Here is a 249,239-nt window from a genome sequence, read left to right on the forward strand (position 1 = left end):
CAAACCTGGACCTATTGGAAGAGCTGAGAGGTGGTGGGTTGCTACGTGCCACCATCCAAGCTCCCTTGAGCCTTTCATCTGCTTCCTGCTGTGCCTGGAACTGCTCCCTTGATGCTGGAGACATTAGTTCCTCACTGGGTTGTGGACTTGGGCTTGGTCCCACTGGAAGTGATGCAGGTGATGGGGTTGTCTCCGTTGATTATGAACCGCTTTCCGCTGGTGCTCTAGGTTGTATTTCAAGCTCCGGTTGAGCTTCTTGTGCCGGTTTAGCTGCTGATGCAGGTGCAGGCTCTGTGGCACCATTTGGTGCTGGCTCCCGTGACTCTGGTGGGGTTGCAAACATGGGCTCTGGTGCTGACTGCTCTGCCAGTTCCGATTCTTGGGCTGGTTCTGGCTGGGTCCCAGGAACTGGGTCTACAACTGCTGCCATAGGCTTTGGTCTGGGGTTTGGTTTCACCACCTCTGGCTGGGTCCCTGTAGGAGGCTCAGGAATGGAGTTAGGTGTGGAGGCCTGTTTAGCCTGGCTGTGGGTGACCATCCCCACCCTTTTTGTTAGCCTCACATGGTTGGCTAAGTCTTCTCACAGCAGCATGGGGATGGGATAATTGTCATAGACTGCAAAAGTCCATATTCCTGACCAGCCCTTGTACTGGACAGGCAACTTGGCTGTAGGCAAATTAAAAGAGTTGGCCTTAAAGGGTTGCAGTGTCACTTGGGCCTCTGGGTTGACGAATTTGGGGTCCACCAGGGATTGGTGGATAGCTGACACCTGTGTTTCAGTTTTTCTCCACGCAGTAATCTTCCTCCCACCCATTCACAGATTCCCTTTGCTTTGGGGGTATTTGCGAGGCATCTGGGCCTGAAGGTTCTCGGTGGGACCTCTGGGTAATGAGTTGCAGTTGTCTGGTGCTCTCTGGGCAGTTGGCTTTCACATGCCCCAGCTTATTACATTTGAAGCATTGCCTAGACTGATTGTGGGCTGGGGCGAGGTGGGTGGTTGGACTGTGGGGTGGTGGGATGAGAGGGCATCTGGGGTTTCCCAGGCTGTGTGCAGGGCTCCTCCTTGCAAAGTGGGGCCTTGGGCTGACTCCGATGGTGGGGTGTCGTCTCGGGTTGCCCCTTCTGGTATCCCCACCAACTGCTACTAGCTTTCTTCTTCTCCGCCGCCATCTCCACGCATTTGGCTCCGATCTCCCCTGCTTCGATTACAGTTTTGGGCTTCTCATCTAGGATTCACTGAGTTGTGCCCCCAGCAAAACAAAAGCACCTGGGGTTAGCAGAGAGGAGTCCACAAGCCATAAAGAAATAAAAGAGATAAACCTAATCACGTCTTCCTAGACATTTCCTGATCTGTTTACATATCTGGGGTTGAAATGAGTAGTTCTAGGTATGATCTGAGGGTTTTTCATACCTGGCTTAAAGCTTCTTACAGCACAGTCCCAACTCTGTCTCCTCTCTCCAGAGAACAACAACAGACAGAAAAAGGGAACGTTTATTCCCAATTTTAAAATGCTCTAGCCCTCCCATTGGCTCTTTTGGTCAGGTGCCCACTCCCTTCCCTTTACCTATGGACTTTTTTAACCCTTTACAGGTAAAGCAAGTAGAGAACAGCTGCTAACAGGGATTTTATGGCTAACTGACTGGCTAGGTGTCCATAAAATGGAGCTACCTCCCCTTTCATTTATTAGAGCTGGACTTCAGGAATCATAAGAATGTAGGGCTGGAAGGTACCATCTATGCTGAATTCAGATCCTCTCTCCAATTTGCCATTGTTTTGAATTCGAATTCTGTCCTTCAAAGTGCTGGCAGCCCCTCCCAGGTTGGTGTCATCTGCCAATTTTATAAGCATATTGTCCACTCCGTTATCAAAGTCATTAATGAAAATATTGACTAGTACCGGACCCAGGACTGATCCCTGCAGACAGGGCTGCCAGATCCATGAATGTCGCATCAGCACAGACTGAATTCTGCAAGTGTCCTCCCTTGCTCAGAATTCTGTGCTTTGGGACTCTTCCTGGCTCCAAAGTCTGTACGCGGAGGTTCAGCCCACTAGAAGGGACACAGCCTCACAGGCCGCTAAGAGATAGGTGGGGATAGGCGTGCTACAGGGAAGTGGAGTCATGGGGATGTCTTCATTGGGGGCCAAAGGCTGGTCCTGCCAGGTGTGTATCAGATCTGCAGAAACAACTGCACTCTTTGTTGCCTTTTTGGCATTCCTTGCAAAAGGTGAAAAAGAGACCTGCAATAATCTCCCTAATTTCAACACAGCAAACCAAACTGCTATTCAATATGCATTACACAACTGCCATGGCTTGGCTTAGTCATTCCCCAGATCAGAACAAATTAAAAGAAATAACCCTGTAAGACTAGAAACTGCCTCACCCTTTAAAGAAGTACAGGCCTGGATTTGAGAGTTTAAGGGCTATTCCTTGTATATTAACTTCCTGCTTGTCACCACACCTCCTGACACCTCCTGAGTAGGCAGTTTAGTGGTTATATGAAAGCGAGCAAACACATGGCAAAGAAATTGTGGAAGCCCTGAATTGCAGTACTCTTCTCTCTGTTTGAATGAGGATGTTACATGGTGATTGACTTACTTATTCCACATGCCGAAGCTGTATTTTTTCTTCATCTATTTGATGTGCAGGGTGAGGGCAGGTAAGAAATTTAACAGTTGTTTTGATTTTCTCAGCAAACAAAACATAATTTTCAGATGTCATAGTAGCATGAACATATTTAGCCTTTAGATTATAAATGCAGATATTAAATTGTTTTGGTTTTGAAATCAAATATACTGGTTAGATGCACAAGATTATTTTCAAGTGAGTATAGAGTTCAACATATAAAAACAGAATGAGTAATTGTATCTTCGTGCCACTTTGTATAAACTTCTTGTGTAAGTACTATACATTAGCACTTATAATTGTTAATTGTGATAATCTTTTTGCAGCAACAATTCATATGATAAATAAGAAGGTTTTAAAAGTCTATTAATTTTGTAAGTGTATGATTTGGCATTTACTATTACAAACCAGTCAACTTAATTTGACAGTCCTCTGATCCAGCTCAAGAACAAGTCTTTATAACCATAAGCCAACTACTCCCAGGGCCTCTTGTAAACAAACAGCAGAGGGTTGCTAATGGTCTGTAATATTGCACCTCTAAGCTCTGGGAGGAAAAACACCTGTGTTTTGTGTTTTCAAAAAAATCTAACTATTCTTATTAATATCAATGGATATTTCAGCAATCTTAAGGTTTCCCAGGAGTCTCAGAGATCTTGATGTCTTTCACATGTTGGGTTTGATAAATACATACTAGCAGTAATAATCTTATACAGCACCTTTCATCACTAGATCTCTCAAAGAACTTTACTTTACCCCTGTTTTTACAGAAGGGGAAACTGATGCCCAGGAAGAGCAATGACCTATTCAAGGTCAGCAGAAGAGCTGGTAATTGAATGTAGGTCTCCTGGCTACTAGTCTAGTGCCCAACCCACTAGGCTATACTGCCTCTCACTAGCCCAGTACTGTATAATATAAAAATACTGACACTAACACGGTATTATGGCCTTAGGGTTTGTCTACACAATTAATTTGTTTATGGCAAGCTGGGGTGTGAATCTGCCCACCATTAGCCTGCTGAAGACTAACTGTCCACATGGACCCTGCCGACAGGCATTAACCATTTGTTAATGTGCTTTGATCTAGTTCCGTTTCAAAGAAAGCTAGATCAACGTACAATAACAAACTGTTAATGTGTGTTGGAAGAGACCGTCCCTGGGGACAGTAAATCCATGGCAGGCTAGTGTGGGTAGATACACACGCCAGCTTTCCATGAACTAAATGTTTGTGCACACAAGCCCTTAAGGAAAGATAAGGGCACATCAGAAATTCCCTTTAAAAATGCAGACATTTCTTTGTGCACCAGCAGTATTGAAAGAAAACTATTGCACCTCTTGGCTGTATGCATGAAAAGAGACACCTGGGGAAGTTTAAAAAACGTAATTACCCTTCTTCAAGAATGTGGGTGTGGGCATGTTCAGTATGCAGGGTAGAGCGCTCCTTATCGTTAGTTTTTCTCATTGTATATAAAGTTAAATCCTGATGAACTATGAACTACATTGGAGAAATGGTGTTGAAGTTTCAGAGCCATGTCCAAAGCAAGTGGGTTAAGGGTTCACTGTGCTTGTCAGCATTTAGAGCAAAATAATCAACACTGACTAGTTCTCACATGTCGACATTCCTCAAAAGGTCCTGAAAGTCTCACCACCCTGTAGCATTACTCTGACTGTATTAATCATATTTGCACCATTCTAGTAGTCTCAGTGTAGCTATTACAAGGCTTTTTAAATGTTTCCTGTGCTACTTATTAGCAAACATGGATCTGATCTTTAACAGACATCCTCTGCCATAGAGGCTGATGAGTTTTAGATCTAGATCTGGTGACTGCGGTGCACAGCAAAGTGCTTGCCTGAGCAAGTCTGAGCACTGACTACGGGTCACGTAGGCGTGAATAAAGTTAAGCAATAGGTGTAGTGCTCTGCACTGAGTCGTAGGAACTCTCAGGCCCAGTTCCTGCCTGCTCCCTTACAACTGTGATGATGATGTTTATAAGAAGAAATGCAATTGTATGTATTTATTTGTATTGGGGTAGCAGCTAGATACCCCAGCCACGACTGGCGCCCCCTCGTGTTAGGCGCTACATTGAAAAGTGTGCCTTTCCCCCAAAAGAACTTACAGTCTAAGGGTATGTCTGAATAGCCCACGACAGCCCGTGTCGACAGCCTTGGGCTGGCAGGGTTCATGCTAGTGCTCTAACAATGGAGGTGTAGACAGCACTCTGAAGTTACCCTTGGGCTGGAGCTCGGGCTCTGAGGCCTAGGGAAGGGGTGGCCTTCAGAGCCTGACCCGCAGCCTGAGCTACACCTTCAAACCACTCTCTACTACACAGCATTTTTAGAGCGTTAGCATGATCCCCTGGCTGTTGCAGAGTCTCTTTCACTTTCAAAGTCCTCTCCCTGCTTGGGAACTTTACTCCAGCCTTTCTGAGTTCACAGCTATGGGGTTCTCCCACTTCAGGGGATCAGGATGTTCAGTCACTGAGTTTCCTTATAAAACTCTGGTTTATACATGATGGTCTGACACCCTATCCTGCAGTGATCAGCTTGTCCTGGGTCTGAAAAGCCCTTGTGGGTGGGGGAGGCTTGTCAGCTGTTTCCTTCCTTGGCCACTCTTCAGGAGTACAGCTGCTTCTGAGGCACAGCCACTTTCTTCCTGGTTGCCACCCCTTCCTGTGACAAGCTCTCTTTTGAAGCTTGCTTTCCCCAGCTGGAACAAGCTTTGCTTGCAGGTGTGCTCATTTGGTATTGGTTGAGCCCAGAGGAGCTCGTTAGCTTCTACTGACTGGGATGGAGGCATGCTCCATCACACACCCCACCCCTCAAGATGGAAAAGGGTTTCTGGTTCAGAATGTCCACCTCTCCAAGTTTCCTTGAAAAAAAATCAGCATTGGCGTGGTCTTTCCCTGCATGCTGTTGTACTCTGAACCTGTACGGTTGTAGTGTGAGCTACCACCGCATTATACGGGGGTTCTAGTCCTTCAGGAATTTAACCGACTTAAAGGGGCATGATCAGTGAGCAATGAGAAGGAACTCCCCAGCTGGTAGTACCCGAGAGACTCTATGGCTCACTTAATTGCCAGTTCCTCTTTCTCAATAACCAAATAGGCCCTCTTCCTGGGGAACAAGTTTCTACTTAAATCCAGAACTGTGTGCTCCTTGCCTGCGAAGTCCTTGAAAGCACAGCATCCAGGCTCCATCTGAGCCTCCACCTGGAGTATAAATTCTCAGGAAAAGTTGGGATTAAAAGGGATGGGTGCCTGACAAAGGCATGTCTTCAAGGTATTAAAAACCTTCTCACAGTCCGCATCCCATCAGATCATCCAGGGGTTAGCACCCTCTATAAGGTCTGTTAGAGGAGCCACAATCAAAGTGAAGTTCAGGGTAAATCTCTGCTAATATCTGGCAAGGCTCAGGAAGTGCCTCGGGTGCTTTTTTGTCTTGGGGACTGGGCATGTTTTTAAAGCCTGCACTTTATCGATTACTGGCTTCACAAGTCCATCCCCTATGTGGTATCCTAGAAAGGTCACCTCCATGATTGCTAATATACTTCACTATAGGAAGCTGGTCTCACAGCCTAACCCGACGGCCTTAATACTGCCTTCATATGTAGTAGGGGCTCTTTCCCCATGGACCTATAGATAATGATATAATCCATGTAGGCTGTGGCATATTGATAGTGGGCTGAGAACTTTATTCATAAGCTGCTGAAAGTTTGCCACAGTCCTATGCAGTTCAAATGGCGTGGTCTTGAAACGACAGAGGGGGTCGAAAAGGTGGTAAGGGGGATAAAGGGATTTGTCACTATCCCTTCATGAGCTTGATTGTACTAAGTTATCCCACAGGTCCCAGCTACTCCGGTGACTTATCTCTCATGACATTGGACAAGCATGGAATTTCAAAATGCAGTTAACTTTACAGAAAACAATGCAAAAACTAATCAAACTGTTGGGTTGAGAGACCAGAATTATGGTGCTCCTCCACTCACTTTTGGACTATTCAACTACCCCCGTCACACTGTCTAAAGTGGCTCATTACTGTGAGTGACGACCACAGGGCAGACTGGCAAAAAATGAAACAAAAAACAAAAAAATAAACAAACTGGTGGTGTGTGGTATCATTAGATTTCACTAAGCCTATAACAAATGTGAATTCCTGGATCACAGTAGCAATCTCTCCATGGAGTCACAGGCAGTCCCCAGTCTTGTGACCAAGACAAACTGGACTTAGTGATAAATGGTCACTTACACCAAAAATCACCACATTCAGGTTGAGACCATTCATGAGACCCGTCACTTACTCCAAATCAGTTAGTACAATCCTACACCAAAGAGAACACCTGTAGCTAATCCAGTAGTAAACTATCTAAAGGTTTATTAACTAGGAAAAAGAAGTACGTGAGTTATTTACAGGTTAAAGCAAACAAACACACACACACCAATGAGTTACCATCTAAATCCTAGGAGTGACAGAGCTGTAGTGACCCATCAATTCAAAGTGTCTTTCAGGGCAGACCCAGGAGGCAGACCCTGGGGATTTCTGGCTTCAATTTAGCATCTCTGTCCCTTCAGAGTTTAAATAGCCCAAAAGACACAGTTCTTCTTGTCAGGGATTTTTATTCCCTTCCCCCAGAGTTTAATGTGTGTGTGTGTGGGGAGCAATCAACAAAGTCTTTTCCCCTCTGATTGCCACAGTGGTTTGTCTGGTGTCTATGGCTCTTCTTTTGCTAGGCAGGAGATAACACCTGTGGCAAACTAGTATTTCATACTTGGGAATGCTTCTCTCCTGACAGGCAGTTTACAGTAACAGCAAACATTTAAATATATCTTATAACACAGGATATAGGTATTATAAGTGAGATTAATGCGTGCAGCAACTTACAAGCATTTCATAGAGTCTAAACACTAACTACATTTTTATAAGACTAATACTTATTATAAGCAAAACTAACATACAGGTGACCTGGTCTGGTCTCCAGCCACAAGGCTGTCAGTTCTTAGTTAATGCCTGCAGCTTGGGCACGAGTCAGATGCCAGCATCACTCTCCCATTTTTAAGATTGCCTGTACTTCTTCCCAGACTATGTGCCACATTTTCTGCAGTAGGTTAGGGTTCTCCCTAGCTTGTTGTCCAGATGTTGTTTCCAGGTAGTGTTTCACTAGCTGGGTTTTTCCAGATATTGAGAAGAACACATGAGTGAATTTCTCAGTTCCTTAGGAGAGTAGTGCTCTCTGACCAGGAGAGAGTCCCACACCTACTACCACAGGTATCAACCCCTGGCAGATATGAATTTGAGGGCTTAATTCGGGTCTCACAGGGAAAGGAGTCATCAGCAAAGCTTTCCAAGTTTTCAAGGGCTTGAGAAGACTCACATGGTAGATTCTGATCTCTTTTCTTCTGCCTGGTAACCGGATTTCATAACTGACCAGTCTTACTTGTCTAGCTACCTCAAAAGGATCCTGCCAACAGGCCATTAATTTAGACTTAGCTGACAGTAACAATAATAGGACTCAGTGTCCCAGCTGGAAAGTACTCAGCCATGCCCCTCGGTTATAACCTTGTTCTTCTCTCTGTTGTGCCTTCTGTAGATTTTCACTAGCAAATAAACCCAGCTGCTTAAGATATTCCCTTAGGTGAATAATATACTGAGTCACATTGATGGTATTTGCGTCCTGTTCCTCCCAGCCTTCATGTAGCAAATCTAAGATCCCTTGAGGCACATGGCCATACAATAGTTCAGAGGGGGAGAATCTCATAGAGGCAGGGCTGGCTCCAGGGATTTTGCCGCCCCAAGCAGCCAAAAAAAATAAAATAAAAAAAATAAAATAAAAAAGCCGCAATCGTGATCTGCGGCAATTCAGTGGGAGGTCCTTCACTCCGAGTGGGAGCGAGGGACCCTCCGCCGAATTGCCGCCGAATACCTGAATGTGCCACCCCTCTCCGGAGTGGTCGCCCCAAGCACCTGCTTGCTAAGCTGGTGCCTGGAACCGGCCCTGCATAGAGGCCTGTGAGACCTCCCTTATGGGGAATAAGAGTAGTGGAAGCAACTGGTCCCAGTGCTTGAGTCAGATTTGATGAAGCACTTTAGCATTTCTTTTAGAGTTTTGTTAAATCTCTCTACGAGACCATCTGTCTGTGAATTGTTCATAGAAGTTCTCAAGGATTTGCTCTTCAACAGAGAGCACAACTCTTGCATAGTCTGTGAGGTGCAGCTGCTCCCTGGGTTGGTTAATATCTCATGAGGGCACTCCACATATGAAAAAAGTTTCATAAGTTCTGGTGCAATAACTGTTGCCTTTGCTGTGTGAAGGGGAAGAGCCTCCAGAGACCAGGTCACATGGTCAACGACTAAGATGTACTGGTACCCGGAGGCACACTTCTCTGGGGACCTGACTATGTCCATCCCTATTTTCTCAAAGCGTGTCTCCATCAGTGGCAAAGGAACTAGGGGAGCCTTTGGGATACTGCTGTCAATGGACAGTTGGCAGGATGGCAGGAGGAGCAGTATTTCCTCACTTCCTTATGGAGGCCAGGATAGAAGTTGGCCATTACCCATGACAGTGTCTTCTTCCACTCCTAATGCCCAGCACAAGGGATGTCATGTCCGAGTTGCATCTCTGGTTGGCGGTATTTGTGTGGCACTGGTAGTTGTGTCCTCGTCTCCCCAGACTGTTGGTCTTTCTCAATGCCATACAGGTGCTCCTTCTTGAGCACAAAATGAGGGTAATGCTCCAGGCACCAAGGTTCCATCACTTCTCCATTTACAGAGGTCAGTTGCTTCTGGAAGCAGCTCTATATGTGTGGGGTCATCCCTCTGTGCGTGAACAAAGTTTCCTGCCTGCAGTAGAAGCCCTAGGTCCAGGGTGGATACCTTCCCCTTCTCCAATTCTGGCCTTGATTGGGTTGCTCTCGAGGTCTCCTCTCCCAGATCTGCTGGGCCCTCAAGTCCTGCTTGGCCCACGTCTTCTGTGCAAAGGGATCGATCCCAGTCCATAATCCTCTGGCTGGTCAGCTCATTCATGACTTGCTGAAAAAAAGGCCAATCTCATCCCACTATTATTGAGTAGGCCGGTTCTCCAGCCAGAGCCACAGGTATGGTTTCTGTGTGCGTGCCCACAGTCAGTTGTAACCACTGGCTGGGGTAGGCTTTTCCGTCACCATGTATGCACTGTGTGCAGATTGGCTCTCTTGGGGTGCCATCTTCCCCAGCCAGGGAGGCAGGAACTACTTCTCTGGCTGCACCCAAAGCCTAGAAATCCTTACACTCTCTTCCCTTGTACACAGACCGGCATTGTCAATCTGTGGGGAGCTTTCTTATGGGTGCACATCTCCACGGTCCAGCCCTGGGCGCATTCACACTCCACGGGGGCATTCTTCCCTTAGATGCCCCTGCTGTCCACAGGAGTATCAGATCACTGGGCTGGCTTTGGAGGCATCTTTCTTTGTCAGAGGTGGATTTGGTTCTGGGATGGTGCAAGACCCTCCATCTTAGGATCCTGTTTCAGCCAACTGGGGTATAGGATGCACATTCAGGTGAGGTCCCACCTAACCACAGCTCGTGCTCTTGGGCCTCTCCATGATGAGCAGGTGGCCCGGCCTTCCTGGGCCTAAATGTGGCCTCTTGTGAACTGCAGTTAGAGGCTTAGTGTCTGTGTCCCGTGCCTCCCTTTGGTCAGTCCTATGGGCCGTTCAGGGTCTGGGAAATTCTGCGTCTAGGGATCCTTTGACCACTAAGAAATTTTCCATCAGTCACACAGTGTCTGACAGAGATCCAAGGCTGCGTCATCCATTCTCGACCTCTCGCTGATAGTAGCCATATAAATTGTTGAATTAGAATTAACTTGGCAACCTGGGCCCCAGACCACTGCTCAGAGCGGACCCACCGCCTACAGTGTTCCTTCAGGCACTGGGCTACTACGCAAGGTCTAGTGCTTTAGGGTACATATTTGACCTACATCGCTGGTGATGCATCTCTTCATTAGTAGCTAAATAGTTTAGAATAACAACTCTCACTTGCTTGTAGTTCTTGGTCTGCTCTTGGTCCAGTAGGCTGACTGTGCCTTCCCCCTCAAACATGACACCAATATCAAAGTCCAGTGCTCAGGGGGCTACTGACTGGCTTGGGCCCCTCCCAAAGGTGGTCACAAATGCCTCAGGGTCATCATTCGGTAACTAGGGTTGTGCCCACTCGCACCTCACCTGAATTTGGCTCACGATCTCTTCATCAGCAGGTCCAGGTATGACAAAGGAAGCAATTAATATTGCTGTCAGACAGAAGTGCTGAAGTGTGCTCACAGGGTGGCATGACCGTGTACTGATATATAGAGAGCATGGTTTACGAGGGCTCTGATGTGTCCATCCTAGATGGGGAGGCGCTCAGGTGCCACAGTGGTGATGGGCACAGTGTACAGAACATATAAGAATATAAGAATGACCATAAAGGGTCAGACCAATGGTCCATCTCGCCCAGTATCCTGTCTTCTGACAGTGGCCTATACCAGGGGCTTCTGTATGAACAGAACAGGTATATACATAGAGTTAGAGAAAGTGGAAAGATGATGGCCATAAGTCTGAGAGAGCCGTGATGCTGGCTCCAGGCCGAGGCTCTCATCCTAATGCTGCAGCTAAAGCTGAGTTCCCGTGATGGCCCCAGTAGTACAGATGATGAGGGGAAAAGGAGGGAAATGAGTGACCCGAAGGGATGGAACTGGCAATGGAGTCTTGCTTGGGCTGATGGGGAAAAAGGCAGAGAAGTTTATTATCTCTAATCTGACTAATAATGACCTGCTGTCTCCTGTTTTCAGGTACAGAAGAAGGATGTCCTGCATTTACAGGTCTGAGTATAAGCAGTGCTTTGACTGGCACAGACTTGAAAGTGAAACTAATGCTGTACACAAGACAAAACCAGAACTGTGCTGAAACACTCAGTTCAGCTGGTTCCAGGTATCTGAACGTGACCAAGAAAACTATCCTCATTGTGCATGGGTACAGACCCACAGGTTCTCCCCCCATCTGGATACAAAAAGCAGTACATCTCTTGCTCTCTGTGGAAGACATCAACATAATCATTGTAGATTGGAACCGCGGGGCTACGACTCTGCTCTATCACAGGGCTTCTAGCAATACTAAGAAAGTTGCTGAATTCTTGAAAACACTTATAGACCAAATGTTGGTAAGTTACATGTTTCTAATAATGGTGACAGTGTTAATGGAGTAAAAGAAGTATTTACAGCAGAATCTTAGGGAAAGCAAATTGTTCTTTAAAGAGATGCATTAATTACTGTAAACTCAAATACATGTAGTGCCAAAATCTTTACTTTGGCTTTGCATGTTAACATTTTACAGCTTCATTCACTTTAAACTCGGAGTACCAATTTTTTTTAAAAGCCTCTAATCTGAGGCACATACATTTCAAGTGCCCCAGAAATCAGATTTGCAGGTGCACATTTGAACTAGGGTGACCAGAGAGCAAGTGTGAAAAATCAGGACGGGGGGTTGGGGGTAATAGGAGCCTATATAAGAAAAAGACCCAAAAATCGGGACTGTCATTATAAAATCGGGACATCTGGTCACCCTAATTTGAACACACAAACTAGGCAGCTGGATGTCTAACAGGAAGCTGGCATGCACCAGTTGGAGTTTGGAGGCACCTCCACACTGTTTCCTAAACTCGAATTCCCAAAAATTAGGTGCCTAAAGTTGGACAATTAAAAGTACAGATTTGGTCGCAGCCACTTCAAAAATGTGTCCCTGAGACTATACATGAGTTCAATTCACATCCAGGGATTAATGGTTTTAAATGTGAAGCTACCAACTTGAATGGCAGAGGATATATGAATGAGATGATTGTAAGGACCGTTCAGAGAGGTGCTGAATGTTCTGTGCAGATCGGGATGAGAAGGTGTTCCACTAAGCTACACTTCCCCTGCAAATAGGAGATAGCCTCATCTTGGTAACTATGACACTGGTGACTCATTCAAGCTTATGCACACCCAACAGGCTCCCTGTCCTCTCATTATCCACATAATGATTATCACCTTCTGAACTCGGAGCAATCTTTTTCTGATGAAACATCAGGGTCCCAACAGATAAAGTGAAAAAAAGTGAATGAAAATATTATTTTACTTTGTTTAAGGTATTAAATGTTATTTTACGTTCTTATTTTGACCAAATATTATACGATTGTTTCAGTCTTATTGATTTCACTTGGCTAACTGGTGACTGGGAACACTGGTGTGATTGAAGAACATGTGTCAAAAGTGTACAGGGCAGGATATTTTTATGGAGGACCAGACTAACGTGAGCACCTGTGACATATTGCACAGATTACTTAACAGCTGCCGGAGGCCATGGGCTGCAGCAACTTACATTAGGATCTTTGAATTAGCAAATACATTTCTGAAACCACATGCTGGCAATTGGGGTTTATTATTAATTATTGGTATTGCCATAGCAGCCACACGCACTAGACACTTTTCCGTGCATAATCGCTGTCCCAGGGAAACACAGTCATGGCTCGGAAATGTTTAGCTTTCAGATTCACATCACCAAAGGGTGTTGAGCATGGAAGGGGGGTCATTTCAGTGGAATTTGCATTGGGTATTATGTCTCAAAAGACACCTCCATTTGTATTGGGACAAGAGAAGTACTCGCAGGTAAAATTAGGATGGGCTATTTACGTTATCCCTGGAACCAGCTGGATGGCCTTTTCCTGCTCTTGATGTTTCTTATGTGCTTAACATTTCTGTAACCTATGATCATGGACATTTTTAAATTGCAGGCCGATGGAGCATCGCTTGACTCTGTTTATATGATAGGAATTAGTCTTGGAGCGCATATCTCTGGGTTTGTGGGACAGATGTATAATGGCAAACTTGGGAGAATAACAGGTAAGCCCCTTTCTCAATCCCTGCTCCTTTCTTGGGCAAATCACTTCAGCTCTCTGCCTCAGTTTACCCAAACACTGAATAATACTTTCTGTAGTGAGCTCCCAGGAGTGCTGTGTAGGTCAGTTAGTTAGTTAGTGAGTGCCAGTCCTGTGTTCTGAACACATGGAGCACTACATCACTGTTAGGCCTTATGCAAAGGTGTTAGGCACAAGAACCCTACATGGAGACACAAAGTAATTTCTGCTAACTAGCCCTCATGGTGAGCCCCGTTAGCCACATGCCAGGAACATAAGCTGCCTTGGGGCCTCTCTGAGGAAGAAGGAACTCCAAGTAGGGACAGTGAGGTCTTTAGGAGGAGCCCTAGGAACCTATGCTAAGGAAGAGGCTCAGGGCTGGTCTACACTGCGGGGGAGGGTATCGATCTAAGATACGCAACTTCAGCTACGTGAATAGCGTAGCTGAAGTCGAAGTATCTTAGATCGATTTACCTTGGGTCCTCACAGCATGGGATCGACGTCCGCGGCTCCCCGTGTCGACTCCGCTACCACCGCTCGCTCAGGTGGAGTTCCGGAGTCGACGGGAGCGTGTTCGGGGATCGATATATCGCGTCTAGATGAGACACGATATATTGATCCCTGAAAAATCGATCACTACCCGCCAATATGGCGGGTAGTCTGGACGTACTCTCAGACTGAGGCTAATATTTTGTACTTCACTAGGAGGGAAGGAAAACTCTGTAACAGTGTGCATGTTCTCAGATGCTAACCCAGTGTGTAAGTGTGCTGTATCCAGGGTGGGGTGGAGACCACCCATTCACAGGGATATAGAGAATCATTTAAATAGCACCACATTACAATCATGCCATAATAATCATTTTGCATTTCAGGTCTTGACCCAGCAGGCCCCTTATTTAATGGGAAACCCCCTGAGGAAAGGTTAGATCCTACAGATGCCCAGTTTGTTGATGTCATTCATTCTGATATTGATGGTAATATTTCATTTCTTCCTTCTCTGTATTTCATTAGATGGAAACCCAGGAACTAAACTGGACTGCAGGAGTGAGAAGGCTACTGTGAGGCAATGCCTGGGCTCCTCTCTCATTGGCTGGAGCTCTGTGCCTGTAAGGGGCACTGATCTAACTCAGATCACAGGGTTATGCCCAGTCTGTGGGGGGTGGAGGGGTCCCATTCTGCATAGCTCAGAAAATGGGTCACTATTCACCCCAGAGCTGTTTCTGCTGCGTTACTGGTTTAACAGGACATGTCTCAACAGCCAAACCCAGGGGACTGTGACTGGAGCCACATGGGCACAGCCCATAGCAAAGGGTGGCACCGAGCTGCACAGCCCCCAAGGGTACACTGGAAGTTGCCAGGTCTGCACATGGTACATGTGTGCTGCTATAGACCTCCATGGGATACAGCTTGCTTTGCTGGCCGGGGGAGAGGCGTTATGGCCCCTGGAGAGGGAGGGCAGAGCGGTCCTTGTGTTCCACTAAGTGCAAGGATTTCAGTTGTGAGCTGGCAAAGGGAGAGCACCCTCATGTGCAGTAGCACCTCGGAGTCAGCTTCTCCTGGTTGGGGGAGTGCTGCTGCTCGCGATGGTCACAGGTCACTAAGGAAATGGAGCTAGGAATTAAAATAGCAAAAGCCAATCACACCAACTTGAAAAGCTGAACCATTTCATTCCCTTGGACATAGTGTTAATAACATAAAACTCCCTGGCTGCTTGTAACCTGCCCTGTGGTCCTCAGCTGGGAGGCATTACACAGCTTTGCATTATGCTGCCTGCCTTTATTATTCTCCTTGGGCCAGGAATACTTTCATCAGGTGAGTCTGTATCCTTGGCATCATCCTGGACTCTGAACTTTTCTTCCCACACTGTCTCCAGTCACCCCATCACCATTTAGTAATTTCCCCCCTCAGTTCCTCCTCACCCATACATTTGACTTCTGTGACCTAGACTACTGCATCACTCTCCTCCACAGCACTCAAGACCCACCTGCCAGATTCCAGCAGCATACGCTAATGGCTGTGTCTCACCTTTACAAAGCAGCATCATCCTGTTCTCGCACAGCTCCACTAGCTCATACTCATTTCAGGATCCTGTTCAGAATCCACCTCCTTGCATGAGATCAAGCCCTGGCCCATTTCTGTGCATGGAGGGGATCATCCACTCATGGATCTTCTCCTCCTGCATGGAGGAGGGATGTCAGCAATTTCTAAAAGGTGCTCTGTGAGTCCAAGATCTACCCTTGGATAAGGCATGAAGACAGACCAGGCTTACCGCTGTCTGGACCATCAATTTGCCTTCTTAAAGGCCTAGCAAACTCCTTCCCTAAAAAGGCCATAAAACCACAGAGATTTAACTTACCTTTTTCCCTCCCACAGGTTCTCTGCAGAAGGTGATGGGCCCAGATACGCATCATGCACATGTCACACACATTTTCTTATTGTGGGCATTTAATGTCATTATCTAGAATATGGCAACGGGGTCATTGTCTTTTAGTTCAATGATGCATAAATAGATTAAGGAAACTAAATCTCTTGCACAGCTGAGACTGCCAATGCTAAAGGAATCCATGTTGTTATTTGTTCCTAATTCTTCATCTGAAATTCCTTTTCCCGGCACTTTGATTCTTTCTAAAAATGATATTTTCTTTGATTAGGACTAGGCTACAGAGAAGCTTTAGGACACATAGACTTCTATGCCAATGGAGGAACCGACCAGCCCGGCTGTCCACAAACAATATTTTCTGGTAATGAAATACACTTTGCATTGGGAAAACTAGGACAAAATATTTTCAACAAATCACCCAAAGAAGTGTGGGGGAAACACTCACTGACAGTAAACCCCCCCCCCCCAACTTTTTGAAAAACAACCCAAAAAGTCAGATCCCCAGCTGCTGTATATTGGGAGTTGCTACACTGAAATCCAGAGAGCCACGCTGATTTGCACCAGAGGAGGATCTGACCCATAACCCTTTGCTGTTTCATCCTGGATTTTCTGATCTCTTCCAAGTGAGCGAATGGCATCAAATTTTGCTGTGGAGCAAATTCACCTAGTTCCACAAATTTGCATGCATAAATTCAGTGAGCAAGTTTATTCCCAGAACTTATAAAAACGTTTAGAAGATGTGAGATATTTTTATTTTAAAAAAAAAGCAAATTCACTCAAATCCAGTGTGAAAGCACAAGTGTTAGCAGCAATGAGTCCCCAGAACCAGTGCAGAGAACTGTGTAATGAAGAAGACAACACTGAGGCAATGATGCATGTCTTGGCAATGAGAGACAGCATGGCACTTAGGAGACCTGTGTTCTGTTCCTGCCACTGAGCTAGTATGTGAACGTGAGCAAGTCACTTCCCCTTTGTGTGCCTCTGGTTCCCTTCCCGCCCTTTGTCTAGTCTCTTCTATTGTAGAAGCTCTTCAGAGAGGTACTGGCTCTTACTGTGTGTTTGGTCAGGCACTAAAAAATATAAACTTGTGTATTTTAAACAAAAATTTAAATTCTACAGAAAACACTGAAATTTGCAGCAAACCCTTACATTTGAGACACATAGCAATGTCTTTGCAGTGTAAATTTCCACTTGCCCTGGTTAGGCATTGAGATCACGTCCATATAACCATGTGTCTAAATTGTGAGATGGCAATTTGATGCTTTAGCACATGGCAGTCAGGACATCTAGAATCACCCATTGAGAGGAAAAAATGCAGCATGTGTGCTGGGGGAAGATGCCAATCCCTGAACTATTATATATCGGGCAACAACCTTACTATGGAGCCATGATCCATGGAAACATGCAGTCAATTTTTCAAAGGACTTTTCATGGTGGGATGAAGTTTGTTTGCTTCAGAGGTGCAGATCTCTTATGCTGCTTAGTGTAGCCATCACTGCCCTTTTCTGTAATGCTCTATGGCATTGTTCAAAGGTAGCTCACACAGGAATTTAGCTTTGCCCTGGCTCTTCTCACACATCCTCAATCCCTCGGCTGCTGTTTGTAGGTCTTTTACAGAACGTCCTTACAGTTCCTCTGAGGTCACCAGCATGCCAAATTGGAGAGGTGGGCATTTTGCGGCAGGTTTTAGTACACTGCTGTATATTTCAGCACAGTCCATGGAACCAGTTGCTTCTATAAGAGCTTTTACCAAGAATGGCAAGAGCTTATGCAAAAGGAATGCACCACCTAAGTGGCAACCCCAGCTATGAACCGGGTTGCTAATTTATGAGGTGGAGTAGAATCCATAGTTGTGCATACCAGCAGTGGCTCTGCAATGCTAACTGTAGGCTAGTCTTCTTGTAGGCTGTAGACAGGTATGACCTGAAGGTACACATGGAGCAGACAGTGTATGGTGAGTATGAAGGTGCCATTTTACAGTGTTTTTAAACATACCCATACTCGGGGCATGGTCTCATGGAATTCCATTGCAGTTGGATTACTTGAAGAACTGCTTAGATTCTAAGCCCTTGTTCATTGGTAGGAACAGGTATGTCCCGGTTGACAGCCCAGAACCAATGGGGGACAATCAGTGTCTCTGGCCCAGAAGCAGTGGGGGACAATCAATGACTCGGGCTCAGAAGCAGTGCGGGATTATCTGTGTCCAGCCCAGAAGCAGTGTGGAGCACTCAGTGAATCCTTCCATCTGGTTTATAGTGCGAGTTGCACAAGCTGTGCTGGCTCAGAGTTTCTTGCTTTACAGGACGTCAAGTTGCTGGACAGGATTTAACGTGACTCTGTGAACATCTCTGGTGTTATGATACTGTCACAGCAATAGGGTGCATTCTGTTTTGCTGTTGCACTAACATTTTGCCTGCTGTACACAGATTTCTAATGAAATATCCTTTCTCTTTGTGTCAACAAGGATCACAGTATTTTAAATGTGACCATCAGAGGTCTGTTTTCCTGTTCCTGTCATCCTTGAAAGAGAGGTGCAACATCACTGCATACCCCTGTGATACATACAGAGATTACAGGAACAGCAAATGTGCCAGCTGTGAGGCTTTCCAGCCCATGCCATGCCCCATCCTGGGTAAGGATGATGCAGTGTCCAATGTGGATAAAAGAGTTGTGGTTTTGGAGATGGTTTTTAACAATCCAAGGGCCTCATACTGCTGTCTGTCACACTGTACCCTATGTTACTCCATGTAACCTATAACAGACATTCTGGTACATGTTGCCAAAGGACTCATGGGACAGAGCTGTTTGCAAAGTCTCTTAACACATATAGTCTTTGCTTCCTTCTGGGGGTGGGTGCGTGAGATGACACCATTTCACATCTGAAAAGGTAGGTATAAATCCTAGCTTACGTTACAAGTGAAAATGGATTTGGTGGCTTCATTTAGTCTTTGTACATTCACATCACAGTTACTGCACAGATCAGCACTCACAGGAGACCAAACAGCCAAATCAAGAACATGTAGATTTTTCTGCGGGGCAGAGCAGAATTCACATGCCTTTGGGGAGCTGTATGGGGGATAAGCACATGCTCCTGCTAAGTGCTTCCAAGAGGTGTTCAGCATCTTAAACCCTTACTGACTTCAACAGGAGCTGCTGAATGCTCTGCACTTTTGAAAATCAGATCACTTGTTTTACTTGTCCAAATATAGATTTAGGAGTGTAACTTTAGGCTCCCACTGAGCTCCCAGAAATAAACTTCCAAAGTAAGGGAGATTATTGTTCTACTGAGCAACACTTGTCTTGACAAGAAACAAAAAAGGATGGCTCTTAACATATGGGATGGACAGAAAACAGCCATATTTAGGCCTAATTCCTGGAAGCACTAACACATGGGCTTAGTTTACTCACATGAGTTTACAGAGTATTAGGGATATTGTCTATGCTGTGTTTTATCAGTAACTAACTGCAATATTCACCTTGTGGCTGAAAAGCAATTTGGTATAAATCAAGCACTAACTTGATTTCTTTTCAGTCATTTGGTCCTCTACAGTCACCTAATGCTGAATTTTCACACTGTGGTCTACAGGTTATTATGCTGATAAGTGGAAAAGCTATTTAACACTAAAGAATCCTCCAGTGACTAAAGTGTTTTTTGATACATCGGACAAAGAACCATTCTGCCGTGAGTGATTAACATTCCTTCAACTTTGCATTGAGGACTCTCTCTGTCAGCAACAGCACTGACATCCAATTCAGAACAGTCAGTTAGCTGTCATTGTGTCTCACAGCATATTAGAAGCATGCCTTGTAGCTGATGGATAAAACACATTTCCATTTGCAATAATACCTCTCATGACAGGTTTCAGAGTAGCAGCCGTGTTAGTCTGTATCCACAAAAAGAACAGGAGTACTTGTGGCACCTTATAGACTAACACATTTATTTTAGCATAAGCTTTCGTGGGCTACAGCCCACTTCATTGGATGCATGCAGTGGAAAATACAGTAGGAAGATATATCTATATCTATATCTATCTATATAGATATAGATATATAGATATAGATATATATGTATACACACAGAGAACATGAAACAATGGGTGTTACCATACGCACTCTGATGAGAGTGATCAGTTAAGGTGAGCTATTACCAACAGGAGAGAAAAAAACTTTGGTAACCACTACAAAAAGTTTTTTTCTCTCCTGCTGGTAATAGCTCACCTTAACTGATCACTCTCATCAGAGTGTGTATGGTAACACCCATTGTTTCACATTCTCTGTGTGTATATATATATCTTCCTACTGTATTTTCCACTGCATGCATCCGATGAAGTGGGCTGTAGCCCACGAAAGCTTATGCTCAAATAAATGTGTTAGTCTATAAAGTGCCACAAGTTCTTTTTAATAATACCTCTCTGCTTCAAAATGGCAGATACACTTGGCACAGTGACAAAACAATCTTTCCCTATCAGCTAAGTAGAGACACACAGGAACAGACCAGTTTCCCTTTTAGAACTAGTAAATTTAGTGATATGTGAATAAAGCCTAGGAAAAAACAGTAACTGTCTTGGGTTCCAATGTTGCTACCATTGAAATCAATGGCCTACCTCCCAGTGAGTTTAACTGGGTGTGAGATTGAACGGTTGACCCTTAAAGGTGACCTGCAAAGAAAAAACAATAGGTATTTATCAGCTTTGTGATGGATGATGAAGCAATGACAGGTGTTTGGGTTTTCTGGTTTTTTAACTTTATCTGCTTAGGTTTTTCCCCGCCATTAGAAATTCAGGTTCTGTGTAGGCTGCAAGGCTCCATGGTGACTGGAGAGTAGGGAAATGGTGACATCACAAAAATCAAGGAAGTAGAAGTGGAGCAAACTGGAGAAAGGAAGGGGGTTTAATCAAACCGGTTCAAACTCTCTTTGCTTTAACACTTGTGTAACTCAGTTGTTGATTGCCACTGTGGCTAACAGAGGATTCAGCACTCCCAGCTCTTCAGAGTGCTAGAGTTCACAATAAACATCGGGGAGATCTCCAGCAAAGCCAGGGAGACCAGACTGGACATGCCTGGTATTTCTAAGGTAAATCCCTTTCACGTCTTCTTAATCCATCATACACAAATACAAATGAGCACAAGTCCAACTTTCCAAAACTCCTTTGCAGGTCACCATTGAGGCTCTCTGTAAAACGCAGTTCTGCTCTGACAGTACAATGACACGGTGGTGCCCCATGTTATTGGCAAGTCAAATTATGTGAGTGTGAAGCATGTGGGGAGAGGACAAAAGGAGCTTCCACCCAGAGCTGGCACAACCCAAACAAAGGCCAAATGCAATTGGTGTTCCCTCCCCTGCTCCTGCCCAAACCATGGGAAGGGAGTGGGCTGAAGATGAGCAGGCTCCATCCCATAAGGATACGCATCCTCCCTCACTCTGCCAAGGAGCTCACAGAGGCAGGGTGCGTTCCCCTGGGGCAGTGCAGCTCTTAAAGGATCAATATAACCCTCATTGACTTCTGGAGCAAATATGCCCAGTGTAAGAATACCAAGATGTTTTGTCCAACTGCCAGTCCTGCCAGGGATTGGAGAGTCTTTCATTCTCCTGCCTCATCAACAGGAAAGGTTCTGCCAGCCAGACTCTGAGCTCAGCTAAATCTGCACCATTCTCATTGTCTTCAGAGTTGCTCTGGTGTGACTGGGGGCAGGAGGTGGTTCTGCAGCCTCTGCTTAGCTAACAGATGTGATCTGTGAGCTGGAAGAGAACCACTGTCGGAAGACATGATATGGGCTAGATGGTCCATTGGTCTGACCCAGTATGGCCGTTCTTATGACTGTGATCCAGATCTCATCTTGATTGAAGAAAGGTGCTTAACTGGATCTTCCTGCCCCTCTTCAAATGGAAGAGGGACTGCAGGCAGCAGACAACTGAGGAACATATTGAAATGATCTCCCCATTGATGCACTAGATCTTGCATAGTGGCTAATGCTGCCATCTTGATTCTTCCCCCACAAACACTGCAAAGGTGAAAAGAGGGTATGGAGAGTGTGCCTGATGGCAGCCTGTTCTACACTGTCTGCCTGAGTCGATCACCAGGATTCCTTATTGTTCTTACACAATGACTTGATGATGTTCCAAAGCTGAATCCATTCAGCTTTTGCTTTTGCTCTTGACAAACATCTTTAAAGACTCAATTTGTAGTCTGGCTTTTTTCTTAGCTGCAATTGAAGTGAGCATGTCCTCACTGATCCTTGGATGACCTCTGAAGGGATGAGCCCCAGCACTGAGCTGGCAGCAGTCTACACTGACGACTTGAAACAATACCATTCCTGAACAGGTGACAGGAAGTGAGACTTACATCTCTAACACTTCAATGGCCTTATGCAGTTCAGAAGGCAGGAGCGGCACCAGAATTTCTGGTGTCCTAGGCAGAATTCGGGGGGTGGCATTTTGTGCGCTCCCCACGGGGCGCGCGGGAGCTTCCGGTTCCACTCCCATCACGCTGCCGAAGACGGACCCTCCGCTGAAATGCCGCAGGCAACAGCGGCAGTCATTGAGCTGCTCAATTGCCTGCCGCTGTTTTCCGCGGCATGTCGGCAGAAGGTCCTTCTTCGGCGGCGCAACGGGAGCGGAACCGGAAGCTCCTGTGCGCCCCGTGGGGAGCGCACAAAATGCCGCCCCCCGAATCCTGGCGCCCTAGGCGACCGCCTAGGGTCGCCTAATGGAAGCACTGGCCCTGTCAGAATGGATGATAGAACGTAAGAACAGCCATACTGGATCAGACCAAAGGTCCATCTAGCCCAGTATGCTGTCTTCCGACAGTGGCCAATGTCAGCTGCTTTAGAGGGAATTAAGAGAACAGGTAATCATCAAGTGATCCATCCCCTGTCGCCCATTCCCAGCTTCTGGCAAATAGAGGCTAGGGACACCATCCTAGCCCATCCTGGTTAATAGCCACTAATGGACCTATCCTCCATGAATTTATCTAGTTCTTTTTTGATAGCTTGGTTGTAATAAGAGGTTTTGATTGAATTGGCCTAATTTTGGCCCATTAACTGGCTGATGTCAAAGTCGGAGGTGCACTTTTGCCAGCTAAAGTTGATGACCCAGTGTCAAGTTCGATGCCTCTGCAAACTCCTACATCCATGACTGCCAATGGTTGTTAACGAAGTCACGATCAATAAGAGTCCTAGAGAAACCATTTGGGCTGTACCATGTCTGCTTGTAAATCTTCTGGTGATGGAAAAGTGAGTCAGCGATCATGTCACTGGCAGCTGCAAATTCCAGCCATTGCTGCTCATTCCTGTTATTTATTATTTGGCTTACTATAGCACTTAGAATCCCAATCATGGACAAGGACATCATTGTGCTTGGTGCTGTACAAATACTGAATACCCAACTTCCCAAGTGAATTTGCCCAGGGGTCATTGTCCTCTTCTACCAGGACATTAAAAGTGCCCAGAATCATCTCTTCTTGGGGTTTCATTTAGGACTATCTGCAGTTGCTTGTAAAAAATATCTGCAGCCACATCACTGGTGTTGGTGGAACCATACACTATGTTGATGGGAAGATGCCCACAGTGGGTATGGAATCACATGCTGATAAATCGCTCAATTAATTTCCCACTAATCCTGCAATGCCTGTCAAGCATTAGGTAAAAGTACAACAGCCACACTTTGCTGGTGCAACCCATCAAGTTCTCAGCTTTCTTTTCACAGCTCCCTGGCCCGGGCACTTCACATAAAGCAAAGCTCTTAATTCAGGCTTTTTAATTGCAGGACGAGGAGGAGGATATTAGCTGTTTCAAACAATGTTCAGATGATCCATGCTCCAGTTTTACATTTGCCATCAACACACAGAATGCTAAGATGGCCCTTTTGCAAGGTTTCATTGGTCATTTTTGGCTCAATAGCAGAGAAACTCTTGGCCATTTTGGCTTCAAGGACAATTGACCAGGTTGTCACAGGTGATTGAATTCAGTATATATACTCATGCACTATGAATAAACCCATCCCAGAAGGTGGTGAAAGATCCTGAAGTGAATCAAAAAGAAAAGGGAGATAAAAAGATATGAGAGCAGACAACAGAACGGTGGAAGATTTCATAAATTCCAATTCTGGAAGGGACCATTGTGATCATTTAGTCTGACCTCCTATATGGCACAAGCCATAGATAGAACTGCCTCAAAATGATTCCTAGAGTAAAGTGTGAGCTGGTCTACACTTGGCGGGGGGGGGATCGATCTAAGATACGCAACTTCAGCTATGTGAATAGCGTAGCTGAAGTCGAACTATCTTAGATCGATTTACCTCGGGTCCTCACAAAAAGAACCACGTGGAAGGGTCAAGTGAGAGCCTGCTAGGAGAGAGTAACAGGAGTAGAGTGGCAACGGAAAGGAAAAGGTACACTGCAAGGAAATGCCCAGTGAGAAATGGAGAAGAGTGAGCATGTCAAGGGGCAAAGAAATGAAGCAAATGAGAAGGGGCTAGGAGATGACAAGCAGGAGGGAGACTAAAAATTGAGAGTGAAAAGAAGCAACACAAGCAAGACACAAAGGTCAGATAAATGAGAGAAAAATGTGCTCCATCTGCAGCTCAGCTTCCCACCCAAAGCACTTTGTCAGGAAAGGAAAGAAGTTGAATCTAACTGTGCTCTCTCTCTCTGCCTTGCAGTTTATCATTACTTGATGGATATTATTACCTGGAACAAAAATATTAGAAGAGGCTCCCTCATAATTAAACTAACAGATCAAGATGGGAACACAGCAGAATCCAAAATCAATCAGTAAGTCCTACTGTGTTCAAGATCCAAAACTCTCGGCAAATAATTTAGGCCAATCAAGCCCTGGTGCTGGCAGGAGGCAAGCACACAGGAGTTGGGGTTGCTTGCACCTCAAGGGATAAATCCTGTGTAAGCAGGTGTAAATTAGTCTAACTATGTGACTCCAGTGGAACTGCACCAGTTTACACCAGTTGAGCATCTGGCCTTGAGAGTATAATCTCCTGAAAAACTGTGTTATTCTCAAGGGTGAAATGGTGATTTATGTGATTATGCAAATTTGTGAGACTAATCTAATCTTACTACAGCCAGACACTTCCTGCATGACTAGTTTTTTAGTGACTCTTCAATGACTTGTCATGGAAGTTCTAGCTGCATAGTCCTTCAGCTCTGAGTCATATGCTGCTTATGCTGGATTTACTTGCGTATCTAAAATTCTCTACTGTTTTCATGGTATGTACTCCATGCATGTCTAAGCATTTAATAAGATGCCACTCAGCATGCGTGAAGGAACAAAGACAGATATTCAGGTGAAATTGTAAATACCTTTCACATAAACACAGGGTTTCATCTTGCTGACCTTCTCATAGCTCCTAAATATGCTAATAAAGCACATCAAATTGAATGCTAGACTCTGGAAATATTGCACATTTCCAACTACATCTCCATGTTTACATTTGTAATGGAATTAGCCACCATAATCCACTAGTGGTGGAATAACAAAGCAGCAGCTACATTTTTTAAAAACTTTTGATTAGGGCAAAGTTAGTTAAAATACTACATTGTACATTACTTATTCAGGATCCGTATCTTTAAATATCCATCCATATATACAGAGACCTTCATGAAGAACAGTCACATGTGCATATTTATTACTGTTGCACTGAAAGATCTAAGCAGATTCCTGTGATGTCTCCGTATAAAATGGATCATGTTGCCCAAAGTCATCGGGTCACATCCATCCCTTATGAAGCTCTGTTGACTTTAATACTATGCCATGATATGCTGTATAGCTCTCCATTGGCTTGTGTCAACTCTGCACTATACTATGGAGGTATGTGCTGCAATTGCCTAGAAACAGCTACAAGAAACCAAATTAAGGTACTTTAACATGCCGAGCTCAGAATGTTCTGATTTTCAGATCTAAGTCAGAAATATAACATCCTTTTTACATAGAATTTTATATTTAGCATATGTTATACAGCATACATGGCTGCCTAAATGAACATATAAGTCCATAGAGAAGGCAATGTTTGAACCATGATTGGATTTAATCTATGACTTTGAGTTCAGGTTGAAGGCAGAGTCAGAGCTCAGATTCTATTTTGGGGTCAGATTCAAAAACACCAAAATCTTGTGAGCCGTTCTAACTAGATTTCAGACTATGGTGTCAGAAATCAAGTGATTTCCAAAAATATCCATCCTCTTGAATGATAAAAATCACACCCTTCTCATGAGATTTTTGCCCACCTCTGAATGAGACCAGGAAAGTAGGTGCCTTGGGGGTTTGGTGGGGACTGGGTACCAAAATCATAAGAACAGGTTTGGATCTGGGAATCTGAATTCATAGCCCACTCTCAGAAAAATCAGCAGGAATTCAAGAGCCTGGCACGTCTCCATTACCACCATTGTGAATATTACATGGAATCTAGTCAAAATGTGATTTGCTTTTTAGTGAGTATATTCTAAATTGTCTGCTTTCTGTTTAGTGAAGTTGCAACTTTTCAACAATTCAACCAAGCTAGTTTGATAGCTGGATTTGACCAGGATTTTGAAAAAATTGCAAGAATTTCCTTGGCATTTTCCACAGGGTCTGTAATAGGCCCAAAGCACAAACTCAGGATTCTTCAAATGAGGTTAAGGTCAATTACATATCCAGAAAGGTAAGTGGATGATTACTAACAATCTCCATACCTGCAAATTAGATGGTTTTAAATATTTCATGTGGATTACTGGCCTTATTGAGGCCAGAAGAATTACTTTTAGACCACATAGTCGAATTACCGTACATATATTTTGGGGTCAAATTCTGCTCTCAAATCCATGCATACAATTCCCATTGTAGTCACTGAGAACTTTGTATCTATGCTTGAAGACAGAATTTGGTTTATTGTCTCTAAAATGTGTAATTTGGGATCTCAATGTGCAATTTTTACTCAGACAAAATTCGCATTGATTAAAAGGAGATTTAAATAAGGGCCTTGGAAAGCAGTACAGGCCCTTTATGCAGTTACAAGGATGTTGCCTAAGGTTCAATACTATACTGAAAATAAATTTGATGCAAGTAAATACAAACATTCAGCATATAGAGGCTGAACAGTTTTCTTGTCTTTGGGACAGTCTGTGTGAAATTTCTTGAGCAACAGGCCATGAATCATCTACTTGTGTTAAAAACAAGGTTTATTAACAATAAAGAGAAAATGGTAGTAAAATAAAAGGAATGAACTGCATATTTAGATTTCTCATAAATTCTGCTATATCAGGTACTTTGGGCTTAGCTACAGAATAAAAAATGGAAGATTTATTCTATTTGTAGTAAGCCAGGTCTTGTCTCTCTAACCCCCTCTTGCCAGAGACAGCCTGCGACACCTCTTCATTTCTGTTTCTCAGATCTCCTCACTCTCTGCTTTTCAAGTCCCAGGTCCATATCCAGGCCTTTGATATATCTGGTTTTCATGAGCCTCTCACCCCAGCTTTCACCTAGGAGATCGCCACTTTCTCCTTAGAGAAGACTTTCCCAGAGGATGAAGTCAATGCAGATGGGGGTCAGTCTGCTGTATCACTTTCCTTTATCATTAAAGGAGGCAAGAGACTTTTCCAGTGCAGAATGTCTCAAAAAATCTGGTTTAAACAGTCCTGTGATCCACAGCATTTGAGGAAGCTACCCCACCTCACCTACCAGCCTCTCTTTTCCTCCTAAGCATACTACACAGGGGCGGCTCCAGGCCCCAGCATGCCAAGCACGTGCTTGGGGCGGCATGCCGCGAGGGGTGCTCTGCCGGTCGCCAGGAGGGCAGCAGGCAGGGTGCCTTCAGCGGCATGCCTGCAGAGGGTCCGCTGGTCCCGCGGCTCCGGTGGACCTCCCGCAGGCATGCCTGCAGAGGGTCCGCTGGTCCCGCGGCTTCAGTGGAGCTGCGGGACCAGCGGACCCTCCGCAGGCACGCCTGTGGGAGGTCCACTGGAGCCGCGGGACCGGCGACCGGCAGAGCGCCCCCTGCAGCATGCCACCGTGCTTGGGGCGGCGAAATGTCTAGAGCCACCCCTGATACTACAGACAACTCATTCTATACAAATGCCTAAAGTGCTATAAGAGGACATGTGAATGAAGAAAAGAGGGTAGCTTGTTTTTATATCAGTGGCTTCTTTTGTTTATTTACTCTCTTTATGCAGACCACAGCTGTGTAGATATGACCTTGTACTGCTGGAAAACACTGAAGTAATCTTCAAACCTATTCCATGTCAAAACATGCAAACTTGAGCCAAGGAAGACTCAGCTGTACAGCAAGTTATATTGACAACAGCACACATTTCACATATTATGGGGAAATGGCAGGGGAAAAAAAGGACTCATTTTCAAGTGTCTTCACATCTTGTCTTCTACAGATGTCAAACTACAGTGCAATTCCTCATGCTCCCCAGGTGTCCTGCTGCCTATGTAGAGACTCTCAAATGCATTTATGGTGGTGTAGTATTAAAAAAAATATGTTTTAGACTCAGAGTGTCTTCCATCCAAGGAGCTCAGAGTGCTTCCCAAACATAAGCTATTGAGGAACAGCAAGGATATTGCAGGAGACTCAGGGCCGCCCAGAGGGGGGGGCAAAGGGGGCAATTTGCCCCGGGCCCCGGGCTCCGCAGGGGCCCCCAAGAGAAGAGCGGAGGCTCCCGCCTCCGCCCCTCTCCTGGAGCCTCAGCGTCTCCGGCGGGGCCCCTGAGCCCCGCCCCGCTCAGAGACGGTCCTGGTCCCGCCCCCGCCCCGGTCCCGGCCCCGGCCCCAGCCTCTTACCGAGCACGTCTCCGGCGGGGCCTGAGCTCCGTCCCGCTCAGAGACGCGTGGTGAGCGGGGCGGGGCTGGGAGCTCCAACGGGGCCTGAGCCCCGCCCCGCTCAGAGCGGCGTGGGGAGGGGGCGGGGCAGCTGCCTCCGCTCGGCGTGGAGCTCACAGCCCCACCCCCTCACCACGCGGCTCTGAGCGGGACGGAGCTCAGGCCCCACCAGAGACGTGCTCGGTAAGAGGCTGGGGCTGGGACCAGGGGCGGGGGCGGGGGCGGGACCGGGGGCGGGGGGGAGGAGCGGGACCCGTCGGGGGCGGGACCGGGGGCGGGGGGGAGCGGGACCCGCCGGGGGCAGGGCCGGGACCGGGGGGGGGGGGAGCGGGACCCGCCGGGGGCGGGGCCGGGGCCGGGGCGGAAGCGGGACCCACCGCCGCCGCCGCCGAAGCGCAGCCCGGTCGTAGGCGGCGGGGGGGCCCTTCTGTTCCGGGACCCGCCGCCTAAGTGCCCGGAAGTGCCCAGAAGACCCCCCCCCGCCACCGAATTACCGCCGAAGACCGGGCTGCGCTTCGGCGGCGGTCCCACTTTGGCGGTAATTCGGCGGTGGGGGGCTCCCGCCGTGGGTCTTCGGGGCACTTTGGCGGCGGGTCCCGGAACGGAAGGGCCCCCCCGCCGCCGAAGACCCCGGGCCCCCGGAATCCTCTGGGCGGCCCTGAGGAGACTACTGTACTTGGCTTATAAACTAACCATCTTCATTTTGACTAGGAAACAATTGGTTATAAAACAATGATTTGAAATTATTCATTTTTAAAAAAGATGTCTTTTGATGGTAAATAAAGCTTTGCCACAGGCCAATTGAGCATAGTGGAGGTGTCGTTTTCAGACAGTATTTTTGGCTTATTAACTTCTTACAATAGGTATGGTTATTTCATGATGAAACTACCATTCCGAGTAGCCATCAGATTAGAACTTTTCTTTCCACTGAAAGCAATGATTTGCTACATGTGCATATGCATACCTAATAAAAATTAAAGCAAAATAACTGGCATTATATGTAGTAATCGTCACTTTCATTCTGATAGTAACAACTTAGAAGTGAAACATTCCTTTTTACATAAAGCAAGGTTTGTGATTTTGGTAGTTAGGACTTTATACCAGTTAGCTTAAAGAAAAAATTTCTTTAAAACAGTGATATCAGGCAAGGAACCTTAGAATCACAAGATGAAACACCCTCATGCAGAAGGACAACTTTACCGTAAACACATATGGTGAGTAATGTTTAGAAAGAGGCCAGAACCAAATTCTGTGGCTCATAACTTAGTCAAATCTCTGACCACAAGACCGTGTCAAATTTCAAACCCTAGCTCAAAACCTGAGAGACTCTTCAAAAAAACAGATGGGACATTTTATATTAGCAAATCTATCTGTTTTTCACTTGCCTTGTTCTCAGAAATTTTTAATGAATTGAATTTTTACTAAAGCTTTGCATACAAATTCAGCCTGAGGCCAAAACCTGGCTGTAGTGAGGTATGCTCTTAGGGCTCTGGTGCCGTCTACGGGTCCATCTGGAGATTAGCTTGCCACATGATCTGACACCCCTTCCTGCAATTGCTCAGCCGGTCATCCTATTCACTTACTCTATAGTCTCCCCCTTGCTCCCAGAGTTGCAGCACTTTCCTCTTAGAGGCTTAACTCTCCGGCTAAGTCACATTGAAATTCCCCCTCTTCCACGGTATTATCAAAGTCTCCTTCCAAACTGTCCCTGGCAGTCTCCAGATAGGTTGCCCCTAGCATGCCCTTCCTGCAGTGACTTGTGGGGGAACTCAGGCCCATCCTCTACACTGGTTTCCAGTCAAGGGACCCTTGACCCAGCAGCTCAGGTCTTTACTCTCCCAACCCTTACTGCTCCTTCTCTAAATGGCTTCCTACACTGCCTATCCGGCTCAGGGCTGGTGCAAGGATATTTTGCACCCTAGGCGAAACTTCCACCTTGTGCCCACCCGCCCATCAGTTCATTGAGGGGCAAATCCCAACAAGCCTTTATAGACCCCAGAAGCCAGCCTCCCCAAGGGCTGCTCCCTAGACCAGGTTCCCCCCTCCCTGCCCCCTGAACTCCCCTGGAGGGTGCACAGCCCTCCCGTGAGCCCTCCCCTCCCTACCCAACCCTGGCGGCCCCAGCCCCGAGTCCACTCATTGGCTTTGCCAGGCTTGGGCCACTGCAGCAGCTCGGCAGGGAGCAGCTGCCTTCCAGAGGCACCATAAAGCCAGAGCCTCCTGCTTGTGAGTAGTGCTATTTTTATGTTGTTCAATTAAAACAGTATTCCTCCAGCCACTAAATCCATCTGCAGCAAACCGGGATGTTGAAGGTTTATATTCAAAAAGTTTGCAAACAAAACAGTACACAGACCCTGCTGATGGTGAATACAGTAGCCATTCTCGAGTGTGTTTCTCTTAGAGGCTTTGATGTCAAAAAACCATTCGCTTTGATGTCAAAAAATATTTTTTGTGGACAATATCTTGTTTGTTTGCCATTGGTAAAAGTCTGATGTGATTTCACAAATGGCCCAGTGTGGTAACAGTCATTTGGTCCATGATCTATCCAGTAAGCTACATCAGCGGTACTGAAATCAACCCACATACCAGGATCTTTCTGCCTATTATTTACAGCATGAGCAGGTTCAGTCTCTGACACATCCACACCTTCTAGAACAATGTATGTTACCACCAGGAGTAGGATGATTAGTTACAGTCTCTGACACATCCACATGTTCTGGAATGGTGTTTGTTTCACCAATAGAAGAAGGGTCAGTCTCTGAAACACCTACAGGTTTTGGAACGATGTCTGTGCTACTGAGGTCTTGGCTACAGTTGCAGATTTGCAGCGCTGCAGCAGGGTGTGAAAAAACACCCCCTCCAGCGCTGCAAGTTGTGGTGCTGCAAAGCACCAGTGTGATCAGAGCCCCAGCCCCAGCTGTACGTTAATCCCCAGAGGGAGGTGGAGTACGGACAGCGCTGGGAGAGCTGTCTCCCAGCGCTGGCGCTCCGATCACACTCGCGCTTCAAAGCGCTGCTGCGGGAGCACTCCCGCGGCAGCGCTGTGCAGCGCTAAGTGTAGCCATAGCCTGAGAGAAGATGTTGCTTCTGATGGATTCGCTTTGGAAAATGATGTCAGCTTTGGAAGATTTTGGAAAATTTCATTAGTTTTTTGTTTCTTTTCTTCCGCCAGTTTCTCCTCTCTTGGTTTTCACACCTCAGCTGCTAGAAGAGGGCCTCATCCTCCCTGATTGATCTAACCTCGTTATCTCTAGCTTGCTTCTTGCTTGCTTATATATACCTGCCCCTGGAAATTTCCACTACTTGCATCCGAAGAAGTGGGTATTCACCCACGAAAGCTCATGCTGCAAAACGTCTGTTAGTCTATAAGGTGCCACAGGATTCTTAACAAAGTTCTGGTTTTTCTCATGATGACTACTTCGATGCTTTTTAAAAAATATCAAATATCAATTTTTTTTTTAAATCTAATTTTTTGTTGGTGACCCCTGCTTTGCTGGTGCCCTAAGCACGTGCTTAGTCTGCCTATTGGGTAATCCAGTCCTGCCCATCATGGAAAATTTCAGCCACTGTTTAATAATTATAAGCAATTGATAATAGGGGCTTACAATGGAAAGTGCTAGATAACCTTGATATAGAGGTCACTACCAATGTCTCCTACAATATAGTGCCATGCACACATCTATCTATCCTTTATATAATGGTTTTACTGGCAGGAACGCTGCATGACTCATGCCAATAAAACCTTCATACAGCACCACATCATCATGTACTTTGTTCAAGACACCTATTGTACAGTAAATCTATTTTAAATACTTTCTGGGAATTATTTTTTATATATTGCTGTCTGCAAAGCCAGGCTTCCTTAGCAGTGTGAATCCAACTCTAAAGGCTTCCACAGGAGAGAAAAATCATAACTGATACAGTTGTAGACATCTAAAATGACATAAAATAGCTTTTCCATATATAGAAATGTAATTTTAATGGCCAGTATTCCAGGATCTTTTAGGGAGAGATGCAAGTGTGTGTACCACTGGGAAATTGGGACTAAAGCTCTCTCTACTAGCCCCCAAAAGATGTTCAGCCTTAAACCTATAGTAAGTACAGGACTGACTATTGTTCATCCCGGGGCAAAAATTCCATATATGTCGGGAAAAAAGGAAACGTTTCTCTGGCAGCTTGGGGAGTAGCAGTGTTTGGGGGTACAATGGCAGCACAGGCATATGCTTACAACAAATTATTATAGCCAACATAAAATGAGAATAAGAATCTTTCCTTTCTTTCACTCTTCGTCTATGTGGCCTATTTAAGTTCAACACTTTCTGGTGCAGTGACTATCTCCTACTCTGTCTGTGCTGGGGCCTCATCTCAGTTGGAGCTCTCTAGGGTCTACCATAATACTAATAACAATACAAAAAGGACTGAGAACTCATCTTTGCTACTGACTCCAATTCAAGTACTTTTTTATACTATTATAAAAGTACTCAGTACTTTTTTATACTATTATTTGTATTACGGTGGCCCCTAGAAATACCCAACTGAGATGAGGCCCTGGCACAGACACAGAGTAGGAGACAGTCCCTGCATGCAACCCAATTAATATTAAAAAGGGGGAAAACATGAAAGCCAAAATAGGGAAAGAACAGGTTAAAGACTATTAGATAAATTAGATGTATTCAAGTTGGCAGGGCCTGATTAAATTCACCCTATGGTACTTAAAACACTAGCTGAATTAATCTTGGAACCATTAGCTATTACCTTTGAGAACTCTTGGAGGATGGGTGAGGGCCCAGAAGACTAGAGAAGGGTAAATGTACCTATCTTTAAAATGGGGAACAAAGAGGACCCAAGGAATTATAGGTCAATCAGCCTAACTTTGATGTCTGGAAAGATACTGGAACTAATTATTAAACAATTTGTCAGCACCTGGAGGGGTATAAGGAATAGCCAGCATGGATTCATCAAGAACAAACCGTGCCAAACCAACCTAATTTCCTTCTTTGACAGGGTTACTGGCCTAACTGATTGCAGGGAAGCAGTAGATGTGAGATCTCTTGATTTTAATAATGCTTTTGACACAGCCCCACATGACATTCTCTTAAACAAACTGGGGAATGGGGTAGGGATGAATTTACTAAAAGGTGGGTGCAGGGAGGCTGAAAGGCTGCGCCCAGAGTAGTTAGCAGGAGTTCATTGTCAAACTGGGAGGCCTTATCTCGTGCGCTCCCACGGGGTCAGCCCTGGGGCGGGTGCTAGTCAACACTGTCATTAATAACCGGGCTAATGGCGGTGGAGATACGCGTAGGAGGCGGACAGCGAGCCCGGGGGGCGGGGCAGGCCCGGCGTTCCCAGTGACCGCGGGTCTGAACTCCGCAAGGCGGGAGCCAACGAGGCCAGTGCGGAGCAGGACACTGAGAAGGGAAAATCCCGCGCACACCCCGCCCCCTCCCGGGGGCTGCCGCCGCCGCACAGGCTCACGCTGACCCGAAACCGGAGACCTACGAGCCCCCGCCCCGCTGGCCCGGAACCCCCGCGGATACCCGGGGCGGGGCGGGGCCTCGGGCCGCACGGGAGCCAATCGCTCGGGCGCGCGAGTTAGTAGCGGCGGCAGCAGCCGGCCCGTGTCACGTGGCTCCATTCACGTGGCCCCGTCGGGCCAGCTGCCGGTCGGTCACGTGATCTCCCGCCTGCCCGCCGGTACCTGCGCTCCTGGCTCCTGGCTCCCGCGCCGGGATGCGGCGGCTCTGCGGTTTCCTGGTGTTGCTCGGAGCCGCTTCCTGCGGCCTCTACCTGCTGTCGGCGCGGCTGCGCCCGGGGGGCCCGCTCGGGGCCGGCAGGTGGGTGACGGCCCGTGCCCAGCCCCCCCGGCCCAGCCCAGCTCGGTTCCGGTCCCGTCCCCTCTGGCCCGGGAAAGCGGCTCCTCCCTGCTGCGGGAGCCGCCCACATCTCCCCCCCCCCCCGTGCCAGGCCTGGGGTGCGCCTGAGGGCGCAGCTCTCGCTGTGAGCCCGGACCCCCTGGGTCACCGGAGCTGGGCACGAGCGTCCGTGGGCTGCGGAGGGGGGCTGGCTCCCCGGGCCCGTGGTGCTGCCAGTGCCCGGGGTGTGGAGCACAGGGCCGGGCCTGCAGGCGGGGTGCTGGAGGTCTGGGGTCCGGGAGCATGTTGGCCAACAGGCCGGGCCACCTAGGGCTTTACTGCACCTGCAGCCCACTGTCCTAGCATCCTGGAGCCGCTTTCGAGGAAAGCCTTCGACCCTCGCTTCGTCCGTCTGTCAGCCCACGGACAGAATTTGCAGGATGGTAGCGTGGTGGGAAATGTGCTTTGCTGCAGGAATGCTGTGATGCCTTGGGGTGTCCTGGAGGAAGCCCGGAGGAGAATGACTGTTGCAATCTAATATATGTGTACATTTTGCAATGGGAAATGGCAGCTCTCAGGTGCATGCCCTGTTTTCCCTGTGTGAAAAGATTTTAAATGATTCCAGAGTCACAAGGGTTTTCTCTATCTGATTTTGACTGAGGGTGACGTTCAGGATGCATGGGTGAAATATTGGATTTTTGTTGGCCTGTAAATATAGGGTGGCACCCTAAAAATATCCCCACCATGTGATGATCTTTGCAGGGTGTGAAATCCATAGAAATGTGATGTTGCATGTTCTGAGCTATGTTTAGCCATAGCAAGTCAGCGTGAAATCAGATCTTTGAGATGCTTTGAAACTAACGACGTTGGTGCCCGTCATCTTTGGCTTGACATATCCTTCACCTATCCTGACTGCTAGGATTTGGAAGATGTTTTGTTTTTTATTCCTTTGATTTATATTGTAGCAAGAGAGGTCCCTTTCCAAAGCTGTAGGTGTTCTTGATACTTCTTTAAAACAACAAATAGCAAAAAGGCAAGTGCTCCAGCAAATTCCATTTTGCAACAGCAATAGCTGACTACTGTTGTCTCTGGACTACAGAGAGACTGCCTGCATAGCTAGGTTGCTGTAACTATGCCGGCATAACCCCATAGTATAGATGCAACCTACACCTGCAGAAGAAGTTTTTCCGTCGGTGTAAGACTGCTACATCCCTGATGATGGTAGTATTCTTCCATTGATATAGATGTGTTTGCATTGGGGGCTGTGTTGGCATAACTATGGCATTCAAGGGTTTGATTCTCTTCCCCCCCCCTCCCCCCCCGGTTGCCCACTTAGCTATGTCGACCTTTTAAGTGTAGACCAGGCCTAGCCCTTATAGCAGCACTGTATAAAGAAAATATCCTGCTTCTGAAATAGCAGCCCTCAGGTAGTGTCCCCTTTTCCAAAAGCACCTGTAAAAGGAGGGGCTGTGGAGTGTGCACTGAAGGGAACACATTTGGACCATATGACACCTGGGAAGAGTAAATTCCAAAGCGGAGGACCCTCATAGAGAATACCCCACTCGTGTCTCCTCTGAAACAAAGGGCCTTCTGCTTCTCTGCACTGTGGTCCTGGGAAAGTGACTGCTCAAGTAGGCAGGTCCAAGGCCACGTAACTTTCAGTCAAACTACTTGTTTTTACAGCAAGCACAAAAGCCTAAACACATGCCATCCATCTCTAGTTGGGATTCCTTTTGATTTTTAGCTCTGCCTAACAAAGGTTTGGCCAGCTTTGAGCCCATTGTTGCCCTAAAACCAGGAATTATCACCCAGAAAACAAGTAAAAGCAAGTAACAGCCTACCCTACCCACAGGTACCAGCTCTCACTGCATCACTTAACTGTGGATTCTAACATACCATTTGCTATGTGTTACCTGAGTTTGTTCTCCAGGCCCCTGTGCTCTTTGGGGCAGAACCTCAGCTGGTGCAAATTGTCATAGCTCCACTGAGGTCAATGGAACAAGAACAATTCATACCAGCTGAGGATCTGACCCTGTTGAAGACCTGCTCAAGCCTTGCTGCCAGGGATGAAACCAGATGACTTGTACTGACCAGTGACTCTTTTTAGCTTAATGTTATTTTGCTAATAAGGGTGGTCTGACTGTCAAAGGTAGAATGCTGTTGTGGAGCATGGCAAGTGAAAAACGTGTGTGCACACAGTGAAAACTCCTTTGAGCAGGGTGATTTTGATTTAAATCAATTTGATTTAAATCACTAGTTAGGAGGACTCTATTTAATCATGGATTTCTACATAAAAGTGCATTCTTGTTGGTTCTAACCTTAATACATAGTCTTCACAACTCAGAGATAGATGTAGATTTCATTTTTAGAAGGTACCCACTATACATTTTTAAAGTGATTTATTTTGAAAACTTTTCATATTAGTTTTACAGCTATATCAGAAAATGAATGATTGGTTATTTCATTTACCGAAGGTAATTGAAGCAGATATTTATGAAGTCATTGGGAGGTGAATTATCTCCAGTTCAACAGGTTAATCATTAATATTTGGAGGATTTTCTTGCCATGCTGTATTAGGAGGAGAACATCACCAGACAGACATTTAAATTGTTGTATTTAACTAAAACAGCAACGTTATGGATTCTGGATTTTTTTTCTTCAACAGCAAACACATAATATTTTAACAAAACAAACATATGAATTTTTGAATTTAGTTAAACATTCAAGTTTTTTAAAATAGTTCAATGAAATATTTTAAAAAACCAAACAAACAACCCCCCACTCCCCTCAAAATTAAATCGACTATGTCAGCCAGGTCAACATGAGGCTCTGAAACAGGATTCAGGCCATGATATCTAAGAATGGGTGTCTATCTGTTAAGCTCATTTTATCTTTCTCTGTAACAGTGTTTCCCCAAGATGGAATAAATCCTGATAACCATGCAGGTTTTGTATGGTTGACAATAATTTGTTTCCTATACGCACTGTGATGACCGTGATAGTAGATGCACGGTCTCTTTAACTGTGTTGCATTTTATGGGTGTTTCAGACAACAATGGACAAGTGTCACCTGCTGGTCTTCCCCAGTCAGGTCGGTTGCTAGTCCAAAGAGTAGATTGTGGAACACAGTGATACCAACAGCCCTTGGACTGGAATGAGTGTGGCTGTCTTAACATTGTAGACCAAGCTGGATGAGTAAGCATCTCAGAGAGGTGATTAAGAAAAAGCAGAAAGCCTCCAAGGAGTAGAAGATGGGAGAGAGCAGCAAGGAAAGTTATCTTATTGAGGTCAGAACATGTAGGGATAAAGTGAGAAAGGCCAAAAGCCATGTAGAGTTGGACCTTGCAAAGGGAATTAAAACCAATAGTAAAAGGTTCTAGAGCCATATAAATAAGAAGAAAACAAAGAAAGAAGTGGGACCGCTAAACACTGAGGATAGAGTGGAGGTTAAGGATAATCTGAGGCATGGCCCAATATCTAAACAAATATTTTGCCTCAGTCTTTAATGAGGAGCTTTGGGATAATGGTAGGATGACAAATGGGAATGAGGATATGGAGGTAGATATTACCACATCCAAGATAGAAGCCAAACTCAAACAGCTTAATGGGACTAAATCGGGGGGCCCAGGTAATCTTCATTCAATAATATTAAAGGAACTGGCACACGAAATTGCAAGCCCATTAGCAAGAATTTAGTGAATCTGTAAACTCAGGGGTTGTACCATATGACTGGAGAATTGCTGTCACAGTTCCTATTTTTAAGAAAGGAAAAAAAAAAAGGGGGGATCTAGGTAAGTACAGACCTGTTAGTTTGACATCTGTAGTATGCAAGGTCTTGGAAAAAATTTTTGAAGGAGAAAGCAGTTAAAGACATTGAGGTCAATGGTAACTGGGACAAATACAACATGGTTTTATAAAAGGTAGATTGTGCCAAACCAACCTGATCTCCTTCTTTGAGAAGGTAACAGATTTTTTAGACAAAGGAAACACAGTGGATCTAATTTACTTCAATTTCAGTAAGGCATTTGATTCAGTTCCACATGGGGAATTATTAGCTAAATTGGAAAAGATGGGGGTCAATATGAAAACTGAAAGGTGGATAAGGAACTGGTTAAAGAGGAGACTACAACGGGTCATACTGAAAGGTGAACTGTCAGGCTGGAAGGAGGTTACTAGTGGAGTTCCTCAGGGATCGGTTTTGGGACCAGTCTTATTTAATCTTTTTATTACTGACCTTGGCACAAAAAGTGGGAATGTGCTAATAAAGTTTGCAGATGACACGAAGCTGGGAGGTGTTGCCAATACAGAGAGAGACTGGGATATCCTACAGGAAGATCTGGATGACCTTGTAAACTGGAGTAATAGTAATAGGATGAAATTTAATAGTGAAAAGTGAAGGTCATGCATTTAGGGTTTATAACAAAAATTCTTGTTGTTAAACTGGGGACGCATAACTTGGAAGCAACAGAGGAGGAGAAGGACCTCAGAGTATTGGGTGATCACAGGATGACTATGAGCCGCCAATGTAATATGGCTATAAAAAAAGCTAATGCGGTCTTGGGATGCATCAGGCGAGGTATTTCCAGTAGAGATAAGGAGGTGTTAGTACTGTTATACAAGGCACTGGTGAGACCTCATCTGGAATATTGTGTGCAGTTCTGGTCTCCCTTGTTTAAGAAGGATGAATTCAAACTGGAACAGGTACAAAGAAGGGCTGTTGCATCGCAGGAGCGGGAATAGAGTCTGACAACCAAGTGTGATCATAAGCAGAGAGCTCGTTTATTCCACTCCAGCATGCTCTTATATACAATTATATCAAACAATCAGGCAATAACTAATTGGTTGATTAAATTAACACAAGCACAGCTGTGACCTTGTGGGATAATTATCATCCTACACACCTGTCTAACTTATCTCACATTTCTTTTCCCACACCTCCCCCCTGTATTCAAAAATCAAAAGGAGAGGGGAAAAGAAAGAGGAGAAGAAAACATTTCCAACTCATAACAGCATAACACTATAACCTATCACAAACCAAAATTAAAACTTTATAAGACCAACCTATATGACCATACAATCCTTAACATATAACCCCCAAAACACCGAACAAACAAAAACAAAACACAACAAACAAATGATGTAAAATCTGCAGGATTCCCCCCTCTCTGTTGCACACCAACTTGTGCTGTTACCAAAGTATCCCTCAGATGTCAGGCGATCAAACTGACACTGAGGGTCGGGGGAGGTCCTAGACACATCAAACCACATAACAACACAACAACAATTCTGGCCAGAAAACAGACAACACGAAACATAACAAAAACACAAAACATAAATCTTAACTCTAAATAATAATTGTATAATACACTAAATACTATACAGCCAACACAAAATTTCTTTCAGGCACAGCAAAAATCATTTCAAACAAATAACTCATTCACGGAGGATCAAACAGAAAAAGTCCTGGCAGAGCTAACAAACAGTTCTCCGGGGGCTCTGGTTCCACGGCGCCTAGGCGCGTCTCGTGAGGCTCCTCCGCATCTGCCTGCCGTCACTCCGGAGGACGCAGCCAAGGCCGGACCCACTTCGCCGGTATCCACCTGGGACCTGCATCAGTGGCAACACACGCATAACCCCTGCCCCACGTTAGCAAATCAACTGGTCCTTTCCATATTTGCTGCTGATAATCAAACCGTTTGACCGAAGGTCGGGGGGCCGCACCCTGCTCTTCCCCAATCATCCCGCTGACATGTTTAATCGCGGGGGGCACCTGGCTGTTTTTACCAAGATGTAACCAATTAAACATGTAAAGAGCTTTCAGCAACCGAGCGGCAGGCGTCTTGTCCAAGGCGTCTGCCCGCTCACTGCGAATCCCCCCTTTCTGTCTTAAAAGGAGCGCCTTCAAAGAGGCGTGAGCACGTTCAATAATAGCTTGTCCAGTAGAATTGCCAGGAAGACCCGTAGAGTGCTGCACACCCTAGTGGGAAAGAAACTGGGCAGCGCGATGAGAAACATAACCCCCGCCATTGTCAGTCTTAATGAGGGCAGGAACCCCCATCACAGCAAAGCATGCCTGCCAATGCTTAATCACATCGCGAGAGCCAATAGAGGCCAATGCCGTCGCCTTCTTCCATACTGGACTCAGGGAGAAAGCCTCCTTATCGCCCTGAGCCACCGATTTCCAAAGCTCACAGCCCAGCCGCTCCCAAACAGTTTTATCAAATATTGTACTTAGTTGAACGGAAAGTCCCCTACTTCGTCCCCACCACAACAGGCGGGATAACGCATCAGAGGGGAACTTTTCTCCCCGCCGCTCCGCGATGCGTATCAGATATTCATACACCGTCTTCTCTGACGCAGCGGTTCCCATATTAGCTGCTCACCTCTGGGTTCGGGTGTGCCTCCCTTTTCAGACGCCCTGCGGCTTGCCGCTCAACACTGAGCTCAGGTGCGCCCCTCTTTTTCGGATGCCCTGCGGCTCCCAGCCGCTCAACACTGAGACTCAGGTGCGCCCCTCTTTTCGGACGCCCTGCGGCTCCCAGCCGCTCGACACTGAGACTCAGGTGCGCCTCCTTTTTTCGGACGCCCTGCGGCTCCCAGCCACTCGACACTGAGACTCAGGTGCGCCTCCTTTTTTCAGGCCACCGATACTATCGTCCCTGTTCGGGCGCCATTTGTTGCATCGCAGGAGCGGGAATAGAGTCTGACAACCAAGTGTGATCATAAGCAGAGAGCTCGTTTATTCCACTCCAGCATGCTCTTATATACAATCATATCAAACAATCAGGCAATAACTAATTGGTTGATTAAATTAACACAAGCACAGCTGTGACCTTGTGGGATAATTATCATCCTACACACCTGTCTAACTTCTCACATTTATTTTCCCACAAAGGGCTACTATAATGATCCAAGGAATGGAAAACCTGTCTTATGAAAGGAGACTCAAAGAGCTTGGCTTGTTTAGCCTAACCAAAAGAAGGCAGAGGGGAGATATGATTGCTCTCTATAAATATATCAGAGGAATAAATACCAGGGAGGGAGAGGAGTTATTTAAGCTCAGTACCAATGTGGATGCAAGAACAAATGGATATAAGCTGTCCATCAGGAAGTTTAGACTTGAAATTAGACGAAGGTTTCGAACAATCAGAGGAGTGAAGTTCTGGAACAGCCTTCCAAGGGGAGCAGTGGAGGCAAAAGACATATCTGACTTCAAGACTAAGCTTGATAAGTTTATGGAGGGGATGGTATGATGGGATAGCCTAATTTTGGCAATTAATTGATCTTTGACTATTAGCGATAAATATGCCCAATGGCCTGTGATGGGACACCAGATAGAATTCTTTGTAATAACTTAGATCCCACCCTTTCTTGGGTGTCTGGCTGGTGAGTCTTGCCCACATGTTTAGGATTTAGCTGGTTGCCATATTTGGGGTCGGGAAGGAATTTTCTTCCAGGGCAGATTGGCAGAGGCCCTGGGGGCCTTCCTTTGCATCCTGGGGCCCATGTCACTTGCTGGAGGATTCTCTGCACCTTGAAGTCTTTAAAGCACAAGTTGAGGACTTCAATAGCTCAGACATAGGTATGGGTTTGTTACAGGAGTGGGTGGGTGAGATTATGTGGCCTGCGTTGTGCAGGAGGTCAGACTAGAAGATCATAATGGTCCCGTCTGACCAGGGATTTGGAGCAATCAAATATTTGAATTGCTCCGCTCCAGCTCCAGGCAAAAACCTACTGGTCCGTGCTCCAGTTCTGGGCTCTGCTTCTGACCTTAAAGTCTTAGTCTATAACATCCAACTGAGACAATCAGTGTTTGAACTCTCCAGAAATCACTCTGCAGCCACAGAAGCAGGTGGTTCCATTGGAATCTGCTTGGTGTGTTGGAGTTTTGTTGCTTACTGAATAACAGCTGTTTCCTATTCGTTCATTCATCAGCATAAATTGAGACTTAGACCTGGTCTACACTGGGGGTGATCGATCTAAGTTAGGCACCTTCAGCTACATGAATAACGTAGTTGAAGTTGATGTACTTAAACCTACTCACTGCGGTAAGTCGACTGCTGCCACTCCCCTGTCGACTCTGCCTGCACCTCTCGTGGAGTACAGGAGTCGACGGGGGAGCACTTGGGAGTCGATTTATTGCGTCTAGTCTAGACACGATAAATCGACCCCTGCTGGACTGATCGCTGCCCGCTGATCCGGTGGGTAGTGTAGACATACCCTTAGTGGATACAGTGGTGGAAGCAAAGAAACTTTTGCACACCCACAGCATGAGATTTCAAGATGTGTTATGAAGCAATTTGTCCAATTCAGTGTGACATTTCTGCCACTTGAGCTTTCTCCATTAGTTGCCAGAGGAAAGATGTAAACCATGATGGCCCGTGAGTTGGAAGCCAATAAGGAAAATGCACACAGCACTTAACCAGTAGTGGAAGGTAGAAGATCATCATACAGTACTATTCAACCAGCAGAATGGTGTGAACAATATTCTTCCTAAAGAAATGACCAGGTCCAATTAATCTCTGAGGAAGGGCCATCAAAGTGCCTAGCCCCAACCTCAGATCGCTGGAGGCAACAGTCGGTCCCTGCCATGGGTAAAATCTCCAGTTGTCATACCTCCATACTCAGCCCAGAGTGCAACCAGTGGTATGAGTCAGGCCAGCAGCAACCTGGGATAGTCAGTGCCATGATGACCAAGAGATCCTGGCACTGGTGTCTCCAACACCTCCTCTGTGAGGAATGTCAGCTGCTTGCATGCAGCATGGTGATCTGTGCACTGGCTCCAGTCCCATCTAGTGTTGCCCTGGATGCTATTTTCAATCCTGCTTCAGGGTAGGCAATGAATGCTCCAGGCTGGATGCAAACAATACTGTTAATTTTCAGTTTGCTGAAGACCAGGTAGGGAAAGCTCTCTTGTTCTGACTCTTTCAGCTTGTTCTATGCAGGCTGGCTGGGTCCACTGAGCAATACCAAAGATCGGTTATGGAAATGTTTGTCAAGCCAAGTGAGTGCACTGCATAGGTAAAGCAGGAGCTTGCTCTGCAATATAGCATTGCTGTTCACATTTAGAAAAGGCCTATGTTGGTGTAAAGCCTGCTGGTGGATTTCCTAGGAACTCTAGAGCTCAAATGAGAATGTCCTTGAGTCACTAGCAATGTTCCCTCTAATTTTTTTATATCCATGTGCGGATTTAATTTTATGTGCACCAATATGGAGGTGATTGTGGCGGGGGTGGGGCCAAAGGGTTTGGAGAGTGGGAGGGGGATCAGGGTTGGGGTGCAGGCTCTGGGGTGGGGCCAGAGATGAAGGGTTTGGGTGTGGAAAGGGCTCAGGGCTAGGGCAGAGGGTTGGGCATGAGGTACAGGGGCATGAGGGCTCTGGCTGGGGGTGTAGGCTCTAGGGTGGGGCTGGCGATGAGGGATTTGAGGTGCAGGAGGGGGCTCAGGGCTGGGGCAGATGGTGGGGGGTGAGGGGCTCGGGGCTGGGGTAGAGGGTTGGGGGGAGGGCTTCAGCTGGTGCTGGGGCTCTGGGGTGGGGCCAGGGATGAGGGGTTTGGGGTGCAGGCTGCCCCAGGGCTGCAGTGGGGAGAGAGGACTCCCCCCAGCCCTCTCTCACTGCAGCAGCCCCGGGGCTGGAAGAGAGGTGCCTCTCCCTGCCAGCAGCCCTGCATGCCCCAACTTGCTCCCCTCCCCGCTCACCCCCTACCTCTCTCCTCTCCAGGCCCCTGTGGCTGCACAACTGCATGGATCTTTATAGCCTGCTGTGTGGCCACACAGCTTAGAGGGAACTTAGGTCACTAGACAGTTTGCCACAGAGTTCCTCTGACATGAAGTAACTTACCCTGCCTCAGTTTCCCCATTTGTAAAAGGTGGTGAAGATATTTGACCTTGGCTGTCTGTTTGTTAATGTGTGCGGAATATGTCTGAGAGGTGCTTGACGTGTCAAGGATTTATCATTTTAGTTGGGTCTCCCTCTTCCTTCTCAGGTCACTCAAGTTCCCATCAGACTTGGAGGAGCTGCGAGAGCTTGCAGAGTTTCTACAGTATTATAAGCAAGAGCACCAGAGCTATGTGCTGCTGCTGTTCTGTGCTGCCTACCTCTACAAGCAGTCCTTCGCCATCCCCGGCTCCAGCTTTCTGGTATGCACCCGCTCAGCTCTCTAGCACTCTGTTCCTTTTCCTTCACCAGGCTTTCCAATGCTGGGATTTGCCGTGGGGTCTTAGCCCATTCACTGGGCTCTCTCGTTTACTTGGGTCACCACTTAACCTCCTGTCCTGGCCTATCATCTTGTTTCCAGGTGAACAGGACTCCTCCCTGGGAGTTTGAGAAATGCATTGCACAGGGGGGAGCGAACCATCAAGGTTTAGTGACAACACTACGGGGAGAAGCTCATCCCTGCTCCTTTCTATCCCCCTGGTTATACCTCCAAGGGGTACCTCGCAATGGAAACTCATGTTCAGTTTAATGACCTCTAAGTCCTATTCAGAGTCACTGCTTTCAGGCTACGGTCCCACGTGCCATGTGACTGACTTTCTTCGTTTATAGATGTGACTTTACGTTTGGCCATATTCAAAGGCATGGTTTCTGATCGTGCCCAATTTACAGAGTGATCCTGTTGGCTCTGTATGACCCCCGCCACCCGTGCCCTCCTCATTATTTACTAAACAACCAGTTTTTCCATATACAATATCTACAGTGACTCTATATTCATCTCTAAATTATTGATAAAATATTAATATTGAACAGCCTTGGGCTGAGGTCCAGTCTCTGTAGGATCCCACCCAATGATTACATGAGGCGAGCTGTTAGTAATCCACTTACTGTGCGCCTGGTTGAGTTTGTGTAGAGCTGGTTTTCAATCAGACTGTTGTGCGGTGCTCAAGCACTTTACTTGATGTACATGGTTCTGGTTCACCCTGGTTTCTGCCACCTTGAATAGCTTTAGATAAGTTCTGAATATTCCCATGCTATTACCATTCCATGTCAGCAGAGGTGGTAGTTGGCCTGGGCCTATTGCCTGATCACAAATGGGAAGGGAGGTGTCCATGAGACAACCTCTGCTAAGATGCTGGCTGCACTGTGCAAATGCTTTAGGTCACCTGAGCCAGGTGCCTTTCAAACCCTGGAATTCAGGGGCCAAGGGAGGAACTGAGTGAGCCTCCTCCATAAGGCAGCTGAGCTCCCTGACTCAAGGACTGAGACTGCACTGGTCAGTTCAGACGCTGCTCTCCTGCACTGGTGTAACTTCTAGAATGAGCTGTGGGTTTTAACCATTTGTGTTTATGGTGGCGCTCGGAGGCCACAACTGAGCTAGGTGGTTCCCTGCCCCAGATGTGCCTGGCATCTTGTGCAAAGGTGACAGAGCTCTCTTTGGGGACAGTGTCAGTTGTTCCAAACTCTCTGCCTTGTCTGGATGGGAGATCCTCTCTGGAGCTTTAATACAGAAAGTCCAGGACAGGCAGTGAAGCTGTGTCCCTGTGGGAGCAAAGGGGATGGCCGGGTCCCCATCAAGGCACCCATGTGGCCAGAGGAGGGTTGGGCTGGCTGTGATTGTGTACACGTTGCTGAACGCTTTTGTCCAGTCTCTTATTCATAAAGTCTCACTCCTTGCTTTTGTTCTACCAGAACATCCTCGCTGGGGCTCTGTTTGGACCATGGATGGGGCTCTTGCTGTGCTCTGCTTTGACTTCTGTGGGTGCCACCTGCTGTTACCTGCTCTCCAGGGCCTTTGGGAAACAGTTTGTAGTCTACTGGTTTCCTGATAAAGTGGCCATGCTGCAAAGAAAGGTAAAGAGATCCCTGCTGCTAGCCCCTCTGCTCAGGGCATGGGGACAAACCCCCCGGGCTGACTGGAGCAGAGTTGAGCCGTGATCCTACAGCCCCTTTTTAGCCCAGGGCCTGCATTTATGGTTCTTTAGCTCCCTGTGTCCTACCACCATGGCGGCTGTTGTCCTTCTGGCTTTGGAATCAGTCCAGTGGACCCAGAAAGTAAGCAGCATGGGCTTTTCAGAGGGAGAACTAACCACAGCAGTTATCCCTTGGCTGTGACTGATACTCCTGCCTGGTAGTGCCCTCTAGCGTCAGCCCAGTTTGCTTTGAAAAGGAATTGGAAGAGTGACCCCAGGGGGTTCCGTGTGTGTGTGTCAGTCTCTCTCTGCTCCTTTCAAATGTAAACGCACCCTGGGCTCTGAGAGTCGAGCTGGGCTCTGCTTTCTCATGCATCGTCACCAGCAGGCCATACTGGGCCCTCAGAGATGCCTTAGCAACCTCTTTGAAGGCAGGTGGAACTAGCTGGAACTTGGGAAGTAACTTTGATGCCCAGGAAGATACTAGTTCGTTCTGCTGTAACCCTGCTTGACCAGTACAGCTGGCAGGAATAAAATGCAGTGGACTCTTAGGAAGGGTGGGGGACTCTGAGCTCTCGAGCAATAATGGCTAAATTCTGCAAACAGAAACTTTTCGTAGATTCAGTTCCCGTATTTACATTTAAAAATCAGCTCTGGCCCAGGGACCACCTGTCCATGCCTGCTGTCCAGCCCACCTGCCATCCCCTGCTAGGACTCTCTGGGAGCATATGGGGAGGCCGCTCTTGTTTTGCAGTTTAAATTGATACAAACCCTTAAAATGATCTAAGGCATTACAAGGGCTGGAAGCTGCTTTAAGCCAGCTCTCTTAGCCTTGTGTCTGTTAAATAGAGCAGAGGCTGTAGGTTGATTGAAGGTATTTGCTGCACAGCAGCTTTAGACCGGTTTTAACTGCAGAATAATACTATGGAGAATGCAGCTTGGAGGCTGAGTGTCGGCGGGGAGGTGAGAGACCAATGCTACTTTGAACTGTGCCCTGAGGGGTCTGCACAGGAATGTCAGTGCCTCCTTAGCCTGCAGCACCAAGAGTCAGCAGAGCATGGGGTAGTGGCTGGCCAAGCTGACGAGTGCCTAAGGGGGTTGATAGGCTCCAAGGGGAATGGGGCAGCAGGTGCCTGGTACAGGAAGGAGGGGTTCGCTGTGGCCTTTTTTGTCCTTTTTAACCCCTCCAAAGTCTGGCCACTAAGTGCAATGCCTCCCTTAGGCTGTATTGTGCTGTTAGAATTGATCAGTGACCGTGTACAGCACTGGGAACACTCCAGACAGCCGTGTTACCAAGGGCCCAAGCCTGAAAACACTGCTCTCAGGCAGAGCGTTTCCTAGCGGGAGTAGAGTCAGTCAGGTAAGTGTTGGCAGGAGCAAGCCCCGAGGGTGTGGAGAATGTCTGGCTGATCACATCCCACTGCTTTCTCCCAGTGCTGCTGCCTGGACACAGCAAAAGGTGCACTTACACTGTTAAGTTGATGCTAAGGGACAGGGCTAAGGTTGCATGTTCACCCTTCCCTTCCACACTGTGACCCGGCTGCCTTTTTAATTGTAAGGAGTGCCCATCATAGTGACCGTGGGAACTAGTTGTCACTATGGAATGGTGCTGCTGGAAAGCAGAGTAAGATGCAGGGAATGCAGCTGCCCCTTGTGTAAGTGTTTGTTTAGATCATGTCTGTCCGTCAGTGATGGCCCCCTTTTCCACTGGTCTTTCACGCCCCAGCTTAGCGTGTACTTTCACTGGGTGCAGCTGATCCTGGTGCATGTGGGTACCGTGGTACTAAGCTACTCTGGTTTGCTTTGATTCTGGGCTGATGTTACTTTGTGGCTTATTGAAATGACGCCCTGACCCTCTGCTTGTGTCAGACTAGGTGTCTCGGCTCTGCAGTAGTTGGCCAGTAACGGGCAGTGGCAGTGCTGACCTGGTTTCTCTTGTCCAATGGCAGGTGGAGGAAAACAGGAGCTGCTTATTTTTCTTCTTGTTGTTTCTGAGACTTTTCCCCATGACCCCAAACTGGTTTCTGAACCTGGCATCTCCGATCCTGAACATCCCGGTTTCTCAGTTCTTCTTCTCCGTCCTTATCGGTAAGGAGCTGGGGCTGGGGGCGAGCAGGCTCTGTGTTCAGGAAGGGATCAAACCCAACATACTCTTTCTTGCTGTTAGAACCCAGCAAGCCTGAGAACGTACCATGCTACACTTGAAGAATTTCAGCTTTAAGGGTCCCACAGCAACAGTTACTTGGCTGTGTTAGTTTCCTGATTCGCTACTGTCCGTGCCTTTACACTGTAACTTCTTCCCAGGGTGAAATGGCTGTTCCTGTCGTCGGGTGTCCCGATGCCCATTGGTTTTTAATGAGTGCTGGGAGATGACATTGTGGCTCAACTGTCCAACCCGAGTGTTTTCTACAATCTCCCCTGTTCGCACAAACCCACACAATGGCCCTGCAGAAACTCACCCCTGGCCCCAGCCCCATGTGTGCTGTCCTCTCGTCCAGGTGCTGTACAGCGTATATGATGCAGATTGCCCACTGCACTGCTGCAGCCAGGTTGGCCACTTGGCTGTGTCAGGAGCTGGGAGTGGAGCATTCTCAGTGACAGGACCTCGGCTGTGTTAGATGAGGCTGTGGGCGCAGCCTGTCCAGAAAGGCTTCCCCAAGATGGAGGGGCAGAGGGGGGCATTGCTTATGTCCCTGTTTCCTCCTTCACAATGGTTAGTCCCCTGTAGCGCTAGCAAACGAAAGTGACCCTTCCAGTGAGCTGTATTCCACTATGTGCAGCTCTCAGCTTTGTCAGCACACTTGGCTGCAGAGAAGATGTGACCTTTGACCAGTGTGTTACACTGTACCCTGCATGCCATCTCTGAGCAGTACGGATCTGTGGGTGTCTAGCGGAGCCATCTTGAAGACGCACCAGGGCACTAAAGATGGTTGTCTAGTAACAGGCTTCTCCTTCTGACTCTTCCAGGTCTGATCCCCTATAACTTCATTTGTGTGCAGACGGGTGCCATCCTCTCGCAGATCACCTCCCTGGATGCCATTTTCTCCTGGGGCACGTTACTTAAGCTACTGGCCATAGCCATGGTGGCGTTGATACCAGGGACCCTGATTAAGCAATTCAGCCGGACACACCTGAAATTGGATGAAAAGGACCAGAGCGTTCGCCTGCTCAATGGCAAAAAGAGCACATGATGGACTGGGTGCAGCAGCTGTTCAGAATGTCTGATTGTTTATTTATGGGGATGGTGCAATCATCAGCAACCAGATGATGTTTTAAGTTGCTGCCTGCACTGCCTCTTCTCTGCACAAGCTAGGGCAGAGGACAACTGCAGTTCTTAAATCTTTTTAAATCTAGGAGGAGACGTGGTGGTCTTATTTTAAATGGTGCTTGTATAAATGTGAATGTCTGGGTCACTGAGGAGCTGCCAGTGGGCTTCGGAAAAATCTGTGGGTCCATTTTCTGACCCTGGTGAATTGGTGCCACATTTAGTGCCATGCTGGAGCTCCTGGCCTCCACGGAGATTTGCCAAGTATGTCCAGTGCCCTTGGGCTCTCTGAAGTGTTGGCAGGTACCGCTAGGTAACTGCCATTCATAAGGCAGTTGGTTTAAGATGGCGGTGGTGGTAGAGAGTAGTGCAGGGTGAGAACTGGGCTGGCTGTGATAAATGAGCCACCTGTGTGCCTGCCCGCCCGCCCAGTGAAAGCAGCTCTGCTTGCCCTGGCACACGGAGTTCAGGTCTGTTCAGACAAGGCCTCCTGCAGGGCTACAGCATGTCACTGCCTCCTTCCTTCCCCGTCTCCATGTGCTGTGCACTGGGGCTTTCACTAGAGCTGAGCTAATGCTACAGGCTCGAGGGTTAACAGGCCCCCTGCCAGGGTGATTGTGCCCAGGGGTTTATTGGGGAGGAACCATTATTGTGCTGGAGCCCAAGCCAGACTTCCCCTTGCTTGGCTCACACAACTCACAAGGCTCATGGTTCCTGTTGTGCTGGATTCAGGAGAGCACAATTGCCCTTGCTGCATGCACAGCTGGCCTGCTCCTTGCCTTCTGGCACAGAGACTTCTAGGCACACCTCAGCCCCACCCCACCAGATCCTTTCCTGTGATTGCTTATTGCTCTGCAGCTCACTTCAGTGGCTGCATGTTTCCCACCTTAGAATCTGCCCCCCCCCTTGCTGTATTCTTCAATGTCATTCTTTTAGTGCTTCCTAAGGAATGGGAATAGCTGTACTTCCCGTCCCAGGGCAGCCCATTGCATCCTCGTCCCCTCTAGCCTGCCTCCAGCAGTGGCCAATAAATCCCCAGTATTTCAGCAGAAGATACAAAACCTCCTGCTGCTTCCATAATGCCCCAGGCCATGTGTGCAATTTGTGCATGGAAAGAGACTGCCTGCTTGAGAAAATGGATACACAGCTCCAGAGGTAGCTTCACTTGGTTATCCAGCCTGTCTGACCCAGAGCCAGTGCTTCTGGGTTTATTGGAGTATAGTTTCTAAATGCAGGAAACCAGCACTAAACCTGGTCACTTCACAGCCAAGTCCTGTGCCTTTTACCTGCCTATTTTTGAACAGAGGAAACCCAGCAGCAGCAGTATCTCCAGGGGATCGGTCTCAGCATCACTTGTGCCATCCATGTGTTTGGGGAAATAGCAAATCTTTCTGTCTGTGTTAAGCTTTTCAGGAGCTGTGTCCTGCTGACAAGGTCTCATACTGACTTCTCTGCAGTGAGGCTGCATCTGTGCCTGTGGCAGATACTGCCTGGGGCACATTGTGAATCAGCTGCTCCTTAGGCAAGAAGATTGAAGGAGAAACAGCCCAGAAATGCCTGGCTGCTGGAGCCCATCTGAGTGGTGATTTGTGTCCTTGCCTGGTCTCACACCAAGTGCCTTACCACCCAGGCGTTTGTGTTTACATGTAAATTACTGCGTCTCAAATAAATGGTGGTGAAACTTTACAGAGTGAGTTTGTTAAATTAAGCGAATTTCATGTGTGCAAAGGTGTCTGGCAGCAAGCGGCCCCTATGCATCCCCCTCAGAGCTAAGAGATCCCTCTTTCACCTGGGGAGGGTAGCTCAGTGTCCAAGCCCATTCCAGGAAGCCTTAGCAAAGTGGCTGTCTGTAAGGCACTGGCCTGAGACCAAGTTTGCTTTGCCCAGTGAGCCGGAAGTTGCTGCTAACCACTCTTCACTGCCATTGGCTGGAAACTTGCTGGTAATGGCAACTGGTGATGAGAGATGATCAGTATGGTCAGGGAAACATCCAGAGCATAAAGTTCACTTGTTTGTAGCCTTTGCTTGGCATTCCTGCTGCACTCCGATGCCCTGCAGTGGTGTATCTGTATCCCCTGGCACGGGATGTGCTATCATCTGACCTTGCAGTGTCTTTCCCAGTTTAAAATGTTTTCTGGAAGAACTAAGCATGCTGAAATTCCCCTGAGGCTAGGGCCTGCTGGATTCAGAGTTCACTGCTGTGGGGCTAGTCTCTCAGTCTGGGAGTTGTGGTGAGTGCAGCACTCTTTGTAAAGCCAGGGCCTACAGTATAAACAGCAGGCCTCAAACATCTAGGGCCAGACCCACCAAGGCATTTAGCCACTTAACTGCCACTTTAGGTGCCAAAGTCCAAAATCTAGTTCCTCAAAACTCAACTCGGCTTCCCCTGGCTAACACACACCTAAGCCCATCTGGATCCTTAAACAAAGCGTTTCCCCACTTATCTCAAAGAGTGGCCAAACTGGGTCAGACCAACGGTCCATCTAGCCCAGCATCCTGTTTTCTGGTAGCGACCAGTGCCAGGTTCCCCAGAAGACATGAACAGAATAGGGCAGTTATTGAGTGATCCATCCCCAGTCTCCCAGTCCCAATACTGCAGTCAGAAGCTCGCAGCAAGCAGAGCATAGAATTGCATCCCTGACAATCTTGGTTAATAGCCATTGATGGGCCTGTCTTCCATTAACTTATCTAATGCTTTTTTTTTAACCCAGTTATGCTTTTGGCCTTCATGACATCCCCTGGCAATGGGTTCCACAGCATTGTGGGAAGAAGTACTTCCTTATGTTTGTTTTAAACCTGCTATTAATGTCATCAGATGACCTCAGGTTCTTGTGTTACACAAAGGGGTAAATAACTTTTTCTTCACCATTTGTGATTTTATAGGCCTCTATCCTATTTCTCCCCTTACTCATCTCTTTTCTAAGCTGAACAGTCCCAGTCTTTTTAATATCTCCTTGCATGGAAGCTATTCCATACCCCTAGTCATGTTTGTTGCCCTTCTCTGTACCTTTTCTAATTCTAATACATCTTTTTTGAGATAGGGCGACCAGAACTGCCTGCAGTATTCAAGGTGTTGACGTACCATGGATTTATATAGTGGCATGATGTTTACTGTCTTATTTTCTATCCCTTTACTAATGGTTACTAATGTTGTTAGCTTTTTTTACTGCTGCCACTGCATATTGAGCAGATGTTTTCAGAGAACTATCCTCCATGACTCCAAGATCCTTCTTGAGTGATAACAGGTAATTTAGACCCCATCATTTTGTGTGTATACAATTGGAATTGTATTTTCCAATGTGCATTTTTTTGCATTTATCAACATTGAATTTCATGTATTTGATGCCCAGTCATCCAGTTTGAGATCTCATGGTAACTTTTTGAAGTCTGCTTTGGACATAACTATATTGAATACTTTTGTATCTGGAAACTTTACCACCTCACTGTTTACCCTTTTTCCCAGATCATTTATGAATACTGAACAGCACTGGTCTCAAAGATCCCTGCGGAACCCCACTATTTACCTCTCTCCTCTGTGAAAATGGACTATTTATTCCTACCTTTTTGTTTCCTATCTTTTAACCAGTTACTGATGCATGAGAGGACTTTCCCTCTTATCCCATGACTGCTTACTTTGCTTAAAAGCCTTTGGTGAGGGACCTTGTTCAAGGCTTTCTGCAAGTCCAAGTACACTATGTCTACTGGAACACCTTTGTCCAGGTGCATGTTGATACCCTCAAAGAATTCTAATAGATTGATGTGGCATGAGTTCCTTTTACAAAAGTCGTGTTGACTCTTCCTCAACATATAGCATTCATCTACGTGTCTGATAATTCTGTTCTTTACTATAGTTTCAACCAGTTTGCCTAGTATTGAAGTTAGGCCTACCAACCTGTAAGTGCCAGGATTGCCTCTGGAGCCTTTTTAAAAACATAGGAGTTACATTAGTTATCTGCCAGGCATCTGGTACAGAAGCTGATTTAAGCAATAGATTACATACAACAGTTAGTAGTTCTGCAGTTTCATACGAGTTCCCTCAGACCCTTGGGGTGAATTCCATCCGGTCCTAGTGAGTTATTACTGTTTATCACTTTCTTCCAAAACCTCCTCTACTGACACTTCAATCTGGGACAGTTCAACTTTTTCGCCTGAAAAGAATGACTTAGGTGTGGGAATCTCCCTCACATCCTCTGCAGTGAAGACCAATTCTAAGAATTCATTTAGCTTCTCCACAATGGCCTGATCTTCCATGAGTGCTCCTTTAACAAATTGACTGTCCAGTGGCCCCATTGGTTGTTTAGCAGGCTTCCTAACAGCAAAAAAAAAAAAAAAAAAGTTTTGTCTTTTGCTAGTTTCTCTTCAAATTCTTTTTTAGCTTGCCGTATTTGTTTACACTTGACTTTCCAGAGTTTATGCTCCTTTTTATTTTCTTTAGTAGGATTTGACTTCCAATTTTTAAGACAACTTTTTGTCTCTGACCATCTTATACTCTGTTTAGCAGTGGTGACATTTTTTGGTCCTCACTGATTTTATTTGGGGAATATCTTTAGTTTGTCTCCGTTATCATAGTTTTTAAAAGTATCCATACAGCTGGCAGCATTTCACCTTTTGTGACTGTGTTCCTTTTAATTTCTGTTTAACTTGGGTCTGGTCTACACTACACTTCTAGGTCAATGCAAGGCCCGGCCATCTGGTAGCAAAGTCCACAAAAGTCAGTATGTACTGTTTTCCTCTGGGGGTCTTTTTTGGGAAAGGACCCATAATATCCACAGCTACTCGCTGAAATGGGACCTCCATTATGGGAAGTGGTTGGAGAGGGGCCTTGATCTGGTCTTGGGGTTTTCCTACCGTTTGGCATACCTTACAAGACCGGACGTAAGTGGCTACCGCCTTGCCCATCCCCTCCCAGTCAAAGGACCTTCCCAACCTGTCTTTGCTTCGTTTCACCCCCAGAATGGCCACTAGGGTGATCATGGGCTAAGCTTAAGAGCTTTTCCCGGTACTTGGTCGGAACGAGCAACCGTTTTTGAGGATGCCAGCCCTCCTGGTGTCCACCAGAAAGAAATTCCTTGTATAACAGTCCTTTCTCCACAACGAACCGGGATCGGGTAGTAGAGCTGAGAGGCGGTGGGTTGCTGCGTGCCGCCGCCCATGCTTTCTTGAGGCTGTCATCGGCTTCCTGCTCTGCTTGGAACTGTTCCCTTGAGGTGGGAGACACCAGTTCCTCTGGGAGCGATGTAGGTGATGAGGTTGTTTCCATTGACTGTGAACCGCTCTCCGCTGGTGCACAAGGCGTCATTTCAGGCTCCGGCTGAGCCTCTTGGGTAGGGTTGTCTGCTGGTTTTTCCAGTTCAGGCCCGTTGTCGCCCTCTGGCGGTGGAGTTGTAATAGCTGGCGCCGGTGCTGGCGCTGGGTGCCCTTCCAGTTCCGGTTCTGGGACTGGATGAACTATGGCTGCTGTCGGTGTTGGCCTGGGATCCGGTTCCACCACCTCTGTCTGGGTCTCTGGTAACACAGACGGGGTCTTGGTGGATGGCTCAGGAACAGGGATGGGTGCAGCAGCTCGTCTGGCTTGGCTTCGTGTAACCACTCCCTCTGTTTTTTGCTGTTCAATGTGTCGGGCCAAGTCGTTCCCCAGTAGCATGGGAATCGGATGGTTGTCATAGACAGCAAAAGTCCACTTCCCTGACCAGCCCTTGTACTGGACAGGTAAACGCACTGTAGGTAATGTTACAGGTTTTGACATGAAGGGTCGAATTGTCACTTTGGTTTTCTGGTTGATGAATTTGGGGTCCACGAAGGTTCGGTGGATAGCTGACACATGTGCTGCAGTGTCTCTCCATGCGATGATCTCCTTTTCGTCCACTCTCAAAGTTTCCCTATGTTCTAAGGGTATTTGAGATACATCTATGTCCGGCTTTCCTTGGTGTGAAGGTGCAAGGAGTTGCACTCGGTTTAGGTTCTTTGGGCATTTGGCTCTGATATGCCCCAATTCATTGCATTGAAAACATCGCCCACTTGATGGGTCACCGGTTTGTGTTGGTCTACTGGAGACTGGTGAGGTAGAAGAAGAGGTAGAGTGTGATTGTCCGTGGGTTGTAGGTGTGGGTTTGATTGGTCCGCGACGGTAGGGTTTAGTGTCGCTGTGTACCCTGTTGGATTCGCTCCCCTTGGCAGTAGCTGTCGTGTTGTCTACCGATGCCATCCATCTGGCTCCAATCTCTCCTGCCTCAGTGAGAGTTTTTGGTTTACCATCTTGGATGTAGCGTCTAATGTTCTCAGGAACACCATCCAAGAACTGCTCCATCATCATCAGGAGGGTTAGCTCGTCCATGGTTTGAACATTGGCTCCTGCTAACCAGGAAGAAAAATGCTTTTCAATGTAGGAGGCGTGTTTTGGAAATGACTCCTCCGGTGTCCATTTCTGGTTTCTGAAACGCTGACGGGCGTGATCAGGGGTGATGCCCATTCTGAGTCTGGCCTTGGTTAGAAATAGTTGAAAGTCGTTCATTTGGCCCTTAGGCATTTCAGCTGCCACCAGGGCTAATTGTCCGCAGAGCTGTGGCCTCAGCTCTACCATGTATTCTGTTTCAGGAAGACGGTATCCCAGACAGGCCCTTTCAAAGTTTTCTAAGAAGGCCTCAACATCTTCACCTGCCCTGTAGGCGGGAAATTTTCTCCGAGAAGGTTGATCATTAGGTTGAAGAGGGGTTGGATTGGGTGGAGTTTGCTGTTTAGTTTTTTCTAATTCCAGAGCCTGTCTCTGGATTTCCAGTTCTTTGTCTTTTAACTCTAATTGTCTTCTGTGCTCAGCCTCTTTGGCTTGTATTATCTCCATTTCTCTCTTGTGATCAGCCTGTTTGGCTTTTTCTTTCATTTCAATCTCCTTGAGTTTTAATTGTAATTCCATGTCTTGTAATTGCAGTTCTTTGTGTCTTGTTTCCAGTTTAGATGCGGCCTTGGCACTCATTGTGTCTGTGTCCTGGCGCTGGCCACACCCCTCTGCAGTCCGTGAACTGTTTGTGGTGTTTGACAGTCCCTAACCCTGGCTATGATAACTTGAGTACAGAAAGATAAAGCAATCCTCTGTATAGCAAACTGTGGTTTGTGTAATGTTACTGCTTTGTACTGAGAAAGAGGGAAAGAGTAAAAAAAAATTCCTCTGTCTCCCTCTGCTCTGAGTTGCTGTACTCAGCAGCCCAGCTGAAAGGCTGCTGCTAATAATACCCCTGAGAAAAATCTGGTCTATTCCTCAGGGATTTGTGTTCTCCTGTCTTCTGATCCTTTCAAAAGACACAGGGAGAAAAAAAAAAAAAAACCTGGCTGGAGGGTTTGTCTCTTCCCCCCCCCCCAAACCTGTTTTTCCTGTTGGATGGGAATGTACTTTGGCGAGCACTTCCCCCCACCTCAGGAATCCTGAGTGGTACCTCGTATCACAATGGACGCAAGTATCGCTCCACAGGAGGCTTTGTAACAGAAAGCCCTGCAAAAAACTGAAAATACTTCTAACCCTGAAACTGCCTCAGAGTGCCTCTGGTAGAAAAGCCTTGCCTCTCTCTCTGGGTCCGAAACACCGCTGCCACCATGTCAGAGTCTACCCTCACTTGAAACTGGGCGGTTTCAAAGTGAGGACCCGCATGTCTTCCCCCACCCCAAAATCCTAGGGTAGGTCTTCCCTTCGGCTGCCACCACCCGGTCAATTCCGTGGGCCGGGACACCCCTGTTTCCCCCCTTGGGAACACAGATCAATTCACAGAGGAGGAACCTTCCCCCTCCCCCCTGATTCAACTCCTTGAATCTCACACACACAGGGAAGCAGCCCACTTCCCCCTCCCCTTCCCCTGAATTTCCCCAAGGGAAGGAATTAACCAAGTCCAAAGAAAAGAAAAGAATTTATTAAGAGAACAAAAGAAAATACAGAATCTCTATGAATCCAAGCTGGGCACTCATAGGGTATAACCTTGCTAAGTTCTGGAGAGAATCCTCTCTCTTTCTCAGTACAACCAGTACAAGCAGAATTAAGAATAATCAATAACAAACACACAGAATTGCAAACATAGGATTATTAGATAAGGACACAAAGTATCTTTCTAATACTCACTATCTTGACTAGAAGAAATTAGTTCAGAAAGGTGGAACTTGTAGGGACTTGATTAACTCGTCTGGTCTCTTGAACTCCAAACGGCCAAAGACAAAGACCCCCCAAACAGAGGGAAAAGTTCCCTCCTAGGAGTTTCAAATTCTCTTCCCTGATTGGTCCTCAGGTCAGATGCCCACCAGGTACTATGCTTTAACCCTTTACTAACTATTCATGACATTGGTCCTCACTGATTTTATTTGGGGAATATCTTTAGTTTGTCTCCGTTATCATAGTTTTTAAAAGTATCCATACAGCTGGCAGCATTTCACCTTTTGTGACTGTGTTCCTTTTAATTTCTGTTTAACTTGGGTCTGGTCTACACTACACTTCTAGGTCAATGCAAGGCAGCTTACATCAACCTAGCTGTGGAAGTATCTATGCTTAAATTTCACTCTTGCTGGCGAAACTGCTCCACTACACCGATTTAATAACACCACTTCCCTGAATGGCATAGAGTCAGGGTCGATGTACTTAGTCGACAGAGGGTCAGTGCTGACACTGTTACTTACTTTGACTGTTGCTGGCCTCCAGGTGATGTCCCACACTGACAGCTCTGGTCACCAGTGTGTACTCTGCTGCCCAGGGGCCAGGTGGACAGGAAGCTGTCCCTCCCCTTTAAAGCCTCGCAATTTCTTTAAATTCCTTTTCCTGGTTGCCTGGCTTGGTAAGCAGACCAAGCAGCTCTCCACTGTTGTGTGTAACTGCCCAGCTGACCATGCCAGCTATATGCTCCAGACATGCTCCTGCCTGGAGTACACAAGTATTGGATCTCCTGGGGCTGTGGGGAGAAGGGCCTGTGCAGGCACAGCTCCAATCCAGCCATAGAAATGTTGACCTCTGTGAGCAAATGGCTCAGGGCATGCGGGAGAAGGGCTACAAGAGGGACTGGCAGCAGTGCTGTGTGAAAGCCAAGGAGCTGCAGCAGGGGTACCAGAAGGCTAAGGAGGCCAACAATCCATCTAGTGCTGAGCTGCAGACCTGCCGCTTTTACAAAGAGCTGCATGCCAACCTTGGAGAAGACCCCCCCACCACCACCTGCACGAGCCCCATGGATACTTCGGAGGAGCCACAAGCCCTCACCATGAACAGCAAAGAGGAGGGGTGGACAAGGAAGAGGCGGAGGAGTATGGGGGGGACAGGCAACTGGCGGATCCAGCTGTGCAGTGAGCCAGGATCTGTTTGACTGCAGTGCAGTCCCAACAGGTGAGCCTGATGCAGGGGAAGGAACCTCTGGTAAACGTGCAGTTTGCTTTGAAATTACAAGGGTAGAGCCCCCAAAGTAGCAGGATATATCTGTTGAATTACTCTTCCTCTTGTGGTAGAAGAGGTAGTGGTACAACCAAGAGAGGTTGTTGTGCAGAGTTGCTCTCTGCTTGTCATTCCCCTCTGGAGTTATGCAGAGGGGGCCATGTGGAGCAGTTTGTTTACATGCACCGGGATGTCCTGTGAATCCTCTATAGAGACTCAATGACACTTTCATGGAGGTACTCTGCAATTCTCTGCCAAAGGTTTCTGGGGAGGCCAGCCTTATTTCTTCTGCTGTGGTAGGACACTTTCTCATGCCATTCAGCAATTAATTCAACAGGCACCATTGCAGTACATGAGCTAACAGCATATGGGTCCAGGTGGCAGCAGAATACCAGCAGTAGCTGTGCTCTCTGCCTCTGTCACCTGCAGGAGTGAGAGTGGCTACACTCACTTCTACCTGTGGAAATTGGTGCCAGTATTGAGTTTCATTGCCCTATATAAATGTACTCAGCAGGGCTGGTGCTGTGACTGATGCCATGCTGTATCAATCCCAAGGAGAAGTGAGGATGCAGTGCTTACAACTTTTGCAGATCAAGGGGAGTGAGTTCAGTATCCTAAGGTGTTTTGTTTTATTTATTTTATTTCTGTTGTGAACACACTGACAACAGTACCTCTGCGTGTTGTAGCTGCAGCTGATGGTATTGTGGCCTTGAGGGTCTCCCTCTCCACACCTGCCAAGCTTCTAAGCCAGATGAGGGGGAGAAAGATGACATGTTCCAGGGGATCCTGCAAGCCTGTGCTGCAACAGAGAATGAGATCAGGGCCTGGAGGATCACCCTTGCAGCCGGCATGGAGAAGGAGAGGGGGATGCACAAAGACATAGTGGGGCGTCTCAGGTCGCAAACAGATGCTGCAGGCTCTGGTAGATGGGCAGGTCCAAGAAGCCCATGCTCACATCCCTCTGCAGACCATGGAGAACTCAATGTTGGGACCCCCCTCCCAACATTTCATGTGCCATGAGCAATTGCTGCACTACCACTCCCCCCTAGGGGACATGAAAGACGATCAGAGCTGCCCATGCACTGACTTGTGGAAGCCATGGCTGGTGTATATGCATCTGAAATAGAAATGACTGTCTTTCCCCTTTATAAGTTCAGTTTCCTTAATTTATTAAGTTCTAAATGTTTTATTATTTGCCTGGTTCTGTCATAGAATAACATTTCACTTTGTGGAACATAATTCATTTTTATTAGTTCACAATATATGCTGGCTAGTGCTGAGCAGGTCTGACACTCACCAATTTCCTGTTCCTTCATTTTGTCACAGAACCTATAACAATATTCAGACATTAATAGGTACATTGACAATGCTCTATTTCCTACACACACACACAGTGATTACTACAAGATTCACTCTGGGCTGGAAAAGAGAAAGTCCAGGTAGCGCATACTCCAGCAACACACACTACTCTGGCTCACTATTAAAATGGTCTTTCACAGCCTCCCTGAGCTGTACCGCTCCACTTTGAGCTCCTCTTATAGCTCTTTTAGCTGGCTGCTTGTAGTGCCCAGAGTCACAATCCTGCATAGCAGGAGGTGATTAATAGCTCTCAGCACTTACATGAGAACTGCCCCTGTGGTGCATTTCTAACTCTGATTCCCAACTGATCAGTAGCAATTTGATCTACCATAGCAGGTTTCCACAGTGCAATCACCACATGCTGCTTAACTGATCTCATTTTGATGTCCCTGCATGGGAGGGCTGGGGCAGGTTCAGCACAGAGATCCAGGAATGGGGCCTTGCACATCTGAAAGTTCTGTGGCTACTACTCAGCATCCCAAACCTGTGTTACAAGGCGATCCCACCACTCAGTGCTTGTTTCTTGGGCCCAGAACTAGTGCTCCACCATCTCCAGCTGCTCTGAGAACACCAACAACCTTGAATTGTTTCTTTTTATATCCCACAGCAATCTAGCCTCCAAGGAATCACGTTTCCCATAGCTCCTCTTGCATCTCTGCAAATACTGCAGGATCAGGTGCCCTTCCTGTGCTCATAACAATAGTGCAGAGCTGTATGGGTTCCATGCTTTTGTCAGAGCTGACAGCCAGTGAGGAGGGATGGGTTTGTGGAGATTTTGAAGAGACGTGAACTATTATGGGAAGCAGATGAAATTATGGGCTGGAGAACATTGCATTACAGGCATTTGAACCCATGCTCCCAATCACCCCTGTGCAGCTCATTTTGGCCCCATGAGGCATTGCAAATACTTCTCAAACCAATCTGCACTGAGTGGTGGTGAGTTACACAGAAGGATACCTACCCATGGTACACTGCTCTCTGTATCACTACAAGCGCTTCCAGCGAGGACATAGCCCTTGCCCACACAAGGAGAGTAGCGTAGACATGGCCTAGATTCTTTTTGCGTGGCTCCCCTTTTTTAAGTTAAATGCTACTGTGGTGGGATACTTTGATATCAAGCATTGCCTCACTCCTGGTGGCGTCCAGGACTATCTGCTCCCCCCCCCCCAGTAGTCATACGGTAAGCAGGCTCAGAGGTTACCTTAGAGCATGCCTACCCAATTAGGCCCCGCACAAAACATAGGCACTGGTGGTGCCAGTGCACCCCTCTCCATAACACACACAGTGCATACTCAGAAGGTTGTAGAGCCCATGCCTGGGCTGGGGAAGAGCCATGTTCAGTTCCCTCCTCTACCTGAGAGGAGCAGGGATGTGAACCCAGCTGAGTGCCCTAACCATGGGGCAGTGGGGCATTCTGGGGCATGTCTCACTCTCTCACCTCTTGAAGCTGTTCCACTTTGCATAACAGACTGAACTATTCACTGGGCCTGGATGAGAGAAAATCACTAAAGCTAGTGGTCAGGGCATCACCTGGGATGCAGGAGAGCGAGTTCAAGGCCGTGTTCCGCTGACTATAATATGTATATAGGGGGGAAGAGCTGCAACAGGAGAGACTGAGCCCTGCCACCAAACGCACACCTGGGCAATGGGGTCAAATTTCATCTGCTCTCAGGTCAAGGGGAAATGGGAGCCTGTCGCCCATGTCCTGGGTGAGTGCTAGACCCCCACCGCTAGTGGTAGAAGAGGCAACGGGGACGCTAGCACTCTCCCCCACCCCTTTTTTTTTTTGGCAAGAAAGAACTGCCCTGGCACAGCTCCCTGACTCCAGGAGCGTTCGTGGCTGAGATTCCTGAGTGGAGATAGGCACCTCCCCCTGGCAGAGCCCAGTTCCCTTTGAGGGCAGAGCTTAGACCACACACTTCACCTTGGCATTACCTCATGGCTGGCTCAGTGTGCTGCCCTCTGAGAGTCCCAGTCTTAGGCACCTGTTTCGCTCCATGTCTTGTACAAGGAACCCGGGCACCTGACTCAGGGCTGCAGATTCCATGAGGCAGCAGGGCACCTGCAGGGTAGGCATTGCAATGCTGAAACTAAGTCCCCTTTGTTGCTCTAGCACAGGGTGGTCTCTGTGGCCCACTGGCACACCTCCATGTGGTGCTGGCTGGGGATTAGCTCTGCCAGTCTGATGCCCTTCCTGCGGGTGCTCACTATGTCTCTCTTGGGACACGCCCGTTGTCTTCATGGCTTCACTGTAATCTTCCCCTCCCAGGGGGGTTTGTGTACCAAGGTCTCTGTACCAGGCAATCTTCCAATCCACTGCCCATCAATGGTGCCACTTCCTCAGTGGCTGGTAGGGGAACCTGAGCCCACCTTTTACTCCTGGTTCCAGCCCAGGGACCTTACAACCAGTGGCTAAGGTCTGCGCTGTCCCACACCTTGCTACTGTTGTCCTGGACTGCCTCCTACGTTGCCTCTAGCAAGCTCCTTCTCCACCTTCCTCTGGGTATGCCCTGCCCTCCGGGACTGCTCCATGCTCTCCATAGCCTCAGAGGGAGTGACTGCAGACTCCTCTCTGCAGCCCCTTTCTGCCCTCTGCTACCTGGCTTTATACCAGTCCTGTCCAAGTGAGCTTCATCATTTAATTAGTTCTCATTGTTCCCTGGCTCCTCCTCCAGGTGCAGCCGAAGTGCTTACTTGGCTTATGTAGCCCCTTCAGAGGCTGGTGTGGGGTAAATACCCCCTCACACCAGCCTTTCCTCATTGTGGTTGATCCTGCAGCCCAGCACTTCATGCTCCAACATTTTACGTCCCTCTAGAGCATTACCAGAAACCAGGCTTCAGGTAATGCGATGTAAGCTTCCACCTCAGGCTTTATCAGACCCCCTTCCAAGTTACATAAAAGTGGAGCTGGTGTCTCGCAGATGCTAAGGGAACTGTTACTACAGGCCTGTGAGAGGGTGAAGGCACTGTACGTGAAACTCCTTGAGGCCCTGTCAACTTAAGGAACCTGACAACTGTCACAGCATCCTGCCATTGGGCACCCTACATGGTGTCATAAATAGCCCCTATGGACAGCAGTTGTGACAGCATATCATCAGGTGCATTAAGGTGAGTTGTTAATAATATACCATGATGCCCATGTACCTAGGGCCAGACACCTCTTTATAGGAAACAGATTCAACTACAGAGTTCTGTATCTTTTGTGCTTGTTTGCCAGATGATGACGAGGCCTCTTGCTTGGGAAAAAGGGTGGACAGACTCCCAAGCGTTTCCTGAACCATGGCTCTAATGAATAGCTCCTTTAGCACTGTACCATCGCAGCTGAGGTTAGATAAGACACTGGCTAACAAGACAGGAGGGCAAGTATGGGGGGCCTTGGGCCTGGCCTTATCTGTCTCCTTTTACAAATGAATTTTTTTTCTGATTTCTCCTTTTCTCATGGGAGGTGGAAGCAGCTGGATAGACAGACAGCTGCTGTCTAGCACACGCACAGCACCAAGTCATACTTGCTTTAAAAAGTATGTGTGGCACCAAGCTGTGGCTGCTTTCAGATATGCACCTTTGCTCCTAGGTTCTGAGCTCACATAACGTCCTTTCCAAATCCGTATTTGGTAGCTTATCTAGTTATTTTAGTTTTCTGACATGTCATGTCAAGCAATCTTCACAGAGGCAATTGTGCTTTCTCCTGGTACATGAGCTGCTGAGATGTGATGGGTCCCTGTCAAGGAGGGAGCAAGACCCACCTGAGACAAAGAAAGAGGGTGCAGCTTTAATTTGTTTCACCACAGCACTGAGCTCACCCCCGGACAGAGAAGGATAGTGAAAGCCTTGGAGGTGGGTGACTTGGAGCGTGGTCAGCTCGCACCTTGCAAGGGGAGAGCACTGTAAGAAATGGGTGCTCTGGTGCTCTTCCTGGAGGTTCCTGGTGGCAGGGAGAAGCCCTGTGGCTTCAGTGCACTGTCTCTCTTGCCTACAATTGCGGCGAGCTGCCAGTGCCATCCCCAGGGAAGGGAAACTGAGCTGGAGGGGGTTTGGAAGGCAGCTTGGTTACGTTAGGCTAAATCAGACAGTGTTAGCAGGGATCCAGGGCTTGCGTTTGGGAACCAGGGCTTGGGAGAAGGGCCCGAGCTCTTCTTGTTACACTGAGTCACTGCAGGGCTTCAGCTAAGTTGCCTCTCTGCTGGAAAGCTCTGCCCATTACCCTCCAAGGCAGAGACGTACCCACCTCGCAGGGAGCAGCTTTCATTTGTTCAAGTCCTTGAGCCCAATTCTGCTGTTACATCTGCATGAATCCAGCATAATGGCCTGTGTCAGCACCAGTGGAACTGACTGCACAGCTGGCCTGGAGGGGCTGGTTACCCATGTGCTGTGGGTAGATTTCCAGAAGGGCTGACTCGTAGCCTCCTTTGCTCCAGGGTTGTTTGTCTCTGCAGCATAAACAACAGGTGCAAAGCCGAGTATTTGCTCCTGCAGCCCCTGAGCACAGGACTCTCACCTACCAAGCAGGGTTTGACCCTGTGGTGTGCATGTCTGTCTGTGCTCTCTGGCTGCCATGGTGTGGACTGTGCCACAACCAGACCTGACGTGTTTGCTAGGTCATCATCCATGGCTTGTGAACATAATATGTGGCGGTAACAGCTGAGCCATCTGACAAAAGGATGCGTGGGACCCTAAGGGGCTGGAGTCCAGCTCTCCTTTCTGATTGCATGGCTGTTTGCTTTCATGACTGGACAGTTACTGTTTTCTGAATGGTGACTTGGGGAGGGGAAAATTTTTTCAAAGTACAAAGCAGAACAGTTGGCAGGGGAGGGTTTTGGTGGGGGAAACCCTACTCTGGACAAAAAGAGGGTGCCCCCCCCCTCCTGACTTGACTGGAGGGTAAGCCCAGTGCGAGGGCTCATGGGGAGGCAGAGCCAAGACTACTTGTGAGGGGGAAGAATGGCTTGAGCTGCAGGTGGTGGTGGAGCCTGGATCTGTGTCAGCTGATGAAAAACAGCACTTCTATAAAAATACAGTTTTCAGGTATCTAAAGGGGTGTCAGCAGGAGGAGGGAGAAAACTTGTTCACCTTCGCCTCGAATGATGGAACAAGAAGCAATGGGCTTAAACTGCAGCAAGGGAGATTTAGGTTGGACATTAGGAAAAAGTTCCTAACTGTCAGGGTGGTTAAACACTGGAATAAATTGCCTAGGGAGGTTGTGGAATCTCCATCTCTGGAGATATTTAAGAGTAGGTTAGATAAATGTCTATCACGGATGGTCTAGACAGTATTTGGTCCTGCCATGAGGGCAGGGGACTAGACTCGATGACCTCTCGAGGTCCCTCCAGTCCTAGAGTCTATGAATCTATGAATCATGACCATGCTCCCATGGCTGGGAATGTACACGCAGACAAGCCCTGCCAGCCGGGCTGGAGAGTCAAGGACTCTGGTCAGAACCAGCACAGCTGGAGTCAGAAAGACAGCTCACTTCAAAGACACTTTAACTGATCAGCCATTTTCTGTTAGTTCAACAACTTCTAGTATAAATTCTTCAGACACGACACACCACCCAGACGCCAGGCCAAGCCCGGGACGTACTGAAGTACACTGGCTTTTTATTCCATGCATTTGTTTGCTTTGACACTCATTCTTGTTCCCATCACTGTACACTGTTCAGTACAGAAATCAAGTTTGTATCAGGAAGCCACAGCGCAAGGAGGAGAGAAAGGGAGATGAGAGACACTGGGAAGGGCTGAGATGAAATGGTCACTTTTAACACACAGTGGGAAAAACAACATTAACCATAAACGCCAGAAGGCAGGCTGGTGTTGAGGAGCTGTCAGAAGCCATGCTGGGGGAGGAGTGGGCAGTGAGCCCACAACTCACCCTTCTCCTGGGGAGGAGAGTTTATAGGGAAGAAAAGAAAATGAAGTAGCCTGTCTACCCAGGGGGCTGTTCTCTTGGCATTTCGAGCCTGCCCTTGGCCCAGGCTGAACGGCACCGTTACTAGCGCTTCCACCTGCAGCTCACCCTTTGTAATCCCCTCATGCAAACTCTGCACTCAAGCCAGACAGCAGCACCTTCTGCGCTCAGCTCCACCCGTGTAAATCCACAGTAAGTCAACATGCTTCGGTGAGGTTACACTGGGCTTACAGCCTTGGCCTCTAGTTCTCACCTTCCTAAGAGCTATAGTCTAACCAGAGAATGAAGTCTAGACTTTGCAATACAAATGGACACAATCCTTTGCAGATGTTACAGAGCTATTGCCCGGAAATACAAAACCCGGCCTGCTCCTTCCTACCTTGGCACATCAGACTGCACCAACACTGGCACAGCTACATGGATTTTATTCATGTCACGGGTCAGATTATGATCCTTACTACAGTACTCCTCAGGCTACCTTGTTCCTTGAATACCTGCATAAACTCAACCCCCATTCAGAAATATGGTACCTTGCATTCCTCAGGAGCGCCAGCACTTGTAGCCCTAGGACTTCTATCCTACTCCTATACCTTGGTTTGGTTTTCACCCTCTGCACACTATTTACAAAAAATCAGACATACAGCGATGTGTGAGGCACTGCCCTTATGGAGGGACAATGGCAATGGGATGTGCTATCAGTTATAGCAGCACTTTTCATGAGTGGCAAAGCCAGCACCCCAAAACAACCCCCTGAATGCCCTGCAGCATCCTATGCTGAATAAGACATGGTTTACAGAGCAAACTGTTTCACTGATGTTTCAAGGAGTTTTTAAAAACAGCTCAGGCTGTTACTCCATCCCTTGGCCTGGAAAGGCAGCCTGCCTGAGTGACGTAAATCCGAGTGTGCAGCACCCTGAGCAAGGGGAGCCCAGAAACGATCATAGTTCAAGGCTGGATAGGGTCATAAGGTCATCTAGTCTGACGGGGACTAAATAATAGGTTGGAAACTTCCACAAGTAATAGCTGTTCTATGTGCCATAGTGTGGCATGTTTGAGGCCCGATATCTCGGGACAGAAGCAAGAACTGAAATATCCAGATCCCAGGGCTTCACGGCTTCTGCGTTTAGCTCTGATGACAAGATCTTGGACCTTAAAATTGCTTCTGACCTACACCTGACCACTGCCTGCTTTGATCCTTGGCCCAGTAACATTGGGGGTGATTGGCTCTGGTAGGTTTTTCCTTTTTAATTACCTGTTGTTTCAGGGTGTGTAGAGGTTTGGAACGTTAGAAGGAAGCTGCCATGAGTGTGTGTGGGATGTAGGCCAGGGGCTTCAGTGCCAGGACATCCTCACTTGCATGGCATATTCTTTGCTGGGAAAAGTGTGCGTGCCTTCAACTAAGGGCAGATGCAAAACTAGACCATGTTGAACCTTCTGGGATGGAGACAAGCACAGGTGCACTCAGGGGCTGCCTGAGCTATCGCACAGTGCACACCAAGGTCCAGTTATGACCCAGGAGAGCCCGGCACCTCCTACAGCATAGCTGCTGTCCACATGCTACCAGTGGACAAGGAGCAATAACACTAGCAGGAGTCCTGAGGGAGGCACTAGCTGTTGGGAGGATTTCAGATACCTGCCAGCAGGTAATGGGGGAAGTGCCTCTGAGTATGAACAGGGGCAGCAGACCAATGCTAGGGCAGAGAGTGCTCACACCAAAGGGGATGATTTTGTACTGCCTCTCCACGAGAGTGAGGAGTGACTGTGACAGACAGTGGAGCTGAGCGATGTGGTTGAAGGCAAGGCCATGAAGAAGCGTAAAGAGGTATACAGTACAGAAAGCAGGTAGGGCCACAAACTCACGTGTGTCTCAGTATATGTTAGCAGGTGCTACTGTAAGTCTAAGAACTTTCAGAGAACTCCCTCATGTCACTCACTAGGGGCTACCACTATCTCTGCGTGCTGGCAAAACAACTCCTGTGGGCACCAGGAAATCCTTCATGCCTTCTCAGGCAGGTTCTGATTGATATGGAGTTGAAGCACCTAACTCAGGGCTCTGGGAGTCTACAGCATGAGGTCAGACAGTCCCTTCTTGCCTATGCTCTACGACTGCCTTGGGAAATGAGCGCTCTCTTAAGAAAACACTTGACATCTCAGGTGAGCAGAGCTGGCTTGGCACATGGGTGCCCTCTCTGCACATCACAGTCCAGATCACCCTTAGCAGCACAGCCTCTGCTGGAGCTTAAAGCTCTCTACAGGGCCAGGCATCAGCACTCCATTTTGGGGTGAACCTCCCCATCCCTGGCACACTGAATTTGGGTCCCCCTGCATTTGTGGTCGTCAATCTGGCCCCTGCCTTCAATTTCTACGGTGTGGCTGATGGTCCTCTCTCCTCCTTTATCTAGCTGTTTTATGCGAGCATTTGGGACCTCCACTGTAGCACTACCACTAGAACTGATGCCCTGCTCTGTACTAGCAGCCCAGAATGCCTCTCCAGAGAGGCTCGCTCAAAACTTTTTGCTTATTTCTCACTATAAAGCACTCGCTCCTGTCCAACCCTTTCCCCTCACTCCATCTCCCCGCCCCAAACACTCACATCCTGCTGTCCCTCCGTTAATCAGGAGCAAACTCAAACTGCACAGTTTCACCCATGTGGAAGATCTCTAAAGCCCATGAAACTGAGTATCTCCTCCTTCGCCTTGCAGGCCAGCCCAGACTGACACAGCCTCCAGAATGACTGTGCTCTGCATGGCACCAGCAAGGTCACAGCAGGGGAGCAAATACTGACAGCCCCTGAAACCAGCTCTGCTCCCATCCTTCTATGATGCACAAGGAGGAAATAACATCACATGAAGAGAGAACAATTGTGCTAGCAGTAAAGCCAACCTTCTGATCTACAGAAAAGTTAATAAATAAAATGTAATAACTTAAGATCTACATGTAGTCCAGCTACAAAAATTTAAAATATAGAATAATTTAACTCATACAATACTGCTCTTTGTATAAGCAAAACATTTCCCTTCATTCTTGCCACTAGGCTATAAATTATCAAGGCTACGTTCAAAACAACATTTTAACATAAAATGTAAACAAACAGAAGAACCTGCCTACGGTCCATTCCTGCCAGTCATCTGAGGCTCGTGCATGGCTTCTATAAGAGGGCTGATTTTCCCAGGACACACTGCTCTAGCCATGCTAGCCAGACCATGAGGAAGAGCAGCTGCCTTTCCCAGGTCTCTTGAGGCAGAGCTGAAATTGTTCCAGAGGGAAAATAACTGAGAAACGGACTAAAATCTTTGTTCTGTGTGTCAGTTAAAAGGAGCTGTTTGTTTCCGAACGGAAGGGCCAGTGAGGCCCCTGGGAGTGCTAGGCTGGTCACTCAAATGTCAGTGCCTCTGCCTTTCAGATACCCCCAGAATGCATCAGTTTCTCCTCCAGGCTGGAATTTAAAGGAGTGGGATACACTCTTTGAGGTCCCCCACATAAAACACACCCACAACCAAAATCACGCGCTCTCTCCTCTCCCACCCCCACCCCCCTTAGGTAACTGAGTCCAAATTTTGCTTTCTGTTTTACACCAAGCCTGACATGAAGGGCAGGCAAGCTGTTAATGCTTCCAAAACCAAATCATTAATAAACAGAACAAAGGGAGGGTTGATACTGTTGTCCAGGCCAATGTATTCCCTGGTTTGCTCCCAATACACAGCTCTCTCCCTTGGCGCTGGCCAGTTGTGTGATGTTGTGGTAGGTGGGAGGTTGCCTCTGAAGGTTCAGTACAGGTGTCTCCGGTTTCCTCCCCAGACTAGTTCTCCGGCTTTGCAGAATGTGCTTTCCATGCTTCTTGTGTTTCCAGCACTGATTTGATTTTTTTTTTATTGAAGGAAACAAATGGGCGAATGGGAAGTAAGGAGAGGAAGTAAACTGTGGGAAAATGGCACTCTGCAGCTGAAAGATCTTTCTCTGCTCAGCTGGAAATTCACATTGTATTGTCTGCCATAGTGAAGATGATTGGTGATGGTAAAAAGTGCTGTTATACCAAGTCTTGAGAGAGAATGAGGTTAGAATACATCTGCAGGATCTCACAACAAAATGCTGATTAAAAAATAAACCAAAACCCCATAAATTAACCCCCATTATCATACTCCTGGGGGAATGTATTGATTCAGAAGACCCTGGATGTAAGCACCTTGGTACCAAATTTCTCCAGGAACATGTCCACTTTCTGATTAAAAGTGACCCAGCTGGTTATACTGAATGCCATTTGTTCATAGGTTACCTTTGAGCAAAGTTTCTCTTATGCTTCTTCATTTGATAAGACTGATTGGTTTGTTTCTCTATCTATTCTCCAACCTTTAGGGCCATGAGGCCTGGTCCCCTGGGAGAGCAGCAGTAGATCCTGATGTGTCCGTCATGCTATTTATATAAGACTCACAAGGATGTGTCTCTTTCATTTGCTTGCTTTCTTAACTTTTTTTGCAACAAATTATCGTCTCTCTTGATATATAGTCCACTCTTTACAGTAAAAAGTGTTAAAATGTAAAAAAAAAAATAAATATCAATGTTACAGTAGCTAGATTATTCAATAAAATACATCCCTGCCATTCTTGATTGAAATGCTCAGTGAGAATTAATTTCATTTGGACATTTTTCCAGAGATTCAAGTTATTGCAGATCATTTCTGAGATGGGAAGGAGAATCAGTTTCTCTTCCTGTCAAAGTATGAGGGGGTGGGGGAAATGAAGGGAGTCTTGGGGAATCCAAATGCCAGTATCAGGAGGGCTTTCGTGGGGAATTTGTCATTACCAAGTAGCAGAACTGCAGGGCTTATTGGTCCTGACGGTTGCATCAGAACACTCCCCCTCGGAAGAGTCACAATCCGATTCTCCAAACTGTGCCTGGTTCTGAAAGGCAAAAGGACAGGGAAACTCTTTTAGTGATTTCCCTGCACTGCAGAGTGACTGCACTGGCAGGATCAGCAGCTGATTGGTGGAGGAGCAGGAGATAGGGAAAGGTCCCCATCAGTGAGTCTATTACTTCTTGTCTTCTGGCAGCCAGCAGGGGGCATTGCGGATCCACAGAAGTTCACCTCTGATCCCCAACACACAGCCACAGAGACCTGCTGGTTAGAGAGTGTAACTAGTGGAACAGGGAAAGGGAAAGCAAGGACCTTCTCCCACACACATGCCCACTTGACTCACTTACATAGAACCGGAAGGGGAGCAGCAGATAGGCCAATCTAATGCAAAATTCCTAAAACCATAGAAGTTAGGGGAAGAGGGAAGGCAGAGTAAGAAAGCTGGGAGAACACAGGCACACAGGAAATGCCATATCTAGTCAGAGCAATCTCCTGTCTCCAACAGTGAACACACCAATTGCTTTAGAGGAAGGTGCAAGAAACTCCCTAGTGGAGAATGAGGAATAACTTGCCCTAGAGGAAGTTATTCTAACCCCTTAGACTGGCGTTTGACCAAAATAGGAAGGTGTATATAAGGGCTGTCGATTAATCACAGTTAACAGCCATGATTAACTCAAAATTAATCACAATAAAAAAAACTAATCACAATTAATCGCAGTTTTAATCACACTGTCAAACAATAGAATACCAATTGAAATGTATTAAATATTTGGGATGTTTTTCTACATTTTCATATATATTGTATTCTGTGTTGTAACTGAAATCAAAGTGTACAGGAACGCCTCACTTAAAGTCGTCCCGGTTAACGTTGTTATGTTGCTGATCAGTTAGAGAACACGCTCATTTAAAATTGTGCAATGCTCCCTTATAACGTTGTTTGGCAGCCGCCTGCTTTGTCCACTGCTTGCAGGAAGAGCAGCCCGTTGCAGCTGGCTGGTGGGGCTTGGAACCAGGATGGACCAGCAGCCCCCCCCCCCCATCAGCTCCCCATTCCCCTAAGTTCCCTGTGCAGCAGCCGCCCAGCAGGCTATCAATTGCCAGCAGTTCAGCTGTCCCTCCCCCCCACTGCCATGTGCTGCTCCTGCCCTCTGCCTTGGAGCTGCTCCCGGGAGCCTCCTGCTTGCTGGGGGGGAATGGGGGAGGGAATGGGGGGGCTAATGTCAGGGTGTCCCCCTTCCCCCTGCTCCTGGCCCCCATTTACCCCATCTCCATAGAGCAGGGAGGACACACAAGAGGGCTCAGGACAGACAGAGCTTCCTGGAAGCAGCTGCCCTCTCAGCTTGCTGATCTACTTAAAAAGGCAGTGTACTTAGAGTGGGGTCAGCGTACTTAAAGGGGCAATGCGCATCTTTCTCTCCCACACACACAGTGTGTGTCTCTGTCTGCCATGCTATCTCCCCTCCCTCCATTCCTGCTGCCTTGTATAGTGTGAGTTAACCCTTGAGGGCTCAGCCAATTGCTAGTTCATCATTTAGCAAGGCATTCCCTGGAAAATATCCCACCCTCTGACTTCACCACTTCAACCAAGTTTCACAATCATCATCGCTGTGTACCAGTAGTAAATTGTTTCTTTAAAACTTATAGAGAGTGTGTGTGTATACACACACACACACACACACACACATATAGATATAATATAGTCTTTTGTCTGGTGAAAAACATTGTGTGTGTGTGTGTGTAGAGATATAATATAGTCTTTTGTCTGGTGAAAAACATTGTGTGTGTGTGTGTGTGTGTGTGTGTGTGTGTGTGTGTGTGTAGATAGAATATAGTCTTTTGTCTGGTGAAAAACATTTCCCTGGAACCTAATCCCCCTTTATTTACATTAATTCTTATGGGGAAATTGGATTCGATTAACATTGTTTCTCTTAAAGTCGCATTTTTCAGGAACATAACTACAACTTTACGTGAGGAGTTACTGTATATTATTTTTTATTACAAATATTTGCACTTTAAAAATTATAAACAAAAAAAATGGTAGTTTTCAATTCACCTCATACAAGTACTGTTGCGCAATCTCTTTGTAGTCAAAGTGAAACTTACAAATGTAGATTTTTTTTTTACATAACTGCACTCAAAAACAAAAGGATGTAAAACTTCAGAGCCTAAAAGTCCACTCAGTCCTACTTCTTGTTCAGCCGATTGCTAAGAAAAACAAGTTTGTTTACATTTACAGGAGATAATGCTGCCCTCTTTTTATTGACAATATCACCAGAAAGTGAGGACAGGTATTTGCATGGCATTTTTTGTAGCTGGCATTGTAAGGTATTTACGTGCCAGATATGCTAAACATCCGTATGCCCCTTCATGCTTCGGCCACCATTCCAGAGGACATGCTTCCATGCTAATGACGCTCGTTAAAAAAATAATGGGTTAATTAAATTTGTGACTGAACTCCTTGGGGGAGAATTGTATGTTTCCTGCTGTTTTACCTGCATTCTGCCATTTATTTCATGTTATAGCAGTCTTGGATGATGACCAAGCACATGTTGTTCGTTTTAAGAAAACTTTCACTGCAAATTTGACAAAACGCAAAGACGGTACCAATGTGAGATTTCTAAAGATAGCTACAGCACTCAAACCAAGGTTTAAGAATCTAAAGTGCCTTCCAAAATCTGAGAGGCATGAGGTATGGAGCATGCTTTCAGAAGTCCTAAAAGAGCAACACTCCAATGCGGAAACTACAGAACCCAAACCACCAAAAAAGAAAATCAACCTTCTGCTGATGGCATCTGACTCAGATAATGAAAATGAACAGGCGTCTGTCCACACTCCTTTGGACTGTTATCAAGCAGAACCCATCATCAGCATGGACGCATGTCCCCTGGGATGGTAACTGAATCATGAAGGGACATATGAATCTTAAGCCCGGGGGTTTTTAAACTGGGGAGCGGGACCCCTCAGAGGGTCGCGAGGTTATTACCTGGGCGGGGGGGGGGGGGGGATCACGAGCTGTCAGCTTCCACCCCAAGCCCCGCTTTGCCTCCAGCATTTATAATGGTGTTAAATATATTTAAAAGTGTTTTTAATTTATAAGGGGGTCACACTCAGATGCTTGCTATATGAAAGGGGTCACTAGTAAAAAAGTTTGAGAACCACTGCTTTAGCGCATCTGGCATGTAAACATCTTGTGATGCCGGATACAACAGTGCCATGAGAGCATCTGTTCTCACTTTCAGGTTACATTGTAAACCAGGGACAGGCAGCATTATCTCCTGCAAATGTAACAAACTTGTTCAGCCAATCACTCAGACAAACAAGAAGTAGGACTGAGTGGACTTGCAGGTTCTAAAATTTTACCTTGTTTTATTTTTTAATGAATATTTTTGTAGATAATTCTACATTTGTACGTTGCACTTTCACGATAAAGAGCGTGCATAACAGTACTTGTACTAGGTGAATTGAAAAATACTATTTTTGTTTTTTTACAGTGCAAATACTTGTAATCAAAAATAAATATAAAGTGAGCACTGTACACTTTGCATTCTGTGTTGTAACTGAAATCAATATATTTGAAAATGTAGAAAATATCCAAAAATGTTTAAATAAATGGTATTCTATTATTGTTTAACAGTGTGATTAATCGTGCGATTAATTTTTTTAATCACTTGACAGCCCTAGTTTATATCCCTTCCATTTTATTATTTAAATTCTGATTTTTCATCCTATCTAATGTAACTGTGGATGCCTCATTAGTCATATAAATCATCTCATCTTCTGAAGCCTGTTAAGCTCCTGGCCTCAACAATATCTAGTGGCAATGAGTTCCACATGCTAATTGTGTCTTGTGTAACTTTTAACAGTTATACATTTGCTGCCTTTCAATTTCCAGGGTGAAGATAAGTGTCCAGTCTACCCTCTCTCTGCAGTACCTCTCTCATTGCCCCTTTCTGTGTAGTCCCAGGCTTTTGCCTCTCTAGTCATATGGATTTCTTGTATGGCTTCTAGTTATTTTCACCATCTGACAGAAGAGGAAGGGGAGTATTGAAGGCCCCACTCACCTCACAGCTGTGTTCATCTGCACAGAGCTTGCCCAATGACATCTGTGTCTTCACCCTGCGCACGGCGCACTCTTTGTCTGACAGACCATCAGACTGAGTGGAGATCTCGATGGGGATTTCCGGAGTCTGGGACAGCATGTCCTCTAGCTTCTCAGTCAGCTGGTCTTCCAGCCTGTTGGCCAGCTCATCTGGGCTGTTTGAGTGGTCGCTGGTGTTCCCCTCCTCTCCATCGGACACAGAGAAGTTCTCAGAGCTGAAGGTTGAGTAGGACTGGCAGCTACTAATGCAGCGGTGAGGCCTGCAAGCCCAGGAGAACAGCTTAGCTTCACTTTGCTCAATCCTGCATTGCAGTGTTTCTGTTTATACTGGTAAATCACTTTCCCCACTCCACATTATTGGCCGGGCTGCTCCACTTCAGACCCAAAGAAGCCTGGCCCTGACAAGCTAACCCACTTCCACCGAACACTCTGTGGGAGCCTGCGTTAGGATGGTCTCCAATTGCCCCTCAGTTGCCACCTTTTTGGTAGTTCCAGTCCCATCCTCCACCTTTGTAAAGTTCACTAGGCAGGGCAAGAGGGCCAGCAAAAAACACTTCTCAAGCTGGAGCTGGGTTGCTGATGTTAAATATTTCAGCCCTGCCTGGGGAAAACCGCTTCTCACTGGCTCCTTTCCCCAACCCCAGAGGTGTAAGCAGCCAATCAGAGCTGCTCTCCCCACCCCTCAGGAGCTGAAACCATTCTCACAAAATGAAAGGGAAAGAGGGAGCAGAAATAGCCCAGGGTGGCCCTCTAACCCCTGGGAACAATGGGACAGCTCCTCTGTACTTCCTCCCCGCAGCACCCAACCTGGAAGGGACAGTGTGGATCCTACTGCAGCCCTGCCCCAGCCCTTAGAGAGAGGTGAGAAACCCCAGGAGCTGCAGGAAAAGCAGCAGTAAGGTTGGAGGAGGAGAACAGATGGGGGACTGGAGGAGGCAGAATTGATGGGGGCTGGAGGGGGCTGCCAGATGTGATGTCACCTTCATTTCTGTACAAAATGATAGAGCTCCCCACTTTTTTCAATCTGCTCTATGCATCGGTAACAGGCTAATTATATATTGCTGGCCCCAAGTAGTATTATTATTATTCAAAACAAAGCAACATTCAAACATAGCAAAACAAGTTGCTAAGATTGCAGGCACACAGCCATGGTCTGAGACAAAAGGTATTAGGAAAATGTTTAAAAGTGAATGACATGATCCGAATTTTCAAAACCTGAACTTGAGGCTTGTTTTCTGATTTTTACAAAATTCCCAGAAGATCTCTTGCTGGGGCTGAGAAGTGGCATGCTAAATTTCATAGGGAATGGTCTCTTTACAGAGAACTTGAGAAGGAAAAGGTGTCTTTTGGAGGGGGAGGGGGCGTGAAGGGCTCTGTAATGGGGTGTCTACCCTGCACAAAAGACAGAGCAAGTTAGATTAGGTTGATTAACCTGATTGGATGCATCTGAGGGAGAGCCAGGGCTTGAAAGGCTGATTGATGATGGAGCCTATCTGAGAAGAAACAAGCAGGGCTGGTATAAAGCCAGGAAGTTGGCAGCAGAAGAGGGCTGCAGGGGAAGTAGTCTGCAGTCACTCTCTGGAAGAAGGGAGTTTGGGTTCGTAAAACCGGGTGGGGGAAGGGTGCGAGAAGATGCAGGAAGGAGTCCAGGGAAATAGCAGCAGGGTCTGGGAGCAAGCAGACCACAGATGCTAGACACAGGGTCCCTGGACTGGAACCCAGAGTATAGGGTGGGCCCAGGTTCCCCTATAAGTCACTGGGGAAGTGGCCCAGACTGGGCAGTGGAGCAGAAGAATGCCTTGGGGCAGTTGTCCAGTGGGATTTTGCTACCCTGGAAAGGAAGGACTAGAGTGACCTGGCCAGAGGATCAAACCACAAAGAGAGAGCACCCTGAGTTGTAGAGAGGGAGGATGCATGGCACATGAACAACAGAAGGGGACGTTGGACCCGGAAGGAGCTAATGCCCAAAGCAGCCAGAAGGAGGCACCTTAGCAGTGATTGTATCCCATGAGAGGCTTATAAAGTGAAGCTAGCTTTAGCCTTAATTATGGCACAGTGGGGCCCTGATCCTTGATGGGGGCTCCTAGGTACTACAACAATAGATGATATAATAAATCTGAAGCACTGGAATACTTTCCATATATCCCTTATGAAACTGTACAACTGCTCAAGCACTACAGCACAATGACTGAACATGTCCTCGCCCCTTTCCCACCTCCCTGCTTCTGCATTAACACTGTGCAGTTTTCAGCACGCTCCTGCATTGGGAAAATCACAGCTACTCGTTCTGGCAGATCTCCTCTTCAGAGCCACTGCCCCTTTCCTCAACACAGCATGCCCAGGGGCAGCACAGTGCACTGCTCAGCTTACCTCCCCCACTGGGACTGAATCGCTGCACTATCACAGCAGATGCCCCTCCATGCAGTCTAAGCAGCACTATCTGGCTGATGCCCCTGCATGCTGTCAAGTGCACAGCACTTCTGAAAACCCCCTGGGCAATGAGTGGGCATTAGATGGGCACTGACCCCATATAAACATCCTACCTGATGCCCCTCCACACTAAAAAAGGGTACTTTCTAGGTGGCAATGGTTCATGATTTATCAGAAAAGCAAGCGATGTCCCCTGGTGCTGAGTGAATGCACTGCACAGCAGATTTCATTCCACATGCTGAGAAATGCCACTAGCAGTTGGAGTCACCTAATTTACACAAAGGTTCCCATTCTCTATTTGCTCCAGCTGGCTGGGAAGAAATTATGCTGAATTTTCCATGACAATTGATGGTGGTTTTATGAACACTTGCTCTCACCTTTTATTGCAGGATTAATCAGAAGAAATATGGGGTCTGTCCCAGGAGAAGAGCTTTTAATACTTCACACCTGGCAGTGGCAAACTGCTTCAGAAGGTGGTACAGGGCCAGATTCTATACTCTCTGAGCCACGCGGTCCAGACTTTACTACACTGTCCACAAATGGGAATCCTTCAAATCCCCTTTTCATCCTACTTTGCAATATTTTGTTAGACATAGGTGCACCTTTGTTACCCCACTCTGGAACATTCATTCCTAGCTCTCTCTTCCTTATGGAGAAGATATGTTGTGGAGAGCATGCTCTAATTCACACACACATCTCTGTAGCGATCACAGGACACCCAGAGCACAGCTGACACACGGGCAGATGAGGGTGCTTTTGGTATTGACACACTCCTTTTCCACTTTTACTCGTGTGAAAATCCTTTCAAGACAAGATTCAGCAATTTCTGACACTATGAAAGTCATGGGGACACCCATAACCTTTGACTAAAATGTTTGGACAATGGAGGAACCCCTGCCTAGAGCAGCCAAAGCCAGCAGACCAATTCCTCCAATAGGAGCAGAATGGAGATCTTGGAGGTGGAGTGGAATCTGGGTGACGGGTCGTGGGAAGGAACCAAGGGGCTGAGTAGAGAAATTCAGTATAAACGGTGTGAGCCAAATTACTGTAGTTGAGACCCAAACTAAAGGGCTGTAGTTGGATGTAGCTAATGAACTTTAAAATGTTTCACTCGACTCCTCTCCTTAGTCACTGGGCTCCTCTCCAGGATCCCTGCCTTCAATTACCCAAGCCCCACTTTCTCAAAGGGGGACATGACCCCTGCCTTATGGGGAGGACCTGACCCTGTTTCTGATAACCAGGCTTTTGATGAAGTGACGTCCGTGTAATCAAGGCTGCACTGTTCTAGCCCAGATGCTGGAGTCACTCCCTTGCCCTCTGCAGCAACAAATCTGATAAAGAACTTTTGAAAGATTCTGTCGCGGGTGCCAGACCCTGGCAGTTTCAAGCTTAATGGTACAGACATTGGAGATACCAGCCTGGATAGCAGTAGCCTCTTGCACTGAGCACACATGGTGAGGTTCCTGCCCAAACAAGCCCATGATGGAGAGGATCTATGCTGGAGAGGCCTGCAACTTGCAGGTTGCTGAAAACAGCCGGGCACAGCATGAGGCATCACAGAGGGGACACTCATGTGACTGAGCTTGTAGCTAGTTGGACCGGAGCTCTTGCCATAGTTTACGGTGCTGATGATCACCACAGAACTGGCCAGGCCCTTGACAGAGTATCACTACAGGGTTAGATACATTTCATGCTGGAACTTGGGCAATGATTTCGCAGGGACCTATCATGCTGAGGCAGAAGGCTCAGAATTCCCAGCACAATGCCACGATGTTAAGTGATATGAAACTGAGCCAGATTAAAAAATAAAAATGGATTTCTGCCTACCACTCAAGGAAGGATTGGCGGGGTTTAGCTATTTACCTCTGTCTCCGTGGGAACTCCACTTCACTGTCCACTTCTCCTTCTTCCTGTTCTGAAGAGTCATCACCACTCTGGCAGGGGGAAAGAGAACTATGTTACTGGACTGATTTAAAGCAATCATACAGCTACCTAGCTGCCACTTGGTTCTCTGGTACAAAGCCACTGCACCAAAAGGTTTCATAGTGTTTAAAGCCAGAAGGACCCTTAGATCATCTACTTTGATCTCCTGTATATCACACACCATTAATTCACACCCAGTTTCCATTATATGGAGCCCAGTATCTTGAGTAGACTACACATTTCAGTCCTCAAGAGACTAAGCTGCTGTGTGTCACAGGCAGAGAACAGGGGGACCGAGGCGCCACCAATGACATATGCTAAGACAATCCCAGCAGACGAACCAATCCCCCATGCTCCAGAGGAAGGTGAAAACCTTCAAAGGTCCCAGACAATCTAACCTGGGGAAAAAATTCCATCCTGATCTCTAATCTGGTGATCATTTAGATTCAGAGCACATGAGCAAAGCCACACCAGCCAGGCAGCTAAAATACAGGATTCTCTGTACCACATTAGATCATTTGGTCCACCCCATCTGGTGTCCCATCTGTAGCCAGAGCCAATCCCTGCTGCTTCAAAGGAAGGCAAAAAAACCCTAACCCTCAAAATACATCCAGCTAATTACGCATCAGAGGAAAAAGTCCTCCCTGAGCCATGCAGGTGAACAGCTGAAGCCATGAGGCATGAGATTAAATTATATTAATTGTCATAATGCAGAGCTGCAAGTGTTCTGAGCATGCTGAAGGCAGTTCAGAGAATCTGTTCTCTCCATGGCCCATGAAGGAAGGGAATGAACTACAGCATTCCAAACAAATAAGGAGTCAAAAACTTCTACAAGCTAAAAGCTATGAAAAGCGGAATGGTGCAGGAAACTCTGAGATGTGGCAAATGTTTCACACTGGACGGACAGAGACAGAGACTGCTGATCAATGTAACAGGAAATCCAACCAATCGGGTCTTAGAGTCATCATGCGCGAATATTACAAAGGTCTGAGTTAAAATAGCCAGAGCAACTTCTGAGATACTGGAATATCCCAGCAATATTTCTGAAATGGGGACATTTAACACAGAGTTTAGATCTTGTCTTCACAGGGACACTGACTGGCAGTATAATTATACTGCTATAGCTATGTTGGTATTACTCCCATATGGATGCTCTATTCCAGAAGAAAAGTGACTTGGTCCTTGCATAATTACTCTGCTTTGTGTTTTGCAGTGGGGTAATTTTTCTGGAACAAAGTCACTTTTTTTTCCAGAACAGTGTCCACATGGGGAATTATACCATCATAGCTACTTACAGCAGTAGAATTCTGCCACTAGAGTTTTGCCAGTCAATTTCCCTGCACAGACAAGCCAGAGACTGGCACAGTTTTACAGTCCTTCAAGTGACAAGATGACCAAAGATACAGAATTCAGCAGGGACTAAATAATGTGCTTTACTGTAGAATTATTAGTACCTAGTTTTGAAATATTCTCTGACAGCCACAAGGTCACACCTGAATGAAAATGATTCCAATTCTCTGGTTCCAAAATTATATCATTAGGGAGAGATGTACAGTACTTTGGAGTGATAATATAACATGACAAAAATACTGAAAGAAAACTTATGGAAATGAGGTAGCAAGAAACACAGCACTGGATTCTGGGGACATCCCGAAGGTTTATCGTGCTATTAGAAGCAGTAGCGTATAACCAGAAGAAATAAAACAAGTAGAATTAGAGTACTAAGGATACAGTCACATAGTCCCCATAACTCTCCGAATAAGCTAGCTGACTCTAGTCAATAATGCACAGAAGCAGGGGAGGTATCTGAGAAAATTAAAAGTGAGAGTACACCAGAGTCTGAAGGAAGTAAAAAGGCAATTGTGACAGAATTGGAACTGTTCATTAATCATCATGAATACTGGATGTTGACCGGGTTATGGGGAGGTTTACTGTATAGTTTTAGTTTAATACGGGGCTACTGGGAAAACAAGCAGAAAGGAAAAGAATAGCTGAAGATAAGCCACTCCTCCACACACATTTGAGGGTTGTTAAGAGACACTACCAGGAGAGGAAAAAGCCTGAGATATGGAAGATCTAAACAACTATAGCAGTTTAAAAAAGAACAAGGAGTTGTTCATAGAATTGGAAGGGACCTCAGGAGGTCATCTAGTCCAAACCCCTGCTCAAAGCAGGACCAATCCCCAAACAGAATTTTACCCCAGTTCCCTAAATGGCCTCCTCAAGGATTGAACTCAGAACCCTGGGTTTAGCAGGCCAATGCTCAAACCACTGAGCTAGCCCTCCCCCCCGCAAGGGTCATCACTGGAAGCTGGGAGCAAGCCAGCTTTGACAGTATGCTGAGCTCAATAATCCAGCCAAGAAATGATCAAGCATGGCTTCTGTATTAAGCTTTGACCACAAATGAGATTTAACCGCTTTCTCCGGTATTTTTCTCAGAATCTAATGTCCTCCTGGCAGACTTTATACAAATACCCTTTGTATTTCTCCTCCAGTGTAGCTTGTCCTTTTCCATGGTGACCCTCCCTTCTTATATCTTTTTTTCTATCTCTTGAAAAACTGATTATTTTGTTTATCAACTTACACACAAAAAACTACATTAAAAGAACATTATTAAGGTTGCAAAGTCAAGCACTGAAAAGTTAGGAAATGCCAGGCTGCCTGCATAACGTTAATTTGCCTCCCTTGTGTATATGCATTATGATAACTCTTTAATTATGTAACTGCCTTAACCATGACACCATCCTTTCTCTTCCTGCAATCTCCTGCCTTGTTCACTAAACACCTTCCTGCAATCTCCTGCCTTGTTCACTAAACACCTTCCAACTTCCACAACAAATGAGACAGGGCCCTATAGAAAAAAGCAACAATGATTCATCCCCAGAGCAATGATTCATCCTGTGTACTGACCGAGGCAGGGGTCCTGTGGAAAAAAATAGCACGTGATCATGTAATTAAAGACTATCTCATAATGCATACACACAGGAAGGTTGATTTAAGATTGCACAGGCAATCTGAATTCTGGCATTTCCAAACTGTAGAATGCTTGACTTTTGCAACCTTAATAATGTTATTTTAATGTAGTTTTCTGTGTGTAATTTTCTAGGGCTTTTTTAAAAAGCAAACTGGAAAAACAAATCCATTATGTGGAACCATACCGCCAACCACATGGGCCATCAGTAAGATTGGAAGCTTTAGATCCACTGCACTAACCTCTTCCACTTTAGCTAACAAAGTAACTGATAGCAGTAGTAGGTTGTTGTCCTCAATATGGACCAGTCACAAGAGGGAAATGAGACATATATTTTGTCAGTGAGTTTCATAGCTATTTGTTGCCAGTACAGGAAATGTTGTGACTCGGGAATCCTCCACTCTATTCCAGGTTCTGAAAGGAGTGCACTTCAGTGTTGAGACCCTTTGGGTCCTATTGCCCCAAAGTCTGACATAGTCTGTGCCTGGCCCCAACAACCTATGCTTCTCCCAGTACCAGTCTTCACCCCACCTCACTTCACCTTCATGACCCAGTCCCATTTCAATCCCCTTTGCCCTGGCCACCTCCCCAAGCCCAGCTCCTCTGTTCTCTGCATTCCAGCCAGGCCGGTTCCCACATCTCCTCGTTGAGTGCCAGCAGGGGAAGTATTGAGAGCACAGAAGACTATATCCCTTCTCTCAGGTCTTGTTCCTGTCACCAAAGCACTCCCAGGCTGCAAAAAAGAGCAATTGCAGGGAGAGTCCTTCAGCTCCAGGCTGGAGCATGCTCAGTGCAGACAGAATCTTTGGGATATTTAGCTGCCAAAGCCTCTACTGAGCATGACAAATCACAACTTTTGGAATCTTATAACTTAGGTAAATTTAGACAATCTCACAGGAACTCCAAAAGGCATTTTGCTGACATGAGGGCAACATCTGTGGCAAATTTGGAGCTCCTGTTCCAAAGCATAGAGGAACTAAAAGCTTCTCAAAGAAATGGTTGTAAGAATTTTTTTTTAACATGGGCAAAACAATATGATTTTCACTGACTCTGTTCTGAGAAATGGCTGGACCATTTTTTCTGATTTTTTTTCTTTTTAAAAAAAAAGAACCTTTAGTCAGACACTTGGCCTCGTAAGTTTCAGTCCAAGCAGTTAATGTTTGGAAAAGTTATAGATAACTGAAAAGAGTCTTATAATGGGAAGTGTTAGGCCACATTAACCATATGCAGTACTACTACCTCCACCTATAATCTTCCCAATAAAAACTACTTTAAAAAGGATGTCAAAGTTGCAAAACAAAGCACACAAATTAAAATTAAAGTTGCATGCACAACCTTAACTCTGCCCCTTTGTGTATGGATTGCTATACAAAGTTTTTTTACATAGTCAGATACTCTCTCTCAAACAATACTATACCACATTGTACAAATTTTTTCTGGAAAATTTTAAACATTAGACTATTGTTATTTTAAAGACGACTTTCCTGTCTTTACCTTTTGAATAGGTCTGGGTTTGCAAGGTAGCACTGGGGCAGCCTGGTGTTGAGGGGTGCCTAGCAATGACATTGACTTGCAGCTGTTGAAGTCCTCCTCCTCCATCTTTTCAGGAAGCTGGGCCTTTTCATACAAGGGACCACTCGTTGTTGATTCAGGGTGGTTCATCCCTGGTTCAATGGACGGCATCTGTTTCTGACCACCGTTCGCCTGCCTGCACTGAGGACACGGGTTGTGTGGGTCTGCTTTACAACACTGCCAGTGATCAACCTTGTGTTCCTCATTCTCCAGATTCCTCCGACAATCTGCTTCCATAGCAGTAGAGATGAGATCGGGGCTGGAGCCGGACATCCGCCTTTGGGCATGATTACTGAGGGGGCTCCGCAGGGCTGCTGCAGGGCCAAAGTACCTCAGGTTGTTCGCACAGTTTGCGATGTCTTGCCCCTGGATGTTTAGCCTGGGGTGATGGCCATGGTAATGGGGGTGGCTATGCTGCTGGTGCTGCTGTAGGCTGGAAAGATGAGAATGAGGATGATGAGGAGGAGGAGGTGGCTGGGGTGAATTGTCGTGTGCTGGCTGATTTTTCAAGATCCCTGCAAATTCATTATAGCTGCCTTTGCTGTTCCCTCGTCGGTGACGTGGTTTGCAGCGGTATCGGCCTTTGTTACTGAGTGTTGACATTTTGGGACTTCCTGAGACTGGTGAGCCATTGGGTGCCACCTCCGCACTGGATATGCCCTCTGATTTCAGCAGGTCTGGCCTGGGAGACAGGTGAAAACGGGATTTAACTTTGAAGGTAGAACTAACCCATGGCATCACTCTGGGACCAGTGACTCAGTGAGCAGGAGTAAGCACAAGCAGCTGCACCAGACCCTGCTCTCTACAGTCTATGGACATTCTTTCCCTTCGGCTGATTGGCTGTTGGCTCCAACTCACTTCCCTCTATCCCCACTCATGGTCCTTTCATCTCTGCTTCTCTCCTACCACCCTCCCTGGTCCCTGTGACCAATATCACAACCACATGCTGTATCTTTGGCAGAACATATTGTGTTAAGTTTATGTACCACTTTGGGCCAGGGATGGTTCGTATGGGGGGAGGGGGGGAAGGATAGCTCAGTGGTTTGAGCATTGGCCTGCTAAACCCAGAGTTGAGAGTTCAATCCTTGAGGAGGCCATTTAGGGATCTGGGGCAAAAATCTGTCAGGGGATTGGTCCTGCTTTGAGCAGGGGGTTGGACTAGATGACCTCCTGAGGTCCCTTCCAACCCTGATATTCTATGATTGTGTTCTACTGATGCAGGAGCATTACCACAGCACCTCCAGGAACTAAAACAGCATGGGGTGATTAAAGGGGAATCACTCACGACTGTAAACATCTGCAGAAAGGTACCACCCATTGGGAGGCTTCCATATACTGGTTCAAGCTGCGTTTTCCAGAGATCGACAGACCAAAAAAGGGCTTTGGGCATAAAAAAGCAGTGTTTAAACTGACTCAGGGCCCTCTTTCTGATCCAGCAGGACCTTATGTCCAAGGTCCCCAATCCTTGTTGAAGGATTGGAAATATTTTGGCCTACTAGTGCCTCCTATGATTGATGGGGACTCCTGGTATGTTTAGCATCCCTACTGGAACATTTATTGTTTTAATGTTTTCTCTGTAATGCCTTTCCCTTAAGTATCAGAGGGGTAGCCATGTTAGTCTGGATCTGTAAAAGCAGCAGAGAGTCCTGTGGCACCTTATAGACTAACAGATGTTTTGCAGCATGAGCTTTCATGGGTTAATACCCACTTGCATCCTACGAAGTGGGTATTCACCCACGAAAGCTCATGCTCCAAAACGTCTGTTAGTCTATAAGGTGCCACAGGACTCTTTGCTGCTTTTCCCTTAAGTATAAATGTGCTTGATTAGAAAGAGCTGTGTGGTAATTTGTAACTGCTGGCAATACACTGGCTCTTGCAGAGAAAGGCACTGGACTTCAGGCAGACTGGCTTGCTGGGGACATCACTGTGTAAGGCAGGGAGATGTGCAGCCTTAAAATGCTCAGTCAGGAGGAAGAGAGACTCAGGTCTACACCCAAGAGAGGTGACAGCTGGGGGCTGGAAACCTTAGGCATGTGCCCTTGAGGGAGCACAGGAGCAGTTACCCAGAAACGGTGACAGTCCCCTCCTACCTTTCTCTCCTCCCACTTTGTCCCCTCCACAGCCCTTTGTCTCTCCATTTAACCCCCTCCTAATAAAGCCTCTTTTGTTTTTAAATTAGAAACCCACTAACTTCCCACCAATAAATCACGGCGCTAACACATCTGCTTGTATGTTCTATCCCTGTCCCACACCCTTTGTCTTGTCTATTTAGCTTATAAACCTTGGGGCAGGGACTGTATCTTTTGACGTGTCTGAGCAGGGCCCAGCACAATGGGGTTTCCAGGTGGCACAAGACAGACAATAACAGCAGTCAGTTCATTTCAGCTACACAGGAATAAACATCAATCACTGTCACTCTCTTGTGTAGGACTTGCTTCTCTGGCTAGGATTTTGTTTGTGCAGAAGTTTCCTACCGTTTCGTCTGACTCCCTGGCTTATGAGAGACCCCCTTCCTCTTCATCAGCTTCTCTACCGCAATGGGGTGGATTATTGGTCTGACTGGATGACGCTTGTAAGTCCCAGGATATTTCTTTTCCACCGCTTGTTCCCGTCTGAAATACGGAACAAAGAATGAATCCCTAGTCTCCTCTCCGTAAAATGGAAGTTACTGCTGGATTCAGTGGTGGATTAGCCACTGGGCCAACGGAGACCATGCCCAGGGGCCTCAGCCAATTGGGTTGGGGCGCGGGGGCTTGCCCTGCCTGCTCCTCTGGTGGCAGAACAGGGCAAGCCCCCGCATCCCAACCCTGCTCCCCAGCAGGAGCGCCAGGTGGGTGGAGCAGGACAAACCTCTGCACCCCAACCCTACTCTCCAGCAGGAGCGCCAGGCAGGGGGAGCAGGGCAAGCTCCGACCCCACTCCTCGGCAGGAGTGCTGGGCAGGCGGGCAAAGCGGGGCAAGCCCCTGCGCCCTGATCCTGCTTCCTGGCAGGAGCGCTGAGGTGGGGGAGTGGGGACAATTGCTCTGGCCCAAGACCCCACAAAATTGTAATCCACCTCTGGCTGGATGGAAAAGCAACTGTGGCATAAATGGTGATGCACACTGTGTGCTTGTTTCACGGACTGACAAGGTGTGTGGTGTGTTTTGCACTTAGAAAGGGCCTAATTATTTTCTATGTTCTTTGCAGGGAGCAGGTGTCTTATCTGTGGCCCTGGTACACAGTTTAGGGAACAGTGTCTCCTCTCTTTACAGAGGGGCTGATGGAAGGGGCCATTTAACACAGCTGGTAGCAAAATATGAAAGCTCTCTTCTCTCAGTCATCAGCTGCAAGATGAAATGGAGGATGTTTACAATCAGGAGTCTGTCATTCACCATCCTTAAAAAGAATACCCTCCAATCTGGACAATGACTTAGAAAAATCAAGCAGAGACTCAGCCGCCTGGTCCTTTATCCAGGTCTAGAAGCTGGCTGCTAGAGGCTCAGTCTGAAGGCATGCAGAGTAGTTTATTCATTCCCAGTTCAGAACCATCTCCTGTATACAAGCATAGGTGCATGCATGCTCCCCTCTCCCCAGATATACATACTTAATGAGCTCCTTCTCGCGGACCTCCAGCTGCAGCATGATGGCGCTGAGCTCCATGTACAAGTTATTGGCTCGCTCTAGCTTCCTCTCGTAATGTTCACGGATATCTAATGCGTGCCTGTTAACAAGAAAGGAAAACTAAGGCTCAACTGGACAACCCGGGGATCCTGACTCAAGAAGGGCAGAATAAACACATCTTATTTGAGAAGGGGGGGGGGGAGGAGTCAGCAATGTTCTATGGCCTAGTTGTCACTAGGGTTTATCTCGACAGGCCAACACATGTGAAAACTACCACTTTAGCTAATGTGGTTAAAAACACATCTGTTTTCCTGGTGGGGTTACTCTTGAAGTGCATTTCTGCTTGGGAATGTACATTGCAAATCAGGAGACAAGTTAGAGGTTAACGTTTAGAAAAAAAGGGACCTGATTAGCTCTGAGAGAGGCAGGGAGGTCATTACATCTCACTGTTGTCAGTAGACCCAAGGGGGTAGAGAGGTGAGGGGTGAGATCCTCGACAGACCTGAGCTCTTCTCTTCGGCGACGAATTAGCTCTTCATCTAGCCGGTGTATGCAAGTTCCTTCACTCTTAATTTTCTCAAAGTGCTTCTTTACTTCTTCTCTCCATTCAGCCTGTGGGATGGCATTTTATATTCATGGTTATACAGCCTCATGATTCATGGTAGAGACAACTCTGCAGCAGAGGAGTTCATTCTTCTATTACTGGGACATTCCCATACTCAGGCTACCATTTACGAGTGTCTCATCACCTGTCCACCAAAGAACCTCTGTCCTGATCTGCCACACTCCTGCAGTACGGAGCCACCTTACAGCCCATCCATCCCAATCCTGGCCTGCAGCTCTCTTTTGCTATTCCAGCATTAGGGCTGCCCTCAGCAATGCCTAGTAGTACTGCCTAGAGCCAGGTATAGTGCAAGCAGGCATCATGCAAGTTTCCACAGACAGCTCTGCAACGCACTCAGTCCAGACCTGCAAAATTCCCTGTTATCCGTGTTCAATTTATCGAGACCCTTAAACTTCACCCACCCTGCAAGTATGGAAGTGCTCTCCAGGTTCCGGCTCCCCCACAGAGACTACAAAGCACATCATATGGAAGCAAATGTCCACCTGGCATTAGACGTCTCAAAGTCATTTCACATGGCCCCTGAGTTAGATCTGAATTGTGCCATAAAAACCGCAACATTCACTGTCCCTCAGTGAGTGTGTACTGTGAGATCCCAGCTCTAAGTGGCTATTGCAGGCACTAGGGCCATCAACACTGGGTGACTGCCTGGTAAGCTAAGACTTGCATATGAGCTGTTTAATGATCTTAAGATATGTTTTCTCCATAATGCCTTTGTTCTGAATAAATAATACTTATGAAGCCTACAAAGGCTGGCTGGTCACTGGTTAACCCTGTCATTGCTCCCAAAAGGACAGGATGGCAGGTGCTGAACTTAAACCGGGGTTGCTAAAATGATCATAGTGAATTGCAGCCTAACTCCCTGCTCTAGAGGGAGAAAGTCACAGAACCTTGCCCCAAGTAAGATGATAGCTAGAGACCTAACCCTGGTGCCTGCCTTCAAGGAGGTCACGAAGGAGTGAGAAATGCAGTTCTCTCGGGAACTATGACATCAGGGACTGAAAGTGGTCCCCACAGCTCTCCTGTATTCTGCCCCTGCTCCCTCACATACAGTCAAGTGGGTTGTGTAATGAACCCTATCTAGTCTGCTTCCTGCAGAAGCTGCATAAGATCAGCAGAATAGTCCTGTTTCTCACTAAGCCCTCCCATCCTGTCACATCAGTCCCCCACAAATCAAAGCCAGGCTATGCCTGCATTTTCGCACTGTGCAGCCCACCCAGAACCCGAGTCCCAAGGTCTCAAGCTGCTGCCAAGTGTCCCAGGAACCCCAGGGACATAAGCTCTGCTGCCCATTGTAGTTCTATCCTAATGAGTGTTTGGTCACTTCCCAAGTCTATGAGGCCTGTTAGTGTGTCTACTGGCACAGTATTAACCCTCCAAAGAAGTCGCTAGCCCTCGTAACCCTAATGTGTAGAATCACACTTTGTGTGCTCACTCACCATACAGGATAGAGGGGATCATCCCCGTCTGTCACCCTGTGAGCAGCTGATAGGGCCAGGGAGCTGGGACCCTGGGGATTCTACACAGCTGTCTATGTCTCCCTGCTCTAGGACAGTTGTGGCTTGGTTGCAGCCTGAGCTTGCTGATACTGTTCTGTCTGTCTGGTCTGCAAATGCTGTAAACTGCTATAAATGCCGGACTGCAGACCAGGCTTGCTGGCCATTTGTAAATTGCATCAAGGCTTATTGGGCTGCAGGCTGAACTTGTAGCTGCTGCAGCTATTGTTGTGCTATTCAGGACTTCTACCACTTCTGTCTTTTGGGTAAAGGGTGTCTGGAAACACCACTTCTGGTACAAATGTCCCCACCCTGTTTTCTGAACACAGCAGGTGCACACACACATACGGTTTGTGTCCAAAGCATAATCCCTCCCTAGCAGAAGGCTTTATTGTTAACATAATAGTAAAACATATGCCTCAGCCTAAGATTTTTATAAGGTTGGCTTATTATTGCATTTTCCCTTGCAAGACCCTCCTGTCCTTGCCCTAGTCCTCTCTTTCCCCCTCAGACACAAACCAACCGATTACCTCCTGGGCTGGAGTCCCACATGGTCTGGCTTCCAGGATGAGTCAGTAATAGCTGCGAGACCCCGTAGCCCTCCAAGCACCACCAGCTATGGTCAGTCTGTATTTACCTGGGATTTGAAATAAGTCTCCTGAGGGGTGCCAAGAACGTCAGCAGATGCAATGTCTAGGTGCATCAGCGTCTGTCGGAAAGAGGGACGGTTCCGGGGCTTGCTCTGCCTGAACAGAACAACAAAGTCAAGTTAAGGGGACATGCTACAGAGTTAAAATCACACTAAAAGTGTTTTACCCTGTCATGAATAGTTAGTAAAGGGTTAAAAATAGTACCTGGTAGGCACCTGACCTGAGGACCAATCAGGGAAGAGAATTTGAAATTTCTAGGAGGGAACTTTTTCCCTCTGTTGCTGTGTGTTTTGTCTTTAGCCGTTTGGAGTTATAAGAGTCCAGACGTTTTAATCAAGTCTCTACCAGCTTCCACCTTTCTGAACTAATTTCTTCTAGTCAAGATAGTGAGTATTAGAAAGATACTTTGTGTCCTCACCTAATAATCCTATGCTTGCAATTCTGTGTGTTTGTTATTGATTATTCTTAATTCTGCCTGTTTTGTTGTACTGAGAAAGAGAGAGGATTCTCTCCAGAACTTAGCAAGGTTATACCCTATGAGTGTCCAGCTTGGACTCATAGAGATTCTGTATTTTCTTGTTTTTCTTTTAATAAATTCTTTCTATAAAGATTTGATTAAATCCCTCTACTGTGAATACAGGGGAGGGGCTAAGACGTTCTCTCTCGGTGGTGAGACGGCTTATCTCCGGGCAGAGAAGGGAGGGGGAAGAGAGAATTCCTCCTGGGTTTGATTCAAGCAGTTTGAATCAGGTATCTGTTTCCAGTGGCTAGGAGAGAGGGAGGGGGGAGATTTCCCTCCTGTGAGTGGATCTGTATTTCCCCAGGGAACGTCTCTGGAAAGAGGAGTGGGAGGGGGAATACAGGGGTGTCCCGGCCCACATAATTGACCGAGGTGGTGGCAGCGACAAGGAGACCTACCCTAGGATTTTGGGGTGGGGGAAGACATGCGGGTCCTCACTTTGAAACCCCCCAGTTTCAAGTGAGGGTAGACTCTGACATGGTGGCAGCGGAGTTTCGAACCCATTGATCGAGGCAGTTTTTTTTCAACTGGGCTACGCTGAATACAGCTATTCTCTAGAGGTGTGTCCTTCCTTTGTGATATCAGGTATCACTCAGGATTCCTAAGGTGGGGGGAAGTGCTCGTCAAAGTACATTCTCATCCAGCGGGAAAAACAGGTTTGGGGGGGGAGAGATAAACCCTCCAGCCAGGTTTTTTTTTTCCTCCCTGTGTCTTTTGAAAGGATCAGGAGGCAGGAGAACACAGATCCCTGAGGAAATAGACCAGATTTTTCTCAGTGGTATTGTTAGCAGCAGCCTTTCAGCTGGGCTGCTGAGTACAGCAACTCAGAGCAGAGGGAGACAGAGAATTTTTTTTACTCTTTCCCTCTTTCTCAGTACAAAACAGTAACATTACACAAACCACAATTTGCTATACAAAGGATTGATTTCTCTTTCTTTACTCAAGTTATCATAGCCAGGGTTAGGGACTGTCAGACACCACAGACAGTTCACTGACTGCATAGGGGTGTGGCCAGCACCAGAAGGCACACAATCATGAGTACTGGTGAAACAATTAGCAAACTCGACCTGGCCAGGCTGCAGGCTGAAGAAAAACAAAAAGAACATCAAAGACAGATGGAACTAATTATTGCAGAAAGGGCCAGGGAAGAAGCTAACCACAAGAGGGAGCTGGAGAAACAAGAGGCTGAGCACAAGAGACAAATGGAAATCCTGAGGGAGACCCACCAGCAGGCTCTGGAATTAGCAAAGACTAAGCAGCAGGAGCCAACCAATCCAACCCCTTTTCAACCTACTGATCAACCTTCTCGGAGAAAATTTCCCGCCTACAGGGCAGGTGAAGATGTTGAGGCCTTCTTAGAAAACTTTGAAAGAGTCTGCCTTGGGTACAAGATCCCTGAAGACCAATACATGGTAGATCTGAGGTCACAGCTCTGCGGAGACTTATTACAGGTGGCAACTGAAATGCCTAGGGGCAACATGAACGACTATAAACTGTTTCTAACCAAGGCTAAATACAGAATGGGCATGACCCCTGATCACGCCCGTCAGCGTTTCAGAGAGCAGAAATGGAAACCAGAGGAGTCATTTCCAAAACACGCCTCCTACATTGAAAAGCATTATTCTTCCTGGTTATCAGGAGCCAATGTTAAAACCATGGACGAGCTAAACCTCCTGATAATGATGGAGCAGTTCTTGGATGGTGTTCCTGAGGACATTACACGCTACATACGAGATGGAAAACCAAAAAATATCACTGAGGCAGGGGAGATTGGAGCCAAATGGATGGCAGTTACACCGAACAAGAAAACTGCTGCCAAGGGGAGCGAATCCCACAAGGTACCCACTGTCATCGAGGACCCTACCATCGAGGACCAATCAAGCCCACACCTACAACCCAAGGACAGTCACACCCTACTTCTTCTTCTACCCCACCAGTCTCCAGTAGATCAACACAAACCGGTGACCCATCAAGTGGGCGATGTTTTCGATGCAATGAACTGGGGCATATCAAAGCCAAATGCCCAAAGAACTTAAACCGAGTGCAACTCCTTGCACCTTCACACCAAGGAAAGCCGGACATAGATGTATCTCAAATACCCTTAGAACATAGGGAAACTTTGAGAGTGGACGAAAAGGAGATCATCGCATGGAGAGACACTGCAGCGCATGTGTCAGCTATCCACCGAACCTTCGTGGACCCCAAATTCATCAACCAGAAAACCAAAGTGACAATTCGACCCTTCATGTCAAAACCTGTAACATTACCTACAGTGCGTTTACCTGTCCAGTACAAGGGCTGGTCAGGGAAGTGGACTTTTGCTGTCTATGACAACCATGCGATTCCCATGCTACTGGGGAACGACTTGGCCCGACATGTTGAACAGAAAAAAACAGAGGGAGTGGTTACACGCAGCCAAGCCAGACGAGCTGCCGGACCCATACCTGTTCCTGAGCCATCCACCGAGACCCCATCTGTGTTACCAGAGAGGGTGGAGCCGGCTCCCATACCAACAACTACAGCAGCCATAATACAGCCAGTCCCAGGACCGGAACTGGAAGAGCAACCGGCGCCAGCACCGACGCCAGCGCTTACAACACCATCGCCAGAGGGCGCCAGCAAGACAGAACTGGCAGAAGAAGCAAACAACCCTACCCAAGAGGCTCAGCCAGAGCCTGAAATATCACCTTGTGCACCAGCGGAGAGCGGTTCACAGTCAACGGAAACAACCTCATCACCTACATCGCTCCCAGAGGAACTGGTGTCTCCCGCCTCAAGGGAACAGTTTCAGACAGAGCAGGAAGCCGATGACAGCCTCAAGAAAGCATGGGCAGCGGCACGCAGCAACCCACCGCCTCTCAGCTCTACTAACCGATCCCGGTTTGTTGTGGACCAAGGACTTTTATACAAGGAATTTCTTTCTGGTGGACACCAGGAGGGCTGGCATCCTCAAAAATGGTTGCTAGTTCCGACCAAGTACCGGGAAAAGCTCTTAAGCTTAGCCCATGATCACCCTAGTGGCCATTCTGGGGTGAAGCGAAGCAAAGACAGGTTGGGAAGGTCCTTTGACTGGGAGGGGATGGGCAAGGCGGTAGCCACTTACGTCCGGTCTTGTAAGGTATGCCAAACGGTAGGAAAACCCCAAGACCAGGTCAAGGCCTCTCTCCAACCACTTCCCATAATGGAGGTCCCATTTCAGCGAGTAGCTGTGGATATTATGGGTCCTTTCCCAAAGAAGACCCCCAGAGGAAAGCAGTACATACTGACTTTTGTGGACTTTGCTACCAGATGGCCGGAAGCAGTAGCTCTAGGCAACACCAGGGCTACAACTGTGTGCCAGGCCTTAACTGACATTTTTACCAGGGTGGGTTGGCCCTCTGAACTTCTTACAGATTCGGGAGCAAATTTCCTATCAGGGACCATGAAAGACCTGTGGGAAACTCATGGGGTGCATCACTTGGTGGCCACCCCGTACCATCACCAAACTAATGGCCTAGTGGAAAGGTTTAATGGAACTTTGGGGGCCATGATCCGTAAATTCGTACATGACCATTCCAATAATTGGGATCTAGTGTTACAGCAGTTGCTGTTCGCCTACAGGGCTGTTCCACATCCCAGTTTAGGTTTCTCACCATTCGAGCTGGTGTATGGCCATGAGGTTAAGGGGCCATTACAGCTGGTGAAACAGCAATGGGAGGGGTTTACGCCTCCTCCAGGAACTAACATTCTGGACTTTGTAAGCAACCTTCAAAACACCCTCCGAGACTCTTGGGCCCTTGCTCGAGAGAACTTAAAGGATGCTCAAGCGGAGCAAAAGGTCTGGTATGATAGACACACCAGAGAGCGTTTCTTCAAGGTTGGAGACCAGGTCATGGTCTTGAAGGCGCAACAGGCCCATAAGATGGAAGCGTCCTGGGAAGGACCATACGTGGTCCAGGAGCACCTGGGCGCTGTTAACTACCTCATAGCATTCCCTGATTCCTCTTTAAAGCCTAAAGTGTTTCATGTTAACTCTCTAAAGCCCTTTTATCCCAGAGAATTACAGGTCTGTCAGTTTACAGTCCAGGAAGGAGATGACACCGAGTGGCCTGAAGGTGTCTACTACGAAGGTAAAAGAAATGGTGGTGTGGAGGAGGTGACCCTCTCCACAACCCTGCAATATATACAGCGGCAACAGATCAAGGAGCTGTGCACTCACTTCGACACCTTGTTCTCAGCCAACCCAGGACGGACTGAGCAAACCTGCCACTCCATTGACACAGGTAATGCTCACCCGATTAGACCACCACCCTACCGGGTGTCACCTCATGCCAAAGTTGCTATTAAACAGGAGATTGACAACATGTTGGAGATGGGTATCATCCGCCCTTCTACCAGTGCATGGGCATCTCCAGTGGTTCTGGTTCCCAAACCAGATGGGGAAATACGCTTTTGCGTGGACTACCGTAAGCTAAATGCTATAACCCGTCCAGACAACTATCCAATGCCACGCACTGATGAGCTATTGGAAAAGTTGGGACGTGCCCAGTTCATCTCTACCATTGACTTAACAAAGGGGTACTGGCAGGTACCACTAGATGAACCCGCCAGGGAAAAATCTGCCTTCATCACCCATGCAGGGGTGTATGAGTTTAATGTGCTTCCGTTCGGACTGCGGAATGCACCTGCCACCTTCCAAAGGCTGGTGGATGGTCTACTAGCGGGATTGGGAGACTGTGCAGTTGCATACCTCGATGATGTGGCCATATTTTCTGATTCATGGCCCCAACACCTAGAACATTTGAAAATGGTTTTTGAGCGCATCAGGCAGGCAGGACTAACTGTTAAGGCCAAAAAGTGTCAAATAGGCCAAAACAGAGTGACTTACCTAGGACACCAGGTGGGTCAAGGAACCATCAACCCCCTACAGGCCAAGGTGGAAGCTATCCAACAGTGGCCTGTCCCAAGGTCAAAGAAACAGGTCCAATCCTTCTTAGGTTTGGCCGGATATTACAGGCGATTTGTACCACACTACAGCCAAATCGCTGCCCCACTAACTGATCTGACCAGGAAAACCCAGCCAAATGCAGTTAAGTGGACTTAAAGCCAGACAGAAAGACAGAAAGCCTTTACCCAGCTTAAGGCGATGCTCACGTCTGACCCTGTATTAAGGGCCCCGGACTTTGACAAACCCTTCCTAGTTAGCACCGATGCATCTGAACGTGGGGTAGGAGCAGTACTAATGCAGGAAGGACCGGATCACAACTTCCATCCTGTCGTGTTTCTCAGCAAGAAACTGTCTGAGAGGGAAAGCCACTGGTCCATCAGTGAAAAAGAATGTTACGCCATTGTATATGCCCTGGAAAAGCTACGCCCATACGTTTGGGGCCGGCACTTCCAGCTACAAACTGACCATGCTGCGCTAAAGTGGCTTCACACCAACAAGGGAAACAACAAGAAACTTCTCCGGTGGAGCTTAGCTCTCCAAGACTTTGACTTTGACATTCAACACATTTCAGGAGCTTCCAACAAAGTTGCTGATGCACTCTCTCGTGAAAGTTTCCCAGAATCAAGTGGCTAAAAAGTGTTATTAACATGTTTTCATGCTTTGTAGTCTATGTCATAGTGCATGTGTTTTATTACTCTGTTTGTTTTACAGTTCTAGGAGGAAATCGCCGCCAGTGGATCCCACTGTGGCGATTTGGGGGGCGTCATGAATAGTTAGTAAAGGGTTAAAAATAGTACCTGGTAGGCACCTGACCTGAGGACCAATCAGGGAAGAGAATTTGAAATTTCTAGGAGGGAACTTTTTCCCTCTGTTGCTGTGTGTTTTGTCTTTAGCCGTTTGGAGTTATAAGAGTCCAGACGTTTTAATCAAGTCTCTACCAGCTTCCACCTTTCTGAACTAATTTCTTCTAGTCAAGATAGTGAGTATTAGAAAGATACTTTGTGTCCTCACCTAATAATCCTATGCTTGCAATTCTGTGTGTTTGTTATTGATTATTCTTAATTCTGCCTGTTTTGTTGTACTGAGAAAGAGAGAGGATTCTCTCCAGAACTTAGCAAGGTTATACCCTATGACTGTCCAGCTTGGACTCATAGAGATTCTGTATTTTCTTGTTTTTCTTTTAATAAATTCTTTCTATAAAGATTTGATTAAATCCCTCTACTGTGAATACAGGGGAGGGGCTAAGACGTTCTCTCTCGGTGGTGAGACGGCTTATCTCCAGGCAGAGAAGGGAGGGGGAAGAGAGAATTCCTCCTGGGTTTGATTCAAGCAGTTTGAATCAGGTATCTCTTTCCAGTGGCTAGGAGAGAGGGAGGGGGGAGGTTTCCCTCCTGTGAGTGGATCTGTATTTCCCCAGGGAACGTCTCTGGAAAGAGGAGTGGGAGGGGGAATACAGGGGTGTCCCGGCCCACGTAATTGACCGAGGTGGTGGCAGCGACAAGGAGACCTACCCTAGGATTTTGGGGTGGGGGAAGACATGCGGGTCCTCACTTTGAAACCCCCCAGTTTCAAGTGAGGGTAGACTCTGACATACCCATAGCGTTGATTGTACCAGTAGTGGGTATGTCTTCACTAGCTGGATTAGCGGGCAGCGATCGATCCAGCAGGGATCGATTTATCGTGTCTAGTCTAGACACGATAAGTCAATCCCCAAGCGCTCTCCCATTGACTCCTGTACTCCAGCTCGGTGAGAGGCACAGGCAGAGTCAACGGGGGAGCAGCAGCAGCAAACTCACCACAGTGAAGACACCGCGGTGAGTAGATCTAAGTATGTCGACTTCAGCTATGTTATTCACGTAGCTGAAGCTGCGTAACTTAGATCGATCCCCCCCGCCCCAGTGTGGACCATGCCTTAGATTGCAGTAGCTGGAAAAGAGCAGATCAAAGAATTCTCTTTCCCACCCAGTGTGTTTCCTTGGAGCACTTGACAGCTTGCTGTGTGTAAGCCCTTTCACTGTTGCGCTGTAGTCAGTTTTCCCTTCTACAACAACAGGGCAGAGAGAACATTTGTAAAACAGGAAACTGTGATTGTAAAATCACAAAAGTCAACAGGTGGCTCAAGGCAGGCAGAAAATGAATCTACTCTAACTCACTTGGCGAAACTGACTAGATTTCAGCCTGGTGTCCATTGAGTTTCTGAATCTGTGACTGACATATTTAGAGCACCTCCTGAAAATTACAGGTCAGTGAAGAATAGTCAGCATCACAGCATGGTTTCTTCCTCATTTTCCTAGTATACTAGCCAGAACGGATGGCTGCTCATCTTGGCTAATGTAGGAGAATCAAGGTATTCTTTAATATTCCATTCCCCTTAGGGATTCCCTCCCATTATTGAGCCTGAAGTATGAAGACTCAGCATTAATGCCCTTCCTAAGAACAAGACCTTGAGCTCTGTAACCTGGCAAGAGGAATATATGGACAACATGACCCACAACCACATGGGTAAAGTCCCCAATCCAGCATGCAGCTGGATTTCCTCTATAACTAGCTCATGACCAGCCATTTTGACAGAAGCAGCTAGGTCCCCAATAGAAACATATTTCCTTGGGAAAACTTGAGGTCAAACTTGCAGGTATGAGATGCAGGTCAAAAAACAGGTGGATCTGTCTGCATGTCATATAGAGAGGTTTCTGTGCATATGAGGAGGTATGCAATTCTTAACTAACAAACAGCTCACAGACTGTACTGCTCCAAGAGCTGGTAGCTGTAGAGCCAACAGATGAAAAAGAATTTGCCAGGATTATATTAATGGATTCACAGATTCCAGGGACCACTGTGATCATCCAGTCTGACCTCCTGTATAACACAGGACATAGACCTTCCCCAAAATCATTCCTAAAGCATTTCTTTTAGAAAAACATCCAATCCTGATTTAAAAATTGCTGGTGATGGAGAATCCACCACAACCCTTGGTAAATTGTTCCAATGGTTAATTGCTCTCACTGTGAAAAAATTTACAGCTCATTTCCAGTCTGAATTTCGCTAGCTTCAATTTCCAGCCATTGGATCATTTTATACCTTTGTCTGCTAGATCGAAGAGCCCATTATCAAATATTTGTTTCCCATTTAGGTTCTTATACACCCTGGTCAAGTCACTCTTAACCTTTTTTTTGTTAAGCTAAATAGATTGAGCTCCTTGAGTCTATCACCATAAGGCAGGTTTTCTACTCCTTTAATCATTCTCAGGCTCTTCTCTGAACCCCTCTCCAATTTATCAACATCCTTTTTGAATCATGGGCACGAGAACTGGATGCAGGATTCCAGCAGCAGTGACAACAGTGACAAATACAGAGGTAATATAACCTCTCTACTCCTACTCGAGATCCCCCTGTTTATGCAGCCCAGATTGCATTAGCCCTTTGTGCCACAGCATCGCACTGGGAGCTTCTATTCACCTGATTATTCACCATGACCCAAATCTTTATCAGAGTCACAGCTTTCCAGGATACAGTCCCCCATCCTGCAAGCATGGCCTATATTCTTTGTTCCTAGATGTATACATTTACATGTAGTCATATCAACACACATATTGTTCACTTGTGCCCAGTTTACTAAGTGATCTAGATCACTCTGTATCAGTGTATCATTTATCACTCCCCCAATTTTTGTGCCTGCAAACTTTATCAGTGATTATTTTGTTTTTCTTCCGGGTCATTGATAAAAATGTTAAACAGTGTAAGGCCAAGAACTGAGCCTTGTGCGACCCCACTGGAACACACCTACTCAATAATGATTCCCCATATAAAGGACCAGAAAGAGGGGAGACATGACTGCTAACACAGACGGGACAGAGTCAGACAAGATTGTTGGGGCTTCTAAGCTCTTAAACATTCTTCTTAATTTGGATATTTTCACCCTCAGACTGTAGAATTTTCAGGGAGGGGTTTGAGAAGGTGTCCTGAGTCCAGGAATAATATGGATCAGGGAGCCACGAGGCAGCAGCATCCTCAAATTGACACAGAATTAGCTACAGCACAGAGAGGGTGCACCTCTCCAGCTCCCAGTGGAAACAGAGACCAGACTGCCTCTGCTGCAGGTCGCAGCCTCCCCTCTTTCGCCACCTAGAACCATGCCAAGGCTGGGAACTGGGTTCCTCCTCCTTTGCTCCTATTGCTTCCAATTCTTCCCTCTTCCTCCTCCTCTTCTGAGCAGCACTCCACTCAACAATCCTCTCTTCCCACCCTCTGAGCAGCAGTTCCGTACCACCCACCTAGCTCCAGATCCACAGTCCTCTCTGAGTGACTGTACTCAGCCATGGTCAGGATGAGCCTTGGGCCACCTGCCTCTTCGCCCTCACCTCCCCATTCGATCTGCTGCTCTCCAGCATCTCTCTCACTTGTCCTGGTCGTCCCCAAGCCCTGCCATGTCTGATCTCTCCATCGCTGAGTTCCTTTCTCTGACCACCCTGGTCTCTTTCAACATCAACAGCATAAGTAAGTGCATGCTGTTTGTAGGAACTCCAATGCCTTGCTGGTCACAAGTCATTTTGCTTCATGGCAGCGGGACATGGGATGTCAAATCCAGCATAGTGTGCCACCAGCACACGGTCGCTCTCTCAGCAGCAGTGGTGTTTTGTAAAAAGAGAACTTTGCTCTGGATCCCACCCTCCAGTCCTTACTCAGGCACCATTTCCACTGACCCCACTGGGAGTTTGGCACAGCCAGGACTGCAGGATCAAGCACCAAGTCTGTGCAAGAGATGTGGCTCTTACCATGTTTGCTTCATTAGGATTTTGAACCCATCTGGACAGGTGGAAGGGACAGGAAGGTGCAGGCTGTTACTTCCCACTCCCCAGATGATAGCTGAGGAGTCTACATCCTTGTATGGAATCTCTCCTGTAAGCAGCTCCCACAAAACTACCCCAAACGACCTGTTGCAGAAACACAAGGACAAACCTTCACAGTGAGTTACACAGGTTGTGAAAAAATTCTGTAACAGACTCACACTTTCTGTTTGGTTATCAAAATGGGCAGCAGGTTACATCTGGTTTTTGAAAATGGATTCAAGAATGGTAATGTTCATATATTTAACTAGATAAGGGTGTTATCCAGGGATATTTTTACACTTTGTGCAGCCTCTTTCTGCTACTGTCCTAAGCCCTAGCCTTTTATCCACAGTTGCATCAGTTTTTAACTTTCACTTTACACTGAAAAGCTAAACCAAATCCTCCTCCTTTTGGGGTTTTTAATCTCAAAAAAGATATGAAGTTATGAGCAAAATACAATGGAATATGGGTAAAATCTACAATGGAAGGTCATAGTCTTGCCAATTCCAGTAAACTAAATGGCAAAGTTAGTTTTCCAAGCTGTAATCATTGTTGATCAGGGCTCCCTTGCTTTGGGATAAAGTGAGAATTTATGTGTATTCATGATAAACCAGCTAACAGACTTCCTTTGGGTTTATTTTTAAAGCAAACACTCCCCCTGCTGGCGTGTTTGCTGAACTATCCAGGCCCTCTGCAGACAAATGCTTCCAAAGCTAATGAAACACAAAACAGCAGCAATTATTACAATGTGAAAGTGAGGAAACAAACACAGCCACTGTGTAGGTGCCACTATTTGGACATTTCAGACTCCACTGGAGATTCCCTCTAGTCCTAACTTGAAGAAAGATGAACAAGAATTGTGTTAAAGCCAATCATGGCTAGAGAAGTATAAGGAGAATCTGTCCAAAGCAGGCAATCCACACTACAGGAAATGAAAATTACAGGTAAGAAAACTAAATTTGCCTTTCTCCTGTAATGAATCCAAGGCTCCAGGGAGAAGTCATAATTCACAAAAGGTAGCAAGGAATGACTGCCATCTACCAACCACATAGAGAGCATCATAGAATAGTAAACTGATGCCAAAATGGTTAGTACAAAGGCAAAAGAGAAGTAATCAAGAGACAAAGAAAAGCACTCACTGAATAACCATTCCAGAAGCTAGAATTAGCCTGAGATGCAGAGATGTGGTAGTGAGTTTCAAAGTCCAAAATTACCATATCCCGGAAGGAATAGCATCTTTCTATCTCTCTCTCTCTACATATCCTTGCACACTGACTACATTTCCCAGACCTGAAGAAGAGCTCTGTGTAAGCTCAAAAGCTTGTCTCTTTCACCAACAGAAGCTGGTCCAGTAAAAGGTATTACCTCACCCACCTTGTCTCTCTCATATCCTGGGACCAACCTGGCTACAACGACCTCGCATGGAACAGAAAAACATGATCCTGTGTTTGTTCACTGTTTTAATTCTTAAAGGAGCAGGTTTTTGGGGCCCACTTCTGTGAAGTGCTAAGGACCTTCATCTCTCAACATCCTCAAACATCTAAATACACTGAATTTGTATTGCTTTCATAGCCCCACTCCTCATTGTGGAGCATATAATTAGGGCTCTTCCAAATTCACGGCCAGGAAAAATGTGTCATGGACCGTGAAATCTGGTCTTTTGTGTATCTTTACCCTATAATACACAGATTTCACAAGGGAGACCAGCGTTTCTCAAACTGGGGGTCCCGATCCAAAAGCTTGAAAGATTATTGGAGGGGGTTGTGGTATTGCCACCCTTACTTCTGCAGTGCTGCCTTTAGAGCTGGGTGGCCGGACAGCAGCAGCTGCTGGCCAAAGGCCCAGCTCTGAAGGCAGCAGTGCAGAAGTAAGGGTGGCAATACCATCTCACACCATCCTTTTTTCTGCGCTATTGCTGGCCGTGACACTGCCTTCAGAGCTGAACTCCTGGCTAGCAGCCACTGCTCTCTGGCCACTCAGCTCTGAAGGCAGCACCGCTGCCAGCAGCAAAGAACTAAGGGTGGCAATACCGTGACCCCTCCACAATAACCTTGCGCCCTTCCGCACCCTTTTTGGGTCAGGACCCTTACAGTTACACCACCATGAAATTTCAGATTTAAATATCTGAAATCATGAAATTTATGATTTTAAAAATCCTATGACCATGAAATTGACCAAAATGGACCATGAATTTGGTAGGACCCTACATATAATACTTAGCAGCATCTCTGAGAATGGAAAGTCCAGTAGAGAGCAGTGAGACAGACCTTCTGGTGGGGAAAGAGTGCTGGAAATGCTATATAATGGGAAGATATGACTGGCTGAAAGGAAGATGAAGATGTGTAATTAACATGACAGCACTGCTTACCAGATATCCACTTTTTCAGAGACGGGCTCATTCCGTATCACCTCTGGGGCCATCCAAGCCACGGTGCCCGCAAAGGACATTTTTGTACTTTTATCACTGAGTTCTTTAGATGTACCAAAATCTGAAATTTTTACTGCATCTGTATGAGTGACTAATACACTGGAGAGAGAGGGAAAAACACAAGGTATCAGCAGTGAGAAAACACTTTGCACTTCCATAGCAACTTTCAGAAGTGGATCTTAAAGTTCTTTGTCATCTACTAACACTGCCAGGTATAAAATATACCTATTTTATCAATGGGCAAAGTGAGGGTGTAGGAATTAGTGGTTTATCTGGACCTAGCAGCAAGGAACTAAAGCTTTAAAACAGTTTGATCAGTAAATGGAATTAATTTGCTAGTTTCAGTAAATTCTCTCCCTCTGTCCAGAACAACTTTTTCCTGTGTAACTCCACCAGATCCAATTGTTCTGCCAACGCGGGAGGGAGTCACAATTACCTCTTCCCTGCTTTGCATCATAAATGAGGTAGTGCTGAAATAAAATCAGTAAAGCAATCTACACTAACATTTTTGCTTGTCTGTCTCCAACCCTACTGATCAAGGGCTCCTGGTTTCTATCACTGCTAAAACCCACTGCCCCAAAAACTACACTGTTCTGGAAACAAAGCTCCTCCCTCTTGGAATCCAGCTCAAACATTTCCTATATAAAACCTCAATTTTAACCACAGTCACTCAAGATCTTAGTGCAATAGCTGTTGTTAGCAAACACTCTGTTTCAAATCAGTATGAAGTATTGCTGAGGCTGTTTGACAGGGTCAGAGTACAGGGTTAATAATTTCTGCAGCTTCATAGATGAGTTACCACAAAATTCTTTTGATTTTTTTTCCAAACTCTGATTCTAAATTCTAGGGGCCAAAGTCCATGCAGGTGTAAAGGGACTGTAAAATAGTCATAACTGGGAACATCAAGGTTGACTATATTTGGGGGACTTTCAAACGTCTTGTAAATGCATGTTTTAACACAAAATGACTACTAAGATAGAAGATGTAATTAGCCATATACAGGTATATACTGTATACAGCAGGGATCAGCAACCTTTAGCCTGTGGCCCGCCAGGGTAAGCACCCTGGTGGGCTGGGCCGGTTTCTTTACTTGCCGCATCCGCAGGTTCGGCCGATCGCAGCTCCCACTGGCCGCGGTTCGCCGCTCCAAGCCATTGGGGGCTGCAGGAAGAGGCAGCCAGCACCTCCCTTGGCCCGCACCACTTCCTGCAGCCCCCATTGGCCTGGGACGTCAAATTGCGGCCAGTGGGAGCCACGATTGGCCGAACCTGCGGATGCGGCAGGTAAACATACCGGCCTGGCCCACCAGGGTCTTTACCCTGGTGGGCCATGTGCCAAAAGGTTGCCAATCCCTAGTATACAGTATAATTAGAGGTAACAATTACAGAAAAATGTAGAACTATTTGTTGGAAAATTTGTCTTGATATTCAAACTAGCAATAATAAAAATAATAAGTGATGTAATAATAACCACCTCACTGCCCAAACAATGTAACATACCATTTAAAACATTTACAGTCAAATACAGATACAACAACAGAACCACAGTCACACCGTGTGCTGTAAACAGTGAAGGAAGGGTGAGGCTGAAGCAATGTCCACGGTGAACGAGAGAAGGCAGCTGGGCAGTATCAGCAGGGGAGCAGGTGTAGGAGAAGAGGAAGATACACATTCATGAGAGCAGGGGATGAGACCAGAACAAAACAGACACGAAGGACAGACAAAATAAAGAGCAGAAGGAGACAGAGTGATTCACTTTTTCAAAAGGGGCAAAACACCCATCTCATTAGCAGACATGTTTCCCTACTATTACTTTCCCACATAAGCAACTGGTTCAGTTGCCACAGGGATGTTATGCTACTATAAATGGGAGCAGAGATGGTCCATGCAGTTAAAAACAAGTCAGAGGAAGCACAGGACAAATCTCTCTCAAGTTATGGGCCAGACCATGAGAAAGTTTAAGGGCCTGTGATTTAGCTCGATATCCATTTGCTGGAGGAATTCACTCAAAAATCTACTTTTTTAGTTTTAAGCACCCAAGGACTCACTTTGGTGACTTGAGGTCTCGGTGGATGATTTTATGAAGGTGTAAATAATTCATTCCACTTGCGATCCCTGTGGACCAGTCCACAAGCAGCTGAGGTGTGACTTTCCGACCCGCTCGTAGCACTTCATAGAGCTGTCCATGTGCGCAGTACTCCATGATAATACAGTAACATGGGGCTTGAGTGCAAACTCCCCTGTCAGAGAACACACACAAACAACATACACATTACTGCAAATCAAACCCAACACTCAGTATCAAAGAGATTCTCTGAACTCAAAAATATACCATTGTGATCTGAATGCTCACAGCTCACTGACTTTCATGGCAGGGAGCTGTAGGGGCTCAGCACATTTGAAAATTAGACCATTGTTCTTTATCTGGAACGTGTCAACCGTGCACCTGACTCATACGTGGAGAAATTAAGTTTCTCTATAGAAGCAGAAGCTGCTCTGTAGGTTTATGTCTTTGGCTTTTATGTTTTAGGGTACATCCAGACTACCTGCCGTACCGGGGATTGATATATCGCGTCTCGACGAGATGCGATATATCAATCCCCGAATGCGCTCCCTGTCAACTCTGGAACTCCACCAGAGCGAGCGGCGGTAGCGGAGTCGACAGGGGAGCCACGGCCATCGATCCCGCGCCGTGAAGACGGGAGATAAGTCGGAATAAGATACGTCGACTTCAGCTACGGTATTCCCGTAGCTAAAGTTGTGTATCTTACATCGACACCGCCCCCTCCCCCCAGTGTCGACCAGGCCTTAGAATTGACTTTCATTCTCCAGGGATACAGGCACAGGAACGCAGACATTGCCATACAGGTCCAGATCAGACTACAGAGCCTCCTGGTCAAGCAATGACAGGGGCTCCTGATGCTTCACAGGAAAACAAAAAACATGCTTTAGTAAATGCTCAGTCAGGAAGAGCTCTGGAACACCAGACACATAGCAAATACAAACTTGAGTGTGGTTCATTGCCAAAATGCCTGAAGAGAGCTAACCTTCTGTCAGAAAACTTCCATTCTATGAAACCCCATTAGTCCCCCAGCATTTTGATTAACCAGCTAATAATGTGACACTATTAGCTTAAAAGTAATATTTCTATTACTATTTCCTCTACATTTTTTCCTCCTCCCTTCCCACTAAGATTACAGAAAACAGATCCATCTCCAGTCAGCAGGACTTAGACTTTATTTTTTACTTCGGGTTTGTTTGTATTTGTTTGTGTGGTGTTCCTACGTCAAAGTTAGGTCAAAATAGTAGGTTTCATATTTATTCCATATCTTGTCAGACATGCTTTGGAGAAACATGACTTGTGTTCATTCAACCACTGCAGTCACCTTCTAACTTGTCACATAATTCGTTTGGTTGGCTTGCCTTCTACTAAGTCACTCTGGGCTCAGTTTTACAGTTGCATCACGCAAAGAGCTCCCACTGAATCAGCAGGAATTCCACATTAAAGCAGCTCTAACCTGGACCTTGTATTAGTATTCAACCAGGTTAACAGAAAAAGAGTTCATCTCCACTCCATTTGGAGCTAAATTCTTACTAACACTCCTTACAGTAAGGAAATCATTTCTGTCCACCATATATTTTAGTATTATTCAAAAATCCTCTTGCAGCAAAAGTTAAATTAGGTTGGGAAGTATCTGCAGGCATCACTTGGATAACAAATGGGGTTAGGAGTAAAATCTACTTAGATTATTTGCCTGTACTATATGGTTTGTCTCCTTAGGACATGGACTGTGTCCATGTTTTGTACCACACCGAGCATATCAACCACGCCCAGTAAGTAACTCCAGTAATAAATTACCTACTTACACCACAGATCTGCAAGACCTGGTTTTGCTTTATGCCCACTCTAGTGTTATGCCTGCTCTGAGAAGATCTGTTGCAAGTTCAAGTACAATTCAGTTCAGTCCTTTAAGAGGACGAGGGCTATAGAGACTGATAGCACTGCGGGAGCTCTTGCCTTTATGTTTTGCAATAACATGAATTCAGATCTGTTTAATGGCAAAATTCTGGCAAGAACATTGTTGGAGGAAAGCAATAAGGTTTTGGCTTTAGAAAGGGTCCATACACCATCCTGCCAGCTCAGGCTGAATGCAGTGTGCAGAATACCTCATTCTGTCCCCTAAAAAGCAGCATTTCCAATCCATGTATGCTGCTGACTACAGCATATGTGCAGGTGGATGGGCCCACACCAGCACAGCACACACCCCATCAGTGCATCAGACATGCCCTGACCTAGCACTCAATAGACAGACAAGGAAATCCTCCCCACTTGCTGTGAGAGAGAGGAAGAAGCACCCTCAGAGCTCTTCTGATTTAAACACACCTGTGCAACATAGAACACAAGTTGCCCTGAGTGTTCACACTTTCATGGGATACTCACATAACACCGAGTTAGGCTTGTGCTTAAGTACCTTGAAAAGTCAGGGTTTAACTAAAGAGCAGGTTGGAAAAAAGGCCATGTCCTTTAAGACATTCTCTGGCGTATGGGCCATTTCAGAGAGTCCTCAACCTGCTGAGGAGAGCACACCATCACATAGCCCCCTCAAATCACATTTCACAGAGCCTTGCAAACTTGTCCTGCCGAGATCTGCTCCTAGGATGAGACCCTGAAACTGTCTTGATGCAGGCAAGCTACAGCCCAGGAGGAATCCCTGGTAGTCTCTGGGAATTTTAAAACCTCAATAAGGACTACAGTAGATCTTTCTTTGTTCGCTCCCAGACAGTTATGACTAGAGAATGCACCTTCCACAGGGTGCGAGCTTCATCAATTGCAAGACTGCTCTTGTGCCTGTCATCATTCTAGATAAGGGTAGACTTGCATGCCCCAGTGACATGGATTAGGCACCACCCCAGCCAGTTACTCAGTGATCACCCACTCATTGCTGCCAGTTGGAAAGGGAGCATTTTGTACTGGCAGTTGTTGCTGCCCACCATAAACCTGAAGCTGTTCCTGTTCTCTTGTCTGAATGTTCTTGGTTTTCACCATTGTCTTTAAATAGCTTCACTAAGCATAGCTGGAGCCTGCAGAGCACAGTCGAAGGAGCAACTCATACTCACTCAATGGGGAGAGGAATTGCTCTTCTGATCAGATCTGTTCACTCTGCCTGACTACAGCTCTACGCATTGCCCTCCTTCTACCCAGTAGTGAGGCTCTCCCCGATGGACAGGACAGGACAAGTTTCCCATGGGGGAAATCTCTGTGGCAATAGTTTCCTTGGACTTTCCTTTTCCTGTAGATGTGTGAAGTTCACAGGACTGTGTTTTTGTGTGTATGAATGTCAATATGACCTCTCTAGGTTGGAATGTTGCACACCACTTAACAGTGCCCACAACACTACATATCTGTTTGTGAGAGAAGGGGCAGAATACGTTTCCAGTTTTAACTATAGAAGATTGGATAAACCAGAAGGTAATTCCTGTACTCACCAATTGGCCAGGACATGATGGCTAACAATGCCTTCTCTTGGAAAAAAACAAGTTATTACTTTTCTAGTAATTATCTAGATAACAGAAGTCATGACCTACTTGAAGGCGATGATGTTAGGATGCTTCAGCTTCCGCAAGTGCTTGATGTCTGTTTCATTTTGTTCTCTCACTTTCTTGATTGCCACCTCCTCCGCTCGGAATTTGCCTAAGAAGACAGCTCCTTGTGCTCCACTGCCCAGCCACTGCAGCTCTGAGATCTCCTCAAATGGAACTTCCCAGGTATCTGGTAATACACAAGCAAGGCACAGCTTAGAAGATCTCCAAGTCCATGCAGTGCTATGCTGCAAGGTCATACCAGAGACAGCAACTGTCAACTCCTCTGTCATCTCTCATGACCTTTTCACCAAGTAGCTCAGTAACACATTCAAAATCTTTGTGAGCTGCTGATGTGATACAATAAGTTAATATACTAGAGACTTTCACATCTGAGGACTTGGAGAGTGTCCCTTCTTCGGTGAAGTTCAAGGAGGGACAGAGGAGGGCTGTACAGCATTAAACATATAACTACAGACAATCCAAACACTCCGATAAAAGGAAACGTTTAAAATCCACAATGGCCAAAACAAATTGAGGGTTTTTCTATCGGAAAATCACAGAATCATAGAAGTGTAGAACTGGAAGGGACCTCATTAGTCATCTAGTCCAGTCCCCTGCACTCAAGGCAGGGCTAAGCTATAACTAGACCATTCCTGACAGGTGTTTGTCCAACCTGTTCTTAAAAACCTCTAATGACAGAGAACCCACAACCTCCCTGGGCAATTTCTTCCAGTGCTTAACCACCTTGACAGTTAGGAAGCTTTTCCTGATGTCCAACCTAACCTCCCTTGCTGCAATTTAAGCCCATTGCTTCTTGCCCTACCCTCAGAGGTTAAGGACAACAATTTTTCACCCTCCTTCTTGTAACAACCCTTAATGTACTTGAAAACTGTTGGCATGTTCCCTCCTGCCTTCCCCAGTCTTCTCTTCTCCAGACCTAACAACCCCAATTTTTTCAATCTTTCCTCATAGATCATGTTTTCTAGACCTTTAATCATTTTTGTTTAAATGGGGTAAAATAGGGCATAGAAGGGAAGGCAATAAATATGGAGCCAACAGAGGGCAGAGTATAAAACAGTGGTGGGCAACCTGCAGCTCGCAATCAGATTCCCCTGATGGGCCGCATGCAGCCTGCAGGCCGCAGGTTACCAACCACTGGTATAAAAACTGTTTAAAAAGGTAGCTAAGGTTGCTCAGTGACAACAACTAAGTTACCTAACACATCATTTGGAAAACCCAAGCACTTAAAGCAAGATAAGTTAAGTACATCATAAGAGTTACACTGACCACATAATAAAACACACACATTTTTCTTCAGAACTAAAAAGAAATGCATGTTTCCTCACATCGCAACTTGAACTCTGCCCCACAAATTGTACTTTGATATATACTATTTTTATCACCTTGATTTCAATATAAGACACACATTTTTAATAGTGAGAGTAAGCGAGCACTGGAACAATTTATCGAGGGTTGTAGTGTATTCTCTGTCATTGACAATTTTTAAATCAAGATTGGATGTTTTTTCTAAAAGATGTGTTGCTCTAGGAATTACTTTGGTGAAGTTTTGTGGCCTGTGTAATGCAGGAGGTCAGACTAGATGATCACAATGGTCCTTTCTGGCCTTGGGATCTATGAATCTCTAATTTTTAAAGGCATATAGTTAAATGGGAAATGTCAGTTAATGTATTTGTTTGCAGTGTTGTAATCAGGTTGGTGCCAGGATATGACAGACAAAGGGGATGAGACAATATCTTTTATTGGACCAACTTCTGTTGATGGAAAGGACAAGCTTTCAAGCTTCACAGAACTCCTCTTCAGGTCTAGAGAAGGAAACTACGGTGTCAAAGATAAATACAAGTGGGATAGATTGTTAAGCATAAATGGTTCACATGTTGTAAGAGGAACAGGAGTACTTGTGGCACCTTAGAGACTAACACATTTATTTCAGCACGAACTTTCGTGAGCTACAAATGAAGAGTACAATTAACACCTCTTCAGTCAAGTAGAAGAATGGTGGGTTAGTAGGGAGCAGCGTGTGTTACAAGTTGCTATAAGTGGCCACAAAACCAGTGTCTCTGTTAAGTCCATGGTTTTTAGTGTTCAGCAGAGTTATGAATTTAAGTTCCCAGACTCTTTTGAAGGTGCTGTGCAGATTTCCTTTAAGGATGAGGACTGAGGTCAGACATCAAGTGATGCTTTATGAAGAGTATTTGCTCATGAAAGATATGGTGTTTTTGTCTTTTATCATTTTTCTGTGAGAGTTCATTTGACAGCATAGTAATTGTCTCATTTCATCCACACAGTGGTTGTTTGGGCATTTGATGAGATACACTACACATTGTGATAGGCATGCATAAGACCTATGGATCTTGAAATGGTATTGATCTTTGTAGCAGTGGAGAGATGTCTACAGGTTTTGCATCTGTTGTTCTGGCAGAATCTGGTACCACTTTGAATTGGTGAGTCCTGGTTTATGGGGAGCTTGTTTCTGATAAGCTTTATGAGGTTGGGGGTGGAGGGTTGTTTGAAAGCCAGAAGAAGAGGTTTGGGAAAGATTTCTATCAGAAAGTGGTCCCCATCAAATACAGGTTGTAATTGTTTGATGATACCCCATATGGAGTCTAGTGTGGGGTGACAGGTGACAACTAGTGGAGTGTGGCTAGTAGGATTTTTTTTCCCCTGTATTGAAGCAGGTTCTCCTGGGTACCTGGATGGCCTGTTCCATGATGCAATCTACTTCTCTGGTGGTTTTAAAACTGCCTTCACCAAACAAGGACACTCCACCAGAAAAGCAGATTGCATCGTGGAATGGGCTGTGTGTGATTTCAGTGGAAAGTTTTTTGCCAAAATCCAAACATCGAAAATCCAAAAAGTTTGATTCAGATATTCTTCTGCAACACTGCAATAGGGTCTTTTTGACCAGAGTCTCCTGTATGGACCAGGTTCCCTAGCAAGACTACATTTTCCATGACACACCATGTCCAAGGGACTCTCAGGATGCATCATCAAGACAGGGAGACTATGGCATTTTATGGAAGATGCAGTCTGGACAGTTTCCTCTAAAAATTAGATTTTCTATTATTCAACAAACAAGTAAAATTTTCCAAGGAACATTTGTAGCCATCATATTTATTCACACACATAGACTCGTAGACTTTAAGGTCAAATGGGACCATTGTGATCATTTACTTCAGTGCTTTTCGAACTGTCAGTCCCGACCCAAGAGAGGGTCACAAGGTTATTGTAGGACATCGTGAGATGGTATGGTATTGCCACTCTTATTTCTGTAATGTTGCTGGCAGCAGCAATCCTTCAGAGCTGGGGAGCAGAGAGCGAGGGCTGCTGCCCAGCTCTGAAGGCAGCACTGCAGCCAGCAGCAGTGAGAAGTAAGGGTGGCCTGGTATGGTATTTCTGTACCCATCCACCCCCAGCTTCCCTTTCTCCCCGGCAGTGTCCTCTACTTGGAATATTGAAATATGGTACGCCTACTTTACACTTATTGAAAGGCTTCAGTGCCTTTGACTACAGGGATAATGATTACATACTTAATTTGGTGCTCCTATACATATGCACAGTAATTTGCTCTCACTTTTGGGGTGTGTGTGTCATCACAGCGTGAAATATATTTAAAGTGGGGCTCAGCAAAAAAAGTCTGAGAACCCCTGATCTAGTCTGACCTCCAGCCCATTGCAGGTGACAGAACCTCACCCATCCACTCCTGTAACAGACCCCTAACCTCTGGCTGAGTTACTGAAGTCATCAAATCATGATTTAAAGACTTCAAGTTACAGAGAGACTGCCATTTACACTAGTTTAAACCTGAAAGTGACCCATGCCCCATGCTACAGAGGAAGGTGAAAAACCCTCAGGGTCTCTGCCAATCAGAAAGGGGGTAAAATTCCTTGCCATACAATATTTGGGGTCAGGAATCAGTTAGATCCTGAACATGTGGGCAAGACCCACCAATCAGACACCTGCGAAAGAATTCTCTGTAGTAACTCAGAGTCCTTCCCATCTAGTGTCCCATCACCAAGCATTGGAGATAATTTCTGCTAGCAGTCATGTCATTGTAGGGAGTCTCATTATACCCATTCCCTCCATAAACTTATCAAACTCAGTCTTTAAATCAGTTAGGATTTTTTGTCTCCACTGCTCCCCTTGGAAGGCTGTTCCAGAGCTTCACTCCTCTGATCATTAGAAGCATTTGTCTAATTTCAAGCCCAATCTTTTGAGGGCCAGTTTATATCCATTTTTTCTTCTGTCTACACTGGCACTTAACTTAAATAACCTCTCTCTCTCTCCCCCTCCCTGGTATTTATCCCTCTGATGTATTTATAGAGAGCAATCATATCTCCCCTCAGCCTTCTTTTGGTTAGGCTAAACAAGCCAAGCTCTTTGAGTCTCATAAGATAGGTTTTCCTTTCCTCGGATCATCCTAGTAGCCCTTCTCGGCACCTGTTCCAGCTTGAATTCATCTTTCTTAAACATGGGAGACCAGAACTGCACACAGTAGTCCAGATGAGGTCTCATCACTGCCTTGTATAATGGTACTAACACTGCCCTGTCTCTACTGGAGATATCTCACCTGATGCATCCTAAGACTGCATTAGCCTTTTTTCACGGCCACATCACATTGGTGGCTCAGTCATCCTGTGATCAACCAGTACACCCAGGTCTTTCTCCTCCTTGTCACTTCCAAGTGATATGTCCTCAGCCTATAGCAAAAATTCTTGTTGTTAGCCCCTAAATGCATGACCTTGCACTTTTCACTACTAAATTTCATCCCATTTCTATTACTCCAGTTTACAAGGTCATCCAAATCTTCTTGTATGATATTCTGGTCCTCCTCCATATTAGTAATATGTCCCAACTTTGTGTCATCCACAAATTTTATTAGCACAATTCCACTTTTTGTGTCAAGGTCTTTAGTAACAATGTTAAATAAGATTGATCCCAAGACTGATCCCTGAGGAACTCCATTAGTAACCGCCTTCCAGCCTGACAGTATGACCTATTGTAGTCTCTAGTCTCCCCTTCAGCCAGTTTCTTATCCACCTTTCAATTCTCATATTAATCCCCATCTTCTCCAATTTAACTAATAATTTCCCATGTGAAACTGTATCAAATGCCTTACTGAAATCCAGGTAGATTAGATCTACTGCATTTCCTATGTTTAAAAAAACAGTTACTTCAAAAAAGGAGATCAGGTTGGTCTGGCATGGTATACCTTTTGTATAACCATGTTGTATTTTACCCCAATTACCGTTCATCTCTATGTCCTTAACTACTTTCTCTTTCAAAATTTGTTCCAAGGCCTGAGGTCAAACTAACAGGTCTGTAGTTTCTCAGATCACATTTTTTCCCCTTTCTTAAAAATAGGAACTATATTAATAATTCTCCATTCATCGGGTTCGATCCCTGAGTATACAGATTCATTAAAAATCCTTGCTATTGGGCTTGCAATTTCATTTAATATTTCCTTTAATATTCTTGGATGAAAATTATCTAAACCCCACAATTTCATCCCATTAGGCTGTTTGAGTTTGACTTCCACCTCGGATGTACTAATTTCTACCTCAATATCCTCGTTTCCATTAGCCACCCTGTCACTACCTCTAAACTCTTCATTAGCCTTATTAAAAACTGAGGCAAAGTATTTGTTTAGGTGTTGGGACATGCCTAGATTATCTTTAATCTCCACCCCATCCTCAGTGCTTAGTGGTCCCACTTCTTTCCTTGTTTTCTTTTTATTTATATGGCTATAGAACCTTTTACTATTGGTTTTGATTCCCTTTTGCAAGGTCCTACTCTGGTTGGCTTTTGGCTGTCCTCACTTTATCCCTACACTTTCTGACCTCCAAGAGGTAGCTTTCCTTGCTCATCCATCCATCATCTTCCATTCCTTGCAGGCTCTCTCTTAATCACCTGTTTGAGATGTTTGCTCATCCAGCTGGGTCTGCAACACTTCCCTATGAATTTTTCCCTCTTGCTTGGGATGCAGGCTTCAGATAGTTCCTGCAACTTTGATAAAGTCATTCCAAGACTCCTCTACATTCAGATCCTTGAGTTCTTCAGACCAGTCCACTTCCCTAACTAATTAATCCCCCCCCCTTTTTTTAAGTTAGCCCTTTTGAAATCAAGAACCCTACTTGCAGATCTATTTTTGTTTAGCCTTCCATTTAGTTCAAAGTGAATTAGCTCATGATCACTTGAACCAAAGTTGTCTCCTACAACCATTTCTTCCATGAGGTCCTCACTACTCACCAATACCAAATCTAAAAGGGTACTACCCTTGTTGGGTCACTGACTATTTGGTGAAGAAATCTGTCAGCTATCACATCCAGGAAAATCTGGGCCCTACTATTATTAGTAGCACTTGTCCTCGAAGCTATAGCCAGGAAGTTAAGGTCTCCCATAATCACACAATTCCCAGTAGTATTTATTTCATTAAAAACATTAATGAGGTCTCTATCCATATCCAAATCAGATCTTGGGGGTCTGCAGAATATGCCAAACACTATCCCAGGGGAATCTCTAGTAGCTTTCTTTGCCAAAGTGATTTTGGCCAAAACAGGCTCTGTCTTATTCATTCAATCACTTCTAATTTCTTTACAGTCTACCTCATCATTAATATACAATGCTACGCCACCACCTTTGCCTTTATTTCTGTCTTTCCTGCACAGCAGACACCTTCAATACCTGTACTCCAGTCATGACTACTATTCCACCATATTTCTGTTATCCTTATAATATCTTGTATCACAGGGGTAGCCGTGATAGTCTGGATCTGTAAAAAGCAATGAAGAGTCCTGTGGCACCTTATAGACTACAAGATGTATTGGAGCATAAGCTTTCATGGGTGAATACTCACTTCGTCAGATGCATATACAGACCCAAGAAAGCTTATGCTCCAATACATTTGTTAGTCTATAAGGTGTCACAGGACTCTTTGTTGCTTTTTATAATATCTTGTTTCACTTCCTGCACCAGTAGTTCTAGTTCCTCCATTTTGTTATCCAGGCTCCTTGCATTGGTGTACAAACATCTAAGGGCTTGGCTACACTGGAGAGTTGCAGCGCTGGTGGTGGCTTTACAGCGCTGCAACTCACTCACCGTCCACACTTGCAGGCACATACAGCGCTGTATCTCCCTGACTACAGCGTTGGCTGTACTCCACATCGGCCTGGGGAATAACGACAGCAGCGTTGGTGATGCAGCGCTGCTCCGCTAGTGTGGCCACCAAAAGCACTGTTATCGGCCTCTAGAGGTATTTGGAGCTATCCCAGAATGCCTGTTCAGCCACTCTGCTCATCAGTTCGAACTCTACTGCCCTGGCCTCAGGTGACCCGCCCTTTAAATGCCCCAGGAATTTTAAAAATCCCCTTCCTGTTTCAGGGGCGGCTCTAGGAATTGCGCCGCCCCAAGCAGGGCGGCACGCCATGGGGGACGCTCTGGCGGTCACTGGTCCCGCGGCTCCGGTGGACCTCCCGCAGGCACGCCTGCGGATGCTCCACCGAAGCCGCGGGACCAATGGACCCTCCTCAGGCACGCCTGCGGGAGGTCCACCGGAGCCGCCTGCCGCCCTCCCGCAGCACGCCGCCCCAAGCGCGCACTTGGCGCGCTGGGGTCTGGAGCCGGCCCTGTCCTGTTTGCTCAGCCAGGTGTAGAGTGCAATCAGTGAATCTTTCCAGGTGACGATGCCTCCACGCGCCAAACGAGCCCCAGCATGGAGCAATGGCGAGTTGCTGGACCTCATCAGTGTTTGGGGGGAGGAAGCTGTGCAGTCCCAGCTGCGCTCCGGCTGTAGGAATTACGATACCTTTGGCCAGGTATCAAAGGCCATGCTGAAAAGGGGCCATGACCGGGACGCACTGCAGTGCAGGGTTCAAGTGAAGGAGCTGCAGAGTGCCTATTGCAAAGCCCGCGAGGGAAACCGCCGCTCCGGCACTGCCCCCACGACCTGCCGTTTTTAAAAAGAGCTGGACGCGATACTTGGGGGTGACCCCACCGCCAATCCGAGGACCACGATGGACACTTCAGAGCGGGGGGGGGGAAGAGGGAGGAGGAGGAGAGTGAGGGTACTGGGTTGGGGGGAGACACCCCGGAGTCCCTGGAGGCATGCAGCCAGGAGCTCTTCTCAAGCCAGGAGGAAATTTTTCGGGAGAGGAGGGAGGGTTAGGGCTACATGCATGCATGCCTAGTGGAATAGCGCATTGATGTGGTCTATCATGTCGCGGTAATCGGCCTCAGTAATCTCTTCAAAAGTTTCAGTCAGAGCGTGGGCAATGCACTTGCGCAAGTTTATTGGAAGAGCCACCGTGGTCCTTGTCCCAGTCAGGCTAACGCGTCCGCGCCACTGTGCCGCGAGGGTTGGGGGGACCATTGCTGCACACAGGCAAGCTGCATAGGGGCCAGGGCGGAATCCGCATTGCTGTAGAAGACCCTCCCACTCTTCCCAGGTGACCCGCAGCAGCGAGATAACTTCCAGGATCAACTCCTGTGTAAAATGTTGGGAGAGTGTTCAGTGAAGGTGCCCCCTGCAGCTGTTTGCTTTTCCCAATGCACAGAAACCCCAGTACAGCCCTGAAGCAATCAGTTCCACTTCCCAGGTGACTGGCAGCAGCGAGATATCAGCCCTCAAGCAATCAGTCCCCCTTACTCTCCATTTTGGGGCTCCTGTGGGTTCTGTGCGCTCTCTTTGGTATGGGAAAATTATGCTATTGTGAAGAATGTTACTCCTTCACTGTGTGGGAATAACTGTCTGAGATATAAACAATGCTGCCTCTGTTAAGTGTATTCTTTTTTGCCTTTCACAAGCAACCTTGAATTCTCGGCTGTCCGTGTTATCAACAGCTCAAAGGCTCCAAAACCTCCGGAAGAAGCTGCGAAGAAGCAAAGAAGACCTGCTGCAAGCAGTTATGGATCACTCTGCAAGAGAGAATAAAAAAGTGCAGGACTGGAGGGAAAGGGAAAGCAGGATCCACCAGAAAAATGCAGCGGCCAGGAAGAAAAGCACAAAGCAGCTGATAAGCATCCTGGCGCGCCAAGCGGACTCTATCCAGGCGCTCGTAGCCATGCAGGCAGAGCACTACCGCGCCGCCCCCAGCCCCGTCCCAAAGCTCTTTCCCTTGTGCCCCAATGTCAGCTCAAAACCCCCTTCCCCAGCATCCAGTTTCCAGCTTAGGAAACACAGATTCCTACTAACATTGTAACCACTGCACTTCACTCCCGTACAAGGCACCAAACATTACTGTTGGTTTTCAGCCTCAAATTCCTCCCTCAAGGCATCCCTAATCCTTACAGCCCTGTGCTGGGCCTCTCTAGTAGCCCTGCTCTCTGGCTGTGCAAATTCAGCCTCCAGGCGTTGAACCTCAGAGGTCCATGCCTGACTGAATCTTTCACCCTTCACTTCACAAATATTATGGAGGGTACAGCACGCGGATATAACCGCGGGGATGCTGCTTTCCCCCAAGTCTAGCTTCCCATACAGAGATCGCCAGCGCCCCTTTAAACGGCCAAAAGCACACTCCACAGTCATTCGGCACCAGCTCAGCTTGTAGTTGAACCGGTCCTTGCTCCTCTCAAGCTTCCCTGTATACGGTTTCATGAGCCACGGCATTAACGGGTAAGCGGGGTCTCCAAGGATCACAATGGGCATTTTAACGTCCCCTACTGTGATCTTCTGGTCTGGGAAAAAAGTCCCTGCCTGCAGCTTCCTGAACAGGCCAGTGTTCTGAAAGATGCATGCGTCATGCACCTTTCCAGGCCAGCCTGTGTTAATGTCAATGAAAGGCCCACGGTGATCCACAAGCACCTGGAGAACCATAGAGAAATACCCCTTCCGATTAACGTACTCGGATGCTAGGTGGGGTGGTGCCACAATAGGAATATGCGTCCCATCTATCGCCCCTCCACAGTTAGGGAAACCCATTTGTGCAAAGCCATCCACAATGTCCTGCACGTTCCCCAGAGTCACGGTTCTTCTTAGCAGGATGGGATTAATGGCCCTGCAAACTTACATCAACACAATTCCAATGGTCGACTTTCCCACTCCAAACTGGTTCCCGACCGATTGGTAGCTGTCGGGAGTTGCCAGCTTCCAGATTGCAATAGCCACCCGCTTCTCCACCGGCAGGGCAGCTCTCAATCTCGTGTCCTTGCGCCACAGGGTGGGGGAGAGCTCAGCATACAATCCCATGAAAGTGGCTTTTCTCATCCCAAAATTCTGCAGCCACTGCTCATCATCCCAGACTTCCATGACGATGTGATCCCACCACTCAGTGCTTGTTTCCCGAGCCCAAAAGTGGCGTTCCATGGTGCTGAGCATTTCCGTGAATGCCAGAAGCAATTTAGAGTCATACGCGTCAGGCGACTCGCTATCATCGTCAGACTCCTCATCACTTTGTATCTTAAGGAATAGCTCAACTGCCAAACGTGATGTGCTGGCGAGACTCATCAGCATATTCCTCAGCAGTTCAGGCTCCATTTCCCACAGAAATCGCGCTGCACAGAAACCGTTGAGAGAGTCAAGATGGCGCCAAACGTGGACGGAAAAACAGGGATTGCTGGGATGTGAAGCGATGCATCACGGGGCATTGGGACAGGAAGCAGAATGACCCGCCCCCTCCGCCCCCTTCCCACAACCCACGGCACCAAAATGGGACGAGGTGCTCTGTGGGATAGCTGCCCATAATGCACCACTCCCAACAGTGCTGCAAATGCTGCAAATGTGGCCACACTGCAGCGCTGGTAGCTGTCAGTGTGGCCACACTTCAGTGCTTTCCCTACACAGCTGTACGAAGACAGCTGTAACTCCCAGTGCTGCACACCTGCAAGTGTAGCCAAACCCTTAATTGTTGCTGCTTGGCTTCGCCCACATTCCTTTCCCAATTGGGTAGTCATTCTACTGCCAGTCTCACCTACCTGATTGTTAGTACTAATACCAACGAAGCTATCATTCCTCTTATGTTATGCCCACTGCTGTTCCTTTCTCCATTGCTCTATCCTTTCTTACTTGATTTTCCTCCCTTGTAACATTAAAATCAGGTGTGGAGATTACATTAGCATCTCCCAACCATCTTCCCCGAGTTCCTAGTTTAAAGTTCTCTTTATCATTTGTGCCAACCTCTATCCCAGAAGTCTATTTCCCTCCCTACTCAGGTGGAGTCCATCCCATGATAACAGTCCTCTGTCCATGAATGCCTCCCAGTGGTCAAACATCCCAAAGCCCTCCTTAGAGCACCACTGTATTTGTAGCTATTTGTTGACCATCATAATTTTGTCTCACCTTTGTTCTCCTCTTCTAGATAAGGTGGAACTCACCAACAGCACACACTAAACCCCAAACAGGAGACTTAGAACGGTCTTTCCCATGAATAGGAACAGATTTACGTATTTTGTAAGAAGTATTTAATGTCAATTAATGGAACTGCCACTCAGTAGAAGAAAATATATTTACAAGAGCCTCTACTACTTATCAGGTAGAAGCAGGGTAGATGTGGATTTCCCAATTGAGTCTGAGAGTTAGCAGTGACTGATTTTCAAGATAAGTTCAGTTCAGTCAGGGTTCAATCAAGTTCAGTTCAATCATCCAAGGTGGTATTTACAGCTGTGTTGTTGTGGTTTTGTTGTTTCTCATTAGCAGATCCCCTTACACTAGACTTGGAGAGATGGAGAGTTTCTTTACAGGTCGTTTTGTGTTCCTGCATGCCAAGATCTTGCAGCTTGGCCCATCCTTTGCTCTCCCCTTTCTATCAGGAACTTAGCTCAGAAGTGAAGTTCCTGGAGTCGCATTCAGCTGTTTAGATTATGGAGCCATGTTTTGGTGTTTGGATATAGTTCTAGCCATTAATATCTCTGCTATTCCTCCCTGTAGCATATCCTCTGGGATCCTCCAGGGATCAACATTAAAACCAATTCATCTGACACAGCTAATGGGAGTCCAGATTCATTCATTCTCCTGAAAATCACACAATCTCACAAGTTAGCAGGTTTCACCGTCAGTATTTTTAAAAATTCTGGGGTCCACACATAACCCATTTTCAAATGCTGATGTAGGTGTTCTTCATCACATATCTAATAAATCGCTTGGTCAGTGTCCATATTCCAGTAAATTATTTGGTTGACAGCAAGTATCTGTCTGGATCCAACACAGTGATGTGCAGTATAGCTCTATGCCAAAGTAACATTAGCAGACACCCCTACAACAGTTTTACTTCCTTTGACAGGGTGGGGGAGACTCCGTCCAGTGCAGAGTGAGTTCACCCCACCCTTTGAGCTGCCCTCTGTCTCTAGACAGCGAGACCTAAGGGCTGAAGTCCATAGAGTTGCCCCAAACTGCAGGGCTCTAAGGCCCAATGTAATTGCCCTGATCCACAGGGTGGTAGGGTCACATGATCTATGTCGGGTGCTAGCCCTTCTCTTTAGGGCAGTGAGTCCTAGCAGCCAAAGTCCATAGAGATACCCTGGATTTGTAGGGCAGCAAGGCCTAGTGACCAGAGTCAGAGATACCTGGGTTCGTGAGGCAGTAAGGCCTGGCAGCCAGACTCAGAGTTGCCCTCCAGGCAGGCTGTATGGCCTAGAGGCCCATGGGGTGGTGGGGTAGTGGACAGGTAGGGGGACTGGGTCCTCCCTGCTCAACTGGATGGATAGTCCCCCTCTGGGCTACTTCCTACCATGTTACTCCTGGTGGCAGTCTGCGCGTCTTTGGGGTCTCTGGGTTCCTTGGGTGGTGCAACTCCCTGTAGCTCAGACCTCCCTGGGGCATCCACAGGTAGATGGGTATCTGCTTGGGTCTTGGTGCCTCTGGCTTCTGCGGTCCGGGGCATCAGTGGTTCCTGGCCAGGAACTGGCAAGGAGCATCCTTTCTCTCCAGCGGTCAACCCAGACTGAGCTGGGCTGCTCCCTCTTATACTGGTGCTACACCTGGAGCATACCCAATAGGGACGTGGGGGTGTGGCTTCCTCTGCCCACAGTGAGGAGTTAATCCTTCCCAGTCCAGTGCGGGGTGAGTTCACCCCGTCACACTTCCCTATTTCAAATGACAGCTTGTTCATTCTAATCTGCATTTTTCCTTTCCCAAAGCTGGGGACAGGTTATATTTTGAAAGATATAATATACATAGGCCGTAAGCTCATAACCTTATTAACATATATTAACAATTTTCGTTAATATCCACAATTTTTGGCGATCCATTTGTTCTCACACCACCTCTCTCTGTCCTGCTCTTTTATATCAGAATTAAAGGATGCAGAGCATGATAACTGTCCACAAATATATGAAAAGTGTAAACACTAAGATCACAGAAAAATTGTTCCACGTGGGAGAGAGGGGAGATAAAAGGAAGGAGTGGAGAGAAATGTTAAATGTTGAAAGTCTTCCTGACAACAAGATGTGTGAGGCGGTGGAATATTCTCACAGGGAAGTGATGGAAGCCCCAATGTCTCAGATATTTAGTACCAGACTAGACACAACACTAGCTAATACATACAGCATGGGAAAATCCTGCATTAAGATTGTATGGTGGAAGGTGTGTGAGCAGTTCCAACTATTCCTCCACTGTACCTTACCTTGCATTTGTCAACATTATTTTTAATCAGCCCTGTGCTGCCCAATCACCTAACTTGATTATGTCCCTGAGGTTCCCCACAGATTTCTCTAGTCCTGACTAATTTAAATAATTGTCTTAACTTCAATGTCTGTCACCTCCCAGTTCAGGGGATGGAGATGATCATGTAAGTGGTCTTTTCCATCTCTAGCTTATACAATTCCACGCTTGTGGTTCACTACGGAGTAACTGTTTTCTGTGCAACTCTGTGTGTTAGGTATGGGAGTGTCAGACAAATGGTCATGTGGAAAGCTGGGAAAGGGATTTCATTGCTTTTAGCATCCTCATCCTCACAAACTCTACTTTAAAAGCAATGAAGGGAAGAAGAAATGCACCGGGAGCATTTCTGAGGTGCAGGCTTACCTTGTTGCTGCAGTTTATAGTCCGTGGAGTATGCTTTCCCTATGATGTTCCATACTGGCCTCAAACAGCCAAAAAGTCCCTCAAGAAACCCACTGCTCCCACTCCCGGATCTGCTGAACTGGATTTTAATGTCATCTGTCCCACTGTTATTCTCTCCATCCATCGTGTTACTGTGGTCCTGGGGCACAACTGTTTCAGCTTCATCCTGTTCTCTCAACTGCAGCACACTGTTCTCAAACTGGTCTCTAGAGTCCTCGCTGACGCTGGTCAACACCGCTGTGGTGACTGGACTGCCCACATTTTCTATTAGATCTGCCTGAAGTAAGCCCTTCTCTCGCACATCCTCTATGATCTCAGGTGAAGGATGGTTTCCGGTGGGTGCATGATCACCATGTATCCCACTGAAGTCTTTGTCTTCACTGAAAGTTTTGTTGATCAAGTTTGTAGAGGAAGGCCAGCTCAGGTGCTCCTGAGGACTGGCCATGGTGCCGTGCATGTGCATGAAACAGGTAGTACGATGCGGTGCTTAGAGAACTAATGATACACAATTCAGATGCAACAAATGGCCCCAGCACCTGAAATGAGAGAAAATGGGATAAGAAATATTTTTTCTTTTCTTAATCACTACTGTATGGTATTTCTATTGTGTGCTCTTTTCTGGAGAAGACCTGATAATGAGTTTAACTTGAAAACTGGAGGCCCAATGATATTTGGTAAATGATTATTGAAGTTAAAAAATGACAACATTTGTTCCCTTTGACACTTAACTCAGTGCACATCATCAATGGGATGGTCCTTGTTATTTCTCCTCTGGGTTACCCACCATGAGTCTTTTCTGGGAAACTCAAATAACTGGAGTACTTGTGGCACCTTAAAGACTAACAAATTTATTTTAGCATGAGCTTTCGTGAGCTGCAGCTCACTTCTTCGGATGCTGACATGTGAATCTTCTTACAGGAAAGGCCTGTGTCCACTATGTTACCACCAGGCGCAGTACCCCTCTGCAAAGACACTAGTCTGTTCTAAGTGGACCCAACTGCTCAGTCTCACATGTTTCCATGTCAACTGGGTCTGGATAAAGATTCTGGCTATGTAGGACAGACCCTTTGTCTGAGCCCTTTCCTTGGGATGGTGCAGCCACCCCAGACCTTGAAACCAGTGCCTCAGACCTCCTGAGCCCCCCAGTCGCTTACATGCATTCCTCCAGAGCTCCACCTTGATGTGGTCACTCTGGCTTCTAGTTCAGCCCCTTCAGGGACATCAAAGAACACAGGGTTAGCAAACAAATTTCTTGACCAAAGTCACTTTACTCTTGACAGCATCAAAACTTACAGATCTCTTCAAACACAACGGAAGTCCAGAGACACTGCCTCCCTTAGTCTGATCTGTGTCCCTTCTATGAGTCCAAGGTTTGTCAGCATTTCAGGCTAGGGAGACCAGATGTCCCAATTTTAAAGGGACAATCCAGATATAAGGCCTTTGCCTTATATAGGTTCCTATTATCCCCCACCCCCGTCCCGTCCCTTCTGCGTTCTCTCTCCTGCTGATGTGGTGACAGTCAGCCCCCCTGCTCAGAGCAGCACACCCTCTTTAAAAGAGTCTTCCTCTCCTGGCCATGTGCTTCCCTGGAGTGCTCCACCTGGCGAACACCCATTGTTCCATGGAGGTGGGGTAGTAAGAGAGAGCCATTCCAGAATTATAGCCCCTGATGGCTCTGTGATGGCTTCTCAGTGCTGGTGTCAAGTACCTTTCCTGAGGAGGGATGTTACCGGGAATGCAATTCATTAACCGTGGCTGGGCTGGGTTAGACATGAGTTCAGCACATAATACAAAATGGAGTTCCCCCTTTTATACAGACATATCCCACCTTCACACGCTAGGTCAGAGACAAAATGCTTATCCCACTCCCTCTGCTCTGAGGGCCCAAGCCAAATCTCACTGAAGTTAATGGAAAGACTCCCCCTTGATTTCAATATGTCAACAGGAGATTTTTGATTAAAAAGCTAGAAAAGTTTCCCTAGGCAAAGAACAAAGGTCCTGAAGTCTGAAAACAGTCACCAAAGGAAGAAATGGAGGAGGTTGGAGACCACAGAACCTCAATGGGAGGTGCTGGGCGTTTCGTACTTTTGAAAATTAGACCACTTAATTCAAGTGACTAAATATGGTGTTAGACAGCTAACATCAGGATGTTTGAAAATCGTCACCCCTGAGCTTGTGTTCTACCCCTCTTTGAGGGAGCAGCACATTGCATAGATAAAATAATAATACCACCACAGGGGGAAGTTCAAAAGCCTAAGGGGGTTTTTTTTGTATCATTCATCTCTTTCTCTGAATACACATACAGTTTTATATATAAAGCACACACTAAAAGGATGCTATTACGGTTACAAAGTCAAGTACTTTAAAGTAACAAAAATACTATGTAATTGTGTAATTAAAGACTATCATAATGCATGAGCACAGGAGGCTGAATTAAGATTGCACAGGCAAGCTGAATTCTGGCATTTCCTAACTTTTGAGTGCTTGACTTTGCAACCTAAATAACATTCTTTAAAGAATTGCATGTCATTTCCTAGGGTTTTTTAAAGGAAAAAAGTAAAAGTAAATTGTATTTGTTGCACCTCTAACAACCCCATCATGCATCATCATCAGGGTTTGAACTTTGAATAGCATAGTCTGTGCTATAGGACTAACTACATTCGCTCACAGCAGGTTACCATTCTGGGGCAGGGGAGGAGACTGGCTACTGGGGCTTGTTTTGGGGTTGGGGAGATGGACAGGAAGAGTCCATCTCATTTTCTCTCCCTCCCAGAGAAGCTGTTCCCAAGCTTTCCAGCACTGTGTGCTATATGATGGTCGCAGCAGCATGGTCATGATGATCTTAGATGAGCTCATGTTTAGTTAGAATTTTGGCAGACTCCCAACGTTTTATTTACAATGCAAGCAAGAGAAAGGAAATTAAAATTTTCAATAGTTCATCTTCCCTTCAAGCCTGAACAGAATTTTATGAGACAAACTAAGGGCACTTCCTCTGACCCCAGGGCTTTCTCCTTACCAAATTCCAAAGCTTGCTGAAAACAACTGAGGTGTTAGAGCTTCTAAAAATAAAATAAAAATCTCCAGAATCTTTTATACTGGAAAACAACCTAAACTTAACATTGCTTCCCCAGTATCGAGGCCTTATTTAAAAGATCAGACAAGGGATTAAGGAAAAGCAGGTTTCAGTGGTAGCCATGTTAGTCTGTATCAGCAAAAAAAACCAGGAGTCCTTATGGCACCTTAGAGACTAAGGGTACGTCTACACTACAAGACTATTTCGAATCTACTTAATTCGAATTTGTGGAATCGACCTTATGAAGTCGAATTTGTGTATCCACACTAAGTACACTAATTCGGCTGTCTGAGTCCACAGTAACGGGGCCAGCGTCGACTTTGGAAGCGGTGCACTGTGGGAAGCTATCCCACAGTTCCCGCAGTCCCCGCTGCCCATTGGAATGCTGGGTAGAGCCCTCAATGCCTGCTGGGGGAAAAAATGTGTCGAGGGTAGTTTTGGGTAACTGTCATCATTGAACCGTCAATCACGCCCTCCCTCCCTGAAAGCGCCGGCGGGAAATCTGTTCGCGCCCTTCTCTGGTCGGTTACAGCGCGGACGCCACAGCACTGCGAGCATGGAGCCCGCTACGATCATCGCTGCACTTATGGCCGTTGTCAACTCCTCGCACCTTATCGTCCACCTCTTCCACAGTCAGCTGCTGAGAAATCGGGCGAGGAGGCTCCAGCAGTGCGGTGAGGACAGGAAGTCACAGAGTGGCGCAGACTTCTCACAAAGCAGGGTACGCTGCGCAGTGGAGATCATGGTGGCAATGGGTCAAGTTCATGGTGTGGAACGGCGATTCTGGGCCCGGGAAACAAGCACGGACTGGTGGGACCGCATAGTGCTGCAGGTCTGGGATGAATCACAGTGGCTGCGAAACTTCAGGATGCGTAAGGGCACTTTCCTTGAACTCTGTGACTTGCTGTCCCCTGCCCTGAAGCGCCAGGACACCCGGATGCGAGCAGCCCTGACTGTGCAGAAGCGAGTGGCCATAGCCCTCTGGAAACTTGCAACGCCAGACAGCTACCGGTCAGTAGCGAACCACTTTGGCGTGGGCAAATCTACCGTAGGGCTTGCTGTGATTCAAGTAGCCCATGCAATCATTGAGCAACTGCTCTCAAAGGTAGTGACCCTGGGAAACATCCAGGTCGTCATAGATGGCTTCGGCGCAGTGGGATTCCCAAACTGCGGTGGGGCTATAGATGGGACTCACATCCCTATACTGGGACCAGCCCACCAGGCCAGCCAGTACATTAACCGAAAGGGCTACTTTTCTATGGTGCTGCAAGCACTGGTGGACCATAGGGGACGTTTTACCAACATCTACGTCGGTTGGCCGGGCAAGGTTCATGACGCGCGTGTGTTCAGGAACTCTGGTCTGTTTAAACGCCTCCAGGCAGGTAGTTTCTTCCCGGACCACAAAATAACGGTTGGGGATGTGCAGATGCCTACAGTGATCCTCGGGGACCCAGCCTACCCGCTAATGCCCTGGCTCATGAAGCCCTATACAGGCGCCTTGGACAGTGAGAAGGAACTCTTCAACTACCGGCTGAGCAAGTGCAGAATGGTGGTGGAGTGTGCTTTCGGACGTCTCAAGGGGAGATGGCGGAGCTTACTGACTCGCTCGGACCTCAGCGAAAAAAATATCCCCGTTGTTATTGCTGCTTGCTGTGTGCTCCACAATCTCTGTGAGAGCAAGGCGGGATGGGAGATTGAGGCAAATCGCCTGGCTGCTGATTACGCTCAGCCAGACAGCTGTGCCGATAGAAGATCCCAGCGGGAAGCGCTGTGCATCCGGGAGGCTTTGAAAGATAGGTTCCTCGGAGAGCAGGGTAACCTATGACTGTCCACTTGATTTACAGAGAAGCTGAACCTGAGCCTGTTTCAGTGACTGTTGACTTCGATCTGCGGTTACATACCCCGTTCTCCAGGTTTCCCCCCTTCCAACACACTTTTTAAAATAAATTTAATGGAACACTGATTATTAACAAAGTTTTCTTTAATTATGAATTCCTGTTCAAGGGTTGAAACATGGACGCAGACTGTGGTGGGTACGGTGTGCACTGATGTACAGACCGCTTCTACACTAGAGGAATGACAGGCTCCTGCTCCTACAGCGGTCTCTGGGGGGAGGACGGTTGCAGATGGGTGTGCAGGAAGGGGTGAGGGGTGCCGTCTTTGGGACGGAGTTTGGATGCAGGCTCTGGGCTGGGGCGTAGGAAGGGGTGAGGGGTGTGTGGGAAGGGTGAGTATGTGTCCGTGGATGAGGGCTCTTGCTGGGGCTCAGGGCATCGGAGAGGCTCGTGGCTAGGGTGGAAGGGCATGGTAAGGGCAGCCTGCCTTGCCATTTGTGGATGGCAGGCGCTAGGACCCTGGGGCAGCATACACCTCACAGACTGACCCGGGGCAGCATACACCTCCCAGACTGACCCTGGTGCCTAGTGACTGCAGTCTGTGTGTGTCCTGCTGTTGATCCTGCCCCCAAGTCTGTACCCTGGTAATGGAGGCTGTCCTATGCAATTAAACCCCCCCCCCTTCACACAAAGTCTTCTGACAAGGAAAACGTGACGGAAACAGTGAATAACAACAAACTACTCTTAATACTCAACTACACAGTGGGGGGATGAAACTTGGATTTGGGACTGGGTGATCCAGGAAGGGAAGCACTTCTCAAAATTTATGGCATGAGAGCTGTTTGGTACATGAGCGCTCTGCTGGGGTGGAGTGACAGTTTTCACGGCCCCTAGCGCCCCTCCTTCTTGTGATTTTTGGTGAGGGGGGGACAGGACTTTGTGGCGGGGGAGGGCGGTTGCAGATACAGTTCAGGGGGGCTCTCTGCTCCTGCCTGCGGTCCTGCAGAACATCTACAAGGCGCTGGAGCGTGTCCGTTTGCTCCCTCATTAGCCCAAGCAGCGTTTGAGTCGCCTGCTGGTCTTCCTGCCGCCACCTGTCCTCCCGTTCGCTGTGTGAGCGCTGGTGCTGACATAGGGTCTCCCTCCACTGTCTCTGCTCGGCCGCCTCGGCTCTGGAGCAGGCCATCAGTTCCGAGAACATGTCGTCCCTAGTCTTTTTCTTTCGCCACCTAATCTGCGCCAGCCTCTGTGAGGGGGATGCCGGGGCAGTTCGTGAAAGAGCCGCAGCTGTGTGATGGGAAAAAGGAAGTGATTTCCTTGAAAAGATACATGTTTGCGAACACTGAACACAGTCTACTCAGTTTCTGTGAACAAGACCATACAGGGCACCTAGTCTCACGAGCTCTCAGGACAAGTTCGAGATTTCGGAATACGCTTTCATTGGCTGCGGTCTTGCACAGGAGATCGGACAAGCGGGGCGGTACAGCTGAATCCGTGTAGCAGCCAGGCCTGGTAAGCACTACACTATAGGCTGCTTAACAGTTAATGGATAGCTGTGCCCTCCCGCTGAAGGCAATCTGGAAAGCATAAAGTCTGACCCTGTTCCAGCCCCTCGCGGCTGTGCCCGGGAAAGATCACTGTATGCTTTTCCTCTGCGGCCTCCAACACGTGGCTGTTAAACGAAGGTCATTGCTATGCAAAGTAAAAGTCAAGCATTCACAATAGTAACAGTACACTAATTGCCCTAATTAGATGCAGCAGTCGCCGAACGAGATTACCCTGAGGCAGGTCACTCGGAGAGAGAGAGAGAGGATGCTGCGAGAATCCCTGCACAGACCAGGACCGTATGCTGCCATGCTGGTCGAGGCAATGATTCCGCTGTACGTTAGGATGGCCTGGCGCGGAAGAGTGTGCTTCCACGGAGCACCAAATAAGGCACCTCTCCCCAGGAACCTCCTGCGGAGGCTTTTCGAGCTCCTCTATGAGAGCTTTGTGGAAGTGTCCCAAGAGGATTTCTGTTCCATCCCTATATGTGTGGACCTTCTTTTTATATAGTTTTATATGGAAAAGTTTTTATATAGTTTTTATTCCTGTTTTTTAAAAAATAAATGTTTCCATGTTTATAGCACTTACCGACTGATCCTTCCCCTGATTCTGAGTCCGGGTTAACAGCCGGGGAGGGTTGGTAGGGGATCTCTGTGAGGGTGATGAAGAGATCCTGGCTGTCGGGGAAAGCGGTATTGTAAGCGCTGTTGCCTGCGTCGTCCTCCACAAACCCTTCCTCATCTTCCCCATCGGCGAACATTGCCGAGGAACTGCCCGTCGACACTATGTCATCCTCAGAGTCCACGGTCACTTGTGGGGCAGTGGTGGCAGACCCACCTAGAATGGCATGCAGTGCCTCGTAGAAGCGGCATGTCTGGGGCTGGGCTCCGGAGCATCCGTTTGCCGCTCTGACTTTTTGGTAGCCTTGTCTCAGGTCCTTGATTTTCACGCGGCACTGCGTTGTATCCCGGCTGTATCCTCTGAGTGCCATGGCTTTGGAGACCTTCTCGTAGGTCTTTGCATTCCGTTTGTTGGAGCGCAGCTCCGAAAGCACAGACTCATCGCCCCACACAGCGATCAGATCCAGGACTTCCCGGTCTGTCCATGCTGGGGACCTCTTTCTATTCTGGGATTGCATGGACTCCTCTGCTGGAGAGCTCTGCATCATTGCAGGTGCTGCTGAGCTCGCCCCGATGTCCAACCAGGACATCAGATTCAAAGTGCCCAGACAGGAAAAGGAATTCAAATTTTCCCGGGTCGTTTCCTGTGTGGCTGGTCAGAGAATCCAAGCTTGGACTGCTGTCCAGAGCATCAACAGAGTGGTGCACTGTGGGATAGCTCCCGGAGCTACTAAGTTCGATTTGCATCCACACATAGCCTAATTCGAGATAGCCATGTCGAATTTAGCACTACTCCCCTTGTCGGGGTGGAGTACCCAATTCAAACTAAAGAGCCCTCTAGGTCGAATTAAACGGCTTCCTGGTGTGGACGGTTGAGCGGTTAATTCGAATTAACGCTGCTAAATTCGATTTAAAGTCCTAGTGTAGACCAGGCCTAACAAATTTATTTGGGCATAAGCTTTCGTGGGCTAGAACCCACTTCATCAGATGTATGAGGTTAAAAAATACAGGAGCAGGTGAAATACATGAAAGGATGGGGGTGCTTTACCAAGCGTTAGGTCAGTCTAACAAGATAAATCAATTAACAGCACGATATCAAGGGAGGAAAAATAACTTTTGAAGTGATAAGAGAGTTGCCTATTACAGACAGTTGACAAGAAGGTGTGAGTAACAATAGGGAGAAATTAGTACTGGAAAAAAATTAGTAAGGAAAAGCAGTCTCTCAACAAAAGTGGCTCAAACTTTTACTCAAACAGCTAAAGGAGATTGCATAAAAGATTAAATGAGACATACATAATAAACTGGTTAATTAAAACTCAGTAGTGTTACACTGACTTTTGGCTTTAAATCAAATGTACTGAGAAGGATAGAAGGCTGGAGAATGAGAACAGTTCTGGGAAAGCAGTGTGCCAGACTGTACTCCCCCATACACATAGGTTCACAGATTCCAACGCCAGAAGGGATCACTGTGATCATCTAGTCTGACTTCCTGAATAACACAGGACATAGAACTTCCCCAAATCATTCCTTGAGTAGATATTTTTAGAAAAACTTCCAATCTTAATTTAAAAGTCGTCAGTGATGGAGACTCTACCACAACCCTTGGCAAATTGTTCCAATGGTTAATTATCAAAAATTTACACCTTATTTCCAATCTGAATTTGTCCAGTTTCCACTTCTAGCCATTGGATCATGGTATACCTTTGTCTGCTAGGTTGAAGAGACCATTATTAAATATTGGTTCCCCATGTAGACATTTACAGGCTCTAATAAGGTAAAGTAATAATTGGAAATATACCAATCTCCTAGAACTGGAAGGGACCTCGAAAGGTCATCGAGTCCAGCCCCCTGTCTTCACTAGCAGGACCAATTTTTGCCCCAGATCCCTAAGTGGCCTCCTCAAGGATTGAACTCTCAACCCTGGGTTTAGCAGGCCAATGCTCAAACCACTGAGCTATCCCTCCCCCCTATAACTATAGCAGGACCACTTGGAAATAGTGACCATAATACAATAGCATTCAACATCCCTGTGGTGGGAAGAACACAACTGCCCAACACTGTGACATTTAATTTCAAAAGGGGGAACTATACAAAAATGAGGGGGTTAGTTAGACAAAAGTTAAAAGGTACAGTGACTAAAGTGAAATCCCTGCAAGTTGCATGGGCCCTTTTTAAAGACACCATAATAGAGGCTCAACTGCAATGTATACCCCAAATTAAGAAAAACAGTAAAAACTAAAAAAGAGCCACCGTGGCTTAACAACCATGTAAAAGAAGCAGTGAGAGATAAAAAGACTTCCTTTAAAAAGTGGAAGTCAAATCCTAGTGAGGCAAATAGAAAGGAGCACAAACACTGCCAACTTAAGTGCAAGAGTGTAATAAGAAAAGCCAAAGAGGAGTTTGAAGAACGGCTAGCCAAAAACTCCAAAGGTAATAACAAAATGTTTTTTAAGTACATCAGAAGCAGGAAGCCTGCTAAACAACCAGTGGGGCCCCTTGACGATCAAAATACAAAAGGAGCGCTTAAAGACGATAAAGTCATTGCGGAGAAACTAAATGGATTCTTTGCTTCAGTCTTCACGGCTGAGGATGTTAGGGAGATTCCCAAACCTGAGCCGGCTTTTGTAGGTGACAAATCTGAGGAACTGTCACAGATTGAAGTGTCACTAGAGGAGGTTTTGGAATTAATTGATAAACTCAACATTAGCAAGTCACCGGGACCAGATGGCATTCACCCAAGAGTTCTGAAAGAACTCAAATGTGAAGTTGCAGAACTATTAACTAAGGTTTGTAACCTGTCCTTTAAATCGGCTTCGGTACCCAATGACTGGAAGTTAGCTAATGTAACGCCAATATTTAAAAAGGGCTCTAGGGGTGATCCCGGCAATTACAGACCGGTAAGTCTAACATCGGTACCGGGCAAATTAGTTGAAACAATAGTAAAGAATAAAATTGTCAGACACATAGAAAAACAAACTCTTGAGCAATAGTCAACATGGTTTCTGTAAAGGGAAATCGTGTCTTACTAATCTATTAGAGTTCTTTGAAGGGGTCAACAAACATGTGGACAAGGGGGATCCGGTGGACATAGTGTACTTGGATTTCCAGAAAGCCTTTGACAAGGTCCCTCACCAAAGGCTCTTACGTAAATTAAGCTGTCATGGGATAAAAGGGAAGGTCCTTTCATTGATTGAGAACTGGTTAAAGGACAGGGAACAAAGGGTAGGAATTAATGGTAAATTCTCAGAATGGAGAGGGGTAACTAGTGGTGTTCCCCAAGGGTCAGTCCTAGGACCAATCCTATTCCATTTATTCATAAATGATCTGGAGAAAGGGGTAAACAGTGAGGTGGCCAAGTTTGCAGATGATACTAAACTTCTCAAGATAGTTAAGACCAAAGCAGATTGTGAAGAACTTCAAAAAGATCTCACAAAACTAAGTGATTGGGCAACAAAATGGCAAATGAAATTTAATGTGGATAAATGTAAAGTAATGCACATTGGAAAAAATAACCCCAACTATATATACATACAACATGATGGGGGCTAATTTAGCTACAACGAGTCAGGAAAAAGATCTTGGCATCATCGTGGATAGTTCTCTGAAGATGTCCACGCAGTGTGCAGAGGCGGTCAAAAAAGCAAACAGGATGTTAGGTATCATTAAAAAGGGGATAGAGAATAAGACTGAGAATATATTATTGCCCTTATATAAATCCATGGTACGTCCATATCTCGAATACTGTGTACAGATGTGGTCTCCTCACCTCAAAAAAGATATTCTAGCACTAGAAAAGGTTCAGAAAAGGGCAACTAAAATGATTAGGGGTTTAGAGAGGGTCCCATACGAGGAAAGATTAAAGAGGCTAGGACTCTTCAGCTTGGAAAAGAGAAGACTAAGGGGGGGACATGATATAGGTATATAAAATCATGAGTGATGTTGAGAAAGTGGATAAGGAAAGTTATTTACTTATTCCCATAATACAAGAACTAGGGGTCACCAAATGAAGTAAATAGGCAGCAGGTTTAAAACAAATAAAAGGAAGTTCTTCTTCACGCAGCGCACAGTCAACTTGTGGAACTCCTTACCTGAGGAGGTTGTGAAGGCTAGGACTATAACAATGTTTAAAAGGGGACTGGATAAATTCATGGTGGCTAAGTCCATAAATGGCTATTAGCCAGAATGGGTAAGAATGGTGTCCCTAGCCTCTGTTCGTCAGAGGATGGAGATGGATGGCAGGAGAGAGATCACTTGATCATTGCCTGTTAGGTTCACTCCCTCTGGGGCACCTGGCATTGGCCACTGTCGGTAGACAGATACTGGGCTAGATGGCCCTTTGGTCTGACCCGATACGGCCTTTCCTATGTTCTTATGTTCTTATAATAAAGTGTCCCCTTAACCTTTGCTTTGTTAAACTAAATAGATTGAGCTCCTTGAGTCTATCACTATAAGGCATGTATTCTAATCCTTTCATCATTCTCATGTCTCTTCTCTCAATCCTCTCCAATTTATCAACATCCTTCTTGAATTGTGGGCATCAGAACTGATTGCAGTATTCCAGCATGCCAAATACAGAGATAAAATAATCTCTCTACTCCTATTTGAGATTCCTCTGTTTATGCATCTAAGAACTGCATTAGCCATTTTAGCCACAGCATAACCTTGGGAGCTCACATTCAGCTGATTATTCACCATGACCCCCAAATCTTTTTCAGTCACTGCTTCCCAGGATAGAATCCCTCATCCTATACGTATAGCCTGCATTCTTTGTTCATAGATGTACAAATATAAAAACACATTATTTTCTTGCGCCCAGTTTACCAAACAATCCAGTTTGCTTTGAATCAGTGACCTGTCCTCTTCATTGTTTATTACTCCCCCAATTTTTGTGTCATCTTCAATATTTTATCAATGATGAATTTATGCTTTCTTCCAGGTTGTTAATAAAAAGGTTAAATAGTGCAGGGCCAAGAACCAATCCCTGAGTGACCTTACTAGAAACACACCAATTTTATGATGATTCCCGGATTACAATTACATTCCCTCTGAGACCAATTCTATGATGATTCCCGGATTACATTACATTCCCTCTGAGACCTTTCCCACTCTGCTTATCCAGAACACCTCATCCAGTTCTGGGAAAACACTTTATCCCGGTCCTTGGAATCCAAAAACTTGGTTTGAATCCAGACTTGTCACTGAAGTTTCTTTACTGGCACACAGCAACACTACACTGAGGTGATCAAGCTCAAATGCAGTAGGGTGGGTATCAGGGGTTTACTACAAATCCAAAAGCACATAAATATAAATCAGTTTATATACATAGACTAACACGCATAATACAGAAACAAATCCTAAACTGTCCACAAGCTACAAAATATGCTAGTAAATAAAGCTGCAGTGGCAAACTTATCACTTACTTGTCTTACTATTTCTTTATCTACTAACTACATGTTATTTACAAGGCCACCTGTGAATTCTTGCTTTGTCCATTAACTTCTGTTTTCACTCATTGTTCATGCAAGGCCTACATCAGTTAGCCTGCTTTTAGTCTATTTAATGTATGCCATGTTCATTTTATATCTTTCTAGTTTTTTAATCAAAATATCTTGCTGTACCAAGTGAAAGGCCGTACAGAAATCTATTATATCAACACTATTACCTTTATCAGCCAATCTTCTAATCTCATTAATAAAAGATACCAAGTTACTGCCACTAAGAAGCCTGATATGCACACATGTGGACTCTCCAGCACTCTTTGCAGGGCCATAAGGCTCTACAGTGGGGAGAGGGTTCTGCTGCCACAGGCAACATTTTTAGTCAGTTGTTGATTGAATTAACACCACTCTCATCTTTGCCATGGGTAGGGAGCAGACCCCATGATAAGGTGGTAGGGAATTTAATTTAAATTTTACAAAACTGCTCTAGACAAAAAACAAAACATTGAAAAGAAAGGCCCTGTTCCTACAAACACTTGAGCAGGTATGTTACTCACATGATTGATCCCATGTTTGTAGCATCAGGGGCTAAAATTTTTGTTAAAAGCTTTTCTCTTCATAGCGTAAAATTTTTGTCACTTGAAAACAAAATTGCTTCACTGTTAACAATGAAAAGTTATTAACAAAGTTATTCTGAACTTTTTTTATGCGCACAGGCCAACGTTTGCAAGTTAGGCTCCCATTTAGGTACCTAAGGGTGGGGTCTTCAAAGTACATAAATGATTTAGCAGCAAATGTCTCATTGTCTTCACACTGCAAAAGCTGATAGAGGAGTATAGCCTAGTGGAGGCATTTCCACTTTCTTGACTTGTGCAAGGTGAGGTGTTGGCTGCAAATACAGCACAACCTATTTCCCTATCTACTTTGCGTCTGAGTGAGCTGTTCAGGCAGTGAGGATATTAATGAGGCCTGAACTTGTCTTCTTCAGTATAGATAAGCATTTTAAATGAAACTTCTTAATGAAAATAATCTGTAAAATCTGAAATTACCCTAAAAATTAGGAAACTAATGAAAGAAACAAGTATAAAACATCCACTTAAGACTATAAAAGATAAAGAAAAAAGAACTTACAAATAAAATTTTGAATTAAATTTGAAAAATTTAAATAAAAGCAACTGATTTCTTCAGTTGGGTGCACACAGGAGTGCAGCCATTGGCACCTTCTGTAGTGCACACACCCTCAATCGTCCCCTCCGCTCCTTCTCTACCGCAGAGTTCGGCTGTGTGATCTCCGAAGTAGAGGGGAGGAGGGTGGGTAGTGGAGCACCCACAGGGACACACATCTCGAAGAACCATTGTTACTGCACAAGGTGAGTAACTTCTTCTTCTTCGAGTGCTTTCCCTGTGGGTGCTCCACTCTAGGTGCTTGTAGAGCAGTACCCCACCAGGGGTGATAGGGGTTCGGAGTTATGTATAAGTATGTGATGAGAGCACAGTGAGGCCAATGATAGAGTCTGAGACAAGGCCCTGGGTGATAGCATAATGCAGGGGTGGGCAAACTTTTTGGGGCGAGGGCCACATCTGGGTGAGGAAATTGTATGCAGAGCCGGGGCAGGGGGGGTGGAGTGCGGGATGTGGAGGAAGGGGCTCAGGACAAGGGATTGGGGCAGAGAAGGGGTGCAGAGTGTAAGAGGGGGCTCAGGGAAGGGGGTTGGGGTACAGGAGGGGTACGGAGTGCAGGATGGGGCTCAGGGCAGGGAGTTGGGGTGCACGGAGTGCAGGGTGCAGCAGGGAGCTCAGGGCAGGTGGTTGGAATGCACAGGAGTGCAGAAAGGGGCTCAGGGCAGGGAGTTGGGTGCAGGAGGGGTGCGAGGTACAGGCAGAGGGCTTAGGGCAGGAAGTTGGGGGGCGGGGGGCAGGAGGGGTTTGAGCTCCAGCCCGGTGCCGCTTACCTAAAGTGGCTCCGGGGTGGCAGTGGCGCACACCAGGGCCAGGGCAGGCTCCCTGCATGCCTGCCCTGTCCCCACGCCACTCCAGGAAGTGCTGCGGCCCATGGGGGGGGGGGGCAGAGTGCTCTGCGTGCGCACATGGAGCCCTTTGCCTCCCGGCCCGGGGGCTGCTTTTGAGAGCAGCGCTGGGCCCGCAGCACCACTAGGGGTAATCCCGCGGGCCGGATCCAAAGCCCTGAAGGGCCGGATCCGGCCCGCGGGCCATAGTTTGCCCATCCCTGGCATAATGCTTTGCAAAAGTGTTCTGCGATGTCCAGGTTGCAGCTCAACAAATATCTATTAAGGGGACATTGTTCAAGAATGCAATCGATGTCGCCATGGCTCGCATTGAGTGGGATCTGATGCCCATGTGAGGTTCTTTGTGATGCAGCTGGTACCAAGTTTGAATACAGGTAGACACTCATTTCGAGAGTCTCTGAGTCAATACTGTAGAGCCCTTAGAGAGCTCTGCTGTAGAGACGAATAGTCTTGGTGACTTGCAAAATGGTTTAGTTCTGTCCAAGTAGACAACTACAGCCCGTCTGACATCTAGCATATGCAACGTTGCTTCTCAAGAGTTATGTGACTTGGGATAGAAGGCAGGTAAGTGTATGGTTTGTTTAAAATGAAAATTTGTAGCCACTTTGAGCAAGAATTTTAGGTGAGGACGTAACATGATTTTGTCTTTGGTAAATACAATGTACGGTGGTTCAGCCATCAATGCTCCTATTTTGCTGACACATCTGGCAGACGTGATTGCCACTAGGAATGCGACCTTAACTGACATATGTAGGAACGAGCAGGTTGCTAGAGGTTCGAAGGGTGGTCTTGTGAGACATTTGAGCACAAGATTGAGATCCCATGGTGGTGCAGGTTGGCGTACTTCTGGGTACATGTTCTGTATACCTGCTAGAAAGCACCGTGTAACCGGGTGAGTGAATATTGAAGCCCCTTCTATCTGTTCGTGGAGGGCCGTGATGTCAGCCAGGTGTATTTTAATAGAACTTATGGTTAACCCCGTTTCCTTCAGTTCTAGAAGGTTGTCTAGGATCATAGCTAGAGGTGCCACAGTCGCGTCCAGCTGTTTTTGCTGACACCAAAGGGAGTATCTTCTCCACTTGTCGCGGTAAGTATTTCTAGTGGTGAGGCAACGGCTATTTAGTAATATCTGTTTTACTTTCTCCGAACAGTTCAATTCCCCATGTTGGAACCAGAGAGGAGCCACGCTTTGAGATGGAGTTTCGCTAGGTCTGGATGGAGCGTCAGGCCCTTGTTCTGGGAAAGGAGGTCCATCCGGAAAGGCAGCAGTTGTGGGCACAGACTGCTAGATGTGAGAGGTATGGAAACCAAGTCTGTCTGGGCCACGTGGGGACAACGAGAATGATATATGCTCTGTTGAGTCATATCTTGAGGATGACGCATGGGATCAGTGGTATTGGCAGGAAGGCATACATGAATGATGCGTTCCATGGGATGAGGAAAGCATCCCCTAACAATCCTGGTGCCAGGCCTGCCCTGGAGCAAAATAGTGGACATTTGTGATTTGTTGCTGAGGTGAAACGGTCAATTACTGGGTGACCTCATTTTTGGAATATTATGCCGAGAACACTGTCGTGGATTTCCCACTTGTGTTCCTGTGAGAAGTGCCTGTGAGGTTGTCGGCTGTAGTGTTTTGGCACACTGGTAGGTATGATGCTGTGATGTTTATATTGATGCAGATGCAGAAGTTCCATAAATTCATGGCTTCTACACATAGCGAGTGAGACCTGGCTCCTCCTTGGCGATTGATGTAAAACATGCACGCCACATTGTCGGTGAGAATAGAGATTGAGGTTTCTCGTATGAGTTGGAGGAAGTGTCGGCATGCATTGTGTATCACGTGGAGTTCCAGGAGATTGATATGTAGTCGGGTTTCCGTTGCAGACCACCTGCCTTGTATATTGTGATGACCCAAGTGGGCACCCCAACCTATCAGGGAGGCTGTTGCGGTTGTTCGGGCAGCTGTGTCTGCTACACCCATTGAGGCTTGAAGCACCGTGTAGGCTATTAACTGACGCTAATTGATAATGGCGTTGAGCTGAGGACATTTATGCTCGGGGAGGTCCTCCACGAGCTCTTGTATTTTACTATAGTTAGAGTAGTCGTAATTTGCTAGTAGAGCAGAATAGTCGGCAACTCTAAGCAGAAGGGTGGCTGATGAGTAAACTTTCCGCCCAAAGAGGTCCAGTCTCTTGTGTTCTTTATCTTGCAGTGAGGAACGGAAATGATGCTGTTTACTGTGCTGATTAGCAGCCTCTACTACCAGAGAGCAGGCCTGAGGGTGTGAAAACAAAAATTCCATGCCTCATCCATGGGGAAGGCAATCTTGGTCGATGATGCCGGTTGTAAGATCTTTAACAACTTATGTTGTTTCTCCTGCACCTCATGTAAGGCAATTTCTTGGCTGTTTGCTACTCTTTTGAAGAGTTCTTGGAACTGTTTCAGGTCATCTGGTGTCATAGGGGTAGATGGCGTCACTGCTTCGTCTGATGCGGAAGATGAGTATGGGGCAGGTGGTGAATCATCCAGGTCTGCCTGAGATAGCATCTCTTCCTCTTCTCTCTCTGTATCAGGGGGGTCAGAGGTTTCTCTGTGTGGTAACGGTGGGTGTACTCTGGAACCTCTTGTTGCTAGGGAAGGGGGACCAGAAGAGGGGTTCTGGTATGTGGGCCAAGAACCCCATTGTGGCCATTGCATGGGGTAAGGTGGTAAAGGGTAAGGCCAGTGCTGTGCATACCAGGGCTGTGAATGCTTGGAAGGATGAGGCTTAGGCTTCACAGCGTTCCATGTAGGTCTCATCTGTGATGGGGATGAACGTTGAAAGGGGAAGCAGTTGTCCTGCATGTCTCCTTCCTCACACTATGCATGGAGAGTGGTGCAGGAGATGAAGGATGGTACCGTGCTATGTAGCTCAGAGTGTGTCTGGTGCCGAGCAGTGGTGACTGCGGTGTCGAAGAAACTGCTATGTCCTCAGTATGCAGGAGTTGCGCTGGTCCCGCCATGGGGTTGCGGTCTACCATTGGAGTGCTGACCGGTGCCAGGTTTGGTTTGTTAGCCAGCATCAAGTCTTGGGTCGGTGCCGGTGGCGGCAGCATTGATCGCGGTGCTGCTGCCTGTGCCGCACTCTGCACTGGGGTAGTCGGTGCTGTGGAGGAGACCTGATGTCTCAACTCCGGTGCCGCGCGTTGGGGCTCGGCGGGGTCCGCTGAGAGACAGTGCTGGAGGAGCCTGGTGCCTTGTAAGTGCTCACTCTGGATAAGTGGAGCACTGAGGACAAAGACCTCGCTGGGGAAGCTCTCTTTTTCTGAGAGAGCCTTGCCGGAGAGGTCAAGGCTCACTTCCTGACAGTTTTGGAAGTCAGAGCCTTATCAGAGCTCAGGGATCTCGGTTTATGAGACTCCCGGAGGACGTCTCTCGCGGAGGTTGGAGGGATTTCTCCAGCAGAAGCATTTGTCAAGCGGAGAACCCTGTCACATCTTGCCCTTGTTGTTAAGTCGGTGCAATGTATGCATTTCTGGGAGATATGAGTTTCTCCCAGACAGCAGATGCAGGACGTGTGGCCGTCAGAGACTGGCATCAGTTCACAGCAGGAGTCACTTTTTAAATCCTGTTGAGCCTGGCCTGATTGCAGTTAAGCCCCTCCCCACCTCGAGAGATAAGGGTGGGAGTTAATTGTAATGGTAAACTGTAGAAACTGTTCCCAAACGGGGAGTTAAGCCAGAGAAAAAAGTCTTCTTTCTTCTTCTTCTTCTTCTTCTTCATTTTCTTTGATTTTATTTTTAAGAAAACCCTCTAAGAGGAACTTATGTAACTATGTATAGACTAAGACTAACTAAACAATGTAACTAAGTATTGACTAATAAGTACCTATGTAACTTGTAACTTTTTTTTTTTTTTTTTACTTTTTTCTTTCAGACAGTATCAAAGAGAGCACTGCCACAGAGCTCCGTCTGCAGCCAAGGACAGTTGAGAAGGAACTGAGGGGGCGATCGGGGGTGCACACACTACAGGAGGTGCCAACAGCTGCACGAGACGACTCCTGTGCACACCCTTCCCCCGACCAAGTGCTGCTGTGAGAAATCTCCGATCTCCGGTGGAGGGACGCACCGAAACTTAGGCCATGCCTACACTTGCAAATTTGCAGCGCTGCAGCAGGGTGTGAAAACACACCCTCTCCAGCGCTGCAAATTGCGGCGCTGCAAAGCGCCAGTGTGGTCAAAGCCCCAGCGCTGGGAGCACAGCTCCCAGCGCTGTACGTTATTCCCCACAGGGAGGTGGAGTACGGACAGCGCTGGGAGAGCTCTCTCCCAGCGCTGGCGCTTTGACTACACTTAGCGCTTCAAAGCGCTGCCACGGCAGCGCTTTGAAGTGCAAGTATAGCCATAGCCTTAGAGTGGCGCACCCACAGGGACACCACTGGAAGAAGAATTGTCACTTCCTTTAATCAGAATCATCCTACACATTTACTTGGGTTTCAGAGATTATAGAAATTTATTTTTAAAATTGTTTTAATGATTAAAAAAAATAAAAACCCTAAACCCCCTTCAGACTTAGAGAGTTTGTGTAAGTGATCACTTAGCACTTACCCGTTAATAAAACTTCTGAATTGGGAGAATGTGCTTTAAAGCTTCTGGGGGAAATGCTGGCCCCACTGAAGTTAATGGCAAATCTCCTCTTCACTTCAATGGGATCAAGATTTCACCCTCTGTCTCCAGGTACCTTTCAAAAGGAGACATTTTAGGAATGTCTTTATAAAAAGTTCAAGTTCATTTTTTCTAAAGAACTTTGTCCCTGTAGTTCACAATTGTTTATAATACTATAGTGATCCAATTTTTTTAAGTTGTTGGGCTAACATCAGGCACTTAATTTCTTAAAGGACCCTACAATGAAGCAGAGAAACTGCCAGCCAGCACAGCAAGGGTTAAAGAGAGTTTTTGGGCTCAGCGAGCCCCGCCCCATTTCACCTGAAGCCAGTGCCAAGCCTGGAGGGCTGGACAGCCTAGCAGAGCCCATGGCTTTCAGCCCCTTATTTGATTGCTGGGCCTCGATCTTTAAGGCCGGGGGGCAGGTAAGGGGATCCGGGCCCTCCCTCTCCACCAGGTCCCAGCCCAGGGCCCTGTGTTTGTCAACCCTAGAACAGGGGCAGACCTCCTTGCAGGAGTCCAAATTTGCTGCCCTGGGCTACTTCCTACCAGTGTCTGTTCATTTTGGGGTGTGGCCACTCTAGTCCAATTAGTTGGGCGGCCTGCTTCCCATAGGGTCCTCTCATGGGTTGTGAGCAGCACCTTGTCACGGTCTCAGTCTCCTTCAGGCAGGGCAGCTGCAAGTTGGTCAGGCTGAGCCCTACACCGTCCCTGGGCTTTGCCCACTCAGTTGCCTCCAGAGCTGAAGGCTCCTAGGTCTCCCCCACAGTCTCCCACGGCTGGGGTGACAGTGCTTCCTCCCAGGTGGCTGCCTTGGTAGGCAGGTGAGTGATCCTTCCCCTCACATAGGGAGGCGGCTAGCTCCTGCCCTAGCTGCACCAGTCGGCCCCCAAATAACCCAGGCTCTCTCCTTTTCTCCACCCTGCAGGCCTAGAATTGGCTGCAGGTATAATGGGGCAGGGCTAGCTGGCAGTTTCTCTGCTTTATTGTAGACCCATTTTTAATTTTAAATACTAAATAACTTAATGGATTTACTTGTAAATGCCCAGAAAATCAAACCTGTCCTTAAAGAGCAAGTGCTATAATTCTGGAGAGAATACGCTGTATTCTTCACATGTAACTGAGTAGTTGAATCCCTGCTGTATGACTAAAATTCAACTCAATCTTAACTGTGAAACTGCAATGGTATTTTCATAATAGGTAAATTAGAGGTATTAAAATGTCTACCTCATTCTTACACCAGAAGTATATTAATGCTGTTGAGCAATCCAGTAATAATCTGTGTGTCAAGAGGAGAAAGAGGATTTGGACCAGCATGATTAAAACACAGTATTCTGTAAAAGGACTTCTTTAGCAAGGAACCACATTAACATCTTTAGAGTCACTGACATCAAGATATAAGGTAGAAAAAAATACTAGTTTGATTTAGCCAGGCTTAGATCTGAAGATGTGTGTGTTTAGGTAGAGGAGGGTAAAGGAAATGTACAACATACTGGGTTACACTGCTAAAAACAGCAAAACGGTCTCTGTAAACACTTAAAACCTTACAGCCAATCATACCATCACTAATTAAGGTATTCTGAACAATTATAATAGGCAACCTGCTCAGGGTGTATTCTGTTTTTCAAACTTAATAATGCCTCTGCAGAAACAGTCTTCAAGTCAAAAGTTCTGAGATGTATGTGTATTCGGGGAGGATTATGCATGTATTTAAGCTATGCAGACTTCACTGAATGCTACTGCAGCAGCAAGTTGCAAGGCAAAACCTCAGATTTGAGCTAAGCTATTTTGATCAGCTCATGCTTATTCTTGCATCTAAGAAAAAAGGTATTTTAAATCTACAAACAGAATTTCAGGAGCACAGTATAATTTTGTATGATCACAAGCTTCTGTAAATTATTCTCAGTCGCATGGAAAACAGTCTTCCATCCACACCATTACAATTTAGCTCCCTGAATGAAGGAAACAGAAAGTGCATCTTTGTTTATGGAAGAGCCAGACCTGACATCCCTGATATCTCAGCACATTAGATAGCCTTTAGCTGCAGTTTAAAAGCATTAGAAAAGGCAGTTCAGCCAGAAGGGAATAAAAGAGCCGCTGAGTCAGTCTCATAACTCACATTTGGGAAAAACCCAGGAATTCAGAGGAAATTCCCTCTAGCTAAATAGCCAAATTCCGTCTCTGCTCTTGGTGGCTTCCATTTCATAAATGAGCTTCTCACACATACACAGAGAGTAGGGTGACCAGATAGCATGTGAGTAAAATTGGGACCGGGGTGGGGGGCAATAGGAGCCCATATAAAAAAAAGCCCCAAATATCGGGACTGTCCCTATAAAATTGGGACATCTGGTCACCCTAACAGAGCAACACATAAACAGCAGCCACATACACACACAGCCTATTGAAGCCAAACATCTGAGGGTTTGGCATGACAACAGCACTCAAAAGTAATGATCTGTTCTGAAAGGACAGTTCAGTCAGGTAAATGCTGTCTGTGACCATAACGAATCCTCTGCCTTTGTGGCTTTGGCTCCACTGCATAGTAAGCCTGTGTCTATGGGACCCAGGCTTCCAGATTCGGTGTTTTCAAGCCCGTACTTAAGCATCCACACTGCACTGTAAGCATGGGCCACCCAGCACTGCTGACATCTCCATACTGCATGATGCAGACTCGAGTCAGACCTTCTGCTTCTGGTGGCATACCCTAGCTTATCCCATGGTTCCTTCCTAGCACCCTCGCCAGCTATCGCCACTCTAGGGCTTGGCTCATAGAGGACTGTGGGGCACCTTGTGTGTCCATACTCCATGACTTGACAGGAAGGGATTTGAGCCCACTGACACATCCAGCTGAGCCTTTTTCAGATATGCATGCTCCCAGCAGCAAGAGTCATCAACATGGATTCCGACCTGGTGGAAGAATTTCTCCAGCTCACTGGGTCACTCCTATTTCAGGAATCAGGCAGAGCATCTGTGAGCCACTGGCAAACCTTTTGGCAGAGATTTTTGAGTTGATGCAATTTTAGACTTGGCTTTGGCAAGGCCATCATAGAAGGGTTGGTCGTAGGAATTACTTTGGATTGAGTAATCACAAATTGATTCAGTTTAAATTAAATGGAAGGATAATCAAAACCAGGTAATCAGCTAGGCTTTTTAAGTTCAAAAGGGAAGACTTTGGGAAGTAAAGGGACTTTAATTAAAGTCAACTGGACTGAAAAGCTTAAGGATTTAAATGGGGAGAAGGTTTGGAATTTCTTCAAATCAACTATCCAAAACAATCCAAAATAGGAATACCAAGTAAAAGAGAAAAAACTTGTAGAGAAATGCTCCAGACCTAGATGGATGAAGAACCACCTCAAAAAGCTTATTAGAAGTAAGCAGAGAGCCTATTCAGAATGGAAGAAGTGGTTGATCAGCAAGTAAAGTTACATCATGGAGGTTAGAAAATGCAGGAATAAAGTGAGAACTGCTAAAAGTCAAGCTGAATCAGCACTTTCCAAGGATATTAAAATAAATAAGAAGGTTTTTTAGTTATACAGATAAAAAGAGAATAAGGATAGATGAAATTTGGCTGTTGTGCAGTATGGATAGGAAGGAGATGAAAGTCTAATATAGGTATGGCCCCAAAACCCAATGATACTTTGCCTCAGTTTTCAATAAGGATAATAATAAAGAACACATAGAGCAGGGGTCAGCAACCTTTCAGAAGTGGGGTGCCGAGTCTTCATTTATTCACTCTGATTTAAGGTTTCGCGTGCCAGTCATACCTTCTAAAAATGTTAAAATGTCTTTCTACAAGTCTATAATATATAACTAAACTATTGTTGTATGTAAAGTAAATAAGGTTTTTAAAATGTTTAAGAAGTTTCATTTAACATTAAATTAAAATGCAGAGCACCCCGGACCGGTGGTCAGGACCCGGGTAGTGTGAGTGCCACTGAAAATCAGCTTGCGTGCCGCCTTCGGACAGAGCTTATGCATACTCACTGGGGGGACTAAACTTCTATCACAGAATATTGAAAGAACTGGCACTTGAGATTGCTAGTCTAGTTAGTAGCAAGGATTTTTAATACATCTATCTATTTGGGGTTAGTAACATGTAACTGGAGAATAGCTAATGTCCTACCTATATATAAGGGGGAGGGGGGGGAAGTGATCTGGGCAATTACAGACCTGTTAGTCTGACCTCAGTAGTATGACAAGGTTTCAGAACAAATTGTGAAACAAAGAATAACTAAATTCACAGAGCTAAAGGGGCTGGTATGCAACATGGATTTACCAAAGGTAGATCATGCCAGACTAACCTGATTTCTTTCTTTGAGAAAATAACTGATTTTTTAGATAAGTGAAGTGCAGTAGCTCTAATATTTTTGGACTTCAGTAAAGCATTTTCCATGGAACCACATGGGAAATTATTAGTTAGAGAAGATGGGGATCAGTAAAAAAATTGGAAAGTAGATAAATTGGCTAAAGGGGAAAAGGCAACAGGTTGTGCTGAAAGCTGAACTATTGGACTGGAGAGAGGTTACTAATGGAGCTCCTCAAAGATCGAGGTCTTGGGACTAATCTTCATCAATACAGAGGAGGAGCCGAATATTAGACAGGAAGCGCTATAAGACTGGAGTGATAGAAATGGGATGAAATAGTACAACATGCAAGGTCATGCACTTCGGGTCTAATAATAAAAATTTCTGCTACAAGCTAGGGGTCATCAGTTGCAAGCAACAGAGGAGGAGAGAGACCTGGATGTGGGGGTCAATCACAGGGTGACTATGAGCCACCAATGTGATGTGACTGAAAAAGGTAAACGTGATCTTAGGATGCATCAGGCAAGGTATTTCCAGGAGAGAAAGGGAAGTATTAATGCCTTTGACCAGGCACTGGTAATACTCATTTAAAACAATGTGTACAATTCAGGTCACCCATGTTCAAGAAAGAATAATTCAAATTGGAAGAGGTGCAGAGAGGAGCTACTAGGATGATCAGGGGAATGGAGGGCTTATCTTATGAGACGAGACTAGAAGAGCGTGGCTTCTTTAGTCTTGCAAAAAGAAGGCTGAGAAGGCATATGATTGCTTTCTATAAATGGGGCGGGGGAGGAGGGAAAGGGATGGGGAATGGGAAATACTAGGGAGGGTAAAGAGCTAAAGGACAATGTTGGCACAAGAACAAATGGATATAAACTGGCTATGAACAAATTCTGGCTGGAAAGCAGGTGGTTTCTAACCACCAGAGGAGTAAGGCTCTGGAACAGCCTCCCTATAGGAGTTGTAGGGACAAACAACTTAATTTTCAGAGAGCTGGACAAATTTATGAGTGGGACAGTAGAATAGTGTTGCTTGGGATGCTCTTCCTGTTAATGTCTTATGTTCCTAAAAGCTCAGGTTTCGGGGTTTCAGCTGGCCATCTGCAAGATTTAGGAAAGGATTCTCCCCACCCAGTGTTTTGGTTGGGGCAGGGGAGTGTCTTTTTCCTCTGAACCATCAGGAAATAGCCCTGTCTGGAGATGGGACATTGGACAGGGTAGGCCAGGTCGCAAAGTTGGCATGGAACTCACTCTCTCTCTCTCTCTCAGGTGCTTGGCTGACTGGTTCTTGCTTACATGCTCAGGGTCTAACTGATCGCCATGCGGGTGGCTGGGAACAAGTTTTCTCCCAGGTCAGCTTGGTAGTGACCTTGAAGGTTTTTCACCTTCCTTTGCAGTGTCTGGGTGCAAGTCACCTGCCAGGATTATCTGGGTATATCTCATTTAATCATCTCCCTGCTATTGCTGGGCCATGGGCATTGGTGCACTGCAGTCTCTCTGCATGTGGCAGAGAATAGTCTAGTCTCCTGGGGGCTGTAATGCTTGCTCTAATTTAGGTTGTTGGGTTTACTGTGCGGGTGTTAGTGCCCTGTGATATACAGGAGATCAGACTAGATGATTTCGTTGTCCCTTCTGGCCTTAATCTCTAAAATCTATGATCTGCACGACCCCTCTGATGTTGCTCATGCCTGTTGCCATAGTCACCCATTCCCCATAAGTGGACCACACTGGTGGACAAGCTGGGACACTATTCCCACCAAATAACAGTTATAAATGGAATCACTGTCCCCACTGTTATTCTAGGGGACCTTGCATAACCTATTTTTCCATGACTTATGAAACCCTATCCTGTTTGCAGAAGCCCCGGTAAAAGAAGTTTCATATTACATACTCAGTGGCTATACGATGGTGGTTGAATATGCATTTGGAAAATTGAAATATCATTGGCACTGCCTTCAGAACCTTTTGGATGCCATTGTGCAACGTCTGCAACGTTGTGGCCTGTTGTGCTGTGCATAGTGTCTATGGGGACAAGGGAAAACCTTTTCACCAAGAGTGGACTCGTATACACAGCCGGAAAGTGCATCTGTTACAAGGGCTGCATTCACATGCATAGTGGAAATCAGGGATGCTTCATGCACCCACATAATAGGTTTACACGGTCCTATGAACTGGGGAGGAGGCGGGGGGCCTGAAATGGTATTTGTAATCGTTCTGGTTTTGGGTGCGTTTTGTAAACACTTTACTGTACCACTACACACAGTGTATTGCTCACTGTGCTGAAATGTATGGACATTTTTTATGCTTATGGATTAATAGGACATTACATTTAAAAAAAAAACTCTTTAGTGAGGCCAGCATGTACTTGAACCCACAGCTTATAGGGTATTGTGATGAAGTTCTACTTCATTACATATAATAAAATTTGCTAAAGAAGCCATGTGTGCAAATTTAATATTTATTTTAAACATGAAATACCAGTGTAAAACCCAGACATGCAGACCAGCTGCCATCCAAACATACAACACAATAGCTAAACAGTGCAAAAACAGTGAACAGTGCATGTTTCCAAATAAGACTGACAGCTGTTTCTGGGCGGTCTCCTGTTCCTCTGTTCTCCTTGACCTTTCTAGCGTATTTTGCACATGCAGCCTGCAACTGGATTGGAGCGGAGGAAAGCACAGTGTATGTTTAAACATTCCTTTTAATAGTATTCATTGGCTATGACACGGTCCAGCCAACTCCTGAACTGTCCAAAGGATGTACAGTCTGCAAGACATAACAACATGGAGGGGACTCAGGACATAGGGATGGAGCAGGAAGTGAATGTTGGAGTGGAGCGGATGCTGCAACCTGCAGTCTGGTGGCCACAACCATAAGTAAATGCTCAAACAGCTCCTTCTGCTGTGGTCTCTCTTCCTTCCTCAACCTGAGGTCATGCTCCAAGAACTGTGTCACCAATCGCTCTTCGTGCTATGCATCCTCTCTCCACCTTTCTTGCATCTTCCTCTTTCTGGTACTCAATCTGGTCCTTCTGGTACACAGTCTACTGACCGGTTTTATCGAGAATCTCTCCCATCAACACATCTATCTTGAACTCTTTCTCCCTGCACGAAGTTGGAGTGTCTACTCCCCCAGGCTCCTGGTGCCATGCGCTTGCCCTACAGAAGTGAAATGGCCTTGAAAGGAAAATGGAAGAACACATTATCATCTGACCATGATAAAAAAATTACATTTCCACTCTTTTAAGGGAGCTGCTTTACTTCAAGGTCAAAAGACTACACATTTTAATCACTTTATTTTATTCACACAAAATAGTGGCTACTCCAGATGGAGCAGCACCAGAAGCCATCACACATCAGGGTAAGATACACATACAAAATTCAATTACAATGATTTATAAATCCTCACTACTTTTCCCAGGGCAAGAGGATGTTGTCACTAGCTATGGATTTTACAATCCCTTCAGGCAGGGCAAGCTCTGGAGGACATTGATATTCTCGAGGTCCCTGGGTGGAAGTATGAACTTCTGTTCCAGGCCAGTGGAGGACAGACATTTGTGGGCTAAGGAGATTTTAAAGCACCTAGTGATTGATTAGCAGGCATCCAAATGGAGGGGACTTATGAACTACAGAGGTGGCCCTAATAAGTATGCTCTGCTCCAGAAGGTAACCAATGGTCTAGAGTTCCTAACTCCATGAGAGAGTCACTTTCTTCAACAGGCAACAATGGGTGAAAATCCAAGCTAAAATCGACAAGATGCTGATGTAGCATAAAGGTGTAGTACAGCCTCCTTGTAAGCATCCTGCATTCATGTACAGACCTGACTGACTGCCAGCCATGGGGACTCCTAACACAGACATGCAGCCACCCTGCACTGTAATTGGATTTAGCTAGCTGTGGACCAAACACAGACTCTGGTTTCACTTGGACTCATTAAAACCAACTTTTTTTTGACTCAGTTAACTGGAGGTCTGAAACAGTGCAGGTACAGCCGATTTACAAGGTGCTGCTGTATTAGCAGGGAGGTGTATGTGAGGCTCCTCGCTGTGGTGCCCCAAGCCATATTTCTAACAATCAGTGAGTAATTAGTAAAAATATCATAACGCCTTAACTGTTTTTTCTCAGCTCCCAGTGTTCATTCTGAATCCCACGTGGTGGCTGCGGGGGGAGAGGAGGGCACTACAGAAATGAAGTAGGTTCCACCCTGAACAGAAGCACACTATAAACCTGGCTTGTATTAATAACTCAATATGGCTATAAGCCAGAAATCCCTCCCATCCATATGTTAACAACAAAAATGGCATCAGAAACTTACCAGCCTCTTCTGCTGGTTCCACTGCAGGCTGTCCCCCAGGACCACTCTGCTCCTCTGAATACAGACCCAGGGTGTGCTGCAACCACCTCAGCACCTGGACCACTTCTTGTCCACCATCCCTTGGTGCCTGTGACTGGGGGGTTATAAAAGTCACATCTCTGCTCAACAGATTGTTGTGCAGACAGTGGGCCCAGTGCTTGCAGAAGTTCCCAGGAGCCAGTCGAATTCCTTGTAAAAGTGGCAGGAAGATGGGGAGTTTCCAGAGGCGCTGTTAGCATCCTTGATTTTGCGGCAGTCGGTCCTGAGTGGATTGATTCGCTCTCTCCATTAATAGCCGGTCGAGTTGATTCCCAAAGCCATGAGCCACTCAAATGTAGCTTTGCAGACAATCATTTCTTGTGATCTTTCTTGCTCTCTTGCTCGCCTCACACCAGAGGTTAACCAGAATCCGGCTGTTCCTCTGACCAGCTAGAAGCACACTTTATCGAGGACTTCTTGTTAGTGCTGGGATGACCTTACCCCTTACGTGTGTGAGCCAACTGTGTTTCCATTTGAGCAGTACAAGTGTAAGTGAAGGGTTAAATGCCAAGCAGGGGTATTTGAACCAGGAGGTTTGCTTCCAGCTCCCACTGTACTTAATGGGACTCTTTCCATTGACTTTAATGGGAGTTAGATTGGGTCCTAAATCAACTGCTAACGCAAGCATCTTTTACAAGGAGCGGTTTGTGAAATACAAAGCAGAACTACACTACACTTATATGCTTCTCCTGTCACATTCTAGGTATTTTTGAATCTGTTAAAATTTTACACACACACACACACGCACCCCCACCCCCCAGGGCTTTGCATTCCCACTGCCCTAGAACTGCATAGCTCAATGCTATAGGAAACAAATGATGCCACATAATGATTTTTATAGTCCTAAAATACAACCACAGAAATATCATCTTCTAAAATATATATCTTTGGGGGAAGGGGTCATCATCTTTGATGACAGAAGAATTCTTGTTCCTGTTTCATACCACTTACTGCTTTTGGAAGCTGGGTTGGATCAAAATTTAGGACTGACCATTAGTCTCTTTCTCTCCCTTTTCTACTCATCTTTTTTCAGCTGTCTCCATAGTATGAAAAACCCTTTAACTCCCTAGCATGGACTTGGATATGCTGCTGGCTCTACTACTTTCCCACTTCTTCTCCCACCCTACAGAAATTGCCCCCCCTACCAAGCCTGATTTAAGACCTATAGTACTGAATGCACAAAAAAGTTATTGCATTGTTTAAATGGAAATAGTTTACGACCACAAAAGCCAGAAAACATTCACAGACACTAGTACATCAATGTTAAGTGTCCCGTGGTGGTGCTGTTGCATTATGTCATGTGATCACGTAATGAGACTCCAGCACTAGCCAATGGGATATACTTTTTAGCAGTTTCTCTGCCTGTAATAGCTGTGATAAACACTATGTCTTCCTCACAGAGGTATTGTAAGGATTAATTCATGTCTGTCAGGGCTTTGAAGATGGACAGCACTATAAAATGCTATTATTTTCAGGAATCCCAATGAACGAATCAAGGAATCGGAATTCAGTTTGATCTCTTTTGACCCATTTGATATGATTTTATATTTTAATTTCCATGGAAGAGAAGTCTAGACAGTCACAAGCCTGCCACATCCCTTTGGGTGCACAGTTATTTTCTACATGCTTTGAAAGACAGAACTGTGCATGGATCCCCTCCTTCCCAACACACCCTTTCTTGCTTTAATTAATACATGATATAAGAGCTACTCTTTGGAAGTATATATTTACTCTAGAGTTTCACTAGGGAAAAAGAGAGATGAGACATTTAATTGAAATGTTGTCTAATAAGAACCAAACTTTTGAAGAGGCGTCCAACTATTAGTACAGGAGAAAAAACCCAGTTCACAGGGACCCAATCATCCTGGTGTGCACATAACTTTCACTGCGTTCAGTGGGAGCTGCAAAGGTGAATCTCCAGGAAAATCAGGCCATAGGTATATATGGCAGCTGTGCATGCAAAGTTGAGTAATTACATGCCTGCTTTTGGGATGTATGCAAATGTGGGTTTTTACAGGTGCAAATTAGTGACACTCAAAACTGTAGACCCCAATGTAGAGTCTCTCTTGAAAATCTGGCCAGTGTGTTTTACTGATCTTGCAATAATCCATCACTGATTCATTAAGAGGCATACATTAATGACAGCGGGGACTTAAAACAAAACTTCTTTTTCAGGTTCCTATCAGAGGCCTGCACTGGGAATCAGGAGACCTGGTTTATAAACGCCTGGTTCAGCCACTGAACTGCTGCGTGACCTTGAGCAAGTCATTTCACTACAGTGTCTCTATGGCAATGAAATGAGGATAAATACACCTTTCTCCTATGTAACTTGCTTTAAGATCTGTCAATAAAGAACACTATAAGAGGTGCATTTATTATAAACAATAAATATCCAGAGAATCAGAAAGGGCCAGAGACTCATCTCTACTTTCTCACAGCTCATTCATTAAGTATATATTTTCTCTTGTGGAATATTAAGTCAATCTATGTATAAGCAGGGTCCAAACGAGCTCTCCTCTGACATCTAGTGATGAGCCGGGGGAGGGGAGACGGAGGGGAGAGGAGAAGGCTTCAGGAGCAGACTGTGTTTGCACAAACATGCCCACTCTGGTTAGGTGCACAGCAGATGAAGCGGCTTTGCCCAAATGATCGAGTTTGGCTGGTTTGGGGTTACAAATCACTCTAGTATTGAATGCAGGGGTAATGAAACATTATTATCCCCATTTTACAAGTAAAGGGCAGCAGAACTGTGCTTAGCATGCTCTGATGGAGAGGGTCACCTGAAGCTGAACCTCATTTGCTAAGCAGGAGGTAGGGATGCCAAATGCCAGTGAAGATGAGTGCTTGGTGACATACCTATGTGATGATGTGGACTCTGCTTAAAGAGTCCCAAACACCATTTGACCTGCCCCTCTCCAGCGTTTAAAGAGAGAGCTGATTAGCCTCAGTTGAGAGCCCTTCTGTTTGGTAATTCCTGGAGTTGACATCACTACTGAGCAGGTCTAGGGGCTAAGCTTACACCTTTGCGTGCAGACAGTGTTGCAGTGAAAGCCAGCACAGAAACTGCACTTTCAGTGAGGTTCCCCATGACCTGCTGAAATCACTGAGAGCTGATATCACTAAGAGCTGCGTTAAGTGGCAGAACCTCAGAACTTGACGTCGCAGAAGGGCAGCAGTGGCTGTGAGCCAGTTGCAGAGGTGGCAGCAGAGGCATCTCTTTCCACCCCCAGTTGGAAGCTAAACACTGTGAATGCACCTCTGAACTCTGGGTCTTTGCTAACCAAGGACAGCCAACTGCAAGTAGGGTGCAGTAGAGGGAGAAGGGAGCTATGTCGGCTGCCCTTTAATCATACAATAAGGATAACATTTCATTACCCCTTGTAGCGGGGTGGTCATCCTGCTCCGGCCCTAAAGGGGTTTAAAGCAGCCCTGGAGAGGGTTGCAGCTGGGAAAAGGTAGGATGATGGGGAAAGCAGCCACAGCTGTGGCCAGCTTAACCAGAGCCCAGCTGGCCCTTACAAGAAGGCTGTGGACCAGAAACTAACACAGACTCTCTCTCTCTAGCTTCTCAGAGAGAAGGACCTGGCTGCCTGGGAGCTGAGAAGGGTACCTGAGATGGAGCAGTGCTGGGGAAGGGAGCTGGGGAGCTCCAGTCAGGAAAAATCCCAAACTGCAGGCCTTGCCAAAAAGGCCAAATAGGCACTGGGGCTGCAGAGGGGCAGCCCAGAGATAGGCAAAGGCAAAGGCATCCCCTTGCCGATGATGAGTGGTTTACAGACAGCAGTCTGCCCCAGGGAACAGGGGCTAGATGATGACTGGCAGTAGCCACAGAGGCAAGGTGGGTTTAGAGGGTTGGGGGTTCCCCTGGGAGGGGAGACCCTGAGCGAGGGGATACTGTGGTGGGCAGAACCCCTGGCAAAGGGCACCAGGGTCCGGGAGGGACACAGGGCCAGTGGCAGGCGAGACACCGGCCTGCAGAGGGCGCTCCGGGCTGGAAAGAGCTAATTTCCAAGACGGCCAGCAGGAGGCGCCATGCCAGTGAGTCTTCACCCCGCCACACCCCTGCTTTCAAATATTAGTGATTTGTAACCCAAACCAGCCAAAATTGATCATTTTGGCAATGCAGCTCCACCTGCTGTGCACCTGGGCAGAGTAGAAGTGTCTATGCAAATATGGTCCACTGCTGAAGTCCCCCCCTCTGCCCTCCATCACTGGATGTCAGCAGAGAGCTCATTCAGACCCCACTTACATATGCAGCTTTTATACATGCCATTGTACAATATCTATTTATATTCTGCTTGCCCCTCTCCAATATGAACTCAGGCAGTTCCAGTTGAAACTTTTTTTTAATAATTTATTTTTTAGGAATTTCTATTCCCTCGTGATAGCCCTCAGTTTGAGAGAGTAGTAAAGCTATAAAGGGTTCTGGAGTAGAAACAAAAGAGCCTCTTGGAGCTTGGGTAATGGTGTCTCACATTAACAAAATGTCTTCCTCTCATAACTCAGGCTATGTTACAGTGGCACAACTGTACTGATGCAGCTGCACCACTACAAGATCTCTCATGTAGCTGCTCTGTGTCAATAGGAAAGAGCTCTTCTGTCAACATAATTAAACCACCCCCACCTAGCGACAGTAGCTATGTCGGCGGGAGAAGCTCTCCTGTCAACATAGCACCGTACACACTATCACTTATGCCAGCAAAATTTATGTCACTCAGGGGTGTGTTTTTTCACACCCCTAAGAGACGTACGTTTTGCTGACATAAGTGGTATTGTAGACATGGCCTAACGCAACAAAAACCACCACCTGCCACATCACAGAAAATGAACTGTAGAATCAGTTGGAGTGATCAAAAAATACGTGATGTGCAGATACTGGCATTAATGGGGAAGACAAGCTGTGCGCCAAATTATCGCTCATTCAGTATCCAATCTATACCCTGTGTTTCTCCTAATTAGCCTGCTATCCGGCAGATCTCTGCATGTCAGATCTAGCTGGCAGATCTCTGCACGTCAGTGACATAATGTGCTGGACAACCTATGCTGGAATTGTGTAGGTGAAAGGCTTGGGCTTCAGCACAAGGTGGGACGGAGTAATGGTCCCACCTTGTGCTGAAGGTCATCGTCTCAGTGGCTCTTGCTAGGCTTTGAACAGGGACTATTCTCAGATGAATTCACTCACATGCCTAACCTCAGTTCTGGGGCAGACATTAAAGTAATGATGCACTGGGCATTTAAAGAGCTATATAAGTGCTAAGTATTACAACTATTAAACAGTGATACAAATGCAAATAGTTATTACTGGATTGCGTGTAATCCCAAGGAGTCTGGTTACAGGAGGGGGTTTATGGGTACACAGAGAAAACAGCAGCACCCAATAGAAGGGAACACTTAAGGACTCCATTTCGATGTAATTTACCATAATAATACTCAGCACTTACTAGCATTTTACATTTAATCAGAACAGACCTGCAAGGAAGGAAAGAATAATTTCCTGATGTGAACACAGACACAGTGACTTGTTTAGTACCCTATACTGAGACAGTATCAGACATGGGATAAAATTTGGGACAGGCTGGTTTCCAGTGCTATGCTTAATCCACTAGAACATGCCGCCATCATGTAGGGTGCAAGTCAACGCAAAGCAGAGAAAGTTTCAGAGATTGTAAGGCCAGAAATGAGACCCTCTAATCGTCCAGCCTGATCTCCTGCATTAGCCAGACCATACAACATCCTGGACAAGAACCTCCAAGAATATTAGTTCCTCCTTAGCCCATCCCTAATATTTACATTTTGGCTGTTGCTGCCAACCCGTGCTGTGATGAAAAGGGCTACGTAAGAGCTAAGCATTATTAGGTTAGGCTGTGAGGCTGGCTTCGCTAGCTTTCTGTTCTCAAACCAGTCCTGCCAGGCATGCTCCTGACTTCCTTCCTTTCCCCTCCACATGGTTCTGGAGGTACAAGAGCAGCTGGACTGAGTGAGAGGAGAACACCACTCCATGCATGGGGAGGACAGACAGAGGCTCCCATTCCTCGAACACAATTCCATACATAAGGAAAGAATCCTCACTCCAATCGACTACACAAGCTCCTGCTCCCTCTCCCATCTAAGCTCACCTTATGCTTTCCTTCCAACACCAAGCTGGCAGCTATTGACAAGAGAGCAGAAGGATCAGATTCGCCAATTCAAACAAATTATAGTTTTACTGGAGATGGTGATATCAAGATATAGTAGAGACATGTCTTGACCATTAAAACTGAAGAGCTCACTTTTAAGCCACTACATCTTTACAACTAGCCCCTCCCAAAATTTGGTATCTTGATTTAAAGTGAAATTCCACTTTAAAATGACCAAAAAAAAAAATCTACTCCTTTTCGGCTCTGCATAGCCACGTAGAGAATTCATTACAAAGTTCCAGTTAGTTACAACTGTGAAAACCCACTGACAGCAATGAAGAGCATGCATGTCACTAAGGCTTTGTCTACAGTGCCTCTCAGCCTGGGTAGACAGATGTGCTAGCTCTGCTTAAGCTAGCACGCTAAAAATAGCAGTGTGGCTGCAGCTGTACAGGCAGAAGGTTGAGCTAGCCACTGGAGTGCATGCCCTGGGGGTTGGGCAGGTTTGTACTCAGCTAGCCTGAGCCGCTGCCTGTGCTGCCAAGGCCACACTACTATTTTTAGCACACTAGCTTAAGCAGAGCTAGCATGTGTTTGGCTACCTACACTGTGAAGCATGCTCCCAGCTGCAGTGTAGACATAAGCATTTACCATGTTCTACAGGATCTTTATTACCAGAGATGATGTGAGAAATGGAAAGAACCCAGCTTGACTTTACGATCCCAAGAGGAGTTTGTATGGCTGACAATAAACCCATCTTTTCACTTATATAGTGTTTGTACTTCAAGAATTTCTTTTACATTGTAAGATTCCACCGTTTCAAAGCGTTGAATATGCCTAAGAAGAGAATACCCCCAGAACTTGTGAGCTCTCTCCAAACTGAACATACCCTTGAGGTCTGATCACTGTGAACTTAGCACATTTGCTTTGGAAATCACTGAGATGCAAACATGGGTTGCCACAATCCATTTTCAAATTGTTACTATCTAGAATAGAACCACACTTTAAACAGTTTGGTTTAACCAATGAAACCTACTTTAGCTATACAGTAGTTTACAAATAAATAATTCCTAAATTTTCCAGGCCACTGGAGACAAACCAAGTACCATCCACTTGCCAACTCATTTAATTAGAGGACAAAAATAGAAAAGTATGAATTTGAGAGAAAAGAGAAAAAACACAAATTCTGAAAACAATTTTCAGCTGTAGGCGTGGTTGCCTAAATTTTTAGAGTGCCTCACACCCATTTGATGCTATAAATAATAATTTCATAATTCTAGTAATTAAATTGAAAATTAATCAGAACAGTGACGAGTTGAAGTATACTAGGCCAGTATGGGACAAAGGGAAATCTAAACCAAAGATTATCCCAGATATAAAATGAACAATCGGAAGTGAGATTAACAAACCCCACAAATTAAGTCCAAACAGTCAAGAAAAAAAGTAAAAAAGCCTACTGACTCTCAAATTGGGCTCTATTGTCCACTGATATTTTGAAAAGCCAGATACATACACATCCAATAGGATCTCCTGGCTCTCTTTGAAAGTTTCCTAGCTTATCAACAAAGCTACCATGAAAACAAAGATTAGCGTAATTCCCTAACTTTTCAACAACTGCAACTGACTGTCAACAGTGTAGGACATCCCAGGCGGGGTGTGTGTAGTGAGTATAGAGGGAACGTGTTTGCAAAATGTAACTGACAACACACTTACTTATTTTACTCTTTTTTTTATGTTCACCACATAGTCAGATGTTCTCATTTTGATCTGCCATTTCAGGAAAATAATAAAACACTTCCCTTCGGCTTTCCCCTGACACCATAAGGACCAATCACAGCCAAAATTAGCTTGTCCAAAAGGTATGGCTCTGACACTGCCTTCTTCAACCTAAAAATTCAGGTATTCACCTTACCCACGAATCTAAAAATCACAAGCCAGACTGTTGATTTCCTTACTCACAGTGTGACTTCCCATTGACTTCAGTGGGATTATTCATTATATGAAGCACTATTCAACATGAGCAAGGGTATCATAGAATCATAGAATATCAGCGTTGGAAGGGACCTCAGGAGGTCATCTAGTCCAACCCCCGAGCTGAGTCTAGCTCTCAGTGATTAGCACCATTGACTGCAATGGGACTACTCCCAAATGAGGTTCTACGCAATGTAAGAATGAAAGAATCTGGCCATAAGTATGTCCAGAACAAGAAACAAACAGCTAAAAGCTTCTATTTAAAAGGACAAAATTATAGCCAAAATATTCACCACGTTACACAGGCTACCTCATCCTCTCAAAAATATATCTTAAATTATCCATTTCTAGAACAACACATGACAGCAAAACTGCTGAATAGCCAGCAGAGAGGAAAGATTACACTTGCCCAGCAGGTAAAAAGCCAGCTTTGCTTTTCCTATTCTGCCTCCAGTAATTCTTCTGTTGTTCCTTGAATACCCCAATATCTGTCTTTTCAAACGGCCACTCCTCACTGACATTCATTCCCTCCCCCTTTAAAAGGCAGGCACAGGAAGCACTAAGGGATAACATACAAGATTGTAAATGAAAAATGTCCATATCTACCATGCAGGCAAGCAAAAGGAAAACCAGCTGTCGATTTCAGACGCACTCTTGGCTAAATTATGGTTTCAGATTTCTCTCCCCGCCTCTCCCTCAGCATCATTTTTTCAGTCTCTCCACATCACAAATGCACCATCCATCTGCCCCTCTCAAATAAATGATGAGAAGGTAACACTGGCATTACACACACCCCCACAGACGCCCCCCACAAGCATTTGGTGAAATACTCACAAGGATGGAGAATTCCTACACATGATGGTCCATTTTCTTGGTTTAAAAAGATGGAAGGTTAAAAAAAAAAAAAAAAAAAAAAAAAAAGCTTAGCAAAATTAAAGGAAATTCCACCCACACAATCCTGCAGCCACTGCAAAAGGAGCACAGAAGGTTGCTGACGTCACAGATTCATGAATGGATGTAAATTGGGCTGTGTTAGGATTCAGCACAGAGCTTTCTGTGGTGTGTGCTCTGAAAGAGAAATGGGGGAAGTCAGAGGGGGACAGCCAATCAGCTTCAGACAGCTATGGCCTGCCTTCTTTTAGAAGAATCTGGTCACAGAATAAACAGAGCCCACCAATCAGACCTCTGTAACAGAGCCTCTCAGGGTTATGACACAGAGCCTACCAGCTGGGAGGGGCACAAGCGTGTGTGTGTGTGTGTGTGTGTGTGTGTGTGTGTGTGTATACATCATTGCCGCCATTCTGCTGAAAGGAACAGAAGCTATAATTCCATTTAGTGACTTCTCTTATGAGTTTCTGTCCAGCCAGATGCCCTGTATGATAAAAGCATATCCAAATAACCACCATCTGTTATATAAACAAAATGTATTTGGTAAGCAGAAAAAGGACTTACTTCTGTCCATTTTTTTTCAGAATTACGGTTCCTGGGTATTGTAAGTTAATAATAACCAAAATATAAGCATATATTGGACAGCAGCTGCAAGCAGAATACAGTGGGGTTTTGTGTCAGATCAATAATGCAAATGCACTAATATAACAAAAAGAAAACCACTCCCCACAAATCTATATTATAGCAATACAAAAGGATTGACTGAAATCTGTAATATGTATCAGGAAATTCAGAGACTGAAAAATCTAAATGAGCAGGATTCTAAATTTGCAGCCACATCCTGAACTCTAGGCACAATGGACATTCCATCTACACATCACAGCAAATTAGCCAAGCACCTGTGCCAAAGGCATACCCATTTCTGAACACCAGGACAAAATCCTCTCCATCCTGGACGCCCAAATAGATAGCCACAGCAGTTGCTGTTTACATTAATTTTACAGAGAATAATTTCCATTTTGAATTTACACTACTGGCAAAAAACACCAAACAAAAACCACCCTGACCTGGAGTTAAGGTGCACAGGCAGACAGACACGCAGTATAACACAGAGTGTGAACTGTAAGCTAGATGTGTGAAAAAAAATTTAGACAGAAAATGTGAACAAAAGTTGAGAGTTCTTTAAGCAGATTTCTTTAAGCCACAAATCCACAGTGAAGAAAGAGGATAACTTTGGTTAAAAGAATCCTGGTTCAATGGCAAAGTGAAAGCAACAACTAGAAATTTAAAAAGCAATATAAAACACATGGAAAAAAGAAGAAAGAGACAGTAATCAATATAAATAAGAAGTTATGAAGTATGGAAAATTGATAAGGGAAGCTAAAGACATCAGGGAACAATTCCTGGCTGGCGGGGTCAGCACAATAAGGAGGAGTTTTTTTAAGTATATTAGGAACAAATGAAATCCTAGCAATGGTATGCTCCATTACTAGATGGATATGATAAAATTGTTAATGACGACTCAGTAAATGCAGGGTACAATGAATATTTATTTTCTGTATTTGGAAAGGAGCAGGATCATCATCCCTTGTGCAATATAGGTATATTAAGTACTTTCCAGTCATATACTAACCAATGAGGATGTTAAACAACATCCATTAGGCATAAACATTTTAAAATCAGCAGGCCCGGATAACTTGCACCCAACAGTCCTAAAAGAGTTGGCTGAGGAGATGTCTGGCTCACTTACATTAATAAATCTTAGAATACTATGGAAATTCCAGAAGAGTAGAAGAGTATTAATGTCATGCTAAAAAAGGGCAAGCAGGATGAGGTAAATATAGGCTGCTTAGCCTTATATCAATCCCAGGCAAAACAACAGAAAAGCTGATATGAAATTCAATTGATAAAAAGAATTAAAAAACAGGAATATAATTAATGCCAGTCAACATGGTTTTATGGAAAATAGGTCTGGTCAAACAAACCTGATTTCATTCTTGGATGACATCACAAGTTTGGTTGATAAAGGTAACTGTACAGATGTAAGAAACCTAGGATTTTTTAAGCCATTTTTGACTTTTTACAACATGACATTCTAATTACAAATTTAACATTATACAATATCAATAAAGCACACAAATGGATTAAGAACTTGCTAGTTGACCGATCTCAAAAAGTAGTTGTCAATCAGGAATCATGGTGGGGTGTCTAATAGGATTCCACAGAGATTGAGACCTGATCTAAGTTCCCTGTAAGCTGTGCGGCCGCTCAGCAGCCTATTTAGCACCACACAGGTGCTTAAGGAACCCACCCTGGGACCTGCTGCAGTCGGGGGAGGGGCACCCCTCCCCAAGCATAGACCTGCTGGGGCCGGGGCACCTATCCTGCAGCCCCAAGCCCAGAGTTGCCACGGTGAGGAGAAGCGCCTCCCCCCGCCCAACCCAAGCACTGCTGCAGGGAGAGAGAGCTGAGGGAGTCCTCTCTCCCCACCATAGCATCTGAGCACCCTCCAGCACCCAAACCCCTCACCCCTGGCCCCACCCCAGAACCCACATCCCCCAGCCGGAGCCCACATATCCCTACACCCCAACCCTCTGCCCCAGCCCTGAGCCCCCTCCCACACGCCAAACCCCTCAGCCCCACCCCTACCACATGAATTTTGTTATGTGCACCAATATGAAGGTGATGTGTCACATGCAACCTTCATATTGGTGCACATAACACAATTCATTCCGCACATGGAAAGGAAAAATTAGAGGGAACACTGGGCCTGATGCTATTCAACATTGCCATCAATGATCTAGAACTAAATATAAAATCACCGCTGATCAAATTTGTGGATGACAAAGACTGGTGGAGTGATAAAGAATAATGAGGACAGGGCAGTCAGAGCCATCTGCACTTTTTGGTAACCTGGGCCAATTCAAACAAAATGCATGTTAACATACCAAATGCAAAGTTATACATCTAGGAACAAGAAATACTGGCCATGCCTAAAGAATGGGGGCCTGTATTGTGGAAAGCAGTGACTCCAAAAAGGGTCGTAATGGACCAACAAAAATTAACAAGCACTTCCAGTGCTATGCTGTGGCAAAATAGGCTAATGCAGTCCCTGGATGTAGAAAGAAGAGAGTGGTGACCAGGAGTAGGGAGGTGATTTTTCCTCAGTACACAGAGTACTGCATCCAGTTCTGGTGCCAAAATTTAAAAAGATGTTGAAAAATTGGAGATGGTGCAGAAAAGAACAACAAAAATGACTTGAGGGCTACAGAAAATGTCTTGTAGTCTATGTACCTTATCAAAAAGAAGATCAAGAGGTGACTATTACAGTGTATAGGTACCTTGACATTAGGGTGACCAGACGTCCCGTTTTTATAGGGACAGTCCTGTTTTGGGGGACTTTTTCCTTAGATAGGTGCCTATTACCTCCCATCTCCAGTCCCGTTTTTTCACAGTTGCTATCTGGTCACCCTACTTGACATGGAGAAAATACTGAGTACTAAAGGGTTCTTTAGAGAAAGCCAGAACAAGAACTGAAGCCAGACCAATTCAAACTAGAAACATTAACACTGCACACATTTTTGACAATGATTAACCATTAGAACAACTACTAGGGGAAGTGGAGGATTTTCTTGATGTCTTCAAATCAAACCTAGAGTTTCTGGAAGATGCTTTAGCCAAACACAAGTTATTGGGCTCAAAACTGAGGTAATTGGGTAAAATGTGAGGCCGTATAACAGAGGTCAAACTAGATGACCTAATGGTCCCTTCTGGCCTTAAAACTGTAGGAATTTGTGACAGAGTTGTCAATTACCAGAACTGGCTTGGCTACACCTACTTGAGGGAAGCTCCTAGCACAATGGAATCTCCTTCCCATGTAACTGGGATGTAGCCAGGACCTCCCTTCTTTTTAGCAATACAGGGGGATCTTGATCCCCTGATATCTGTTCTCAAACCTCAGGTTGAGAACACCTGCCTTAGTGAGATGGATTCCTTGAGCTGAAATCTGAATTTATATCTACAAATGGATTGTGCTAAAATAACTCCAACAGTTTGCACCATAAACTTTCTACTTAGTAAAAGAAAAGTCTGTAGAAGGCTACAGTAAATTAAGGCCTGTGTCCCCCGCTCCCCCTCATATATTGGAGGGAGATGACAAACCTGGCTTCTAGGAGAAAAAAAATCTCAGGTGAGGGCAAATTCCTCTCTCCCCCTATGTATCTAAGCTCACTATTCCAACAATGGGATTTTCAACAACAATTAAACCCTGAGAAAGAGCTTTAGAATAGCTGCACACAACATTATATAGTAAGTGATTTGTGAGGGAGTAACTGCCTGCAGAATTCTGCCAAAGGCTGCATCCACCACAGCTTTTACAGGGAGCTTGTAATGCCAGGAGAAAATATGCCTTGATTACCATGTAGCTGCCTTGCAATTTTTTCATCAGATTCAAAGGACTTTTCTGTCCACAAAAAATGAAAATGCCTCTCATCTGACAGCTCTAATGAATCCCAAAGGATTCATACCTTTAACCTGGTAAATTGCCCATGCACAAAGTTTCAGCAATTGAGGTTTTAGATGCTTTCTTTCCTGTAACTGTAGGACAGTAGGGGACAAATATATGTTTTTGGTTTTCTGAACGATTCTGTCCTTATCATATATATATTGATAGCTCATCAGACATTAAGCAGGTGCCAATCCTTCCTTTAAATTCTTGGGGTTTGGATTAAAAAAAAAAAAAAAAGTAGTAACATTTCCTGGGACTTGTAAAACACCAAATTTAAATTTACTTCTGCAATAAAGGCTAGCTCTAACTAGTCTACAGCTTTACCTGTGGGGAAAAATACCCCACAGACAAAGCTTCCAGCTCTGAAATCCAACCTGCAGGCATGTTAGAGATCAGGAAGTACATTTAATGGAGACAGAAGAGAGATGCAGATGGAAGTACCTTGAAGGGTGATTTCATAACAGCATCTAAAACTAGAAGTAGTTTCCACTAAACCATTTTATGTATTTCTTGGAGATTCAGAAGGGATGCTGCTTTAAGAAATAATATAAGAGTAAGTAAACAGAGCTTTCTCCCTCGGTTTACTTGTTCCTAGGATAGACAAAATCAGAGCTATATATGTTTGTATAGAGAGGTTGGTCACTACAAGCCACATAAATAAACCATTCTGCTGAAGTTCTAGAATCTGAAACTTTGGATTCAGCTTTTCAGCCTTGCATCAGGTAATAGAAAGTGTTCCAAATCCTTGGAGTATTCTTTGACAGTGGATTATTTCCTTGTTGATTCTAACTTAAAGATGTTGAATTTCCTGAGAAAGATTTAGCTGGCTCATCTGGAAATTTACTTAAAAATGATGATGCTGAAGAAACAAGTGTCCCTGGGTCACTTTAATAACAGGGGTCACCAGCTCACTTGTTGCTTGGACTTGGCCTCTCAAGCAAAGGAATTCTGGGAGATGTAGTCACCATAGGGACCCTGACATTTGTAGTCTGCTGTAAGGCATGTTGGGAAGAACAGAAGGACTATACATAGGTCTGTTTGAGGCTCAGAACAGAAGAGAACTGCAGGGCATAGGAGTAAGTAGAAGGAAGAGAGCTTTTTGGGGCTGACATCTTGAGTTTGTACTTGTGCTTATTTAGGGACTCCTAGGTTTTCCAGTGAGGTCAGAGGAAGCTCCATCCTTCAAGTACTGCATTACCATGCTTAGTCCTGGTGGAAGGGCAACTACTACAGCTATAAAGAACACTGCATCAATGAGTCTGAGGGAAAAGTGTTTATCCCTGGGGAAAATTGAAAGCCTACTCAGCTACTTTTGTATGCCCTGGAAAGGGAAGATTTTATTGTTTGGGTGGAAGCCAAACTCCTCTACCATAAGGGAAAGCACTAAAAATACGCCAAGACGTTCCAATCTCAAGGTAAGAGCACCTGCTATATTGGTGTTCTGAAGGGCTTGTTCTGAGTGACCCCAAAAGAGAACATTGTCCAGAAAGGGATTTATTTCTATACAGACACATTTTGCCCAAGGGTCAATACTAGAACCTGGCTGGAAGAGCAATCTGATATGGTCTGGATCACCAGTGTTTTCTCAAAAGGAGTCTTTAGAGTCCTTCCAAGAGAATTGGTTCCATGGGGACCTGTGCTTTTGTCTCCTCGTTGCTGAAAACATGATGCCAACATTACTGAAGCAGACATTGGGGGAGGGGGTTTGAGCCGAGTCTTTCACTGCTGTGACTGCACTGTTGCTAGCTCTACTCCCTTCTCTGAAGAGAACAGGAGAGACCTCCCCTTCTTGATAGGAGATGCAGAGGAGCCCCTCTAACCAGCATCAGCAGAAGTTGAACAGAGGCCCTTCCTGGATTTCATAATCTTCTTGACCAGCTGATATATCACATTGAGGAGAACTGCCAAGGAGACCCACAGAGCAAAAAGTCCCTGCAGACACACTATCTTTCCCAGCATTTAAACCAAAGGCAGAGAAAGGTCAATGCCAGGTTAAAAAATGTTCTTCCCCAGTTTCATAGAATTTTCCTGTGCTCTGCAAGGTAGGTAACACAGGAGGTTGGGAGGCTTCCTGAGAGGCAAAGCGAATGGAGGGTTTTCTTCAGGTAGATGGAGCCAATCTAGTTTCCATGACTCAGAGTTCTGTCCTGCCTTCTGTGCTACACAAGCAGAGGGAAAGCTCCTGGTTAGAACCCGTGCAGAAGAGACAAAGAACCAAGTGGCAGCACAGTGAGAAAAATGAACTGGAAGGAAGGAAAGGGGAGAAAAAAAAGTTTGAGCTTTGTCTTAAAGACAGATTTGGAGAAAGTTGAGTCCATAAACAAAGGGAAGGTGGGAACATACAGTGTGAACAAAGCAAAGGGAAGCAGTCTGTGTGAAGGAACTGAAGAAATTCCTCTAGTCAGAGCAAAAAACACACAAGTTGTTTGGAGGATAGCAGGGGGAGAGAAAAGAAAATGTCTCTTAATTCACTAGTTTCTCTTCTTAGAAATCGCCTCCAGCAATTCTCCATAGAGGGTTCTCTCTGCCCTTGTGGGTCCAGAGGCAGAAGCAGAGCTATTTGTCAGGGGAAACAGAGCTATAAATCCCAACCCCAAGGGATCTCTCCAGAAAACCATCTTCCACAGCTGTAATTAATACTAATTTTAACAGCTGGGGGGTGAGGGTGGGGGAGAAAAGGTTCTATACTAAAGATTCAGCAGAAAGAACAGAGAAATCCTCTCACTGTTTTAAACACAAGAGGATATTTGTACTGTTGGCTGTGCTTCCTGGGATGGGAAATTAGCAGATACACACATCCTCATTCCCTTTCTTAGCTGAGAAGCCTGCCCATCAACCACTCCTAGAAGGGAATAGGCAGAGTGAGAAGAACATCAAGGGATGGGCAAAAGTTAAATTGTAAACTCCAAATCTTTAAACCAAAACTCCTAGCACAGCAGCCCCAACCACAGCACATGGGACTCAACTGCCTAGTGCTGTTTCTAAGGGAGGAATGATCTCAAATTCATGACGCCTGGTAAAACTGTAAATGTTCAGACATCTAGCAGCCTAGCATTTCTTCTGTGGGTACCTGTGCCTTTCTAGCAGAGAATGAGGTTATGGATCCTGAAAGAGTATTAATGACCTCAGAAAGGGAAGGGCTTTTGCATACTTTTCCAATAAAGGCCCTAATCTGCTGATACATAAATGAGGCGTTAAACTTTTCAGACTTAACAGCAAGGCAGAGAGGCAACAAACAGTGAATCTGATCTTCTGAAGTTTGATGTCCTGCTGGGTTAAATCTTCAGTGCCCTCCTCAGGTCTAGCTTCTGCCACAGAACCCTCTTTTGGGGGTTAAAATTCATATTATCTAGGCAGTGATTTTTCAAAAAACTAAGTAAAAAGATCATTAAAGTCACAAAGTCAAGCACTCAAAAGTTACAAATTGCCAGAATTAAGGTTGCCTTTGTGCAACCTTAATTTAGCCCCTGCCATATAAGCATTATGTGATAATGAAATTAAAAATGATTATACTATTATTTCCACAGGATTCCTATCTCATTCCTCTGGTGCATTTTAACATGAATAGGATTATAGCAGCAAAACTAAACCTGTCTCAACTTCTTTCCCTGGGACTCTGATATATCTAGCATTTCTGACACAGGCTTGATTTTCCAAATACTCTAATTGGTAGTCTAAGCAACTAGGCAATCTTTCAAACATTTTTAGGGTAGACGTGATCTATCATCCAGGTATCAATTGTTTTATCTTTACTGGTCAATGCTTCTACTTGCTTTACACATGAAGGTAAATGAAATTATCCCCATTTTATTGATAGGGAAACAGAGGCACAGAGAAATTAAATGACTTGCCTAAGATAACAGCAGGGCAATGGCAGAGCTGGGAACCGAACCTAGCACTCCTGACTTCAGTCCAATTTCCTACTCAATGGATCATGCTGTTTAAAAAAATATACCAAGCTGTCAGCTGCCTCAGAATTATTCAAGTGAATGTTTAATTCTTTTTTTGTTTAAAGCGGTGCAACATTTGTTCAAATGCTTTTTGGATTCAAAGCATCAAACTTGGTACCAAATGCACTGGGGTCTGCGACAGCATGGCAACCAAGCAGAAGCGCTCTGAGGCATTCCGTGCAAGGCATACACAGGCAGAATGCCTCTGAGAGGATGCTGCATGGCATTTTAAATGCCTGCTTTTTGTAAAAGTCATGCAGGCTCACCCTAATGTCTACTGCCAGATACTACCAAGCATTCACTGCAGAGACAGAGCAGCTGGCAACTACCAGGGGACTGCTAAGCCTGACTACCTCCAGGGAGCCCCAGTTTTATATCACACCTGGGGTTTGCCTATCCTGGAAAAAATTAGTTGTGTTAGAAAATATTAATTAACATGTTGTTAAATACAAATAGAGGTTACTGTCCTGTAGCTGGAGGTTCTTCAAGATGCGTGATCCCTATCTGTATTCCACACATGGTTACGCATGTGTTCCAGGTGCCTGAGACCAGAGATTTCTAGCAAGGAGCGTTCATTGAGCCGCACCTGTGAAGTTGCTTCCCTATGCTCTGAGCCAACAGCATAAGGGGCACTGTGGACCAACACCTCTCAAGTTCCTCTTAACATGAATCAAACTAAAGCCAAAGCAGAGGGGAAGGAGGGTGGGTAGTGGAATACAGATAGGGACCACACATCTCAAAATAACCTCCATTTCTTCTTTGAATGCTGGTCCCTATATGTATTCTACATGTGGGTGATTGGTAAGCAATATTCAAACAGTAAAAAGGTGTGAGGATGCAGATGGTATACAGATGCCTGCTGTCCCAATAGTTGCATCTGCTGAAGAGGAATAACACTTCATAAAGGTGTGGACGGAACTCCAGGTAGCTACCTTACAAAAGTCCAGTACAGATACTTCTTGAAGAGATGCTGTTGAAGTTGCTTGTGCCCTCACCCTGTCTGCGGGAAGAGTACTTGCCTGTTGATAACAGAGAACAATGCAGCCAGATATCCCACTTAAAGAATCTCTGAAAGAAAGTGCTTGTCCTCTTGATTGCTCTGGCATAGCAACAAATAACCTTGCTGTTTTCCTAATGGGTTTCATTCTTTGCAGATAGATAAGGATTTGGCATTCTGATGTTGAGAGAGAGTGCAGTCTCCTCTCCTCACCGGAAGCATGAAGTTTTGGAAAGAATACTGGTAACTGAATAGCTTGGTTCACGTGAAACTCAGAAATTACCTTGGGGATGAATTTTGGCAGAAGACAAAGGGAACCTTCTCCTTATGAAATATACTGCATAGCAGGTCAACCATGAGTGCTCCCAGTTCACTCACCCACTGCCCAATATGATAGCGACTAAAAAGTGGACCTTCATGAACAGAAATGACGACATGGAACAGGTGACCATCAGTTGAAAGGTATTCCAGTAAGTACTGAGAGTTCCAAGTTGAGATCCCATTGCAGTGTGGGTTTCACCACTGGTGGAAAGGTCCTAATAAGAAGATCTTTCAGGAACTGAACTATGGTAGGGTGAATAAATATAGAGTGGCCTTCTATTGGAGGAGGAAGGCACTGATTTCTGCTAGGTAGACCTGCAGCAAGTTGATGGAAAGTCCTGACATCTTGAGGGATGGGAGATAGTCTAAAAACAGCAGGGATGCCTGTTGTTACTAAGGGTAACTGGCTCTACAGAAACACCTCCATGTAACTAGATGGCATTATATGGTGGAGCCTTTTCTGTTGTGACTGAGAACAGTTCAAACGAGTTCTGCACATGAAAGCTCTAGGTCTGACACCCATCAAAATACTGTGAGATGAGGAGGGTCTGGCCTGGGATGTCCGATCCTGCGGTTCTCCTGAGTTAACAGATCTAGAAAGGGTCAGATACTGATAGGAGGATGGGCTGATGTCTGGAGGAGGTCCAGAAACCAGAACTGTCTGGGCCACCTGCATGCAATCAAAATGACCTGGGCTCTGTCATGAAGAATTTTTCATAGAATCTGAGGAAGCAGGGGGGCAAAGGGGAGAAAAACAATGTATCAGACAGTCTGTATAGCATAACATAAAGGCATCACCCCAGAAGTCCTACTCTAGAGCAGCATAGGTTCAGAAGGGAGTTATGTATCTCCCATTTGGGGTCTGTGGAGAAGTGCCTGCTGAGATTGTTGGCCAGAGAATTCTGTGCATAAACTCCGTGACTCTGTACAGACAGGAAGAGATTTTCCTCCACCTTGTTTATGTAAAATACATTCATCACATTATCTGATGTTATCTAGATATGACAAAACAGTGGAAGGAATTGCATACTAGGCAGACTATGCTCAGCTCCAGAAGACTGATATGCATTCTGGCCTCCCAAGGAGACCATGTGCTTTGCGCAGTGTGAGTGTCCATGTGGGCTCCCCATCTTTTCAGGGATGCATCTGTGATTATGGTCGCATCACGTGTAGGTGGAAGGAAAGGCACTCCTGCATGCACATCTCCCAGGTTCGTCCATCATATGAGGGAAGCTGTGGCCTTGGGAGGGACTGTCACTTTGGTATTCATGTCGTCTCTACCTGGTGAGTAAACAGATTAGAGCCAGGCCTGCAAGTAAAAGCGGTGAAGCCCAGCAAATAGTGTTACGTAGGTACACCCAGCCTTGTGGCCTAGTAGGTAAAGACAGTCCTTGACTGTGGTGCAGGGTCCGATAGTGAACGGTTTTATCAGTTTGTTCATGGTCTGAAATCTGTTCATAGGCTGGTGGGCCTTCACTGAGGTAGAGTCCAGGGTTGCTCAAATAAAGTTTATGGTTTTCACGGGGGCCAAAGTGGACATTTCATTGTTTACACAGACACTCAAGGATGCCAGAAGACAAAGCAAGAATAGTGTCACTGACTGGACCTCCTTGCTGTATCTGCCCATCAGGAACCAGTCATCCAGATACACTAAGATGGTGTAACCATTTCATTTCATCTGGACCGTCACCACTGGGTGCTGTTGCCAGTCCAGGAGGGAGCACTCTGAACTGGTAGTGCTCCTCTCCTATCAGGAATCTGAGGAGCTGTCTGTGAGATGGGTGAATATCCACATGAAAGCAAGCATCTTTAATGTTGAGTTCCATGAACCATTTGCCTTCCTCCAAGAAGGGGATTACCAATGCTAATGTAACCATGCAGAATTTTGATTTTCAAATAAAGACATTCAGCTGTCGTAGATCAAGAATAAGTCTCCATCCTTCATTTTTCTGTGGCACTAAAGGATATGGAGAGTAGAACTCTTTCCCTTGATGTTGAGGTGGCCCTTCTATAGCCCCTTCCTGAAGAGAAGAGCCCACTTCCTGATAGAGGATCTCCATGTGAGAGTGGTCCCTGAAGAGAGGTGGGGAAGGGGACTTGCGACTGGGATGTGCAAAACTCAATCATCTAGCCAGAGTGGATGATCTTTAACACCTACATGTCTGTTATTGCCCTTCAGTTGTGGGCAAAGTATGCGAGGCAGCGACCACAAGTTTGGGGGACAGTATAGGATGGCATCTAATTCAGGTATGCGGTTCTTGAGTGCCCTGGTTGAGTGGTGGCAGTTGAAGAGAGGGAGCCACATATCCAGGTCTTTGCATCCTCTGATATATGTGTGGTGGTTTGTAAGGGCACTGATGATAAAACGGTTGAGGGAGAGGGTCTGGACTTATAAGCTTGTTTGTGTGGTTTTCTCTTCAGGGCCAGGGTGTAGATGCCCAGGGAGTGGAGGGTTGTCCTGGAGTCTTTAAGCAAGAGTAGTGAGTAATCAGTCTTCTCAATCAAGCAATGAGACCAAAGGGCAAGTCATCAATGATATTTTGGACCTCCCTAGAGAACCCCAAAGAGTGAAGCCAGGATTCTCACCTCATAACAACAATTATGGCAATAATTCTAGATGCAATGCCAGCTGTATGCACTGCTGCTTGGAGTTAATTTTTAGCCACCAGTCTGCCCTCATTGATGAGGGCTTGAAATTGAGCCCTGTCCTCTTGGGGAAGTTTGTCCTTGAATTCCACCTATTTAGAATAATTTGTGAAATAGTATTTTGCTAACATGGTTTGGTAGTTAACAATTTTGAATGGGAGGCTGGTTGATGAAAATACCTTCCTCCCTAGAAGGTCAAGGCATTTAGTGCCTTTGTCAGCTGAAGCTGATTTAGCATGTTGTAGCCTGGATCTCTCCATGGGAGCCTGCACTACTAAGGAGTTGAGTGCTGGGTGGGTGTGACCTTAAGAGCATCCCTATGCCAGAAGGCAAAGGGCTCTCACAAGGTATCTAGCAGTGAGTTTCACCTAGTCCAACCAGCTCAATGTACCCCCAACTCACTACTGTTATAATCGGCATCTAAAAGGTGTCATGTAACATGTTGCTGGAAAACTGATAACTCCTTGATCACTGATATTCTTGCATGATGTATGTATGTATGGTCAGCCCACAAAGGACGATACAGTTATGCTGGAATTATGACTAAAATATGTTTAAACCAGGCATGGCAAGGGAAAATTATAAACAGGTTTTTTTCCAGATAAAGAAACGAGGTTCTGCCTGTTTGAATGTGTCTCCCATATAAATTGAGCAAGGTGTAACCAAAGACAAAAGTACATTTGCATCACAGGCAAACAAAGTCATCAGGAGAACAAGCGGGGAAAAATGTGATCACTTAATCTCAATGAGGGATGGACACTGCACCCCCAGAAAGCCTTCCTGTCCTTGAAGCAGGGGTCAATGAACTTTGAGCGCGATACATTTCAAAGGTTTACTGGACTATAAAGAGAGGGCAGAGAACCACTAAGTTATCCTTCACCCAAGGAGACAAGGAAAACCAGCGCCTTGGACTCTGTGAGGACCTGACTAAGAGCTAGTCAGCCACTGCTGGAAAAGGAAGATTGGTGAGGAAACTACCTCAAACAAAGCCAGCAGCTTGTTAAGTTGGACCTTAGCCATTATAAAGCATATTTTTACTTTGAGTTGTTTATAAACCTTCCGATCTTTATCCCATATACTTGAACTCACTTAAAGCATCTCTCTTTTTGCTTAAATAACCTTGTTTTACTTTTTAATCTAAACCAACCAAGTGCTTTGATTGAAGTGATTGTTAACTCCAGTCAAGATAACAAGCTGCTGTTTCTGTCTCTTTAAAGGAGCCAGAAACTTAGTAACTTCTGTGAGTGTTCCAGGAGTGGGCTGGACATTGCAGGGAGATGGTATTGGGGAATTCTGGGGCTTGGCGGGGGTTGGTGTCATTCTGCGAACAGTAACTGAGTGGTGGAAGTCAACTGTGACCTACATGTTTGTAGGCTGGCTATTGATGTCTGGACTGTTAGACACAGCAGCATAGCATTTAAGGCACCCAGAGCTGCAAGGCAGGCAGTGACACAACCCCTCACTGGTCTGGGTTGCAACAGGGTTAAACAGGAACTCTACCCATTTAGTTAGTATGAAGTAACATTTTTCATCCCTTTTCAGGGTGGGGGCACAGGAGACAGAGGTATGCCACATTGTCCTGGCAAGTTCCAAAATGGCCTCGTCCACTGGGAGGGATGCTCTGCTAGGGCCAGATGGTTGCAGAATGTCAAGAAGCTTATGTTGCATGTCATGGCCCTCTTCAAGAGGGATCTGGAGTTCAGTCACCACCCTCTGCAAATGCTCCTGGCATTGCCTGTAGTTGTCAAGCAGTGATGGAAATAATGGAATGATTGCTTCATCAAGTGAGGAAGATGACATGCCCACTGGAACCATCAGCACTGGTGGATCCAGTTCAATTTCTTCCTTCAGGTACTCAAGAAGCACATGCTCTACTAACTGAAAATATTAAGTCATGAAACCATCATGGATGAATGAAAGTAGAATTGGACAGATGAAGCAAGACCAGTTTTGTGTAGGTCTGGGCCTCTCGTTTGAATACCTGATTGCTTTCACCAGGATAAGGTCAGTTTCAACTCAAGAAGCAATTCTACTTCCTCAGTGAAAAGATTCCACCTTAACCACAAACCTTGATTAATTACAGAATGCTAAATGAAAGGAATAGTATTCTCTTCATGAAGTAGCATTTCCTCAAGAATTTCATGTTGAAATTTAAATGAGAATATTTATTAGTAAAACCATTTTTCAGGCCCATTCCCAGAAGAAATGGAAGTTTCCCATATTATGCTCATTCCTGTGCACTAACCAAAACAGTAAAACTGTTTAGATAATAACTCACAATTAAAAGGCAAGGACAAGAGACATTTCAATGAATCTATGTACAGAAAATAGGGATGCCTAGCTCTCATGAAAGCATTCCCCTGTTCTTTATTCCTAAAGTATACTCATCATTTCCTTTTTACAACATATGCAAGGAACCTGTGCCTGCAATTCAGATTGCTAGATGGCTAAACTCCCTTTAATAAAATCGAACGATTTATAATGGAGATAACCCAATTTCTGTCTGCGTGAATCATAAAGTACTTTTTCAAAAATCTGTACTTTTGAAGTTAACTTGTTCTCCATTTGGTTGAATCAAACAAGTCTGTTACCTAAAGCAATTAACACTCACATATTTTGTATAATAATCAAACAGGTGTTATTCTATTGCTACATATATCAAGTATCTCCTACTTTGAAAATAAATAGCAACTTCACCTAAGCATTTGTGTAACAATAGATCATTATCTGGTGACATCTGATTCTATTGTCAGTTCCCAATTTTTCTTTATTTTAAACAATTATTTTATGTAGTTTTCAGCATATAAAAATAGACAAAGCTAAAGAGTAAAGACTACAGCTATGATCTAGCAACAGCTGGCATACACTTCTATGATATCACTACCTAATCTACATATAGTACTGCGGAGATGCTGAAGACCACATATGTATTCCGAAATACCAGAGGCACATGCAGGCACATCTGAAAAGTTTTAGACTATAGAATTCTTCTTTCCTTTGGGAAAAAAGAGACAGAGTCTGACCTCCTGCTAATCACAGGCCAGAGAATCTCACCCAATGACTCCTGCATCGAGCACAATTTGTGATTGCACTATGTGACGTCTTTGTAAAAGACTGACTGTCTTGATTTAAAAGTTGTAAGTGATGAAGTATTTATCCCATCACTTGGTAATCTCCTCCAGTGGTTCAGACATGAAACGATCACAATATTGTCACTGTAGAAAAGTTTTACAGATTAAGTAATAATTGATCCATTTGTTGTTTTGTACAAAAGGGATTCCCACATTTAGACATCACCTTACGAATTTAAATTGCAGTCAACCAATAGTACCAAGAGCATTCATGCGAATGTTCAGAAATAGCATATACAGGTACCCCTGATGTCCACCAGCACATCATTGGGGCCCATTACATCCATCCAGAAAAACAATTGTAAATCTGCTTGTTAATAAATACCCACTTCCACAATAAAATGACCCACTAGCCTAGCCAAACAAATAGGCCTTACATCACACCTGAAGTTTACCAAACAGGAGTGCTGGAGGCAGGAAGTTCCAGATACACAGGCCCCCCACAGACCATTCCAACTGCAGAAACTCAAGGTGGAGAGCTTTGTCTGGACTGGTGGGGAAAAAAAGGGTAGTCATTCCTTTAAGAGTCTCTTTTTCCTCAGGATGGTGAAGGGAGTGGCCGGGGGAAGGGAGGGAAGACAACACCTGAGCTAATGGGCAGGCCAGTGGGAGTCAGGTAAGCCATTGGCCCTGCACATATGTGAAAGGATATATAAACCCTGTCCCTCCAGCCTGAGCTCCCTCTCACACCCCATTAGTATCTCCTGCCCTCCTGCCCCTGAGATTTGCATAGGACCAGGTTTTCTGGTATGTTGCAGCTATTGCAGTTCTCAAACTTCACTGCACCACGACCCCCTTCTGACAACAAAAATTACTACACAACCCCAGGAGGGGGGACTGAAGCCTAAGCCTGCCCGAGTCCTGACAAAGCCAGAGCCCCACCACCTCAGATGGGGGGAACAAAGCCAAAGCCCAAGGGCTTCAGCCCCAGGTGGAGGGCTGGTAACCTGTGTCCCACCACCCAGGGCGGAAACCTTTGGGCTTTGGCTTCAGCCCTGGGCGGTTGGGCTAGGGCTTTGGCCCTGGGACTCAAGCTTCGGCTTCCACCCCAGCAAGTCTAATGCCACCCCTGGTAACCCCATTAAAACGGGTCGCAACCCACTTTGGGGTCCCCACCCACAGTTCAAGAACCGCTGAGCTATTGCATTAAACACCTCTTTGGGGACTGGGAAGGAATTTTTCCCTCACCACCAGTCTGGCCAGCACAGGGTGGGTTTTTTGCCCCCCTTTTTTGGGGGGTGGGGTGGGGTGGAGTTGCCTTCCCCACAGCAGCTCAGTGACTCTGTGGGGTAGGTCAGGATGTAAGGTTCAAGTTGTTGCAATTTACCGGGTGACAGGCATCCAGCGCAGGTTCCTGTTTCGTAGATAGTCCAGTTCCTTGATGAATTGGAAAGGGACTTAGGAGGAATGCATCCTCTAAAGAAGCTGGGGAACAGGGTTGGGGTTCCTAGTGTCTGGCATTATGAGGAGATAAGGGACTGAGGAAATGAGGTTAACCCTTATTTGAAAGGAAAGTGCTGGGGTCCCAGCACCAGGCTAGGACTAGCTGTGGAGGAGTGGGGGACCGACGGCAGCCCTCCACCAGGTAGAAATGATTAAGGAAGGAATCACTGTACAAACTAGTGCCAGTTAGTTCCCAGATGAGTTAATAAATAAAGCTGCGGCCTAATTAATCCACATCTGTTGCATTTTCTCTTTCCACGTGACTAGGACAACGCATTTCCACTGGCTCTGGCATGCTTCAACTCTGAAACAGACAGCCAGAATGACCCAGAAGATCTCAATACCTGTGGCAGAACAGCTCTCTCCAGTAATTGCTCCAGAAACAAACAAATAGCCAATGTAAATCATGGAGCACTGGTGTTATCTGCTCATCTCAAGAAGTGAGCCACTATATTCTACACTAGCTAAAGAGTCAGAGTACTCTTCACCAGTAGCCATATTCCTGAGGTTAAAAAGACATGACTTTTTGTTCTTATGACTTACCATGACAAAGAATGCGTAGAGAAAAGTAGTCAGCTGCCAGGAAAAGTGAAATGGAAAAATGCACTATATCCCAAAGCTGTCCCATGAGAATACATGATCAGTGATCGACCCAAACGGCCCAGAAAGTTCAAGCTGTATTTGAAAAGACCAGACAAAAACCTTCAGCTGAAAGTGTACCCACAGGCTTTGGGCACCCTTTAAATGCTTGTCCCTCGCTATCCACGCCTATCAGAACTGAGCCTAGCCAGGTGCACTATAGCTTATATTAACACAAGTATACAATTTCCATATTAGACATGTCTATGTACAGGAGGAATGGGAGGTGGCCATCATTTAAGAAGTAGAAGAAGATATACTTGGAAATTAAAGGACTACACTTTCAGAAAATTGTGCTCTTTGAATTCATATCTATTGAAGTTATTCACACTCTTACCGCAAGTTAAATACAAACCAGTTCTGATGCCGGATCATTTTTCCAAGTGCACTGAAAGCCCATGTCCTCTTGGCTTGTTGTCCATATGCTTCCACTTCAGGTTAGATAAACCAAACTGCTCTCTGAAGCTGCACTGAGCGTAAGGTCTAAGACAGTCCAACATTGGATTCTTCTCTCTAAAACCAATAGATATAAAAGAAAACTCAGTGTTGTGTTTAAACAAGAATGGACCTGAATAAACTGTCTCTAAGTTCTACCCAAAATAAAGCAGTGTATCAGTAATGCCAAGAGGAACATTTCATTCTTGTAGGGTGAAGACATGCCTCTACAATTATGAGTCACACATACATACAGACAAGCATATCCAATATTAGCTATTCTTCTTTCACTCTTAAGTAGAAGCATACAAGTCCAAGGTAGAAAAGTTCTATTAGATAATCTAGTACAATAACTGATAGCACAGAGTTGTTCTCCACAATATTTTTTGTTCTACATTTTCCAGTCCAATATATATAAAAAAAAAAATCACCAGTAAGGTTGCATAGAACACAAAAACTGGGGAGGTGGTAAATAATGAAGAGGACAGGTCACTAATACAGAGTGATCTAGTGAATTGGGCGCAAGCAAACAATGTGTGGTTTAAAATGGCTAAATATAAATGTATACATTTAGGAAGAAAGAATGTAGGCCAGAATTACATGATGGGGCACTCTATCCTGGGAAGCAGTACTCTGAAAAAGATTTAGGGGTCATGGTGAATGATCAGCTGCACAGGAAGTCCCAGTGCAATGCTGTTGCCAAAAGGGCTAATGCTATCCCGGAATGCATAAAGAGGGAGACCTTGAGTGGAGAAGAGAGTTTATACTTCTGTATTCAGCACTGTTGTGACTGCTGCTAGAACAGTGGTTTTCAAACAGTGGGTCGTGACCCAGTACTGGGTCGCGGAATGTAAGGCACTGGGTCGTGGCGGCTCTGGTCAGCACCGCTGACTGGGCTGTTAAAAGTCCTGTCGGCGATGCTGCCCAGCTAAGGCAGGCTAGTCCCTACCTGTTCTGACACCTTGCTGCACCCCCGAAGTGGCCAGCAGCAGGTCTGGCTCTGAAGGTGGGAGGGCCATGGGGCTCCACACGCTCCCTCCCTCCCCCCCCCGAGCCAATGGGTGCTGGGGGTGGGCGGTGCCTGCAAGCGAGCGCCAATTGTAAGCCTCCGCCTAGGAGCCGGACCTGCTGCTGGCTGCTCCACTGCTGACTGGGAGCCACCCGAGGTAAGCCTGCGCCCCAATCCTCTGCCTTAGCCCTAAGCCCTTTCCAAACCCAGAGCCCCTTCCTGCACCCAAAACCCCTCATCCCCGGCCCCACCCCAGAGCCTGCACCCCCAGCCCAGAGCCCTGACCCCCTCCCACACCCTAACCCTCTGCCCCAGCCCAGAGCCCCCCTAAACCCTGAACCCCTCATTCCCAGTCCCACCCCGCAGCCCTCACCACAGCACCCCAACCCTCTGCCCCAGCCCTGAGCCTTCACCACACCCCAAACCCCTCATCCCCAGCTCCGTTGAGTCACAGGCATCAACAATTTTCTTCAACTGGGTCACCAGAAAAAAAGAGTTTGAAAACCTCTGTGCTAGAATACTGCATCCAGTTCTGGTATCCAAAATTCAGTAAGGGTATTGATAAACTGGAGAGGGTTCAGAGAACATCAACAAGAATGAATAAAGATGTTTTCTGATCCGTATAATGATAGACTCAAGAAGCTCATTATATCTGGTTTTGAGTCACTAAGTTTAAGGCCAGAAGAGACCACCAGATCATTTACTCTGTATAACACAGGCCACTAGCACCCACACATTAAACCCAACAACCTAAATTAGAGCAAAGTATTACGAGCCACAGACTACTAGACTATTATGTGACACAGGCAGAGGGACTGCAGTGCACCAATGCCAGTGGCTCCTGCAGTGACAGGCAAATGATTACATGAGATATACCCAGATAATTGTGGCAACTATACTATAGGTAGATTAGGAGCTGACAGGGCCAGGGGAGAGGGGCCTAACCCACCCCAGCCCAGGTGCTGCTACAGGGAGAGAGCGCTGGGAGAGTCCTTTCCCCCCACCGTAACCCCAAGGCAGTCTGCACCCCAAACCCCTCATCCCCAACCCCACCTCAAAGTCTGCACCACCAGCCAGAGCCCTCACCCCCAACTCCCGCACTGCAACCCTCTGCCCCAGCCCTGAGCCACTCATCCCCGGACCCACCCCAGAACCCGCACTCCCAGCCAGAGCCCTCACCCCCCCACACATCCCAACCCTCTACCCCAGCCCTGAGCCCCCTCCCAACCTCCAAACCTCCCAGCCCCATCCCATCACATTAATTTTGTTATGTGCATCAATATGGAGGTGATGTGTCACACGCAACCTTCATATTGGTGCACATAACAAAATTCATTTTGCACATATGTGAGAAAAATTAAAGGGAACACTGCTTCTGAGCCCTGGCCCCACCATCACAAGCAATCCCATCATACAATCCCACTCATAAATTTGTCTAGCTCTCTGAAAACTAATTAAGTTGTTTGCCCACATAACTCCTATTGGGAGGCTGTCCCAGAACCGCACAAATCTGATGGTTAGACAACTTTTTCTGATTTCCAGTCTGATTTTGTTCATTACCAGTTTATATCCATTTTTTTCTTGTGCCAACATTGTCCTTTAGCTTAAAAAGCTCTTCACCGTTCCTGGAATTTACTCCTGGATATATTTACAGAGAGCAATTATACCTTCTCTCAGCCCTCTTTTTGCTAGATTAAACAAGCTCATCCAGCCTCTTCACATAAAATGAACCCTTCATTCCCCTCATCATCCTAGTAGCTCTTCTCTGCACCAGTTCCAGTTTAAATTAATCCTTCTAGAACACTGGTAACCAGAATTGTACACAGTATTCCAAACAAGGTCTTACCAGTGCCTTGTACAATGGCACTAATAGCTTAACAAAGCAAAGGTTAAGGGGTGACTTAACTACAGTCTGTAAGTACTTACAGAGGGAACAAATATTTAATAATGGGCTCTTCAATCTAGCAGGCAAAGGTATAACATGATCTAATGGCTGGAAGTTGAAGCTAAATAAAATCAGGCTGGAAAGAAGATAAAAATTATTGCTGGTGAAAGTAATTAATCACTGGCACAATTTACCAAGGGTCATGGTAGATTCTCCATCACTAACAATTTTTAAATCAAGATTGGATGTTTTTCAAAAAGATATGCTCTAGGATTTTGGGGGGGGGGGGGGGAGGGAGGAGTCCTATGGTCTGCATTATACCAGAGCTCAGACTCACAATGATCTCTTCTGGCCTTGGAATAGATGAATAAGTGTCCTAGGTAATGGAGCTTGCAGCACTTTCCTTGGAAGAATATGCCACCTCAAATGGATTTTAGAAATTACATTTTTCCATACATTCATTACTAAATTTTCTCTCTCTTAATTATATTCTATCATTCCTGGTTATATCCCAGTGTACAACCCTATTAGTCTCCTTCCTTCGTGTTTACACCTTTCAAACACTTGTAGAAAACTATCATGTTCCCATTATCTACAGATAGTGCTAGTTCCCAGAAAAAAGTCAAGGTTCCTCCAAGCCAATGGCTCATCAGGCTGATACAGTTAAGGCATGTCAGTTTCAGAACATAATAAATTTTGGATACAATCATCTCAAAATGGACTGTTGTTCTTACTGCTACAAACACACATCAGACAAAGACTTCTTCAGAGCAGACCCAGTACTAATAATTAAGGTCCTCCAACCCTTAGCTCCCCCTCCACACTCAGAGGTGTGGGGAAAGAGTTTTATTTTTACACAAACAAAAAAATCATGTTATAAAAGGGGAAAAAAAGCCTTCTTTCAGAACAGCTTTAAGTACCAAAATCTCTGCACTAGAAATAGATATAGAAGATGGGACTCAGTAACTCTAGCACAGTTTTGTTACCACAGTCAGAGACTTTTCTTTCTAAAAGACAAGTGCCTCTAGACCTTATCCTGCAAAGACATGGGGATCTGCGTAACTTTAGGCATTGTGCACAGCCCCACTGAAGTCAAACTACTCCCACAGCATGTCAAGTCATTGCAGAATCAGATCACAGGTATGTTTACATATTTTGAAAGTGAAAATATTACATCGTACTAACCCTACTTCAAGTCTGAATACTTGGATTTACACTGAAATTGACTTTGTTAGAAAGATCTAAAGTCCTATAAACAGACTCTATATAACAAATCATAAGGTATTTGGAGGTTTGTAACATCACTTCAAGAGAGAAAATATAAAATCGGAACAGACACCTTTACTTATGACATGGGAGAGACTGGAATCTATTTGCTTCTGACTAAACACTTTATTTGCAGAGCAATTTCCATTTCCCCACCCCCTCATGTGTTAGCCTTCTGTGACTGTTCTACAAAGTTAATACACAGACAGGAATGTTTCCTGAAACAGGCAGCTTTAAAATGAATATTGCAAAATATTCACAGATTTTTTAATTGTGAACATTCACACTAGAATCCTGGTTCTAAGTGTTGCATTCCTCCAAGACTGGGAACAGAAACACAATGTGAGATGTGTGTTTATATAAAACAGTTCAAATTATAAATACTGAATACAGACAATGCACTGTTCATAAACGAGCTACAGATCAAGTTTTATTTGAAGAAATTGTTCACCATATAATTGTGAACTATGAATGTCTCCATTCACTTGCAGACAATTGAAATAATTTTATTCATTAAAATGTTTTGACCTTCACTAATTATGAAAATGGCAAATTAAAAACAATAGATAATAGGAAAAGCAATTTCTTAATTCCCTTGTCCACTTAAAGTTGTTTAAATCTCTCCCCTCAGGACATAGCAAACAATAAGCAGCAAGGAAACCATACTTTAAGAGAAAATTCATACCTGACACAGAAAAAAGCAATATAAGAAAGCGATTTAAAAGCAAAACAAAACCAGGTCATTTTGGAGAGTACTGCATCTCAGAACAGCTTGACCTAATGCCCCCAAATTTACATCACCTCAAGACCTCAACTGGCACTCAATTTTCAAGTCCTGTGCCAGCAATGCACTAATGTACACTAATACTTTCTCTAATAGTTTTCAACAATATTATCTTCAACACACTCATTCAAGAATTGACCTTCATTGCATTCATGACAGCACCATAGGCATGCGCACAGGGTGTGCCGGGTGTGCCCAGGCACACCCTAATGCCCGCAGGCCAGATCCAGCCCGCGGGATTTGCCCCCCTGTGGTGCCGCAGGCCCCGCACCACTCTCAGAAGTGGCCGGCATGGCACCATGTCCCTGGGGGGGGGGGGGGGTGCAGAGGGCTCCATGCATTGCTCCAGGCACCACCCCTCACAGCTCTCATTGTCCGGGAACAGGGAACCACGGCCAATGGGAGCTTTGGGGGAGGTACCTGGAGGCGTGGCAAGGGCAGCACGCAGAGTTCTTTGTCCCCTCCCCCCCCGCCCGCCAGGGGCCACGCAGGGACGTGGTGAGCGGCGCTGCGTGGGGCCAGGGCAGGCAGGGATCGTGCCGCTGCAGGTAAGCGGTGCCGAGCTGGAGCCCGAACACCTCCTGTACCCCGCCCCCCAACTCCCTGCCCTAAGCCCCCTGCCTATACCCCATACCCCTCCTGCACCCCAGCTCCCTGCCCTGAGCCCCCTGCTGCACCCCAACTCCCTGCCCTGAGCCCCCTGCCTGCACCTTGCACCCCAGCCCCCTGCCCTGAGCCCTCTCCTGCGTCCTGCCCTGAGCCCCCTACCTGCACCCCGCACCCCGCCTGCACCCCAACCCCCTGCCTTAAGCCCCCTGCCTGCACCTCGCACCCCAACCCCCTGCCCTGAGCCTCCTCCTGCACCCCGTCCCCCAACTCCCTTCCCTGAGCCCCCTGCCATAACGCACACCCCTCCTACACTCCAACCCCCTACCCTGAGCCCCCTGCCTGCACCTCACACCCCAATCCCCTGCACTGAGCCCCCTCCTGCACCCCTCCTGCACCCCCAACCCCTGCCGAGCCCCCTGCTGCACCCTGCACCCCATGTACTCCAACTCCGAGCCCTGTCGCACCCATACCCCTCCTGTACCCCAACCCCCTGCCTTAAGCTCCCTGCCTGCGCCTCACACCCCACCCCCCTGCCCTGAGCCCCCTCCTGCACTCCGCATTGCTCCTCTGACCCAATCCCTTGCCCTGAGCCCCTTCCTGCATACCACACCCCCTCCCACACTCCGCACTCCCTCCTGCACCCCAACCTTTATGATGTTCGCCTTTAAAATAAATAAATAAAATTCCCTAGGTGCACACCCTAATGAAATGTGCTGTGCACGCTTATGGACAGCACATCACAACATGTCTCTCTACATCTATTGTATAAAGTGTAGTCGTAGCCATGCTGGTCCCTGGGATATTGGAGACACAAGGCAGGCGAGCAGGGCTGACTTTAGGAAGTGCGGGGCCCAATTTGAACAGTTTTGACAGGGCCCTGGCAGGGATGACTTTAAAAAAAAAATTTAAAAAAAACACGTGGGGCTTGTACTCACTGGGCAGTGCTCTGAGTCTTCGGCGGCAGGTCCTTCACTCGCTCCGGCGGATGGGTCCTTCAGTGCCACCAAAGACCTGAAGTGCTGCTGAAGACCTGGAGAGAGCGAAGGACCCGCCACCGAAGTGCCGCTGAAGACCCGGAGCGCCGCCAGGTGAGTAAAAATTAAAAAGGCGCCTCTAGCCAGAGAAGGGATTCTCACTGGGCGCGGAGCCCGATTTGGGGGAATTGGTGGAATAGGCCTAAAGCCGGCCCTGCAGGCGAGTAATATCTTTTATTGGACCAACTTCTGTTGGTGAGGGTACCTCTACACTACGGGATTATTCCGATTTTACATAAACCGGTTTAGTAAAACAGATTGTATAAAATCGAGTGCACGCGGCCACACTAAGCACATTAATTTGGCGGTGTGCATCCACGGTCCGAAGCTAGCATTGATTTGTGGAGCGTTGCACTGTGGGTAGCTATTCCGTAGCTATCCCATAGTTCCCGCAGTCTCCCCCGCCCCTTGGAATTCTGGGTTGAGATCCCAGTGCCTGATGGGGCAAAAATCATTGTCGCGGGTGGTTCTGGGTAAATGTCGTCAGTCACTCCTTCCTCTGGGAAAGCAACGGCAGAGAATCATTTTGCGCCCTTTTTCCCTGGATTGCCCTGGCAGACGCCATTAGCATGGCAACTACGGAGCCTGTTTTGCCTTTTGTCACTGTCACCGTATGTGTACTAGATGCCGCTGACAGAGGCGATTCAGCAGCGCTACAAAGCAGCATTCATTTGCTTTTGCATGATAGCAGAGATGGTTATCAGCCGTTCTGTACCATCAACCATGCCATTGTAAATTGGCAATGAGATGACGATTACCAGTCCTTCTGTGCTGTACCATCTGCTGCTGTCATAGGTGCCCCTGGCTGAGATCGGCCGGGGGCGCAAAAGACAAAAATGGGAATGACTCCCTGAGTCAATCCCTCCTTTATGGTATCTAAAAATAGAATCAGTCCTGCCTAGAATATGGGGCAAGTGTACTAGAGAACCAGTGTATCAGAGAACCAGAGAGCACAGCCGCTCCATGTCAGATCCCGCAGAAATGATGAGCTGTATGCCATTCACAGGGGGTACCCCTGCAACAACCCCACCTGTTGATTCCCTCCTCCCCCAGCCTTCCTGGGCTACCGTTGCAGTGTCCCCCCATTTGTGTGATGAAGTAATAAAGAATGCAGGAATAAGAAACAGTGACTTGTTAGTGAGATAAAATGAGGGGAAGGCAGCCTCCAGCTGCTATGATAGTCCAGACAGGACATTAAGCAGTGTGGGCGAGAGGAGCCCAGCATCCCGCTGCTATGATAGTCCAGGCAGAACAGAATCTTTTCTTTACACATGAAGGGCGGGGGCTGATGGAGCTCAGCCCCTGTTGCTATGATGAAGACGGTTACCAGCTGTTCTGTACCATCTACTGGGAAGTAGTAGCACTCATGGGCTGATGATGAGGACGGATACCAGTCCTTCTGTACTATACCATCTGCCACAAAGCTGATGATGACGATGGATATCAGTCATATTGTACCATCAGCCACCAAGGAGGAGGGGAGACTGCAGGAACTGTAGGATAGCTTGAGTCCTCAGTCTCCCCTCCCTCCCTCCATGAGCGTCCATTTGATTCTTTGGCTTTCCGTTACGCTTATCATGCAGCAGTATGCTGAGTCCCTGCTGTGCCCTCTGTCTGGAGATTTTTTTAAAATGCTTTGGAATTTCGTCATCTGTAACGGAGCTCTGATAGAACAGATTTGTCTGCCCATACAGCGATCACATCCGTACAGTCCATGTTGGAGCTCTTTTTGGATTTGGGACTGCATCGCCACCCGTGCAGATCAGAGCTCCACGCTGGGCAAGCAGGAAATGATATTCAAAAGTTCTCAAGGCTTTTCCTGTCTACCTGGCCACTGCATCCGAGTTCTGATTGCTGTCCAGAGCGGTCAGTGGTGCACTGTGGGATACCGCCCGGAGGCCAATACCGTCGATTTGCGGCCACCCTAACCCTAATCCGATATGGTAATACCGATATTAGTGCTACTCCTCTCGTAGGGGAGGAGTACAGAAACCGGTTTAAAGAGCCCTTTATATCGATATAAAGGGCCTCTTAGTGTGGATGGGTGTGGCGTTAAATTGGTTTAACGCTCCTAAAACCGGTTTAAACGTGTAGTGTAGACCAGGCCTGAAAGAGAAGCTTTTGAGCTACAAAGAGCTTCTTCTTTAGGTCTGGGAAATGTATTCAGAGTGTCACAGCTAAACAAAGGTGGAACAGCTTATTTAGCATCAATAGTTAGCACATATTTCAAGGGACCATTCAAGGTGAAGTGGACCGTTAACTTCATCCCCCATGCCTGGAGAGGTGTTAAGTGGGTTATAGATTGTTATAATAAACCACAAATCCAGTGTCTCTGTTCAGTCCATGATTTTAAGTATCTAGCAATGTTATGAATTTAAGCTCCCTGGCTTGTCTTTTTAAGATTTGGTTCAGGTTTCCTTTCAGCTTAAGGACAGAGTTCAGATTTAGCGTGATTGCTCTGTGAAAAGCATTCAACCACAGGTGATGAGGTGTTTTGTTGTTTATCATTTTTCTGTGTGAGTTCATTCAAGAGAATAGTGATTGTCTAGTTTCACCCACACATTTGTTATTGGGCCATTCAGTGCACTGGATGAGGTATACCACTCGTTGTGATAGGCATGTGTAGGACTGTCGCAGAGTAACCACTCACCGGCACAGCACCTCCTGCTGGTCAGTCTGGGAATTAGCTCATCCAGCTCAGCAATGCCCTCCTCCGGCTGGTTTATTACCCTCAGTTACCTGCCCTGTTGTCTCCACCACCTCTGGCCCCATGTCCCTCCCGGACCCTGGTGCCCCTTACATAGGGGTGCTGCCCCAAAGCAGTGCCCCCACACTCTGGGTAGCCCCTCCCAGGGGAACCCCAACCCCCCTATACCCACCTTCCCTCAGTGGCTACTGCCAGTCATCATCTAGCCCCTTCTCTCAGGGGCAAACTGCAGTCTGAAATGGCCACTCATCACTGGTAAGGGGGTTTGATCTGCTACCTTTTCTTGGCCTGGCTGCCTCCCTGCAGCCCTAGTACCTCCTCAGGCCTTTACTGCAAGGCCTCAGCCTGGAAGGTCGTTAGGCCAGAGCTCCCCAGCTCAGCCTGCCCTTTCCCAGTACTGCTCTGTCCAAGGTACCCCTGTCTCTACCAGGCAGCTAGGTCCTTCTTGCTCCACTGCTGGAGCAAGACTCACTTCCTTTTCCCCAGGAGCCCTTCTATTGGCTGCCTCAAACCCGCTCGTGATTGGCTCCACAGGGCTGCTTTTAATCCCTTCCAAACCGGAGCGGGGTGACCACCCCACTACAAGGACCCATAGATATTGAAAGGTGTGTTGATCATCATAGCAGTGGAGTCTCAAATATTTACAAGATAATGGACAACACTCAGAAATCCAACCCAAACACATCAAACTCATCCACTGCATCCTCACCCATTATAATTTTACATTCAGTGACGAACACTTTGTCCAAACCATGGGAACAGCCCTGGGTACCAGGATGGCTCCCCAATATGCCAACTTCTTCATGGGCCACTCTAAAGAATTTCTGGACAAATGCACCACAAATCAATGATATGCCTGAGATATTTCAATGATGTTTTCATCCTCTGGACACAGGATTTAAACTCCCTCATAGATTTCCACCACAACTTCAACAATCACCAGATATCCACTAAACCCTCTTTAGAACACTCCCACACTAGTAGTAAACTTCCTGGACACCACAATCAGCTTCAACAATGGAGCCCTACAGACAACTATTTACAAGAAATATCACGATTGGAAGGGACCTCAGGAAGTCATCTAGTCCAACCCCCTGCTCAAAGCAGGACCAATCCCCAACTAAATCATCCCAGCCAGGGCTTTGTCAAGCTTGACCTTAAAAACCTCTAAGGAAATACTTGTGGCACCTTAGAGACTAACACATTTATTTGAGCATAAGCTTTCTTGGGCTACAGCCCACTTCATCGGATGCATAGAATGGAACATATAGTAAGGAGATATATATACACATACAGAGAACATGAAAAGGTGGGAGTTGCCCAACCAACGCTAAGAGGCAGATTCCACCACCTCCCTAGGTAACCCATTCCAGTGCTTCACCACCCTCCTAGTGAAAAAGTTGTTCCTAATATCCAACCTAAACCTCGCCCACTGCAACTTGAGACCATTACTCCTTGTTCTGTCATCTGCCACCACCGAGAACAGTCTAGATCCAAAAGATTCATGGTCCCACACATGCCTGACATAACAAAAGGTATGATTAAAATGTAATTATTTTGGTGCAAGTCTGTTTATGAATACTCCTATTTTGGAGTAAAATTGGCTGCAGTCAGCAATAAACTGACTTAGATTGAGTGATCACACACAGACTTGCACCAAAATAACTATATCAGTTTTAATTCACACCCAAGTATAAAACGAGTGACAAAGAGTGGATACAACAAGCAGATGAGACACAAGTTAACGAGACAATAGTATATGAGCTCCTTGAAAATGTGGACAATTCGCCACTCAACGGAGATTATCAACCACAGAGGTCATTATGGGCTTTGTCTCATACTATCGGTAATTTTAAAAAAATTGTAGAAAGACAGAAGCAGCATTACTGAGGGTATGTCGAAACTTGCCAAGTTACAGCGCCTTTCAGAGAGCACCAAAGGAAAACTGCTGTTATGTGTTCACACTGACCGCTTCCTGCACAATAGTGTGTTCACACTTGTGGCGCTAATTGGAGCAGTGCACTCTGAGCAGCTCTCCCACAGAGCATCTCTTTCTCTTTTGCCAATAAGACTTGTGGGAAGGCGGAAGGGGTTGCGGGGCATCCTGGATCCTGTCCCAATGCCCCGTGATGCATTGTTTTGCATCCCAGCAATCCCTGTGCTTCCATCCACATTTGGTGCCATCTTTCAACGGTTTGTGTACTGCGCACCCTACCCTGCCTCTTTTGGGCGGCAGGAATGGATCCCGCGCTGTTGACCAGTATGCTGCTCACACTGACCAACACGTCATGAGTGGCAATGGAGTTATTCCTTAAACTACAAAGGCAAGAGGAGTGCGACATTGATCTCGCCACGCATACTAGCTACGACACGAGATTGCTTCTGGCATTCACGGAGGTGCTGACCACAGTGGAATGCCGCTTTTGCAATCGGGAAACAAGCGCTGAGTGATGGGATTACATCATGATGCATGTCTGGGATGCAAGCAGTGGCTGCAGAAATTTCGGATGAGGAAAGGCTCATTCATGGGACTGTGTGATAAGCTTGCCCCAGCTCTGCGGCACAAGGACACGAGAATGAGAGTTGCCCTGCCGTTGAAGAAGCATGTGTCGATTGCACTGTGGAAGCTGGCTACTCCAGACTGCTACCGATCGGTCGCTAATCAGTTCAGAGTGGGAAAGTCAACCGTTGGAGTCACGTTGATGGAAGTGTGCAGGGCCATTAATCGCATCCTGCTCCAAAAGACCGTGACTCTGGGCAACATGTGTAACATTGTGGATGGCTTTGCACAAATGGGCTTCCCTAACTGCAGAGGGGCAATCGATGGCATGCACATTCCAATTCTGGCACCAGACCACCTAGCCACCGAGTAATTAATCGCAAGGGGTATTTCTCAATGGTTCTCCAGGCGCTTGTGAATGACCATGGGCATTACACAGACATTAATGCAGGCTGGTCCGGAAAGGTGCATGATGCACGCATCTTTCGGAACACTGGCCTGTTCAAGAAGCTCCAAGCAGGGACTTTCTTCCCTGACCAGAAGATCACCGTAGGGGAAGTTGAAATGCCCATTGTGATCCTGAGAGACCCCGCCTACCCCTTAATGCCATGGCTTATGAAGCCATACATGTGGCAACTTGACAGCAGCAAGGAGCAGTTCTACAACAGGCTGAGCAAGTGCATAATGACTGTGGTGTGTGCATTTGGCTGTTTAAAAGCCTGCTGGCGATGCCTGTATGGGAAGCTGGACATGGCCGATGACAATATTCCTATGCTTATAGCCACGTGCTGTACGCTCCATAATATTTGTGAAGGGAAGGGTGAAAGCTTCACTCAAGGCTGGATCGCAGAGGTTCAGCACCTGGAGGCTGAGTTTGAACAGCCAGAGACCAGGGCTATTAGATGGGCTCAGCACAGGGTCATAAGGATCAGGGATGCTTTGAGGCAGCAATTTGAAGCTGAAAGCCACTAATATTTGTTGCTATGCTCGGGATTGCAGTGTTTGTAATGCTAGGAGGTAATTGGTGCACATGATCCAAGAAGGGACGTTTACATAATTGTATGTTGCTTTGCAGTGCTCTTTTTTGCTTTCACTTGATAGAATAAAGATGTCTTTCAATAAAAGAATTGTGTTTGTTTGAAAGCAAACAACCAGAGGAGAGAGTCAAATGAAAAAAATCATCAGCAGGGAGGGTGATGACAGAAGGGAAGGTCTCAAGAGGAGGAGGGGTCCCTGGATGGCAACAGATTTATGTATGTCCAGGGATCACAACCAACCTTCTCCTTTGGAGTACAAAGCAATGGGTGCTGTACTTCAGCAGGGCCAAACGGCAGAGGGATGGGTGTTGAGTGCAGTGGGTAGTTGGACTCCACATTGCTGGACTGTGAGGAGGGAGGAGTGGAATGCTGTGGGTAGAGTGTGGAGCCAGGAGGTTGATAACAATGTGCTGGTGGTGTGTGTTGTGGGGGTGGGGGGCGGGAAAAGTGCATAGGAAAGAGATTTGCGACAGAGGCTGCAGGGGAGGGTGGGCGCAGAGCTACTCGGTTTGAAGAACTAGTATCGCCTGGAGTGTGTCCGCTTGGCGCACCATAACTGTTAAGAGCCACTCCGTGGCTTCTTTCTGGTGTGCCACATGCTCCTTTTGGTCCCTCTTCTCGCGGTTCCACCACTCCTTTCATTCTTTTTCTCGGTGGCGGAGTGCATCATAACCTGACGCATAAAGTCCTCCTTAGCTCTTCTTGGAACTTTCTAATTCTGCGCAGCCATTCTGCCATTGAAAACAAAGAGGGAGACTGGGCTCCCAAGGTCATCTCTGTGAAGTTTAGATGCAACATTTTACAGAAGCAGTATTGTTTGCAACACAGACAACACTGTTTCAGTGCTTTAAAACACAGCCAGTACTCACACACCTGTCACTAACTGGCTGACCTCAGGCAAGCACACACGAGCCACAAGACCCCCAAAATGGTGAGTAGCCGCAGGGGCAGGGTAAATCACTGTTCCCGGACCCTGCTGCACACTGGGCACGAGGCTCTTGGGCACTTGGGGAGAGCCAGCACAGTAGGTGGGGCCTGATAATCATTCTTGTCCTCACACTTTCCACAGGAGGTGATCATTATGGAAGACATCTCGCTGCTGAGGGTGAGCAGGGAATCAAGGGATGGTCTTCCCCAAGCCTGTGGCTTCCGCCCTGGCACCTATGCGGCTCAGGGCCACCCAGAGGATTCAGGGGGCCTGGGGCAAAGCAATTTCGGGGGCCCCTTCCATAAAAAAAAGTTGCAATACTATAGACTACTATATTCTCGTGGGGGCTCCTGCAGGGCCTGGGGCAAATTGCCCCACTTGCCCCTCCCTCTGGGCAGCCCTGATGCGGCTTGCCTGTGTGCAGCAATGGTTCCACCACCCGTTGTGGCGCGGGAAAGTTACAGTTAATGGGGCAAGAAACAAAGCAGCTCTGTTGAGGAACCTGCAGCAGCGGATTGCCCAGTATCTCCACGAGAGTTTCCTGGAGATCTCTGAGGGAGATTCCCATGAAGTGAAGGAGTGTATCAACAGCCTGTTCCGCTGCTCAGGCTAGGCATGAGGTGGGAGACAAGCCTGCTTTCTGCAACCCTCCTGCCCCCAAAAACTCGCTTCAGCAATTTCCAAAATCACATCCACTTACTAGGGGTCTCCTCTCCTGTTTGCGCTTTGCCAAGCTCTGACTGGCTAGACTTCTCCAAGGTAGAAAAGAGCTGACTGCATGCATCTCTGGCCTCTGAGTCATCCTCTGCCTCAGGGTCCCGCTCCCCCTCTTCATCCAAGATTGCCTCCTCCTGGCTTGGTCCACTCTTGACTGGCACGCAAGCCAACAGGGTCCTTCACAGTGGAGATGGGGTCACCACCGAATATTGTGTCCAGCTCTTTGTAGAACCGGCAGCTTGTGGGTGCAGCACCGGAGTGGCGGTTTGCTTCCCGTGCTTTGTGGTAGGCGTTCTGCAGCTCCTTCACTTTGACCCTCCACTGCAATGTGTCCCGGTCATGGTCCCTTTCTATCATGCATCTGGAAATCTGTCTGAAGGTATCATCATTCCAACTGCTGGAGCGCAGCTGTGACTGCTCTGCCTCCTCTCCCCAAATGCCCATGAGGTCCAGCAGCTTGGCATTGCTCCAAGTGGGGGATCACCTGGTGCGTGGAGCAGGCATGGCCCCCTGGAAAGATGTGTTGAGACCACTGCACGCATCACCGAGCAAACAGGAAGAGGACTTTCAAATTTGCAAAGGAATGTACGGGTGGGGCTGACAGTTGGTCACCTGAGAGCAGGGCAGAAGAGTTCAAACCGATGGCCAGAGAGGTGAGAACAGGCATTGTGGGATACCTCCCGGAGCCCAATCGCAATGCTGTGGTCACCACGGTATCTACACTGGCACCACAGCGCTGTAGCCCCGGTGCAGAAAGCTCTACGCCTCTCATCCGGGTGGTTTTTTTTAAGAGCGCTGCATCTGTGCAGTTACTGCACACTAAGTGGCTTGGCAGTGTACACACCTCGGGATTTACAGCGCTCAAAGCTGCCCTACTGTGCACAAACTTGCCAGTGTACACAGGGCCTGAAATAAACCTGATTACACTTCCTACAGTAGTGTGCCTACTCTAGCTGGAAGGAATTGTACTTATTAAGAATTATAAAAAGTTATGAGATGATCTCACTATAATTTGGGTTACTGTATCAACTGCAATGAGGAGTTTGCAAATGGAGTTTCTTGAAAATGAAAATTAGAGTAAAATACTCAGAATGTATACTACTATATTTTAGTGGGCTCATTTGGATTACGTGGAATTTTAGAAAGGTCTGTAACAAATTATTTTAAATATAAAAAGCTACATTGATATTTATCTAATAATGTCAAGAATCTGAATGAAAAAGAAAAGTTGTTAATCAACGGAAAGAACAGGTGATTACAGTACACCACACCCTTAAATGTCTCAAGAGGGAAAATGGAGTATATAAATCAAGCTTTATTTTCCTGCTCCACAAAATGTAAATCCACAGAGATGAAACAAAAATACAAAAGCAAGACTAATGTTAAATTAAATAAAAGCATTATAATAATAAGGAACAAATTATGGATAATTTCAGTATAGTTCTAAATACAGTTAAAAGACAGCCCAGGCATATAGAAAATTAAGAGCAGTAGAATGTAAACAATGGAGGATATAAATGCCGGAAAGTGGCAACATGCCATTAGAATTTTTTTACATAAAAATCAATGTTTTTCTAGAACAGATTTTAAACATTCAGTCCAGAACTGGTCTGACTCTTGATTAAGAACCACAGGCATCCTACAGCAGAGCAGATATCAGGGTCTTCATCACTTGTACCGGCATGTCAGTTAAACCTGCTCCCTAGTCTACCAATGCTTCTGTTTTATGGTTTACCCTTTACTTTACACATGCCTCTTTTAGGCCTCATTCCAGCAAGGTGCTGAGAATCTCCAATGCCCATTCAAGCTAGTGGGAGTTAAGGGTACTCACACACACACACACAGGATTGAGTTATGAACAAATGCATATACTTTATTAAGATATTTAATAAATATAAATTTGTTTACAATGCGAGTATACAGTAAACAATGTCATGAACTAACATTTGGGTTAATTCCAAGCTCTACAGACTGGAACAAAAAAAAACAAAAACCACAGCATTCTATAGAGGCCAATGCAACACACTTGCTGACTGACTGCATTTTTTTTTAATTCCCTTTTGGAATTAAAAGAAATTCTTTCACTCTAGCATTTCTTGTCCTAATAAAATATCTTCAGAACTGTTATTACGGTCTGGGTTAAAATACTGTCCCCTGAAAACATGACTTAAAGGAATGGGAAATCAAGAGAGTCACATGAGACAAATAATCTTTGGTGAAATCCTGGCCCTACTGAAGTCAATGGGGTTGCTGCCAATGACTTCAAACAGGGCTATGATTTCTCCTGTGTTCAGTTTTAGATCCCTTAATGATTCTTTCTACCAAGACTATGAATGTAATTTCATATTCACAATACCACACCCAGTTCCAAACAAAATATTCTATGTAAAAAGAAATACTTACAATACAGGGACAGGCTGCATAAACAGTGTGAAACTACCAGCTGCGGTTGATTTCTTCACAGAGTAAACTTTGTCCTCAGCCAGGCTGTCGTGCCTGGATTGGTATAACATTTGTACGCATTAATTTGGCCTGGGGAGTTTCTATCTAACTGAGCAAGGTGGGAGGGTTTGTTATTTTAACTCCTGGCTGATAACAGCTTATCAGTAACTTCTCAAAGGTCGAGTTCAACACATTTGCAGAGGGAGAGATGCAAAGAAAATATAGAGCACGCCTGTGAATCCCAGAATTCTTTCTTCCCCTTAGGGTGGGTCCTTATGAGTTTCCAGGATCCCCCCACTTTTCCCCACATTCCAAGACCCTATTCTGCAGTCAGAGTCCTTCTGAGAAAGGCAATATGCAGCTCTCTTCAAAGGCAATGAGCCCCACCCTTGAAGATGGCTTTAGCTACCATTAGGAGGAAGCAACATGAAATGCTTCCTTCCAAGGGAGGAGCTTGTTGTGTTTGCTGCAGCTTCTGCCAACCCAGGTACTAAGATGAAATCCTGAACTCTGACCCAGCATGGCAGTGTAACTGTGTCACCACCAGTCTTACAACAGAGTTCCATGCCGGCCTCTTTTTTTTTTTTTTTTTTAAAGGTATGCATTTAGTGCCTGATACAACTCTCACTGAAATTAATGAGAGTCCTTCCACTGATTTCAGTGCGTGCTGGACTAGCTCCTTAAGCAGAGTTCATTATTGACTACATTTTAGGGTGCCTAACTGATGTAAAAGTATTTTTTATCCAGATAAGATTGATGAATAGAAAGGGTCTGCTGAAAATACCTGGATAGGGACACTTGGGTTCTCAGGGATTGTATCTGCAGAACCTACCGTCTCCAGCAGTCCACCCAACTTTGACTTTGTTGATCATTAGGATGTGAACTAAGGCACATCCTCTTGGTGAAGCATTCTGTTGACTTTAGACTATCACCGGGTTGATGTTCATTTGTTTGCAACAGTACTATATCGTGGACTCTTATTTAGTTTGTGATCCACTATAACCCCCAGATCCTTTTCTGCAGTACTCCTTCCTAGTCAGTCATTTCCCATTTTAAGAACATAAGAATATAAGACTGGCCAGACCAGTAGCCCAGTATCCTGTCTTCCGACACCGGCCAAGACCAGATGCTTCAGAGAGAATGAACAAACAGGGCAATTACCAAGAGATCCATCCACTGTCGTCCAGTCCCAGCATCTGGCAGTCAGAGGCTTTGAGACACCCAGAGCAGGCAGTTGCATCCTTGACCATCTTAGCTGATAGCCATTAATGGACATATCCTCCATGAACTTACCTAATTCTTTTTTAAACTCAGATATACTTTTGGCCTTCACAACATCCTCTGGCAACAAGTCCCATAGTTTAACTGTACGTTGCGTGAAGAAGTACTTCCTTTTGTTTGTTTTAAACCTGCTGCCTATTAAATTTAATTGGGTGATCCCTGGTTCGCTATAAAGAATGTTTTCTAATCCTTTCTTCATTCTTGTGAGTCTTCTCTGAACCCTCTACAATTTATCAATATCCTTCTTGACTTGTGGACACCAGAACTGGACACAGGATTCCAGCAGCAGTCACTCCAGTGCCAAATACAAAGGCAAATTAACCGCTCTACTCCTACTCAAGATTTCTCTGTTTATGCATCCCAGGATTGCATTAGCACTTTTGCCACAGCATTGAACGAGGCACTCCTGTTCACCATGACCCTAAATCTTTTTCAGAATCATTGATTCCCAGGATAGAGTTGCCCATCCTGGAAGAATGGCCTACATTCTTTTGTTCCTAGATGTATATATTGTTCGCTTGCACCCAGTTTACCAAGCAATTGCTCTGTAATCAGTGACCTATCCTTTTCTTTATTTACCACTCCCCCAATTTGTGTGTCATCTGCAAACTTTATCAGCAATGATTTTTATGTTTTCTTCTAGTTCATTAATAAAAATGTTAATTAGCGTTAGACCAAGGACTAATTCCTGCAGGACCCCACAAGAAACACACCCGCTCAATGATGTTTCCCCATTTACAATTATATTTTGAGACCTATCACTTAGCTAGTGTCATTGTTTTTTGTTTTGTTTTTTGTGGGGATGGAGAAGATTCACGAGGCCTTGCTGGAACCTCAGGATCTGTTTATGGAGCCCTAATACCAAGACATGGCAGCACAGATGGCGGCCATGCTGGTTCAGCAGGAGGAGGAGGGACTCTCTCCACCTGGTATGCTGGGGATAAGGGTGGGGGTTGTTTTTTTAAAATGTACTGACAAGGGCTGATTTGCAGGCTCAGGGCATAGAGGAAGAATTATCTAGTTTGTATGTTAGTGATTTTTAAAAGGGCTGATATAACTTCATTCAAGGGCACAAATGTTCTTCCCAATCCACAGTCTGCCATGCACCCCTCCCTCACACACACACACACTTTTTTGTTTATTGGGGGATGTCAACACTGCTCTGTGTTTATATTATGGAAGGCAGCTCAAGGAAGTGCACCTTGCACTTGGAGTGAAAAGCAGGGAGGTTTGGGATGGTTCTTACTTCCTGAAAGAATTTGTTCCACAGTTGGGAACCAGACCCTGAAAAAGCTTTCTGCTGCACAGAGGAACACAATGTGCCATTGCACCTGAGGAGCAGAAATATCAACCACAGTCTTTACCCCAGAGCTTTAAGCCCCTTTTAATATCCTGGCTTCGGGCCACTGAATGTCTTGAAAATAAGGACCAAGGCCTTAAACTTGACTCTATTCTACAGGGAGTGGGATGGATTTGATGTTCTCATAGTAACCCACGTAGCCGAGGAGATGTGCTGCAGCATTCTGTACTAGCTGGAGTTTCCTAAAAGCTGAAGTCTTCATGCTTGGGTATATCACACTGCTGTAGTCAAGATGGGAGGTGACAAAGGCATGAATATCTGAGGTCAGGTAATCATCCATCAGGATGAGACAGAGTTTCCTACCTAATAGAAAGCATTACTTGCAGATATGGCTACATAAAAGCCCCTCACCAGGCCACTCAGTTTAGTTTCTCCATAATCACCCCAGGAGAGAGGGAAAATTGCCATAAAAAAAAAATCAAGGGGAAATTCATTTCACTAAGAAAGGATTCCTTGCAGGAGTTCTGTCAAAGTACAGAGGAGGAAACATCTGCTCTATTCTGTGGAGGCAGAAAGACTGGAAAAGAAGCTATTGGTTCAGATATACCCAGCAAGGAAGGTCTGTCACCATGAGTTAAAAATTGTTCAACATAGAAGATCCATAGCAGGATAAATAGATTTATCATTACACCGTGTGTTCCCGCCTTGAAGCTCTTCAGCTGATGGGATGAGACGATATGAAAGAACATGGGCAAAACTAAAAGAACTTAGGAAAAAACATACTGCTGCATAAGGCATCCTTATTTTCTTAAATGACATATTTAAAACACAAGAAGTATATTAGCTTTTAATATACTTGTTAACTGTTCATTTCCTTTTAAAATGCTGCTACAGCACACCAGACAAAACAGTAGGATGAAGGCTGTATACCAGCAAACAGAGTTCAAAAGATGGTGCCTCAAATATAGGCTCAACCGGCTTAGAAAGACACTGAAGAATAAGATCACTCTAGGATTGGAAAGAGAAGAGGAGGTGAGTGGAGGCCTGGAGGATGAGCAAGGAGAAGGGTGAGTGCTGCAAGCCACTTGCTGATCAAGAGCAGCATGGAAGGCACACACAAGGAAGGGAAATGCCCACGGAGTACCACAGGAGGAGAATGTATATAGAAATGAGATGGGAAATGAAACAGCATTCAAAGGCTGCTGGTGTGCAAAGGCCTGTGACCCAAGTGTGACATGTCATTCCATATCTTTTATGAAAATATGCTTATGAGATGAATATGACATAACAGATATACTCTATGCAAGATATCATTAGAAAGGTTATGATTTACTGAATGTGATTATCCAATTTGTATGCCTGTATCATTTCTCTATCTGAAGACAGGAATATTGACTATGTATCTGTATTTCAACTATGCTACTTTGGGTGACGCCCACTGCTAATACTTCAGGGAGGAGGAGGATCCGGGGAACTACAGGACAGTCAGCCTCACCTCAGTCCCTGGAAAAATCATGAAGCAGGTCCTCAAAGAATCAATTCTGAAGCACTTAGAGGAGAGGAAAGTGATCAGGAAAAGTCAGCATGGATCCACCAAGGGCAAGTCATGCCTGACTAACCTAACTGCCTTCTATGATGAGATAACTGGCTCTGTGGATGAGGAAAGCAGTGGACGTGTTATTCCTTGACTTTAGCAAAGCTTTTGATACGGTCTCCCACAGTATTGCTGGCAAGTTAAAGAAGTATGGGCTGGATGAATGGACTATAAGGTAGATAGAAAGCTGGCTAGATCGTCAGGCTCAATCGGTAGTGATCAATGGCTCCATGTCTAGTTGGCAGCCCGTATCAAGCGGAGTGCCCCAAGGGTCGGTCCTGGGGCCTGTTTTGTTCAATATCTTCATTAATGATCTGGAGGATGGCGTGGACTGCACCCTCAGCAAGTTTGCAGATGACAGTAAACTGGAAGAAGTGGTAGATACGCTGGAGGGTAGGGATAGGATACAGAGGGACCTAGACAAATTAGAGGATTGGGCAATAAAGAAATCTGTGAGGTTCAACAAGGACAAGTGCAGAGTCCTGCACTTAGGATGGAAGAATCCCATGCACTGCTACAGACTAGGGACCGAATGGCTAGGCAGCAGTTCTGCAGAAAAGGACCTAGGGGTTACAGTGGACGAGAAGCTGGATATGAGTCAGCAGTGTGCCCTTGTTGCCAAGACGACTAACGGCATTTTGGGCTATATAAGTAGGGGCATTGCCAGCAGATCGAGGGACATGATCATTCCCCTCTATTCGACATTGGTGAGGCCTCATCTGGAGTACTGTGTCCAGTTTTGGGCCCCACACTACAAGAAGGATGTGGAAAAACTGGGAAGAGTCCAGCGGAGGGCAACAAAAATGATTAGGGCACTGGAGCACATGACTTATGAGAAGAGGCTGAGGGAACTAGGATTGTTTAGTCTGGAGAAGAAAAGAATGAGGGGGGATTTGATAGCTGCTTTCAACTACCTGAAAGGGGTTCCAAAGAGGATCGATCTAGACTGTTCTCAGTGGTTGCAGATGACAGGACAAGAAGTAATGGTCTCAAGTTGCAGTGGGGGAGGTTTAGGCTGGATATTTTCACTAGGAGGGTGGTGAAGCACTGGAATGGGTTACCTAGGGAGATGGTGGAATCTCCTTCCTTAGAGGTTTTTAAGATCAGGCTTGACAAAGCTCTGGCTGGGATGATTTAGTTGGGGTTGGTCCTGCTTTGAAAACTGAGCAGGGGGTTGGACTAGATGACCTCCTGAGGTCCCTTCCAACCCTGATATACTATGATTTAGGTATAACAATGGAAAAGCCAGACAGGGCGGATGACCCATCAGTGAGGACAATGGACTGTGAAATGGACTTGGCCTTCCTGTGGACACTCCATACTGCCACTGACTCATGGACACTGATACTACAGCGTCAGGTAGTCTTGTCACCTGATACTAGAACATTACCTGGGACTTCTTGTAACTTTCCACTGTAAGGGAAGGGGGAGGGTCAAGTCTGGGAAACAAAGGAGTCCCACCTTATGTAAATCCTATTTAAGGGTGGGGAGGAAGGCAAGCAGGACTCCTCCTCTCCATGGCCTGTCTGCCCAAGAAGAAAGATTGCAAAAGCCACCTGAAGGGAAAGCAAGCAGGGAATCCAGACTGAAACATGGGTCTAGTCTGAAAAGGAATATAACTGGAACTCTGAACCACAGAAACTTTGCAACCTGCCTGCAACAATATCTACAGTGAGAAATATTATTTGTAACCAATTTCTTTAGTGAAACTAGCTTAGTTTGCATGCTTGATTTAATTTTAGTAATCTGCTTTGTTCTGTTTGTTACCCCTTTTACCACTTAAAGCCTGCCTTTTATAGTTAATAAAATTTGTTTAGTTTATTATTAAACCCAATTTCTGTAATTTCTAATTGGGGGGGGCAAGAAGTGTGCACCCCTCTCTCCACACTGAAGGAAGGGGCAAATTTCATAATATATCTTTGGGTCTGCACTCCAAAGGAGGTGGACATCTGAGTGCTGGAGCAAGTCCCTTAAGATGAGTCTTCCCAGAGCGGATATGCAGGTGGGTGGGTGGGTGGGAGAGAGAGAGAGAAGGTTTTAAGAGCCTGGCTCGGCAGAACAGGTTAAAGGGTGCCCATGCTGGCAGAACAGGTAGACTCAGTGGTATCTCAGCACATCAGGTGGCTTCCCAAGGGGTCCAGCCCATCACACAGAGTTGTTAAAAACAGATGAAAGTAACAAAAGTTCAGTTGACCTGTTATATAAAACTATTGATAAAATAAGTGAAAGATGTAGCCAAAGAAACTAGTACAAACAAAACATGTTTAAACTAAAAGAATAGATTAGGGGTTTCCAGGGATTCTGGTAAAGTCACAAAATTGCTATAGCAACAAATCAAGAAGGCGGTAAAATGACAGGAGAAGGTGGTACACTGCTGGAGCATCTCTGGTGGAAATCTCATCTCCAGGCTGACTTACTCCATTATAAATTTTGTTCACTCCTCCTTCAGCTCTGCCATCTTCCTAGCTAACAACTCCTCTTCTCCAACTTAATTGAATCCCATGTCTTCAATCCCAGCCACCTTTTAGCCATCTTTGATTCACTCCTCAAATCCTCCCTCTCTCCTGCCTCCACTTTTTTCTTTGCATAGGCTCTAGCCAATTTCTTTCAAGAGAAAAGTGACTAAATATCACACGATCTTCCTTCCTCAACACACGTACGATTCCCCCTTCTCCTCTTACTTCCTTGTCACACATGCAGAAATTTCTCATCTGCTGTCTTCTTCTAATTCCTCTATTTCCCGCAGTGACCCTATCCCATCTTCTAATCTCCGTTACACCCACTCTCATACCCTCACTCCTCTCCCTAACTGCTCACTCTCCTCATAATACAAGCATGATTTAGTGCAGGGATCGGCAACCTATCAGAAGTGGCGTGCCGAATCTTCATTTATTCACTCTAATTTAAGGTTTCGCGTGCCGGTAATACATGTTAACATTTTTAGAAGGTCTCTTTCTATAAGTCTATAATATATAACTAAACTACTGTTGTATGTAAAGTAAATAAGGCTTTTAAAATGTTTAAGAAGCTTCATTTAAAATTAAATTAAAATGCAGAGCCCCCCAGACCGGTGGCCAGGACCCAGGCAGTGTGAGTGCCACTGAAAATCAGCTCGTGTGCTGCCGTCGGCACCCGTGCCATAGGTTGCCTACCCCTGATTTAGTGTCTCCTATCTTAAAAAATAACCACCACCCTGGACCCCACTTGCCTCTCCAACTACCACCCTATCTCTAGGCTCATTGAATATGTTGTCTACATCGCTGTTTGGAGTTCTGCTTGTACAATCCGTCAAACATCCTTTGCACTCCACTGAAATTGCTCTCGCCAAAATCTCTAATGACCTCTTCATAGACAAAGCTCAGATCCAATACTCCAGTCTCATCCTCTGTGACCTGACAGCCACCTTCACTGACCACACTCCTCCCCTTGGTTTCCATTAACCTGTCCTCTCCTTGTTTTCCTCATACCTCTTTAATTGCTGCTTCAGCGTGTTCTTCAGAGGATCCTTCTCTTGCCCTCTAACTTTCCGAGGGCGTTCCACAGTGTTCTGTCCTTGATCACCTTCTCTTCTCCCTCTACACCTTATCTCTGGATGTCATTCACAGAACACAAATTCAACAACCATCAGATCTACCTCTCTACTCCTGACTTGTCTCCCATAAAAAATAAAATCTCAGCCTGTTTCTCTGACATCTCCTCATGGATGATTAGCCATCAGCTACGATCAATCTTCCCCCTAAGCCCTCCCTGCTACCTCCTTTCTTGAGGACTGTGGACAACACCACTGTCCTGCCTGTCACAGGCCCACATAACCTGGGTATCATCTTTCACTTGGAAGTCTCTCTAGGTCTGCAGATCCAGGGTAAACAGGGCCAGCTCCAGGGGTTTTGCCGTCCCAAGCAGGGGGAAAAAAAAAAAAGCCGCAATTGCGATCTGCGGCAATTCAGCAGGAGGTCCTTCGCTCCAAGCAGGAGTGAGGGACCCTCCGACGAATTGCCGCGGAATACCTGAAAGTGCCGCCCCGCTCCGGAGTTGCCGCCCCAAGCACCCGCTTGATAAGCTGGTGCCTGGAGCCGGCCCAGAGGGTAAATCTAATGTTTGCAGATTCTTTCTGAATAATATCTCTAAGATACAGTCTCTTATCCCGCCACACAGCTAAAACTCTCGTCCAGGCTCTCATCATCTCACAGCTCAGTTACTACAGCAATATTCTCTCTGGCCTTGACAAATGCAATCTTGCCTGCTCATATCCATTCAGAATGTTGGTGCAAAGATCATTTTCCTAGCCCATCACTTTGGCCATGTCCCCCCTGTCCCTGCATCTCTGCACTGGCTCCCTCTTCTTTACTGCATCAAACACAAGCTATTTTTCCTCACTATCAAGGCTTTTCATGGCCAAACCACATGTTACTCATCACTCATCATCAAGATGTTGACTCCCCCATCCAGTCAGCCAATGATGCCAGCTTCTTGTTATCCTGCAGGCTTGAAAGAAGCTCCCCGTAAACATCTGCAAATCCACTTCAGTATCTTTCTTCAGTTGCCTCCAAAAAACTTGAGAATGGTTAGGCCACTGATGTGCAGAGAGACAGCCTGTCATGCTAACCAACATTGTCTCGTCGTCATTTTCTACTCCCAGTCCATCTGCCTGTATCCATCTGTTGTTTCTTGCCTTATACTTAGAATGCAAATTCTTTTGCATTCTTTGGCAAAATTCTTTTTGTTCTGTGTTTGCACAATGGGGTCTTGGTCCATGTCTAGGGCTCCTGGGACTATGACAATACAAATAATAAATATTATTTTTGATGGCTGATATTGCTACCCCTTTCTAGACATGGCTTTTCCTGAATTGGGGTGGGGGGGACCGTCACTTAGCAACTTGATTGGGGACTGGATAGTTAAAAGGACCTAAATTGAAGGAGAGGAAGTGAACTTCATCACCACTGCTATCAACACCAACTGCTGTGACCAAGGAATGTACCATCACACCACTGGGCGTGATCCTGAAAGACGTCCTGACTAGAGGAGAAGGAGCCAGATGATAATCACCCCCATCTATTAGGTTTGAATGAATCCTGAACAACACCTGGCATGTGAAACTGCTGCCAGCCCTTCCCTAGGGTGATTTTAACTTCCCTATTGTACTTCTTCTGTTTCTTTTTTGCTGTCTATCTAGTAAAAGTCTGTCTTAGCCAGCCAAGATAAACCCATCCTTGTAACACTGCTGTAATGAAAAAGAAAGCTCTGAATAGTGCCTCAAGCAGCCTGATACTGGTAAAAGTTTTGCCAAGTGCTGAAGGGCTAATAAGACCATATGCTGTGCTTGTTGTTTCCCAGCAGCTGAACAAGAAACAGACATCTGTTGCACTTTCCTCTCCTCCAGTTTTGCCTTGTCTTAAAAACAAACTCATAAGAAACAGGATTGAACTTTATCAAGAGTCACCCAAAAATGACAATCAAAACACTTGTCTCCCGCCACCCCCCACACAATAAGGAAAATTAACACCTTGATTAAAATCTCAGGAATTGTATAGGAGGGAATTTCCGTCAAAAAGACTATACGCTTACAGAGAATAAGGTAAATTATAAGGAAGTTTTACATTTCAGATGCTTTGAGAGTTTGGCCCTTTGTACTGCTCCAGCAGGAGTGAGCCAGTGAACATAAGATAAGAACAGTCATACTGGGTTAGACCAAAGGTCCATCTAGCTCAGTATCCTATCTTCTGACAGTGGCCAACACCAGGTGCTTCAGAGGGAATTAATAGAACAGGAAATCATCAAATGATCCATCCCTGTCGTTCATTCTCAGCTTCTAGCACACAGAGGCTAGGGATGGGTATCCCTGCCCATCATGGCTAATAGTCATTAATGGACCTATCCTCCATGAGCTTATCTAGTTCTCTTTTGAACCCTGTTATAGTCTTGGCCTTCACAACATCCTCTGGCAAGGAGTTCCACAGGCTGACTGTGCGTTGTGTGAAGAACTATTTCCTTTTGTTTGTTTTAAACCTGCTGCCTATTAATTTCACTTGGTGATCCCTCGTTCTTGTGTTATGAGAAGGAGTAAATAACACTTCCTTATTTACTTTCTCCACACCAGTCATGATTTTATAGACCTCTATCACACTCTATGTGAACCCCAGGGCACACACAACTGTCTAATATGTAACAAAGGTTTTTGAACTAACCCCTGCAGGGCCTCCCAGACTCTTTCCCTTTAATGGAAGGGGCAGAGTGAGATGCTGAAGCTTGCAGAAATCAGTTCCACAGACAACATTTTTGGGGTCCACACAAGCGATTCCGCATTAACAACAGTCTTAAAAGGGCTTTAAACAGGAAAACAAAAACAATGTACATGCCTAGAAACTAACCCATTGCCCCAATCGAAAACAAATGTACCACTATCATGTACCTGAAGACAGAGCAGAAGCCCACTTGGAGCAGCTTTCCCTCTTGTCCCCTTCTGGTGGCAGAGCAGGAGTGGGTGCAACTCTGCATTTAAAAGGCCAGGGGCTCTCTCGTCCCCATGTCACTTCCTGTTTAAGTAATACTTGGCAATCGGCTGATTAAAGGGAAGGGTCACACACTCTCCCTCTTGACTTTAAATAAAACTCAAGCAGCTCTAACTCACCTATTCCTGCTATAAGTATAGTTTTATTAATCTATTAGGATAGTGGCTTCTAGTTCACTCAGTGCTACAAACTACTGAACTGACAAGCAAGTGTCAGAACAAACTGGAAAAGCGTAGGTTAGCTCACAATGCAAGAGCCTAAGAGGAATGTCTTAGCAATTTTCAAAGTGACCGGCTACAAACTCTACTGAGCCTATTTAAACCTGTCCAACATACTGGAAACTCTCCACATAACAAGTTTAGCTCATTAAGAGGCTTAAGCTTTTAACTCACATAAAGAACAACCTGGCAAATTGTGAAGTACAGATAAGTACATTGTGATGTGCTTGCTCAGAAGCAGGGAGTGCACTGCCTATATGCGATCAAGTATAAGGAGTAATGGTAATACTGATCTCCCCTCAGAACACTAAAAGGAGATTGCGCAAATGTGATAAACACAACCTCTTAACCAGGACAACTAAAATCAACCTTCAAAGGGGCAATTAAATGGTTAATTTGGCCATTAAACACACCTATCTAGAAGCTTTGGTTTAGATTCCTTTTCAGCACTGATGGCTGGTGGCGAGAACCACTTGCAAAGCCTATGTACCTGTCACCACCAATGCAGTGGGATGCTAGTCGTCCGTGGTGCAGCTCTGACTTTTCCAACAGTATCAAAAAATAGTGTTTTGATTTCCTAACACTCTTGGTGTCACATGGCAACTTTCTTTATACAATCTGTTGATGATCACCAGGGGCGGCTCCAGACCCCAGCACGCCAAGTGCATGCTTGGGGCGGCATGCCGCGGGGGGGGGCTCTGCCGGTCGCCGGGAGGGCGGCAGGCAGCTCTGGTGGACCTCCCGCAGGCGTGCCTGCGGAGGGTCCGCTGGTCCCGCGCAGCTTCGGTGGAGCCGCGGGACCAGCGGACCTTCTGCAGGCACGCCTGCGGGAGGTCCACCAGAGCTGCCTGCCGCGGGACCGGCGACTGGCAGAGCCCCGCCCTGCTTGGGGCGGCGAAATGTCTAGAGCCGCCCCTGATGATCACAGCCCTCCAGAGAAAGATGGCAGATGAGGAAAACAGATGTCTAGAGAGGAGCAGCTGACAAATCATGGCCTGGCATGCTACCCAATAGACAGGAAATGCCAAGTTAATGGGGATATTAATGTTCACCTCTGCCCTGTACACATATGCATTACAATACAGTCTCAAAATACATGAGCACATGCCATTTTCCACACAGGAACCATGTCTTATTCCCTGCATAGGTAGGATGGTACTCAATGAATGTAGCTCCCATTCAATATTTTATCATCACTGATCAATATGTGGTCATTGCATCACTCACAGGATGCCAATCAACTCTACTGAATGAAGAAGGGATTTAGTCAGTACATAACCCAGTTTCATTCACTGTCCAAGCAGCCCAAAGAGGCAGGTGTCCTGCAGGAAAAATGGTATGGAATCATGTATTTAGAGACTGTATAATAATTCATATGCACAATGGGTCAGTTATGCCTATACCATTAAGACTGACGTTTCCAGAACAGTGCACACTTAACTCGCCAACCTCATTGTTCTTCTAGCAAAGAATTTTAATAGAAATATACAGATATGAACTTCCAGCTGGAGTGTGTAATGGAAGTTATAAAGAGGCCTAAATGCTTCCATTATAACCTCCCTTCAGTGCTCTCAATCAGCATCCTGCCTAGTTCCATGAACACCCTCACAGCTCAAACTCCATACACATGGTCATGCACAATAAAAAGAATTTTCACTGGGCTACCTTGAACTTGTAGGCAGAGTGCAGATTGGAACACTGTTGTAGTTAGTAAGATACGTGTTATGAATAGAAATCATGGCATGTGCACCAAGGATGTCTTATAAAGCCTTACAAAATTCAGCCAAATCAAAATAGATTGTCACCCAAAACCAAAAGGCACAGTGCACAGGGAGGCTGGCCTCTTTAAGGGGAGATAAGTCCAGCCCTACCTGTAACACAATTACAGGCAGAGAGAATGAGCTAAGTTACAAGAAGTTCATGTGGCTAAATCAGGCCTTTTGAGGTGAAAAGACGGAAGCCTGTGGAGAGCCAGAGATAAGAGAGGGGAGACTCCAGGTAGGAAGCCCTATTAGGAACTGCTACTTGATAGAGAGCGGGTCTGCTTAGTAGAAAGCCTCAGCAGGGACAGGACTAAGAACCGTGCACCAAGGGTTGTGAGGCAGCTAGGAAGGCTGGGGGGAGTTCTTGCGTTTTCTTTTGAACTTTGTTAATAAACCAGCCCCCACAAGAAGGTGTCACTCAACACATTAAAGCCAATGCTGAAGTTATCAGGAGCCCAAGAAGGGGAAACTGAGGCAGTGGCTAGCCCAAAGCCATCAAGAAGTCACACAGACTGAGAGAAAACATGGCCAATATTAAACACAAATGGTAAAAAACTTTTGAAAGCTACACACAAGTGAAAGACACTTTTAAAATGGGAACACTTATGCAACTTTAAGTTTAACTTTAACAACTGGCATTGTTGTGTTGGGAACAACATTTCATATTTTTTTCCCCCCACAACTCTGAGAACCAAAAAACCTCTTATTTATTTGAACATACACTTTACAAGAGTGGAGACACAATACAAGAAGTAGTTGGCCATTTTTTCATTCAGAGAACTCAAAAATACTACAGCCAACAACGGATACAGTTTTATTTCCAGTTCTTCACCACAAGCTCTCACTACAAAAAATATATCCATACAAAGACTTTTCTGTAAACATGATTCAGTCTCATTTTTTAAATACTTGCTGTGAGTTACTGTATTTGTGCATCCCCTTGGCAAAAAAATCCAAAGGTCAAGGTACACAGATACGCAGTGGCTGATATGCCTCAATGATTATGTCACATGAAACCAGGTTCTACTGAAACCCCACAAATAGATATTTCTGAAATAACAGGGGAATTCCAGCAGAGGCAAAGTTCAACAGTAACAGTACTGCACTTAAGTATATATTCCTTTGCTTCTGTTTGTATGGCAATACACAAGTGGTGGTTGGGAGTGAGGGGACCAAAAAGGTTAAAACTTATACTTAAGGCTACAATTTAATTGGGTATTTTTAGTAAAAGCCATGGACAGGTCACAGGAAAAAAAAAAAAATCAGGGCCCCATGACCTGTCCATGATTGAATCTTGGGGCTGGGGGAGGTGGGAGAGGGAGCGCTGCAGGGGGAAAGCCGGGGCCCCGCTGCGGGGGAGGGACCTCATGGGGGCCTGTTGCTGCTCCAGCCCCACCTAAGGGGGATCCCGGGGGGGACCGCCTTGGGGCGGGGAGGGAGCGCCGGGGATGGGGGGAGCCACCACTGCCATGAGGGGGAGGGTGCCCCGGGGGGGAGGGGAAGGGCATCCAGGGGAGGAAGGGCACCCCGGGGGGAACAACAGGTGCTGCCAAAAGTTGGGGTGCTCCACAGAGGGGGGGGTGCGGGGGCAGCCAATGCTCCGGCCACCGCTAGGAGGGGGTTGCCCCAGGGTCAGCACCACTGCCAGCTGCTCTGGTGGTCCCCGGAGCCACCAGAGCAGCAGCCTGTGTGGCTGGCTGTGAGACCGCCCAAGCAGCTGGCTGCAGAGCTGCTCTAGCAGCGGCAGGTGTGGCTGTCCCCGGGGCTGCCTGAGCAGCTGGCTCCGGAACCAGCTGCTTGGGCAGCCTTGGGGTCAGCCACACTGGCTGCTGCAGAAGTCATGGAATCCGTGACCTCTGTGACAGACACAGCGCTCTACTTGTACTACAGTAAAACTGTGGTTCTTTGAGATGCTGTCATCACTGTGGTTTGCACTATAGGTGCATGTACCAGCAGGGCACCTGTGACCCTCCCTCAGTTCCCTTGCAATTTGAAACCCATGGTAGCTGAGGACTCAGGGATTGAGGTGGGACATGGGATCCACACTGACTACAATATCTCTAAGAACCACAGTTACTGCAGAGGGTAAGTCAACATTTTTTCCTCTTTCAGCATGAGTGATTGTGGAGCCCACTGTAAGTGACTGGAAGGCAGCATCCTCTCAGGATGGCAGGAAATGAAGCATTCCAGCTGCATCAAACAGTAACTGAAGTACAGCTCTCATGAATGTGGCATCTGACCTAGTAGCTAAGTCCAAGGCATGGTGTTTGACTAAGATCAGTGGGTTTCTTCACATTACAGATTTCTGATATTGGCACATTCCTGAAGCAGGCAGAGGATGTTGCTTGAGCTCTGGTGGAGTGATATTCAGTGGATGCAGCATGCCAGGCACACAGCAAGATATGCTGCGTTACCCATTTCCATGTTCTCTACAGCGAGATGCATGGACCTTTAGAACATCTAGTTGTGGCAATAAAAAGAAAGGACAATATTCTAACCGGTTTGGTCCTGTCAATATAATAAAAAGCAAAGTCCTGGTAACACCAAGAGCTATAGCTTCTTTTCTCCCAGCATCTAGTGTGGTTTCAGTAACAAGACAGGCAGACTGACTGGCTCAAATGAAATTCCAAGACCACCTTAGTTGTGAACTTCAGGTGAGATCTTAGCTCCACCTTGTCCTTGTGGAATGTCATATAGGGCATTGGGCCATAAGCACCAGAAGTTCACTCACTCTTGTGGCTGAAGTGTCAGCCACCAGGAAGACCAACTTCAGAGTGGGGAAAGGAACATCCAAGAGAGGCTCAAACAGAGGTTCCATGAGCTTCAGGAGGACCAGTCCCCAGCAGGAGCAGGTTTTCTGACTGGTGGACAAGTGTGTAAAAGTCCCTTGAGGAACTTCAATACCATGAGGTGAAAAAAGATCAAGAATTCCAGGCTGGGCAACACAATGGAGCACTGGCACTCAGGTCGCCCAATCGGACTAGGAAATGCTGAGCTGTGAACTTAGCATGGGGTCTAAATATATCCAATGGCTTCTCACACCAGACATAGCTACAGGGCACTTTTGAGATGACTCCCTCCTCCCCTCAACTGAGACCCAGTGACATTTGAAACACCCGTCACTCACAACGATTCTGGGGGGAAAAGCACCACCACCCTGGCCTCTGCAGAAGGTAGGGCAGAGAGAGAAGAAGCAAGCTTCAAACAACTCCCTCTGATTTATGTGGCAATGAAGGTCCAACTCCTATGACTCCCAGAACAGGGAGTGATGTTCCTAGCCCTGCTTTCCCTAACACTAGCAAGGGGGAGAATGAAGATGTGGCCACGGCTCAATGTGACCTGAAAGAACAAGTACATCAGGGTCAAGGAAGCAAACAGGCTAGCACTGTTCCTGGTCCCCTCCTCAAACAATGGTAGCCTCACAGAGACAAGAATTAAATAATAAATGAAAATGCTTAGCATTCACATAGTATTTTTCATCGGCAGAGCTCAAAGCCCTTCATAATACTACACGACCAGAGGATGGGGAACAAAGCTAACATTTATTTAACAGCATTCAGTTTGAAAGATCCTGCAACAGGGTCCGTTGCGCCCCTGCATATCCAACCCTTTGGCCCTCCCAGACTCAGGGAGGCTCCAAGCTGGTGCAACATCTATGCTCTTTATTTGTGGCCGTTTCCCACCACCAGTTTCCTACTCTTTACAATGGCATGGCCTAACACAAACCTCCCCCTGAGCCTCCCATCCCTCCTGGTCTCCGCCCCCCTTCCAGTCACTTCCTCCCAGCCTTATAGCTCCTGTCTACTGAGGCTGGCAGGTGCAGTCAGTGATTATGCAAACCTAGGCTATTTACCCAGCCCCAATCCATTTCCCTTGATGGGGACTGGAGTGGCAGGAGCTGATTGAGGCTCCCCCAGCAGTGCCCTGCCACAGATCCCAATGAGCTGTAAGTCTTTATCCATCACTAACACACAGCTATTTCTTAGGCAAGATGTTGCCACTGTTTAAGTAACATGCATACATTTAGAAGACAGGAAGTGAAGAATGCTGGCTAAGATTTTCAAAATAGGGGATCCTAAGTCCATATTTGTCTTCAACATGCACTCCTTCAAAAAGCCAAAGGTATTCTGCGCTGATGTAAAGGTCTACCTACCCTAATCACTCTGCATGATCAAGACCCTAAAATGTTGAAGACCTCACCTGCCATAGAGAGCAAACAAAATTAACTCCTTACCTTTTTCAAGACACTCTGGGTTCCAGTAGAAAGGTATGAATTTGCTCATTTTTGGAAGACTTAATGGTCCATGTGTTTCTATTAATTTGATCTGTTTGGTGCTCCTCACAGAAATCGGTATTCTGGAGATCTGAAAAGAACGCCAATTTAATGTACATATCTCCAATAAAGTGCACACAGTTACATACATATTGCACTTTTCCTGTTTTCTGATGGCTCCATAAAAGTTCATCTCAAATCAAATCAAAGTGGACAACTATTCTCCTCAGAACCATGGTTCTGCTTCAGCAAGAAGAGGTTTTCTGTTAACATGATATCATAACATCAACCGAGCTCAGGGACCCATTGCATTAGGTGCTGTGCAACTATTAGTAAAAGACAGGTGAAGGCACTTCCCCAAGGTCACACAGCAGTTCAGTGGCAAAGCCAGGAACAGAACATTAGTCTCAAGACTCCTAGCCCATGCTCCCTCTCACTTTATTCGTTTACATTTACATGGCTTTAGGTTTTTAATTTTGGACATTGCGATTTCATGCATTGCTAAAAAAACTGTCGTGTAGTTCTGTGGCATTTGATTTTCCCAAGGTCTCAGAGACTATTCTAACCGTGCCAGCACGTAAACCTAGACCATGCTAATTCCATCCATGCTACACGATGATTGTGTTTTGTTTGTAGCATGAATGGGACAACAAAGTTATAGCATATATAGTGCTAAGAAACTATGACAAGGCTCTCAATAGCAAAACAGCCTCCACACACACTAAGAGTACTGAATGTCACTGAGAAGGAACACATTCACAGAAAGGCCCATTTTGTAGGCAGAACAACCTAGTTTGACAGTAATTTAATTTGGCTGTGCCAAAACCAAGTTATAGCATGGCATTTGTTTGGATGAGGCTAAATTGTGCTACAGACAGTTGTTTAAAAAGCTATACACCATGTTTCAGACTGGGTCTTCAGCAGGGCTAATGCACTGTTTTAATATGGTAATAACATTTGTCTCTATCTGCACAAGCTGACCCAAACCATGCTATAGCCTGGCCAGTCACAGCTGCTCAGAGCAAGACCTCATTCACTTCACAGTAAAATGGATCTACTTTCTAAAGCAAGGTCCCTACATTCTCCGGTTGCTGCTGCTAGGAGTTCTGAAGAAGATTCAGGTACATATTTAACGGAGACTATTAATGCATTAAATATAAAAAAAGAGAGTCGGTGCAGCAACCTCTGTGATATTTAGTTTCATTTTATACTGTCCCCACAGTTTCAGTTTTCAACATGCAGCTGTCATTTTTAAGTTTCAGAGTTAACAACCCTTTAATAAAAAGGGCAGTTGACACCTGATGTTTCAGGCTACATGGAAACTCAGGAGTATATCTGTGATTCAGTTAAAATTTTCAAGGTTCTCTTTGCAGCCAGAAGGCTAGAAATATTATTTACATTTAAAGTGGAAATTCTAGAGCATAATTCTGCAGCAAGGGGTGAATTCTGCAATGGCAGAATCATGGAATACACAGGGCCTTGATTAAAGGTGTTTAAAGGTTTAAATTGTGTTTCCTTGTTTATTATGTGTAAAGGAGACTGAGAGGCTATTTCCATACCCTTCCTCCACTCTACCACAGACAATTTTTCCTCCCTTTTGCCTGTATTTTTACACTAGAAATTCAGCTCATGCTACCCCGACTTTCCTGGAAGACTCTAAAGGCAACAGAAAAACTTGCATTATCACAAGTACCAAAAGTGCATATAACCTAAGTGTGACTGAGAAGGGAAGGGATTTTTAGTCAGACTGTTTAAAACTCTGTTTTTATTCTATGTTATGGAGGTGATAAGTCTAGATCAAGGGTTCTCAAACTGGGGATTGCAATCCCCCTGGGGGTCACAAAGTGTCAGTCCTGCCAGGAGTGGAGCTGGCAGCCTGAGTCCCTGTTAAATTAAATAAAATTAAAAACCCCTGGTTTTAGTTTATAAGGGGGGCTGCATTCAGAAGTTTGCTGTATGAAAGGTATCACCAATACAAAAAGTTTGAGAGCCACAGGACTAGATGATCAGAAAATGGTCTTAAAATATAGGTATTTATACCTTTTTAGTTCAAATCCTTGATCAACAGTTCAGGAAAAATCTCTGTGACGGTTTCAGTCCCTGTACTTATTCAATTAAGGGCTGAGAAAGTACACACCTCAGTTCTCACATGTTTTTGCAGGTTACTTTTAAACTTGGTAGCTTTATAGTTTAAACAGGCCTTCAACAATGGCCATCAGTATTACACAAAGAAGCCAAGAAAAACTCTCAGATTAAGCCCCTGAACTCTACGAAGAAGTCACAATCCAAGTGCTAAATCCTGACCTCAGATACCCAAACAAAACTCACAAATTTCACCTGGAGTTGCGCCTGCATATCTGAGAGCAGAATTTGGCCATAAAGATATATAGAAATGAACACCACGTTCTGGTACTGAGCTCACAAATCAGACTGCTGAAAAATAGGAAGGGTGGTGAAGTGCATTGGAAAACAAAAAACCTAACCCACCACCACCTCCCAGCCCTTCTACACAGCGATAAAGCATTTTCTAAACATTAATGAATTACGTCTCTTTAGGTCATTTATCTCCATTTTACAGATGGAAAAACTGAGGAATAGAGATTAAAATGGTTTCAAGATCCCAGGAAGCTCGTGGAAGTGACTGAATAAAATCCAGACCTTCCAACACACAGTCTTATGCTTAAAACAAGACCACCCTTCTGCCATAAACTGGACACATCAATTTGTAACAGATGAGGGTGACCCATTGTACCCAGAGCCACTTTCTAATTGTAAATACATGAGCATCAAAAGAGGAAACCCAGCTGCAAAAAGCTTCTGAGTGAGTCAGAGCTTATATTAATTTTTATTTTATTTTTTGGCCCACGTGTAACGGACACAAAATAAATATCAATGCAATCTGCCATAAAATATTGTTTCTCTCCGTTCCCCCAACCTAGGCACTAGGGTACTGCCACTGGACCTTAAATCAGGATGTCCATCTTTTTGTCAGCAAAAATAAAGTGAGCACTGTACACTTTGTATTCTGTGTTGTAATTGAAATCAATATATTAGAAAACATCCAAAAATATTTAAATTGGGGCTGTCAAGCGATTAAAAAAATTGATCATGATTAATCGTGCTGTTAAAGAACAATAGAATGCCATTTATTTAAATATTTTGGACACTTTCTACATTTTCAAATATATTGATTTCAATTACAATACAGAATACAAATATTTGCACTGTAAAAAACAAAATAGTATTTTTCAACTCACCTAATAAAAGTACTGTAGTCCAATCTCTTTATCATGAAAGTTGAATTTACAATTGTAGAATTATGTACAAAAAAACCTGCATTCAAAAATCAAAACATAAAACTTTAGCGCCTACAAGTCCAATCAGTCCTACTTCCTGTTCAGCCAATCACTCAGACAAACAAGTTTGTTTACATTTAGGGGAGATAATGCTGCCTGCTTGTTTACAATGTCACCTGAAAGTGAGAACAGGCATTTGTATGGCACTGTTGTAGCTAGGGTCACAAGATATTTACATGACAGATGCACTAAAGGTTCATATGTCCCTTCATGCTTCAACCACCATTCCAGGGGACATGCGTCCATGCTGATGATGGGTTCTGCTTGATAGCCATCAAGAGCAGTGTAGACCGATGCATGTTCATTTTCATCATCATGAGTCAGATGTCACCAGCAGAAGGTTGATTTTCTTTTTTGGTGGTTTGGGTTTTGTAGTTTCCGCATCAGAGTGTTGCTCTTTTAAGATTTCTAAAAGCATGCACCACACCTCGTGTCTCTCAGATTTTGGAAGGCACTTCAGATTCTTAAATCTTAGGTTGAGTACTGTAGCTATCTTTAGAAATTTTACATTGGTATCTTCTTTGCATTTTGCCAAATTTGCAGTGAAAGTGTTCTTAAAATGAACAACATGTGCTGGGTCATCATCCGAGACTGCTATAACATGAAATATATGGCAGAATGCAGGTAAAACAGAGCAGGAGACACACAATTCTCCCCTAAGGAGTTCAGTCACAAATTTAATTACTGCATGCTTTTTTTAACAAGTATCATCATCATGGAAGCATGTCCTCTGGAACGATAGACGAAGCATGAAGAGGCATATGAATCTTTAGCGCATCTGGCACATAAATATCTTGTGACGCCAGCTACAACAGTGCCATGTGAATGCCTGTTCTCACTTTCAGGTGACATTGTAATTAAGAAGTGGGCACCATTATCTCCCGTAAATGTAAAGAAAGTTATTCCTCTTAGTGATTGGCTGAACAAGAAGTAGAACTGAGTGGACTTGTAGGCTCTAAAGTTTTACATAACTGCACTCAAAAACAAAACATTGTAACAAAAACTATTTATTTTATCACTTTTACAGTGCAAATATTTGTAATAAAAATAATATAAAGTGAGCACTGTACAGTTTGTATTCTGTGTTGTAATTAAAATAAATATATTTGAAAATGTAGAAAAACCATCCAAAATACTGTAGTTAATAAATTTCAGTTGATATTCTATTGTTTAGCAGTGCAATTAATCGCGATTAATTTTTTTTTAGTTATTCGCATGAGTTAACTGCCATTAATCGACAGCCCTAGTACAAATAAATGTTCTAAGAGTTGACAAGGAAATCTTAGCTTATGAACTAATTTATGAATTATTAATTAATTAAAAGATGGGCTCTTTAACAAATTTAGCATCCTGTGTCAGGATTTTCTTTGTCTCAAATATATTAAAACAGACACACTTCAAAGTTTTCATATAATTACAACTAGCTGAAATCTCCCAGGTAAGTTTCAATTACACTAAGTTATTAACAACAGTTCTATTGGTTGTAATGAGCAGTGGTATGATCAAGATTGAATCAAGAGTTCCCACTGGTAGATAAACTGGCCCAACTGTGACTTCTCGTTAAAGATTCCATGGCTGCATGCTAGTTTAGACATCAATACTATCATCATGGTATTACTGCCTCAGCTCCACAGCATATTAAAGCAGCACTGCTGGGAGAACTGATTCTGGGGCACAGGGGGATACCTTAAACCAGAGACACACTGTGATTCTGGGACTGGGCTCTCCCTGCCCCAACTTTACACAGTACCAGTCTCACTAACACAGACCACTAAATCAATTGAAAAGTAAGGACCAGACTCACTTTGGGTCCTTTGCACTGCTCCAGTAATTGAAAGCGGCTGTAAGCCAGATAAATTGGCCAGTGCACTCTCCCTGTTTTGTGCCACCAGTGGCTTTCCCATTAAAAGTTAAAGCTTAATAATTTAAGACTGATACTTCATATCTCCAAATCATTAGAAATATTGCATGGCAGCATTCTCTTTGGTTTTTTGTTTAGGAGTCACATATTAAGTTTTCATAATTTAAAATAATGAAGGAAATTCCCAGCCAAAAATAACTACATTAAGATGGAGTTAAGGTTAACAGTACATATCAGTAACTTAAAATTAAAGAACATTACAGGGATGCTGTAATTATCCTAAAACGAGTTAAGATTAGACAAAAAAGAAACGTTAATGTAAGAAATGAACATTTAAGGCACCCAAAAACTTTAAAATTGCACTGTAGTAATGCCATGAGGAAAAACTGAAACAAATCAAGTGTCTCTAAAAATCTGTTTAACCTAATCTGGGACCACAAACACTAACCTGTGTTAATTAGGATAAGAGAAAAGGGTCTTGGCCTATAACCTCCTTTTAAAAATATTTGTATATATCCTCATATTACCAAGAGGTTTTAAGTTTCAGGACTTTGAATTATTTGGCTTAATTTCTGAACTGAGACACTTTGGCTAAAGGCCTAATGAGTCCCCAGGAGAATACATTCTCTCTTTGGGTAGGTCTATACTTACCCGCCGGGTTGACGCGTAGAGTTCGACTTCTCGGAGTTCGAACTATCGCGTCTAACAGACGTGATAGTTCGAACTCCGAACGCGCTCCTGTCGACTCCGGAACTCCACCACCGCGAACGGCGGTGGTGGAGTCAACGGGGGAGCCGCAGACTTCGATCCCACGGCGTCTGGACAGGTAGGCAGTTCGAACTAAGGTAGTTAGACTTCAGCTACGCTATTCGCATAGCTGAAGTCGCGTACCTTAGTTCGACACCCCCCCCCCCCGCCAGTGTATACCAGGCCTTTGACAACGTATGAAATTCAAAACTTATGTCTATTATATACAGTAACTAATATAGGATGTAACTAAGGCTTTGTCTACACTGCCACTTTATAACGCTGCAACTTTCTCACTCAGGAGTTTCAGCGCTGTAAAGTGGCAGTGTAGACAGTGCACCCGCTGGTAGCTACTCCCCTCATGAAAGTGGTTTTTTTAGGGCACTGGTGCCACAGCTACACAGCCACGGCAGTGCTTTAATGTTGCTAGTGAAGACATACCCTTAGTAGCCTATGACAGTCCCTTCCAGAACTACTGACAAAATTCAGCACGATGACTGAAATGGAAAGCTACTCAACATTTCTTCCAATTGCCTACCAGCTTCTTTTTTCTCAGTGCAGGGTACCTTGCATTTGGTGAGAAATGAAGAGGGTGTAGGTGGGTAGAGTAACCAGATCTCTCAATTTTATAGGGGCAGTCCCAATTTTGGAGTCTGTTTCTTATATAGGCTCCTATTTCACCTCCACCCCCATCCCAATTTTTCACACTTGCTGTCTGGGCACCCTATAGGTGGGTGAGGGATTGATGGGTGGCTGGAAAAACAGGTGGGGCTAGAAATAAAAGGCAGTGTTGGAGCATATGGCTCTGAAATGTTAGGAACAATACAGCCATTGTATCAATCTCATCTACTCTACAGCAGGCTGCAGCCTCCTTGCCACTGCCCTTCCCAGGCTCCCGCCTCTGTTTCTCCTGGCATTGCCCCACTGGTCCCGATGATACCCATACACACCCCTCACCAACCCATTCTCCCACCCACTGCCCTGGGAGGGACTCTGAGTCCACATTACACCCCAGCAGCCTGCCTGCTCGGCTTCAGCCCGCCCGCCCGGTTGGCTCCGCCTCCTCCCTCTCCCCCTCCCCCTCGCCCCCGCCACATGCCCGCGGTACTGTGCCCTCCAGACACCCGCTCCCGACGTTGGCGTAGGCGCCCCACATTACCTAGCCGAGGGCTACACGCGCCCACCGGGAGCACCCAGCCACTGCAGCCCCGCCGCTACCACCTGCTACGTTACCTGCTGCGTCAACAAACACGTCATTTCCTCCATGGAAAACAAGGCACTGCCCCCAACCAAAGCCATCCCGACGCTGGCAGCGTCACTGCCGGCTCCATGACAGCTGGGGAAACAGCTGAGCCAAGCGCGTGCGCACTAGGGTTCGGGAATCCAGACGCGCGCGCCGCGGGCGGGGAAGGAGTTGCGCCGTTCTGTTGCTCCCCAGCTCGCCTCTGTCACGTGCGCAGCTCCCCCTCCAATCCCAGCCCTGCCATGGCCCCGCTCCTGGCGCGCGCTGCGTTCCTCTAAAAGGGCCCAGCCGGCGGGTCGACGACTCATAGTGAGGAGGAGGGAGCTCCCTGCCCCCTCAGGGAACCCCGCTCCACCCCTGCCAGAGACTGGGGGGGGGGGGCAGAGGGGAGTCGGGAGCCCCCCCCACACTCACACGCACTTCCCGTAGACCCTGCCTGGCTGAAGGGCTCTTGGTAGTGGGCCTTAAACAGCCATGCCAGGTGTTGCGATGGGTGGAACGTGGGTGGGGCGCCCACGTTCTCCCTGCAGCAGGCGGAGACAGAAACTGACCCTGGAACTAGAAATGGGCGGAAGTGCTGCCTCTCACCATCCTGGTGGGCGTTTGTCCAGCCTGCGCTCACAAGTCACAGAGCCTGCCCTTCCTGGGGAGCTTGGCCCAGAGCCCAGCTCCCTCAGCGTGAAGGGCTGTCCCTAGCACTGACCCTAACTTTCCTGGACTGCAGCTTACGCCTTGGCAGGCATGGAGAACATAGGGCTTCCAGGTGTCTGGTTTTCAATCAGAAAGCCTGGTCGAAAATGGATCCTGGCGGCTCTGGTTGGTAATGCTGACCGGGCCCATTAAAGTCCAGTCGGTGGCGCAGCAGGACTAAGACAGGCCCAGGGGCGGCTCTAGGAATTTGGCTGCCCCAAGCAGGGCGGCACGCCGCAGGGGGCGCTCTGGCGGTCGCCGGTCCCGCAGCTCCGGGGGACCTCTTGCAGACGTACCTGCGGAGGGCGCGCTGGTCCCGCAGCTCCGGTGGAGCATCCGCAGGCATGCCTGCGGGAGGTCCACCCGAGCCGCGGGACCAGTGCACCCTCCGCAGTCATGCCTGCAGGAGGTCCGCTGATCCTGCGGCTCCAGTGGACCTACCGCAGGCATGACTGCGGAAGGTCCGCCAGAGCCACCTGCCGGCAAAATGCCGCCCTTGGCGCGCTGGGGTCTGGAGCCAGCCCTGGACAGGCCCCCTGCCTCCATGTGGCTCCCAGAAGAAGCTGGCATGTCCAGCTCCTAGGCTAGGGTTACCATATTTGAACATTCGAAAAAGAGGACACTCCATTGGGGGGTATTTGCACCAGTATCCACCAACCCACATTGTATTAATGTGTTGTTATACTGTTAAATATGCTGTGTGCAATGTGTCGTCTATATTGAGTATATATAAGTATAAGTGATATGGTCTCCTTGTCACGGAGACCCCAGGCGATGCTCTGGAACTGCTCCCTACAAAGCCAGTCAGGACTCTGGTGAAGTCTCCTCTCTGTGAGCAGACTGTCTCCAAGGCAAGAAGCTCACACGGCTCCCTCACTGCTTGCCTCTTCACCACCCCAGCCCCCGCTTGCCTACTCACCTGCCCACCCGCTGCTGGCTCACCGCTCACCTCTTCACCCTGCCTCGCCACCTACTCACCCCCTCTACCGCAGGTTCCTCTGGCTCCTAGGATCAGCGGCAGCTGAGAGGTCTTCACAAGCTGCGCCCGCCACAATCGTGAGCTCTGTGGTTCCCATTGGCCGGGAAAAGTGCCAATAGGAGCTGCCAGAGCCCCGGAGCGGGGCTTGCAGGCGCCAACAGCGCGCAGAGAGCCCTCCGCGTCCACTCAACCCGATGAGCCAGAGGGACCTGCCGGGGGCAAAGTAGGGAGTCCCAGCGATGCTTACCTGGGGCAGCTCCCAGGAAGCATCCAGCAGGTCTCTCTGGCTCCTAGAGTTGAGTCAGGTCATGGGGGGTGGAGGGCTCTCTGCCTGCTGCCAGCGCCTGCAAACCCTGCCTCCGCAGTTTTGATTGGGCAGGAGGGAGCCGGTGCAGCACGTGGAGACCCCTTCCACCTCTGTGCCTAGGGGCCGCCCACACTGCAGGCTTCTGCTGGTGGGCGGGCGCCAGGAGCTGCCCCAGGAAGTGCTGCCAGCCCCAGGACTTTGATACACACGGTGAGGTGAGCAGTCCCCGATATCGGGACAAAGGGTGTCCTGACCAATGTGGCAAAATTCCAGATGTTTTTAGGTATTAAAAAATTCCTCCCAGACAGCAATTTAAGAAGCAAAAAGTTGGACATGTCCAGGAAAATACGGATGCATAGTAACCCTATTCTAGGCACAGGGGTGGCCACAGGGGCTCCATGCACTGTCCCCCCCCCAGTTCCCCCTCCCGACTCTGCAGCTCTCATTGGCCAGGAATGGGATGAGGGCAGTTCAGGGGCATGGCGAGGAGTGGAGTATGGGGGTCGAGCACCCATTGGGCAGAGGGGAAGTCGGTGCCTATACCAGGAACCGAGGTCAATGGGAGCTGCAGGGGCGGTGCCTGCGGGCAGCACACAGAGCCCCCTCGGCCTAGGAGTTGAACATGCCGGCTACTTCCGGGAGCTGCGCAAAGCCAGGGCAGGCAAGGAGCCTTCCTTAGCCCTGCTGCACTGCCAACTGGGAGCTGCCTAAGGTAAGTGCCGCCCAGGCAGAGACCGCATCCTGAACTCCCTCCCGCACCCTAAACTCCTGCCCCAGGTCGGAACCCCCTCCTGCAACCAAACTCCCTCCTGGAGCCTGCACCCCAACCCCCTGCAGCAAACCTGATCTCCCTCCTGCACCCCAAATCTCTTATCTCCAGCAATATCCCAGAGCCCTCACCCCCTCCCACACCTCAACCCCTTGCCCCAGCCCAGTGAAAGTGAGTGAGGGTGTGGGATGGAGTGAGTGGGGCCAGGGCCACAGGGAAGGGGCAGGGCAAGGGTGTTCAGTTTTGTGTGATTAGAAAGCTGGCAACCCTAGGAGAACAGTGAGTCACCATCCTCTTCCTAACAGCCCTTAATGTACTTGAAGACTTGGTGTGTCCTCCTCAGCTGTCTCTACATTAAACATGCCCACTTCTTTCCCCCTTTCCTCACAGGTCAGGTTTTCTAAACCTTTTATCATGTTTGTTGCTCTCCTCTGGACTCTGCAGTTTATCTGCCACAGTGGTCCCCAAACTGTGGGGCATTCCTCCCAGGGGATGTGGAGGAATGTTTGGGGAGGTGGAGAGGGAGCTTCACTGAGCCTGGCTTTGGCCCCAGCCACAGCCCCACTCTGCCCCCAGCCCAGCCTTGGCTCCACTCTGCCCCTTACTCTGCCCAGGGCCACACTTAGGGGCAGGTGACTGCCTGGGGTGCCTGGCTTGGAGGGTTGGCGGGGGGGGGGCGCACCAGGCTCTCAGTGCTGTTTTTGTTGTTAGCGACAAAAGGGAAAATAGAATGTTTGAAGTAAAATGCCTCAGGGCATTTCCTATGTGGATTCATTTTTCACTAACTTCCTAGAATGTTCTGGACCTTTGTAGAATCTCATGGAACTTTCCAGATTTTCTGAGAAACTACATTTTCCTTGAACCTCCCAGAATGTTGTCCGCAATGCCTTTATATAAGAATGAAGCGAGAGGCCCGCTGTGATATTGTGAACCTAGTTTTATTGTGTAATTGTACTTGTGTTTTAAGACTTGAAAAGTGTAAGTAGTGACTAATAAACATATTTAATGAGATGCCAGATATCTATTGAACCCCTATCAATATAAAAGAAATGTTGTTACTTCTTTTGCCATGTTTATGTTTAATGACTTTCTAAGACAGAGGAACGTAGACATTTGCTCTCTCTAATGCTGTCTGTTTTCCCCATAGAAAATAAAAGATGCCCCCAAAGAAGCCTTCAGGAGTTCAGTATAGGAAGCGAAAAGCTCAATTGCAACCTAGTTTGCAGCAAGGACCAAATTTGATGGGAAAAATATCTGAAACAGAACAACACAGACTGGGCTTTAGGCAGTAGTGATCATCCCAATGCAGAAGAAATTGAGAAATGAAGTGTAAATGATGAAAGTCCTAGTATTTTTCAATTCACCTAATACAAGTACAGTACTATAGTGAAATCTCTTTATCATGAAAGTTGAACTTACAAATGTAGAATTATGTACCAAAAAAACTGCGTTCAAAAACAAAACAACGTAAAATTTTAGAGCCTGCAAGTCCACTCAGTCCTACTTCTTGTTCAACCAATCGTTCAGACAAACAAGTTTGTTTATATTTGCAGGAGATAATGCTGCCACTTGTTTATATCATCACTTGAAAATAAGAACAGGCATTCTCATGGCACTGTTGTAGCTGGCATCACAAGATATTTATGTGCCAGATGAGTTAAAGATTCATATGTCCCTTCAGGCTTCAACCACCATTCCAGGGAACATGTGTCCATGCAGAGGATGGATTCTACTCGATAACAATCCAAAGCAGTACGGATCAACACATGTTCATTTTCATCATCGTGAGTCAGATGCCACCAGCAGAAGGTTGATTTTCTTTTTTGGTGGTTCGGGTTCTATAGTTTCCACATCGGAATGTGGCTCTTTTAAGACTTCTGAAAGCATACTCCACACCTCGTCCCTCTCAGATTCTTAGACCTTGGGTTGAGTGCTGTAGTTATCTTTAGAAATCTCATATTGGTACCTTTGCATTTTGTCAAGTTTGCAGTGAAAGTGTTCTTAAAATGAACAACATGTGCTGGGTTATCATCTAAGACTGCTATAACTTGAAATATATGGCAGAATGCGGGTAAAACAGACCAGGAGACATACAATTCTCCCCCAAGGAGTTCAGTCACAAATTTAATATGTTTTTTTTTTAACAAGCATCATCAGCATGGAAGCATGAAGGGGTATATGAATGTTTAGCATATCTGGCATGTAAATACCTTGCAATGCCAGCTACAAAAGTGCCATGCAAATATCTGTTCTCACTTTCTAGTGACATTGTAAATAAGAAGAGGGCAGCATTATCTCCTGTAAATGTAAACAAACTTGTTTGTCTTAGTGAGTGGCTGGACAAGATGTAGGACTGAGTGGACTTGTAGGCTTTAAAGTTTTACATTGTTTTGTTTTTGAGTGCAGTTATGTAACCAAAAAAAAGAGACAGACACCCCAGGATCAAGCAAAGCTTGTTTACAAATGCCTCCTATAACTGATAACACCTGGGGACATCCCTGCTCATACAAGGTAATACAGGTAAGAATCCTGGATGAGTGGGAGGAGGCTTGGTATCCCTATCGGGGAATGGAGAAAGTGGTTCCAGTTGGTAGACTGCTCCCCATCCCCAAGGTCAGCTCCTGAAGCCTTTGCACCTCCTCCTTCAGTACCTATTTACACCTCTGTACTTCATAAGAGGGAATCCATGGGTACTCATGGCTGCCTCCTGTCTCTCGGCCACACCTTCTACAATATCCTATACTACCCTTAGCTTGGGTTCCTGGCCACTTTCAACTCTTTAGTCTCATCCACTGGGTCCTTATTCTTACCCTACAGCACATGGCAAAAAGCACATTCTGCTTTTTCAACTAAAGTCTGAACGTTAGTACAACTCCCTATCAAACACCATTTTAACTACTTCCTTGGCTACTTCAAGATGTTAATCTATAACAAGTTGTGGGTAGTCTGGATCATCACAAAATGGATTATTCATAAACAGAGAATAAGTACACACATAAATTACTCATATTCTGCAGGGGGCTTGTTAGGTTTCAGTTTAGCAAGCACTGGCAATGGTGATTGCTGCATCAGATCCAAATAAAACTCAGATAATCTATGAACACAGGAACTGGCATGGTCACAGACCTCTATAACCCTATGGAATATGCAACCAAACCTCAGAACCGACTCCCTTTTGCAAAATTCTCCCCCAATCTCCTCCAGACAGATCACAAAATTCAACCCGCTCACTGGTTTTCCTAATCCACTTCTGTGCCCCTGCTTCTGGGACAAGGACCTATTTCTTTCATTATGGCTGATACCTCCACTAGAGAAAGGTGTTTAACCTTCACCTCTGTACGTGTACCTTCACCCTGATTATTTTGGACTGTGGATGTGATTACAGGCTTCAAAGGGACAGGCATCTTAGGATACGTCTACACTACAAGACTATTTCGAATCTACTTAACTCGAATTTGTGGAATCGACCTTATGAAGTCGAATTTGTGTATCCACACTAAGTACACTAATTCGACTGTCTGAGTCCACAGTAACGGGGCCAGCGTCGACTTTGGAAGCGGTGCACTGTGGGAAGCTATCCCACAGTTCCCGCAGTCCCCGCTGCCCATTGGAATGCTGGGTAGAGCCCCCAATGCCTGCTGGGGGAAAAAATGTGTCGAGGGTGGTTTTGGGTAACTGTCATCATTGAACCGTCAATCACGCCCTCCCTCCCTGAAAGCGCCGGCGGGAAATCTGTTCGCGCCCTTCTCTGGTCGGTTACAGCGCGGACGCCACAGCACTGCGAGCATGGAGCCCACTGCGATCATCGCTGCACTTATGGCCGTTGTCAACTCCTCGCACCTTATCGTCCACCTCTTCCACAGTCAGCTGCTGAGAAATCGGGCGAGGAGGCTCCGTCAGCGCGGTGAGGACAGGAAGTCACAGAGTGGCGCAGACCTCTCACAAAGCAGGGTACGCCGCGCAGTGGAGATCATGGTGGCAATGGGTCAAGTTCATGGTGTGGAACGGCGATTCTGGGCCCGGGAAACAAGCACGAACTGGTGGGACCGCATAGTGCTGCAGGTCTGGGATGAATCACAGTGGCTGGGAAACTTCAGGATGCGTAAGGGCACTTTCCTTGAACTCTGTGACTTGCTGTCCCCTGCCCTGAAGCGCCAGGACACCCGGATGCGAGCAGCCCTGACTGTGCAGAAGCGAGTGGCCATAGCCCTCTGGAAACTTGCAACGCCAGACAGCTACCGGTCAGTAGCGAACCACTTTGGCATGGGCAAATCTACCGTAGGGCTTGCTGTGATTCAAGTAGCCCACGCAATCGTTGAGCAACTGCTCTCAAAGGTAGTGACCCTGGGAAACGTCCAGGTCGTCATAGATGGCTTCGGCGCGATGGGATTCTCAAACTGCGGTGGGGCTATAGATGGGACTCACATCCCTATCCTGGGACCGGCCCACCAGGCCAGCGAGTACATTAACCGAAAGGGCTACTTTTCTATGGTGCTGCAAGCACTGGTGGACCATAGGGGACATTTTACCAACATCTACGTCGGGTGGCCGGGCAAGGTTCATGACGCGCGTGTGTTCAGGAACTCTGGTCTGTTTAAACGCCTCCAGGCAGGTAGTTTCTTCCCGGACCACAAAATAACGGTTGGGGATGTGCAGATGCCTACAGTGATCCTCGGGGACCCAGCCTACCCGCTAATGCCCTGGCTCATGAAGCCCTATACAGGCGCCTTGGACAGTGAGAAGGAACTCTTCAACTACCGGCTGAGCAAGTGCAGAATGGTGGTGGAGTGTGCTTTCGGACGTCTCAAGGGGAGATGGCGGAGCTTACTGACTCGCTCGGACCTCAGCGAAAAAAATATCCCCGTTGTTATTGCTGCTTGCTGTGTGCTCCACAATCTCTGTGAGAGCAAGGGGGAGACCTTTATGGCGGGATGGGAGGTTGAGGCAAATCGCCTGGCTGCTGATTACGCTCAGCCAGACAGCCGTGCCGATAGAAGATCCCAGCGGGAAGCGCTGTGCATCCGGGAGGCTTTGAAAGATAGGTTCCTCGGAGAGCAGGGTAACCTATGACTCTCCAGTTGATTTACAGAGAAGCTGAACCTGAGCCTGTTTCAGTGACTGTTGACTTCGATCTGCGGTTACATACCCCGTTCTCCAGGTTTCCCCCCTTCCAACACACGTTTTAAAATAAATTTAATGGAACACTGATTATTAATAAAGTTTTCTTTAATTATGAATTCCTGTTCAAGGGTTGAAACATGGACGCAGACTGTGGTGGGTACGGTGTGCACTGATGTACAGACCGCTTCTACACTAGAGGAATGACAGGCTCCTGCTCCTACAGCGGTCTCTGGGGGAGGACGGTTGCAGGTGGGTGTGCAGGAAGGGGTGGGTTTGCAGGAAGGGGTGAGTGGTGCCGTCTTTGGGACGGAGTTTGGATGCAGGCTCTGGGCTGGGGGTTGGGGCGTAGGAAGGGGTGAGGGGTGTGTGGGAAGGGTGAGTATGTGTCCGTGGATGAGGGCTCTTGCTGGGGCTCAGGGCATCGGAGAGGCTCGTGGCTAGGGTGGAAGGGCATGGTAAGGGCAGCCTGCCTTGCCATTTGTGGATGGCAGGCGCTAGGACCCTGGGGCAGCATACACCTCACAGACTGACCCGGGGCAGCATTCACCTCCCAGAATGACCCTGGTGCCTAGTGACTGCAGTCTGTGTGTCCTGCTATTGATCCTGCCCCCATGTCTGTACCCTGGTAATGGAGGCTGTCCTATGCAATTAAAAAACCCCTCCCCCCCCTTCACACAAAGTCTTCTGACAAGGAAAACGTGACGGAAACAGTGAATAACAACAAACTACTCTTAATACTCAACTACACAGTGGGGGGATGAAACTTGGATTTGGGACTGGGTGATCCAGGAAGGGAAGCACTTCTCAAAATTTATGGCATGAGAGCTGTTTGGTACATGAGCGCTCTGCTGGGGTGGAGTGACAGTTTTCACGGCCCCTAGCGCCCCTCCTTCTTGTGATTTTGGGTGAGGGGGGGACAGGACTTTGTGGCGGGGGAGGGCGGTTGCAGATACAGTTATGGGGGGCTCTCTGCTCCTGCCTGCGGTTCTGCAGAACATCTACAAGGCGCCGGAGCGTGTCCGTTTGCTCCCTCATTAGCCCAAGCAGCGTTTGAGTCGCCTGCTGGTCTTCCTGCTGCCACCTGTCCTCCCGTTCGCTGTGTGAGCGCTGGTGCTGACATAGGGTCTCCCTCCACTGTCTCTGCTCGGCCGCCTCGGCTCTGGAGCAGGCCATCAGTTCCGAGAACATGTCGTCCCTAGTCTTTTTCTTTCGCCGCCTAATCTGCGCCAGCCTCTGTGAGGGGGATGCCGGGGCAGTTCGTGAAAGAGCCGCAGCTGTGTGATGGGAAAAAGGAAGTGATTTCCTTGAAAAGATACATGTTTGCGAACACTGAACACAGTCTACTCAGTTTCTGTGAACAAGACCATACAGGGCACCTAGTCTCACGAGCTCTCAGGACAAGTTCGAGATTTCGGAATACGCTTTCATTGGCTGCGGTCTTGCACAGGAGATCGGACAAGCGGGGCGGTACAGCTGAATCCGTATAGCAGCCAGGCCTGGTAAGCACTACACTATAGGCTGCTTAACAGTTAATGGATAGCTGTGCCCTCCCGCTGAAGGCAATCTGGAAAGCATAAATTCTGACCCTGTTCCAGCCCCTCGCGGCTGTGCCCGGGAAAGATCACTGTATGCTTTTCCTCTGCGGCCTCCAACACGTGGCTGTTAAACGAAGGTCATTGCTATGCAAAGTAAAAGTCAAGCATTCACAATAGTAACAGTACACTAATTGCCCTAATTAGATGCAGTAGTCGCCGAACGAGATTACCCTGAGGCGGGTCACTCGGAGAGAGAGAGAGAGGATGCTGCTAGAATCCCTGCACAGACCAGGACCGTATGCTGCCATGCTGGTGGAGGCAATGATTCCGCTGTACATTAGGATGGCCTGGCGTGGAAGAGTGTGCTTCCACGGAGCACCAAATAAGGCACCTCTCCCCAGGAACCTCCTGCGGAGGCTTTTCGAGCTCCTCTACAAGAGCTTCGTGGAAGTGTCCCAGGAGGATTTCTGTTCCATCCCTATATGTGTGGACCTTCTTTTTATATAGTTTTATATGGAAAAGTTTTTATATAGTTTTTATATATTTTTTATTCCTGTTTTTTAAAAAATAAATGTTTCCATGTTTATAGCACTTACCGACTGATCCTTCCCCTGATTCTGAGTCCGGGTTAACGGCCGGGGAGGGTTGGTAGGGGATCTCTGTGAGGGTGATGAAGAGATCCTGGCTGTCGGGGAAAGCGGTATTGTAAGCGCTGTCGCCTGCGTCGTCCTCCACAAACCCTTCCTCATCTTCCCCATCGGCGAACATCGCCGAGGAACTGCCCGTCGACACTATGCCATCCTCAGAGTCCACGGTCACTGGTGGGGCAGTGGTGGCAGATCCACCTAGAATGGCATGCAGTGCCTCGTAGAAGCGGCATGTCTGGGGCTGGGCTCCGGAGCGTCCGTTTGCCGCTCTGACTTTTTGGTAGCCTTGTCTCAGGTCCTTGATTTTCACGCGGCACCGCGTTGTATCCCGGCTGTATCCTCTGAGTGCCATGGCTTTGGAGACCTTCTCGTAGGTCTTTGCATTCCGTTTGTTGGAGCGCAGATCCGAAAGCACAGACTCATCGCCCCACACAGCGATCAGATCCAGGACTTCCCGGTCTGTCCATGCTGGGGACCTCTTTCTATTCTGGGATTGCATGGACTCCTCTGCTGGAGAGCTCTGCATCGTTGCAGGTGCTGCTGAGCTCGCCCCGATGTCCAAACAGGACATCAGATTCAAAGTGCCCAGACAGGAAAAGGAATTCAAATTTTCCCGGGTCGTTTCCTGTGTGGCTGGTCAGAGAATCCAAGCTTGGACTGCTGTCCAGAGCGTCAACAGAGTGGTGCACTGTGGGATAGCTCCTGGAGCTACTAAGTTCGATTTGCATCCACACATAGCCTAATTCGAGATAGCCATGTCGAATTTAGCGCTACTCCCCTCGTCGGGGTGGAGTACCGAATTTGAACTAAAGAGCCCTCTAGGTCGAATTAAACAGCTTCCTGGTGTGGACGGTTGAGCGGTTAATTCGAATTAACGCTGCTAAATTCGATTTAAAGTCCTAGTGTAGACCAGGCCTTAGGGGCATTTTTAGAGTCCAGATTGCTCAAGGAAAGAAAAAGTGGATTATAAGGAGGTGGAGCCTCCTCAGACAATACTATCCACATCAATGCTTTCTCCTTACAAAAGTTTCACTGTTGGTTCTGTATTTTCCAATTGCACTGCTTCTAGCTGTGCTTGCAGAGCACTGTTCTGCTCCTTATGAGGGTACGTCTACACTACGGGACTATTCCGAATTTGCATAAACCGGTTTTGTAAAACAGATTTTATAAAATCGAGTGCGCGCGGCCACACTAAACACATTAAATCGGTAGTGTGCGTCCATGGCCCGAGGCTAGCGTCGATTTCTGGAGCGTTGCACTGTGGGTAGCTATTTGGCATTTAGTCTGATGGGGCAAAAATCATTGTCGCGTGTGGTTCTGGGTACAGCCTCCAGCAGACAACCGTTTCGCGCCTTTTTTTGCTTGGTGAACTGTGCAGACGCCATAGCACAGCAAGCATGGACCCTGCTCAGCTCCATACCGCAATCGTGAATGTTTTAAACACCTCGCGCACTCTCGTGCAGTCTATGGTGAACCAGGACCTTCAATCCGAGGCTGCGCTTCCGATTTTGGGCCCGGGAAACAAGCACTGACTGGTGGGACCGCATTGTGTTGCAGGTGTGGGACGATTCCCAGTGGCTGCGAAACTTTCGCATGCGTAAGGGCACTTTCATGGAACTTTGTGACTTGCTTGCCTGCCCTGAAACGCCATAATACTGAGAGCAGCCCTCACAGTAGAGAAGCGAGTGGCGATAGCCCTGTGGAAGCTTGCAACGCCAGACAGCTACCGGTCAGTCGGGAATCAATTTGGACTTGGAAAATCTACTGTGGGGGCTGCTGTGATGCAAGTAGCCAAAGCAATCACTAAGCTGCTGCTACGAAAGGTTGTGACTCTGGGAAATGTGCAGTCCATAGTGGATGGCTTTGCTGCAATGGGATTCCCTAACTGTGGTGGGGCGATAGATGGAACCCATATCCCTATCTTGGCACCGCAGCGCCAGGGCACCCAGTACGTAAACCGGAAGGGGTACTTTTCAATGGTGCTGCAAGCACTGGTAGATCACAAGGGACGTTTCACAAACATCCACGTGGGATGGCCAGGGAGGGTTCATGACGCTCGCGTCTTCAGAAGCACTACTCTGTTTAAACGGCTGCAGCAAGGGAATTACTTCCCAGACCAGAAAATAACAGTTGGGGATGTTGAAATGCCTGTCGTTATCCTGGGTCCCCTATGTTATTACTGCTTGCTGTATTCTCCACAATCTCTGTGAGAGTAAGGTGAGGCAAATCACCTGGCCGCTGATTACGCGCAGCCAGACACCAGGGAGATTAGAAGAGCACACCAGGAAGCGGTGCGCATCAGAGAAGCTTTGAAAACGAGCTTCATCAATGGCCAGGGTACAGTGTGACTGCTGTGTTTGTTGATGAACACCCAACCCCCTTGATTGACTCAGTCCCTGTAAGCAACTCCCCCACCCCCTTCGAGTACAGCTTACTTATGCAAATAAAGTCACTCTCATTTTAAAAGCATGAATTCTTTATTGATTCATTATAAAAAGAGATAGAGAAGTAAGGGTGTGGTTTGGGAGGAGGATAGGAGGGATGGAGAAGGCCATTAAAAAAAATTCACAGTAACGACAGCCTTCTGGTTGGGCTGTCCACGGGGGTGGAGTGGGCGGGTACACGGAGCCTCCCCCCACGCGTTCTTACACGTCTGGGTGAGGAGGATGTGGAACATGGTGAGGGATGAGGGTGGTTATACAGGGGCTGCAGCGGCACTCTGTGATCCTGCTGCCGTTCCTGAAGCTCCACAAGACGCCGGAGCATGTCAGTTTGATCACGCAGCAGCCCCAGAGTTGCATCCCGCCACCGCTGATCTTCCTGCCACCACCGCTGATTTTCCTGCCGGTCTTCCTGCCGCCACCTCTCATCTCGGTTGTCCCTCCTGTCCTCTCGTTCATCCCTCCTGTCCTCACGTTCACTGGCCTCTTTCCTGTAATTTGAAACCACGTCCTTCCACTCATTCAGATGAGCTCTTTCATTGCGTGTAACTTCCATAATATCCGAGAACATCTCATCTCGCGTCTTCTTTTTCCTCCGCCTTATCTGTGCTAGCCTTTGGGATGGAGGAAGGATGGTTGAAAAATTTGCAGCTGCATGAGGGAGATAAATATTTAGAAAGATACATTTTACAGAACAATGGTTATACTCTTTCACAGTGAAAAGCAGTATTCACCTAGCACATGTGATTTCCCTACAAGGTCGCATTTTTCATCTTAATAGTGAGTGCCTGCAGCTCTGCAGTTACACATCTCTCAGACACAGGTCCAGGCATCAGAATTCAGCTTGCATGCGGCCATGGTAAGCCACTGTCTTTCGGCTTCTGCAGTGATTTACCCCTCCCCCCAACGCATGGCTAATACCACGCTAGCTCCCTGCTAATCAACACCCTTCCCACCCCCCACCCCCTGCGTGTCTGGTACCTTGGGGAAGATCGCCGGTGACCAAACACAGAAAAGATCATCGGCATTTCACTCCTCCCCTCCCCCCGCTTCGCTACGTGCAGGAAAGTTTTTTTTTAAGCTGATGCATTCCACGAACCCAGTAGAAAAATGGCCACCCCCCTTACTTAAATTCCTGATTTTTAAACAGGTTATCCTGAATGATATCACTTTGCTGAGGATAACAGAACAAGATAAAGAACGGATGCTTCTTGAATGCCAGCAGTCACCGGGACCATACGCTGCTATGCTTTGCCACGCAATGATACCTGATTACTTGCTACATGCATGGCGTGGTAAAGTATCCTACCACGGTGGGCGGAACAAGGCTGCCTTGCCCAGAAACCTTCTGCAAAGGCTTCTGGAGTACCTACAGGAGCGCTTCATCGAGATGTCCCTGGAGGATTTCCTCTCAATCCCCGGACATGTTAACAAACTTTTCTAAGTAACTATACTGTCTGCGAATGCATCCCAAGTCCTCAGGGCAAATCAATCATTAAAAAAGGCTTGGTTAAAAAAACAATGTTTGCTATTTGCAAAGGTACACTCACCAGAGCTCCCTTCCATGGCGTCATTGTCTGGGATAGTGGCTTGTGAGGGCTGGGAGGACGGTAATTCCGCTTGTGAGGGCTGGGAGGACGGTAATTCCGTCAGGGTGATAAAAAGCTCCTGGCTGCTGGGGCTCATGGAGTGCTGTGTGCTCTCTGCTAGGTCTTCCTCCTCTTCTTCATCTTCATCTTCCCCGTCTGCATAATCCTCAGCCATGGAAGAGATTACAACCCCCACCTCGGAATCCACGATCAGGGGTGGGGTACTTGTGGCGCAGCCCCCTAAAATTGCATGCAGCTCAGCATAGAAGCGGCATGTTTTTCAACCTGCCCCGGACCTTCCGTTTGCTTCTTTGGTTTTCTGGTAGCCTTGTCTGAGCTCCTTAACTTTCACTCTGCACTGCACTGAGTCCCGGCTGTGGCCTTTATCCGTCATAGCCTTAGAAATTCTTTCAAATACTTTTTCATTTAGTCTTTTGGAACGCAGTTCTGTTAGCACTGAATCCTCTCCCCAGATAGCGATCAGATCCAGTACCTCCCATGCAGTCCATGCTGGGGCTCTTTTACGATTCTCAGGAGACTGCATTGTTAACTGTGCTGATGAGCTGTGCGTGGTCACCTGTGCTGATGAGATGAGATCTCCACGCTGGGGAAGCAGGAAATGAATTTCAAAAGTTCGCGGGGCTTTTCCTGTCTACCTGGCCAGTGCATCCGAGTTCAGAATGCTGTCCAGAGCGGTCACTGGTGCACTGTGGGATAGCTCCCGGAGGCCAATGCCGTTGATCAGCGTCCACACTAACCCTAATCCGATATTTTAATACCGATACTAGCGTTACTCCTCTCGTTAGGGAGGAGTACAGAAACCGGTTTAAAGAGCCATTAAAATCGATATATGGGGCCTCCTAGTGTGGACGGTTCTGGCGTTAAATCGGTTTTGCGCTCCTAAAACCGGTTTAAACGCCTAGTGTAGACCAGGCTTGAGACTCACATTCTTGAGCTTTCTCAGTCAAAGCCTCAGAACTTGTAACATATTGTGCCCATAGCTCAGTGACCTTGTCTCTCAATTCTTGAATCTCACCTGCCTGCATTTAACTTCAGTTTTATATTTTCTACATTCCAGTTTCAATGCTCCATTTTGTTTCATAAAAGCTCTGGCTGTCACTATCAAATCCCGAACAACTGCAGTTTTTACCCTTTTCTTATAGCAATCTTTTTTTTTTTTAAAGAAGTTGCCTTCCAGAAGTTTAACCACTGCTTCAAGCTGATTTGTCTTGTGAAGATGTTCATCTCCTTAAGGGAACCTCCATCATGTCCAGTCAGATACTTATCTACATATCTCCCCAGTGACTCAATTGTCCCTTAAAAATTCTTAAACCCCTCAATATCCTTACATCACAGTCTCTGGGATATTGGGTGTTAGTCCAATCAGCAAACTGCCTCGCTCATCAGAATGTTGGTTTGAGAATAATGTACTTAGCAGATGGGTCTAATAAATCTTTATTAAGGCAAAGCACTTACTTAGCAAGTGGTGAGGAATGATTATCTCCAGCCCATCAGGGAGGCCTATTGAATCCAAATGGACCACAGTAAGACATCAAAGAACAAGGACTTTGTTGATTGCTCCCAGCACACCTTTGAAGAGTGGGGTGCAGAAGCACTTGTCCTATCAGCTTGAACTCTAGGGAGATGGGGATAAAAATCCTTGACAAGAAGGAATTAGGGTATTTTTATGCTGTTTGGACTCTAAGGGACAAAAATTCCTAAACATAAGCAAGAGATTTCTAGGATTAACCTGTCTTAGCCCTAAAAGACTTATAGAGCTGGCATATTTCAGCAGCTCTATCACTATCTGAAACCTAAGACTGCAACTCATTTGTGTGCATCTGTTTACCTGTTTTAAACTTGTAAATAACTGTTACTTCTTTTCCTTTGTTAATAAATCCTTAGTTTACTACAGGATTGGCTACAACTGTTTGGTGTAAGATCTAAAGTGCAAATTGACCTGGTGTAAGTGACTGATCCTTTGGGACTGGGAGTAACCTGAATATTTTGTCAAGTATCAGGGGGATAGCCGTGTTAGTCTGGTTCTGTAGAAGCAGCAAAGAATCCTGTGGCACCTTATAGACTAACAGACGTTTTGCAGCATGAGCTTTCGTGGGTGAATACCCACTTCTTCGGATGCAAATCTTGCATCCGAAGAAGTGGGTATTCTCCCACGAAAGCTCATGCTGAATATTTTGTGATATTTGGTGTAAAATGACCATCAACCACAGAGGCAAGCTTGCCTATAGGAGCAAGAGAGATCAGAATGTCCAAGGAGATGGTCTGTGACTCCATGTTAAGGCTTTATGGTGCCTGAGTTTACACTTGTTACGTGGTTGCTGAGATCTAAGTATAGAACTCACAACCAGTTTGGGGTTTGTGCCCTGCTTCTTAACAGTCTGCCTGAAGTTAATATTCTTGCTCATGAGCCACTCCAAACTGTGTGACAAGGGGGTCAACAAATGTGGACAAGGGTGATCCAGTGGAAGGGTGATCCACTGGACTTTCAGAAAACCTTTGACAAGGTTCCTCACCAAAGGCTCTTCAGCAAAATAAGCAGTCATGGGATAAAAGGGAAGGTCCTCTCATGGATCAGTACCTGGTTAAAACACATTAAACAAAAGGTAGGAGCATATGGTCAGAGAGAGGTAAATAGTGGGGTCCTCCTGGCATCTGTATGACCAGTGCTGTTCAACATATCCATAAATAATCTGGAAGAAGGGATCAACAGTGAAATGGCAAAGTTGGCAGATGATACAAAATTACTCAAGATAGTTAAATCTTTATCAGACTGTGAAGAATTACAGAGGGATCTCACAAAACTGGGTGACTGGGCAAGAAAAAGGAAGATGAAATTCAATGTTGATAAATGCAAAATAATGCATATTGGAAAACATAATCCCAACTATATATACAAATGATGGGGTCTAAATTTGCTATTAGCACTCAAGAAAGAGGACTTGGGGTCATTGTGGATAGTTTTCTGAAAACATCTGCTCAATATGCAGTGGTGGCAATCAAAAATGCTAACAGAATGGTAAGAACCATTAGGAAAGTTATAGATAAGACAGTAAATATCATAATGCCACCATACAAATCCATGGTACACTCACACATTGAATACTGCATGCAATTCTGGTCACCCTATCTCAAAAAAGATATATTAGAAATGGAAAAGGTATAGAGAAGGGCAACAAAAATGATAGGGGTGGTACAACAGTTTCCATATGAGAGATTAAAGAAACTGGGACTATGCAGCTTGGAAAAGAGACAGCTAAAGGGGGATATGAGACAGGTTTATAAAATCATGAATGGTGTGGAGAAAGTGAATAGGGACATGTTATTTACCCCTTCACATAACACAAGAACCAGGGGTCACCCAATGAAATTAATAGGCATAGGGTTTAAAACAAACAAAAGGAAGTACTTCTTCACATAATGCAGAGTCAACCTGTGGAACTCATTGCCAGGGGATGTTGTGAAGGCATAAAGTATAATTGGGTTAAAAAAAATTAAGTTCATAGAGGATAGGTCCATCAATGGCTATGGATGTCCTGGGTGTCCCTAAACCTCTGACTGCCAGATGCTGGGACTGGACGACAGGATGGACCATGTGATCATTGCTGTTATGTTCATTGCTTCTGAAGCATCAGGCATTGGCCACTGTCAGAAGACATGTTACTGGACTAAATGGATCATTGGTCTGACCCAATACGGCTGTTCTTACATTCTGATAACATTTAACAGCGTAAGGATAAGTAGAACTGCATATATGTAAGAAACTGCACAGTAATCATGTTTAGTGTTGTGCATGTGTAAGAAATTGCAGAGTAATCATGTCTGTGAGAAACAGAAAAGACAAAGTAACTAAAAAGCTAGAAAAGACTGGTTTGAACTGATGTTGAGGAGATTTAACATGGAAATGAGAGACTAATACATATGTGTAAGAAAAGATAACAAAAAGTTACAAGTATCAGAGGGGTAGCCATGTTAGTCTGGATCTGTAAAAAGGAACAAAGAGTCCTGTGGCACCTTATAGACTAACAGACGTTTTGGAGCATAAGCTTTTGTGGGTGAATACTCACTTCATCAGATGCACAACAAAGTCAGATGCATCTGACGAAGTGAGTATTCACCCATGAAAGCTTATGCTCCAAAATGTCTGTTAGTCTATAAGGTGCCACAGGTCTCTTTGTCGCTTTAAAAAGTTATAAATAAGTTTGTATAAGAAAGGCAGGTTGAAGCTGTGTTGTCTGGTGCTGGAGACAACTGTGATGGGATCATCCTGATGAGCTTACCACTTGTGAGTAATAGATCATAGGTGCAAACCAGTATTTCACACTTGGTGATGATTCTTTCCTCACTGGATTTGCAGTTTCAGAGCAAACATTTTTACAGTTACAGAACAAACACTTAAGTATTAGCTTATAGCATGGGTTACAGATATTATATGTGAGATTAATGTATGCAGCAACGTACAAGCATGACAAAGTCTAAACACGTTACAAGTCTAGTCTAATACCTAATTTAGCAATACTAACACACAGGTGAGTCAGATTGTTTTCCAACTATGCATTTTATAGTGTTCAGTTGAAGCCTAGGAACCTTGGCATGAGCTGTCACCTGATCTACCAGCGTCACACCCCTCCAAGAATTTTAATAGATTGGTGACATGATTTCCCTTTACAAAAGTCATGTTGATTCTTCCCCAACAAATAATGTTCATCTATGTGTCTGATATTTCTGTTCTTCACTATACAACCAATTTGCCTAATACTGAATTTAGGAAAAAGAACAAGGACCATCCTGGCCACTATGGATGTAGAAACCCTCTACACCAACATTCCACACAAAGATGGACTACAAGCCATCAGGAACAGTATCCCCAATAATGTCACGGCAAACCTGCTAACTGAACTTTGTAACTTTGTCCTCACCCACAACTATTTCACATTTGGGGACAATGTATATCTTCAAGTCAGCGGCACTGCTATGGGTACTCGCATGGCCCCACAGTATGCCAACATTTTTATGGCTGACTTAGAACAACATTTCCTCGGCTCTCGTCCCCTAACGCCCCTACTCTACTTGCGCTCCATTGATGACGTCTTCATCATCTGGACCCATGGAAAAGAAGCCTTTGAGGAATTCCACCATGATTTCAACAATTTCCATCCCACCATCAACCTCAGCCTGGACCAGACCACACAAGGGATCCACTTCCTGGACACTACAGTGCTAATAAGCGATGGTCACATAAACAACACCCTATACTGAAAACTTACTGACCACTATGCTTACCTACATGCCTCCAGCTTTCATCCAGACCACACCACATGATCCACTGTCTACAGCTAAGCTCTAAGATACAACAGAGACAAACACCTACAAGATCTCTATCAAGCATTCTTACAACTACAATACCCACCTGCTGAAGTGAAGAAACAGATTGACAGAGCCAGAAGAGTACCCAGAAGTCACCTACTACAGGACAGGCCCAACAAAGAAAATAACAGAATGCCACTAGCCGTCACCTTCAGCCCCCAACTAAAACCTCTCCAGCGCATCATCAAGGATCTACAACCTATCCTGAAGAACGATCCCTCACTCTCACAGATCTTGGCAGACAGGCCAGTCCTCACTTACAGACAGCCCCCCAATCTGAAGCAAATACTCACCAGCAACCACACACCACACAACAAAAACACTAACCTAGGAACCTATCCTTGCAACAAAGCCCGTTGCCAACTCTGTCCACATATCTATTCAGGGGACACCATCATAGGACCTAATCACATCAGCCATACTATCAGAGGCCCGTTCACCTGCACATCTACCAATGTGATATATGCCATCATGTGCCAGCAATGCCCCTCTGCCATATACATTGGCCAAACCAGACAGTCTCTACGCAAAAGAATCAATGGACACAAATCAGACATCAAGAATTATAACATTAAAAAACCAGTCGGAGAACACTTCAACCCCCTGGTCACTCGATTACAGACCTCAAAGTCACAATACTCCAACAAAAAAACTTCAAAAACAGATTCCAACGAGAAACTGCAGAATTAGAATTAATTTGCAAACTGGACACCATTAAATTAGGCTTGAATAAAGACTGGGAGTGGATGGGTCATTACACAAAGTAAAACCTATTTCTCCATGCTAATTTTCCCCCTACTGTTACACACACCTTCTTGTCAACTGTTGGAAATGAGCCATCCTGATTACCACTACAAAAGTTTTTTTTCTCCCGCTGATAACAGTCGACCTTAATTGATTATTCTCTTTATAGTTAGTATGGCAACACCCATTTTTTCCATGTTCTCTGGGTATATATATCTTCCTACTGTATTTTCCACTGCATGCATCCGATGAAGTGGGTTTTATGCTGAAATAAATTTGCTAGTCTCTAAAGTGCCACAATTACTCCTCGTTCTTTTTGCTGATACAGACTAACATGGCTACCACTCTGAAATCTGATACCACAGTTCTGCAATTTCATATTTCTGTTCCTTCAGAACTTTGGGGTGAATACCATCTGGTCCTGGTGACTTATTACTGTTTAATTTATCAGTTTGTTTCAAAACTTCCTCTACTGACACCTCAATCTGGGCCAGTTCCTCAGATTTGTCACTTAAAAAGAATGGCTCAGGTGGGAACCTCCCTCACATCCTATGCAGTGAAGATCAATGCAAAGAATTCATTTACCTTCTCTACAATGGCCTTGTCTTCACTGAGTGCTCCTTTAGCACCTCAATTGTCCAGTGGACCCACTGATTGTTTGGCAGGTTTCCTGCTTCTGATGTACTTTTTTCTCTTAGGGCTTGGCTACACTTGCAGATGTAAAGTGCTGGGAGTTAAACCAGCCGTCAGAGACCGCGGCAGGGAAAACGTTGCCCTGTGTTTATACTGTCAGCTGCAAGTGCACGGGTGTGGCCACATTAGCAGCTCTTGCAACGCCACAAAGAGCAGTGCATTGTGGTAGCTATCCCAGTCCGCAAGTGGCTGCAATGTGCTTTTCAAATGTGGGGAGTAGAGTGTGACAGGGAGTGTGTTGTGTGTGTGTGGAGAGAGAGTGTGTTTTGGGGGGTTGAAAGTGTATCAGCAAGCTGTCTTGTAAGTTCAGACAGCAGCAGACCCCCCTCCCACCCCACCTCTCTCTCACACACTCACAACAGCAGCATTCCACACTAATGGTTTGCTTTGTCCCAGAGCAGATAAGCATGCCGGCTGTCAGAAACGGAACTTTGAAAGGGGATATCCACATGCCTACAGACAATTTCAAAACAATTAGAAGAATGGCCACTTGACTTCAGGGGATTATGGGATGTTTCTGGAGGCCAATCACAGTGCAGTAATTCAACATCTCATCCACACTGACACCTGGGCATTTCTGCTGGGGCGCAGCAAGCTTTATGCTTCTCATGGAGGTGGATTACCAGGAGAACTCCACCTGCAGAGTCCAGGTGTTCTACATGCCTTGTCAGTGTGGACACCTCAGGAGTAGGGCACCTGGGGCTGCTTTAATGTGCTCTAACTTGCAAGTGTAGCCAAGCCCTTAGTTTTGTGTCTTTTGGTAATAGCTCTTCAATTTAAAATAATAATTGGAGATATACCAATCTCCTAGAGCTGGAAGTGACCTTGAAAGGTCATCAAGTCCAGCCCCCTGCCTTCACTAGCAGGATCAAATACTGATTTTGCCCCAGATTCCTAAGTAGCCCCCTCAAGGACTGAACTCACAACCCTGGGTTTAGCAGGCCAATGCTCAAACCACTGAGCTATCCCTCCACCTTCTTTTTTAGCTTGCCTTATTTATGTTTACACTTGACTTGTCAGAGTTTATGCTCCTTTCTGATTGCCTCACTAGGATCTGACTTTCAATTTTTAAAGGATTCCTTCTGCCTCTAACTGCCTTTTTTACTCTGTTGTTTAGTCATGGTGGCATTTTTTGTTTTGTTCCTCTTACCTTTTTTTTTTTTTTAATTTGGGGAATATATTTAATTTGAGCCTCTAATATGGTGGTTTTTTTTAAATTTTCCATGCAGCTTGCAGGCATTTTACTCTTGTTAGTTAAATGGAAATTAAAGTATCTTCCTCATTTTTCCCCTTCTTGAAGTTAAATGCTACTGTGGTGGGCTTCTTTGGTATTTCCACCCCAAAAGAATTTTAAAGTTAATTACGATTGCTATTACTAAGGTTCAGCTACATTAATCTCTTGGACCAGATCCTGCGCTTCACTTGGGATTAAATCAAGAATTGCCTCTCCCCTTGTGGGTTCCAGGACTAGTTGTTCCAAGAAGCAGTCATTCATGATGTCTAGAAGTTTTATCTCTGCATCCTGTCCTAAGGTGACATGTAACCAGTCAATATGGGGATAATGGGAATCCTCTATTACCGTATTGTCCCGAGTATAGGCCGCACTTTTTCCCCCTAATGTGAGTGTTTAAACTAGGGGTGCGGCCTACAATCAGGACAATAGCCGCGGCGGGAGCCCAGAGCCCTTTAAATCCCAGCCGCGGCAGGAAATCAGAGGGCTCTGGGCTGCCGGCAGCCGCGGGGAGCCCAGAGCCTTTTAAATCCCAGCCGCGGCCGGGAATCAGAGGGCTCTGGGCTGCCCGCTGTGGCGGGGAGCCCAGAGCCTTTTAAATCCCAGCCGCGGCCGGGACTCAGAGGGCTCTGGGCTGCCCGCTGCGGCGGGGAGCCTCAGAGCCCTTTAAATCCCAGCCACGTCCGGGACTCAGAGGGCTCTGGGCTGCCCCAGCCGCGTCCCCACCTCCCCCGCCGCCCGGCTCCAACCCCGGCCGCGTCCCCGCCTCCCCCGCCGCCCGGCCCCGGCCCCGCGTACCCGCCTCCGCCGGCCCTGGCCTCGCGCCGCCCGGCTCCAGCCCCAGCCACGTCCCCGCCGCCCGGCTCCGGCCCCGCGTACCTGCCTCCGTCGGCCGCGTCTCCGCCTCCCCTGCCGCCTGGCCCCGGCCCCGGCCGCATCCCCGCCTGCCCCGCCGCCCGGCCCCAGCCCCGTGTACCCGCCTCTGCCGGCCCCGGCCTCAGGGCCGCCCAGAGGGGGGGGGCAAGTGGGGCAATTTGCCCCCGGGCCCAGCAGGGGCCCCCACGAGAGTTTTTCGGGGCCCCCAGAGCGGGGTCCTTCACTCGCTCCGGGGGGCCCGGAAAACTCTTGCGGGGCCGGGCGCAGGAGCTTCTTCTGCTCCTGGTCTTCGCCTGTGGGGGGGGGGTCCTTCTGCTCCGGGGCGGAAGGACCCCCCACTGGCGAGTTACCGCCGAAGCGGGACCCCCTGCCAAAGTGCAGCCCGGTCTTCGGCGGTAATTCGGCGGCGGGGGGCCCTTCCGTTCCAGGACCCGCCACCGAAGTGCCCCGAAGACCTGCGGCGGGGCCTCCCGCCGCCGAATTACTGCCGAAGACCGGGCTGCACTTCGGCGGCGGGTCCCGCTTCGGCGGTAATTCGGCGACGGGGGCGCCCCGCGGCGGGTCTTCGGGACACTTCAGCGGCAGGTCCCGGAACGGAAGGGGCGCCCCCTGCCGAAGACCCCGGGCCCCCGGAATTCTCTGGGTGGCCCTGCCAGGCCGCGCATCCCCCGCCGCCCAGTGCCAGCCCCGGCCGCGCATCCCCCGCCGGCCGCGCATCCCCCGCCGCCCGGCCCCGCATCGCCCAGCCCTGTCCCCGCGTCCCCCGCTGCCCGGCTCCATCCCCGGCCCCGCATCCCTTCCCGGCCGCCCTACTCTGGCCGGCCAGCTACCTGGCTCTGGCCGTCCGGCTCCCGCCACATCCTCCAGCTCCGGGCTCCAGCCGCGTGACTCCTGCCCCGGCCCAGCATCCCGGGGCTCCTGGCTCCAGCTGCGGCCGGACTGTAGTGCCGCCAGCCACATCCAGGCAGCGCAGTAAGGGGGCAGGGAGGGGGTGTTGGAGAGAGGGCAGGGGGGTTCGGGGTGGGGGGTGGATAGGCGTTTGGGGGGTCAGAGGGCAGGGAACAGGGGGATTGAATAGGGGCAAGTGTCCTGGTGGGGCAGTTAGAAAGGATCAGGGGATGGATGGGGCGGTGGGAGGCAGTCAGGGGCAAGGGTTCCAGGGGCTGTCAGGGGACCGAGATTAGGGGTGGTTGGATGGGGCAGGGGTCCCTGGGGTGGAGGGAGGTGTCAAGGAACGCGGGGGGTTGGATGGGGCAGGAGTTCGGGGGGGGGGGCCATGATCCCTAACCCTAAGAACATTTGCTAATGTTGTTGATTGTTGTGCAGGGGAGAGGGTGAGAACTGTTCCCATCAGTCTCCTTGTTGTCCATTCCTTTTCCCTTCTTTATTTACAGTATAACTACAAAATAGTTTTCAATATTTCTGAGTATATAACATATGCCGTCAAAAGCAGGACTACCAAAAGTGTTAAAAATACTGGTACATGTCTTCCTATTCATTAAATAAAATACTGTTTTACTGTTCTACTAATGTGTATATTTTCTTTAAGTTAAAAAAAGTTAAAAATTTAATTTTTTTAAAATAGCACCAAACTTTAAGGGTGCGGCTTATAATCAGGAGCGGCCTATACTCGGAACAATACGGGTATTATTGTTTTCTATTTTTATAGCTTCTCTAATCTCCCAGGGCAGTTAACAGACATCATCATGATCAGGTGGCTGGTAGAATGTTCCTACTACTGTACTCTTTTTATTCAATCATGGAATTTCTAGCCATAGAGATTCTATGGTACAGTTTGATTCAAGGTGGAACAGATTGTTTAGCATAATTAGTTAGCACATATTCTAAGGGACGATTCAAAGTAGAGTGGTCTATTAACACTTTTGTTAAACACCTTCCCTTTAGCTGTAAGTACCTTTCCCAAACCTAAAGAAGAGCTCTGTGTGGCTCAAAAGCTTGTCTCTCTCACCAACAGAAGTTGGTCCAATAAAAGACATTTCCTCACCCACCTTATCTCTTTAATATCCTGGAACCAACATGGCTAGAACCATAGGTGCTGACTCCATGGGTGCTCCGGGGCTGGAGAACTCACAGGGGAAAATTAGTGGGTGTTCTGCACCCACCAACAGCCAAGCTCCTCTCCCCCCTGCCCCACTTCACCTCCACCTCCTCGCCTGAGCGTCCCAGCTTCCCCGCCTACCTCCCAGCGCTTGCCACCGCCAAACAGCTCTTTGGCAGCGTAGCAAGCTCCGGGAGGGAGGGAGGGAGGGAGGAGCAGGAACGTGGCGCGCTCAGGGGAGGAGGCGGGGAAAGAGGTGGGGCTGGGGCGGGGATTTGGGGAAGGAGTCAGACATGGGGCAGGAAGGGGGCGGAGTTGGGGGAGGGACTTTGGGGAAGGGGTTGGAATGGGGGAATGGACGGGGCAGGTGTGGAGTCAGGGCGGGGGCACAGGGGAGTCAAGCACCCAACAGCGCCAGTAGAAGTCGGCGCCTATGTCTTCAACTACACTGCATACAAAATCAGACATTGTCATTCTGCATTTTAAAGGCAAGTGTACACAACTGAAAATCACTAGTGAATTTTACTTTTCTTCAAACATTAAAACATCAGGAAGAGATCTCAGCAAGGACTGCAATACTGACTCTTTCCAGAAGGTGCTGCACTGAAACCACTCAAATATTTCAGAACTTTGAAATCACCTATAAGCAGCGGGTACATACAAAAAAACAGCAACCATTAAGCTATGATTCTGGCAACCACTAAGATGCTTAATTTGAACTGGTGACTTCTGTTAATTATTTAGACTTGAAAAACACCTGCAGCACGTGGAGTAGGAGATAGGAAAGGTAGGGAATGCAGAGCATCAGCTCTCATATCTCTGTGCCTAAGGTAGGAGTCCATATTGGTAGGTTCTGTGCTGGGAGAGGGATCCATATCATACAACTTTGTTCTAGGAGCTGAAGGGATTTTATCTCATTGTACTGGGCCTGAGTAGAGGGTGGGGTATGGACAGTGGTGGATTAATGATTTTGCCGCCCCTAGGCCCTGAAATAATTGCTGCCCTGCCCGCCCCTAGCACCGCCCCGACTCCACCCTTTCTCCGCCCCCATTCCAACCCCTTCCCCAAAGTCCCCACCCCAACTCCGCCCCCTCCCCGCCCCTACTGGATCCCTTCCCCAAATCCCCGCCCTGGCCTCTTCCCCCAGTGTGCCGTGTTTCCCCTCCTTCCCCCCTCCATGAAACAGCTGTTTTCGCAGCACAAGTGCTGGGAGGGAGGGGAGAGAAATAGGACATGGCGGCGCGCTCGCGGAGGCAGAAGCAAGCTGGAGTGGGGGGGGCAGGGAGGGGAGCTTCTCCGTGGGTGCTCAAATTTGCCGTCCCTGCAAATTTGCTGCCCTAGGCCTAGGCCTCGTCGGCCTAGGCAATAATACGCCGCTGGGTATGGATATCATTGCCTTGTGATTATGTGAGAATCAATATTTCAATGTACCTGAGCTCTGGTCAGTTCTTTTGAGAGGAAAAGTGAGGTCACTATCTCATTGCTCTATGCCAGAGGTGGGAATATATTATCGTATTGCTTTCAACCTCAGGAGTGGTTTCCATAGCTCATTGCACTGTGGCAGGAGAGGTTTGTATCTTATGGCGCTCTTTTTAGGGTGCAGGTTGCTATCTCCCTGTTCTACCAGGAGGTCCATATAGTATGATAATGTCTGGGGAGTGAAGTCTATCTTCTTTGGCGGTGGTGGGGAGGAAAACTGTATCTCATGATTCTGTGCCTCAGAGGATTCTGTAGTTTATTGTTCTGTGCCCATGTCTCATTGCTCTATACCTCGTGGATGGCGTGTATCTCATTGCTCTTTACCAGTGGTGGGAGAGGGAAGAGTTTGCATCTCATTATTTTGTTCCTTTTTTTTTTGTTATACATACATGTGTGTCTGTATTTCACTGTTATGTGCCTTGGTGGGGAGGGGAGGATCACTGCCTCATTCAGAGCACAGTATGGTGTTATTCTGTGCTGGATATCTATTTCTTTACAGGGTGAATGTGTGTCATTGCTTTGTACCAGAGGGTTATCGGTGCCCATCTGTGTATTTCTAATGTGCCCTTTTTGGTATATTGTCCAGATGCTATATTCACAATTAAGAGTTGCATCATTTCCATAAGAAAGAATCATATTTTCCACCCCCGCTGTTTTGCCAACTTCCCAAGTAGGTTTCAGAGTTGTAGCCATGTTAGTCTGTATCAGCAAAAAGAACGAGGAGTAATTATGGCACCTTAGGCCTTTTCTACACTACAAGACTATTTCGAATCTACTTAAGTCGAATTTGTGGATTCGACCTTATGAAGTCGAATTTGTGTATCCACAGTAAATACACTAATTCGAATTTCTGAGTCCACAGTAACAGGGCTGGCGTCGACTTTGGAAGCGGTGCACTGTGGGAAGCTATCCCACAGTTCCCGCAGTCCCCGCTGCCCATTGGAATGCTGGGTAGAGCTCCCAATGCCTCCTGGGGGAAAAATGTGTCGAGGGTGCTTTTGGGTAACTGTTGTCATTGAACCGTCAATCACGCCCTCCCTCCCTGAAAGCTCCGGCGGGAAATCTGTTCGCGCCCTTCTCTTGTCGGTTACAGCGCGTACGCCACAGCACTGTGAGCATGGAGCCCGCTGCGATCATCGCTGCACTTATGGCCGTTGTCAACTCCTCGCACCTTATCGTCCACCTCTTCCACAGTCAGCTGAGAAATCGTGCGAGGAGGCTCCGGCAGCGCGGTGAGGACAGGAATTCACAGAGTGGCGCAGACCTCTCACAAAGCAGGTTACGCCGCGCCGTGGAGATCATGGTGGCAATGGGTCAAGTTCATGGTGTGGAACGGCGATTCTGGGCCCGGGAAACAAGCACGGATTGGTGGGACCGCATAGTGCTGCAGGTCTGGGATGAATCACAGTGGCTGCGAAACTTCAGGATGCGTAAGGGCACTTTCCCTGAACTCTGTGACTTGCTGTCCCCTGCCCTGAAGCGCCAGGACACCCGGATGCGAGCAGCCCTGAGTGTGCAGAAGCGAGTGGCCATAGCCCTCTGGAAACTTGCAACGCCAGACAGCTACCGGTCAGTAGCGAACCACTTTGGCGTGGGCAAATCTACCGTGGGGGTTGCTGTGATTGAAGTAGCCCACGCAATCGTTGAGCAACTTCTCTCAAAGGTAGTGACTCTCGGAAACGTCCAGGACATCATAGATGGCTTCGCCGCGATGGGATTCCCAAACTGCGGTGGGGCTATAGATGGGACTCACATCCCTATCCTGGCACCAGCCCACCAGGCCAGCGAGTACATTAACCGAAAGGGCTACTTTTCAATGGTGCTGCAAGCACTGGTAGACCATAGGGGACGTTTTACCAACATCTTCGTTGGGTGGGCGGGCAAGGTTATTGACGCGCGTGTGTTCAGGAACTCTGGTCTGTTTAAACGCCTCCAGGCAGGTACTTTCTTCCCGGACCACAAAATAACGGTTGGGGATGTGCAGATGCCTACAGTGATCCTCGGGGACCCAGCCTACCCGCTAATGCCCTGGCTCATGAAGCCCTATACAGGCGCCTTGGACAGAGAGAAGGAACTCTTCAACTACCGGCTGAGCAAGTGCAGAATGGTGGTGGAGTGTGCTTTCGGACGTCTCAAGGGGAGATGGCGGAGCTTACTGACTCGCTCGGACATCAGCGAAAAGAATATCCCCATAGTTATTGCTGCTTGCTGTGTGCTACACAATCTCTGTGAGAGCAAGGGTGAGACCTTTTTGTCCGGATGGGAGGTTGAGGCAAATCGCCTGGCTGCAGTTTACGCTCAGCCAGACACCCGTGCCGAGAGAATATCCCAGCGGGAAGCGCTGTGTATCCGAGAGGCTTTGAAAGCAAGTTTCCTCGGAGAGCAGGGTAACCTATGACTCTCCACTTGCTTTCAAGAGAAACTGACCCTGGGCCTGTGTCTGTATGTGTCGATTTCGATCTGCGGTTACATACCCCGTTCTCCAAGTTTCCCCCACTTCCAAAGCACGTTTTAAAGCAAATTAATTGTAACACTCATTATTAATAAATCTTTGTTTTACTTTGCATTTCTGTTCAGGTGTTGAAACATGGACGCATACTGTGCTGGGCACGGTGTGCACTGATGTACAGACCGCTTGTTCCATAGAGGAATGACATCCTCCTGCTCCTACATAGGTCTCTGGGGTGGGGGACGGTTGCAAGTGGTTGTGCATGAAGGGGAGGGATTGCAGGAAGGGGTGGGTTTGCAGGAAGGGGCGAGTGGTGCCTTCTTTGGATAGGGGTTTGGATGACGGCAGTGGGCTGCGGGTTTGGGCGTAGGAAGGGGTGAGGGGTGTGGGGGAAGGGTGAGTATCTGTCCGTGGATGAGGGCTCTTGTTGGGGCTCAGGGCAGCGGAGAGGCTCGTTGCTACGGTGGAAGTGCATGGTAAGGGCAGCGTGCCTTAACATTAAGGGGGTGGCAGGTGCTAGGACCCTGGACAAGCATACACATCACAGAATGACCCGGGGCAGCATACACCACACAGAGTGACCCTGGTGCCTACTGACTGCAGTGTGTGTGTGCCCTGCAGTTGCTCATGGCCCCAAGTCTGTACCCTGGTAATGTAGGCTATACCATGCAATTATAAATCCCCTCCCCCCCCATACACAAAAAAATCCTCTGACACGAAAGACGTGACCGAAACAGTGAACAACAGCAAACAGCTTCTAATAATCTAATACACACTGGGGGGATGAAACTTGGATTTGGGACTGGGTGAGCCTGTAAGGGAAGCACTTCTACAAATTTATAGCGTGAGAGGTGTGTGGTAAATTAGCGCTATGCAGTGGTGCAGTGACAGTTCTCACGGCCCCTACCGCCCCGCCGTCTTGTACTTTTGGGTGAGGGGGGGGCAGGACTTCTTGGCGGGGGAGGGTGGTTGCAGATACACTGCAGGGGGGCTCTGTCCTCCTGCCTGCGGTCCTGCATAACATCAACAAGGCGCCGGAGCGTGTCCGTTTGCTCCCTCATTAGCCCAAGCAGCGTTTGAGTCGCCTGCTGGTCTTCCTGCCGCCACCTGTCCTCCCGTTCGATGTGTGTGCGATGCTGTTGACATAGGGTCTCCCTCCACTGTCTCTGCTCTGCCGCCTTGCCTCTGGAGCAAGCCATCAGTTCCGCGAACATCTCGTCCCTAGTCTTTTTCTTTCGCCGCCTAATCTGCGCCAGCCTCTGCGAGGGGGATGCCGGGGCAGTCCGGGAAAGAGCCGAAGCTGTGTGATGGGAAAAGTAACTGATTTCCTTGAACAGATACATGTTTGCGAACAGTGAACACAGTCTAGTCAGTTTCTCTGAACAAGACCATACAGGGCAACAAGTCTCACGATATCTCAGGACAAGTTC

General features: G+C 46.5%; 3 protein-coding genes across 6 annotated transcripts; 2 read left to right on the plus strand and 1 right to left on the minus strand.

Annotated features, from left to right (window-relative positions):
* Positions 1–2,592: 2,592 nt before the first annotated feature.
* LIPH (lipase H) lies at positions 2,593–28,278 on the plus strand. The gene is made up of 10 exons (XM_045030919.1): positions 2,593–2,658; positions 11,421–11,788; positions 13,397–13,505; positions 14,392–14,493; positions 16,171–16,260; positions 18,364–18,531; positions 19,486–19,581; positions 24,559–24,670; positions 26,374–26,547; positions 28,055–28,278. Exons 1-10 carry the CDS (start codon positions 2,607–2,609, stop codon positions 28,140–28,142), a joined length of 1,359 nt encoding a protein of 452 aa, XP_044886854.1. The 5' UTR covers positions 2,593–2,606; the 3' UTR covers positions 28,143–28,278.
* A 6,067-nt stretch (positions 28,279–34,345) lies between these two features.
* Positions 34,346–49,756, plus strand: TMEM41A (transmembrane protein 41A). Its single transcript, XM_045031567.1, has 5 exons — positions 34,346–34,540; positions 44,543–44,696; positions 46,183–46,344; positions 48,353–48,491; positions 49,371–49,756. Exons 1-5 carry the CDS (start codon positions 34,437–34,439, stop codon positions 49,592–49,594), a joined length of 783 nt encoding a protein of 260 aa, XP_044887502.1. The 5' UTR covers positions 34,346–34,436; the 3' UTR covers positions 49,595–49,756.
* Positions 49,757–65,992: 16,236 nt separating this feature from the next.
* On the minus strand, positions 65,993–218,925 carry MAP3K13 (mitogen-activated protein kinase kinase kinase 13). Of its 4 annotated transcripts, none has more exons than XM_045030668.1 (16): positions 218,806–218,925; positions 211,570–211,699; positions 177,670–177,827; positions 122,787–123,361; positions 108,818–109,001; positions 105,280–105,471; positions 103,173–103,331; positions 100,751–100,909; positions 90,520–90,628; positions 88,267–88,376; positions 87,748–87,864; positions 86,638–86,775; positions 84,086–84,845; positions 79,561–79,631; positions 75,230–75,527; positions 65,993–71,214 (listed from the first exon to the last, which is right to left on the minus strand). In XM_045030668.1, the coding sequence occupies exons 4-16, from the start codon at positions 123,286–123,288 to the stop codon at positions 71,113–71,115; spliced, it is 2,901 nt and encodes a 966-aa protein (XP_044886603.1). In that variant the 5' UTR covers positions 123,289–123,361; positions 177,670–177,827; positions 211,570–211,699; positions 218,806–218,925; the 3' UTR covers positions 65,993–71,112. The 4 variants fall into 4 exon arrangements, with proteins under 4 accessions (XP_044886603.1, XP_044886604.1, XP_044886605.1 ...); XM_045030669.1 differs by having other exon boundaries at positions 218,732–218,807; XM_045030670.1 differs by lacking the exons at positions 211,570–211,699; positions 218,806–218,925 and adding an exon at positions 192,209–192,232.
* Between the last annotated feature and the right edge of the window lie 30,314 nt (positions 218,926–249,239).

Source organism: Mauremys mutica, chromosome 9 (assembly GCF_020497125.1).
Source record: "Mauremys mutica isolate MM-2020 ecotype Southern chromosome 9, ASM2049712v1, whole genome shotgun sequence".
In the NCBI taxonomy this organism is placed as follows: Eukaryota; Metazoa; Chordata; order Testudines; family Geoemydidae; genus Mauremys; species Mauremys mutica.

Bases quoted from the DNA above. Each gene is read 5' to 3' on its own strand.
- LIPH (XM_045030919.1), top strand. From the start codon at position 2,607: ATGCCGAAGCTGTATTTTTTCTTCATCTATTTGATGTGCAGGGTGAGG. The intron at 16,261-18,363 runs GTAATGAAATAC...TGTGTCAACAAG, and splicing joins TCCACAAACAATATTTTCTG to GATCACAGTATTTTAAATGT. The intron at 24,671-26,373 runs GTAAGTCCTACT...CTTTCTGTTTAG, and splicing joins GCAGAATCCAAAATCAATCA to TGAAGTTGCAACTTTTCAAC.
- TMEM41A (XM_045031567.1), top strand. From the start codon at position 34,437: ATGCGGCGGCTCTGCGGTTTCCTGGTGTTGCTCGGAGCCGCTTCCTGC. The intron at 34,541-44,542 runs GTGGGTGACGGC...CTTCCTTCTCAG, and splicing joins GGCCCGCTCGGGGCCGGCAG to GTCACTCAAGTTCCCATCAG. The intron at 48,492-49,370 runs GTAAGGAGCTGG...TGACTCTTCCAG, and splicing joins CTTCTTCTCCGTCCTTATCG to GTCTGATCCCCTATAACTTC.
- MAP3K13 (XM_045030668.1), bottom strand. From the start codon at position 123,288: ATGCACATGCACGGCACCATGGCCAGTCCTCAGGAGCACCTGAGCTGG. The intron at 109,002-122,786 runs GTAAGCCTGCAC...GTGTATTACCAG, and splicing joins CTATAAACTGCAGCAACAAG to ATACCTGGGAAGTTCCATTT. The intron at 75,528-79,560 runs GTAAATAGCTAA...CTGGGCTTGCAG, and splicing joins GAGTTCCCACGGAGACAGAG to GCCTCACCGCTGCATTAGTA.